Raw genomic sequence first — 270,000 nt, 5'->3', positions numbered from 1 at the left:
CCTACTGTGGAACACTAAATAAGAAGAGGTCATTGATAAATACGAGGTAGACTTATTGTACATTTCACCAATATAATTATTTTTCATATAAATTAACTCAAAAGTTTTAAACCACTCCAATTTCAGCTTGATAGCCTTTGACAAAGAAAGGTAGCCGAAAGATTAGACACATGTTCTTCAATGGAAACAACACATCATTACAAAATTGAACAATACGCCTGTTTATCAAATGTGAAGCATCAAACAATCAATATTCACTACCAGCTAACAAGTTGCAATTGCGCAACTTGTTAGTGAACTTGTTTTGCTTGTATGATGCATAATGCCCATATATATAATACATTATTGTATTGCAACCTGCATTGCTGTTAAGTGAAAAGTGAATTAAAATCCTAGCAAACAAATGAAACGTATATTTTAGATATGCTGCTTGTTTTAGACCAACACACATTATACAGTGCAAATGTATATTATATTAAACTTCTAATGTTTAATAGTGTGTGGTTGAATGAGCCAACGTATGTGTTTTTACAATAAACATTAATAACCTACTCACAAATCCATTAACTTAACAAGAATATTTACATTACATTAAAAACGTCATAATATTTAAATGAGTAAAATTCGAGGTTGTGCTTAGCGGGAAAATTAGGTTGATGTTAGGGTTAAAGGTCCCATGACATGCCACCAGGTGTGGTGTGATTAGCCGTTACAAGCCGTTTTGGAAATCTGCCCATTATGACACCACAGGTGGGCGTGTCCACCTACATGTGTACTGGATAGATCAGTCTACCAGCCTACCCAGTGGACGTTGCTCATCTTTCCATCACATACCTAGGTGGACACGCCCACCTGTGATGTAATAAGGGGCAGATTTCCAAAATGGCTTGTAACGGCTAGTCACACCACACCTGGTGGCATGTCATGGGACCTTTAAGGTTAGACGTTTTCATACATCTGATGCTGATGTGTAGGTCTTTTCAGACGTCTGATCCTGATGTTGAGGCGTCTTCAGACGTCTGATCCTGATGTTGAGGCGTCTTCAGTGGTCTTATCCTGATGCTTTCCTTCTTTACGCTGGATCTCGGCTCGGCTTCATTCTCGTGGCAGGTCTATGGTGTTATACATGACCAGTCGCAGTACAACCAGGCCCAAATGTAGCACATGGTCATGAGCCAATCAGTTCAGCGCATAGATAAACTGATTAGAGAACTTCTCGTGTTTTCTACCGTTGATCTTGGTCATCACCTCAGACACTCGCCGCATCGAGTGACGACAAGGAGGTCGGAGGAAAAACAAAAAACATTACAACTACTCCGTTCATATCATAGCAGTTATTACAGTCTAAACAATGAAATAAGTCACCACTACTTATGAATCTAATTATTATTGATTATTCATTACAATAACATACTTGTTGAAAACTTTATTTTCCAGCCTGGACCTGGAGGTGTTGGCACTCTTCTTCAGATTGCTGAGGTTGGGGTACTTCCCCTTCCCTTTTCCTTTTCCTTTTCCTTTCCCCAGCAGTCTCTTGGAGCCCAGGTCTTCTCCCGTCGCCGCCTCGATGTCCTGCATCAGCTCCACATCCTGCCAGTCTGAAACAAACATCCACAAAAAAGCTTTAATCCAAGGAGGGCATTTTGGTTCAATTACCCGTCAGCCAAACAATAAGGTACATAACTTTGATTAAACTTTGTCAGTGACCCAAACCCAGTAGGCGAAATGTTTTTTGTGATATTACAGAGGTTGTAATCCCTAAATTGTCTTGGTTCTAGTGATCAGATAGATGATAGGTACCAGTAGGTCCTGTCGCTCTTGTGGAGTGTGAAGCCATCAGGATCAATTAAAGAGGCTCATTAAGGATGCTCATTGTTATTTTGGTGTTGTCTTCATATGATACGAGAAAAAACAATGTTGGATTTTATGAAGAAAAAAAACATGGCATTGTACATAAATCCCTACTATGATTGTGGATTCTAAGTACTTAAGTGATTTAATCTTTTATCATTTTATTAATACAAAGTTAAACACAACCTTATAGTTTGTTATGTCTAGAATGAGACCAGAAGTTGTTAATTGTATAGACCCTCAATTAGATAAACAGGCAAAGTTCCATATTGTGTGGTGTATGAAAAAAGGTCAGATGTCCCCACCTTATCTGACAGTTCATATCTTTCACTGCCATCTGCTCATTCCAGAAATTATTGAACCTTATGCTGTTTTCATTGTCATAAGTTGACAGATGTGATTCCGTCCACATTTTGTTAAATGTTTTCCAGGTAATTAATCAAGTAAAGCAGTTTTTAATGCCGAATAATTATAGTCTAAATCAAAAGGCAATATAAGCTAATTGTTTATCCCGCTGCAATTACAGCTGCTCAGGACTGCTTGCGTGTTTGCCGACACACGCGCTAAGCGTTTAACCAATCACAACAGAGTGGGCCAGCGACAGACAGAACCACCTTCTACCTTGGGTTCAAAGTGGTTCTGAAGAAATTAACAGTTGTATAATAATAATAATAATAATAAAGTGTATTTTTAACATTAAAGCATGTCCACATATTCAAATAATACCCCCAAATGAAATAACTAACTTCAGTAAGTGCAGAATAGGACTCCTTTAAACACAAACCTTGCTGTCTTTTCTGGGGCTGTGCTAACATTACCTCGACTGTCAAAACGCTGCTTTTGTGTCTTTGAGTATTGAGTACGAGTCAGTGAGTGAATGTGTGAGTGAGTGAATGTGTGTGAGTGAGTGAAGCTTGACCCTGGAATGGGCCTTTCAAGTAGGCCAACCCTTTATTACACACAAACACAGACTAAGAATTATAGTGTTAACGAAAAGCAGCTGGTGTGTTTAAGAGATTCATTACTGCTTAAAGAGCTATGGCTCAACTTACACTCTGAGCCATTGTGTGTGTGTGTGTGTGTGTGTGTGTGTGTGTGTGTGTGTGTGTGTGTGTGTGTGTGTGTGTGCGTGTGTGTGTTTGTGTGTGTGCGTGTGTGTGTTTGTGTGTGTGTGTGTGGGTGGGGGGGAGGGGTTGTGTGTGTGTGTGCGTGTGTATTGTCTTTGTATTAGTGTGAGCTTAAATGTGTCCTCCATCGCATAGCCAATGTAATCAGAATGTGGTTTTCAACACCTTTTTTGTGATTCCTCATTTCGAAAGCTTGAGATTTGAGACAATCACAAGGTCAAAGGATGTCACTGCCTAGTGAGAGTAAGACGTACAAGACAAAACATAGAGTGTAATAAACAGAGAAATGAAGACATTAAAAACAGAGCCAGAGAGTAGACAGACGGACAGACAACGACACTGAGTCTTCTGTTCAATCAGCGGTGCAGCAGGATGCTTTGCTCTGTCAACACCTCTTAGCTTCTCAAGCTGAGGTTCATGTGTTGGAGTTTGTGTGTGTGTGTGTGTGTGTGTGTGTGTGTGTGTGTGTGTGTGTGTGTGTGTGTGTGTGTGTGTATGTGTGTGTGCGCGTGCGGTCTTTGGTCTATTCAAGCCTCTTACGGCTCACACACCGTTTGATATATGGCTTTTGAAAATATGCACATGGTTATTTGTGTGTGTGTGTGTGTGTGTGTGTGTGTGTGTGTGTGTGTGTGTGTGTGTGTGTGTGTGTGTGTGTGTGTGCGTGTGTGTGTGTGTGTGTGTGTGTGTGTGCTCAGATCTAGTTTTACAACAGTGTCATTGAACATGTGTTCAACCACACTTTTTGCCAGTTGATTCCATGGATCTTTTAATTATTAAATAATTTGAGAGTATTTTTGCCTAATGCTGAAATAAGCTTGTACACACTTCCTTGAAATGTTGAATATTTGCTAGAATAATATATGGCATAAATATTTGAGAGAAGTGTAATTCACTGTACTGGTGACTTGCTGACTGATTAATCAATAATGCAATTAGTAACAAAAGATGCTATTTCACAACCCACTGGACAGTGTGCCTTCAATTATAACAAGCACTGCACAGCGCGCACACAAACACACACACACACACACTCACACACACCCACACACACACACAAACACACATCGTTCTCTCTCTTTGCAAACACTCTCTGGGACAAACACTCTGGGACAAACCCTGGACTCCCAAAGCCCACTGTACGCTAGCAGAGGGCAGGATAATGAGGATAATGATCACTGTCTTTTCTCGCCTTTTCCATGATAATGTACGATATATTAATCCTATCAATGCCTGGTATCGTATATCATTTATATTGCCTTATTCAACAAACAGGACAAACAAAAAATACTAACAAAACATTGGAAAGTCTGTTGAAAAAATATCTGATGTACAGAATGTTTGATAGTATTGAACCTGATAATGATACCGTTCTCCCTCCTGTTAGTGATACCGTTCCCTGTTCTCACCAGGATGGCTCTCCCTGTTAGTGATACCGTTCTCTGTTCTCACCAGGATGGCTCTCTCTGTTAGTGATACCGTTCTCTGTTCTCACCAGGATGGCTCTCCCTGTTAGTGATATCGCTCTCTGTTCTCACCAGGATGGCTCTCTCTGTTAGTGATACCGTTCTCTGTTCTCACCAGGATGGCTCTCCCTGTTAGTGATACCGTTCTCTGTTCTCACCAGGATGGCTCTCCCTGTTAGTGATACCGTTCTCTGTTCTCACCAGGATGGCTCTCCCTGTTAGTGATACCGTTCTCTGTTCTCACCAGGATGGCTCTCCCTGTTAGTGATACCGTTCTCTGTTCTCACCAGGATGGCTCTCCCTGTTAGTGATACCGTTCTCTGTTCTCACCAGGATGGCTCTCCCTGTTAGTGATACCGTTCTCTGTTCTCACCAGGATGGCTCTCCCTGTTAGTGATACCGTTCTCTGTTCTCACCAGGATGGCTCTCTCTGTTAGTGATACCGCTCTCTGTTCTCACCAGGATGGCTCTCCCTGTTAGTGATACCGTTCTCTGTTCTCACCAGGATGGCTCTCCCTGTTAGTGATACCGTTCTCTGTTCTCACCAGGATGGCTCTCCCTGTTAGTGATACCGTTCTCTGTTCTCACCAGGATGGCTCTCTCTGTAAGTGATACCGTTCTCTGTTCTCACCAGGATGGCTCTCCCTGTTAGTGATACCGTTCTCTGTTCTCACCAGGATGGCTCTCCCTGTTAGTGATACCGCTCTCTGTTCTCACCAGGATGGCTCTCTCTGTTAGTGATACCGTTCTCTGTTCTCACCAGGATGGCTCTCCCTGTTAGTGATACCGTTCTCTGTTCTCACCAGGATGGCTCTCCCTGTTAGTGATACCGTTCTCTGTTCTCACCAGGATGGCTCTCTCTGTTAGTGATACCGCTCTCTGTTCTCACCAGGATGGCTCTCCCTGTTAGTGATACCGTTCTCTGTTCTCACCAGGATGGCTCTCCCTGTTAGTGATACCGTTCTCTGTTCTCACCAGGATGGCTCTCCCTGTTAGTGATACCGTTCTCTGTTCTCACCAGGATGGCTCTCTCTGTTAGTGATACCGTTCTCTGTTCTCACCAGGATGGCTCTCTCTGTAAGTGATACCGTTCTCTGTTCTCACCAGGATGGCTCTCCCTGTTAGTGATACCGTTCTCTGTTCTCACCAGGATGGCTCTCCCTGTTAGTGATACCGTTCTCTGTTCTCACCAGGATGGCTCTCTCTGTAAGTGATACCGTTCTCTGTTCTCACCAGGATGGCTCTCCCTGTTAGTGATACCGTTCTCTGTTCTCACCAGGATGGCTCTCTCTGTAAGTGATACCGTTCTCTGTTCTCACCAGGATGGCTCTCCCTGTTAGTGATACCGTTCTCTGTTCTCACCAGGATGGCTCTCCCTGTTAGTGATACCGCTCTCTGTTCTCACCAGGATGGCTCTCTCTGTTAGTGATACCGTTCTCTGTTCTCACCAGGATGGCTCTCCCTGTTAGTGATACCGTTCTCTGTTCTCACCAGGATGGCTCTCCCTGTTAGTGATACCGTTCTCTGTTCTCACCAGGATGGCTCTCCCTGTTAGTGATACCGTTCTCTGTTCTCACCAGGATGGCTCTCCCTGTTAGTGATACCGTTCTCTGTTCTCACCAGGATGGCTCTCCCTGTTAGTGATACCGTTCTCTGTTCTCACCAGGATGGCTCTCTCTGTTAGTGATACCGTTCTCTGTTCTCACCAGGATGGCTCTCCCTGTTAGTGATACCGTTCTCTGTTCTCACCAGGATGGCTCTCTCTGTTAGTGATACCGTTCTCTGTTCTCACCAGGATGGCTCTCTCTGTAAGTGATACCGTTCTCTGTTCTCACCAGGATGGCTCTCCCTGTTAGTGATACCGTTCTCTGTTCTCACCAGGATGGCTCTCCCTGTTAGTGATACCGTTCTCTGTTCTCACCAGGATGGCTCTCCCTGTTAGTGATACCGTTCTCTGTTCTCACCAGGATGGCTCTCTCTGTTAGTGATACCGTTCTCTGTTCTCACCAGGATGGCTCTCCCTGCGCCGCCACTCCTCCCGTTCCTCCCGTGCCCGGTCCTCCGCCCGGCTCGGCCGGCCGTGGGCGTCGCGAGGAACGATCACTCCATGGAACGGGCACTGAGGGAACGTTTAATAATGGAATAAATGGGCAGCTTTTGATTACAAGCAGTAAACATTGTGTGTACAACAAATGTCCACAGAGACATGTTAATGAAGGAGTGACTGTAGCCTTCAACACTCTTAATGCATGTGCCTTTAACAAGCTATTCACAGCATATACAGTATCGGTATATATTTTTATTCTGACCTTGTTTGGCCCAGTCAAACTGCTGCTCCACCAGGGCTGATGTTAAAGAGTCTGACCTTTAGAGTTTGTGTTACCTTGACCCGGTCCTGTGGTGGGCACAGTTAAAGAGTCTGATACTCTAGAGTCGGTGTTACCTTGACCCGGTCCTGTCGAGGGCACAGTCTGCCATTCCCCAGCGGTGCGTTGCAGTGGTGGGAGACGGGGGGGAAGGTCCCTGGGAAGGAGATGTATCTCCTGCTGCTCTCAGCCAACATCTCTGGGTTCTCCGTCTCCTCATCCACCTCCCTGGCAACCTAGAAGCGGTGCTGGGATATCAACCTGAGAGAGACACCACATGACACTACATAAACCCATCCTCTAAAGCTGCTTTGTTTACATGACATGTTTACATGTTTACCTTACCCTATGAAGACCTTTAGCCTTGACATTATTTACAACCCTATGACAACCTTTGGCCTTATTTACAAACCCTACTAGAACCTGCATTATTTACCTTACACTCCTAATACCTGCAATGTTGACATTGCTCTAAGAAATGAGTGTGTGATACGATCGCTACGGCTCGCTACATGGTGTTGGTGTCCCGAGATGCATGACACTTCAAACAACGAATCTCCCTCCTTGGATGAACCAGATCACTTGGGCCTTGGTCTCAGACGCTCCCCTAGCGCCGCACTCTCGGTTAACCAGGACCGCAGAGCAGCGTTCTAACATCGCCACCACTTCCTCTGGCATCAGTGGGGGTTGTCACACTGACCCCTGTCTTCCGGTTTGATTGATTTACGGTTGATTTGTGAAGTTGACGGAGATGTGTCTGGGCGGAGCCTTCAGCAGGGCTGGGGGGCTCCAAGACTCTTGGGCTGGGCACAGGAGGAGAACATGAACCAAAAAAGCCATCAAAGAGAAGAGAACCCTTTATTCATCGTGTGAGGCAACAAATACTGACCTAGAAGTGTCGTGCTAGCACTTGTGAGCCAACTCGTTGTGTGACATTCCGTGTGCATGCTAACATGCTAATGCTACCAAGGCAAATGAGCAGCACGCTGAGGTTTGAGTCCCTGGACGCTTCGAAGAGGACTTGTGATTATCTCTGTTATCCCTGCCTCCATCCTCCCTCCTCTCATCCCCTCCTCTGTCTTTACCCGATTGATCCTCTCACCTCTGACGAGGTCAACAGAATAATAACATCTAACCATGCCACCACTTTCCCCCTTGACACTATCCCTTCCTCTGTCCTCCAGGCTGTCTCAAGCGACATCCTGCCATTTCTCACCGCACTTTTCAACTCCTCCCTCACTTCAGGCATTGTTCCAGCGTCTTTCAAGACTGCCAGAATAAAGCCTCTCCTCAAAAAACCGACCCTTGATACCACCGCCATCCAGAACTACAGACCGGTATCTCTTCTTTCATTCCTCTCTAAAACACTGGAATGTGCCATCGCTAACCAACTGTCCTCCTATCTCTCATCTAACAACCTGCTTGACCCTCACCAGTCAGGCTTCAAGAAGGCACACTCCACTGAGACAGCTCTCCTCGCGGTGACTGAGTCCCTCCGTGCTGCCAGAGCCTCGTCCCTCTCATCGGTTCTCATTCTCCTCGACCTGTCCGCAGCATTTGACACGGTGAACCACCAGATCCTCCTTGCCACTCTTGCTGAACTTGGCATTGCTGAATCTGCCCTTTCCTGGTTCACATCCTACCTGACGAATCACACTTATCAGGTAACATGGAATGGCTCCTTGTCCAAAACTTGCAAGCTTGAAACTGGTGTCCCTCAAGGCTCGGTACTGGGGCCTCTTCTGTTCTCCCTCTATACCAGATCCCTGGGCTCTGTAATTACATCACACGGCTTTTCCTATCACTGCTATGCTGATGACACTCAGCTATTTCTCTCTTCCTCCTCATCTGACAAAGCCCTGATAGCAACACGCTTATCTGAATGTCTGGCAGACGTCAGCACTTGGACAACTGCCCATCAGCTGGGGCTTAACCTCAACAAGACTGAGCAACTCCTGATAGATGGCCCACACATGGGCCCCTATCTTGCATCCGGTGCAATTGACTTAATCACTGGCGCATGTGTCGTTGCTAGTTTCTAACTGGCGCAGAGCGTTCTTTTCCCTCCTGCACCACGCGTCCCAAGGGGCGGTTCGGCGAAAGGAGGAGGCGTGTTCTGGCGCAAACGTTCCCTGGTGCTATTTTGCAGTTTCAGAAACCACTTGCACCACAAACCAGGAAATACCTGATTTAAAGTCAGTGGCGCGTTGTTCAGATGCTATTTTAAGGGCTGCATAATATTGCTTGTGCACCTCGCGCATAGACTTTGCATCTCTCATCTACCTAGCCACACATTCTTGGTAAATTATTTGGGAAAGAACAGCTGATACAGCGGTAATAAGTTGTACTTTTAAATCAATGCATCTGCAAACACCGTACAGCAAACACATATTTTCTTGACACAGACATCATGTACATGCCCATAACTTTTAGGATTGACGAGTAAACATTGTTTTACCACGAGTGCGTCCATCTGTTTAAACACACGCAAACTAAACACGTAACGCATAATACAGTCCATGGCAATGTATATTAAAGGGGGGACACATGCATATTAGGAACACGATAATGCATACAATACTGATAAGAATCTATGTTTATAATGTATTGCGTATATCATTAAATAGAAGTACACAAATAGAAGTTGTGGAAGAAAGCCTTATTCCATGTGTGAATTAGGCCATATTATTTGGCCATAAACTCTGCCATTTGAAGTTTGAAATTCATGGGCATCTGTCTCAGCGAGACTGCAGACGCGCTGTCAAAATATCAACTTGTCAGATTCAAATGCGCTCATGGCTCTTAAAGGAGATGGGAGCTGGCACTCTCATTGGTTTATTGCACATTATGCCCAAACCACACCTACGGGTAATTAGGCTACTTCAGACCAACCCTTTTAAGATTAACACCGGGCGCAAGAGTCATTTTTGCGCCTGTAAAATAGCGACACCGCCATAGAACAGCCCACAAAGCTACTTGCGCTTGGCGCTTCTCAATTGCATTTCAGACCCTTAAAATAGGGCCCATGGACTTACTGGTCACTGTTGAGAACATTACTGTATCTCTTTCTCCAACTGCCAGAAACCTTGGTGTGGTACTGGACAATAAGTTATGCTGCACCGCAAATATCACTGCGGTGGCCCGATCCTGCAGATTTGCACTTTACAACATCTGCAGGATCCGGCCTTTCGTTACAAGGGAAGCAGCTCAGCTTCTAGTCCAATCATTGGTCATCTCCCGCCTCGACTACTGCAACTTTCACCTGGCTGGACTCCCTGCCTCTGCGATTAAACCTTTGCAGCGCATCCAGAATGCGGCGGCACGCCTCGTGTACAACCCACCAAAGTTCTCCCATGTGACCCCCCTTTTCCGGGACCTCCACTGACCCCCTGTAGTAGCTCGCATCAGATTCAAGGTGATGTTACTGGCATACAAGGCAGTCGATGGGACTGCCCCTGCCTACCTCCAAGCATTGGTAAAGTGACACACCCCAGCTCGATACCTCCGCTCAACTACCTCAGCTGGACGTCTGGTAACACCATCGCTAAGAGCAAGCAAAGGTCAATCAACAAAGTCACAACTTTTCTCTGTTTTGGGACCTCAGTGGTGGAACGAGCTCCCCGCCGATGTCAGGATCGCAGAGTCACTCGCCAGCATCCGCAAAAGAATCAAAACTCACCTGTTCAGAGTTCACCTCGACTCTGCATAACTACCCAGCCCCTTTCGGCCACCATTGTATGTTGTACTTCCTATCACTTAATGTACGCACTTATTGTACGCACTTAATCTACATTGCACTTATTCATAGTACTTAATTGTGTAACATCTGCAGTAGCTGCTAGCATTGCTGTACAGGGGGAATGGGTTAGCCTAGCAATTGTAAGTACTTGCACTTGGTTCTATGAACATCTTTACTGTACTGACAGTGATATATTGTTTCACTTCTTATGACAAATGTACTTATTGTAAGTTGCTTTGGATAAAAGCATCTGCTAAATGCTGTAAATGCAAATGTGATTGGTTGAATAAAGAGGCTGATTGTATTAGTTAGATTCTGAGTTATGGCGCCCTCTGTCCCCAAAGTGACTTTATATTTGGAGACCAGCTCCTATAAGTGGACCGACCCCTACGGCTCAGCATTGTACACCTAGGAAACTGTTAACGTCAGGAGAAGATAATTACCAAAATACAATGGAAGAAGAATAAGACCCATGATAACAATAATGTGGCTTGACTACACTCAATTAATGTATACTTACACATCACTATGAACAGAAATGTATAAAATGTGCAAAAAAGAGCCATGTGCATGTAGGTGGACTAAATAAGGGATAATATTTGAATGTCCTAAATTGAAAGATTAAAGCAAAACTTGACCAAAAAGTGACCATTTAGATAATCACATTTAAAGGCAAATCCCAATGTCACCAAAATGAATGATTCTTATTATTGCAACCTGGGCAAATGGTCTTATTGTTATAATTACATATATTGTCAGAACAAATTAACAAAAATTTAAAAGACTAAGTTTATAGAATTAACCAAATCATTTGTTTTCAAGTTTAAGTTTAAGTTTTTGCTTCATCCTCCCTGAAATTCTTATTATGTGAGTGCTGCAAGCAGAGCTTAAATATTGCTATACTTAGGATTGATTCTTTCTTTATTATTCTCTATAAACTTTGAGACCCTACTCCTTAAAAATTTCACCTAGAGACTCAATTCCACTTCCATTCCAAAAATAATTCTAATGAGCTTGGAATCGCTCGCTTCCGTTCAAAAATCACAAATATTTTACACTTTTTAAAATATTATGCTATTCTACTCTAATCAACACGCTTTGATCTTCAAATATATCTAAACTAATTTTTTATATCATTTATACTTTCTTCATAATGAACTGTTTAATTTTAAACCGGCTTCGTATATTTCCAGTTGGTCTCGCTGCCGTTGAGGCTGACCGTAATGAAGTCAGCCGCTCTAGCCCACAGTGGCTATCAAAAAGCTAACCACAAAAAACCACAAAATGTTTAGCTTAAACGATAACAGTATTTCTTGTTTCAATGGGGATTAAATGATTGATCGATCGGACATAAGATTGTTATATATCGAGCGTTTGTGCTGCTTCTTTTTTAAATGGTGTGCCTGTCAAGTCAAGTTTTTTTTGTTCAAGTCATGTTTGCATTGTTTACTCCATTTAGACTTTTGAACTCTGTTCAAATCTTTTCCCTTGATTTAAGCCATTCAACATTTCTTTACGGCTTCAACTAGGTGCCTTAATTAAAATATATTTTCATCCTAACTTTGCATTACAGCACACACTGCATTTTCTGCAGGAAATGCATGTTCTAGTTTTTGTTTGATACTTTGATTATATTGACACATATGATCAGTGGGCCCATGACGCCCCCGCCAAAAGGATATCTACTGATGCTCGACTCAAAGGCTGGCGAGTGAGTCTTTGGAAAGAGACCAATAACTGATGTGTGTGTGGAACAAATGGTTGATGACAGAACCCTCTCTCACCTTGGGCCTGTGCAGGGACGCATTTGTCCTTTCAAGAGATGCAGTGTGGCGGCCGCACAGGTAGGATCCCTCTCCTCCTCCAGCCTCCTCCTCAGCTGTCTAGCGGTGGTGGAGGGGGAGACCACCGGGGCCGGCCTCTTAGGTGGAGCTCTCTGGGTGGGTGGTGCTGCAGAGGTGGATGCTGAGGGTTCAAGACCTGTACATGGAAAAACACAAAGAAGAATGGTGGCTTCATTTAGTCACTGGCTAGCTTGAAGTTACTTTGATGGGTTTGTTGATTTGATAGATTCAGAATTCAAGTTCACATGTTTACAATTTCTTTATTTTTAGATTTGTGGAAACACAAACTGAGCAAATCAGAGAGTGAGGGACTTCTGCAGCCGCCCGGGTGTTCTTCAACCAACTCAAGGCCCATCCCACCTCCTGGCCATGGTCAGACTGTCCACCCCCCCCCCCCCCCCGCGCTCTGTGCTGCAGACGGTGCCCCTCCCTCACTACGAGCCCCGGCTGAACTAAACCCTGATGTTGCCGTCTCCTCCCACTGACACCAGCACGTCTCAGTCTAGGAGAAGGCGACGGGGCAGGACCTCGTCAGACTGCATCTCGGCCCAGGAAGGACAATTATTTGACTGCATTTCTCTATCGCTCCGTTGTAAAATGGAGCACTTGGAGCAGGTTGCTTATTGGATGAATGTTATGTACTTGCATTAATCATGATGTTTCTTGGTTGCTTCTTCATGGTTGAACTAACTTATTGTCAGTAGCTTTGGATAAAAGTGCAGCTGAATAAATGTAATGTGATGCAATGTAGTTTGCACTTTTGTAATAACAGCAGCAACCAAATATTACAAAGATTGGCATATGCAAGGAATCATCAACACTGAATATAGTGATGATGAAGAAATGAGGACTCATGGCTGCTTGTACTATAACAAAAGCACACTGGCAGGTGTGTGTGTGTGTGTGTGTGTGTGTGGGTGTGTGTGTGTGTGTGTGTGTGTGTAGGTGGTGTCAGCGTGATTAGTGGGTTGGTTAATGATCTGCAGGGGCAATGCCAAATTAACAATGCAACCTCTTTAATGAGTCTCTGTTAGCCCCTGCACCCTGAGTTACAGCCATCATGCACACATGTGCACAGACACGCACACCCTGACACGCGCACACGCACACACACACACACTCGGCAGTTTTGGGCCCTTGAGATACAATCTCACTACATTAGTGTCTAATTGATTGTGAACGGGCAAGGTGAGAGAAAAGAGCAATGCAGCCTCAGTGAGCAGGTAACAGGATGTGGAAGGGTGGTCCAATCTATGAGGAAATGGAGTTCACAATCCCACCTACAAACAAGCTAAAGCAGTGACAACCGAGAAGTACAAGTGCTATAAAAGTACCTATAATGTCCACCTTCTCAAAAACAACATTGCATGTGCACACACACGTAAATACAGTTATACGCGCATGTGTACACACACGCATGCATGCACAAACGCACCCACATACGCACTCAAGCACATACACGTAACCCAAGAGATTGCCAAAGAGATACATGCTGGAATATGGCTGACAATGCAATAAAAGGCTGTTCTATTGGAAGGCTTTAATGTGTGCATGCCTGGGGCCAGAACACAGAACACAGCTTGGCTGTAGATAACGGTTTGAACAATGTTACAACCCGTCTATTGTGAACGAAACATAATGTGTGGCTGACCTAGCAATAACACCCAGAGATGGATAATGATGTGGACATTTGACCTATGACCTCTACTGACCTTAACGGCAGTGGATCACCATGCACTACGCATGTCCCACTGGAATACGACTTCAACACAGAAAGAAGGACAAGCCAAGTGAAGCTGTTTTATACTGGAGCTAAACATCCTCGAGACAAGGCCCCGGGCTACACCATGGCAACCTGGTGTCACCAATGACTTAGCATTGACTGAATGGAACTGCTAATATGGATGAAATATCCTATTTAGATAAGTCTGATCGATATCTCACTATCAGTACTCGATAACTCGATCATTTTCTTTATTTTAACCTGTGTAAGCATTAAAATACAAGCTATTTTTAAAAGGCTGCTATTGCTGTGTAAACCATTAAATTGAACAAGATTGGTCATATTGGGATATATAAATTCCTTATATTCTGCAGTACCCTGCAATAACCTGTCCTCAAAGAGTGATGATGGAGATCAGAGCGACAGTGAAATAGGATCAGGGGATCAACGAGAACTTTGATCTGTGATCCGACTCTGATCTGCTTCAACCCGACAGAAAAGGCCCCAAACAGTGTTGACGTATCCAAGAAGGTTATTTAAAGGCCTTAACTTGTCCAAATAAAACCATTTAAAAGAGGTCCCAGGCTAACCCCTGGGCTCCACACCTCTCTGAAGGCTGTGTGGGTTCTGGTCAAAGCGTGTGTTCGATTTAAAGGATTAGGGCGCAGGTATTCATTACGGCTGATTACTAAAAGGAGGAAGACATAAAAGCACTTCTAAAACATATAAGAACATATATAAAACATAATAAAACACAACTATCCCTATCGTAAACATGGAAAATTCATCAGCAGAGGCTAGCATATTTAATAATGTGTGTGTGTGTGTGTGTGTGTGTGTGTGTCTGTGTGTGTGTGTCTGTGTGTGTGTGTGTGTGTGTGTGTGTGTGTGTGTGTGTGTGTGTGTGTGTGTGTTTGTTTGTGTCAGTTAGACTCACCGTACTCTTCTCTAAGGTGGTCAGGAATGTGGGGTTCAAACCCTTCCTTCTCTGGAAAATCCTCTTCATCATCCTCATCCTCCTCTTCATCATCCTCCTCCCCATCTGCAGCGGCCCGAGTCTGGAGACAGTGTGAGGCAGTAGCAGACAACATCTGATCATCTTATTGATCCCAGGGGGGAATCAATCACACCGAGTTGGGGGAGCGACCGTTAATCCAGTGTCACAAAAATAATAATTATACATAACAATAATAATTTATTGTTATATATATCTTTTTAAAAAGTCATACATTGTTTGAAAAGTTGGCCTGATTTGTTTGATCATTTATTATCCTCCTTTAAACAACCGACAAGTATATTTTCCCCTCTCCTGCACACGCTTTAGTATATAGGCTATATAGTATAGATATAATATTTTAAATATATATATAATATATATATTTTGTTTAGTTATACTATATATATAGTAGGTTATCACTGCCTTCAGGTTTTAGGTCATCGTCACAAAACGTTACGAATAATAAGTGGATCAACTTGTTTTTTATTCAGAAAAATGCCCCAAAACACCCCTTAGGTTAGACCAGAACCACCAGGAACTGATTCTGAAGAATAACCGGCCCAGACAGAACCGGAGGAACCAGATGAACCGGAAGAACCAAAGGAACTGGAGGAACCAGAGGAACCAGACAGAACCAAAGGAACCAGAGGACCTGGAGGAACCAGACAAAACCAGACAGAACCAGAGGAACAGGAGGAACCAGAGGAACCGAAGTTGCAGCGAGATAGATCTAGTTTGCTCTAGCACTGAGGGTGAACTGTGCCAGGCAAAGTTATTAACCATAAGTAGTTAACCATTGGCTGGGCTGCAATGCAGAACAATTCACTATACACAGGCGTCATAACGGTGTGTGTGTGTGTGTGTGTGTGTGTGAGACAGGTCCAAAGTGTACCAGTCCGGTGTTGATCAGCGTTATGAGAGGCTGTAGCCAGCAGTCACCCTTCATCCCTTTCTAACTCTTCCTCATTAGTGTACAACACTCTTTATGTATTTGTCTCCATGGGTGTCTGAGCCGCGTGAGTGTATAGCTGTTACCACCCACACCCACACACAAACAGCACAGACATCTGGTGCAGCCAAACAATTATACATCCACATTTAAATGTATAAATATTGTAGTGGTTCCAGTGGGTGTGGGGTTTATTATTATTATTATATATATTTTAGTTAAATAGATAAAGCGACACAACACACAAAGCAGTTCAAAGGGTGATTTATTTACAGGTTAAATAATTGTCACCAGGGTGGGGAAAAGGGTAATCCAGTGTCCGTAGTCCGGGTCCAGGGGTCGTCACCGGGAGGGTCCTCAAACAAAGTGGTCGGTACACAGGTAATCGATAAAGTTCCAGGTCTCTCACTCTCTTCGCTGTACACTGTTCACAGAGCTCACTAAGATGCTCTCTGTAGTTTGCCAGCCCCATGTGGTCGCACGCTCTCCCTTTTATCCCCAAGCACTCCTGCCCAATGTTCCTCAGGCTTGCATCGTTAAGGGAGGAAGTCCATGTAAGGCTTGGGGGTGGAGCCAGCGTGCTGCCAAATATCTCCCTTCAATCAACACTCCTCCCTGGCGTCTGCCACAATATGAACAAGTGCAGATACTGGCAAATATAAACTATATGATCACAAATGTTTGGTGTCCATTTTCCCATTGTGTGTGTGGTTTCATTTGTTTGCTAGGCCCGGCCAGTTGGTTCTGATCAATGACCTCCAACTCAGTACTGGTCGCCTGCACATTGAAAAACCTGCCCTAACATCATCCCTTTTCTTCCTGGGCCTTCCTATGTCTTTAATTGACCTTAATTCAGCCCTGTTAACATCAGGCTGCTGTCTGGTGATGTACATTTTTTTAGTCTACGCTATTTCTGATGACATGTTTCAAGCTAACAACAGTTATGAATGGTTTCTTCACCACATAATGGACAACACCATATAAGGTTCTAATTATTGTATAGATAAGTTAAAGACAACAAACATGGCCACCTTGCCATTTCCGCTTAGGCCAAGACAGACCCAAGGTTTACCTGGGTAAATTAGAACATGTAGGCTTATTTACCATTCTGCCCACTCCCAATACAACTGTTTGCTTACATGTGTTCGAGAGATGCTTTATGAACCATCTCCAGAACGCAAGCTTGTTTTACCCATAGATAGTATATAAAATGATGTAGCATCTGGGCAGACCTCAGTTATTCCAACTGCATCCAATTCTCTTGGCTTATGAGCGTCGCCATCTTGTCATAGTTTGACTCCGCCTCATTTCCTCTAACCAAAAAAGGGCATTGATGTGACGTCGGGGGGAGGGAGATACGCCCATCTAGGTGATGTACACCGAATTAGCTCGTAGCTCATTAGTTTTTAAACGATCGGTTGGTACAGTTGACCGCAGAGCAAGGCATCTTGGCACCAGAATGAACAATAGGAATGAACGCAGTCGAGGTCAAGATGACGGAGATAGCATGCTAATCCTGAAACTAGTCTCCAAGGCGAGGTGAGGGTCAGCGGCTAGCTGTCACTCAAGAGGCTGCGGCCCTAGTTATTCATAAATTTTAACCTCCAATAAAATAAAAACTAGCCTGCTAAAAAAACTGTTGTCATTGAAATATGAACTAAACATACTGACTAGAATGTTTTTTTGGACCAGGCTGTAAATAGGTTTAATAAGACTGTGAAAACGGCCTGTTTAACAAGTGAGCCAACAAAGAATTGCTCACTTTCGGTACCACCTCGTAGTGGCCACCCGGTGCTACTGCAATGTTTGTCACTTCCGCATTGGATGCTGGAAGAACTCGCTGTGGTTGGGGCTTGGTTTTACCTTGTGTCTCTGTTAGAATAAACCATGTGTTGAACATTTACCACTATCCGAGTCATACCTAGTTCGAGACCACCATACCACAAAGGATCAAAATAGTTTTTCATCACTGGCCACAGGGCAGGGCTGTACGTCTTGTGCTTGTGGGGCTAGAATCAGCTTTCCCATGAAAGCATTCTGCTGACGGCCCAAAGCCCGGCTAAAATATGGATGCTGCTCTGGCTGCCTTTGGAAGGGGAGATGTTTGGTACTTGGTGGATGCAGAAGAACGCGATTTCACACAAAGCGAACAACATTCCCTGGGGGTTGATGAGAGAGATGCTCGAAGTGTGGCAGTTAATCCTAATGCAGTGCGTCATTATGACTGCATGCATCATAAATATACACATTGGAAAAAGACATGTAATGGCATACTATATGAACAAATATTTGCTTAAAAAATTATGAACTTAGGCAGTACATCCAGTTTTTATAGCCAAAACAAGCTGGAATGGTTAAGGAAAACTAAAGAAACAAACAAAGGTAATGTCCAGGAAGCATTCGAACGTAACGAATGACCCCCGGGCAAAATGATTGGGACACTGGGATTTAGACGCCAACCAGCAAACACCGCACCTCGACTATCACACCTCTGTTCCTCTTTCTGTCTTCTCCTTTACAAGTTAGAAGGACGCTTAAGAACTTAAATAAATGATCTAGAATGATCTAAGGGGCCAAATTAACAATTTTCCTGAATCTTTTTTTTCTCAGCAGGTTTGATGGTTGTGCGTTTAAAAACCCATTCCATCTTATAAGCCAAAAATTAAATGTAGTCGTGTGTGATGAGCATGCAGTGCCCCTGCTGTTTATATGCTAATGTAGACTCTGCCCGCCAAGGTCTGGCAAATTATTACCGTCCACCCATAAGTCAGGTGTAAGCCTGCAAGGCCTGGGGGAGGGGGAGGAACCGTCACACACTGAAGAGAGGAGAATGGAGCAGGTAGGGGAAGAAGAATGACAATAAAAAGTCAATGAAAGAAAAGAGGCAAGTGAGTACAAAAGACTAAAAAATTACAGGAGGTGAAAAAGCTTGAAGAGTCATCTTCATTGTTTCTCCCGACAAGTGAATCTAGCTCTCCTCTTGGGATGAAGAAAGCATTAACTAATAACATCATTTCAGTCCCCATTTAAAGCATTGGAAGTGAATCAGTACAGAAAAACATTCTGAAAGACTAATCTACTGAACTACTTTCAGAGAGAAGTAAAGTCTATATAGAGCCTACCGTAAACATTCCAACCCATTTCTACATTACAATATCCCAATGAATAACAAATCAATTATTTTTTAATTGAATTTAACTACTTTTACGGACAGCATAATTGACAGTAATATTGAAATAATTATTTAACTATAGAATAACATATTGAAGTTTTGGTGTGAACTGAGAGTTCTGAAGGAAGTCCCCTTCAAGGCTTGGACACTGGCCAGAGATTTGAGCTTTGCCATATCGGAAACAACATCTATTGAGTTATTTTATTCCACCCTTCTCCTTATTTCAATCGTCCTGGCAACTGGAATACTCCAGTAATCTGAAAACTAGTGGCTGTGACATGTAAGGTGACATTTATATTCTACTAAACCAGCCTGACAGGTGTGTTAGCCTCAGATGATTCCACAACACCTCCCCAAACCCAGCGGATAGTGACGGGCGACTCTGGGTGATTTGTGTGTGTTCTGTGTGTGTGTGCATCTGTTGAATGATACATTTTTGTGAATTTGAATTATACATTATATACAAGCGGTACCTTCAACAAACCGACCCTCGTTTCTTCTAGTAAAGACCATTCTTACGAGTGGTGCTAATGACTCCTCTTTCCTGTGGTTCACCCAGCCGTTACAGAGTGGGAGAAGAGTTCTCAACAGCTTGGTTCGTTATTATCTGTTCAATGCTTTAACTTGATAGACCTTATTAAAAGGCTAGGCCGAATGAAGGTTTAGAAAGAAGTGCATAATAAGTAACACAGTGATTTAAATGTGATGATATTTGTTTGCAAAACAAAATAGCTGTTGAAAAAGGACTGATTTTTGTGTCATCGCCTCAAGACCAGCCCGTTATCAGACACACCTTCAGGTGTGTGGAGAAAGAATCATAGCAGCTCCAAGTGGAGCTGAGCCAGAGCAGTGTCTGAAAAGGACCGACTGTACGACTGAGCTGGCAGGAGCCAGTGTGAGCACCAACGTTTCTAGGTAGTGTAGTCATGGTTCTCGAAATGCTGTAAATATACAATACAAATTCATTTAAAATGTATTGATGATTATATGATACACTTTGTATCAGATATATGACAGTTACTACAATGCATTATGTGGGAGCTGGATAAAAATCACTATAACGTTGTATTTAACTTTATCTATACATATTGGATATACCAATTCAAATATATATATATAAATGACGCATTGACAAATGTAAAAGTAACAGAGCTTTTTCGTCCAGTAAATCGACAGCTCCACTGTTTACTGGGATCTGTTTAGTCTTTGAGTCTCCAATATGGCGGATACGTACATACGACATACGATCCAAAGGCCAATGCAGTGTCTATATTATATATATATGTATATATTTTTTTTATTATTTATTTCTATGCCATTGCTTTGCAACAAACAAAATCATTATAGCTTTAATGGGGTATTTTGGGGTATTTTTTTACCACTTTCAAATTTCACCACTAGACCCACCGCAGATTGTAGCATTACTTACCCGCTTAAGATAGCTTTATTAGGGAGCTTGAATACCCAATATCTATCCAATTTTAACTCAGTTTGACCACATCAAAATGTGATGGAAAAATCAAAGTTGTGACTCATAGTTGTGGTGATTTATGTCCTTGTGTTGCGTATAATCAGGTCAGTTAAATTTAACATTTAACATAAATTTAACACACTTTCCCATCAATGTTTCCATTCCGCTTTGAGGGTACAGCCCCATGTATTTTTATCCTCTATTTCACACTCTTAATGGTACTGACACACCAAACCAACGTCGAAGAACTAGCCCAGATGAAGGTCGACTGTTGCGTTGCCTTGCCATTCAAGACCTAGGGCTGCGGATTTATACAAACATGAACCAAAGCAGAGCTTGCCTACCATTTCACACCACGCTCGCTCACACAGCTTCGTGATATTGCTACTTCCAATCGTGAATATGTGAAGATGATGAATGATCAGAGGTGGAAAATGTGTCAATCTTTTTGTGCGTGGCCTCCCAAAAAAGTCGTTTTCTGCGTTGCTCCCTTATGTTTCTCTTCTCGTGCACGGATTTGCTTAAACTGACCGATCAATCCGAGGAGGGAGAACTTCTTTGCTTTCTCTAGCCATAAGTGAACTCAAATGATTCATTGTTGCCCTGGTATGAGTCATTTGTACCACCAGTATTTTATGTCATTGGATTTTCAGAACTTATGGTTTGATTGCTCAATTAGTAACAGTTTAAGTTGGCACCTAAAGAGCAACACATTAATTAGAGGGATCATTAACTGAAAGGCACTTTATTTGCCCTAACCAATTACTAATTTAGGGGTAAGGTGCAAATAACTAATTGGAGACCAACTCCTTGATCCCGTCTCGCTTTATTCCAGGGACCGGACTACCCTGAGAGGCTAAGAGACACTCCCATCCTGAGGCCTGTCAGCGGGCCGATAGGGTGAGGCCCAGTAATAGAAGGCCTTTAAGGCTAAAAAGGAAAAGCTAATTATGATAAAGGGGCTCTAAGTTATGTCGTTATCACAGTGCAGGCTTGCTGGTGCGGGGAGAGTGGGCCTGGCAGTGATAACCAGGCAGAAGAAGATGCACGGTACTCTGTCAATGTCACACGCCTCTGCTTTACCAAAGATGGATCCAACCTGTACTACTCTAACAGAGGTATTTTCATACTTTTATTATTACACTTTTATTTTTTTCAATAATCTTTAATTAATATAATTATTGAAGAAATTGAATGCACCATCAAAGGATTTGAAATGCTCTTGTATAAATGATCATGGTATTTTATAAAGATAATTATCCTATGTTGAAGGCATTGTGGGTATGGGTATTTTAACTAAGCTAGCTAGCGAACACAGCAACAGACTAAAGACGTTACAGATGATACGACCAGGCATGGCCCTTCATTGAGTGCAGTATTACAGTGTGTATTATATCACATTATAGTGGATGCTTTGAGCAGGGAAAGGTTTTACTTAGCTAACTTTACCCCTTGTCGTGATGTCCTTCTGACTGATAATAGATTATGCATCATGTCTGTTCTCTGCCATCTCTCCATTCCCAAATGTTTTGTCTATTAATATTTCCTGTATCTCACTCCCCAATCCCATTGCAAGCCCAATGGGGGCTACACAAATGAGTAGACACGTTGAAAGCCGATCAGGCAAAAAGAAATGAGATGTTAGAGAGAGCCAGAAAATATCCCAGGTCAATGTAAATAAACTGGTAACTTGGTGACTGGCATTAGCTCAGGATCTCTGAATGTGTCAATGATCAACAGTTTGATCTGGCAGGTCTGACCCACAGACTCTGAGGAGGAATATCACAAACACACACACACATTACACACACACCAAACAAATCCCCAAACAAATTGTTAAATAAATGATTATTTACATTTTCTCTTTGGGTAAAAGGAGAAAATAAACTGAACATTTGCAGATGAGGTTTCAAAGTAAATGAAAAAGGTAAAAGTTTAAACTATTTACTAGACACTATTAATTTGTATATACGTACATCAGCATGAATCTCATCACAATTAACAATGCACAGCAGTGTCATTTAGATTTGAATCAATACCCAAACACTTTTCTTATCCTCCTGGATTATAAAAGGCAGTCCAGATAGCTGCGGGTTTGAACTGAACTGTGTTGAACATAGGAAGATATCACTGGGTGTGTCGAGTAGTAGATTATCTATATTGAGGCAAGTAATGTATGATTCAGCTGGTCCTACAGCAGCTCCAATATGGTGGATCTGACAGAAACTTTAAGATTATAATTGTGTTTCTTAAGATGAATTTGAACAGTCCCTCCCAATACTAAGCTACTATATTCAATGGTGAGTAGTTGCGAGTTGCGAGATTAAGGTATATTATAATCATGTCACAGGGAATGATATCCATATATCATATATTTATCTATATCAGATGATGAATTTAAAACAAAGGTGAAAGTATATATTTGGTATATGAAATGCATGTGATATGTATATGGTGTCAGTGAAGGACCATGATTCACATAATGACCAGCAGCTTTAGTGACGATAGATAGTAACAATAAGCTGCTGAACTGAGAGGAGACCTTTGGTTGTCTGCTTAAACATCTCATGTTCTCATAGCGCCCTCTGTTGGTACGTTGAGTGCAGTACAGTTCGAGTTTCTAATGTTTTTATGCTGTTTTCTCAGAGCGTATGTGCAGCTTTAGAAGTATCTCATGTGGCACACATAAAAATGGACATCATATATGTAGAAAGGTTGTAATGTCCACCCGTGAAAATCTGTCGGTTTAAATAAAGTAAGCTTCCTCCCATCTCATACTTCTATAGAGTATAATAAGAGTTGGTAAATCCAAACTCAAGTTTCGCTTTGACAGTCACATGGTCACACAGACAGTAGAAAGAGAGACAGTCACATGGTTACAAAGACAGTAGTAAGAGAGACAGAAACATAGTAACATGGTTACACAGACAGTAAGAAGAGAGACAGTAACATGGTTACAGACAGTAGTTAGAGAGACAGCAACATGGTTACAGAGACAGGACTAAGACAGACAGTAACATGGTTAAAGAGACAGGAGTAAGAGAGACAGAAACATGGTTACACATACAGTAGTAAGAGAGACAGCAACATGGTTACACAGACAGTAGGAAGAGGGACAGTAACATGGTTACAGCGACAGTAGTAAGAGAGACAGAACCATGGTTACACAGACTGTAGTAAGAGAGACAGTAACATGGTCACACAGACAGTAGGAAGAGAGACAGTCACATGGTTACAAAGACAGTAGTCAAAGGACGTCGGAAGGCGTGGCTGACGGATGGGGGAGCTTTCCAGGGTCGCCAGAGCCCGAGTAGTGTCACAGTGCTTAAATTTGCATACGCGGTCTGATTGGATGACGGATCCGTCGCTGCCGAAAAAGTTGAAAAATTTTCAACTTTATGACGGCGCCGACGGATCCAATGGAGCGGACGGATCCACAATGCATTGCGCATCCGTCCCCATTCAAAGTCGGACGGTGCAGTGGGCACGAGACGTTGAGCGTTTAAACCGGCCTGACTCCGTAGGGATTCCGGCCGGATTCCGGCCGGCGTCCGGCCGGTTTAGCCCTTTTACTGCGCCATTTTAGGGCCGGATTGTGGCCTTCTTGGCTTTCCATAGGTGTAGAACTTCCCAGTAAGTGTTACTGTTACTTTATTATATATTGGAAGTGATAGATGTTATAATTACGTTCTAGGGTATTTGAGGAAATCAGTACCAACATTTACCACCTTATTCCAAATTCAGGCACATTTTATGTTGTATTTTATATATGTTATAATTATACCAGGTTACAGGTTTGTTTATTGTCCTTCCTGATCTCCATACTGTGTGTCTGTGTATGCGCGATTAGTCCCAGTGCGCAGGTGGCCACGCCTTTAGGTCGCATTTTATCAGTATCAGTTGATGGTCAGGACTAGTACGCCTTGCCGGTGAGTGATTATAAACTAGCATGCTAGTAATTGAAATCAAGAATTAATGTCACGGGAATGTTTGTATAATTTCATTGGTTAATTCTGGGTTTTGTGTTTGTGTTTTCGTTGCGGGTTTACAACCTATCTATTTATCTGTCTAACTAACAGTTATTTTCAACTTGAGAGGCTAGCGTAACTTGGTAGTCAGGCTACGTAGTGCGTGGGTGCTTATTGTTTGTGTGAGTGTAATAAAGTCCATAAAGTTACTCGAGTTGTATCCGCCGTACTTATCCTGAAACCCTTCCAGTGGGGAGTTTATTGAGCTATAGTAGGTAGCTTAGTGAAAACTGGACAGTTGTAAACCGTCGTCGGAGCCGTGCCGGAGATTGCACGGGCCCCGAGCGGAGGAGCCATCGTTGATGACCGGCGCCGGGAGCGGAGACCCGGAGTCAGTAACGCCACTATAACGGAGGAGCCGAAGCCAAGAGCTAACGGGGCCGTTAAAGGGCTGAAGAACTTCCATAACCGTGAGTAAGGCTGTGTGGATGATATTAAAGCCGCAGAAGGAATAAAGTGACTTTGTTAACAACGCCGCTACCAGCCATAGCAACCGGGGAAAGACGCCTGTCATTTAGTGATGTGTCGTTCGTGAACGATTCGTTCAATATGAACGAATCTTTCATATGACTCAGGAGTCATGAGTCATCTCAGTGAGTGATTCGTTCATTTTGATGCAGTACCTTACCTCGCCACATGGCAGGCAGCTGCATAAGCTCAGTCAGTAGGAGAGGAAGCAGAAATGATTCTTTCACGACTCACTCAGGTCCTCGTTCATTTGTCACGTGACAGCCATACGGATCGTTCATACGGATCGTTCATACGGTTCGTTCATACGGATCGTTCATACGGTTCGTTCATACGATTCGTTCATACGATTCGTTCATATGGATCGGTCTCTCGTTCATTTGTCACGTGACATCTGTAGGCCAGCTACGAACAAGGAAATGAATGATATCTGATTTGTGACGTTCATTCATTTGTCACGTGAAACCCGACATACATTATTCATTCATGAAATCATAATTAATTAGTGGTCTTCGGTTCTTGTAGATGTGTATAGTGTTATTGATTATATAATGTAAAGTGTGTTTGTAAATAAATACTTTCGAAAATTATATCAACGTGTTGATTTTGTGTTATACTCTACCATAGAATAATAAAATATCATAATGCATTATTCATTCATGAAATCATAATTAATCAGTGGCCTTCAGTTCTTGTAATCTTTTTAATTTGAATTATATTATATATATAGTTAAACTTCTGAACTTTAATTGCTCATGTACTTCGTCTACAATGCGTTTTTGCTCATATTTTTCTTTACTTTCTGCACATCTGTGTTCTCTGACATGTCGGGAGAAAAAGTAAACATATTGTAATGACCTCGCTGACATAACGATGTCCAGTCATCGGTATTGGAGCAAACTTTTTAATGGCACCAAACTAGGTCACTGAAACACGTAAACCACGGCGAAAATCCCACACGAAGCAAAAACCCGTACTCCCCAACCCGCCGCACGGTCAGCCGCACGTGCCAGGCCCCACCCTCCAGTTCTTCCAAGGCCCCTCCCCCAGCTGACCTAATGATTCGCCCCCACACTGATTGACAAGAACAACATTGCAATACAAGCGCATAGAACAACTTGCATAACGGACAATGAAATACAATGCAACACATAACACACAAACTATTTAAATGTCCAAGGGTCGCTACAATATAATGAGAATTATTTTTTTTAAGTCTACCTGCGCTATACTAATAGAGCCGGGTCGATTGAAACACTTTTCAGTTAAACGTCTTTTTCATCTGTTGTATAGTCATATTATTATGGCATGAAACAAAAAACACAACTATCTATTACAAAAACACTACCGCAGGAAGGATTTTACTTAGCGCTCTCGAAAACAGGTTCGGGGGATAACATTTGAACGGTGGGACGTAAATTTCCCGGGGTTCGTCAGTCTTGCGTGCTGAACGTAGTGACGACGTAAAAGCCATGCGTGGTTTTCGAGGAAAACTGTGTTTCATTCGTCCCGTGTTTCAAATAATCGACCCGGCTCTCCCCTGCCCTGCTCTGCTGCTGCGGTGACAGACACAACCATTTAGGATCGGATGAGGAAAGGAGGTGAAAAAGCACGACAAATCCTCCATAAATGTTAACTTCAGAGCCTCTGATAAAGTGCAGCTCACACAGACCAGGTTTGCATCTCGGTTTAAAGACCACTGTCACACACTGTCAGCGTTCACACTTTAACAGCGCAAGACGGGGTTCACTTGGTTACAGTCACGGCATATGCCGGTATCGCTGTTCGCACGGCATCGGCTAGGCAAAATCTGATTTACGTCGCGAGTTGACGTTATTATTTATATATTTCTTTTCCACTGCCTGAGCTAATTGATGTTTGGCATGAAAGGGTGTGAAAAGTGTCAATTGTTTGACTCTCATGAGACAGCTTTTCACTTCGTCACAATTTAATGTTGCACAGACTGGGCTACTAGGAGTGATGAGATCCTGTCCCACAAATTGAGTGCTCCCGTCATCCAAGGCTCCATGCGGGGGCAGTGACCCATCCCTCACTCATCCCCATACATTTACATTAGGTGTCAGGTTTAATCAGAACACAAACAACAGAGGTCTGAGCAGGTCAGGAAAATGAGTGGAAGGAAAATAAGTGACATTTGGAACCACTTTGGTGAAATTTCAGCCACCAAAGCCAAGTGCAATATTTGCAAAAGACTTTTATCAGTGCAAGGAGGAAGCACTTCGAATTTGAGAAGGCACCTGAAAGCAGCACATCCAACTGTGCAGTTAGCACAAGTGAGGGTAGAGAGTGACGATGGAGCCACTGCAGCAGCTTCAAATATCTCCACCAGCAGCACTTCATCTGGATCTCCAATCGCTGCTGCTGCAACACTGGCTACAGCTTCTGCAACATCCAGTACACAAGCAGCACCCACCACCACCACCACCACCACCCAAGCAGCAGTTAGGCCACAGAGGCCTCAACAAACACTGATGGGCACTTATGTAACAAGGCCAATGGATCCGCTCAGGCAGACCAAACTGGATGAAGCACTGATAAAAATGATAGCTTGTGACTATCAACCATTCTCCATCGTTGACGACAAAGGCTTCAAAGATTTCAAAGACCCTGGACCCTTCATACACTCTGCCTAGCAGGAAAACACTGTCTCAAGCTCTACTGCCTAAGATGTATGGAAAACTAAGAGCTGAGTTATTTGAAAAAATCAAGAGTGCTCCTGCTGTATGTCTCACAACAGACTGCTGGACATCTGTGATGACCACAAGTTACATGTCTGTGACCTGCCACTATATTCAGGATTTTGCTATGACCTCCCATCTCCTGGACTGTTTTGCCTTGACAGACAGACACACTTCAGCTCACCTGGCAAGTGAGCTGAAGAGAGTTTCAACCGAATGGGGTGTCATAGACAAAGTTGTAGCTTGTGTCACAGACAATGCCAGCAACATGTGGCAGCCCTGAGAGATCACCTGCACTGGGACCACATACCATGCTTTGCACATGTGTTGAACCTCATTCTTAGAGCTGCACTTAGGGAGGTTCAGGGCACAATTCAAAAAATAAAAGCTGTGGTTGAATATTTCCACAGAAGCACAGTTGCTTCAGACAAGCTGAAGGCCACACAGCAACAGATGGGCCAGGAGCAACTGCGTTTGAAGCAGGATGTAGCTACAAGGTGGAATTCAACATTCTACATGCTGCAAAGGTTCATTGAAGTGAAAGATCCAGTCATCTCCACCCTGGCACTTATCAATGCACCGCTATCCACACTGTCCACAGAGGAATGGGGAATTGCCCGTGAAACAGTGGGCATTAGCAAGCCTTTTGAGGAGGTTACCATTGAAGTGAGCGCTGAGAGGTATGTAGATAAAGTGATTAATGTTTATATTGAATTAAAATCACTTTTATTGGATGAATCAGTGTACACATAAATGAATTTGACTCCTATCTAACTTTGCTCTCAATGTACATGCACATAATAAGCACAAACTTCATATTTTAAACAAAAATTATAGTTAGTGATAGATTTTTAACTGCATCCTTACTGTTAACAAAGAAGCATGACATTGACTTTGTAATAGTACACTGTTATAACTGCTTTTAAGAACAACATTTGAATAATTAAACTCTGTAGGTTTGTGACTGCTTCCAAAGTGATCCTGATGGCAAGGGGTCTTCAGAGGATTGTTGCCCGCCATCAAAGGAATCCATCCATCCATGAACCAGTTCAAAAACTGGTGGACTGTCTGATGGCAGAGATGCAGAAGAGGTTCAGCAAGGTGGAGCAAATTGAGAAGCTTGCTGATGCTACTTGTTTGGACCCAAGGTTCAAAAAGCAAGCCTTTGTGAACGACAAGGCAGCAGATGATGCTGTAAAGAGGATTACAGCTACTGCAGCACACCATCACCCTGGTCACAGTGAGGAGGAGGAGGAGGAGGGTCAAGATCCTGCTGTGGCTGCCAGCGCAGGGGCCATGTTTTGGGAAGACTTCGATGAGAGGGTAGCAAACACCAGCGCTTCCACTTCATCCAATTCTGCCACATCAAGCATCTCAACTGCTGCCATGATGGAGATACGGGCCTACCTTGCAGAGCCACTCCTACCCCGCACATCAGACCCTCTGGCATGGTGGAGGATGTGCTCTCCAGTATTTAAAAGTCTGTGTGAAGTGATGAAGACAAGACTGTGCATTGTGGCCACATCTGTGCCCTCTGAGAGAATTTTCTCAAAGACTGGGCAGATCATCACTGACAGACGGAACAGGCTCAGCCCCTCCAAGGTCCGCGAGCTTGTGTTTCTCAATGCCAACTTGCCTTAGAGCAGGCCTTAAACTGCTTAATATACTTGTGTTACTTTTACTTAATTGTGCAATATTGTTGTTGTTTTGGATTGGGTTTATAAGTGTGTTTATAAATAAATACTTTTGAAAATTATATCAACATATTGATTTTGTGTTATACTCTGCCATAAAATATAATAATAGTAACAAATGTAATAATAATAATAATAATAAGACACAATAAATGCACCATGTAACACTTTAAGGAACTTATTTATTTATACTTTTTGTCTTACTTAATTGTCTTACTAATTGTCAAAATGAGGATACAGGACACAAGTCACTTTATTGTGGTGTTTTTGCTTTCCTAGGTTTTCACATGGTTTGAATTGCTTGTGACATTGTGTGTATTCAGCAGCTCAGCTGAAGCAAACCATGTTGCCTTCAGTGTTAAGCGTTAAGAACCGCAGCCTTTTTTACAACGCCCACAAGGGGGCTACAGCGCCACCCGCTGTAAAAATGAACGAAATGAACGAAATGACTCAAAAAAAGATTCGTTCAATTTACTGACCGAGAGTTAAAGATCCGATTCAGTAAAAAGAGTCGAACTTCCCAACACTGCTGTAATTCGCGGGAAGACGTCTGTGTCGTTCGCGAACGAGTCGTTCGTTTTGAACGAATCTTTTGGACGAGTAATTCGTTTCGAACGAATCTTTTGGACGAGTCGTTCGTTTCGAACTAATCTTTTGGACGAGTCCTTTAAATGAGTCCTTTCGCTAAAAGGTGATTTTAGTGATTCTGTTCACCTAGAGAAGCCAAAATGGCGGATGACAAGCCAGATCTAGAGAGCTTAAAGCGGTGGCGCTCACATGCGCAAAGAAACTTTACAACAAGAATAAACCACCTTGATGTTAGTGCTGGTCGTTTACGTGAAGTTGAGTTGTCAGAAGAGTTGGCGAGATTGAAGGATGATTATGACAAACTCCTCGATGTCGGTAATGAATATATCGACGCACAGAGCCAGATAGACCCTACAGGTGACGACAGTGAGTCGCGGGACGCCCTGGAGAAGAGAGATGCCGGTGAGCAAAGGTTCCTTGAAACTGAGGGCAAGATCATGGAAATGCTGTGGTCCAAGTATGCAGCGCCGGACATAGATGCTCTCGTAACACTGTTCAAGTCTGCCTTTGATCAGGCTGAGGCGTTCGGGAAAAGTATAGTAGTGCCATGGACGCAGCGAGGGGTCTACAATGGTAAATTGGATAGGAAACTCGATGAACTCAGAGAGGCTGTGTACGCTTGGAGAGACTATCGACCGCATGGAAAGGACAAATGGATGCTCCTTTTATCATTGAGAGAGGACAAGGAGCAACTGATGGATGAGTGGACCTGCCAACGTGACAATGAGGTTATGAAGAGGAACTGTACAGAACAAAGTGACGGTGGCGACGGTGACGGAGGTGAGGAGGAAGAGGATGAAGATGTGGCAGGTGATGGTGCGGTCGGTGGGCATGTCGCAACAGCTAGCGACAGCCTTACAGCTGCAGATAACATCACTTTTACCCAACAGACATTACAGCCCACTCTGCAGTCGCGACGGTCTGATGGTGGACTTGGTGTCAGTTCCGCCCTACCTCCAACCCTTGCCAGCACGTCACAACTGTTGAGTGTTTGTGCCTCTCCAGCAGTCGATATCAGCATGGGGCAAGGTAGTAGCATGCCATATAGTGGCCCTGGTGCATACGTTGGTGGGAATATCAGCTCTCAATGGGCCCGACCAAACATAAGGCTCACACCCATAAGTTTGCCTAAGTTCTCCGGGGACAGGAGGGACTATTGGTGCTGGAAGGCTGAATGGGAGAGCATCCAGGCGCAAGCGGAGCCTACGGGGTCAAGGGAATGCAAGAAACTTCACTTGCTAGACAGTATAGGTGATACTGTGAAAAGTGAACTCAGACTATCGCGTTGCAGAGATGCAATCGATATCTTTAGGGAATTAGAGAACCGTTATGGTGATAAAGCACAAACGGCAGAAGAGATCATTTTGGAGCTACAATCACATCCTGCTGTAAAGAACCACCAGCCACGGGAGACGTTACAATTGATCCTAGCAGTGGAGAGGGCAGCAATGGACCTCACAGACATGGGGTGCGAAGACGCAATACAGAATCAGTTGGTGATTCGGTCTTTAGAGAGCAAGCTCCTTGATGTCCTGAAAAGAGAGTGGCTCATGTGTGTGAGAAACCCTGTTAACAACGTCCTACCAAGAAACCGTTTCGACAGTCTCTTGATGTTCCTGGAAGACCAAAAGTCGTTGCTCATGAGGTTGGAACAGTTGCTTCCCAGTAAGCCATGGCCTGCAAATGCTCCTGAGAGACCAAGCTACCGGGAGAAATCAGGTGACAGGTGGAGAGAAAAGAAGTCGTTCACTAAGACTACAGCGAGTGAAGTCAAAAGAGACTCCAAGCAGATACCATGTGCCGTGTGTGGCGATGAAGAACATGGAGGTAAACTGTTTCGTTGTAAAGCTTTCAGGAAGGCCAGTCTGTCGGAGAAGAAAGCTCAGGTGAAGAAGGCAAAAGCGTGTACAAAGTGCCTGGATGTTCACGGGATCGATGGTGACTGCACCCCAAGGTTCCTCTGTCGTAAGGAGGAGTGTAAGATAGGCAACATTCCGGTACACCACCACTATTTCCTCTGCCCTAAGGCACCAACAATGAAGGATGCTGCTAAGAAGGAAAACAAAGCAGAGGAAAAGAGGGGACCTCGTGGTCCGACAGAGGAGCAAGAGGCTGTGTTCGCCGGGTTGAGACTGACTCCCCGCCAGTTGGAGGCGGTCCGCAGGGCCTGTACTAATAAGGCAATGTCGAGAGCGTGTTCTGGCAAGAATCCGATAGAACAGAGTGGCTTGAAAGAACATCCAGTCCTCATGATGCTTTTACCTGTCACGGCAAAGAGAGGAGACAGCCTTGGAGCCTTGATTGATCTCGCTTCTGACACTAATTACATTACGCACCAAGCTGCTGAAAGACTCGGACTGACCGGTGTACCAATCTCCCTTGTCGTATATGGTGTTGGCACGATGAAGGTGAGAGTTGATACAAAAAGGTATCTCGTAACAATAAAGGTGTGGACCTCACGAGGAACTTTGAGGTTCCACGAGATGATCAGCTACGGGATAGAAGACATCGCCAAAATGGATCGAGTGGTGAGTTCGGAGCGGCTGGATCAGTTTTTCCCTGAAGCTGAACCGGGAGAACTGGCCCGCCCATGGGAAGATCGATCTTTTGATCAGTGCTCGAGAAGGCCGATTAGCTCCACAAAGACTGCAACGGGTCGGCGACCTGGTGTTGTGGGACGGTCCTCTAGGCAAGACAGTGAGTGGTGTGCATCCTAACCTCTTCGAAGAAGTGGTGGTGACCACATGGCAGTCGGAGACGCACTTTGCACACTCCATGAGGATGGTAGCTGTCAAAGTTGAAGAACACTTCATTGGAAGGCCAGGAAGCCATTTGGAACGAGGGTGCAGTATGGAAGTTCGAATGACAGCAGCATGCAATAAAGAGGTCCTTGAGTGGCTAAAATGGGACAGCATCGGTGCTGCCTGTGACCCTACCTGTGGAGGGTGTCGCTGTGGAAAGTGCCCACCGGGAGGAAAGGAGATGACCCTGGCTGACGAGAAAGAGCTGGAGATAACAAGGGCAGGTCTAACCTTCAGAGAGAGTGACATCCACAGCGACCAGCCACACTGGGATGCGAAGTACCCCTGGAAGGAAAACCCAGCCTCTCTTCCCAACAACCGAAGGGCTGTGGAAGCAACGTTCCTGAGGGTTGAGAAGCGGCTGATGAAAGACCCCGTGTGGAAAGAAGCTTACATGAGGCAAGTGCACGAGATGGTAGACAGGGGAGCTGCTGTTAAGCTCACTAAGGATGTGATGGACAGCTGGGGTGGTGCAGTGTGGTGGGTGAGCCACCTAACTGCACCAAACCCCCACTCAGTGACTACACCGGTGCGCCTCGTCTGGAATAGCAGCCAGGAGTTCAGAGGAGTGAGCATGAATGGCATTTTGCTCAAAGGCCCAGACGTCCTAAACCCTATCAGAGGGGTGCTCCTCAGATTCCGGGAAGGAGAACATGCAGCCATCGGAGACATCACCAAGATGTATAATTCAGTATGGCTGGAGGAGCGAGAGGTCCATGTGCATCGGTTCCTATGGAGAGACTCACCGGAAGATGAGATTGAGGATTTTGCTGTCGTGAGGGTGAACATGGGAGATAAACCAGCGGGGTGCATTGCGCAAGTTGCCATGAGAGAGACCGTAAAGTTACCCCAGTTTTCTGATATGAAGGAGGAAAAAAGAGTCATTGAGGAAGACTCCTACGTTGATGACCTCCTTACGTCCCACAATGACCCTGACTGTCTAGACAAGATCCTAAAGGGAGTGGAGAAGATACTGAAAGCAGGAGGCTTCTACCTCAAGCCCTGGGTCCGGTCTGGTCAGAGTGGGAGGCGGGACGGGACAGGGTCCAAGCCAGTGACTCTGGTGTTGCCCAACCAGCTAAGGGAGGAAGATAACAAAGCCCTGGGGGTTGGTTACCTAGTGCAAGAGGACAAACTCTTTGTGATGGTCTCCATCAACTTCTCCAAAAGGAAGAAGAAGATGAGAACTGAGGTTGACCTCACTGAAGAAGAAGTGGAAGCAAAGACACCAAACCCACTGACTCGTCGTGTTCTACTGAGCCAGATCGCCGGACTGTATGACCCGATCGGTCTAGCAACACCTGTGAAACAGAAAGGAGTGATTCTTGTGAGAAGAGCCTTCCAGGAAGCTGGCAAGCTTACCAAAGATACCTGGGATGAACCTCTGTCTGACGAGCTCAGAGGAAAAGCAATTGAACTGTTTAAGGAGTACGCTCGTCTGAGTAGCATCAAGTTCCACAGAAGCCTCACGCCCTCCGACTGGAGGGGTAAACCCTGGGGTATCACGTTTTCTGACGGGAGCTGTGAGTCCTATGGTGCTGTACTGTACTTGCGATGGGAGACGTCACATGGTGTGGTCACCCGGCTGGTAGAGTCAAAAGCCAAGTTAACCCCCCTCGACCAGAAAGGTGACGCGGTCAAGGCTGAGGTCTGTGGGGCTGTCTTTGCCTCACATCTAAAAACATACGTATCAAAGCATGGACGATTGGATGTGGAGAAGTGGTACCACTTCATTGACAGTCAAACGGTGCTGGGAGCCATCCAGAGAGAGAGCTACGGATTCAAGACGTTCTTCGCGAACCGAGTCGGAGAGATTCAGAAGGCTGGGCCTGTAACTGACTGGTGGTGGATACCAGGCGAGGTCAACATCGCTGATCTAGTCACGAGGGGGTGCTCTCCTGAACTGCTGGATGAGGACTCTGTGTGGCAGAAAGGTCCCATGTTCCTGTCTGGCCCAGTGGAGGATTGGCCCATGAAGTCCGCTTCAGAAGTGGCAGCTGATGCTAGGGAGATGGTGAGCAAACTCCAGAGAAAGGCCTTTTCGGCAGTCCTCACCAGAGCTCAAGCCAAGAAGTTGTTGAACCCTGCAAGTCCTGTTGGTGAAGGTCCAATAGTCACAGATGGAGTGAGCGGTGCTCCAGCATCCTCAGAAATTGGGATGAAATTGACCTCAATTGAGACCAAGGAAACGGAGATGCTGTGGGGAGCCAGGCTCATAGACCAAGTGGATCCAAGAAGGTGCAGTTCTCTGACTAAGCTCTGTGGAGTAGTCGGTTATGTCCGCAGAGCTGTGAAGAAGTGGTTGGCCCGTGTAGGCAGGGCCTCTATGCCAGCAAAGTGGGAGGCGGTACTGACAGTAAAGGAACGCAAAGCTGCATTCCAAGACCTGTGCCTAGCCGCCCAGGAGGGAGTTACGTTTCCTGTGACGACGCTAAACAGGCTCGTTGTAAGCAGGGAGGAAGTCTCAGGACTCCTGAAATGCCATGGTAGAGTCCAGGCCATTACCCAGGGAGAGACCGATGTGCCCCTGGTCCCCTACAATGTGTGGATCAGCACCCTTCTCACACGAGAGGCCCATGAAGCTAACCACGAAGGTGTTGCTGGCACACTCCTCCGGGTGAGGTCTAAAGCATGGGTTGTGCTGGGACCAAGGATTGCCAGAAATGTCATTGACTCCTGTATGCACTGTCGGAAGGCCAAAGCGAGAATGTGCAAACAGGTGATGAGTGAGCTCCCCCTCGAACGAACTGAACCAGCTGCACCCTTTGAATTTACAACGTTGGACCTTTTCGGCCCCTATGTCGTTAAAGACACTATAAGGCGTAGAACAAAGATGAAAGTCTGGGGTGTGGTGTTCAGCTGTATGGCTTCGAGAGCAGTACATGCTGACATTGTGGAAGATCTGTCGACGGAAGGATTCCTGAAAGCATACCAGCGCTTCACGGCTCTCAGGGGTCACCCAAGAAAGCTCTGGTCAGATCAAGGGACCAACTTTGTGGGCGCCAGGCCAGTATTACAGGAGTTGTATGAGTTCCTAAGTAGCATCGACAAAGATCAAGTCCAGAAGAAGGCGGCAGCTGTAGGAACTGACTGGATGTGGGTGCTTCACCCGGCGGACTCTCCCCACTGGAATGGGGCAGCTGAGGCAGCTGTCCGTGTACTCAAGAGAGGGTTAAGCAGTGTTGGCGAGGAAGGTAACCTGACAGCGCTGGAGTTCCAGACCCTCCTTTACCTGGCTGCTAACCTGTCAAATGAGGGACCAATTGGTGCCAGAGCCCAGGTACAAGATGAGGCCGTCGAAGTCATCACTCCCAACTCTCTTCTCCTCGGTCGCGCAGGACCCAGTGGGGACTCCCGAGGCTTTGAGTATCCTACTTACCCCATCGTGCGTCTGAGAGCAATCCAGATCGAGGTCGACAAGTTCTGGAAGAGGTGGAGCCAGCTGGCAGGTCCGGGCCTCTACATCCGTCAGAAGTGGCACGCACCTGCTAGAAACGTTGCAGCGGGAGACCTGGTGTGGTTGGCTGACCAGAACGCGCTGAGGGGCCAGTTCAGGCTTGGTCGGGTCGTGGAGGTGTGTCCCGACGTGAAGGGCGTAGTACGAGATGTGAGGGTGAGAACATGTCAAAGCTGTCCAGTTTTCGGTGGACAGCCCAAGAAAAGCCGAGGTGTGCAGAACTATCCCTCCACCATCCTCCACAGGGACGTTAGGAGGTTGGTGGTTCTGCTTCCAGTGGAGGATCAAGACCCCCCCCACTACCATCCTCACGGAGGCTGGTGGTGTGTTTCGGTGAAGGAGGTCATAATGTCATCAAGGACAATGTGATGTTTATGGGCATTGAGACTACCTTGAACGTGTTGTGTTTTGCATGTTTTGACATTCGTTCATGGGAAGAACTCAGAAGTTTAACTGTTTTGGTTATGGTGGCCTACTTGAATTCCAGAATCAGTAGGCCAAGTGGGAGGTGTAGAACTTCCCAGTAAGTGTTACTGTTACTTTATTATATATTGGAAGTGATAGATGTTATAATTACGTTCTAGGGTATTTGAGGAAATAAGTACCAACATTTACCACCTTATTCCAAATTCAGGCACATTTTATGTTGTATTTTATATGTTATAATTATACCAGGTTACAGGTTTGTTTATTGTCCTTCTTGATCTCCATACTGTGTGTTTGTGTATGCGCGATTAGTCCCAGTGCGCAGGTGGCCACGCCTTTGGGTCGCATTTTATCAGTATCAGTTGATGGTCAGGACTAGTACGCCTTGCCGGTGAGTGATTATAAACTAGCATGCTAGTAACTGAAATCAAGAATTAATGTCACGGGAATGTTTGTATAATTTCATTGGTTAATTCTGGGTTTTGTGTTTGTGTTTTCGTTGCAGGTTTACAACCTATCTATTTATCTGTCTAACTAACAGTTATTTTCAACTTGAGAGGCTAGCGTAACTTGGTAGTCAGGCTACGTAGTGCGTGGGTGCTTATTGTTTGTGTGAGTGCAATAAAAGTCCATAAAGTTACTCGAGTTGTATCCGCCGTACTTATCCTGAAACCCTTCCAGTGGGGAGTTTATTGAGCTATAGTAGGTAGCTTAGTGAAAACTGGACAATAGGTTTAACCCTTTTACTGCGCCAATCTTGTGGTGTATCTGAATACAGTACATTAAGGGTTAATGTATTACGCAGGTTATGTTACAGTAGACCAATAGGATTATGTGTGTGTGGTCACATGATGCTGGGTTCGTACGTCTTTATGGCAGTTTTAATAAAGTGCCTGTAAAGTCAAGACACAGTTGTCCGCGCTGAATTAATATTCCTCAAATAGAATATACGACATGGTGTCAGAAGTGCTGTGTCTATGACCCGAAAGAAAAGGCACAGGACACAACGGTCCACGGCGACAGAGACAGAGGGAGAGACATTGGTGGATGTTAAGAGCGAACAACGTGAGGGAAACGTTAACGTGCAACAAGCGAGCATGGCGGCTAGTGCGCCAACTGCTACATTCAACATCCAGCCACCGGAGCCCTTCGATTTCAACACACCGCTCGATTGGACAAAATGGATCCGGAGGTTCGAGAGGTTTCGGCAAGCGAGCAACTTGACTACGAACTCCGAGGAAACTCAGGTTAACACTCTGATATATTGTATTGGAGATGAAGCCGACGATGTATTGAGAGGATTAAAACTGAGTGATGCTGACACGAAAATTTATGACAAAGTAAAAGACGGATTCCGGGATTTCTTTGTTGTGAAAAAGAATATTGTGTTTGAACGTGCATGCTTCAATATGCGAAAACAAGAACCAAATGAGACTGTCGAGGCATTCGTCACTGCCCTGCATGCTTTAGCAGAACACTGTCAATATGGGGTCTTGCATGATGAACTCATACGAGATCGGATCGTAGTGGGGCTTGCAAACACCAGACTTTCTGAACGCTTGCAGATGGAGGAAAAACTGACTTTGCAAAAAGCCATTGATATGGCAAGACAGTCTGAAGAAGTCAAAAAGCAACAGAGCACACTTAGGGGTGACGCTAGCAGTGTGATGCAGATGGAGGGGAGCTCCATAGACAGACTGATAAAAAAGGGACAGCAATATACCAACTGGAAAAGCAGCGGCGCACATTCCCGCCAACACACGCAAGGCAGAGACAAAGGCATGCAGCACAGCGCCCAGTGCTACAAGTGTGGGGGGCCTTCTCACGAGTGGCCCGCCAAGTGTCCCGCCAACGATGCAACCTGTCGGGGCTGCGGAAAAAAAGGCCATTACCAGCGCGTCTGAAAAAGCAAGTCTGTGGTAGCGTGCATTGAGGAAGAAGAGGGGAAAAGTTTCTTCTTGGGCTCTGTGTCAGGTGAAAACAACATGTGGGCGGCTGATGTGCAGATAAAAGGGAAAGTGATGAAATTCAAACTTGACACCGGCGCAGATGTAACCGCCATTTCGGACAGTGACCTGAAAGACTTGTTCCCGGGGGCACAAATGCCTGTCCTCCACAAGCCAGAGAAACCCTTGCTGGGTCCAGGAAAGATTCAGCTGGAGGTAGCTGGCTATGCAAAAATGCAGCTGACTTACAAAGCCAAGCAGACGGAGGAGAAGGTCTATGTGGTCAAAAACCTGAGCACACCTTTGCTCGGGCTACCGGCCATCACTGCCCTGGGTCTACTCATTCGAGTCGACAGCGTCACCATGGACTCTTTAAAGGCAACCTACCCAAAACTCTGCAAGGGCCTAGGCGACATCAGGCGTCCATACCACATCCAGCTCAAGCCAGAGGCCGTGCCATTCTCTTTAAAGACTCCACGGAGAATTCCCCTGCCTCTGATAGGAAAGGTGAAGGAGGAGCTCCAGCGGATGGAAGAGATGGGGGTCATCAGGCGCGTCGAGGAGCCTACGGAGTGGTGCGCCGGCATCGTCGTCGTCCCAAAGAAGAACAGCCAGCGACTACGCCTGTGTGAGGACTTCACGGGCTTGAACCAGTATGTGTGTCGAGAGAAGTATGTCCTGCCATCAGTCGACCAGAGTCTAGGAATGCTAGCTGGAGCCAGAATCTTCAGTAAACTAGACACGAACATGGGATTCTGGCAGATTCCTTTAGCTGAGGAGTCAGCCAAATACACAACATTTATAACACCCTTCGGACGGTATCACTTCCAGCGTCTTCCGTTTGGGATCAACTCTGCGCCCGAGCACTTCCAGCGTGTCATGGCGGAGGTGATAGATGGACTCGACGGGGTGGTCTGCCACATCGATGACCTGCTGGTGTGGGGAAAAGACCAAGAACAGCACGACGCTCGTCTCCATGCCTTGTTGAAAAAGCTTGAACAAGCAGGGGTGACTTTGAATGCAGACAAGTGCGAGCTCTCCAGGAGTGAGGTGGTGTTCCTCGGGCATGTCATCACCACGTCAGGCATCAGCCCCGATCCAGAAAAGACAGAGGCCATCAGGGACATGAAAGAGCCTACAAACGTGAGCGAGTTGAGGAGTTTCCTGGGGATGGTAAACCAGGTGGGAAAATTCATACCCCAGCTATCAGAGAAAGACAAAGCTCTCCGTGACCTTCTCTCAAAGAAGAACTGCTGGCTGTGGGGTGTCGACCAGGTGGCGGCTTTCAGGGTGCTGAAGGAAGCACTAATCTCTCCACCGGTCCTGGCCATGTATGACACGAGCAGGGACACCAAAGTATCGGCAGACGCTTCATCTTATGGACTGGGGGGCGTGCTCCTCCAGAAATGGGACAGTGAATGGAGGCCGGTAGCTTACGCATCCCGCTCACTCTCACCCACTGATCAACGCTACGCGCAAGTAGAAAAGGAGGCCCTGGGTCTAACCTGGGCATGTGAGCGCTTCCGGGACTTTTTGTTAGGAAAGCACTTCTGCCTAGAGACTGACCATAAGCCGCTCCTCTCCTTACTAGGCGCACAAGCACTCGACCTGTTGCCACCAAGGATACAGCGCTTTCGAATGCGGCTCATGCGCTACTCCTATGACATTGTGCACGTTCCTGGAAAGTCACTCTGGACTGCTGACACATTGTCACGTTCCCCTGTACAGAAACAAATGACACTGAACTGATGGAGAGCACGAACATTTACGTGGACTGCATTGTCAACAACTTACCTGCCAGTCCCACGTTCATGGACACACTCAAAGCACAGCTGGAAGCTGACAGTGTATGCTCTCGTGTCATGAAAATGTGTGCAGACGGATGGCCAGATCACGCACAGCAGGAACCACTCCTGAAACACTTCTGGCCCGAGCAGGCTACACTCACAGTACAAGATGGACTGTTGCTGAAAGACACACGTCTGGTCATTCCAGCAGCAATGCGGAACGATGTGCTGGACAGACTGCACAAGGGCCATCAAGGGGTCGTGAAGTGCAAAGCACGTGCCCGTCAGACTTTGTGGTGGCCTGGGCTGGGACATCAAATCACGGAGATGGTGCTCAAATGCAGAACGTGTCTGCAAGAGCGCCGCAATCACAGTGAGCCACTCATGCCGTCAGACTGCCCCGAGCGCCCATGGCAAAAGCTGGGGGCCGATCTCTTTGAACTGGGGGGAAAAACTTACCTGCTCGTCGTTGATTACCTCTCCAGGTACGTCGAACTTGCCCTGCTGACACACACAAAATGCAATGATGTGATTAACCATCTGAAATCGATGTTCGCCAGACAGGGCATCCCGGAGGTGCTCATGTCTGACAACGGCCTTCAATTCTCCGGCCAGGCATTCGCTTCCTTCGCCTCTGCATATGGGTTCAAACACCTTACCAGTAGCCCCAAATTCCCACAAAGCAATGGCGAGGCTGAGCGAGCAGTACAGACCATAAAGGGTCTGCTGAAAAAGGCAACTGATTCGTACATGGCTCTGCTTGCATACAGAGCCACACCTCTTCAGAATGGGTACAGCCCGGCCCAGTTGCTCATGGGTCGACGTCTCCGCACCACAGTGCCGACACATTCCTCTGAGCTGCAACCTGCACTGCCCGACCGCAGCACTCTGTTCCAGAAAGAAAGGGAGAAGAGGACGTCAGATGCTGCAAACTTCAACTTCAACAGGCGACATCGTGCAAAGCCACTCAGCAGCCTGTCTCCAGGTCAGGAGGTGTGGGTGACTGACACAAAAACACCAGGGACTGTGATCCAGTCACACCTCGCCGAGATCTTACCTTGTGGATGCGCCACATGGGGTGGTAAGACGCAACCGCCTGCATCTTATACCACTCCAGTCTCCGTCACGAGACGAGGCTGGACAGCAGCAACAGGAGCCACTGCCGGTCCTAGAGCAGGGTGACACTCCACCAGCTTTGGGGTCTCCTGTTCCCTCTCCTGGGGTTTCCACTCCCAGAACCAGGTCTGGGAGAGCAGTCATACAGCCCACTAGACTGAATTTATAAGTGGCTGAGAAAAGGAAAAAAAATGTTCAATGTGAAAAAAAAAAAGATTTTGTCGTATGTTCATACTGAGCAGAAAATGTTTTTCCAATGTACCAGTTTTACAGGGGAGATATTTACTTCAGAAAATAAGTTGGAAAATGTTATGTTTAGAAAGAGTATCAGTTTACCAGGATTTGTTTAACCCTGTTTTCTTTCACAGGTTTTGATGGATTTTGAAAAAAATGTGTTTCACATGTTCGTAAAAAAGGGAGATGTGGTGTATCTGAATACAGTACATTAAGGGTTAATGTATTACGCAGGTTACGTTACAGTAGACCAATAGGATTATGTGTGTGTGGTCACATGATGCTGGGTTCGTACGTCTTCATGGCAGTTTTAATAAAGTGCCTGTAAAGTCAAGACACAGTTGTCCTCGCTGAATTAATATTCCTCAAATAGAATATACGACAAATCTAAGGCCGGATTGTGGCCTTCTTGGCTTTCCATAGAGGCAGGGAGCCTAGAAAGACGATCGTGTCGACGCCATTACGCAGTACTGCTTTTGCGCCACTAGATGGCAACACGGACCATGTATTGAGCATATCCAGGAACAATGAAGTTCTCGTTAACCTGAAGGGTATTAGTCAGTGCGTTTCCGTGCAGTCATTATCGGATAAATAAACGAATAAGACCTCAACAGGACTTTTAAAATGCATATAAACACCTTTAACCGATCTAATTCGGACAGAAATCTGTACATGAACGGACAAGCAAAATCGGATAAGATCACCTAGATAACTCGATCATAGTCCGCTTTCTACCTGCATGTAAACCCGCATCGTATCGGATATCTATTTATCTACCTGTTGTATTGCAACACTGAATATCAATGCTGAAAAAATACAGAGCTCGATCCCATCTCTCCTCCTTCATATATTCTTACCGCTATACCATCTAGTATAGTGTCATTACCCTACCCTGAACTAGCACAATCCTATCACCTCCCTAATAACCATTGTTTTTTGGTCTGATGACATTTGTACTCAGGTAACATGGAAGGACAAAATTACTTGTTGGAGTTTCTGGAGGACCGAAGAATTGAACAAGACATTCTGGACAAACTGAAAAAATACAAGGTATTCTGAAGAAAATGTTCATTTATTCTGGGACCAAACTGTAAATAAATAAACTGTTTTATCTGTTACGTTTACAAACTGTTAAATTACTCAAAGTCTTAGAAAGTATACGGAGGACATCTAAAGGTAAAATGTGGTATTGCTTATTTACCTTATTCACACGGCGGCCACTGTCAGATTAATATCTTAGCATCAGTGAAGAAACTTTTCTTTCTTTGAAAATCTATTTTTTGACATGTCCTCATCGTATAAAAATGAAATAGAAAATGCTTATAAAATATTTATATTGCCAGAACGCACAAAACGTACATGTCACATACAAGGATTTACTTTTGAAAGTCACATACTACGATTTACTCTTGAAAGTGGCCCATTTCATGTTTCCGTCATGGAACATCTTTGAGGGAATCAAGAACAAATTGTGTATATATACATAGAGTATATTGTAAAGGACCCAATTTCTAAATGAGTTCTCAAGAAAACACAGCACTATTGAGTATTCATGAGCTATAATTATTATTATTATTAGCTTTTATTTTTTGGTGAATTTATAATGCCTTATAGTCTGCCTTGTTGGAAGGACTTTTATGTTGAAATACAGTGCAGTACTGAGAACGAGTTCCTGGCGCGAATGAAGGAGAAGAACAGAACGCAACAGAAACATTAACAAAGACACAAAGCTAGCGATACAGTTTACATATTTAATTGTTTTAGCACCCGCCGAAGAGGCACAAGGTCAGTGTTCATGTAATAATATACGGTTAACATGTGTTAATGTCATTTGAAATGATTGTGTACGGTAATAAGACATTTCTTACATGTGTTAAGTTCATATACCACGTAATTCTACTCAATGTTATGCTAGGTTAATACATGACACTGGCAAGGTAGTAAATGCATTGTATTTGTGTTCTGCCTATAGCTCTTACGGTGGTTTATTGGTTGACTATGGAAGGATTTCAATAAATCAAGAAAACCATCAGTTTAAACCATCAGGCCCACGGCCCCCCGCCGTGGGCCCCCGTGGGGTCCTGAACATGGCGCCTCACCCGTGGTCGCCACAGTATAGACCGTCGCGATTCCCATTGAAACGAATGGCGCGGTGATTCTCTTCAAAACCAGAGCCGGTAAATTGTGAAAAATTAATTAAACTGTTATCGGACAACGCGGTTATATGCTGTAGACCCTAGAGCAGGGGTGCTCACACTTTTTCAGCATGCAAGCTACTTATAAAATGACCAAGTCAAAATGTTCTACCTACTACAAAAATGCTAAACATATTTATTCATGAATATATTGAGAATTCTCTATATGTACAATGTATGTTGATGTCCCTTGCATAACAGCATGAGCCCATATTGCACAACACAACACAATTAACCATGTACATTTTTTGTCATTACCTTATTCTGATGACTTGCACTGAATGGAATCAGCCAGGGATGCATAGTCCGGACAGTAGCTGCTGACAGCCAGCCTCAAGCACACTTCCAAATGATCATCAGTTATGGTGGAACGGTACTTGGACTTAATGATCATCATGTGGGAAAAGGCTGACTCACATAAATAAGTGGAGCCAAATAAAGCAGTCAAGAAGGTAGCACATTTCCTCATATTGGGGTACTTTTCCTCTGTGAGTAAGTTCCAGAACTCTCCATGAGCTCTGGACTTCAGCTGAATGTCTGCTTGTAATGTCAAAATCTCATCTTCCACTCCAGAAGAGTTCAGGTGAAACAGTGTTGAAATTTTTGATGCAAGTGAATCAACCTCAGCATCTTCCTGAAAAGGATAGCACATGAATGTAGCGACTGGCTCGAGCAAAGAAAAGTCTTGAAAGCGTTTGTCAAACTCTGACAGACATTTGTCAATCTGCTCTGTGTAGCGTGCACTGTCAAGTTGCACACAGGCTTTCCCTTGCATCTCCAGCTCTGACGCCAGGTTCTGGACTGTTAAGTATTAATATATGTGTCAAGTGTTGATATATGATTACGCCCTTACTTTGAAGGGACAACCTGATGACGTCACTACGTTCTTGTGAAGCAACGCGCAGGTCAACTGTCCCGTTGTTCTTTTGTTGTTGGAACTGACTGGACACTGGACAGTAGTCAGTCATGTATTCTAGAGAATAAATACGCCAAAGGCTAAAGAGAACTTATCGATCTGCTTATTCTTCACGATGCCAGAGAAGAGGAGTCACCGCTCCATCCAAGCTTAACATGGACGTTTGCCAAATCATGGCGCCGCAGCTTTGAGGAGAGATGTTGCATCTTTCGTTTGAACGCATTAACTGAGGTGATCATATTAATCGCTGTTTTGTCTTCCCTGCAGCTCTAGATTAAGGTCATTCCATAGGTTTGTCAGATTAGTTAAAAATGCCAAGTCTAACAGCCACTGACCGTCATTTAGTTGCTTGTATTCTGCATTCATGCATCATTGCCACATCCATGATCTCTTTCATGTTGAGCATTTTAGCACATAACGCTTGTTGGTGTATTATGCAGTGGTAATTCAGGAAGTCCGGGAAAGCATCGTCCTCCCTGCACTTGGCAATAAATCCATTCACGCGGCCAACCATTGCGGGTGCTCCATCCGTGGTGATGGACACCAATTGGAGCACTGGGAGCTGGGTTTTCGTGATAAAGTTATTGAAAGACTGAAATATATCCTCTCCTCGCATGTGTTCTTTCATGGGCAGTAGTGTTAACAGCTCCTCTTTTGCAGTCATGTCAGTAAACACCATCCGAATAAAAATGCACAACTGGGCTGTGTCACTCACGTCCGTAGATTCGTCCAAACTGCAGTGAGAAGCACTCGCAATCTGCGATGTCCTTCCAAAGTTGCTCCGTTAAATCCTCGGCCATGGCTTCACTGCGCCGTGTAACTGTACTCCTTGACTGCTGGAGAGCTTTGATCGAAGATAATATTTCTGACTTGTTTTTAAAGTCTCGGAACAATGAGTCAGCTGCTTCAACGAATGCCTCTTTTACCATCTCTCCGTCTTGGAGGGACTTCTTGTTCTTCGATTAAGTGGCTCACCCAGAACGATGCTTCGGTGGCGGCTTTAGCTTTTGAAGTTAGCTGTGAGAAAAGTGACTGCTGTCCGGACAACTGGCATTTTAGTTCCTTCACCTTTCTCATCCTCAGCTCGCTTTTCGGCGGGAAGTTGGTGTCATAGTTTTTATGAGCAGTCCGAAAATGCCGCTCCACATTTCCCTTCTTCGGTATTGCAATGGTAGACTGGCAGATGAGGCAAACGCACTTCGAAAATGACATAGTGAAAAAAAACTCCTCCTCCCATTCCGTATGAAAGTGATACGTTTTTGGCTTCTTACTCGGTCCAGCTCCCCCACTCATTTTTATACCCTTTCTTAAGATTAAGAGAAAAAACGAGGGCTAAAAATTGGAGGCTAACTAGGAAACTCGCAAGCTTTTTTTTAATTTTCCCGCAAATTTCATGATGATAGGCTGACGTCTATTTTTTAATGATGATTTTTGCTTTCCTTCAATGCCATGCGATCTACCCACGCTTAGTGTTGACTCGTTCGCGAACTAATCAGTTCGAATGAACGAATCGTTAAGACAAACGAACTGAACTGGTTCCTCTCTCGTTCGTTCTCAGAGTCGACTCCTCCCAGACCCACTAGTCGCTGAATCGCTGACAGTTCGTTCACTCACTGTGTGAGTGGTGAGGAGGGACCGACTGAGAGACGTCACGACTCACGAGAGCCAGCCAATCGTATGCTGTTCTAGGACTGAGTCTAGGACGCTCTCGTTGAATTTTAGTCAATGAGAGACAGAAATCAACAGGTTTAATGGGGAAAAAACAAATGGGCTTAGTGAGCGAGCTATCTATTATTCACATTGGCCATCTGTTGCATGGACGTATTTAAAGGATGCATTGTACATATTTATAATTCGAAATTCGTCCCAGCCTTCATACCACATTTTTCACAACCTACCAGCTCTCGTTGTGAAGACTACTCACCGCGCAATTCGTTTCAATGGAAATCGCGACAGTATACTTTCAACATAAAGTGTACATATTTATCATTTGAAATTCGTCCCAGCCTTTATACCAGAAACTCTAGAGTCTATAGCAGTGGTTCCCAACCTTTTTTCCTTGAGGACCCCCCTGCCAGGGTCCAACACAAGCAAGGCCCCCCAAACCCTAACTCCGACCCACATACACACAATAAAAGAATAGAGTGATTAATTACAAACTTTTATTTGCAAAAATAAACAGCAGTTGTAGGCTTTTGTTCTTATTCTCCTGCTTTTACACTGTATATAGACACATGGACTCTCACACACACACACACACACACACACACACAAAGTGTATAAAAATATGAACAGAACAGCTATAGAACACAACTATACACGTTTATGTGTAATAATAACAGTAAACATCAATAACAGTAAACAAGTTATTCCTTACGTTTTTTTTACTCTGTGCCAGTAAATTAATTCATAAACTAATGGCTACCTTGGACTTGCATACCTTTGACCAGGGATGCGATGTCAGGTGTGATGGTTGTGACAGCCAGTCTAAAGTCCTGGTGGACATCAAGTCTGTTTCTGGCTCTTGTTTTTATTGTCACAAGGGCACTGAATGCTGTCTCAGACAGGTATGTAGTGCTGAATGGCAGAATAACCCTCCTTACTGCGTGTTTGGCCAGTCTGGGAGCAACAGCTTGTCCTTTGACAATCCAAAACTTTTTGAATCCGTTCTCCTGTAAGTATTTTTTTGCCACAGAGTCAGCCTGAAGATCACAAAGCTCATCTTCACAGCCGAGGTATTCCACATCCTTGAGGGTGAAAGTGTAGGGGTCCACTACCCACGCTTCCTTTGATAAGTACTCACTGATGTCTGCGAAGCGGCTTTGAATCTCCTCGCGTAGCAGGTTCAGGTGGCGGGTAAACTCGGTGCGTAAAGACGCACACACAGTGCCAGCAGACTGTTTCAGCAGCAGTGGAAAGTGATGTAATTCCCCGTTTGACATTTTTTGAACTCTGTAATCCAGTTTGCGCGAGAAAGCGTCCAAGGCGTCTTTGCACTGCATGACGTTTGATTCAGGTCCCTGCATTCGCTTGTTCGTCTCATTGTAGAGCGCGAACGTGTCCGCCAGGTACGCCGTTTTAATCCAAAACGCATCAGTCAGCTGTTCACACAGTGGTCGATTGTGATCTTGTAAGAATTCCTTAATTTTTTCTTGCAGTTCCATAAAACGCACAAGCACTTGTCCACGCGATAGCCAGCGCACCTCCGTATGTAGAAGAAGTGTTTGATGCGCTTCATCCTCGCACAGCTGGGCAAAGAGTCTCTTGTTTGTTGGGCGAGCTTTAATAAAGTTTACAACTTTAACAACAGTTGACAGGGTGTTACTAAGGTCTTCGGAAAGTTTTTTACTCGCCAGTGCTTGCCGATGTATCATGCAGTGGAAAATCACGCACCCTGGGACTTTTTCCTTCAGTCGGCTGTTAAACCCCTTGTTCTTTCCCATCATTGCTGCGGCTCCGTCAGTGCAACATGCAACCAGGTTTTCGTAGGGCAGATTGTTGGATGAGAGATATGAGTCCACAGCCAGAAATATATCCTGGCCGGTTGTTGTTGTTGATAGATTTGTAGACATAAGAATGTCTTGTTTCAAGTCCTCGCCATCAATATACTGCACATAAACAATGAGAACGGCCTCGTCTGACACGGTTGTTGTTTCGTCCAGCTGAATGGCAAAGTTAGCATTCCTCAGCTTCTCGTGGAGCTGGTTTTGGCAATCTGCAGCCATTTTATCAATTCTGTCTTTCACAGTGTTGTCCGAGAGTGGGACAGTTTTCACTTTATCAGCTGCTTGCGGTCCACACATCCTCTCTACAATTTTCAGGAGGGCGGGTTTGATTAGCTGCTCTCCAATATTGTGCGGCTTTTTAGCCTTCGCAATTAACAGTGAACAGTCAAATGACGCCTCCGTGGCTCTGTGTAAATCAGTACCTGCTTTTTCAAAAGCTTTTCTGATGTCCGTGGATCTTCTTGATAGTGCCAATTGCTTCTTTCTCTCAAAATATTCTCGACTTTCACCAATAGTCTCGGGGTGTTTGGTCTCCTGGTGTCGTTTCAGTTTGCATGGTTTCATGCTTTGATTAGCTAGCTTCTCGCCACAAATGACGCATTTTGGCCGAAAACTGTCCAGTCCTTCCATAAAACCAAAATCGATGTATCTCTCGAGATATTGCTTTGTTTTCTTCTTTGGTACAGACGAACCATCTGTATATTTACGTTTCACAGACATTTTCTTTCTGTGTAAAGTGAGGCCGACTAATGAGGGAAACAATCAGCATTGCCCGCCACCCACGAGCTGACCGGAAGGTTGCTTACGCAAGTTCAGAGGTCACATAATTATGAATTTAAATGTGGACCAATGATATGTTTTAACTGGCATTAAACATTGTTTCGATTATCCAATTGGATGTTATTGGGGTTTTATACATTTAATGTGGATTTATTTTTTTTCACAAGTCACAACCTCAGCGCAGACACACTTGTGCGCCCCCCTTGCGATCTCTGGCGCCCCCTACTGGGGGGCGCGGACCCCAGGTTGGGAACCACTGGTCTATAGTGTAGCGACCCTGGGACATTTAAAGAGTTTGTGTGTTATGTGTTGCATTGTATTTCGTTGTCCGTTATGCCAGTTGTTCTCTATGCATGCATTGGATGTTCTTCTTGTCAATCAGTGTGGGGGGCGAATCATCAGGTCAGCTGGGGGAGGGCCTTGGGAGAACAGGAGGGTGGGGGCTTGCACGTTGAAGGGACCGGGTTGGGGGGTTGCCCGGGTAACCGGTTGTTGTTAGTGTGGCTTTTTGCCGTTGGTTACGGGTTTTCAGTGACCTGGTTTGTCACCGGCGAGGTCATTACAATAGCGTATAACTGCGGTGTCTGATGACAGTTTAATGCATTTTTCACAATTAACCAGCTTTCGTTTTGAAGGCAGTGTTAATTTTGGCAGCTAGATTTAGTCTTTGACTGCACAGGGTTCTGTTTATGGGAGCCTAAAACACCCGGGACACCCACCATCATTGATAAATCAAGTCTATTATTTTGCTGATATGGTAAACATCCAATAATCAACTACACCCCCCATCACGCTGCGCTTGGTTTAAGTTGTAATGTTGACGTATGAGAATGAGAACGAGGGAGGCGCTGAGTCTGAGCCGTTCATTCCATGATTGTACTGGAAACTCGACTGAACGAACGAACGAACTAACGAACGAGGGGCTGAGTCTGACTGACTCAGAGGACCGTGTATGATTCGATTCACCGCTATCGGAAACTCGACTGAATGAACGAACGAACGATTCGCGAACGACTCCTCTTGGCGAACTGAATGACGCGAACTGGTTCGCGGAAACGAATCACTAAATCCAACCCTACCCACGCTACCTTTGCGATCGACCGGTCGATCGCGATCAACGTATTGGGCACCCCTGCCCTAGAGTATCTGTGGTATAAAGGCTGGGACGAATTTCGAATTATAAATATGTACAATGCATAACCTTAGCTCATAGCTGAGTGGACTATACCTCCTGTTGCCGAGTTGTAGCTAAGGTCCCTCCTATTTACTGGAGGAGTGAAAAGTTGCACAAGAACCTTACGGGAGGGTAATGATTGGAAAATATCGTGCATTTTGAATGTCCAAATAGCACACCACTAACATTTTAGTCCTGTCTCGTCTCGTCAACGAAAACAAAACTTACATTTCGTCATAGTTTTTATTATCAAAGATCTATTTTTAGCTCGTCAACGTCTCGTCTTAGTCATGGATGAAAGGTCGTTGACGAACATTTTTCATCATATTTTTGCCACAAATTATTATGTGGCCACGAATTATTATGTTTTGGCCACGCATATTTATTTTGTGCCCACGAATTAATTATTGTGTGGCCACGAATTATTATGTGTGGCCACGAATTATAATTCTGTGGCCACGAATTAATCAATATTCCCCCATGTCACCAGAGGGGCACCGTAGATTAATCTGCCGAGTTGGTTTGAACACAGCGCCAGATCCGCCCTGCTCCCATGGCCAGTCCTCATTGGTGGAGGATATTAATATACTATGGAATACCAAATAGGAAGAGGTCATTGATAAATACAACGAGATAGACTTATTGTATCATTCACCAATATAAACATGTTTCATTTAAATTAACTCAAACATTTTAAACCACTCCAATTTCAGCTTGGTAGCCTTTGACAAAAAAAGATAGCCGAAATATAAACTAAACAATTGCTGATATTTTAGAATTTAATAATGGGATACATTCTTAAAAATGTTGACAGAACAATAATGATATTTTTATCATTATTATTATTATTTTTTTTTATATCAGTCAACTATTTTAAAGAGGAGAAAGATAAGACACAAGTTCCTCAATGGAAACAACACATCATTTCCAAATTGAACAATACAAACTTTAAAAAAAAAAAAAAACTATTTATCAAATGTGAAGCATCAAACAAGCAATATTCACTGCTACAAGTTGCGCAACTTGTTAGTGCTTGCACAACTTCTAACAAGTTCTGCAAGCAGTTGTGAGCTAAACTTTGTTTTACTTGTATGATGCATAATCCCCATACATAATACATTATTGTATTAAAAACTGCATTGTTGTTAAGTGCAAAAAAATAATAAAATTATAGCAAACAAAGAAATATATATTTTAGGTACGCTGCTTATCTTAGACCAACACACATTATACAGTGAAGTGTATTATGTTAAACTTCAAATGTTTAATAGTGTGTGGTTGAATGAGCCAACTCACAATAAACATTAATACACAAATCCATTAACTTAACAAGAATGTTTGCATTACATATAAAACATCGTAATATTTAAATGGGTCAAACTTGAGGTTGTGCTTCGCGGGAAAATTTAGCTTGACGTTAGGGTTAAGGTTAGACGTTTTCAGACATCTGATCCTGATGTTTAGGTCTTTTCAGACTTCTGATGCTGATGTGTAGGTCTTTTCAGACGTCTTATCCTGATGTTTAAGTTTTTTCAGACGTCTGATCCTGGTGTATAGGTCTTTTCAGATGTCTGATCCTGATGTTGAGGCGTCTTCAGACGTCTGATCCTGATGTTGAGGCGTCTTCAGTGGTCTTATCCTGATGCTTTCCTTCTTTACGCTTGATCTCGGCTCGGCTTCATTCTCGTGGCAGGTCTATGGTGTTATACATGACCAGTCGCAGTACAACCAGGCCCAAATGTAGTAGCACATGGTCATGAGCCAATCAGTTCAGCGCATAGTTAAACTGATTAGAGAACTTCTCATGTTTTCTACCGTCGATCTTGGTCATCACCTCAGACACTCGCCGCATCGAATTCCTGGGGACACAACAAGGAGGTTGGAGGAAAAACAAAAAACATTACAACTTCTCCGTTCATATCATAGCAGTTATTACAGTCTAAACAATGAAATAAGTCACCACTACTTATAAATCAAAATTAATTATTATTGATTATTCATTACAATAACATACTTGTTGAAAACTTTACTTTCCAGCCTGGACCGGGAGGTGTTGGCACTCTTCTTCAGATTGCTGAGGTTGGGGTACTTCCCCTTCCCCTTCCCTTTTCCTTTTCCTTTTCCTTTCCCCAGCAGTCTCTTGGAGCCCAGGTCTTCTCCCGTCGCCGCCTCGATGTCCTGCATCAGCTCCACATCCTGCCAGTCTGAAACAAACATCCACAAAAAAACTTTAATCCAAGGAGGGCATTTTGCTCATTCCAGAAATTATTGAACCTTATGCTGTTTTCATTGTCATAAGTTGGCAGATGGGATTCCGTCCACATTTTGTTAAATGTTTTCCAGGTAATTAATCAAGTAAAGCAGTTTTTAATGCCGAATAATTATAGTCTAAATCAAAAGGCAATATGAGCTTATTGTTTATCCCGCTGCAATTACAGCTGCTCAGGACTGCTTGCGTGCTTGCCGACACACGCGCTAAGCGTTTAACCAATCACAACAGAGTGGGCCAGCGACAGACAACCACCTTCTACCTTGGGTTCAAAGTGGTTCTGAAGAAATTAACAGTTGTATAATAATAATATTAAAGTGTAGTTTTAACATTAAAGCATGTCCACATATTCAAATAATACCCCCAAATAAAATAACTAACTTCAGTAAGTGCAGAATAGGACTCCTTTAAACACAAACCTTGCTGTCTTTTTTGGGGCTGTGCTAACATTACCTTGACTGTCAAAACGCTGCTTTTGTGTCTTTGAGTATTGAGTACGAGTCAGTGAGTGAATGTGTGTGTGAGTGAGTGAGTGAATGTGTGTGTGTCATTTGAGCTTGACCCTGGAATGGGCCTTTCAAGTAGGCCAACCCTTTATCACACACAAACGCAGACAAAGAATTATAGTGTTAACGAAAAGCAGCTGGTGTGTTTAAGAGATTCATTACTGCTTAAAGAGCTATGGCTCAACTTACACTCTGAGCCATTGTGTTTGTGTGTGTGTATTGTCTTTGTATTAGTGTGAGCTTAAATGTGTCCTCCATCGCATAGCCAATGTAATCAGAATGTGGTTTTCAACACCTTTTTTGTGATTCCTCATTTCGAAAGCTTGAGATTTGAGACAATCACAAGGTCAAAGGATGTCACTGCCTAGTGAGAGTAAGACATACAAGACAAAACATAGAGTGTAATAAACAGAGAAATGAAGACATTAAAAACAGAGCCAGAGAGTAGACAGACAGACAGACAACGACAGTGAGTCTTCTGTTCAATCAGCGGTGCAGCAGGATGCTTTGCTCTGTCAACACCTCTTAGCTTCTCAAGCTGAGGTTCATGTGTTGGAGTTTGTGTGTGTGTGTGTGCGTGCGGTCTTTGGTCTATTCAAGCTTCTTACGGCTCACACACCATTTGATATGTGGCTTTTGAAAATATGTACATGGTTATTTGTGTGCGTGCGTGCATGCTCAGATCTAGTCTTACAACAATGTAATTTAACATGTATTCAACTACACTTTTTGCCAGGTAATTCCATGGATCATTTAATTATTAAATAATTTGAGAGTATTTTAGCTTAATGCTAAAATAAGCTTGTACAAACTTCCACGAAATGTTGAATATTTTCTAGAATAATGTATGGCATCAATAATAATAAGAGAGTGTAATTGTGTAATTCACTGTACTGGTGACTTGCTGACTGATTAATCAATAATGCAATACTTAGTTAGTTAATTAGTAACAAAAGATGCCATTTCACAACTCACTGGACAGTTTGCCTTCAGTTACAACAAGCGCTGCAAAGCACACACACAAACACACATCGTTCTCTCTCTTTGCAAACACTCTCTGGGACAAACACAAAAACCCTGGACTCCCAAAGCCCACTGTCCGCTAGCAGAGGGCAGGATAATGAGAATTATGATCACTGTCTTTTCTCGCCTTTCCCATGATAATGTTAGCATACCATTCTCCCTCCTGATAATGATACCGTTCTCCCTCTCTACTGTTAACGAGACCATTCTCCCTGTTTCAACCTGTTAATGATACTGTTCTCCTTGTTTCAACCTGTTAATGATACCGTTCTCCCTCTCTACTGTTAACGAGACCATTCTCCCTGTTTCAACCTGTTAATGATACTGTTCTCCTTGTTTGAACCTGTTAATGATACCGTTCTCCCTTCTGATAATGATACCGTTCTCCCTCCCTGTTTGAACCTGTTAATGATACCGTTCTCCCTCCTGACAATAATACCGTTCTCCATCCCTCCTTCCTGATAATGATACCGTTCTCCCTCCCTGTTTGAACCTGTTAATGATACCGTTCTCCCTCCCTGTTTGAACCTGTTAATGATACCGTTCTCCCTCCCTCCTGATAATGATACCGTTCTCCCTCCCTGTTTGAACCTGTTAATGATACCGTTCTCCCTCCCTGTTAATGATACTGTTCTCCCTCCCTGATAATGATACCGTTCTCCCTCCCTGATAATGATACTGTTCTCCCTTCTGATAATGATACTGTTCTCCCTGTTTGAACCTGTTAATGATACCATTCTCCCTCCCTGATTATGATACCGTTCTCCCTCCTGATAATGATACCGTTCTCCCTCCCTGATAATAATACCGTTCTCCCTCCTGATAATGATACCGTTCTCCCTCCAGCCATCCTGATAATGATACCGTTCTCCCTCCCTGTTTGAACCTGTTAATTATACCGTTCTCCCTCCTGATAATGATACCGTTCTCCCTCCATCCATCCTGATAATGATACCGTTCTCCCTCCCTGTTTGAACCTGTTAATTATACCGTTCTCCATCCTGATAATGATACCATTCTCCCTCCATCCATCCTGATAATGATACTGTTCTCCCTCCCTGTTTGAACCTGTTAATTATACCGTTCTCCCTCCTGATAATGATACCGTTCTCCCTCCATCCATCCTGATAATGATACCAATCTCCCTCCCTTTTAAATGTCCCATGGCATAAAGAATTCACTTTATGAGGTTTTCTTACATTAATATGAGGTCTGCTAGCCTGCCTATGATCCCCAAGTATCAGAAATGGCATTGGGTGTAAAACAAGCGCTAGGTATCCTGCTCCGCCTTTGAAAAAGTAAAGCTCAGACGCTCCGATTTTGTATTTTGCTCCATATGTCGTCATAAGGGGCCAGGTTACCCCCCCTTCTCTGCTTTGCCCGCCCAGAGAATTTGGCCCGCCAATGAGACAATGAGCTACGACACTTCTTTGTTATTTGGATAACCGTTCTGCTGTTGGTGTCAGGAACTTTGCCTCTGACTCCCTGAAGTACATGAACCGCGACATGGAGGAGAAAGGGATTGTTGCCTGCGAGCCCCGCTGCCCACTGCCGAGGCACCACCGTCTCACCACCGAAAGCGGGAGAAAATCGCGGGCAACAATCCCTTTCTCCTCCATGTTGCGGTTTAGTCTACTTCAGATAGATGTGGAAGTGAAAGAACCAGAGCTGCGGAGAACCCGACGCAGTCGTTTGAGATTCATAATATCGTCTATATCGCGCATAACACGTCGGGTTCTCAGACATCTCTGGTATTTTCACAACGAGACTTGTAGTGGTTATCTCATCCATGGTTGAGAAGGAATTGGGGGAAAGGAACTTTGGCTTTGACTCCCTGAAGTACATGAACCGCGACATCGAGGAGAAACCGATTGTTGCCCGCGATTGTCTCGCGGGCAACAGATGTGTGCGCCTCGCCATTGTTATACATCCACTGTAAACACAAGCTCATGGTACCGTGGTCGCAAGCTGCCCAGGGCCACACCCCACCCTCCACCTTGACCCGCCTCTAAAAAACGGCACGTTTGTGAAAAGCTCATTGTGGGAGTGGCTGTAATTCTACACCAAGGCTGGATTTCTTGAACGTCGTCAAATACTGTATTAAGGGCCCACTAACACCTTCTCTGTTCTCACCAGAATGGCTCTCCCTGTTAGTGATACCGCTCTCTGTTCTCACCAGGATGGCTCTCTCTGTTAGTGATACCGTTCTCTGTTCTCACCAGGATGGCTCTCCCTGTTAGTGATACCGTTCTCTGTTCTCACCAGGATGGCTCTCCCTGTTAGTGATACCGTTCTCTGTTCTCACCAGGATGGCTCTCCCTGTTAGTGATACCGTTCTCTGTTCTCACCAGGATGGCTCTCCCTGTTAGTGATACCGTTCTCTGTTCTCACCAGGATGGCTCTCCCTGTTAGTGATACCGTTCCCTGTTCTCACCAGGATGGCTCTCCCTGTTAGTGATACCGTTCTCTGTTCTCACCAGGATGGCTCTCCCTGTTAGTGATACCGCTCTCTGTTCTCACCAGGATGGCTCTCCCTGTTAGTGATACCGTTCTCTGTTCTCACCAGGATGGCTCTCCCTGTTAGTGATACCGTTCTCTGTTCTCACCAGGATGGCTCTCCCTGTTAGTGATACCGTTCTCTGTTCTCACCAGGATGGCTCTCCCTGTTAGTGATACCGTTCTCTGTTCTCACCAGGATGGCTCTCCCTGTTAGTGATACCGTTCTCTGTTCTCACCAGGATGGCTCTCTCTGTTAGTGATACCGTTCTCTGTTCTCACCAGGATGGCTCTCCCTGTTAGTGATACCGTTCTCTGTTCTCACCAGGATGGCTCTCCCTGTTAGTGATACCGTTCTCTGTTCTCACCAGGATGGCTCTCCCTGTTAGTGATACCGTTCTCTGTTCTCACCAGGATGGCTCTCTCTGTTAGTGATACCGTTCTCTGTTCTCACCAGGATGGCTCTCCCTGTTAGTGATACCGTTCTCTGTTCTCACCAGGATGGCTCTCCCTGCGCCGCCACTCCTCCCGTTCCTCCCGTGCCCGGTCCTCCGCCCGGCTCGGCCGGCCCTGGGCGTCGCGAGGAACGATCACTCCATGGAACGGGCACTGAGGGAACGTTTAATAATGGAATAAATGGGCAGCTTTTGATTACAAGCAGTAAACATTGTGTGTACAACAAATGTCCACAGAGACATGTTAATGAAGGAGTGACTGTAGCCTTCAACACTCTTAATGCATGTGCCTCTAACAAGCTATTCACAGCATATACAGTATATATTTTTATTCTGACCTTGTTTGGCCCAGTCAAACTGCTGCTCCACCAGGGCTGATGTTAAAGAGTCTGACCTTTAGAGTTTGTTTTACCATGACCCTGTGCTGTGGTGGGCACAGTTAAAGAGTCTGATACTCTAGAGTCGGTGTTACCTTGACCCGGTCCTGTCGAGGGCACAGTCTGCCATTCCCCAGCGGTGCGTTGCAGTGGTGGGAGACGGGGGTGAAGGTCCCTGGGAAGGAGATGTATCTGCTGCTGCTCTCAGCCAACATCTCTGGGTTCTCCGTCTCCTCATCCACCTCGCTGGGAACCCAGAAGCGGTGCTGGGATGTCGACCTATCGATTGAGATAGACACCACATGACACACAACATAAAGCCATCCTCTAAAGGTGCTTTGTTTACATGACATATTTACATGTTTACCTTACCGTGTGACGACCTTTAGCCTTGACATTATTTACAAACCCTACAACGACCTTTGGCCTTTACATTATTTACAGACTCTACGACAACCTTTAGCCTTTACATTATTCATAAACCCTACGACAACCTTTAGCCTTGACAATATTTATAAACACTACGAACACCTTTGGCCTTTACATTATTTACAAACCCCACTATGACCTTTGGCCTTTACACTATTTAAAAAACCTACGACGACCTTTGGCCTTTACATTATTTACAAACCCTTAGACGACCTTTGGCCTTTATATTATTTACCAACCCTAAGACATCCTTTAGCCTTGACAATATTTATAAACACTACGACGACCTTTGGCCTTTACATTATTTAGAAACCCTACTAACCCTTTGGCCTTTACATTATTTACAAAACTTACAACGACCTTTGGCCTTTACATTATTTACAAACCCTACGCCGACCTTTGGCCTTTACATTATTTACAAAACCTACCACGACCTTTGACCTTTACATTATTTACAAACCCCAAAGCCCTCTTTGGCCTTCCAAATTATTTACAAACCCTATGATGACCTTTGGCTTTTGCATTATTTACCAACCCTACTAGGACCTGCATTGTTTACCTTATAATCCTAAGACCTGCGATGTTGACATTGCTCGGACCTGCATCAATCCTTTTCTTTACTTTTTTGATTTCAAAGAAATGAGCATGTGATCCAAGTGCTATGGCTCGCTACATGGACTGGCTAACACTGACACCCCCCCTCAGTGGGGGGGCGGTCACACTCACACCCCCCTTTGACCCGTCTTCCGGTTTGATTGATTTACGGTTGATTTGTGAAGTTGACAAAGATGAGTGGAGCCGTTAATTCAATGCAGATTCAACTGCTCAGAACTGGCTCACACTTGAACACACTAATGTAAAATGATAAAATATATCTGGACAAATATGATTAAATGCATTTAGTCTGATCATTTCTGTCCATTGAGAACCAGTGGGTGTCATAATATAACTTGAGTGTGCATGACCACTCACTTGATCATCTTGCCTGCACCGGGCTGCTTCTGGCCCCAGTAGTACAGGTCCAGGCCGAAGGGGACGATGGGAGCGTCAGGGGCCCCGTCGCCCCCCCCGGGGGCAGAGCCTTCAGCAGGGCTGGGGGGCTCCGAGACTCTGGGGCTGGTCACAGGAGGAGAACATGAACCAAAGAGCCATCAAAGAGAAGAGAACCCTTTTGTTCTGAAGGTTTGCATATGTTCATATTGTTGTCCCTTTTGTTGCATATAGGGGCAATTATAGTTCATACTTGCAGGGATTAAACGTTTATTTTATTTGTTGTGTGGAATCGTGCTGTACTGGTTGTTTTTACGTTAATGGGGTGTTGTATTACTCATTTCTTTTGTTTAGCCTTTTTGTTGTGTCGGTTTGGTCCGTGCAGCAAGTTTGGGCATGTTGTGTGTTTGTTTGTGATGGGACCTATCTGTGCGGAGTGATTTGGTCTACCGGTGATACGGTCACTCGCGCAGTCAATTGATCAGTCTCGCGTAGTCGGCCACTGGCAAAGGGTTTTTTCTTGCTAGCAACCTGCGGTTGGAGGCTGTGCGGTGCGGACGTGGAGTCGAGGGCTGTAGCGGGTTGGCATATTCGTGTGTTTCGTGCTGTCGGCAGCACGGTGTATCGGCAGACGGAGGTGCGTTTGCCGTCCGTTCGCCCGCTAGTGTTTCTCGCGGTGAAGAGCGCTATCCAGGTACACGCGCTCGCGGCCCAGTCGCCAGAGGGACCCAGGAAGAGGCTGGTCTCCCTCGATCCAGACGAGGTTCGTGAGGCGGGTTCAAACCCCGATCTTCACCCCATCTACAAGGGAGTTGTCCCCACTCTCCAACGCCCCCCTTTGTATCCGGAAGTTTCGACTCACCCCCTTTCCCCTCCCCCACTCCACGTGCACCAACGATCCAGCGGCGCCGCACTACGAGCACGAGGACATTCGTTAGGCCCACCGAGGGGCCTCAGGTCGGACTGTCTGTGTGGGTGCGGGCTGTGTGATTGGGTTAAAGGGAGGGTACAGCATTGGGGAGGTAGAGTGTGAGTGTGTATTGAAGTGTTTATATGGCAATGTGTTCAATGTGTATCTATAGGGCAGTTTATTGTCTGTATTAAATTGTTAAACGTAGTTTTTGGTCTCCTCTCACTCTTAGTTAAATACGTACACAGGTTTATTATATTATTTGGTTATAAATTCCTTGAGTCAGATTACATCCCTTTGGTAATTATACAGTCCTTTATAGGCTCCGGTACTTTCTTCAGTACACCTTTATTCATCCTGTGAGGCAACAAATACTGACCTAGACGTGTCGTGCTAGCGGTTGTACGTGAGCCAACTCGTCGTGTGACATTCCGTGTGCATGCTAACATGCTAATGCTACCAAGGCTAATGAGCAGCACGCTGAGGTTTGAGTCCCTGGACGCTTCGAAGAGGACTTGTGATTGGTTGAATAATGAGGCTGATCATATAAGTTTGAGTTTTGAGTTATGGCGCCCCCTGTCGCCAAAGTGACTTTACTTTTTATCAACCAAATCATTTGTTTTTAAGTTTAAGTTTTTGCTTCATTCTCCCTGAAAGTCTTATTATGTGAGTGCTGCAAGCAGTGCTCAAATATTGCTATACTTAGGCTTCATTCTTTCTTTATTATTCTCTATAAACTTTGAGGCCCTACTCCTCCCACAATTTTTCATCTAGAGACTCCATTCCACTTTAAAAATGTTCAAATTAGCTTGGAATCGCTCGCTACCATTCAAAAATCTCAAATATTTTACACATTTAAAATATTATACTATTATACTCTAATCAACACACACACTTGATCTTCTAATATATCTCTATATATATCTAACAGGTTTTCAATATCATTTATACTTTTTTCATAATGAACAGTTTAATTTTAAACCGGCTTCGTATGTTTCCAGTTGGTCTCGTTGCCGTTGAGGCTGAGCGTTATGACGTCAGCCGCTCTAGCCCACAGTGGTTATCAAAAAGCTAACCATTTCGGACGCTGCAGAGACCAACAATGTCAATATTTAACCTAGAAACACAATGTTAAGCTTAAATGATTTCTTGTTTCAATGGAGCTAAAATAATTGATCGATTGGACATAAGATTGTTATATATCGAGCGTTTGTGCTGCTTCTTTTTTAAATGGTGTGCCGGTCAAGTCAAGTTTTTTTTGTTCAAGTCATGTTTACATTGTTTACTCCATTTAGACTTTTGAACTCTGTTCAAATCTTTTCACTTGATTTAAGCCATTCAACATTTCTTTACGCCTTCAACTAGGTGCCTTAATTAAAATATATTTTCATCCTAACTTTGCATTACAGCACACACCGCATTTTCTGCAGGAAATGCATGTTCTAGTTTTTGATTGATACTTTGATTATATTGACACATATGATCAGTGGGCCCATGACGCCCCCGCCAAAAGGATATCTACTGATGCTCGACTCAAAGGCTGGCGAGTGAGTCTTTGGAAAGAGACCAATAACTGATGTGTGTGTGGAACAAATGGTTGATGACAGAACCCTCTCTCACCTTGGGCCTGTGCAGGGACGCATTTGTCCTTTCAAGAGATGCAGTGTGGCGGCCGCACAGGTAGGATCCCTCTCCTCCTCCAGCCTCCTCCTCAGCTGTCTAGCGGTGGTGGAGGGGGAGACCACCGGGGCCGGCCTCTTAGGTGGAGCTCTCTGGGTGGGTGGTGCTGCAGAGGTGGATGCTGAGGGTTCAAGACCTGTACATGGAAAAACACAAAGAAGAATGGTGGCTTCATTTAGTCACTGGCTAGCTTGAAGTTACTTTGATGGGTTTGTTGATTTGATAGATTCAGAATTCAAGTTCACATGTTTAAAATCTCTTTTTTTGTAGATTTGTGGAAACACAAACTGAGCAAAGCAGAGAGTGAGGGACTTCTGCAGCCGCCCGGGTGTTCTTCAACCAACTCAAGGCCCATCCCACCTCCTGGTCATGGTCAGACTGTCCACCCCCCCCCCCCCCCCCCCCCCCGCGCTCTGTGCTGCAGACGGTGCCCCTCCCTCACTACGAGCCCCGGCTGAACTAAACCCTGATGTTGCCGTCTCCTCCCACTGACACCTGCACGTCTCCGTCTAGGAGATGGCGATGTGGTCCAATCTATGAAACAAACAAGCTAAAGCAGTGACAACAGAGAAGTACAAGTGCTATAAAAGTACCTATAATGTACACCCTCTCAAAAACAACATTGCATGTACACGCACACGTACACACAGTCATATGTGCATGTGTACACACATGCATGCATGCACACAGACACGCATATGAGGGGTCGCCTGGGACAGAATTCATACTGGTCTTACACACACTATTATAATCTCGCATATACACCACTATACTCATACACACACACTATTATACTCCTTTTACATGTATGTATAAGAGTGTATAGTCGTGCATGTGAGAGAGAATAGTAGTGTATGTGAGAGAGAATAGTAGTGTATGTGAGCGAGTATAGTAGTGTATGTGAGAGTATCATTGTTTATACAAGAGAATATAGTATTGTGTGTGAGAGTATAGTAGTGTGTGTGAGAGAGTATAGTATTGTTTGTGAGAGAGTTTGACTGAAACGGAAGTGAGTTTGATTCCTCAGTTCCTGATTGGCTGACAGAAGAGGCGGTAGCTTCTGGCGCTCAAAATACTGTGCTGTCATTTCACTCTGGAATTTCCAGAGATGTTGTTATGCTGCGTTTGCAACAAAAAATGATTTGGTCGCTTGTTCGCCTGAGTTTGAGAGAGGCTTCCTCTTGTGACCGCCAATTCATACTCAACCATGGCCAGTCTCTACGTGTTGTGGAAGTACCAGAGACGTCAGAAGAACCGACTTAGTCATTTAGGATTCATAATATCACCAGTTCTATAAAATATTCTAATCTAGAAACATCCGGGAGCTCCGCCGTGAGTCCAGGAGCTCTATATCTAAATAATATAAGATGATATAATATATAGATATCTTTATAATACTAGAAAATGCATTTCCTGCAGAAAATGCGGTGAATGCTTTAGTATAAAGTGAGTTTGAAAATATATTTTAATTAAGCCACATAGATTAAGACATAAAGAAACGTTAAATGGCTTAAATCAAGTGAAGGGATTTGAACAAAAGTTCAAAAGTCTAAATTGAGTAAACAATGTAAACATGCACACATTTAAGAAAATGTAAATGTTTGGAAACAAATAAAGTGACAGCTGAATAAAAAGTGCAAAGCATTGCTAAAAATGCAGAAATGTAAAATGAAACTGAAGAATCTGAAAGGTCAAATGTGTTGCCCTGCACTGGTGTGTGTGTGTCTGTGTGTGTGTGTGTGTGTGTGTGTGTGTGTGTGTGTTTAAGAGAATAGCGAACTGGTGCGTGATTAAAAGTAGCCCAATAGAGTGGGAAAAACCGCCAAATCTGGCAACTCTGCCTGAACGACCTCCAAAAGTAGCCCAATCCGCTGGGAAGATCCGCCCAATCTGGCAACACTGATGAACGTCCTCACGCTCCAGCATCAACGTAAATCAATGAGACCAACTGGAAACGAAACTGGTGTGGGTACCAGATTGACTCGGCTGCCAGATCGACTCTGGGTCCTGCGCTTACAGATGACGTATCGACACTTGACGCATCGACACAAGCCAACGGACAAAACCCAGAAGGGTTGTTTATAAACGGGGCTCAATCCAGGACATTAAAAGAAGGCTCAATCCGTTTTGGTTTTGATTTCATTGAACGCAGCCTGTTCTTTCGCACAAACAAAGCCATTGGAAACACGTCTAAAAGCACTGATGAATGCATATGTAAACCAGTTCCTGTTAGAGACTCTTATTCTGAAGGAGGAGAACGGAAGTGTCTGCGTGTGGGTCGCTGTTTTGACTCTGTGATGGGAGCGCTGGAAATAAAGTGGACCGCCACGTTCAGTGAATGGAGTTAACCGATTCTTCTTTTATATATTACGTATAGTATAGCTATAGGCAACAATATAAGTATAGGCAACAATAAAACGCTCGGTTACACATATGTTTTTATTTTCACATATGTTTAAGTAATTATCACCTACACAACTAATCCTATATTGATGAAAGCCCCCCCCCCCCCCCCTTCTAACGCTTATTAGCTCCCGTTAGCCATCAATCTAAAGCCACAAATATTATTTGATCAATCTTTGTACATTAGATTATTATTCATAGATTAGAAAACAAAAGGAGATCGTTAATGCTTGGGAATAACATGGGAATGAATGAAACGCGCATGCGCATTTAAAAGACAGCGTTTACAGGAAGTGCGTCATTATTGCGAATCTAGGACCCCGAGTCGATCTGACAGCCGAGTCAATCTGGTACCCACACCGGTATGAAACTAAAACTGTGATTCTGAATAAAGTTTAAATGATATCGAAATTCCGTTTGAATATTATTGAAGATACTAGTGTGTAGATTAATTAAATGGTTTGAACGAAGATAAACGGTTGAGAATTGATTTAGTTACGTCTTAAAGTACCTCCAATTGACTCCCATGTTAAAAAAAATACAGTATTTTAAAAGTAGAATATCTTAAAAAGTATAAAATACTTAAATAATCGGAAAAGAAGAGCGCGATTCCAAGCTTATATGAACATTTTAAAATTTGAATTGAGTCTCTAGGTGAAGGAAGGAGAATCGGTCCCAAAGTTTGTAGAGAATAAGAAAGAAAGAAAGAAAGAAAGAAAGAAAGAATAAAACCTTAGAAGAACAACAGTTGAGCGCTGCATGCAGCACTCACCTAATAATATTGTAGCGTCACAGGGATTGGGAGACAGGGGCGGGCCTTAGCAGGGGAGCTCTCGTGGGGATTCGGCTTCGCAGGATTTGTTGTGGTTACCGATGTTGTCGTGGTTACCGGTTTTGTGTGTGTTCCAACTGTTTATTAGCAGTGGTATCTAATAAATCCCATCCAAGTACTAACCAGGCCCGACCGTGCTTAGCATCCAAAATAAGACGAGATTGGGCGTGTCATTTACATTTACATTTAGGGCATTTAGCAGACCCTTTTATCCAAAGCAACTTACATTGGTTAATACATCGGACTGCTTACTAACTCCCCCTCCGGAGAACACATTACTCCCATCCTCCATCAACTTCATTGGCTTCCAATAAAACAACGCATCAATTTCAAGATCCTCCTCATCACCTACAAAGCGCTAAACAACTTTGCACCCTCGTACATATCAGATCTCCTCCATCGCCACTCCCCCGCTCGCCGCCTACGCTCTGCTGATGCCAACCTTCTCACCTCCATCACCAAGACCAAGTATCACACCCTGGGGGACAGAGCCTTCGCCATCGCCGCCCCTACCCTCTGGAACTCCCTCCCTCTGGCCATCCCAAACTATGACACACTCTGTTCATTCAAAAGTCAACTTAAAACCTATCTCTTCAGGACCACCTACAACATTTGACAAATCATCCTCCGCCATCTTCCACTCTCTCCCGCTCTCTTAATGTGTTGCTTATTGTTGTGGTGTTGTTTATTTTTTCCCTTTTGTTTGATTGTCTGTACTGTCTGTATGTATCCTTTCTTATTTCTAAAGCGTCTGAGTATTTAGAAAAGCGCTATAAAAAAATGGAGCAATTATTATTAATACACAGCGACAGCAGAGTCAACCATGCAAGGCGACAGCCAGGTCGTCAGGAGCAGTTAGGGTTAAGTGTCTTGCTCAGGGACACAACAACACTCAGCTAGGAGGAGCTGGGGATCGAACTAGCAGCCTTTCGGTTAAAAGACAACTGCTCTACATCCTGAGCTAAGCCGACCCTCATGGACCCTACCGCCGTGTCCATGGTAGTAAGGCTGTAGATAACGGTTTGAACAATGTTACAACCCGTCTATTGTGAACGAAACATAATGTGTGGCTGACATAGCAATAACACCCAGAGATGGTTAATGATGTGGACATTTGACCTATGACCTCTACTGACCTTAACGGCAGTGGATCACCATGCATTACGCATGTCCCACTGGAATACGACTTCAACACAGAAAGAAGGACAAGCCAAGTGAAGCTGTTTTATACTGGAGCTAAACATCCTCGAGACAAGGCCCCGGGCTACACCATGGCAATCTGGTGTCACCAATGACTTAGCATTGACTGAATGGAACTGCTAATATGGATGAAATATCCTATTTAGATAAGTCTGATCACTATCAATACACGATAACTCGATCATTTTCTTTATTTTAACCTGTGTAAGCATTAAAATACAAGCTATTTTTTAAAAGGCTGCTATTGCTTTGTAAACCATTAAATTGAACAAGATTGGTCATATTAGGGCTGCTCGATTATGGAAAAAATCATAATCACGATTATTTTGGTCAATATTGAAATCACGATTATTCAAACGATTATTTTTTAAGTTTGAAAACATGATGTATTGATTCAGCATGTCTCTCTCAAAAATACTTTGTAACTGAGAACTTTGAAGTACACAAAATGGTCCAAAAGAAAATCTACAGTAATGTATCCAGCTGGATACATATACAGATATGTATCCAGCTGGATACATATCAAAAAAAATCAATTACGTTAACTTTGTGATCGTTTGACGCTAAAATCAAAATCAAAATTTGATTAATCGCCCAGCCCTAGGTCATATAGGGATATATATACTCCTTATATTCTGCAGTACCCTGCAACAACCTGTCCTCAAAGAGTGATGATGGAGATCAGAGCGACAGTGAAATAGGATCAGGGGATCAACGAGAACTTTGATCTGTGATCCGACTCTGATCTGCTGCAACCCGACAGAAAAGGCCCCAAACAGTGTTGACGTATCCAAGAAGGTTATTTAAAGGCCTTAACTTGTCCAAATAAAACAATTTAAAAGAGGTCCGTTTGTTCGATTTAAAGGAGTAGGGCGCAGGTATTCATTACGGCTGATTACTAAAAGGAGGAAGACATAAAAGCACTTCTAAAACATAAAAGAATATATATAAAACATAATAAAACACAACTATCCCTATTGTAAACATGGACAATCCATTAGCAGAGGCTAGCATATTTAATAATGTGTGTGCGCGTGTGTGTGTGTGTGTCAGTTAGACTCACCATACTCTTCTCTAAGGTGGTCAGGAATGTGGGGTTCAAACCCTTCCTTCTCTGGAACTTCCTCAAAGTCATCCTCATCCTCCTCTTCATCATCCTCCTCCCCATCTGCAGCGGCCCGAGTCTGAAGACAGAAGAAGTGTGAGGCAGCAACATCCAATTAATCCAGTGTCACAAAAATAATAATTATACATAACAATAATAAATTATTGTTACACATAATTTCTTTTTTAAAGTCATACTTTTTTCAAACAGTTAGCCTGATTTTTTTTTATCATTTATTATCCTCCTTTAAACAACCCACAAGTATATTTTTCACTCTCCTGCACACTCTTTAGTATTGTGGCGACCATGGGTGTGGGCCCCATGTTCCGGAGCCGCGGGGGATTCTGGGAATTGGGGTTGTCAGTGGACAAAAGGGGTTTTGTTAATTTATTCTGTTGTTAGGTTAAGTGGGGTTAACGGGTTTGGGGTCTTTATTGGTTGTGTGTTGTTCCATTGTTGTGTGATGTGTAGTGTGATCGGGACCATTAGTGAGAGTGTTGTGTGTGTTGGTCAGGTGTCCCGTGTTTGTTATGTTCGTCGTTGTTAATAAAGGCAGTCCGTAGTCGTGCGGTGTATGGGGCACGGAACTGCATAATTGGTTCAACCTGGGCTCCCGTCTCGTCCTTCCCGTGCTGCTCGCCACAGTATATAGGCTATATGATATATATATATTGTATTGTATATATACTATATATATATCATATATATATAGTTTATACTATATATATAGTAGGTTGACATTGCTCCATCAAAACTGAAAAAATCCACAGGCAAACAGAAGGCCCCATGGACTAACGAACCGTCGGTTAAACTGCATGGAAAAGAATGTAGGAGATCAGAAAGGAAATGGCGCAAATCCAAACTCAACACTGACTATCAAATCCATAAAGACATTATACAAATACAACTCAGTAATTTGTAAAGCAAGACAATCTTATTTCTCTAATATCATCAACAGAAAAAGAAACAACAGTCGTGGGTTGTTCTCAACTATTGAGAAGCTAACGAATCTCTTCCCTCATCTGGCACCTGAGCTACTCTCAGTTGATAAATAATAATAATAATAACAATTGATCAGTTTTTTATAGCACTTTTCTAAATACTCAAAGTTGCTTTACAAATAAGAAAGGAATACATACAGACAGTACAGACAATCAAACAAAAGGATAAATAAAAATAAACAACACAACAATAGGCAACACATTAAGAGAGCGGGAGAGAGTGGAAGATGGCGGAGGATGATTTTTCAAATGTTGTAGGTGGTCCTGAAGAGATAGGTTTTAAGTTGACTTTTGAATGAACAGAGTGTATCAGAGTTTGGGATGGCCAGAGGGAGGGAGTTCCAGAGGGTAGGGGCGGCGATGGCGATGGCTCTGTCCCCCAGGGTGCGATACTTGGTCTTGGTGATGGAGGTGCGAAGGTTGGCATCAGCAGAGCGTAGGCGGCAAGTGGGGGAGTGGCGATGGAGGAGATCTGATATGTACGAGGGTGCAAAGTTGTTTAGCGCTTTGTAGGTGGTGAGGAGGATCTTGAAATTGATGCGTTGTTTTATTGGAAGCCAATGAAGTTGATGGAGGATGGGAGTAATGTGTTCTCTGGAGGGGGAGTTAGTAAGCAGTCGGGCAGCAGAGTTTTGTACATATTGCAATTTTTGAAGAATAGTGGAGGGGAGGCCGTACAGAATGCTATTGCATTAGTCAAGTCTGCAAGTGATGAAGGCGTGGATTACTGTTTCGGCAGCTGAGGATGAAAGAGTGGGTCGAAGGCGTGCAATGTTGCGGAGGTGGAAGAAGGATGTTTTTCTGACGATGTTTATGTTTGACTTGAAGGAGAGCATAGGGTCCATGATGATGCCGAGGTTTCTGACCAGGGGGGAGGGAGTGACAGAGTGACCATTGATGCAAAGTGAGAAGTTCTGGGAGGTGGGGATGATGGTTTTTGGGCCGAAGATGATAATTTCAGTTTTATTGCCGTTGAGTTTGAGGAAGTTGTGGTCCATCCAGGTTTTGATGTCAGTGAGACAGTTGGTGAGAGTGGATAGGATGGCAGGAGTAATGGCTGTGGTGGTGATGTATAGTTGGGTATCGTCGGCGTAACAGTGAAATTGAAGACCATGGATGATGTGACCTAGTGGGAGCATGTAGAGGATGAAGAGGACGGGGCCAAGCACTGAGCCTTGGGGGACTCCGTGTGAGACAGGGATGGTGTGGGATTTGTGGTTGTTGATGGAGATGTATTGGAATCTTTCAGACAGGTAGGAGGTGAACCAGGAGAGGGCGGAGTCAGTGATGCCAATGGATTGCAGACGGCTGAGGAGGATGGAGTGATTGACGGTGTCGAAGGCAGCACTGAGGTCGAGGAGGAGGAGAAGGGTGAGGGAACTAGAGTCAGAGGAGAGTAGGAGGTCGTTCGTGACTTCAAGTAGGGCTGTTTCAGTACTGTGGTGGGTTCGGAAGCCGGATTGGAATGTTTCGTACAGGTTATTGGAGAGGAGGTATTGCTTGAGTTGTGTTGCGACGGCTCTTTCCAGTAGCTTTGAGAGGAATGTGAGGTTGGAGATGGGTCTGAAGTTGTTGGGGTCGTCAGAGTCAAGGCCAGGTTTTTTAAGGAGGGGGGTGATGGCAGCAAGCTTAAGAGGTGGGGGAACGGTGCCAGAGTTTAGGGAGGAGTTGATGGTGTCTGTGATGAGTGGGGCGAGAGAGGTGAAACAGGCTTTGACGAGTTCAGAAGGCATGGGGTCCAGGGGGGAGGTGGAAGATTTCATGGTGGAGGGTACTTTGGAGAGGTCTGCTGTGGTTATGGGTGAGAAGATGGAAAGCCGGTGGTCAGGGGTTGAAGGAAGTGGAGGTTCTGAGTCAAGGCTTGTGGTAGAGGAGGTGGCAAGCTGGTTATGGATGAATGAGGATGAGATGTTATCCTGGGGTTTGAGGAGTTTATTTATGGTGGAGAAAAGAGTGCGTAGGTTGAAGGATCCAGAATGAATTATGCCAAAGTAGAAGACAGAACAGGCTTTGTTGAGTGCTGATTTGTAGAGGTACATGTGCTCTTTGTAGGCGAGGGCGTGTACTGTGAGACCGGTTTTCTTGTGTAGTCATTCTAGTTGTCTAAGTTGTTTTTTGAGTTTGTGAAGTTCTGGGGTGAACCAGGGGGCCGAGTGAGTGAAGGTGACAGTTTTAGTTTTCAGGGGGGCCAGTTTGTTGAGGGTAGACAGTGTGTTGTTGTAGATGTTGACGAGGTCCATGGGGGCTGGATTTACAGGAAGGGTGAGGCCGGAGAGAGCGTTTGATATGCAGGTGGAGAGAGAAGCTGGATAGATGGATTTAAGATTGCGGAAAGTGATTTTGCGGTCCTGTTTGGGTTCGGGGGCGGGAATGTCAATAACAAGTGAGATGGCCAGGTGGTGAGAGATGGAGAGGTCGGTGCTGGAGACATTGTGGATGTGGAGGCCAGTGGAGCAAACCAGGTCTAGGATGTGCCCACGGTTGTAGGTGGGAAAGTTGATGTGTTGGGTGAAGCTAAAGCAGTTGAGTAGGTCCAGGAAGTCCATAGCGTTTTTACATTCCGGGGAGTCAATGTGAAGGTCGAAATCGCCGAGGAGTAAAACAGATGGCGAGATTGAAGATAGTGCAGTGATGAATTCAGAGAGATCTGGTCGGAATGATGGGTTGGGTTTGGGGGGGCGGTAAATGATTGAAATGATGAGAGGTTTGGGGCCGGGTAGTTTGAAAGCCAGGTGTTCAAATGATGGAGTAGCAGGGATGGAGAGTCTTTTTTTACAAGCAAAGTAGAGAACATGAGACAGCAGATTTTATCCATATCGCATAGGATTACTCATAAGGAACCACTAACTGCTCGGAGAAATGAACTCAACACTATTTACAATAATTTCAGCCCTATTGACTTTGACACTCGCACGAAACCTAAGTTCTTCTATGTCTGACTTGACATTCTGCCCACCAACTTCTTCAAATCCGTGCTCCACCTAATAGCAACTGATGTGCTTTTAATAATCAATACTTCATTACTGTCCGGCATATGAAAAAATTATGAACTTAGGCAGTACATCCAGTTTTTATAGCCAAAACAAGCTGGAATGGTTGAGGAGAACTAAAGAAACAAACAAAGGTAATGTCCAGGAAGCATTCGAATGACCCCCGGGCAAAACGATTGGGACACTGGGATTTAGACGCCAACCAGCAAACAACTCACCTCGACTATCACACCTCCGTTCCTCTTTCTTTCTCTGTCTTCTCCTTTAAAAGTAAGAAGGACTCTTGAGAACTAGAATAAATGATCTAGAAAGATCTAAGGGGCCAAATTAACAATTTTCCTGAATCTTTTTTTTTCTCAGCAGGTTTGATGGTTGTGTGTTTGAAAACCCATTCCATCTTATAAACCAAAAGTGTAACGTAGTCGTGTGTGATGAGCATGCAGTGTCCCTGCTGTTTATATGCAAATGTAGACTCTGCCCGCCAAGGTCTGGCAAATTATTACCGTCCACCCATAAGTCAGGTGTAAGCCTGCAAGGCCTGGGGGAGGGGGAGGAACTGTCACACACTGAAGAGAGGAGAATGGAGCAGGTAGGGGAAGAAGAATGACAATAAAAAGTCAATGAAAGGAAAGAGGCGAGTGAGTACAAAAGAATAAAAACTGCAAGGAGGTGAAAAAGCTTGAAGAGTCATCTTCATCGTTTCTCCCGACAAGTGAATCTAGCTCTCCTCTTGGGATTAAGAAAGCATTAACTAATAACATCATTTCAGTCCCCATTTAAAGCATTGGAAGTGAAATAGTACAGAAAAACATTCTGAAAGACTAATCTACTGAACTACATTCAGAGAGAAGTAAAGTCTATATAGAGCCTACCATAAACATTCCAACTCATTTCTACATTACAATATCCCAATGAATAACAAATCAATTATTTTTAAATTGAATTTAACTGCTTTTACGGACAACATAATTGACAGTAATATTGAAATAATTATTTAATTATAGAATAACATATTGAAGTTTTGGTGTGAACTGAGAGTTCTGAAGGAAGTCCCCTTCAAGGCTTGGACACTGGCCAGAGATCTGAGCTTTGCCATATCGGAAACAACATCTATTGAGTTATTTTATTCCACCCTTCTCCTTATTTCAATCGTCCTGGCAACTGGAATACTCCAGTAATCTGAAAACTAGTGGCTGTGACATGTAAGGTGACATTTATATTCTACTAAGCCAGCCTGACAGGTGCGTTAGCCTCAGATGATTCCACAACACCTCCCAAAACCCAGCGGATAGTGACGGGCGACTGGGTGATTTGTGTGTGTTCTGTGTGTGTGTGCATCTGTTGAATGATACATTTTTGTGAATTTGAATTATACATTATATACAAGTGGTACCTTCAACAAACCGAACCTCGTTTGTTCTAGTAAAGACCATTTTAACGAGTGGTGCTAATGACTCCTCTTTCCTGTGGTTCACCCAGCCGTTACAGAGTGGGAGAAGAGTTCTCAACAGCTTGGTTCGTTATTATCTGTTCAATGCTTTAACTTGATAGACCTTATTAAAAGGCTAGGCCGAATGCAGGTTTAGAAAGAAGTGCATAATAAGTAACATTTAAATGTGATGATATTTGTTTGCAAAACAAAATAGCTGTTGAAAAAGGACTGATTTTTGTGTCATCGCCTCAAGACCAGCCCGTCATCAGACACACCTTCAGGTGTGTGGAGAAAGAATCATAGCAGCTCCAAGTGGAATCGAGCCAGCGCGGTGTCTGAAAAGGACCGACTGTACGACTGAGCTGGCAGGAGCCAGTGTGACCACCAACGTTTCTAGGTAGTGTAGTAATGTTTCTCGAAATGCTGTAAATATACAACACAAATTCATTTAAAATGTATTGATGATTATATGATGCACTTTGTATCAGATATATGACATATGACAGTTACTACAATGCATTATGTGGGAGCTGGTGGGAGCTGGATAAAAAGCACTATAACGTTGTTTTTATATTCAACATTATATAGATATATATTGGATATGCCTATTTAAATATATAAATATAAATGACGCATTGATAAATTTAAAAGTGACCGATTTTTGGTCCAGTAAATCGACAGCTCTCCTGTTTACTGGGATCTGTCTACAGTGTTTAAGCCTCCAATATGGCAGAGACGCGGACGTGGGGCTTTAAACGGGTATTTTGGGGTATTTCTTTTACTGCTTTCAAATTTCACCACCAGACCTGCTTAAGATAGCTTCATTAGGGAGCGTGAACACCCAATATCTATCCAACTTTAACTCAGTTTGAAAAGATCAATATGTGATGGAAAAATCTAAGTTGTGACTTATAGTTGTGGTGATTTATGTCCTTGTGTTGCGTACAATCAGGTCGGTTAAATTTAACATGAATAGCAGAAAAAAAAAAGATCCATTTGCAGTAATTGTCCAGATAGTTGCAGCACTTTCCCATCAAGGTTTCCATTCGGCTTTGAGGGTATAGCCCCATGTATTTTTATCGTCTATTTCAGACTCTTATTGGTACTGACACACCAAACCGACGAAGAACTAGCCCAGATGAAGGTCGACTGTTGCGTTGCCTTGCCATTCAAGACCTAGGGCTGCGGATTTATACAAACATGAACCAAAGCAGAGCTTGCCTACCATTTCACACCACGCTCACTCACACAGCTTCGTGATATTGCTACTTCCAATCGTGAATATGTGAAGATGATGAATGATCAGAGGTGGAAAATGTGTCAATCATTTTGTGCGTGGCCTCACGACCAAGTCTTTTTCTGCCTTGCTCCCTTATATTTCTCTTCTCGTGCACGGATTTGCTTAAACTGACCGAGGGAGAGCTGCTTTACTTTCTCTAGCCATAAGTGAACTCAAATGATTCATTGTTGCCCTGGTATGAGTCATTTGTACCACCAGTATTTTATGTCATTGGATTTTCAGAACTTATGGTTCGATTGCTCAATTAGTTGGCACCTGAGAGCAACACATTAATTAGAGGGATAATTAACTGAAAGGCACTTTATTTGCCCTAACCAATTACTAATTTAGGGTTAGGGTGCAAATAACTAATTGGAGACCAACTCCTTGATCCCGTCTCGCTTTATTCCAGGGACCGGACTACCCTGAGAGGCTAAGAGACACTCCCATCCTGAGGCCTGTCAGCGGGCCGATAGGGTGAGGCCCAGTAATAGAAGGCCTTTAAGGCTAAAAAGGAAAAGCTAATTATGATAAAGGGGCTCTAAGTTATGTCGTTATCACAGTGCAGGCTTGCTGGTGCGGGGAGAGTGGGCCTGGCAGTGATAACCAGGCAGAAGAAGATGCACGGTACTCTGTCAATGTCACACGCCTCTGCTTTACCAAAGATGGATCCAACCTGTACTACTCTAGCAGAGGTATTTTCATACTTTTATTATTACACTTTGATTTTTTTCAATAATCTTTAATTAATATAATTATTGAAGAAATTTAATGCACCATCAAAGGATTTGAAATGGTCTTGTATAAATGATCATGGTACTTTATAAAGATAATTATCCTATGTTGAAGGCATTGTGGGTATGGGTATTTTAACTAAGCTAGCTAGCGAACACAGCAGCAGACTAAAGACGTTACAGATGATACGACCAGGCATGGCCCTTCATTGAGTGCAGTATTACAGTGTGTATTATATCACATTATAGTGGATGCTTTGAGTAGTGAAAGGTTTTACTCAGTTAACTTTACCCCTTGTCCCCGATGTCATTCTGACTGATAATATCATATTATGGATCATGTCTGTTCTCTGCCATCTCTCCATTCCCAAATGTTTTGTCTAATATTTCCTGTATCTCACTCCCCAATCCCATTGCAAGCCCAATTGGGGCTACACAAATGAGTAGACACGTTGAAAGCCGATCAGGCAAAAATAAATGAGATGTTAGAGAGAGAGAGCTAGAACATATCCGAGGTCAATGTAAATAAACTGGTAACTTGGTGACTGGCATTAGCTCAGGATCTCTGAATGTGTCAATGATCAACAGTTTGATCTGGCAGGTCTGACCCACAGACCCTGAGGAGGAATATCACAAACACACACACACACATTAAACACACCAAAGAAATCCCAAACAAATTGTAAAATAGATGATTATTTATATTTTCTCTTTTGGTAAAAGGAGCAAATTAACTGAATAATTGCAGATAAGTTTCAATGTAAATGAAAAAGGTAAAATTTTAAAGTATTTGCGAGACGTTATTAATTTATATACGTACATCAGCATGAATCTCATCACAATTAACAATGCACAGGAGTGTCATTTAGATTTGAATCAATAACCAAACACTTTTCTTATCCTCCTGGATTATAAAAGGCAGTCCAGATAGCGGCGGGTTTGAACTGAACTGTGTTGGACACAGGAGCTACCACTGGGTGTGTCGAGTAGTAGATATTGAGGCAAGTAATGTATGATTCAGCTGGTCAAACAGCAGCTCCACTATGGTGGATCTGACAGGAACTTTAAGAATATAATTGTGTTTCTCAAGATGAATTTGAACAGTTCCTCCCAATACTAAACTATTATATTCAATGATGACATTTAGTTGCGAGACTAAGGTTTATTATAATCATGTCAAAGGGAATGATATCCATATATTATATATTTAACTATATCAGATTTTGAATTTAAAACAAGGATGAAAGGATATATTTGGTATATGAAATGTATGCGTGTGTATGTATATGGTGCCAGTGAAGGACCATGATTCACATAATGACCAGCAGCTTTAGTGATGATAGATAGTAACAGGAAGCTGCTGAACTGAGAGGAGACCTTTGGTTGTCTGCTTAAACATCTCATGTTCTCATAGCGCCCTCTGTTGGTACGTTGAGTGCAGTACAGTCGAGTTTCTAATGTTTTTATGCTGTTTTGTGTATGTGCAGCTTTAGAAGTACCGCATGTGGCACACATAAAAATGGACATCATATATGTAAAAAGGTTGTAATGTCCACCCGTGGAAAACTGTCAGTTTAAATAAAGTAAGCTTCCTCCCATCTCATACTGCTATAGAGTATGGTAAGAGCTGGCAAAACAAAACTCAAGATTCGCTTTTGAAACCATGAAATCAATTTTTACCAGCAAAATATTCAGAAACAGCGATGAGTGAACTTTGATTTACTCTGATTCTCTCTATATAATTTTTATTTTCTACAATATTCTCTTATACTGTGAACTAACATAACAGATTAAATGCACAGCAAACATCCTTTAACTATCAGCTTTATGTTTAATTGATCATTGTTTAATGTTATTTAAGGACTCACCACTTTCCGTATCCTGGTCTTGTAATCAATGTGGAGCAACTTCTCTTTCTTCAGGAGCGACTCTAAAGACATCTTCATTTGGAGCGCTGCCCTCAACAACTGCAGCTGCTCAGGGCCCGACCTGGTGAACACCTGCAAAGAGATACAGTTAGATAAACAGTCACATGGTCAAAAAGACAGTAGGAAGAGAGACAGTTGCATGGTTACATAGACAGTAGGAAGAGAGACAGAAACATAGTAACATGGTTACACAGACAGTAGGAAGAGACGGTCACATGGTAACACAGACAGCAGGAAGAGAGACAGAAATATAGCAACATGGTTACACAGATAGTAGTAAGAGAGACAGTCACATGGTTGCACAGACAGTAGGAAGCGACAGTGACATGGTTACAGAGACATGACTAAGAGAGACAGTAACATGGTTACACAGACAGTAGTAAGAGAGACAGAAACATAGTAACATGGTCACACAGACAGTAGGGAGAGAGACAGTCACATAGTAACATGGTTACACAGACTGTAGGAAGAGAGACAGTCACATGGCTATACAGACAGTAGTAAGAGAGACAGTCACATGGTTACACAGACAGTAGGAAGAGAGACAGTCACATGGTTACACAGACAGTAGTAAGAGACAGTAATATGGTTACAGAGACAGGACTAAGAGAGACAGTAACATGGTTACACAGATAGTAGTAAGAGAGACAGAAACATGGTAACACAGACATTAGTAAGAGAGACAGTAACATGGTTACAGAGACAGGAGTAAGAGAGACAGAAACATGGTAACACAGACAGTAGTAAGAGAGACAGTAACATGGCTACAGAGACAGGAGTAAGAGACAGAAACGTGGTTACACAGATAGTAGTAAGAGAGACAGTCACATGGTAACAGACAGTGGTAAGAGAGACAGAAACATAGAAATATGGTCACACAGACAGTATGAAAAGAGACAGTCACATGGTTACACAGACAGTAGTAAGAGAGACAGTAACATGGTTACACAGAGAGGTAAGAGAGACAGTAACATGGATACAGACAATAGTAAGGGAGACAGAAACATAGAAACATGGTTACACATACAGTAGGAAGAGAGACAGAAACATAGTAACATGGTTACACAGACAGAAGGAAGAGACGGTCACATGGTTACACAGACAGTAGGAAGAGAGACAGTCACATGGTCACACAGACAGTAGGAAGAGAGACGGTGACATGGTTACAGAGACAGGATTAAGAGAGACAGTAACATGGTTACACAGACAGTAGTTAGAGAGACAGAAACATAGTTACATGGTTACACAGACAGTAGTTAGAGAGACAGTAACATGGTTACACCGACAGTAGTAAGAGGGACAGTAACATGGTTACACAGACAGTAGTTAGAGAGACAGTCACATGGTTACACAGACAGTAGGAAGAGAGACAGTAACATGGTTACACCGACAGTAGTAAGAGGGACAGTAACATAGTTACACAGACAGTAGTAAGAGAGACAGTCACATGGTTACACCGACAGTAGTAAGAGGGACAGTAACATGGTTACAGAGACAGGAGTAAGAGAGACAGAAACATGGTAACACAGACAGTAGTAAGAGAGACAGTAACATGGTTACAGAGACAGGAGTAAGAGACAGAAACGTGGTTACACAGACAGTAGTAAGAGAGACAGTCACATAGTTACACAGACAGTAGTAAGAGGGACAGTAACATGGTTACACAGACAGTAGTTAGAGAGACAGTAACATGGTTACACCGACAGTAGTAAGAGAGACAGTCACATGGTTACACAGACAGTAGTTAGAGAGACAGTAACATGGTTACACCGACAGTAGTAAGAGAGACAGTCACATGGTTACACAGACAGTAGTTAGAGAGACAGTATCATGGTTACACCGACAGTAGGAAGAGGGACAGTAACATAGTTACACCGACAGTAGTAAGAGAGACAGTCACATGGTTACACAGACAGTAGTTAGAGAGACAGTAACATGGTTACACCGACAGTAGTAAGAGAGACAGTCACATGGTTACACAGACAGTAGTTAGAGAGACAGTAACATGGTTACACCGACAGTAGTAAGAGAGACAGTCACATGGTTACACAGACAGTAGTTAGAGAGACAGTATCATGGTTACACCGACAGTAGGAAGAGGGACAGTAACATAGTTACACAGACAGTATAGTTATATAGACTGTTACAAAGCTACAGACAGTGAGTGAGTGAGTGAGTGAGTGAGTGAGTGAGTGAATAGGAGTGTGTACTAACTTGTACCCAGCTCTGTACGGCTGGCAGGTGTTTCGTGGTGATCAAGCGATGGAGTTCAATTAATGTGGAAACCACAGCCTCGTTATCGTCTGTCTCTTTAACCTGGACGTCTAAGAGGGGGAAGGAGAGAACACTATAATGCATCGTAAGATCTATATCAAATTGTCAAATTGTATTCATATTAATGCATTAGGTGTAATCACAAATGTATTTGGAAAGATGAATTGTGATTAGAATATAATTCTAATCCCAATTAATAATACAATTGTGATTATATTATATTATAATACATGATACACACCAGACTCTACATTGATGTTCAGAGTGTACGAATGAGAGATGAGACCAGAGTTTCTAATGAAAACATCCTCATAAGAAACATTATTCATCTCAGTCTCCTCCTCATCTCTGTCAACCTCCTTTTCCTCTTGTTTCGTTCTTAGCTCCTCTCTTCCTTCCACTTCCACCGTCTCAAATGTCTCTAGTGAAGGTTTTTCTTCCATCCTAGTGTCCAGACATTTCTTCTCATCTTCCTCTTGTCTCCTTTCATTGTTTCCTCCATTCTTCTCCTTCCCTAGTGCTTCCTCCGCTGTGAGGCTGGACCCAGGCCGGTCCTCCTCAGACCGCCGTCTGCTGGCCGGCCCCCGGCCCCCCGAGGCTGTGTCTCCCAGGGTCCGGCTGTCAGGGCCTGGAGCCGTTTGGTCCGAGAGGCCGAACTCGTCAGGGAGCAGCAACTCCAGACACGACTTCATCTCCGTTACAGTCGTCTCAATTTCCTGGTGGGACTCTGAAGATCACAGAAGAAGGATTGGACTCTGTTATATTGGGCAGCTGTGTCTCAATGGCGTTCAAACAGGAACTCTCTTAGGGAGCTAGTCTCAGCCTCCTCCGCTCATTCTTACTGCATCAATCTGTGACTTGTCTTGAACATCTGATGAATAGAGCAAGCTCAGCCATGCAGAGTCTCCAACAAACTGTAGATACCATTCTCATTGGCTGTCAGAAAAGGTCTGTAGTTCTAGAAATACTGTCTGAAAACACCTTTTCCTAACAATTGTCAGTAAGAGGTGTGCTTGCAAGTAGGTGTTTCATGGCACTGGGTTCCACCTGCTCTGTATGGTAAGGATGTCTATCTAACATTAAAGTGACACTTGTAAATTGGCGTTTGCCTATCCAGTTTCAGACAAGTTGATTTTATTCCAAATTCAACATTGTACCACATATAATTCTGCATTATTTTCAGCACTATGTATGTTAGGTCTCATGGCATGAAAATCTCACTTTATGAGGTTTTCTAACATAAATATGAGTTCCCCTAGCCTGCCTACGGTCCCCCAGTGGCTAAAACTTGCGTTTGGTGTAAAACGAGCACTAGGTGTTCTGCTCGCCTTTGAAAAAACGGAGGCTCAAGCGCGCTGATTTGGAATGTGGTCCCATATGTCGTCATAAAGGATCTAAGCTCCTCCCCTTTCGCTGCCTTTCCTGCCCAGAGAATTTGGCCCGCCAATGAGACATGACCGTGCGAGCGCCACGTGTGTGTCTGTGATTACACACACTGTAACGCAAGTGTTTGCTGTTGGTGTTATGGCTTATAACACGTCGGTTCTTTGACGTCTCTTGTATTTCCACAATGAGACTTTAGTTGGGGTTATCTCAGCCATGGTTGAGAAGGCACTGGGGAAAAGAAAAGCTTAGCTTTGACTCCCTGAAGTATGAACTGCGACATGCTGTCTGCCGCCGGTTGCCGCAGGCACCACCGCTGTGAAGCACCACCGCCCGGCAGCGGGCAGCCGGCAGCAGGCAGCGCGCGGTTCAGTCTACTTCAGATTGATGTGGAAGTGGAAGAACCAGAGACGTCGGAGAACCCGACGAAGTTGTTTGTGATTCATAATATCGTCTGGAGGCGCACACAGCTTTTGGCCGTGATAATATGTATTATATGATATAGATATCTATGTATTATATGATATTATTTAGATACAGAGCTCCAGGACTGTAACGCAAGTGTTGTACACTTCGTTGTTATTTGGATAACCGTTCTGCTGTTGGTGTTATGGCGCATAACACATCGGACTCTCGTCTCTGGTATTTCCACAACGAGACTCGTAGTGGGGGTTATCTCAGCCATGGTTGAGAATGAATTGAGGTAAAGGAACTTTGGCTTTGACTCCCTGAAGTACATGAACCACAACATGGAGGAGAAAGGGATTGTTGGCCGCGAATGTCTCCCGCTTGAGTCCCGCTTCCCGCTGCCGAGGGACCACCGCCTCGGCGCTGCAGGAGGCGGTGGTGCCTAAGCGCTGACCGCTGCCGAGGCGGTGGTCCCTTGGCAGCGAGGCTCCGGCAGGAGACAACCGCGGTCAACAATCGCAGGCAACAATCCCTTTCTCCTCCATGTCGTGGTTCAGTCTACTTCCGATTGATGTGGACGTGGAAGGACCAGAGTTTCATAATATCATCTGGGGGTTCACCCAGCTTTTGGCTGTGATAATATATGTTATATGATATAGATATCTATGTATAATATGCTATTATTTAGAAATAGAGCTCCAGGACTCCTGTGTGTTCTTGAATATTTACAGAACACGGCTAAAGGCTATGCACGCCTCGCCATTGCGATACACCCACTGTAAACAGAGCGCATGGTACCATGGCTGCAAGCTGCTCAGGGCCACAGCCCCACCCTCCTCCTTGACCCGCCTCTCTCCTCCTCATTTGCATTAAAGCTACAGACACTGAAACAGCGCGTGGCTGTAATTCTGCACCACGGCTGAATTTCGGGAACGTCTTCAAATACTGTGTTTGGGGCCTACTAATATCTATATTAAAGCATACATAGGCCCCCTGTGATGCACAGCTCACAGCTAACCACTAACAGCTAACCACTCACTACCAGCCAGCTGCAGCTTGTCACAATACTGTCTACATGTGATTATACATCACATATAGCCTCATAATCACAGTGCCATAAATAGTGCCAAAGTATCTGTGTGTTGTTTAAATAATTCAAAAGGTATTCTCCTCACATTGACACAAGCCGTATTACTTTAACTCTGAAAGTCAATGGAAGTGACTCAAATCAAAGGCCAAACTCCCCTTCTTCATGCAGAATGATGAATTTTGAATTAAACAACTTTTCTGAATCTGGGTAAGAGAGGCAATGCCAATTTATAGATATTGAAGTATCCTTTTAAGATTTACAAAGGGGTCATCATATTCCCAAAGGAAAACTAGTATTGGTATTGGTAAGTAAAACTGAAATATGTAGAATTCACCTTCCATCTCTTTAGCAGCGGTCTCCACCCTATCTCTGTAGATCCTTTCCATCCTCCTCTGTCTCTCATTTTCTCGGCTCCTCTCTGCTACAGTCCTGGCCTGAACATCATTAAAGTCAACCTAATAGAGACAGAAGAATGCTTCAATATGTCATAACAGCATGAATGTTGACACTTCGCAATAGATATTGAGTAGTGTTTATGGACGGAACACAATGCGACAAAACCAACTTTCACCTTAAAAATTAATTAAGTACTACAAAGAAAACTGAAAAAACAAAGATTAGGGTTAGGGTTAGTGGTTAGGGTTAGGGTTAGGGTTAAAAGCTTTCCCCACAATTCCTGTCTCACATTCTTGACTTGTTTCATGAAGTGGTATCCCAGGGCCAGCTTCTTGTAGGCGGTTCCATATTGAGCTTGCCAGGATTGGATGGTTTTGATAGCAGATATCTTAAGTTTCTTGGCCACCTCTTTTGGTGGCGGGAGAGGTTGATCCGAGTCAGTCTCCACAGTTAATTCTAAAAACTCCTAAAAAGAGAAGAAAGGTCATCAGGTGAATAAAGACTTCTAATCAATGACACATCCTGTTGTCTACAGATGGGCAGCAACACCATAATGGGACGTGGGACGATAAAAACAAGTTGTTTATTTTAAGGATTACATCTGTTCAGTACTGGCTTTATTTTCTATATTTATATATATTCACAATAACTAAAGAAGTCAGAGTTTTAAATAAAAAAACATGCATCATTAACTTTTTGTGTAAGTTTAGGGTAGTCATCAGTGATTTTTATGGCCCTACTATTACAGTACAAAGTGTAATGGGAATAAAGGATATGTAGGTTAACCAAAGTCTAATCAGGAAACTCTGACTATTTTAAAATAGGCGTGGTTATTAGAAACAACGTTGGTACCTGAAAGTTATCCACAAGACGAATTCTGAATTGGTGTGACCTGGAAAAGAGTTCACTGGCTATCTGGAAGGCTGAAAGTCGGATTTCTGCATGTTCTTTATCAAGTTGTGCCATCACAGAGTCGTATACATGATCTACATAGTCATTAGATAGTCTGGACCGTGGGATTTGAGAGGAACACCAACAAAGCAACAAGAAAAAAAAAACACTCATTAGTCATTTTTTGGTTAGGGATATGATATTCAACAGATTTTCTTTGGACACACAAATGTACCTGCAGATCTTCTTGATTTCCTTAATCTTCTCCTGGTTGAGCTGCTGCTGTCCAGATGTGGTGAGCTCCTCCACCAGCTCTGAGAGCTTGTCCCGTTGTGCCAGGTCCATTACGGTGATTTAACCCTGTGGATATGGTGTCATATCCAACATACAGGTAATAGAGGTTTAACTTATGAACCCCTGTTTAGATCACCGAACCAATAGATCAGCAGTGGGCCACTCCAAAGGAAGAAATTGGAATGTTAATATTTATCCTACAACAAAAAAAAACATAAATATAAAATATAAAGATTTGGACGTGGTTGTTGACAGCAGTGTATTCACTCTCCCGAGAATGTGCTTCATTATGAAAGGCTCCAAAAGGAAGTCAAAAGACAAAAATAAAGAAGAGATAGATTTATACCACCACTCTATTGTTGAGTTTGTTTTATAATATAAACATACAGCAGGATGGAAGCAGGTCGTGTTTGCCTGAAGCACTGATTTACTCGACAGTAGCCATGAAGGGAAGGGTCTACCCTAATCCCTAACCCTAACCCATGAGCAAGAAGTGAAGAGTCTTACCCTAACCCTAACCCATGATCCATGAAGTAAAGGGTCTACCCTAATCCCTAACTCTAACCCATGAGCCATGAAGTGAAGGGTGTACCCTAACCCCTAACCCCTTATCCCTAACCCTAACCCATGAGCCATAAAGTGAACCGCTACCCTAACCCTAACCCTAACCCATGAGCCATGAAGTGAAGAGTCTACCCTAACCCTAACCCATGAAGTGAAGAGTCTACCCTAACCCATCATCCATGAAGTGAAGAGTCTACCCTTACCCTAACCCATGAGCCATGAAGTGAAGTGTCTACCCTAACCCTAACCCATGAAGTGAAGAGTCTACCCTAACCCTAACCCATGAGCCATAAAGTGAACCGCTACCCTAACCCTAACCCTAACCCATGAGCCATGAAGTGAAGAGTCTACCCTAACCCTAACCCATGAAGTGAAGAGTCTACCCTAACCCAAACCCATGAGCCATGAAGTGAAGGGTCTACCCTAACCCTAACCCATGAGCCATGAAGTGAAGAGTCTTACACTAACCCTAACCCATGATCCATGAAGTGAAGGGTCTATCCTTACCCCTAACTCTAACCCATGAAGTGAAGAGTCTACACTAACCCTAACCCTAACCCTTACCCATGAGCCATGAAGTGAAGGGTGTACCCTAACTCTAACCCCTAACCCTAACCCTAACCCATGAGCCATGAAGTGAAGAGTCTACACTAACCCTAACCCTAACCCTTACCCATGAGCCATGAAGTGAAGGGTGTACCCTAACTCTAACCCCTAATCCTAACCCATGAGCCATGAAGTGAAGAGTCTTACCCTAACCCTAACCCATGATCCATGAAGGGAAGGGTCTACCCTTACCCCTAACCCTAACCCATGAGCCATGAAGTGAAGGGTGTACCCCAACCCCAACCCTAACCCTAACCCATGAGCCATGAAGCAAAGAGTCTACCCTAACCCTAAACCTAACCCTTACCCATGAGCCATGAAGTAAAGAGTCTACCCTAACCCTAACCCATGAGCCATGAAGTAAAGAGTCTACCCTAACCCTAACCCATGAGCCATGAAGTGAAGAGTCTACCCTAACCCTAACCCTTAAGCCCTGAAGTGAACTGCTACCCTAACCCTAACCCATGAGCCATGAAGTGAAGCGTCTACCCCAACCCTAACCCTAAACCTAACCCCTAACCTTAACCCATGAGCCATGAAGTGAAGCGTCTACCCCAACCCTAACCCTACACCTAACCCCTAACCTTAACCCATGAGCCATGAAGTGAAGCGTCTACCCTAACCCTAACCCATGTGCCATGAAGTATATATATATATATATGTGTATATATTTGTGCTGAGATGTCCTTTTACTACTCACCACTCACCGTGTAATGTATGACTCACTGAACGTATTATCACCAAAAGCCAGAAGACAGTTTCATTGGTACCAGGTTATCTTTAAATGCGTAAACTCTGATTATCCTTCTTACCTAAAGGAATATTTAATTCCATATAAACCCAGCTATAGATTGAGACACACTGAATATCCCTCCTTCACTGTGCCAAACATCTCCAAAGAGAGTGGACGACGTACCTTTAAATTTAAAGTCCCTTCAGATTGGAATAGCCTGCCTGGATCTTTAAGATCTATCACTTCTTTGCATTCACTCAAAACATCACTTCTTACCTACTTGCAAGCAAACTGTTGCTGTAAATGCTTTACTCATGTGTGAATGGACTTATTTATTTATTTTATTACTATTATTATTTATGTGTATATGCAAGTATGGGTGTAGGTGTGTGTATATTATGCATACATCTGTGTATACATCTGTGTATATATATATATATATATGGGCTAAATGTTGTCATGCCTCTTTATACTGCAATATATTGTTTTTTTGTTTATTTCTTGTTTACATGTGGGGTGGGCGGGCGGGTGAGGCGGGATGAGGAAGAGTTTGAGCTAGTATGAATGTAAATGTTTGTATTGTCTCTGTCCTATGTCTGGAGGACCCCCTCGAAAACGAGATGTTTCATCTCAAGGGGTTATCCTCCCAACAACAATAACATTTCCAAACAAGTGAAGATTCTACCCTAACCCTAACCCATGAGCCTTGAAGTGAAGGGTCTACCCTAACCCTAATCCTAACCCTACCACCCTCAGAGGACCGTAATGATTAAAGAAAATACGCCCCATAAAAACAGTGTTTCCGAAAATGCAACTGTACTTATCATAACTATATTTCGCTCATAAAATGATTTTCCATTTCCAATCTAAAACAGGAATAGTGCAAGCTGTTTATTGATTCGGCTTCAGTGTTTAGCTACAGATGTAAACACCTATTTAATAGACAACCATGCATCTATATTATAGGTGAGACGCTAAAATAAGGAAGGGAAATGTTATTTACCTGTTCCGTTTTGGTAATGTTTTTCGAGAAAAATCAATTGTTCTCTTAATTCAAGAAATATAGGGTTCTTTATGCTTTCATAAAGATCTACTACTGTTTTATGGTTCGAAGCTTGACTGCGCCTGCGCAGAGCTGACCAATCACGCCCAACCTTGGTATCGCCAGGCGCAGTTCTCGCGATGCTCAGCGTGGGAGATTCTTTGATTCAAAATTGGTGAAGCGCTAAACTGAGGCTAAGGAAGAAGTTTCAAATGTACTTTGTTGATCTGCTTAAAAAAGTAAGTCAGTACTTACGTCTTACTTTGAGTTGAGATGTTATTGAATTGTGATAATTTACGTTTGCATATTCTAGTTCCGAACCCTGTCGCCTTAAGCTCGCGCTGTTGACTATTAACTGTTAAATCCTTTCTCTGTGTGGACGTTAAACAGATTAATTTAACCACTGCAATAACTTATTTTTTCCACGATACTGTTCTTAAGATTAATTTAACCATTGCACCTACCTGCTTCACAACTTACTCGAAAGCAAAACGGCAAGTATTAAGCAGGCTTTTAATAAATAAAAGTATCAACATGTAAAGGTTTACAAAGCGACAGGCCTACATTAGGGCCACGAAAGTGAGGTCGCATTGCCTAATAGAAGACATTACAGCCTGTTGCTATAACGAGCTGATCACTATTACACAAATGCTTTTGTTGCAGCAGTTATTGCTAGTATGCACTGTGTGGCATAACACATCATAATTGTAATTTGTTTAACTATTAAATGTAGCCCAACGACGGCAAAGTACCAATGCACAACAACCATGATAAACGAAATCCTGAGTTGGGGAGAGGTGTCATTGAGAACACCCTAGAGAGAGGCCTAGAAAGCCAGGAGAACACTTGGAAATGATAAATGACGCTGCCTCTGGAAAACACTGTTTGGAACATTATTTATTTGTATATTTTTAGTTGAATCTTTTCTGACTTCAGCTGCCGAATTGAGTGTAACCAAGAGAACAAATCGAGATGTCCGGAGCACTGGAGGCCCCGGAGGAGGAGATGCAGAGGTTGAGGAGCCGCCTGAAGGAGAGCGAGGAACAGGTCCAGCAGGCGGCTCACGCGGGCCTGGACCTTCTGAACCAGCAAGTGGAGCTGCAGACCCAACTGGAAGAGCAGAGGGTGGAGATGACCAACACTATAGAGGTGTGCAAAAGATTAACATTGTTGTATGCACAGTATTGATGATATAAAATATAGTTAATGTCATGGCTTTGAACCAAGAAATACCCAGCAAGTCATCCCAAATAACCTAATTCTTGTCAGAAAGCAAAAAGGTCAGAATATAATTGAATGACCACTTTGCAATTTGTACTCTCAGATACTGGAGCAAGACAAGTTTTCTCTTAAGAGGGAGGTAGAGCTGAGGGTTCAAATGCTCGAATCGCTCAAGTCTGAATACGACTCTTCAAACGACCAGCACACCCAACACCTTCACCATCAAGAAGAACGTTTAACACAGGCTCATAACACGGAGGTCCACGTTCTGAAAAATCAGGTACGTGCTCTCGTTGTTCACCAATAATGGACACTCAAGATAGGAGAGACTCAGTATTGTAATTGTATGGGCTTAGCTCAGGAGGTAGTTGGCTTGTAACCAGACGGTTCCTAGTTCGATCCCTGGCTCATCCTAGCGGAGTGTCACGGTGGCCCTCGGCGAAAGACACCTACCCCTAACGGCTCCGTCCTGCATGGGTCAGGGTTAGGGTTAGGGTTACCATGGTTCATGCCGTCGGTGTGTGGATGAAGTCTGGTTAAAAGCGTCTGCTAAATGCCCTCAATTTATGAATGGTATTATAATTTTTTGTGTTATTTGAGAGACCTCATCCTTACTTGATATGACTCCATACAGATCATAAACCTGCAGGCTGATCTAGGAGAAGCTCAGTTAAAAGAGAAACAGCTGAAACATAAACTGGAGGTCATGACGGAAACCCTCAACCTCAAGCTGGACGAGCTACGGTCCCTGAACGAGCAGAAGCTTGACACCATCTCCTCTGAGCTCACGGAGATGCATCTGAGCAGAATGGAGCTGGAGAGCATAAAGGTAGCCTGAAGAACCGTGTCCTGTCTGAGAAGAGAGTCGTTAGTTATGTTGGTAAAGACCGTTTCCTTTGTGTATTCCCAGGCCGAACTGGCCGTGTCGCTACAGGAAGCCCAATACAAAGAGCAGCAGCTGGACCTGACCAACGGGAGTCTGAAGCGTCAGCTCCTGCAGATCACAGAGGAGAAGGAAGAGAGGGAGAAGGAGGCTGTTTCCTGGTTCAACGCACTGGGGGTAAGCAGATTATGGGTGGATGGATATAGATAGTTATAACTAGTGATCGAGCGATATATCGGCCGGCCAATATTATCGGCCGATATTTTTCTCAATATCAGCCCATTTATTTATTTATTCATTTTATTTTTTTCTTCGCCGTGATTTACAGACAAGAATAAACGTTCATTTTTTTAAATTGAGACATTGTAACATTTGTTATCATCATTGTGTCATTTTTATGATGTAAGTTGAGGGAGGCTTAGCCTGGAATCCAGACCCACATCTAGAAAGCTGTAGGGTCTGGCAACGAGTAATGAAAATGGGCCAACTCGAGGGGCGGCACCAAGCATGCATTTGAAAATATCACTGGATAACACACATTGGATAACACTACGACCAATCAGAAGAATACGAGGGGTGACGTATCCAGACCAGTGGAGCTAACCAATAGATAAGACTCTTGCCGTATCCGGTCAAAAGCAACGCTTTTGGCTCGCCTATATTGATACATCGATGTGATTGATTAATGTTCTGGGCCAGGGGAGGCCCAGAATATACACAAGTATATTGCTTGTTCCCAGAGTGACTCGCTGAGCAAATTCAAATTGTGCTCTCGCGAGAACTCTGGATTTCCAGGGTATTATTGGCTCCAAATATCGGCTCAAGAAAATCATATCGGCGTATCGGTTATCGGCTAGGGCTGATGGGGAAAAAAACAATCGGTATCGGCCCTTAAAAAATCTATATCGGTCGATCCCTAGTTATAACTATATATAGTTATATATAAATGGATAGATAGATAGATAAATAGTTATATACATATATAGTTGGGTATGTGGCATGGCACAATGTCTTAAAATCCAGGAGTTGTTGCCAATCAGAGGACCTCCGTCAGGGTTAAGCTGTAGAAGATGATCATCCATGGCCCCTCAATAGTCACGAGGGTCGTAGGTTATTCAGGGGGATCGGTTTGTGAGGAGAATCCAGCTGTGTAACGGTGATGAGAGGAAATGGATAATGGACCCCTTGGGGACGAAGGAGGGGCAGAGGTGGACAAATAGTATGAGGGAAAACACCCCAAAACATTGTACCTCTTGCAAGAGTGGAACCAGAGACACCAACTCAAAGCCCATCAATGGCACGGTCGAAGGTCGCGGTCTAGTCAAGCAGCACTCGAGTTAGCTATGGTGTATATATGACATACATACGTTCAATGGGAGAGAGGAGGAAAGTCCTCTTCTGGGTGGGTGTGACTAGCTAAGGGATCTGGATCCCTCCTACGTCTATTCACGAATAGGCTAAAGCCCTGGTTGCGCTATGATCCAATAAGCAGGAGTCCTGGCTGTGGAGCAGCCAGGAGGGAGGGGTTATCCCCTCAAGTCTATGCTACAAGAACCAACGAACCCGCTCAGTCGAATGCCTCGTTTCCACCGAGCGGTGCGCTGCTGTTCGTTGCGGTACAGTGCGGCTCCTTTCGCTTATATTGACGTTTCCGTAGCCCGAAGCCGGGCATGGCTTCCCGTGGCCGGTCGGCGGAGCCCGCGGCCGGTCAGGGCTACCCTCGGACGGTCAGGGCTACCCTCGGCCGGCCTGTGGAGCCCGCGACCAGGCTGCCCGCGGCCGAGCTGCGGAGCCCTCGAGGAGGGTTGACTTGATCTATAAATGAAGTCCCTCAATCTTAATTGGCTTAACTATGGCGACACATTAGTGCAATAAAGCACTAATGTGATAAAACATGCATTCAGGCGTATTATATTATTTCACACACGTAGATATTAACTGTGAGGGCGCAAATTATCTCTGCGCGCGCACGAACTCAGAGCGCTGCTCCCCGAGCGAGGGAAACCGCTCCTCGAGAGCATTGCTTTGTTGCAAGCGAGAGGGGGGAATAACTTTCGCGCCTAACAGCCTCTCGCGAATCATATTCTGCTCTCGCTCGATTTAATTTTGGCACTATGGGGGAGGGAACCAAGGGGGCAGTGGCGTGCACAGGCATTTCGGGGGGCAGGTGCTCAGTGAAAAATAAGGGCACTTTGTGCGGTGTTACGTCCCCTAAATGGGCTAGGGGTAATGGGAATAACATAGTACCATGTTAAACAGTAGGAGTCATGTAGTCCAAGTTAAGGGTGTTTATTGCCAAACTCAAGTGCTTGTCTTCAGGGAGATCCACAGGCAAAAACAACAAACAAAACTTAGGCTATCTCTGACTAGAAACAAAAGACAACCTTCTAAATTAAAGAAAAGTACATGTTCTAATCCTCCCTAGCAACACAGAACCAGGAGAAAAGTGGGAACAATAACAAAAGAGCTGCTAAACAGTTGACGGGACAGGGATACCGGGCAGCAGGCGACAGCGACAGGACTCCAGGTGTGCACAGAGGTGGAGCCGAGGGTCTCGAGCTAAAGGCAGCATACACAAAAGCACATTAGAACACATGGGAATGAAACATGCAGCATGTGGAACTGCCGGCTGCCTTATTATAGCAGTGTGAGAATCTTTTTTTAAAGTGTCATTTTGAAGTGGAGACTGATCATTACCACTCTCAAAAGCAGCATCCTCCTCGGTGCCATGTCTTTAAAGATGTTGATGACCTCACTATGATTGATCTTGATATCTTTTTCTATAGCAAGCAGAAGAAGGTCAGAGAGCCGTTCTTCTCCACACAGACTTCTTAGTTTAGTTTTGATCATTTTCAGCTTTGAAAATGATCTCTCCACAGAAGCAGTTGTCACTGGCAATGTTGCATAGATTTTTATCATCTTCACCAAGGCAGGAAAGATGAGCTGGCCACTGTTTTCCCTCAGTATGGCAAAGATTTCTTTGAGGTCTTTTGCAGGAAAGCTGGAGTGGAACACCTTTTAGTTCTGTCTTCAGCTGGTCCTTGTCTTCTCCATAGAAATTACAGTGGATGTGGACAGCTTCCTTGGCTTCTGTGTTTGGCTCCTTACCCAGTTGGCATGTACCGTTAAGGGGTGGAAGGACTGAATGATTCTAGCAGTGGGACTTCCAATGAATCTCCTGTTTAGCTCCTCAGTCATAGTATCCAGAAAGGTAAAAAACACTACTCCTGAAGTATAACTCCACAGACTCAAACTGAGCACCTACTTGAGACACTGTTGGGCTTTGTTGTAAACGCACTGGCACTTTCCTTTTCCTCTCCTGACCAGGCACTACAGTAGGTACTGGGATGTTGAGACTCTCTGCCTTCTCTGATGCACATCCAAATATTTCCCCAAACTTCTCCTCAGACCTCATGGTTTGCAATGTGTGAAGCACACCATCAATAACCTTGTAGGTAGTGGAGTGGTGCAAGTGTTCTTCCTGCAGAGAATCTGATGCCACTAGGGTGGCGATTTCCAGGCAGAAAATAAACATGAAGTTGGTGGCATTTCTGTACATCTGGGCATCTCCTCTGGCCAGGTTAGGTGGGTCGATGTCACTGATGTCATCAAGGAGCTTCAAATTAGCTTTCAGATTTCTCTGAAGGGCCTTCAGTGCTTTCTCCCTGCAAGCCCATCGAGTATCTGAAAGCTGCTGGAGCTCCATAACACGCTGTCCAGGATACAGAGACTGCTGCCATTTCAACAAGGCAGCATGGTGCTTTGGGGAGCCTGTGCAAAAGGCATACAATTTCTCCACAAGGTTGAAAAATGTCACAAAATGCTTGTTGGACTTTGACGATTCCAGTAGGACCAGATTGAGAAAGTGTGCCTTGCAGTGCACATAGAGGGCCTTCTCATTGTGTGCACGTATTCTGGCTTGAAGACCTTTATACATACCACTCATATTGGCTGCTCCATCATATCCTTGGCTATACATATTCTTCAGCTCTTAGGCCGTTCTTCTGCAGAAGTGAGAACACAGTTTTCTCCAGCTCCTGGCCTGTAGTTGTACATTGCAGACCACAATGATTCTCTCCTTTTTATTTGCATATGATGAAAATATCGCACTACAAATGACACTTGTTCTTTGTGTGAAACATCAGAGGTTTCATTTAGTAGGATGGAGTACAGTTCAGCCTCTTTTATTTCACTTTGTATCTCCCTCCTGATGTAAGTACCAAGTGCTGCAATTATGTCATTTGGCTTCTGTTTAAAAGCAGCGACACCTGGGGCCTTGTCTTGGAGACTTTAACTTTGGCAACTTTTTCCATATGTACATTCAGCACACTGTCATACCGGGAAAACACATCCACCAGTTCAAGGAAGTTTCCAAGTTGTTACTGGACTCGCTCTCATCATGACCTCGGAATGCTTGTCCCTGACGTGCAAGATATACTGTAAGATCAATTAATCTTGTCAGGATTTCTCTATTTGTCTGCATCTCTCGCTCTCTAACTTCCACCCCCTTTTACATCTGAAACATCAAATGCAGACTGGAGGGCCTTTATTTGGAAATTGGTCCATCTAACCATGCTTGTCATGTGCATCTCTGTGATGGAGTGTTCCACTTTCTTATGCCATCAGTTGTCCACACTGTTCTGTTTTTATACTTTTCTTCAGAAAGGAAAAGCCGACAACTAAAACAGTGGATTGAATTAGCAGTGGGAGAGTATTCCAGCCACACATTCCCATAAAACCATTGTTTCTGGAATGACATTTTTAGGTGGAAAGATCAGTCTACTAGCCTACCCAGTGGACTGTAGCAAATGTCGCTCATCTATCCGTCACACATCTAGGTGGACACGCCCACTTGTGATGTCATAAGGGGCAGATTTCCAAAACGGCTTGTAGCGGCTAATCACACCACACCTGGTGGAATGCCATGGGACCTTTAAAAAAAAAAAAACACAATTTTTTTTTATTTTTAAAAAGGGCACTTGATTGGGCCAGGGGGCAAAGGGCAGGTGCTATAGCACCACCTTCGGTCTACCTGTGCACGCCACTGCAGGGCGGGCTCTCCTGTGATTGACCATTTCTGAAGAGCGATATTTGATTGACAGCCCTCCTCAGCCCCTATGATGCTCTGAATCATAGTGAATGATTCAGAGCATGATGCATTTTAAATGGCATCACTTTTGGTCTTGTTTCTTCATTTTTCTTAAAACAATTGTAGCTGAAAATAAACATAGCTAAATTACAACCAATAGCTTCAGTCATTGAGGGCAAAAATAGGCCCAATGCTAGGCACAGATTTTTTAATTTAGTTTTACAAATCAAGAGTAGGCCTGATTTGACTAATTGGCTTTACATCCTTTCCTTCTTCCCTTGTAGTCCAAGACATGCTGCCCACCAGTTTTCAAAGTACAATGCTGCCACTGGTGGATTTGTATCAATTCACATAATTATTCCTCCCTGCTATTTTGTAGTTCACCAAAACACCCTGAAACAACTTGAGTGTCACATACTTATACCACCATACGCCACTAACAGTGCAAGCAGGCCAATGGCAACCAAGGATGTCAAATACCACCAGCCGCCACTGATACATACATACATACATACATACATACATACATACATACATACATACATACATACATACATACATACATACATACATACATACATACATACATCCATCAAGGTTGTATTGTGCTTGCAGCGCTGCTTGTTCTTATGACTGAAGATGAGTCTCTGTTTCTTTCTTTAACAGAAATCCCGTCAGGTTAACCAGGAGCTGCAGGTACAGTTGGATCAGGCCCAGCAGGAGGCCCAAGACCCCAACAGCAAAGGAAATTCTCTGTTCGCTGAAGTAAGAAACTACTGAATAATGTGTTTTTGTATTTGACATGGTAAAGATTTTTGAGGATATCTTTTGAATTGGCTCCATTGTTTACCATCCACATATGGAGTGTCCACCTGGTCAGTCACCGATAAAATTCAATTAAATTTACTCTTAAATGGCGCTCTCACCAAAAGCAAAGGGGATATTCTACTCACGCTCTTTGGGCAAGGTGGCTCGCACGAACCGCAAACTTTTCTCTTGTGCAATTTTAATACAGTAATGTGGGCCTCCTGAGGGCTATGTTCTTGTTTATGCGTTCAGTTCTCGGCTGGGCTCCTTTTGGATGAATCACTCCTCAATGCAGAGAGGAGTCGACCCGCCTGTGGCGCTGCTGAGGTGTATGGAGCCCAGTGGCTTCAAAAGCGGCCCTCAGCTCGTCTGCATTGTTGGGTCTCAGGTCTCATCCTCCTCTTGACAACCCCAGACATACATTATCTATGAGGTTCAGGTCAGGCGATTCTGCAGGCCAATAAAGCACAGTAATCCTATGGTCACTAAACCAGGTATTGGTACTTTGGGCAGTGGTGGGCAGGTACCAAGTCCTGCTGGAAAATGAAATCAGCATCTCTCTAAATCTTGTCAGAAGGAGGAAGCATTAATTGCTGTAAAACGTCCTGGTAGAAGCCTGAGTTTACTTTGGACTTGATAAAACACAGTGGACCAACACCAGAAGATGACATGGCTCCCCAAACCATCACTGACTGTGGAAACTTCACACTGGACTTCAAGCAACTTGATTTCCATGAGCAATAAGCCATAATGATCTAAATGAAAACAAATAAAGGCTTGAAATATTTCACTTTTGGGGGAATGAATCGATATAACATGAGTTTCACTTTTTAAGTTGAATTATTGCAATTAATTATCTTTTCCACAATATTCAAATTTATTGAGATGCACCTGTACATGAATGTAAATATGAATGCTTGCCTTTATTCCGATAAAGTTGGAGGACAAACGTGCTGAGATGGAAAAGCGACTGATCAGTATGAAGATCCAGCATCAGTCTCTGCAGAAACAGCACGGCTTCAGCAAACAACAGCTACACCACATGAAGGTATAGTAACGGTAGAAATATTATATATAAGGCCAGCAGGTTAACTTTGTGAGCACAAACAGAAGATACAGTTACTGTAGGTACGATTGGAGAGAGGGGGGGGTCCAGATAGCCGCCCTGGTGTGTGTGTGTGTGTGTGTGTGTGTGTGTGTGTGTGTGTGTGCGCGCTCAGATAGCCACCCTGATGTCTGTGTGTGTGTGCTCAGATAGCCACCCTGATGTCTGTGTGTGTGCGCTCAGATAGCAACCCTGATGTCTGTGTGTGTGTGCTCAGATAGCCACCCTGATGTCTGTGTGTGTGCGCTCAGATAGCAACCCTGATGTCTGTGTGTGTGCGGTTAGATAGCCGCCCTGATGTGTGTGTGTGTGTGTGCTAAGATAGCCACCCTGATGTGTGTGCAGGTCCAGATAGCCACCCTGATGCAGCTGCAGGGCACAAGAGCTGACCCAGCCCAGCTAGAGAGACTCCAGTCCATGCTCACTGAGAAGAATGAGGAGATCCATAATCTGGTCACTAAACTCCAGAGACTGGAGAAATCCGAGGTAACGTATTCTATGACATTGACTGGTTACCTGCTCGGTAAAAGCTGCCTAGTGTTACAAACATTCAGTGACCTCAGTGTGTGTGTGTGTGTGTGTGTGTGTGTGTGTGTGTAGATGCTGTTAAAGTCTCAGCCATCTGTGCCTGCCCGGTCAGACGTGGATATCCAAGATGAGACCTACTATACCGACCTTCTCAAATTGAAGCTCAACAATTCTGTGTGAGTAATATATCTTAATAACCATGACAACCAATTTAGTGGAAATCGTTTTGTTTAACGTCTTCATTCCAAAATACCCCGGGACCGTGCTAATGGCCGAATGTCATGTTCATAATTGTCTAATCGGGATTCGAACTCTTAAACTAAGGATCACCAGTACAAGGCATTATCCCATTGAGCCACTGACAAACCTGAAATGTAGCCTCATTCACATGGTGAAAATGTCTATTGATAAGCATACAACATCCAGAAAACTCCAAGCAAACATTTCTCAAATGAATTAAGGGCTTTCTTAAAAGCAAATACCTGAAAAATCTTTGAAATTCTGGGAAAATTAAACATTTGTTTTCAAGAACACTAACGGAAGAAATATTAATATGACAGAGTTCATTATGAAGGAAAAATGGTTAACGAAGAAGTTCCCTTTAATGCCATAATGTGTCTTGGCAGACCAATTCTTGGAAACTAATGAGCCAGAATGTTGATTGCCTGATGAATTTCAGGTGCTGTTCAATGTTGTGTTTCTTAAATGAGTGGCAATGACAGAATGTCATGTTCAGCTTGTTCATAGTGCTCTAATCAGGATTCAAACTCTCAACCTAAGGATCACCAGTACACCAGTGCATTATCCCGTTGAGCCACTGACATTCCTGAACTGCATGAAGCCTCATTCATATGGTGAAAATGTCGATTGATAAGCACACAACATCAAGAAAACTCCAAGCACACATTTCACAAGAGAATTAAGGGCTTTCTTAAAAGAGTACAGATCTGAAAAATTGCACTGTTAATGGTAACCACCTAATGATAGCCGTATGGTAGTTAAACAATAACAAAATGGTCATATAGGCAAAATGGGTTGAGACTGTGGACGTTTGGCTTTTCTATGAAATTGTGGGAAAAGTAAACATTTTTAGAGCAGAAGAAGAGGGTGAAAAAGATGCATCTGATTTTAGAGATTAATATGATGAAAGAATTTTAAGTCCAGGTCAATCTCGTAAGGAGAAATAAGGCTAGTTTATAAAGAAAATTAAATAGCGCCACCTTTGGGTGCAGTACCACAATTTGGGTTTATTAGTAGTGGGGGGTATTGGTATCCACCTAATAATAGGTGGATGGCAATACACCATACCTGGTTTTATAAATGCGTCTGATTCTAGAGATTAATATTCTGAAAGAATTTTGAGTCCCAGTCAAGAAATAAGCCTAATTCATGATTTTTTACAACAGCGCCACCTTTGGGTGCAGTACCACAAATTTAGGTTTATGGGTAGAGGGGGTTATTGGTAACCATACCTGACAATTTCAAGAGTTTTCGACTTACGGTATAGGCTGCAGTATGACTTTTACAGAATTTGAGGGGGAAAAAAACGTGACAGAAACAATAGGGGCCAAGCAGCTTCACTGCTCGGACCCCTAATGAGAAGCATGCAACAAGAGTTATGTATTTCATAACTGTGCACATGCACATCAATAGCGATCTTTTAGCATTTTGATCTACACAAACTACATGAAAGCTGAGACTCCAATGATTCAAACCGTCAAAACCGTATCACCTATCAGTCGCAGAACAAGAGGCCAAAAACGATCAACAATAAACTTGACTTTTTAGTTTTTGAAGAGCTTAAGTTGGGCATTAGTGCTCAGTGGCAGGAAGGAATCGTTATCAAACTCTTTACCACCGCTTTGGTTCAATTGAAATAATGGCGTACGAAAGAAGGATTAGTAACATCCACCCACAGCTCAATCAGGCCTTGTTCTCTTTCTATAAATCTGTTGCCAAGTAGTATCCTGCTTTGACCCAGGAATGTTCCTTAAAGGTGGAGACAAAGCCCCTTTATAGATGGATATGTCCCTCTGTCTAATAATATAATAATGAATGCCTAGATATTGGGTTTTGATTAATGATCTGAATTCCCGATCACCGTAACAGCAGAGACGCAGAACGGCTGGGAGATGAGCTTTCCCTCCAACGGATGAAGTCTTTGTCAGAGAGTCAAAGAGCTCTTGAATTGGAAAGAAAATTATATTCATCAGAACAGCTGCTGAAGCAGGTAGGATGGTTTCTGTTTAGATACAGACTGGCTAACCAAGACAGACATTGGCTAACCTCTTCATGTTAATTTGACCTTCTAGGCTCGGAGTGACAAGATTAAACTGCAGCTATGTGTGGAGGAGCTGCGATACAAATATGAGCCAAATGGTGGGTATATGGATATCTGATTCTACCCACTGCCATCCTCACCAAAACAAAGCAAACTCATTTAAACATATTCTTCTGTTCTAGAATGTAATAAAAATAATACCCAGAGGCGAAAGCGGGAAAAGCTTCCTGTGGGAGTTATGAAGATTGAGCCAAATGAGCATTCAAACAATGACAACACGGCTAAACTAGAGCCTCCTCCCACCCTCATTGGGGAGAACCAACACGTGGCCATTCTCCGGCAGACAGACATGCAGCCTAAACAAGGTAACTAGTTTACACAAGGTAACTAACACAAGGTAACTAGTTTACACAAGGTAACTAACGCAAGGTATTTAACACAAGGTAACTAGTTCATGCAAGGTATCTAACACAAGGTAACTAGTTTATGCAAGGTATCTAACACAGGGTAACTAGTTTGCACAAGCTAACTAACACAAAGTAACTAGTTTGCACAAGGTATCTAACACCAGGTATCAAACACAAGATATCTAATTTTAGTTGAAGCTCCCATTGTAAACATTGCATATTCTTTTGTAGGTTTCTTTAGGGGGGGACTCGATGTCCAATTAAATGCTCTCTGTAGATGTCTGTTGGTATATTATAGAAAGTTGTTAATGGTATCTTGAAATGTTGTTAGATGTGTGTATGTGTTAGAGGTGTGTATTTGATCCAAAGTAGTAGTACAACTACAGGTTTAATTACAATTTTAAGAGTTCAGGAATCATCAAAATACTGATGAATCATTAATCTAGATGCACCTAATCTGTTAAAATGTCCTGACATTTGTATGTGTTTTGAAACTTTTGATGCATATTTATGCTTCAATTGAATTTACTCTGCATTCCTCTTTGAATAGCCCATGTGGAAAAAAAGATGTTTGAGTAATAAAGGAAGACCTTTGTAACCTTGGACTTATTCTCCCAGATCGAAAGTCAGAGGACCCCCCAGCCAAGTGTGCAAGAATCTGTGACATGCCTCCAGTTGAGATTCCCAACGCTCCAAGGTAAATAACATGTAGGCAAGAAACATCAATGCAGATCACATTAACCTCTCTACAGCACAGGGATCTTGGGTTTGAGTGGATTGGGACCAAATACTCAAAGATTATCTTGATTTATTGATATTCTTACATTTTTAATGAAATTATATAAGTTTAATGATGCACTAATTAGTTGAACTAGCAGTATTCCAGGTAGAGCAGACACTGAACTGCAGCAGTTGCGGAATATCACATATTTAAACTATTTCCCGGGATTCAAATGAAATACCAAAACGTAACATCTGAATGCTGCATTTGAGTTGCAATGTTGTCCGGGCAATGATTATAACCCAACTCTTAAAATAAGAATATGCAAGAAAAAAAATGTGCTGCTGTGCACATCGCACAGCAGCACACAGCATAGCCATAGCTGAACACACCTCTGTCATGGAATGCATCCATTATCTATCATAGAATACATCCATTATCTATCATACTGTAGAATACACATTTGTTAATTGGACATTTGGTCACAAAGAGAGCCAGGGAAACATGAACATGAATTATAATTAAAATGCATTATTTTCTTTAAAAAAAAAAAGTTTTTACCTCAACCGGAATGATCCAGGACATAATCTCAGACATTGACGGTATAGGGCTGGATATAGATATAGAGCATAAACCAACAACGAACCAAACCAATGAGCCATTGGGCGTGGGCAATAACAGGAGAAATTCTATCTACACAATTCATTATAAAAATGGGTTTCGGAGTACAAAAAGTAGGTTTGGTTAAAACTGGGTAGAGCATTTGTGACCTATGGTTAATTTGGCTGTATTAAAGGTGCACTATTCATTTTATGAATGCGGGTTGGGTCCTACACATGGTTACCAAATTTGGTTTGAATTTCATTGACTGTTTGGAAGATTGTTTAATTCCTCTCAACGTGGCATGAACGCATGAGTTTAAGAACTTTTACTATTTGGACGATTGGAAATGAATTGGAGAATAATTGGTGGGTTTCGTCTACTGGATCAGGAACAGCTGTTAACAGTGGGTTTAGCAGATAATCACAATGGCGGAGGTTCTGGAAAGCAGAAGTCCATGGTCCCAGTGGCAAAGAGAAGCCACATATTTTTCTAGTGTTTGTCTCGACTGAAAACAACCTGACCTCGGACCCACCACCAGCGGAATATGGCTGCACATGGCAGGGCCTACAAACACTCTAAGATAATATTGTCTGTCTTGGCTTCGATCTTGCAATAAAAGAAGAAACAAATCACAATTAGGCAAAAGCTTTGACCTAAAGCAATCTCCACTCTGCCTGGGAAGATTTATCGGCTGAGTGTAACGGGGCTGCTTATGGCCCCCAAAATGGCTGCCAGGAGACTCATTTATAAGTCTTCTTGTAAACGACACAAATGGATAATACAATACCGGTAGTTATAGTGATTTTAACCTAAAGATTGCTCCGCCAAACCCAATCCCAGGTCATGATTTATATTCTTATGTTGGTCCATATCTTGGCAACCTACCTGGTAAGCTATTGTATAAAGTAAGAACTGTATATATCTGGTGTCCAAATATGACTAATAACTTTTAGAGGTATTTTTAAATAATCTCTTGAATCTTCATCACGTTTATAATCAAAGTCCCAGACCACCCATATCCACTTCAAGCAATAGTTTTGTGGGACCTTTTACACCTTCCATATATTTTTGGATTAATATGTCATTTTTGTATTACTTTATTTAGCTCCTCAATGATGGCAGAGAAAGAGGAGAAGAAAATCCAAAAAGATGAGGGAAATCTGTTTTCCAGAGGGGTTGAGAGGGACGAAGACGGAAGAAAGAAGAACACAGTAGAAATAATCCATGTTCGCTCAAAGAACTGCCCAGAAGACCAGTGTTCCCAGCAGTAGAACGGCCCGGAAGACCAGTGTTCCCAGCAGTAGAACTGAAACCCTTTTACTCTTGTGTGTTCCAAACTTTTGTGAATACTTTTCCATCTATCTTTTTCTTATTATGTTCCTTTCTTTTTAATTTTATTTTTTAAGTTGGGTATCTTGTGCAATATGTGTGTTCTCTAATAAAATTGTATTTTAAACCTGGCTCAGATTAAGCCTGACCTTATGTGACTGATTACCTTTCTAGGATATATTTCCATCACACAAGCTTTTACACTATTTCTCTGTTACATTCCTACCAAAGGGACCTTAGTATTGGAGTTTAATACTCTTTACTTCTCAGCTGATGCTGGGATTAATGTGGGATAATCGGAACAGGGTTGTTTGCTCTTATATAAGCCGTTTTCAGACATGTCCTCCGCATTTTCTCTGCATTTATATATCACGAGATTCGACCCTGAGGGTGATTCACACTTGATGCGTTATATGCGGACATCAATGTCGTTCAGACATCAGTAAAATCAACAGGGGATTTAGGAGGGTGGGCTTGCAAGGGGCTGGATATGATGTTGGGTCTAAGTTCGCAAGAGGCGGGATAAGTGTGGCCGCTGTCACTCTAGTTTGTTTTGGTTTGACCACAGAGAGCACGGAGGCAGAACTCATGATCATCTAAAATGTTGCTGCAACGTTGCATCCACAACCTTTAAAGGGGACATCTCATACCACCAGGTGTGAGTGTGATTAGCCATTACAAGCAGGTTTGAAAATGTGCAGCATTGTGACATCACAGGTTGGCGTGTCCATCTATCCATCACACATCTAGATGGACACGCCCACCTGTGATGTCACAATGCTGCACATTTTGAAAACGTCTTGTAATGGCTAATCACACTCACACCTGGTGGTATGATATGTCCCCTTTAAAGCATCAATCGATTTAAGATTGGAGCATGAGTTAGAGACAAATAGAAGAAATGACGAAGAAGAAAGGCGTTGCGAACGACTGTTACCGGAGAAAGCACGTATTTTTTTGCTTCATTTCACATAGAACAAGCACTTGGACAAATGTAGTTGATTTCTGTGTTTAACTGAGAAAACAGGGAGTGGAGGGCTGGGACACTATAATGTTCAGCTAACTGTTGTAAATGTTCTATATACGCGTGCCGCTGTGAACTCATGTATTGTAATTATTGTATTATGTGTACTTTAAGGGTTATGATTAAGACATATATAAGGGTTAAGACATATATTTTAGTGTTCACCACGAATTACTCTTAAAATCAGTGCCAACATTTAAATATTTTTACACCATTCAGCGAACAAAGGGCAACAGGCTGATTATTATTTAGGTGGCAACTCAATGACATGCAAATGAAGACCGAAGCGTCATCAACACGCATTGATGACGCGTGGTGTTAGAAATGACGCGTATGTGGTGTTAGAAATACCGACTTTCTACTCCTCATTCACATATAAGGTCATTTACATTTCCTAAGGAGAAAATACTACCTTAGGGGTAGAAGAATAGAAGGAGAATATCAGGACACCTATGTGTGAAAGCAGCTATATTGTCTCTTCTGGACTTGCCCAATGCTAGACGTAATCCCTTCAGAACAACCCCTCCTAACACTGAAAATGGGGTATATTGGTGGTTTTCTTGCCATTAAATACAATCTGATATATTTATATTATTTTTGCTCCCCTAAAAATAAAACCCATTATATAAAAAATACTGTTAGTTAAATAATATGATAAGGGTGGTACTAAAGCATTGGATTTGGAATCAATGTTTGGGACCTTTAAAATTAAATTGCTGAAAATATTTTGTCACAACCAGAATCAATATGGTTTCATATTCCTAGATCTCCATTTAAGAAAATGAGAGTTCTTGAGTTTCTTTAACAATGTGATTTTGAAGTAACTAAGATTCCTGATAAATTATCAAACTACCACAAACATTTTTTTTTTTTCTTCCACAAAAAATTCTTTTTTATTTTCCCACAACATTTCTCCCCATGGCTCCAGTATAAAAGGGGCATAATGGTAGTTCTTTGGAATCTATAGCCTTTTTGTACAAATACAATCTAAACTGTAGGGGAAACCGGGTATGGTTGTAACACATTTTTCTTCAGCACCTAAAACTACTTTTTTTTTTTAAGCTACTGTGGCGACTCCTCCGGGGTCGCGCAAGGGACCCTGGGAGTTGCTGTTGTCACTTGCTAAAAGGGTTTTTTGTCGTCCTTGTTTGTTACTAGGTTAAGTGGGGTTAATGGGTTCAGGGTGTTATTTGGTTGTGTGTAGTTGTGTGTTGTTCAATGTTTACATGTGTGTTTATCTCTGCCACCGTCACTGACTGACATGTTTGCTCGTTGGGTGTGGAATAAAAGTAGCCTGCAGTCGTTCGGTGTATGGGACGCAGAGCTACAGTTGAATTAAGCCTGACTCCGTGTACTTCTTGGCCGCCGGTACATTGGTGTCAGAAGTGCAATTTATTGGAACCAGGGAAATGGAGAAGAACACCTTTCCCAAGTGGGGATTGCCCACGGCGCGACTCATGCATCATCGGCCTGGACCTGCTGACCCGTTGGGGTGCCAGGGTGGACATGGCCGGAGAAACCATCACTCTCGGCACGGAGACTGTGGCGCTCCAGTCCGGACGGGGAGGGCACGGGGGCTCTGGCGGCCAGCGGAGTAGTCGCCAGGTTGTGCCCCGGGAGCGAGCGAGACCGCAGAGGCCATCAATGTGCATTGGCTGCGCAGTGGAGTTGGCCTCGACGTACAGCAGAGTCGACAGCTGAGGCTGTTACCCGAGGAGTACGGGGACATTTTTGCGGCTCGGGATGAGGACTGCAAGCGGACAGGGCTGGTGCAGCATGCCATCGACACCGGCTCTGCGTTAGCACTGGCCAACCTCAAGGTGGCCAAACGACAGACGGCGTAGGAGAAGGTCCGCGAGATGGCTGCCAAGGGGGTGATTGAGCCCTCGTCCAGTCCATGGGCGGCTCCAGCTGTCCTGGTAAGGAAGAAGGATGGCCGCTGGAGGTTCTGCGTGGACTACCGGCACCTCAACAAGGTCACTCGGAAGGACTCATACCTGTTTCCACGGATCAACGACGCCCTGGACTACATCAGTGGGTCTAGCTGGTTCAGCTCCCTGGACCTGCGTAGCGGCTACTGGCAGGTGGAGTTGGCGCCCGAGGCCAAACCTAAGACTGCGTTCACCATCGGGCAGGGGCTGTGGCAGTTTCGTGTCATGCCGTTCGGACTATGCAACGCGCTGGCGACGTTCGAGCGGCTGATGGAGAGGGTGCTGGCGAACATCCCCCGGAGTCGTTGTGTCGTGTACCTGGATGACTTGTTGGTGCACGCCCGCGATTTCGGCGGGGCGCTGGAGAACCTGCGGGAGGTTCTTGAGGCCATCCGCTGGGCCGGGTTGCGGCTTATCCCTGCCAAATGTTCTCTTCTGGCCAGGGAAACGTTGTTCTTGGGGCACGTGGTGAACGGTCGCCAGCCCCCTCCACCGCCTAACTGAGGCGGGCCGGCCGTATGTCTGGGACAACGCCTTCACCCGACTCCAGGCGGACCTCACTGAGGCCCCGGTCCTGGCTTACCCCGACGCTGGTCGTCCTTTCATCATCGACACCGATGCCAGTAACGTGGGGGTCGATGCGGTCCTCTCCCAGGGGGTGGGAGAAGGGGAACGTCCCATGGCCTACTTCAGCCGCACTAGCAGTCAGGCGGAGCGCAATTACTGCGTGACCCGACGGGAGCTGTTGGCTGTGGTCCTGGCCATGCAGAATTTCAGGCCATACCAGCATGGCAAGCGCTTTCTGATCCGCACCGACCATGCCTCCCTCACGTGGCTCCTCAGTTTTATGAACCCTTAGGGCCAGGTGGCTCGATGGCTGGAGGTTTTGCAGGAGTACGACTTCAAGATCCAGCATTGGGCGGGGCGTCTCCACAGCAACGCCGACGCACTCTCCCGACGGCCCTGTGCAGTCCTGGATTATCGCTACTGCCTGTGGCAGGAGAGGGCCCACGAGTCTCCAATGGTCGCGGCTCTCCAGACCACCGAGGCTGACCAGACCATCGGTGAGGCAGAGGGGTGGCTCCTGCTGATGGCGAGTCAGTTGGAGCAGCAGCAGCGGGCCGACGAGACCCTGGGGTTGGTGGGCCTACCACTCCCAGTGGGGACGCTTCCAGCTCCATGATGGGGTGGTCCACCGCAGATGGCAGGACCCTAGGGGTAAGGGCGACATTCTACAGCTGTTGGTGCCCCGTTTGCTTCGTCCCAAGGTGCTGCAGCTGGTCCACGGCTCGGTGGGAGCGGGTCACTACGGGAACACCAAGACCCTGCATCACCTGCGGGGGCAGTTCTACTGGCCAGGCTGTCGACAGAACGTTGAGCAGCACGTCCACTGCTGCGACACCTGTACGGCGCAGAAAGGGCCTGCCCAGCGTTCCCACGCCCCGCTCCAGCAGTACCTGGTGGGAGCACCGATGGAGCGGGTGGGGGTCAACGTCCTGGGGCCGTTTCCAGTCACCGACTCCGTCAACCGCTACGTCCTCGTGGCCATTGACTACTTCACCAAATGGCCTGAGGCGTATGCGGTGCCGGATCAGAACGCCGCCACCACCGCGGAGAGGCTGGTGGAGGAGATCTTTGCCCATTTCGGGGTCCACATGGAGCTCCACAGCGACCAAGGGCGGAACTTCGAGTCCCAGGTTTTTGGGGAGGTCTGCCTGCGACTGGGGGTGCACAAGACGAGAACGACGCCGCTCCATCCCCAGAGTGACGGGTTGGTGGAGCGGTTTAACCGCACCCTGGCCACCCAGCTCGACATCCTCACCAGCCAGAACCAACGGGACTGGGACCGCCACCTGCCGCTGGTCCTGTGGTCCTATCGGACTGCAGTGCAGGAGTCCAGTCACTGCACGCCGGCTGCCCTCATGTTCCTAACCCTATGGACTATTTCCGCAGGCTGAGGGATCGCCTGCTGGTGGTCCATCACTACACCCGCCAGGCTCAGGCTGCCTCAGGGGTGAGGCAGAAGAGGGGCTATGACACTCCCTGCCGGGGACGAGCGTTCACACCCTGGGACAGGGTGTGGGTGTACTGCCCCGTCAGGAAGAGAGGGGTCTGCCCTAAACTGCGGAGCCACTGGCAGGGGCCTGGGGAAATCATCGACAGAGTGTCCGAGGTGGTGTACCGCCTGCGGATGCCGGGGGGCGTGTGGTGGTATTGCACCAGGACAGACTCGCCGTACCGCCCCCTCGCCAACTCCTCGCGGTTCCCCGGGCGGCTCCCTTGCCCCTGCCGGCTCCCCGGCTGGGGCCGTTGGCCCTGCAGTTGCCGCCTCTGGGGGGGTTCAGCGGCCCAGCTGGCGGCACCGGGCCCTTGGACACTTGAGGGACTGTGTCTGGTGATGGGGTCGTTGGGGACGACTGACCCCTCAGGGGGGAGCTGTGTGGCGACTCCTCCGGGGTCGCGCAGGGGATCCTGGGAGTTGCTGTTGTCAGTTGCTGAAAGGGGTTTTTGTCGTCCTTGTTTGTTACTAGGTTAAGTGGGGTTAAGGGGTTCGGGGTGTTATTTAGTTGTGTGTAGTTGTGTGTTGTTCAATGTTAACATGTGTGTTTATTGTTGCCGCCACCGTCACTGACTTTGACATGTTTGTTTGTTGGGTGTGCTGTTTCCTTATGCGTTGTTGGTGTGGATTAAAAGTAGCCTGCAGTCGTGCGGTGTATGGGACGCAGAGCTACAGTTGAATTAAGCCTGACTCCGTGTACTTCTTGGCCACTGCTACACTACAGTTCTGGACCTTTTAGGCAAAGTACCCACATTTGTCTTCTACAAGTGGTAACCATTTAAATCTCCTCAACTAGTAACTAGGATGGTGCAGGTCAGGGTTACCATTAGCTCCGGTTAGCATAAAGTAGAAGGTAGGCAACAAGTAGGAGTAACCACCGGTACTTTTATTGTATAACTTGGACCATATTACGCCAGGTCTCCATGGCACTAGACAGAGTATAAAAGACAGGCAAACATTCTACAACCCAAAATAAAAGGCAGAAAAATATATAGTTAACTCCCATTTTCATTTTTTCAGGTCTTCTTTTCTATTAACAAAAACTTTTTTTCCTTTTTTTAACAAACCTTAACCATCTTAATGTTGTGATATGAGTAGAAACTGAGACAAAACAACTTCTTAAGTAACCTTAAGCAGTGGTGAACCCAGAAGGCAAGACACACAATCTTTAAACACAATATACACCATACACACAAACAAGTTTGTCAGTATGGTAAGAGTTCGTCCATCGGTTGTCTGACCAACCTGATGTGATCCTGGGGAGATGTCTCGGACGTAAGTCATACCGACCAATAGGGTCTGGGTCGTTGTCAGACACCATCACAGTTGAGTGGTGTACAGAGTCACAGTCAAGGGGCAACGAGTCAGCAACACCAGGTGTGTCATAGCTCATGTCAGCAGCAGGGAGGTCATCCTGGTTGTCGTAATCATTGTCTAAGACCTCAGGGTTGTTTTGCACTGCCGTCACAGGGGCGGTGTGCCTGCCGGTAGAAGGTGAGTCCCAAGTGTGGAAAGGTTGCATGTTCACAACATGAAAAACTCCAGCATCCACGCCCATCACCAGCCTACTCAGCCTGTAGTTGACGCTTGTGGGAATTTTCTTAACTCAAAGTTGTCCTGAGGGCAGAAACGTTTTTGATTGGTTCAATCTGACAACCAATCATAAGACAGGAGAGATTTGTGGAGGTGGGCCGCAGAATTTCAAACTCAACAACGGAACGAGCCACCATTTGAATCCACCATCGTTACGTTTTGAGCAAGGTGAGCAACTTTCTGTGAAATGGAGCATAGTATGTGCAGCTATGTGTGATCGTATGTGCAGCTTTGCACTGCCTCTCCCTACAATCTTTAAACTTGGCATGACTCATTCCCATAGATGGGGGTACTGATTTATAGAGGTTTTGGGATACTATGTTATGTTTCCAAGCTGATATTCACTTTGAAAACTGGTTCTCTTTAGGCAGATTGTTTTTTTCATGTTCTAGTTCGGTTTTCTCTTAAACTGTATACGACACTTCACTAGCCATTCCATGAGTGTTAGCTATTATTTGATACCATTTTTATGTATATGGTCCTTGTGGTTGTGGAGATATTCAACATTTATTCTTGTCATGTAGCATTGAGAAGGAAACAAAAAAATTGGCCTGAAATTGCTTGTAAAAGTCAGTTGTAAAAATAATTTTTCAGCTTGACAACAACCCTAATATCTTACCTGGGGTGTGTTCTAACTAAAAAATAGGATAACAGCTTGTAACAAAACAAGTCCGCAAAAGTCTTAACTGAAGAAATACCCTCCTCGATGTCAAACTTCTTATTTAACGATGAAGAAGCCCTGCAGCAATACACAAAATATCAGCATAAGCTAAAACCAGTAATTCCTACATGCACATGTCTAACATAAATATCTTCAGGAACTTAACCAACCTTGACAACAGCAACTACAGTAACCAAGAATGATAATGGACTTACATGAATTATGTTAACAGCTTAATATCCTCTGTAACAGGAACGTCTGTAATGCTGGCAAACACAACAAGGACGACTCCTAACTCAGCCGGTCAGCGGTCTGTAATCCAATACTATCCCCTAGTGGCCGGTGGTAAACTCTGCATCCCCCCCAAGCCGGAAAACTATTAATGGGAATAGGTTAACTGACTCAGTCCTGTATCCAATGGCCCGTCTCGGACTCGTAGCATCTGGGTGGCCTCCTTGCGCGGCACGGCTGTCCAAGATGGGGTGATGGCAACGCTGGAAGCGATGCATCCGGGCTGACGCCTGTAGGAACGGGGACATCCCGGGCCCTGAGACCAGAGGATGCCTCACCAGGGGGCACCAGCGAGGAGGTGTTGAAAGCAGTGTCTCGGGGTCCATCTGCTGCCTATGGAACGACACCCTGGGGCATCACCGGCCCGGGATGGACAGGCAGGGACTAGCGGTCCAGGGTCACGGGTGGCGGGAACAGGGCAGTTGGCTGCTGTCGGGCGCAGGGGGTGGCTGGAGTGTAGCTCCAGTACCTAACCCGATACTGATCGTGACCCAGCGACTCCACCACGACCCTTGACCAGTCCCACTTGTGTGGACTTGGGCCCTGCTGATTTTGGAGGAATACTTTCTCACCAAGTACCAATGGGCGGTATGGTCTTGAGTGAGCCCTCAAAGACTCAGTGGTGTGGGACATCCGGGTCCGAAAGGCGTCCTACTTCACCGCTCATGCCTGACACCAGAGGATATGAGGGTTCGAGAACTTTTCTAGTCTGTTGACGAACGAAAATGAGTGTCGAAGGGGACGACCAAATATAATCTGCGCCGGTGAGAGGTTACAGTCGGGGTCAGGTGTGTTGCGCAACTGTAACATGGCACGCAAAAAGCGATCATGATCAAGACCGCCAGTTGGGCCGGTGTTGGACACCAGAAGGCGCTTAGCAGTCTTCACCGCAACCTCCGCCCTCCCATTCGACTGTGGAAAACCGACGAGGACACGCATCGTCTGATGTGCCATAATCGGAGGAAGTCCTCTGTATGGCTAGCTTTGAACTCTGGACCACCATCGCTCGAAAGTTCCTCCGGCATGCCAAAGGTGGCAAAGAACATGCGCAGGTGGCGAACCAAGCCAGCCGAGCCTCCTAGATCAGTGCCTGCTGTGGAGCATAGGACCTCCACCCAGCCCGAGAGTCGATCTCCGACAACCAGTTAGTGGCGGCCTCCATAATCAAAGAAGTCAGCAAACAACGCCGCGAATGGGTTGGAAGATGGTGAGGATGGTAGGGGGGCGCGTGGCTGCCTGTGACGGAGCATTGCGGTTACAGTCCGAACATCCATACCTGGTGGCTCGGATGTCCCTCGACATCCCGGGCCAGAAGACGATGGCACGGGTGTGCTGTTCCATCGCAGAAGCTCCTTGGTGGGCGGCATGGAGGTGCCGAAGGACTCTTTCACGGAGGGTCAGTAGAACCACGACACGGTCGTAATATAGGAGGACGCCATCATGCGCGTAGATGGACCCACCGACTGGCGACAGACTCACTAGGACAGGGTCATTAACATCAATCCTACCCTCATGCTCAATCAGGTACAGAATGTGGCCGAGGCACGCGTCAGCTGCCGTCTCTCGTGCGAGAAGGGACCGTGAGATGGCTTTTAGTCCTTGTGCATCTGTTACGTATTTTAAGCACATAAGCTACCCATAGCCACAAGGAAGCAGGATCGAACACATAAGCTGCATTACCTCCACATAGCCACAAGGAAGCATGATTGAACAAATAAGCTGTAATTACTATACAAAGCCACAAGGGGAGCAGGACCCAACATACAACCTCCAGCCCCAGAAGGCAGCATCTTTAAGACAGACGCGGAAGCCGGAGCCAATGCGTCACATAGGCCACGCCTACTTGATACAAACGCGGAGCGGGAGTCAGAAGAGGTCAGAAACATATGGCAGCCCCGTTGATAGCCCCGGGGGTAGCCCCGTGGATAGAAGATAGCTCTTTGGTATGTCGCTCCACGCATGTTAAATACAATTCCCCTCCTTTTGCTTCATAGTTACCATACCGAAATACTTGAACAAATAAAGTGAGATTGGACTACTTTCTTCAAGAACACGGCTCATCGTCACGGATGGAAGCCATAAGTGCTGATTCTACGGCGTCAGGTACGCTTAGCGATCCCAATGAGAGTCGGTTTGCAGAGACCGAGAGGGAAGGATGCCTCGATGTCGCATCAGCGCCATGGTTGCTCTTGCCAGGCAGGTACACAATATCAAAGCACCATGGGAGGGCACGCTGCTTGAGTCTGAACAGGCTTGAGTTTGTTATCTCATCTAGCGTGCCGTCGCCAAAGATCTTTATAAGGGGCTCATGGTCAGTGACTACGACGAGGTTGTCGCATCCTTGTGTGAAATACCGTGTCTGCTCCAGGCCCCAGGCCACGGCCAGGGCCTCTCCTTTGATGGCCGCATAGCGTTGCTCCGCCGAGGATAGGAACCGTGAACCAGCGAGGGTGATCCGCCATCCTCCTGAGCAACAGTCAGGTATGCCAGAAGTGTAGCTAGAATGTTGTTGGAGCAGGAAGTAGCCAATGCCACGCCTGGACCAGTCAGGGCGGAGGCAGGTGCGCCTCCGCATGTCGTAAATCTCCACGCCCTCACCGATGGCCCCAATTATGGCTTGTTTGGACACTTGAAAGGCTTCCTCCAGTTCAGGGGACCACGAGAATTTGCAGCGTGGGCTGAGGAACGGCCTGAATAGCCCCATAGTGTCGCGCAATTGGGTGTAGTTCGCCACCTGGTTGACAAGGCCAAACCAGCTTCTGATATCTGTCGTGGAGTCCGGGGTGGGGAAGTCCCGGATGGCGTCCAAGTACTTCAGGAGTGTCTCTATGGTAGCGTCTGACACCCTGAACCCAGCAAAATCTACGCTCCTCTCCGCAAATTGAAACTTATTTGGGTTCAACACAATGCCCGACCGGCCGACACGGGTCAGGAAGTCGATCACTGGTCCTTCACCAGTGATGCTCTAGGTCAGTGTCATAGTGGACAGTGTCATCCACACAACGTTCTTTGCACTCGAAGTCCGAGAGGACAGCGTCAAAACGATGCTTGTAGCCGTCTCCAGATGACAGGAAACCTTGCGGTGCCCTGGTGTAGCGCCAGCGGCTGTCGGCGGGCCCTATAGCAGCCGAACACAAATCAGGTGAGGCTTGGTATTCCAACCGCGAGATCCCTCCGTGAAGACCTTAAAGGTGCTTTTACAGCCCGGGCACGAGGCTTGCCTAGCCCTGTCTGTTGGGGCTGGGGTCGTGGCGGGGCTCGTCTGTTGATTTTTCTGTAGGCGCTGGAATGATGACATGGCTGACAGAGTGGATGACGGGAGAGCATTGTGGGCCATTTCCTTGTTTTCAACGACTGCGATTACATCGTTCCCTGGTTTCGTCAGAATGTCAGGTATCCCCAGTGTCTCGCAGCGTATGTCTGAGTCATACATCCCGTTGATTAGAACATCACGGATAATGTGGTTGGTATAGTCTACATCCTTGCCACACTCGCATAACGCAATATAGGCACATGTCTCCGCCTTCCCTTGCACCCTGGCGGTGAAGGCACGGAATGCTTCATCACGTTCCTGGTGCAACTGAAGCAGCTCGGTGCGCAGGACACATGTGGTAACCGGAATGACGGCTAGTGAACACATGGCAGCGATCAGACTCACCAGGGGTCCAGAGGCGATGTTGGGATTGGCTTTCAACATGCTGTCTCCAAGTTCAGTCCCAGCGCACTGAAATAACTGGAAAGGGGTGTGGGCAGCTCCGACGCCTGAGCCGGTGCGAAAGACATCCCAGCGACGGATGAACACATTCCATTCCCCTATCGTTACGCCAACATCGAACTTAGGCCGATCAAGTTTCGAGACATGTGGAGTCGGGATTTGGGCCGGCGGGTTCCGATGGACAAGTCTGTGATTCGTCAACAGAGCAATGGCGATTGCTTCAGACACATCTCCGGTCTTGGAAGCAGAGCCAGGAACAGTACATCAAACGACAAATGGCTTCTTCATGAAGAAATACACTCCTCAATGTCAAACTTCTTATTTAATGACAACGATGAAGAAGCCCTGCAGCAATACACAAAATAACAACATAAGCTGCAACCAGTAATTCCTACATGCACATGTCTAACATAAATATCTTCAGGAACTTAACCAACTTTGACAACAACAACTATAGTAATCAAGAATGATAATGGACTTACATGAATTATGTTAACAGCTTAATATCCTCTGTAACAGGAACGTCTGTAATGCTGGCAAACACAATAAGGTCGACTCCTAATTGAGCCAGTCAGCAGTCTGTAATCCAATACTATCCCCTAGTGGCCGGTGGTATACTCTGCATTAATGGAAGCCCTTTTCAGAATTGGGAAAATACTTATATTTGTAAAGCAATATCATTACCATTAAAACAGCTTATTCAAAACACTATGTTGCATTCTAGAACAAGACCTTTGCCATCCTTACCAAATTTAGCAATTATTCAATGTAATTTATCTGATAGAAAATGTTATAAAAATGTTGGATTATGAAGGAATTATGTGTACAAGTTCCAAATAGGGATACCATGCCCATAGATAAACCACATATCAAATTGATGAAATGGCCCATTTCTCCTAAAGTCAAAGATACTAATTTTAAGATAATCTATCCGCTCACAGACTTTCTTAGTAAAAGGTTTAAATTTGAGTAGATCATTTTGTATTTTGTGAGGCGGCTGTTGAACTTTGGAATAAATTATTTTTATGCCCTGTCTCCAAAGTCTTCTGGTCTGGTTTACACAATTGGCAATCTCAATAAAGATTGACGATATCCCGACCTTTGTCTTATCACATATCCTCTTTTATATCGACACTATAGAATCATCCTTTTCTGATTTGATTAATATGATCATTCTAATGGGTTAAAATCACATCCTTTGTAGTAAGTGGAATTGTTCAAGGTCTTCCTTTGCATGGTTTATGAATGATTTTAAATGGTTTTCCACCTCACTGCAAAAGTAAGGTCCAGTAAAATTGAAAGAAAAATATGTAAAGATACATCCAGGCAAATGTTGTTCTGATGAATATCCCACTGAACGCTGCTCCTAAATGTGTTTTTTTCGATGGCCTTTTTGCTCTCGACTTCGATTCTGAATGGATACTCCCTGGTGTTTGTTTGTTTTGTGTTTTTTTGTGACTTTTCTTTTCAGTCAGACTGACATTTGTATTGTGACTGATGGATGGATGTTTTCCTCCCCTATGAGAGTTTTGTATTTTGTTCATCAAAAAAACAATGTATGAAGAGACTTGTGGGAGAGGCCAGAAGTGACCGGATGAACCAGAGCTATAGAGTGGTGAAGTCACTTCCGGTAGAGCCCATGGAACCTATGAGATCGAAAAATATGCATGGGTTTCAATGGAGAGAAAGCAATTATTTTCTGGTCCCAGTCTTTATATGCCCCGGAATACACATATGTTGTTGGATTTAAATGATAATTGTTTACGTCAAGAGTTTGACCGTTTATTGTGCAATTGTTCAGTTAAAGTCTGTAGAGAAAACACAATAAGAAAAGGCGAGTTTCAGATCGTCTGCATTGGACCGCATTTATCAACGAGACTTGAGAAGATCCGGCGGAACTCGTCATAATCAAGTTCCCATTACGTCAAGGCGGACACAGGTGAACTTCTCGTCAACAACGAGGATGGCATACCAAGTGGCACTTGCGTTCTTCGTAGGACGAATTAGACGCATTGAATGTCCCCTTGTTGATGCAGGCTGAGGAGCAAAGGTGCAGAATTTTCTGCAACCAAGGGATTTTGGTCGCCAATTGTAGTTTCATATCAAACAATCTCCAGCCCCTGATTCAAAATAAAAAATACATGATGAGTGATGAAGTGAAAGTTCACAAAAGCGTCTCTTTTTAATATGCATAGTTTGGGAGAGGGCACCTGGCACGCCTCTCTGAAAGGAGTTATGTCATTTCTCACATGGGAAATTCCACGTGGTAATTCCAACCAACCAGGGCAGCGTTTTGATATGTTGTGTGTCTTACGGCCGCACTTATTCTTGAGCAAATGCCCAGAAAAGCAGGCAGAAGTTGTTTGAGTTTTGAAAGCCAGGTGCCTCGTCGCTTCGGAAGTTATCACAGGTATTTCTGACGTTTTTCATCCCAGAATGCATTCTGAGGCATGGCAAACGAAGCCGCATGCCTCATCTGAAACTCACCTAAAGAATACATGTCTCGTATGTGACGTCCAGCTCCCTGCGACTGGCGTGGACAAGACCGACAATCTCCCCATCGGCATAACTGAAACTCTCCACATGCCCCGACTTATAATGGTTTTCACCTCTTTCGATGCTTTTATCCTCCCCTTGGAAAAAAGCCGAGAAGTGGAGCAAAGAGATTGACATGAGTTCCAAGTGTGGGTGGTGACGTATATCATTCGCGTCGAGAGCAGCGAAGAGCTGTAGTTCACAAAACGGCCTCACACAAAACCTAACATTATCAAACTGGGACCAGAAAATAATTACTTTCTCTCTATTGAAACCCATTCATATTTCGATCTCATATGGCGCTTTTTCATCGGAGGGTGCGGTTCAGTTCGGTTCACCTCAGTCCTGTAGGGAGTGGGCAATAGCCCCACTCAGTTCCGAGGTTGCGTTTCCACCGCCGACAGTACCTTATATGGTAGGCCGGATGTCGATCGCCGCGGCAGCTACCTAAACATCATGACATCATAGCAGCGCAACACAGTGTAGCCTGCTCAATAAAAACAATGGAAAAGAGGAACGCAACACATTAAAACAACAGCTACCATGGAAGTCATCCAGCAACAGTTTCGGAACAACTCCACCTCCTTGTTCGCCCAGGTTAAAGTTTTGCGCGACATGTCCATTGTCCAGAATAATACCTCGCGGGTACTGTTTGTTTGTTTGTTTTTATCCCCATTGTCGCCCAGAACTGACCAATCAATGGAGGGCGCGTGTAGCTCGAACTTGCCGGCGCCCTTTCAGGCGTCTCATTGTGTGGTCCTGAATCCTCAGGTGCCAGCCTTCCGAGTTGCACGTCTGACGTCACTGGTCTCGGAGCATTCATAGCGTTCCTGTTCGTCTTTGTGATTGTGGCATGAAATTGGCTAGTCGTTGTTTATTGTGTAACCAAGTTCCTGTTAGGGACTCTTATTCTGAAGGGGCAGAACGGAAGTGTCCGCATGTGGGTTGCTGTTTTGACTCTGACTCTGTGTTAGGAGCACTGGAAATAAAGTGGATCGCCCCGTTGAGTGAATGGAGTTAACCGATTCTTCCTCTATATATTACCCAAGTATAGGCAACAATAAAATGCTATGTTACATTGGTGGCAGCAGTGGGATTAGTTCTGTTCGGATACCCATCGAAAATGCCTGAAACGGACGAAACTGTTTGGAAAAGTGGGGAAAAGTTTAGTTAAGTAATCAATCACTTCTAGCGCGGTTATCTTAGCTGTACACAGTTTAGCTAGTAAGCGTGGAGAGTCCGTGATGCGTCCAGTGTGGGGACTTCAGCCTTCATCTTATCGTCGTTGTGAGCTCCATTAAAAAGAGCTGCATAAAGAAGAAAAATGTGGAAGTTTAACGAGGACCTGTTGGACTACAGGCAGCACTGCAGGGAAAGACCATTCTCCAGCAACATAAAGATTGAATTTCCACTGCCCTTTACGGGAGAGGAAAAGCAAAGCTTCCCCTGCTGGGCCAGGCAGTATGAGGTTGCCGTGAAGGCGCTAGTGGGAGGCACTGAAGGCATAGGTGTTGATTCCGCTGGGGACGTGTCCCCACCAGTTTTTGTCTAGACTCATTTTGTACCCACCACAAAAAAAAACTTGAGTATAATTATTATGGATTATTACACGGATCTTCTCAATGCCGTGGAACACTCGTTCACTTGCATGGGCTATTCACAACTTCCGTCAGTGAATTATATTTGATAATTCACCGTTGCTAAGTATAATTGACTGCTGTCAAGGAAAACAAAGGACTTTTTGCCTCTAATGACGTCTTTGGTATCACTCCGCAGTCCGGTAACTTGTCAACCCCAGCGTCTTCGGTTGCTAAGCGACGTCAACATCTTTGGCAGACTATTTCTCTGCTGATCAACACTAAGAATGCTGGTAACAAATAAATTGTAAAAAGACACACCATGTGAAGTTGTTTTATAGTTTTGGCAAGTAGCCGTGTAATAACCAATATAATGTATAGAACGTCGCCGGTCATTATCGAAAATAAGCCCCTTCAGGGCGAAGGAAGACACCTTCGCTGTGCGTCGGTGTCCTGTTCGCCCTGTCGGGGCTTATTTTCCCGATAATGACCGGCGTTCTATACATTATCCCTTACTTATTACACGGCTCTTCTCAATGCTGTGGACTACTCCATTCACTTGCATGGGCCTTCCCAACGTTCAGCTGTCAATTATTTTTGTTTATTACACGGCTCTTCTCAATGCAGTGGAATGCTCACGTCCAGCATATTTGACCGATGTGGATTTTTTGCCTCTGATTCACGTCATCTGTATCACTCTGCAGTCCGGTAACTTATCAACCCCAGCATATTTGGTTGCTAAGCAACGTCAACGACTTTGGCAAACTATTTCTCTGCTGATCAACGCTACGAATGATAATAAATACATTGGAAAAAGACACACTGTGTGAAGTTATTTTTTCGTTTTGGCAAGTAGCCATTACTAATAATACCAATACTCTTTGGCTGAGATGATGAGGCATCAGACAATCAAGTAATTTTAGCCTGAAAATGCATAGGTTAAAAGCACCAGAGCAGGTTGCTAGTATGGACAGTATCAGAACGATAACCTGTTGAACTAAATGGATGTGGTAGGCTACACCACGGGATGCATCTGCAGACCACTGCCACATAAATAAAGGTAAGACGCAAATATTTAATTTCTTAAGATTTGCTGGTGCTGTGGCGAGGTCTTTTGTGTTTTTTGCACTCAAGTGATCGGCTGTTTTAACTTGCAATTGATAGTCGGTGGTCTCTTGTTGACACAGAGTGACTTTTGGTCATTCTTGCTTTGCTTGAATTCTGGAATAATTGTGGGGGGGAGTACATGAGTTTTGGTCAGAATTACTGATGTAGGCTAGATTGGATGGAATGCTTGTTGTGAATTGAGAACAGCCAGCTCATGATGTGATACAGCGTTCAGCTGTGCAACAAATATTTTTTTCTTTTTCAATCTTGACGACTTTTGTAGTGCTGTGTGTAGCCACACGTTTGCCCCTTCTGAACTTAAACCCCTTTCCTAGCTCCTCTTGTTTATGTTGGTAGCTTAGCCATGTCATGTCATGTTATCAACATTGGATACATGGAGCAGAACATAGTGGGTCATATGTCCGATGCTTTTGGAAACTTCTTTCTTCATAAAATGTGCCAGACAGATTTTGTATACATTTTATTCCTTAGTAATTATCTACATGGGTATGCCGTCTTTTAGAACCTTTCATTACCAGCACTAAAGAGAGAAAAAAGAGTGCATCCTCATTGTACCCAGCACTTCTGAAAATGCACTTCCGAATGCATCTCTGTCCCCAGCACATATCAAACCACACTGACGCCAATGACTGAAGGTGACTATGACTTTGAAGTGGTCAGGATTTTACCAACTCGTCTGACCAAAGCTGCTTTTCTGTTATGGGATAGCCTGCCCGGAGCCGTTCAGGCCGACTATGAGGAGGCATTTGGAGAAAAACATTTTCTGGACTGTTTCAGAGCGAACATCGCTGCCTGCCTCCGTGCTCCGGGCGAGAGCTTGTATGTGTATGTAGCGGAAATAAGTAAAATTAGTTTTGGAAGCATTCCCAGGCTATGGCGACATAGCTCAGAAAGAAGAGAAGTTTCGCAGGTTTCTGGCGGGGCTCGACCCGGCCCTGACAGCTAATTGTAACGAGCAGGGGGCTACTGATCTGGATGAGGCCCTTATCATCGCCGGCTGATGTGAGATGGCTCGAGAGGCTTTAAAGATTGACTATGGCAGCACTCCAATACGCCAGACTCCGACTGGAGGCGGTGCAGCAGCAATGGTGCACTCCATATCTGATGGAGGTGGCTTGTACAGAAACATGGACAGACTGACTGAAGATATGAGAGAAATGAGAGTGGAAATGAGATGAATATCAGACGAAAACAAGAAACTGAAATGCAGCAGCTGGGGAGATGAAGGAAGACCCTCTCACCCAGTGCATGGAAGCCAGTGCCAGTGTATTTGTTGTGAGCAGGGCTGCCAGTCGCATCGCCCGCGGGGTGACCACAGGTGGCGCTAACCTGACCGTGGCTGGCGTTAACGAGAAGCGGAAGGAGGTACCGGCGGAAAACAGGATTACAAGGTGTCCTTTGGTGTCCGAACGCCCTCTCCAACTTGGCGAGACCCTAGACCTACCAGAGGCTCCTTCCAGGATGATTCACAGAGAAGAAGAGGGGTGCGTTTTCCCTCACCCAAGAGGGAGGATCCTGCCAACCATTCGGGAAAAGAGATGTAGCTGATGTTGCATCCCAAATGTCAGCTACCACACTGTGGGGCCCTTTAGAGCAAGAAATGCTTCTCTCCTCAGCAGGTAACATCCAATTACATGACACAACAGACCAGCAGCATACCTCATATGTAACGGGCAGCATTGAAGGGACTGAAGTCAACATATTAGTGGACTCAGGAGCCACAAAGTCATTTATCAGTGCTGATTATCACATGTCAGTTCCGGCGCTACGTAAACGTCCCTTAAATGCAGACTTCATTGTTGAACGTGCTGTGAATGGTCAGATGCTAGACACATTGGGCACCGTTACTGCGACTCTACGTCTGCTGCCAGGAGTCTTCCATGCTGCAAGGAAGACTCCTGGCAACATGTTTTCCATGTGCTTAGGGGGTCCACACAAGCAGCACTGTTGGGACTTGACTTTCTTAACGTCAACCATGCACTACTGGACTATGCTCGTGGTGAACCACAATTATGGGACACTGTAATTCCCCTTTTGTGTGCCAAAGACTTGATTCCAAAGTGTTGCAATTTTTCCATTACCACTGACACAACAATACCCCCCCTCAGTGAGATGCTGGTTCAAGTAAATGTGTCCCCAGCTGGCCTCGTTGACCAGCTCCCGGACTTTGTGGGCTACTTAGCACCCAACCTCCAAAACAAATGTGGCTGTGTTGTGGCTCACACAGTGATGTCAGTGAGAGATGGTGTTGCTACAGCCCGTGTGTTAAACCCTACAGATCAGGAAATTGTACTCAGAGAGGGTATGCACCTGGGAGAGTTTTTCTCGGTGGATGAGTCCGAGCTTGTATCACTCCCGCAGGTTGCTGTCGAGACTGTCTCTGCTATTTCACCAAATAAGCTGCTCCCTGTGTCACTAGAGGATTCGCCCGCCAGTCAGCAACAGAAAGAGTGATTGCGTGCTCTTCTAGTAGAACACAGGGAGATATTCAGCACATCAAAAAGGTTGACAGGCAAATGTACACTTATAAAACACCACATCAAAACCGGCCACCATAGTCCCATGCGACAGCGTGCCTATCAGACCTCACCAGACAAGCGAGAAGAGATAGACAGGCAGGTGGCGGCCCTGCTAGCTGATGAGGTGATTGAGGAGAGCTGTAGCCCCTGGGCCTCGCCTGTCATCCTGGTGAAGAAAAGGAATGGGGAGTGGAGGTTTTGCATTGATTATTGTCGCTTGAATAGTATAACCGTCAAAGACTCTCATCCTCTTCCCAGGGTGGATAACACCTTGGATGCGCTAGCTGGCTCCCGGTGGTTCACCACCCTGGATTTCACAAATGGTTACTGGCAAGTGGAGGTCGCTTAGGACGACAGGGAGAAAACTGCCTTCACCACCGGCAGGGGTCTATCAGTGGCGGTCGATGCCAATGAGCCTCACTAATTCACCTGCAACATTTCAACGTATGATGGAGCTGGTGCTAAGAGGGCTTGCATGTCATAGGCAGTGCACACCTGGCACACCATGCACACCTGGCAGGTGTGCATGGTCTATCTCAATGATGTGCTGATCTACAGCCCCACCTTTGAGGGACATCTTTCCTCTCTGCGCGAAGTGTTTTCCAGGATTCAATCAGCAGTCCTCAGGTGTTACGTATTTTAAGCACATGGGCTACCATACATAGCCACTAGGAAGTAGGATCGAACACATAAGCCGTAATTACCATACATAGCCACTAGGAAGTAGGATCGAACACATAAGCTGTAATTACTATACATAGCCACAAGGGGGCAGGACCTGACATATAAGCTGCAATAACTATTCCAGCCACAGATGGCAGCACCTTTAGACAGGTGAGGAGGGCGGAGCCAATATGACACATAGGCCACGCCTACTCGGTATTAAAGCAGGGCCTGGAGACAACGAAATCAGAAACATCCGGCAGTCCATACTAGGGAGTTAGATACAGAGGCCTGCTGTTTGTCGCTCACAAGCGTGTCCATACAATTCCCCTCCTTTTGCTTCATAGTTACCATACCGAAATACTTTAACAAATAAAGTGAGTTAAAAGCGATCCGGATTAGACTACTTTCTTCAAGAACGGTTAAACCCTAAAAAATGTCATCTTGCCCAAGACCATGTGGTGTTCCTCGGCCATGTTGTGTCCCGCCATGGCCTGCAGCCAGACCCTCGAAACACAGACAAAGTCAGAACGTGGCCCACACCAAAGACTCCGACCGAGGTGAGAGCATTTGTGGGCGTTTGCTCATACTATACTTTTATTGAGGGCTTTTCCTGGCGGGCAGCTCCTCTGCACCGCTTAACATGCAAAGAAATACCGTTCCAGTGGACAACAGAATGTGAGGAAGCCTTTGAATATTTGGAGGGAGTACTTTCATCTGCCCCAATTGTCACAATGACAGACTTTCATGTTCCCTTTAAAGTGTATACAGATGCCTCCACGGATGCTGTGGGGGCTGTGTTTGCTCAGGACAGAGAAGGGCTGGAGAGAGGGACGGTGTATGCTAGTCAGTCGCTGGCTCCCACCGAAAAGCGCTGGTCCACATTCGACAGAGAGTTGTGGGCTGTTGTGTGGGCTGTACGCCAGTTCAGACCAGCCACCTTCACCGTTATAACTGATCATAAGCCTCTGCTGGGTCTTCGCAGCATGTTGATTGACAAGGACCCCACAGGAAGGAGAGCGAGATGGGTGTTAGAACTCGACCCTTTTAACTGGGTCATGCAGCACAAAGATATGGGGTCAGAACAGTCTCATTAATTATGAATGCACAGAGAAGGATTCACAAATGTATTTTGTGATTTATATATAAATTACTCTCTTCTCACAAATACATTTCAATGCACACACAAATGGATATCGGTATGTATAAATGTAAAATAAATCCATAAACAAAAATAAGTTTCACAAACACATTTCTGATCCAAACACAAATGTGCCTTGTTTTAAATTAATGTAATATAAATCCATAAATATTTTAATTAAAAGAATATTTGCAATTTTCATAAAAAATGTATTTGGATGTTGTTACATTTATATACAAATATGCATTTTTTTCAACAAGGAACTCTCTGTAGCCAATCAGATGCCTCCCTCGTTTTCAGCCATGTCAGCCATGTCTCTATCTATGTTTAAAGATATTCAACAGTGGTACGAGCAGTGCATCCCATGCCAAACCTGCAGAGCCCCAGCGCCCAAGCATAGGGCGCCGATGAGGGGGTTCTCAAGCCACTCTACCATTTCAGAGAGTGGCGACTGACATTCTTGAACTGCCTATGACTTCTAAGGGTAACAGATATGTATTGGTGGTAGAAGACTACTTTACCAAATTTGTAAATCTGTATGCTCTTCCTAACCAAACAGCCCAGTCGGTAACACAGTGTTTGTTCGAGGATTATGTTTTAGTGCATGGTATTCCAGAAGCTGTTCAGTGATCAAGGTCGGCTGTTTGAAGCCGAGATTGTGCAAAGACTGTGTAAATGTTTAGGGATTAACAAGACACGCACCACCCCGTATAATCTTAAATCGGATGGCATGGTTGAAGGCTTTAATTGAACCCTCATTGACCAGCTTGCCAAATCGCTGCTTGCTTGTGGTGGTGAATTGGACGATTATCTGAAACATGTGGGTTTCGCCTATAACAGGTCTGTTCATTCCAGCACCAGCTACTCTCCCTACTATTTGGTTCATGGACGGGAAGCTCGGGTCCCGGTGGACGTGCTGGTGCCATCCCAGGTATCATCAGACTTACCTTCTTCTCATGCAGACTTTGTGGCCTCTATGGCAGGGAAGCTGGAGACGGCGTTTGGTGGTGCCAGACAGAGCGGTTTCCAAGCACACGAGAAACAAAAGCTGTACTACAATGGAGCCGTCCGTCACACACCATATGCAGTAGGAGATTTGGTGTGGCTTCATAATCCCACAGAGGACCGTTTGCTCTCCACTGGAAGGGACCATACCGGGTCCTGGCTGTGTTGGGCTCTCAAGGAGAGCTTGGGCTCACCTATCAGATTGCCTGTCCTTTGGACTCTGACGGACGGACAGAGGTAGCCCATCAGACAGACTGAAATGTTATACACTGCCACTGCTCTCGCTTGTCAAGTTGCCCTCCCACTTCCCCTCTTCATGCCCAACCACAGCAGGACGAGGTACCCTGCTATGGGGACTGAACAGCTGAGGAGCCCCTCGTTGCTGTGGGCACAGGGGTGCCACAACAGACTGCATCCCGTTCGGGAAGAGCTGTGAGACAGCGGGTTCATTTCAAGGACTTTATCAGTAATGGTTAGCCAGTTCATTTCAACGCAAGCAGGGTGTTTAGCAATGTGTGGTATTATATCTGTGCTACGAATGCGGGTTGACATGCTGTTTGAATGTTGGTTTTTTATTATTTCTGTGGAGCTGAACTGTAAATGTTGTACAGCATTTGTTTGAATTGATTTAATTGTTGTGATTTTTGCAAAATAACAACTATTTTGTTTAGGAATAGTGGGTATGATGCTCCATGTTTATGGTTAAGGGTATAGTGTTTGATTGTTATTAAAAATATAGATATATGTTATATTCCCTTGGTACTGCGACATGTTATTGCAAGTGGCTCCGTTTTCTTTTTCTTAAGTGCGCTTAGGTAGTTGCTGTGTGGAAACGGGGACGTTTCTTTTTGAAGGAGGGGTGTTATGTAGCCCAGTTCCATTTAGGGACTATTCTGAAGGGGCAGAACGGAAGTTACTGCATGTGGGTCGCTGTTTTGACTTTGTGTTGGGAGCAGTCGAAATAAAGTGGATCGCCCCGTTCAGTGAATGGAGTTAACCGATTCTTCCTTTAAATATTACCCAAGTATAGGCAACAATAAAACGCTTGGTTACAATTGTTAGATACATTAGCCTCTTTAGCAAACCAGCCCGAAAACAAACACAACTTTATATTGTATTGCACGCACAGCAAGACCATGCAATGTATAAATTGGTGACCGGAATAAATTAGCAATGTAATCAAGCGTGTAAGAGCATATAAAATCGACATTAGAAGGACCTACATGGTACAAATACAAAAAAAAAATCTCTTCACCGGCGCAGCCATTTTGTTGAGAGCGTCATAACTGCTCTCGGTCCACTCCCAGATTTTCCAAAAATGAAGACAATAAGGGGGCTTGCCTTCGAGAAATGCCGCCAAAAAGCTGGGAGATCTTCAACTTTCGACTCAGAAGTCTGGCATTCGAGTATTCAGGAACAAACCATTATGCTGCCATCTATTTGGATGGCACGCTGGTACGAACAACCAGCTTTAGCGAGAACGTGACGTATTTCCCTTGCTCCAGCCTTCCAGTTTGTCATTTGTGTTTCTGTCGAGCCACGAGGGGGAGTAGTAGCAGGCTAGTCATTATTAGCAACATAGCCTCTTTAGCAAACCAGCTTGAAAACACAACTTTACATTGAACTGCAAATCAAGAACATGTAATGCATGAATTGGTGACTGGGTTAAAGCAGCAATGAAATCAAGTGTTTAAGAGGATTTAAAAACGACATTAAAACCATAAACGTGGTGCAAATACAAAAGAAATACATCTCAACCCCGATTAACTACGGGCGCAGCCATCTTCTTTGCGAGTTGTACAGCTCTGCTACGCCCATTCCGGTAGAGCCCATGGGACCTATGAGATCGAAAAATATGAATGGGTTTCAATGGATAGAAAGTAATTATCTTCTGGTCCCAGTCTTTATATGCGCCGGATTACACATACGTTGTTTGTGGATTTAAATGATAATGTCATGTCAAGAGTTTGACCGTTTATTGTGCAATTGTTCAGTTAAAGGCTGTAGAGAAAACACAATGAGAAAGACTACAAGTCTCGTATGTGACGTCACGCTCCCTGACTGGCGTGGACAAGACCGACAATCTCCCCATCGGCATAACTGAAACTCTCAACATGCCCCGACTTAAAATGGTTTTCACCTCTTTCGATGCTATTATCCTCCCCTTGGAAAAAAGACGTGAATTGGAGCAGAGAGATTGACATGAGTTCCAAGTGCGGGTGGTGACGTATATCATTCACGTCGAGAGCAGCAAGGGGCTGTAGTTCATAAAACAGCCTCACACAAAACCTAACATTATCAAAGTTCTTCGCAAATTTTTTTAGTTTTCCTTGCATGAAAAATTATCATTTAAATCCACAAACAACATATGTGTAATCCAGGGCATATAAAGACGGACCAGAAAATAATTACTTTCTCCCCATTGAAACCGATTCTTATTTTTCGATCTCATAGGTCCCATGGGCTGGCGGGGCAAGATGGCGGAGGGAGCAGACGCGCTGTAAACTGCTCCGAGTGGCAAAACCTTAAAACATGTAAATACGAATTTAAAACTCACAAAACTCGTCTTTGTTCGATGCGGAAAAATACCCAAGTCAAGTTAAATCAAGTCAAGTTAAAGTCGCTCAACTTCCAGTAAGTAATCCCGGACATCTAACAACACAAAAGGCTACATGGCTAAAGCTAATCAACGCTAAACCTCGTGCTCTCCAACAACACGACTACTGCGGTCCAGGAAACATGGAAACAAACGCCTAGGCACAAAAAACTATCTAACATCACCTTCTAAGCCACCAACTCCGCAGAAAAAACCAAGAGGAGAGGAAAACACACTTGCAGGAGCCCGTGCCGACTATGCTTCAAACGCTGCTATCCTGGCTGCAATTGGGACACTTCAAAACATGATGGAGGACTTCAAAAGAGAACAAAAACAAAACACAGTCACCATGGCCAGCATCGCAAAATCAGTTGAATTTAATTCAGCTGAAATCAAAGAATGCAAAGAAAAAAACAAAGAGTTGGGAACAGAAATGAAACAATTCAAGAAAAACACAGAGCTGGAAATGAGAGCTGCAGAGTTGGAGATGAAAACTGCAGAGTTGAAGAGATACAAAAGAAGATGGAATTTAAGACTAAATGGCCTGATTGAAGAAAAAGAAGAAAACACACGTCAGATCATCAAGGACATCATCGGAAAGATTGTGCCACACTGGACAGAGAACATGGACTTCATCATAGACTCTGTGCATCGTCTAGGACCATACAACGCCGACCCTCCTCGCCAGATCATCATGCAGTTCACTGGGAGACACTTCAGAGATGATCTCTGGCGTACTACCAAACATCACTCAGTCTGCAAGGAGCTCAATATCCGCTTCGCAGAAGATCTCACCAAAGAAGACAGAGAGGCCCGAAGAGCTGTATGGCCAAAGATTGAACAAACAAGCAAGGAAGGCAGGCCATAAGACTATGTTCCGAGGCCCCCATGCCTTCATCAATGGACAGAGTCACACCATGATCAAAGTAACGGGGTATTTTTAATCCTACAAGCAAGTGAGTTTTAATAAGCAATTGACACGCTTAGGGTTTTGCTACTATAATGGGTTAGTATCCTTATATAGCACCGTATTCTTGTTTCTAAAACAGTTCAGTTACTTCATCTCATTTTTTGTTTGTTTTGAATCATATGTTCCAGTTAAAAAATGATATTTCTCTGATGTCTGTTAATGCAAGGGGTCTAAGAGACATGACCAAAAGAAAAAGCTTTTTTTTATTTTGTAAAGGGAAAAATGCAAATATTATTTTTTTACAAGAAACACATTCCAAGATAGAAGATATCACTTTCAGGTCTAAACAATGGGGAGACGAGGTTTATTTCAGCCATGGTACTTCAAGATCAGCAGGAGTCGCCGTCCTACTAAAAAATTTCAATTATTTCTCATAAGGCAGATGTTAATGGTCACTGGCTAATGCTCATACTAACCCTTGATGATTTCAAATTCATCTTAATCAATATTTATGGGTACAATGGGAGCACTGAAAATAAAAACCTGTTAGAACAAATTGGCTTACAATTAGCTAATATTAAATCAACATACTCAACCGATAACGTTATAATAGGTGGAGATCTTAACTTAGTCCATGATGAATTCTATGATAAATGTCCTACTAGATTCTCTGCAAGTCATCCAAACAACACTTTCATAAACTTCTGCAATGACCAAAGCTTAACGGATGCTTGGAGACACTTAAACCCAGGAATATTTAAATTCTCATGGTTCAACTCCAATTATAAATCCAGAATTGACCACTGGTTAATTGCAACCCACTTGCTATGCTATGATATCAGCTCTGATATATCTGCTGCTCCACTTACTGATCATAGTGTTATCTATCTATATGTTAAACCTAACAACAGTAGAACTTGTTCAAACAAATATTGGAAATTTAACTCTAGCCTAATCAAAAATAATGATTATTGTCAAAAGATAAAATCACTAATTACTGAAATTGTAAACCTGGAAGAACTAACACCTTTTTTTGTGGTCTTGAAAAAAGGAGACAAAAGAAAAATAACATAAATTCCTTGATAATAAATGATATAGAAATCACAGAACCAAAATTAATCTCCTCAGAAATCCTCAAATTCTATAAACAGCTTTATAGCTCTAAATTTTCTGATGTAGACTGCCATACATTCTTGAAGGATATAGAAAAATATATTCCCAAAGTTGAAGATATCTTTAAACAAACATGTGATAGTCAAATAACAATTACTGAACTGGACAAGGTAATTAGCCGCCTGTCTCTTAACAAGGCACCGGGTTCGGACGGACTCACAGGAGACTTTTATAGACATTTCTGGGAAGATATTAAAAAACTACTGCATCAAGTATTCCTGGAAATATTTGAAACTTGTATACTTCCACCCACAATGAGACATGGGCTCATCATCTCAATTCCTAAACCTGGCAAGGACCCCAGACTCATAGAAAACAGAAGGCCTATTACTCTTAGAAATTCTGATTATAAATTACTCACATACATCTTCACCACTCGTCTTCAGACAGGTATTTCAGAGCTTATTGCACAAACGCAGTCTGGTTTCTTAAAGGGAAGATCAATCCACAATAATATAAGGCTGGTAATGGACATTATTGAATATAGACATCAAATAGAACATGATGGTTTTCTTTTCTTTTTAGATTTCTATAAAGCGTTCGATTCCGTAGAGCACCCATTTATCTTCCAAGTTCTTGAACATTTAGGTTTTCAGAGTCAAATTTAGGAATTTAATTAGTGGATTATATCAGAATATCAACAGCTGTGTCATGCTACCTTGTGGCGCCACCCCCAGTTTTAATGTTAATGTGGGAATTCCACAAGGTTGTCCCATTTCACTATATTTGTTTATATTAGTCACAAATGTTAGCAATTTACATTAAAAATTGTAATGAATTTTTTTTTTAAATGTCTTAGGTATCGAAATTGTCATCTGCCAACTTGAGGATGACACAACAATATTTGTGCAAGACAGACACCAAATTCCAATAACAATAGAAAAAAATAAAAAATTCTCCAAAGCTTCAGGGTTAACTTTGAACTTAAATAAATGTGAACTATTTGCAATTCATGATACAACTCTAAAAGACATCTGTAACATCCCTATCAAGTCAGAAATTAAATACCTTGGAGTACACCTTACAAAAGACCAAAAACAAAGTCAATACTTGAATGTAGGAAAAACAATAAAAGAAAGTAAAGCCAAGTTAAATTTATGGCTCCAAAGAGACCTCTCAATACTTGGCCGAATTTACCTTACCAAGATGGAATGTCTATCAAGAGATGCATTTACCCAGCCTACTCTAATGCCATCTCAAATAAATTAATCAAATCTATTAACCAAATAAATCTGAATTTTATTTGGAGGAACAAGCCACACTATATGAAAAAAAGTAATATGGTTAAAGAAATTAAAGATGGTGGTTTAAAAGTTATTGATTTTGATTGCCTCAATGGAACTTTAAAAATCAATTGGTTGAAATCTTGGATCAAACATAGCAACTCATTTTGGTACTGTGTTCCCAATAACCTATTCAATAAGATCGGAGGTTTAAAATGTCTTCTCATGGCAGACTTCAACATCGATAAATTGCCTATATCGTTGTCAGAGTTTCATAAACAAATTCTATTATATTGGAAAATGTTATATGTGCATAACTTTTCACCACACACTACTATGCTTTGGAATAATAGATATGTTTTATACCGAAATAAATCATTATTTTATCAGGAATGGTACGAGAGGAGTATATGGTCTGTGGTTGACTTAATGGATACCAATGGTAATCTCTTAGATTATCAACAATTTTGCACTAAACATAAATTCAACCCATCCAAAACAGACTTAATTGAATTACAAAAAGCACTTCCTCATGGATTTGTATTTCTAACAAAAAATATATTGGCCCACCAACCTATAATACCACAACTGGGCCCATTGTCAGTACAGGGGATTTTAATCCTAGACAAAAAATGTAACAATCATTTTATAAGGAACTGCCTCAATGAAACATTGTTCCCCGGCAAACAAAACAAAAATAATATCCTATATAAATTTGATAATAAATCAATTGATAAACTAAGAACAATGAACCTAAAATTTCCTATACCCCCCAAAACAAAAGAAACACACTTTAAAATTATGAACAACATTTATCCTTCTAAAGAATTACTTAGACTACGCTTTAATATCGGTGACAATTTATGCACATTTTGTGAAAAAGACATTGAAACCACGGACCATGTCTTCTCATGTGATATAATACAAACATTCTGGGTTGACATCCACAATTGGATCAAACAAAAAAAAGTATTATTTCCAGCTGCTATCTCTCGTGATGTCGCTTTCGGTAAGATCTTACAAAACAAATATGATGAACTCTGTTGCAATTTAATTCTTTGTCTAGCTAAATTTTTCATCCACAAGAATAGAGTTATGAAGTCATCCCCCAAATTTATTGTCTTCATGAATGAATTTAAATTGTACATGAAATCACTAAAACTTGTAACAGAAATAAAGGCACAGAAACTATATAATAATTTAAAGAATTTTCCCACTTAAATGAATAACTAAAAATTATTTGAATCCCCCTTATGAAATCAATGTTTATTTTATTTTATATTTAATTTATTTTTGTCTTTATTTTGAGATGTTTATTGTAATTTTACTTTTATTTCAACTGCTCTAAGTGTATTCTATTGAAGCAGTAATGTGTATGTTCCTATTGTGAGTTAACTTGCACTAATGTTGAATAAAAGTGAAGAAAAAAAAAAAAAAGGGTCCCATGTGCTCTACCAGAAGAGGGGCTTGCTCTATAGAGAGATGTGATGGTGTGTTCCTGAATCCTCGGACGCCAGCCTTCCATAGTTGCACGTTTGACGTCACTTCCGGTCTCGGAGCATTCATAGCGTTCCTGCTCGTCTTTGTGATTGTGGCATGAATTTGGCTAGTCGTTGTTTATTGTTAGCTACATTGGTCTCTTTAGCAAACCAGCCCGAAAACAAACATCACAACTTTACATTGTATTGCACACACAGCAAGACCATGCAATGTATAAATTGGTGACCGGAATAAATTAGCAATGTAATCAAGTGTGTAAGAGCATTTAAAATCGACATTAAAATGACCTACGTGGTACAAATACAAAAAAAAATCTCTTCACGAGCACAGCCATTTTGTTGAGAGCGTCATCACTGCCCTCAGTCTACTCATGTTTTCGAAAGATTAAGACAAAAAGGGGCTGTGCCTTCGAGAGATACCGCAAGAAAGCTGGGAGATCTTCGACTTTCGACTCGGAAGTCTAGCGTTCGAGGATTCAGGAACACACCATTATAGCTATCACTCTGGGATGAACCACACGGGCGGGACTATGCTGTAGCGTCAGACATGTGTCTATATTCCCATTGGCTGTTTGTTGATGACGCGTTGTACGGAAATATAAGGGGACATTCTGTGACAGCCAAGCGTCAGTCAGTTTTAAAAAGGTATACGGCTATATACAGCTATAAATAGATATATACAGGTATATTTTACACAATTAAAGCTGTAGTGTGTATAACTTAGTGGAATCTAGTTCAACGAACTTGTGATCTGATCCGTGTTGTTAAACTATAAGCGATGACCCTCTGTGCACCAAAATAGTCGTTGTATTTAGGATTATATTAATTATAATTGAGTTTCACTTAATCCGAAAGTTAAATAGTGCAGCGAATGTCTGCATTTTTAATCCAGCCATGCTTCGACCAGCCCATCAGGGGTTAGGTTTAGTCTGTTGAGAAACGTTAATTGGCTTTAAAGTAGACAACCTGAAAACTGATAGACAAGCTTGAGGTATGTATGTATGTATGTATGTATGTATGTATGTATGTATACACCTCAAGCTATTTATGTATGTACACACACACACACACATATATATATATATATATGTATATATATATATATATATATATATGTGTGTGTTCATATATATATATATATATATATATATATATGTGTGTGTTCATATATATGTATATTATAACTTTATTCAAGACATGGGAAGGTCCACAAAGACAGCACAGTACATAGATAAAAAAAAATATATATATATAAAACAGTACAAAACATTTAAGAAGGATGCAAATGAGGCATTACCAATCATAATACAAACACATTTAAAACACATTGAAGCTTCGGGTCCAATGTTTCCAGAAGCAAGATGAGTACGTTGTGTCACTCTGAGAAATATCAGTTAGAGACACAATAATACTATATATGTGTGGGTATATATATATATGTGTGTGTGTGTGTGCGCGTGTGTGTGTGTATGTATATATATATATATGTGTGTGTGTATATATATATATATATATATATATATATATATATATATATATATATATATTTGTGTACATATAGAGATGTATATACATATGTGTATATATATGTATATCAAATCCACCTTTGTGCGTTTCATATTAATGTTGGCTTATGTTTACCGTCCCATTCAGCTTCATGTTTTTTCCTTATTTTATCAACAACAATCGCGTTCATGTTAAAGGTCCTTGGTTAGATATATCAGGACTGTCATCACTTGACGCTTGGTCACTTGATGCTTTCGTAAACTATGACGTCATTCTGGAGGTCCCTGCTGGCTACAGGCCAGAGGGTCTACACACCGGACCTATACCTAAATTGATATTGACACATTTCAGATCACTTTCACACATTGATCGGTATTGGCCTGGTATTCGGCTTCCTGGGTGTTCCAACCCAGTGGAGATCATGTAGGTCTCGCTTGGGTCCAACAACGTTTGTTTATGTTGTCTGTAATAATTCACCTTCCACTATACTCGTAGCATTAGTTGTAATTATATTTTTGTGATAATCAGAGGCTTATAATCAAATGCTTTTATTTAACAAGGATGTGGGTGGTGTCCAGTGTTTCCCCTGGAAGGACCTTCCATCTGTTGACCGTGGCTTTTCTCATTCTGCTGCGATCCTATCAGATCGTCCCGGGCCATGTAGAAAAGGTAAGCAATCCCTTGATTGGTCTATTTTCTCCCATGGCCAATTTTAAAGTTAGTTGACTACATACAACTACAAATAACAATAATGCATCGTTGAAATGTAGGTTATATGCCATCATGATAACATCCACTCAAAATATATATATTGGAAAAATTGTATTGCATGGCTGACATTTGAGTTCTTGTGAAGTCTTCTTCAGCCCTCATCGTGGTGGAGGAGGGAGGTGATGAAGAGGCCAGAGTAGGAGATGAGTTCAGTGATGAAGAGGATCTGGAAGTGTTTCAGCCCACTGACCACTGGCAGACCCTAAAACCCGGTACAGTGGTCAGGGATCTCTTAGCCCTCTGAATGTTGGGACGGCTCCAGTAGTAACTCCACTCTCCCGGACCGTGGTGCAGGTCAGGCGGTGCCCAGAGGCTCCCATGTGAGGCTGAACCTCCAGACCGGACACAGAGAGGTCCGCCTGGGGGCGGAGCAGATGAGAGGGGAGGAGCCGAGGAGAGGGGAGGAGCCGAGGAGAGGGGAGGAGCCGAGGAGAGGGGAGGAGCAGAGGAGAGGGGAGGAGCCGAGGAGAGGGGAGGAGCCGAGGAGAGGGGAGGAGCAGAGGAGAGGGGAGGAGCAGAGGAGGGACCGGCCCCATGAAACAAGGTATGATGCATTGAGGAGGAGGTCCTCTTTTGGCGCATTCAAATCAGTGGGAATTATGGGGGGAGAAAACATTTTCGCGACTTCGGAAAGTTCTCGTGAACGATTCATGACGCTCTTATGATTCGACTTCCTTTCGGCAAGGGAGCCAGATTTTGAAAACAGAGTTGCCCAGTTGGTGACGTATGGTTTACTAGTGACCAGTGTTAGGAACGTTACTTTAAAATAGTAATTAGTTATAGTTACTCACTACTTGTTCCAAAAAGTAATTGAGTTAGTAACTCTATAATAAAAGTAACTAGTTTCCAGGGAAAGTAACTATTTGCGTTACTGTAAAAAAAATAAGTTGCTATATGTCAAAGAATTTGGATTTGGATTTTTTAAATGGTTGAACTGCCCATTCAAGGCCCTGATATACTTCCAACTGAATTTTAATTTGCTTGGTTGCAAAGGCTGTGGAACATCTGCCGAATACTACAGAAAATGCCAACTATTTATCGGATTGCTCCTGACTCGCCATTTCTGCAGTTTGGTGTGTGCGTGTCGTGTATGTGGCACGCGTGTCCTGGCTTGTGTGCGAAAACACTGGATCTGATTGGCTATCATGAAACATGACTCTGCCTTAGCCAATCATAATCGCTTATCTCGTTGTTAACCCACCCGGTCTCCTCACTAGCAGTTTGTGTTTGGAGCCAGGGGTGCTTTCGGATTACGCAGTTCAATTCAATCAATTCATAGTAACGCACCGCATTTAACGTACAGTAACGGTAACAGCGTTGTAATGACGGAAACAGTAATTAGTTAGATTACACCGTTACTGAAAAAATAACGGCGTTTCCTAACGCCGTTATTTTAAACAGCGTTATTACAAACACTGCTAGTGACGCGCATGAATAGGCGGAACATGAACGTTTTACTCAATATAAAAGAATCAAACATCATCTCACATACTTTACTATTGATTGACGTTGTAACCGTCTGCTGGCATAGACTTTGCTCAGTTTTAAACGTTGTGTACTGGTAAACCAGCTCTAGATAAGGGGAAGTGTAGCCTTCTTTTTTTTACCACTTTGTTTATTGATTTTTCACAATATAGCAAAACATCATTTTACAAATGTAACAATTTTTTTTTCATCCCCAAAAACAAACAGACAAACATAAATCAATAATCAATAATTATTATAATAACAATAAAGCAAACAATGACAACAACAACAACAACAAAAAAAAAAAGGTGTGTGCACAGTTTGGAGTTATTGGGATCCATAGCAAAATAAAAGTGAAAAGAGAAAAAAAAAAAAATGTGTACATCGTTACAGCTGGTCAAGCAGGTATGTAATGAAAGGCTGCCAAACATTGCTAAAATTGTCCTTTGAACCCTTTAAAGCAAATCTTAGCTTTTCAAGCTTCAGAAATTGTAGTGTGTCCCTAATCCAGTGCTTAAAGGAGGGTGGAGTAGCCTGCTTCCAATTAAGTAGAATTAATCTTCTGGCTATAAGAGTGACAAAGGCAATACAGTTAGATTGTGCTGTAAAAAGATTATCACCCTCACATTGAATACCAAAAACGGCTGTAAGAGGGTTTGGAGCTATTGGTCTCTTAAGTATCTTGGATAGAGCGTCAAAAATAGAGGACCAGTAACTAACAAGTTTCGGGCAAAGCCAGAACATATGAGCTAGTGTTGCAGGTGAATTTTTACATCTGTTGCAGAAGTGTAGCCTTCTATACAGTTGCAATACAATGTGCTTCTCATAAATAAAAGCAAAAGGATAGTAGGTGATAGGCTACAAGGAAATAAAAACGTTCAAACTGGAAACTGATCCTACTAAGTTCTGTTTAGTTCTGACAGTTTTTTATCGGATTAAAAAAACCTGCTGTGAAGAACTTTTAAATTCCGAACACAGTGCACTGTCGGAAACACGCGTAAGCGTGAGCGTCATCACTAACGAGGCGTGTCGTTATCACCAGGACCTTGAACGTGCCTTTTATCCCTGTGTCCCCATGTGACCCAACACTCCTTCAGTTCAGAGTCCCTGAAATCCTTTGTGTAGTTAAAGGGATTTGATCTACTTCCTTCGCAGGCTTTTAAAGGGAATTTTGTTTGTCTGTTAAATGTGGCTGCATACATAACCTACACCTATAGATGGCGATATGTAGATCTGATTCTGCTGATGTCCTGTATTGGACAGAAAATAATAATTGAAGTAAAATGCTGCCAGCAATGGCTATTTTAAAGGGGTGATATTATGCCTTTTGACCTTCCTCTTGCTTTAGACTGTTGTATGCCGTTTGTAGACATGTTTTATGTTTGCTAAAATAGAAAAATCTTAGTCTGAGCCAGGGGGAGTATTCGCACCCACCGAGTAACTCTCATGTAACCGCCTAGTTGTGCTCAAAATTGACTGCCCAGATAATGTGACATCAGTGGGCGGTGCTGAAGTGCAGAAGTCCCGCCTCCCGGCTGTTAGCCACATCCTCAAACCAAGCAGTTTTCCTTTTATTTTGCTTGCACCAGTTCTGACTAGTTCTTCTTCTACTAGGCTTCTTGACAGAGCCTTCTCAAGAACAGCACCCCGACTCTGGAACTCTCTCCCCCAACCTCTCCAGGACTCCCCCTCGCTTCCCATATTCAAATCCCGTTTAAAAACCTACCTCTTTTCCCAAGCCTATGACCTCCCCTACCCATAACCACCCTTATCCCTATCTACTATCACACTCCGCCCTGCTTCTGTTGGGCTGTCTTCCGCTTGTCCCCCCTGAATGTCATCTCCCTTTTCATGTTTTATGTAAGCGTCTTTGGGTCACTGAAAAGCGCTATAGAAAATTAATGAATTATTATTATTATTATCCTACACACAGAGTAGACAACACCATATAAAGTTGTATGGGTCTGAGATAAATCTGACCCTGTATGCGTGGCTTAGGTACCACACCAATAGAGACTGAATTTGTTCCTGGATTCGGCAAGTGCTTCATGAACCTCCTCCAGGGTGTGAGCCCGTTGTTTCTCTGAATAAACCAGCGCTGAACCATCAACTCTCTCCAGTCAGAACGAGCCCAAGACCACTGTCCCAGAGGATTAAATGACGCTTCATCAATGCTTTTCTAACCAGTGATTTTAATCCATTGGGAACATTTTGAAACTCCTATTTAATAGTTAGCATATTAGCTAGGCTCTTGTTTAGTAAGGGGTCATTTGTATTTTGACTAGAAATATTGATCAGATGATGGCGCTATAAAGAGAGGGAGAGGTGTGCTGTGCTGCTGCCTCACCCTCTCCTGGGCGCACAGGACTTATACCGGGGTCTGCGCGCCACATTGCTGTATTTCAGAGCATGAATACTATGATGTAACATTATAGCATTGTCAACATGCTCAAATGTATTTTTAGTATGATTGTTTTGACCAAGAATAATGCGTTGGGCGACCCCAAGATCAAATTCACCTCATTATCTTATCGACTACAGATGTATGGGTAGTAGTCGACTCCTCTAATGATAAGGTAAAGTTATGTTATTTGTGGTAATTTCATTAGAATGAAATAACCCAACTAAATGTCTTGTGAATACAACTTTAATACATTAACTAATCTGTGAACATGATTTCTGCCTGAGACATCAAATCGATTTTCAACAGCATTGGTGTTGAAGGCCAACGCTTTTGTTGTGGTTTTGATTGAGAGACCCCTAGCCGCAGAAATGACATATTAGACCTTTTTTGGCTGAAATTCAAGTTTTAATAAAGGGTTACAAAAAGAAAGGATTCCCCAAATGTCCCTGGAGTTAAAGTCCAGAAGCAGTAACGCCACTGCCAATGTGTTGAGCTGTTGGTTGATGGTTTATAGCCATGAACTCTGTAGTCTTAGCTTACCTTGGATGATGTTTCTTTGTTATTGGCAGCCAGTCCTACTGGAGTGCTGAAGAGCTGAAACTGAAACTGAAGAAGATGAAGGACTCTTCCCCAAGGAGTGGAGCTGCACACCAACAAGATCAGAACAAGGTACTGACATCTGATCAAATCTTTAATCCTCTAAACATGACATTATTATTATTATTATTATTATTATTATTATTATTATTATTATTATTATATCCTTTATTTAACCAGGTTAGTCTCATTGAGATTAAAATCTATTTTACAAGAGAGACCTGGTCAAGATGGAAAGCAGTACAAAGTTCCAACATAAAACACAAGACAAAATACAAGTTCAATACTAAATGCAATAGTGATAATACATTAAGATCATTGACTACAAAATTTGCAATTTCACATCATATTTTTAGATACAGTAGACTTTAATAATAATTATTAAGTCATTTGTTTTTTCAGAAATTGTTGGAAGGTTGAAACATGTAATTGAATAATCTTTAGAATAAATGAAGAGAGCATAATAGCGGAAACCACACTAATACTGTATGAAGAAACACTGGGGTCACAATGCCCCTTTAAAGGCCTTCATCACCAGGTTGATGAGTAGCCTTCTGCACATCGGCTAACCCTAACCCTAGCTGTACACTCTGATACTCAATTTGTTGACTTGACTAGAAAACTGTGTGTAAACCCATTGCCTTAAACCATTCTATGCAGGGTTAAACTAACCAGGGTTAGGGTTAGGGTTAAACTAACTAGGTGAAGTTGATTTAACTTAGAACCTTAATTGGATGCAGTAGACATATCAAGTAAAAAATTGTAGTCGTAAGTCAAACTCATAACATAAATGTTTCATTTTCTTGAGTCCAAGTTGTATAAAATAAAAAATGTAAGTTACCGCAAGCTACTAGACTGTGAATGGGCCTCTCTTCTCCCTTACAGACATTTTACATCCAAATCTCTGCTCAACATGATTATTGCACTGTATATTTCAGAATAGTGCAAACAACTCATTTGATTTAGTAATGAGGATGTTTTTTAACAAACATGAAAGAATAAGTAATGACCACTCAAAACCAAAGGCGGGTTCACAGTGTATGCTGGATAGAAATGCCTCCCAGTGGCTACAGTCCACTGGGCAGACTGGTAGCCTGATCTATCCATCCGTCTGATAGACACGCTCACTCGTCCAAATGGTTCAGGGTCAGTTCTCGTATCGGAGTTCAGTTCTGGTTCGTCACGCTTTGGTCACTCTGGTTACTCTGGGGTGACATAACACAGACAATCTCTCATCCCTTCATTAAGAGCTAACCCTTATCCCTATGCAAATGTTATATAACAATTCTTATTACTGAATTTACTAATGTTAATAGTGGCTGTTATAATATTATTGCCTAATTGTACATTTTTTGTGTTTTCTTGTGTTTTTGTGTCCTTAGTTTCGCTCAATTGAGGAGTTGAGGAAAGACCTGGCAACACTGAACCTGCTTGTTGAAACCGACTTTCAGGTCTGTTAAAGATGAATTATGTGTAGGGCTTTAACTCACCAGCATCGCTTCGTACAAATGTATAATGTGGGACGTACGGTAATCAAAATAGAAACGCCCGTCAAATAAATGGATAATTTAAACTATACTATAATTTGATAAGGTTTCACTGATTTTCAGGTTATTAAACGGCTGCTGGACCAACTGAACCGGACCAGCAGCACCGAGCAGAGACTTCAGATCCTGCTGGAACTGGAGTATCTGGTGCATCAGGTGGGCCCCAAACACCACCTCTACTGGCTTTATGAATTATATCACAGGAACAATATCTGGGTGTTGGTTCTGCAGACTGGGGGTCTTTCTGTCGTGAAGTGCGTGGACCTTAGGCCCCGCCCTCGCAGCACCGATGGTGACGTGATGGTCGCCCCTTTGTGTGGGGCCTATTTTATACCGTCTCTGTTGTAGCCCTCGCTGGGTTGGGTGACAACGCGGTAGCACATATACAATTTTAATTCAGGTGGAAACAAATTTAAAACCTAAACTAATGTTAATTAAATTAAAGTGTTACATTCTTATAGATTGACTTATCTTAACTGCATCGTGCCCCATTGTACACTGCAACATAAAAACACAATGGTTAGCAGTATGCAGCTTTATATATCATTACATTTTATATCATGGTTGCCACCCTCTTAAACCCTGAGGTAAGTTGCTACAGTTGCAGAACATTTATTTTTTTAATTTTGGACAATGATCTACTAAAAAACGTGTGTGTGTGTGTGTGTGTGTGTGTGTGTGTGTGTGTGTGTGTGTGTGTGTGTGTGTGTGTGTGTGTGTGTGTGTGTGTGTGTGTGTGTGTGTGTGTGTGTGTGTAGGTGGATAATGCCCAGACACTGTGCTCGATGGGGGGACTACAGCTCCTTCTAGAAGGTCTCAACAGCTCTGACTTCAGGCTGCAGGACCGCTCCGCGTTCGTCCTGGGATCTGCATTGGCCAGGTACCGTGCATACAGTATGTGTATGTATATATATATATATACATATGTACATAACATCTCTTATTGAAGAAACCAAAGCTTTTGAATGTGCTCATGGGGGTTATACTATCAACATTAATTAAATTGTGTCTACGGTGTAAATGCTTAGATTACAATATTCTTTTATAATTAGATAACAATATATATCATTGATAATCTAAAGATCTAACCCTATAAATGATATAGATTTTTAGGGTAACTTCCATTCAGTATAAATTGCTTATTATATTATCTTATTTATTTTTCTACTGTGATATCCACATTAATGACCAACTTCAGGTTTGCTTTGGACATTTTTTGCAGAGTCCACACTTGGAGTCAATAATCTGCTGGTGCCTCTTTATATATTTATCAGAGGGGAACTGTCATTGCCCTCTACAAAGGGCCTAAGATATTCTAGATATTCTAATTTATTTTAATCATTAATTATTTTACAATTAACATCCAAACAAAAATGTGTCTGAGGAAATAAACCTTCAAAACGGCCGATTCAATTAGTAAGGTTCAATTTAATAAGCCCTTTGTCAGCCTCTCAGAAGGCTGCTTACTGCAGTTGTTGGGAAGTATAATGCTTTGCAGCTCTGTGATTGGTAGAGGTCAAGTAATAGTAATTCAACGAGACTCGATGGTGTGATCGAGATGCATCGTACACCGGCCGCACGAGTTGCAAAGTGGGAAATCTCCCAGCTTTCTTGCGGCATTTCACCGAGGCACGCCCCTTTTTGGTTCTAATATCTCGGGATTCTCAGAGTCCACACTTGATGACATCGCTGCTTTAATCCGGTCACAAATGTATGTATTGCCCGGTCTTGCTGTGTGTGCAATACAATGTAGTTTTATTTATTATTTTCAAGCTGGTTTGGTAAAGAGGCTAATGCAGCTAACAATGACTAGCCAATGACCGACTTGTCGTGTAGCGATGCCCACAAAGACAAACGGGTGCTACAAGCCAAGAAATAACGCCTCAAGAGCGACTCATGAGGGTGGTGTACGAGGCTTCTCGAACACACCATTATTTCTAATGGCAGTAAAATTGACCAATCTTCTTGCCTCTCAAGAGGTGGGCTTTGTTATCGCTTTATGACAAGTTCTGCCTGCTATGAAGGAATCCAATGAACAAACAAGCTACTTGGTTTACTTCATGATGGCAGCTGCCGCGAGGAACGTAACCGCTAGTGAGGAGGTCATTGTTTCTGATTTATTATCTAGAGTTGTTATTATCTAGAGTTAATAACAGGAAGACCCACGCCGGAGCAAAAATTAGTTCAGAAAACCAAAACTGTCACCAAAACTACCAGCCAGGAGCAAATCTCTTTTGCTGGACTCACGTATTCAAGTTGTTTCAGAGATGGAATTCTCGTAGATAACTTTTGCAGTTCTATAGAGAGAGAGGACACAGTGCGTCATTATAGAGAGGACAGCTACTTTAAAGAGGACCCAGTGAGCTACTATAGAGAGGGCTCTACTATAGAGAGGACACAGTGAGCTTCTATACAGAGGGCTCTACTATAGAGAGGACACTGTGAGCTACTATAGAGAGGGCTCTACTATAGAGAGGACACAGTGAGCTTCTATACAGAGGGCTCTACTATAGAGAGGACACTGTGAGCTACTATAGAGAGGACAGCTACTACTGAAGACACCAGTGTACTCCCCTGGTACACCAGTGAGCTACGACTACTGAAGAGAACGGGGCGCGTCCTTGAACGGCGTTTCATGGACTCAGGACTTGCTGTTCACAAACTAGCCTACCGGGAACATCAGAAGGCCTACAGCAAGTCCCTCAGTGACACACGGTCCCGGTTCTACTCCCACATAATCAACAATAGCCCTGGTAACTCCAAGCAGCTTTTCTCAACCATAAATCATCTCCTCAAACCTCAGACCCCCCCACACTCAGAACACAACACGCAGGAGCGGTGCAACAGCTTCATCTCCTTCTTCAAATCGAAAGTAGACAACATCCACTCCCTTCTCTCCAACCCCCCTGCCTCACCGCCCTCCCCTCTCTCCAGCCCCCCGCCCTCCCCTCTCTCCAACCCCCTCCCCTCTCTTCTCCCCGCCCCCGCCCTCTCTTCTCCCCAGCCCCTCTGCCCCTCCTGCATCTCCAGTCACATCCGCCAACCCTCAGTCCGGGACTACTCAGCTCCTCTGCTGTTTCACTGACATCACTCAGCATGGGGTTGAAGACATCCTAAGGAAGATGAAGCCCACCACCTGGGACCTGGACCCATTTCCCTCAACCCTGATAAAAAGTCACTCCTCTGCAATTAGTCCCATGATCACCAAAATCATCAATCAGTCTCTCCGGTCCGGCCATGCCCCCACGTCTCTGAAAACTGCTGTCATCAAGCCATTACTCAAAAAGCCCAGCCTTGACCCCGAAGCACCTGCCAACTACCGCCCCATCTCCAACCTCCCTTTCCTTTCAAAGGGGTTGGTAAAGGTAGTTTCTGCCCAACTCCACAAGCACCTCATAACAAACAGTCTTTATGAGAAGTTCCAGTCTGGTTTTCGCTCTGGCCACAGTACGGAAACTGCCCTGGTCAGGGTCACCAATGACCTGCTGATGACTGCTGATGCTGGCTCTCCATCACTTCTCATCCTTCTCGACCTCACCGCAGATGACTCCGTCGACCACCACATCCTTCTACACCCCCTTCACTACTCCATCGGTCTCTCTGACACTACCCTGGCATGGTTCACACCATATCTCTCGGACAGAACAGAGTATGTATCCCTGGGTGATGCTAAATCGTACACGCACTCTGTCACTTGTGGTGTCCCTCAAGGATCAGTCCTTGGCCCCACCCTCTTCATACTATACATGCTCCCCCTTGGTCGTGTCATCAGTCGGCATGGAATATCTTCCCACTGCTACGCTGATGACACCCAACTCTACATCAAAACAAACCCAACCCCCTCTGCAGCCCTATCCACACTTTCCACCTGCCTGGAGGAGGTAAAGGTGTGGATGGCGGCTAACTTCCTGCAGCTCAATGGCTCAAAAACGGAAGCCATTCTTGTTGGCACTCCACCCCAGACTCGGTCATCCACTATCACCAACATCAGCTTCTCCGGCCACGACATCCACCTCGCATCCTTAGTTACTAACCTCAGTGTCAGAATGGACCCTCACCTGACCTTTGAGGCCCACATTGAACATCTTTGCAAAACCTCCTTCTTCCACCTCAGGAACATTTCAAAACTCCGCCCCATACTCACTCTCCCCAATTCCGAAAAACTTGTCCACGCCTTTGTCTCCTCCAGGCTGGACAACTGGAAAGCACTCCTCATCAGGATCCCCAGCAAGAACATCCAGCGGCTGCAGTACATCCAGAATTGTGCTGCCAGGATCGTGATGGGGGTGCGGAAGTACCACCACATCACACCCATCCTCAAATCCCTCCAATGGCTTCCTGTCCAGTACAGGATCGATTTCAAGATGTCCCTTCTGTCCCACCAGTGCCTCCATGGCACTGCCCCCCTATACCTCAAAGAACTCATCACTCCCCATTCCTCCTCACGCCATCTCCGCTCTGGACAGGCCAACCTCCTTCAGCTTCCGACGACAAGGCTCAGAATTATGGGCGATCGCGCCTTCTGCTCAGCTGCACCAAATCTGTGGAATGCTCTCTCTGACCATCTAAGGGCCCCACAGTCTGTGGATTCTTTTAAAAAAAAAAGGCCTAAATACCCATCTTTTTAGAAAAGACTTTGGCTAAACTGCTATTTTAAATGATTATTTTTGCTATATTATTTTTCATTTTAATCTAGTTAGTCTTTTATGTTGTATTTATATTTTAATGTGCATTGTAGCACTTTGAGAGGACACAGTGAGCTACTATAGAGAGGACAGCTTCTATAGAGAGGACAGCTACTATAGAGAGGACACAGTGAGCTACTATAGAGAGGACAGCTACTATAGAGAGGACTGCTACTATAGAGAGGACACAGTGAACTACTATAGAGAGGACAGCTACTATAGAGAGGACTTCTACTATAAGGAGGACAGCTACTATAGAGAGGACAGCTACTGTGTCCTCTATAGAGAGTACACAGTGAGCTACTATAGAGAGGACAGCTACTATAGAGAGGACACAGTGAACTACTATAGAGAGGACAGCTACTATAAAGAGGACAGCTAGTATAGAGAGGACAGCTACTATAGAGAGGACAGCTACTATAGAGAGGACCCAGTGAGTTACTATAGACAGGACAGCTACTATAGAGAGGGCAGCTACTATAGAGAGAACTGCTACTATAGAGAGAACTGTTACTATAGAGAGGACAGCTACTATAGAAAGGACAGCTACTATAGAGAGAACTGCTACTATAGAGAGAACTGTTACTATAGAGAGGACAGCTACTATAGCGAGGACAGCTACTATAGAGAGGACACAGTGAGCTACTATAGAGAGGACAGCTACTATAGACAGGACAGCTAGTATAGAGAGGACAGCTACTATAGAGAGGACACAGTGAGCTACTATAGAGAGGACAGCTAAAAATAGTTTGTGCCACACATAATGTTGTCCACTTTATTGCTGGGGCAATTTTGATTTATTTTCCTTTTCATTTTAATATTTAATTAATTGTAAATTGGATGATTCCATGTTAATTTTATTTAGACTGAAATTGCTTCCATAGATCTTAGATGGTAAGGCTTCAAAATATTAGCATTTTATGAAATTTAACATTGAATACTACTTTTCCATCTTGCTTCCACCCCCCCCCCACACACACACACACACACACACACACACACACACAGTAACCCTACAGTTCAGGTGGAGGCAATGGAGAGAGGAGGTCTCCAGAAGCTGTTGACATTACTTGGTACACAGCGGCCCCTCAGTGTCAAAAAGAAGGTAGTTACGTATTAGTATAGCCACCCTGTTTATACACACTGTACAGTCCACTACGCTGCCACCCATTGACCTTCTCCCTGTCCTCTTCCCACTCTCAGGCTTTGTTTGCGCTTGCATCCCTGTTACGTCACTTCCCCTTTGCCCAGAGCCACTTCCTCTCCCATGGGGGGCTGCAGGTGCTGTCAGAGCTGTTCAGAGAAGACCAGGGAGGATCTGTCAGGGTCCGCATTGTCACCCTGCTGTATGACCTGATCACGGAGGAGGTACAGAACCCTACTCTATGACCTGATCACTGATGAGGTAATGAACCCTACAGTAGGGCTCAGTACCTCCTCAGTGAGTAGGGTCCCTACTCACTGAGGAGGTACTAAACCCTACTCTATGACCTGATCACTGAGGAGGTACAGAACCCTACTCTATGACCTGATCACTGAGGAGGTACTGAACCCTACTCTATGTGTTGCATGAACGTTGGATCATAATCAGCCCTTAGGTCCTCTCTTCCACTCCTTTATCATTCTCTCTCTTTACAACATCTTACCTACAGCAACTCTTAAATAGTGGTTTTATGTTATGATTTCTGTCTATATAAACCCGATGTAGGGACGGGTCTTGCAAAAAAGTGTAAGCCACCAGTATTTAAACCCAATGCAGCAGAAAAATGGATAATCATCATAATGTGTCATTTATTCAAAAGGAGCTGCACTCCAAGGTGTCCACAGACGAGACACCGGACCGCCTGGGCCCGCGTTCCAAGGGGTCCCTGGACCAGTGTTCCATGGGGTCCCTGGACCAGTGTTCCAAGGGGTCCCTGGACCAGTGTTCCAAGGGGTCCCTGGACCAGTGTTCCAAGGGGTCCCTGCGTGCCGGACTGCAGGAGGGCCGCTGGTGCAGCCTCGTTCCAGAGCTGCTGGACTCTGCTGAACATGACTGGAGAGAGAAGGTAGTTGGAAGAGCACCTTTAAAGACGGCAGAAGAGCACAGTATCTAGAAACTATGCAATCGAAGAAACCTCCCCTCCCTCTCTGCTGCTCCCTCTCCGCTCCTCCCTCTCTGCTCCTCCTTCTCTGTTTCGCTACGTTTGAGATGTTTTGTTTTTCCCGTAAATGTGATTTACAGGCTAAATTGATTTCCTGAACCAATCAGGGATGAGATGCCTTGATGGAAAAATCAGAAATGATCTGGGAGTGGTCTAAGATCGGAACGGTCTCGCACGGAGACGACACAGTCAACTCAAACTCAATAACGCTGACGGAGGGCCACTCGGTTCCATTAGCTGGCTATCACTGCTGTATGCAGGAATGGGTTAACCTAGCGATTTTTAGTTCTTGCATTTGGTTCTATGAACATCTTTAATGTACCGACAGAGATACATTGTTTCACTTCTTATGACAAATGTACATATTGTAAGTCGCTTTGGTTAAAAGCGTCGGCTAAATGCCCAAAATGTGAATGTAAATGCACTCTCAGAACAGCTGACACAATAATGCTACATTCCACCCCTGAAAATGTTATGGCCGTGTTTTAGCCATGGATGCCGAGTGCTGTCTGCAAACTTACGACCATTAACAGGACGACACAGTTTGTGATGCACCAGAGGAGAACCCAGATACAATCAGGGGATCCCATGGTGCATAACTCATCACGGTGTTACATTAGTGCAAAATACCTGGTTGGCAGAGTCTCTGCAACTTCCCCACAGTAAAAGTTTGAGAACCCCTGGTATTTTATACCGATGTATTTATATATTGAAGTAATTTTATATTGAATGTGCATTTTGTGGCAACCCTTTAAACACAACTGGTTTTTCAGTACTCTGAAGTGTCCTAATCGATCCCCTGCATAAGCAAACGGTGTGTCCATCCTCCAGGGTCTCCAGACCATGCTGGCCATGGTCCCAGTGTGTCTGGACCAGTACCGTCGCCATGGCTCCCTTCCTGTCTCTCTGGGCTCTCTGAAGGCTCAGTACCGGGACCTGGTTCACCAGGAGCAGGCGCTGGGGGATGACGAAGGGTACTTTAGGGAGATTCTGGACCTGTTGCACACCCTTGAACTCAAAATGAAGTGATGGTGCATAGGTATAAAAAATATATCAACCGTATCTTGAAGACCTGGATGGATGGAGGAAGGCTCTAGCCAGTGCCCAAGTAGGGTACAGACTTTCTGGAGGCCAAGAGGCCCTCCACATCTTCCAGCACAATGTGTTTGTTGTAAATGCCAACGGCTATCATAAACTAGTTTATTGGATATGGAATGTGTGTTCAACAGTCCCTCCGCAACAAGCTGTTGTTGAGAACTTTGTACCAGACAAGTTAAAGGCTGTAACAATAACTTGTCTGACTGATTTGTTGTCCTTTTCTATTTTTATTACAATCTTATTTTGTATCATAATTAGTGTTCTTCAGATACATTTCCCGACCCATACCAGTCCTAGAGCTGGGCCCTAATAAGAACTATTAAAGAGCAACATGCAGGTCGATAACTCTTATTTAACTTCGGGAAAGTATGTGGAAAATCAAACATTTTGAAATTAGACACACAAAGAACTTAAAACTAACTTGTGGTCAAGATTGTTGCTAAAAATTACATATTCAAATATAATATGAAATAAGAATGCCTACAATAACAATACGTAATCATAGATACTGTGAATTCCACCAATAAAATGTTGCATTTTCACAAAGGGAAATGGCTGCATGTGTACACCTTCGGGATTGTAATTAGTAGGTATTCACAGATTGGAGCTGTACACATGCGGCCACATTTCACACTTTGTGAAAACGCAACAGTCATTTTGATAGCATCAAGGTCTATTTTTTTTATCAGTCTAACCAATCAGAATCATATATATTTTCCATGGTGACAGAGGTAGTTCTACTTAAAAGCCTTTTAACGTTTCTCACCACACAGTCCTCTTATTCCATCCATCGTTGTCTACAGTCATAGAACTATAATGCACGCTATTTAGATGTCTTGATCATTAATCATGATAGCAGTTGGCACAAACAAGGCAATGTTTACGTGCACTGCGGTTGGTGAATATAGGTTACGCAACTTTATCATAAAGAGTACTGGCCTGCTTGTATTTTGAACAAATGAACGTTTCCCAAACATGGCTGTATTAAATAATGCACACGGACTGCCCTCTGCCAAAATATTGGACCCTAACACTGGCTGCATGAGGCTTGTCCGAGAGAGTGACAAGCCTAAGCTTCTCTGAGTACTGTATACATATCGTATAACGCTCATACACAACAGTACAAAAAAAGTATTGCAAATATGTCGTAGCCATGGGGATACCACCCCCCCTCCCCCCCCTTCCTAAAACTCTTAGAGAAAACAAATTAAATAAAAATCTTAGTTTTTCAGTTGATACAGAGTCTTTAACCAAAAGTTGATTGATTTCAAAAAATGTTCTCTCTAGAGCCTGTGTTTGTCCTTTCTGGGCTACTGTAGGTACGAGGCGATGCAACATGGCGACATGAGCAGCTTCATTTCCACATATAAAGGGCTCATTCTAAGCTAACCAAACACCATTCTTATTGTCACAGGAGCATACACTAATTAAAACATACTTATTAATGTCGTTTTTTTTTTCTGCCTAGGCCATTCACTAGATGTGACTAAACTGCACACATTACACCTTTAAATATCCGGGGAAGTCAACCTGCAGCTTGTTCTTTAGCATACTCCTTATCTCAATATTGGCTGGAGAAGGATTACTATAAAATGTACTTGTTGAGTGACATGTCCTTAATGCTATACTTAAAGGACAATTCCGGTATTTTGAACATTGAGCCCCCTTTCTGGTTTTTCTAGGATGAAATAGAGTGGTTATCACCGAAATTTTGAATATTGGTCCTGTCTTGAGTATTTGGCTAATTTCGAATCGCCTCTGCCTGTTTCACAATGGCTGGCTATGGGCATTCAAAAACAACCCTAAACGTTTGTTTTCAGAAATGTGAAACTCATCGAGTGGTTAGTGGTGTTTGTTGTTGTTCCTAATCAAGTATAGTGGCAAAATAGTTTCTGTTGTGTTTTATTTGGCATTTTGTAAATCGGCATTTTGTAACAAAATCCATATCAACATTAGGGCTACAACCACTTTATTTTGTGGAGAACTAGCGCCTTGAATTTTTACTACAGCGTTTCTACAGCTCGATGCGTTTTCGCAATGAGTCTGTCTTAACAGATATTCCTGAAACACATCAAAGGAAAACGGAGGGGCAAACATCATTTTCGCCCGTCTGAACGGGGCCTATTCTTCTCGGACTGTATGTTTGTAAACAGCGAGCAGGCTTCATGCGCATGCTCATCGCTTCTTCTTCTTCTTCTTCATCTTCTTTTTGCTGGAGTTGTGTAGCAGAAGCAGCGCCCCTAATGGGCCTAGAATGTGTACCACAGCATTCCTACAGCTCGATGCGGTTTCGCAATGAATCCGGCTTTACGGAGATATTCCTGAACCACATAAAACGAAAACAGATGGTTTTCTCCCGTGTGGACGGGCCCAAGTAAACCGCTGCCCAGACGGACAACACACACACACATACACACACACACACACACACACGGAGTGGCCATCGTCCCGTCCCCCCCCCCCCCCCCCGCCCCTCCACGCACACACACATACATACATCTGCACATCGATGTCACGTAAGTGCACCTGCGTTCGGAGCCTAGTTGTTTTCAAACCTGTTTGGCAGAGACTGGCAAGAACGTTTTGTCCCCACTTTCTCTGAATTAGTTAATTATTAATTATTAATTTCTCTGGATAACTTAATTAGTAACAGGAAATAAAAACTTATGTGCCTCAAATCTGCCGATTGTTTGTGGAAATTTTCCTGATGTTTATTTTGAGCCCATTTCATTAAGAGGGTTGAAGGGTTTCATTTAGGGTAAATGATGTAATGTATTGAGGCCCCTGTGGGACCCTGGGCATGGGCTCTCTGTCCAGCCATCACATGGCCATGCCTTAAAGGTGGCCAGGTTGTGAAACCCTCTCTCCCACTGGACCAGGGTGAGGGTTTGCATTCATATTGTATGTTTATGTTGCTTGTTAATGATGAAAGAGATAGTTATATTGTTAATGTTCATGTTTTAAATCATTGATGCAATGTTCATTGAGAGAGAGACCTGAAGATTATTTGAATGGTAATATCAACAGATTCATGGTGGCCAGAAAGAACACAACATTTTACATTAGAGTAATCAGATTGACATTTTCCAATGGGTTTCTTATATCTTTATATTGAATGATAATGTAATCAAGCAAGTTTACATTTTGTTTTTTACCATGTTTATTTAAATGTATTTATCGACCTCAAATAATTGGATTCAACATATATTTGATACTCGCCTCTTTCACCTCTCGTATTTTCAGCACATCTAGTTTCGGAACTAAATTAAAAAACCTGTTGTATTTTATCTTTATTGCCTATTGCAGTGTTCTGTTCTGTTTTAGGCTTTGTATAGACCTGCTTGGGAAAACGGATTCGGACACGTTTTGGGGAGAGGAGGAATGCCCTCGAGTTTCGCTGGGTTCTTCTAATCAGACACGAGGAAGTTCACATGCTCAATCTAGTGGATTTACAACTTTAAAACATTTTGATTACGATACAGTTTCAAACAAATCACGAAAAAGATCCTGATTAAGGTTAGGGAAAAATTTAAATAAAAGCATAATGGCCATGGTTTGGCTAGACGCTTGCACTACATGGTAGAGCAGAGCGCGTCTCCGAGATAGTGTGCGCGCGCCAGTGCGCGCTCCCGGTGGTTAGCTAATGCTAGCTCAGTGCGAACGGAAACAAGGAGAGAAAAGACTGCGAGGAGAAGATGGCGGATCCAGTGGGTTGCGCTTTGTAAAGACGGCTGCAACCCTTCGATTTCTTCGACCAACGTCGAGAAAGGACTAGCGAATATCGAACTAAATACCATCCGAAGATTGAATTGAGGACTTATTGGCCTCGAGTCGAGGGACTGTCGATGTGTGGACCTCTGGTGTAGCGATGTCCGGCTAGCAGAACGGCTGCTCCGATCGGATGACTTCACGTTTTATTTCTATTAGTTTTGGATTACCGTCTGATTAACCACATTAACCACACTTTTCACACTGTCGTGTTGGTTTCGTTAAGTTACTCCGCTGGTAGAGAACGTGTTTTTTTTCCGCTGTTGGCTTCGACGACACCTCCCGGGAGGAACGTTAGATCAGCACTATCTCCTCGACAAATCGGCATTTAATCTCACTTTGTATGTCCTTTCTATTCTACTGATTCTAATCGAAATTGCCGTAATAATTGGTGGGGATTATGGCGAGTAGCAGCGGCTCAAAAGCCGAGTTTATAGTCGGGGGAAAATACAAGCTGGTCCGGAAGATCGGGTCGGGGTCGTTCGGAGATATCTACCTGGCCATCAACATCACCAACGGAGAGGTAACCCACTGCTCCATGTCTTTGTTATACTGATATTAGAGGTAGATCGGTCTTTATGGGTTTTAGAGCATTATATAAGGTTACTTAGCGTTAAGTATGGCGTGGTGCTGGAAGGCCTCGACCCCACGTCCATCTCTTTTGATCGCCTTATTTCAATAGTTACTAAATATATTCCACTGTGCTCTTGATAATGTCCCCGAATCAAACGTATGTGGGTTATCAAAGTAATCCAGATCCTGATTTGAGCATAAGACCCTCCGACAGAGCCATCTGAAACCTGGTCAGCTGTGTTGAGATCCTGTATTTCTTTCAGGAGGTAGCAGTCAAATTGGAATCGCAGAAAGCCAGACATCCACAGCTACTATACGAAAGTAAACTTTACAAGATCCTACAAGGAGGCATCGGCATTCCCCACATCAGGTAAGGTTATATCAGTGATTGTGTTCTGGGTGGCGGTGGTAAAATGCGCATTGACGTCGAGCCTTAATCAGGTTCTTTACGACTAAAGCCGTCGGGTCCACAGCCCTAACCGGTTTATCTGCTGTCCACCGTAGGAACGTCTCCTACCGAGGCAGAACGCTGTTTAAACATACCATGTTTGTGAAGGTCTATGCTTAACGTACCGTACCTATTTTAAATGTATGATAGCGAATGAAGAAGTAGAGAGCTGGAAATGGCCGCTCCTCTTTTGTTGTGCTGCTCCAACATGTCTTCCACTCCCTGTTAGAAAATGGCGGCCGAGCAGAAAGCAGCAGCCTAACCTTGGCTCCTGTCGGGCTGGGTGTTGGCTCGGCCTCACCGATACGCACTTGTGTGTCAACTGTCAAATGTTTGGCAAGTTGCACCGTTTGCTCTGGAATGGAGAACGATTGATTGGAACAAATGGAAGATCGTCTTCAAATGTTGGCGTCAAAATAATTTGCCAAACATGTCTGCGTTAATCCAGACGTTTGTTGCTAGAGTGTGAGCAAAGGTCCTTTCAAAACCCTAATAAACGCATATCTATTTGTGTTGTTAATAGTTGGTAAATGACTAGTTGATACAAAGGAATAAGTTAGGACCTATTGCCAAATGGACAACACATTAAATGTAGGTACCACAGGGCAGCCTGGTTCAAACACTAGACGTTGCATATAATTCAGATTCACAAGAACAATGTATTTGTTTCGTGAGGTAGGGAGGGGTGCTGATGGACTGTTGCAGACAGGTGAAAAGTAAAATGCACAGGGCTTTGTACTGCCATAGATTATCCTAGATGGCAATATTGTTTTTACAGTGGGCTTCAAGACCTATGAACCTGGGTTTTAGGCAAAAATTAAAGACAACCTGTTATTACTTTGCATAGGCTCCTTGTGGGAGTAAGCTAAATTGTTGGCCTCACTAAGTATAGTCAAACATTCTGTCGGTCTTCCCACCCTGCTGAATATTTCTGTTCTCTGAAATGCACACACACCCTGACTATTGGCAGCCAGCCCAATGGCTGCTGGCTGGAACTTGATCTCCTGTGTGCGTTCAACAACTAGGACATAGTGTCTAGTAACCCCTGTTGGCAAATTAGATCTGTAGCCTATAGTTGGGTTTAGGGGTGCACTTGTCTTGTAGTCAGCACCCAAAATAATTGCACCAGTCTACCTTAATTTTGGTACTAGTACTTATAATAAACAAAATCCCATTTGTATATAGCCTTACTCTGCTTGCTTCATGTTTTTGGTGTTGTGAAATTTGTATTATTGTAAACAATGGCTAATGCAGAAGTCTGCTACTCTTTTTCTAATATACTGTTCTATAAACTGTTTTAATTAAAGAGCAATGCATTTTATTAACTCCCCAAGTACGACTTTTGCTCAATTTTAATTATGTACATTTGGAATCTCCTAATCAAACACGTTTGTTAATTAGGTTGATGTTTTGGTTTTATAATACACATTGTCTGCAGTCATTGCAAACACTGAAAAAAGCAGAGACAACCACCTCAAGTAAACCAAGCCCACTGCAATGGGCCCAATGGTAGAACCTGTGTAACCTGCTCATCCTGACGCTCCTTCCTCACCCACTTTGCTGCAACAGTGATTCATAGGATGAAAAAGCTGTGCAGGGAGTGAACTGATATACACGGCTGGTTCATTCTTAGTGGGTTGCAGAGGTAAAATAATTAGTTTTACTTTGATAGCTCTGGTCACTTGCGTCTCAATTCCTCTGTTAAAGGTCATTAGATAAAAATAGCAAAACATAATTGACTGCAAAACATTGAACAACTTGGATCCATGATTGCAATTCCCAGTAAAAATCTGGTTGAACCTGAAACAGCAGCCACCTGGTTTCTAAACGGCCAAGAGACATAAAGGGCCAGGCTGAGGGGTCTGTGTGGATGAATAGTTCTGTGCATGCACCTGAAGGTGTGATATTCAAAACGCACATGGTAGAAATACAAAAATTGCGGGGGGGGGGGGGGGTTGGAATAACGCTATACAGCGTTACACTATAGCGTTCCGTCAAGCCCAACCAAATAAAAAAACCAACACCTGTTTTCTATGCTGTCATCTGTGTCTTTAGGCTGTCGAGCCATTGTTTATCATCATTGTCCAATATTATGGCTGGATTTAGCCTGCATGTTATGGCTGGATGTTAGCCTGCTTCCTCAGGTGATCCGTTGAATGAACTGGTTGCGTAGCTTAACATTGTTTAACACTTTAGGCGCTGCTGTGAGATTTTCATCAGTTGGAATCTTGCAATGGCTTTATGAGCAGTTTGCAAGTCCGGAGTCTGACAAAAGGTTTATTTTACCTTTTCATTGAGAGTGATTTATGCATCTGATGGTCCAAGCAGTTACCATAATTATAAACTAGATCTTCAAATAAAGTCCACTGGTGATTTGCGATGTTTCTGTCCAATCGCCTAACTGCTTAACTTGCTGTAGAAAAAGCGTATTAAGAATACTGAAATTTTATCTCTGGTTCAACACCTTGATTGGGTTAGAATTGTGTTCATCCTCCAGGTAAAGCCATCAGAGGGCTGACCGAATACTCTTGTGATTTTCTTTTCAGGTGGTATGGACAGGAGAAGGACTACAATGTTCTAGTCATGGACCTGTTAGGACCCAGTCTGGAAGACCTGTTCAACTTCTGCTCCCGGCGCTTCACCATGAAGACCGTCCTCATGTTGGCCGATCAGGTACAAGGCTTTACTTGTTTTCCTATTCTTTTACATCATTTATTCATAAAACTGATAATAACCATTGACATTTAAAGAAAATAAAGGCCCCATGCACCTTACAAGTAGAAGGAAAGACTAAGCTGAAGATCTAAGCACAATCATTTATCATTTTATTCTATCAAATTAAATGCCAAACATTTAATAATCTACAGAAATGTAGAATACGTTCATTGCACAAGCCTGCTACCATTTATCATGTGGATGCAAGGTAAATCAGTGCCAGTATTATTTGTAGGTATTTGAGGTGTTATCGGTAGAAATGGACTTATGCAATGACAACATTTTACAATTTATGAACGATTGAATAATGGGCGAATAGTGACCAAATATGCTACGGTGCCCCCAGATTAAAAAGGTAGGTGCACCAATGCCACCAGTAGAAAATGTTAGCTTTGGGCCCAGAGTTTCGGTGCTCCACCTATTCTGAATGTGTTTCTGATTCTACCTTTTTTTTGATAACCAGATGATCAGCAGAATCGAGTATGTGCACACAAAGAACTTCATCCACAGAGACATAAAGCCAGATAACTTCCTCATGGGCATCGGACGACACTGTAACAAGGTAGGGCGTCACAATCTCTCTTGCAATTCCAAACCACCTCTTTCCAGTGAATACATTGTTGCTTGATAAATTTTAACCCTAGCTCCCAAACAATTCCGTTTACAAATCTGCAGGCTCACTTAACCATTCGCTTTGGTTTCAGTTGTATAGCAATTTAATAGTTACTAGAGCCATTAAAAATGAATCATTTTGATAGATCTATTATGCATTTCAATACTGTTAAGATACACACTTTTTGATGTACTCCCCTTAACTTAATCATGCCCATCCTCTAAGTCAATCAGTTAAATGACGTCATGAATGGCAAAGAGAATTTAACATTGGAAAGAGGCACACAAATGGGAATCTAAATCTTAACTCATTCGTTTCTTCATCATTAATGTCAAGTTCAATTGACCTAAACTATATCGCTCTTTAAAATCCTTAAGCCCTTTACCATGTTGATAATGGATTGTTGTCCTAGATAGAAGATTAAAATCATTTAACGCCTAGGGTAAAAGGTCAAACTGTTAGAATTACTCATTATTAGGGGCCTATGAAGATATTTATAGAATTAAAGAGCTAGAAGTAAAGATGTATGCTTACGCTATATAATAAACTCTAAATTATATCCCAACTGGCCTTTTTCCCAAATGTTGTAAAACGATTTATTTTCTCCCTTCACACAGAAGAGCCTCCACTTTTCTTTTTCCTTATTGCTTTGATTTGTTTTTGTTCAAAGATACTCTTGTTGCCTGAACATTATGAATACCCTGTACTTGTGAGCCCTTGCAGACAGGCAACATTTGGCTACGCTAAAGCAAGTCCTTAATGAACATTAGCTGCAACCCTTTTTACCTGATCACACTGATATTAAATATATTGGTGTAGTAATCTTTGATGAATCCCAAACTATATTTTTGAAGTGTACTTTCAGCTGAATTGGATTCATCTCTATATTTGGACACAGAGGAAACGAGTGACAGCCATTTTTTTGAGTAGTTTGAAAAATCAAGATCTATGCCTTGGTGCCTCATAAAGTTTGTGCTGGGCAAGCACATAGTTGGTGGTGTTCAGAGTTTTGCCCTAGCTTTTCACTTACAAACCTCCTCTGGTGGCTCCTCTGCAGATCCCAAGTCTGGTAACTTCTTTACTTAACTGCCTTGTTCTATTACGCTGGAACGGAAGGAGAGTGATTACCTATCTGCTATTTTAAGCCTCATGAAAAACAATAAATATTCAGTGTTCTCATGTCACTCCAGAATGATTTAGTGGTTTTATGAAACACCAGAGCTGCTCTTCTGTGTTTTGGTACTTTACTTGCTAAATAGTTTCTGATTAACAGTATTGGAATCCCCCATATACATTTTGAATGGGAAATGTGGCTGTTAAGAAGGATGATGAATGTTCATTTAAGGAAGCTCTAAAAGAGCATACTGAAGAGCTGTAGGTTTGGGCGTAGTGTTTGACACCGCTGCCCACTTGCTCTGACTTGTCCAATTTACAAACGATGGCACATTTATTCCCTCTTTTAAATGTTTACTTCTCAATTAAGTGCCTTATGTGAATCTATTTGATATAGGGAGTGTGTGTGTGTGTGTGTGTGTGTGTGTGTGTGTGTGTGTGTGTGTGTGTGTGTGTGTGTGTGTGTGTGTGTGTGTGTGTGTGTGTGTGTGTGTGTGTTTAATCCCATTTAGAGGTTTAACAAGGCTACCATTTTGGTAAATATGGTAAAACTACTATCGTCTTGATATATTTGGCAAACATTAGTATATGAAATCCTTATTTACAAAATTATATATTTCTCTTCATAAATCACTCACCTTTAGGAGCAATAAATCAATTTTCTGCATTTGACTACAGTGCTTGCACATAGTTGTGCCAATAATTAAGTGTCGAATAGATCTATGTATTTAATAGTGCATATAGATTTGTTATAAAAATATTGCTAAGGAATAATTTCTAAGATTAGCTGGGTGTTTTGCATTTGTCATTCTTTGCAAAATTGATTTATTTAAAGCGTTGTCGTATCAGGAATTTTGTGTTGACACATTGAAGAGTGTTTGGAAATTACAATCTTAAGGTAGAAGCAGGGTCTCCTGGGGAAAGTTCTCAGACTTTAAGTAAAGGCAGCGTGGTGGGTCAACCATCTAGTCGTTGTTCAGTCATACGTTTACCACCGTATGGCTTCTCATTGCAAGTTCTGTATCCCTCCCAATTCACATCCTTTTTAATTGGTGTGGATCTTTAGATTCCCACTTTGACCACCAAACATCAAATTGCTTGGTTGAAGACCTACTACAATCTTGAAGGATTTGGTCAGGGTGTTAAGCCCCAGGTCAATTGTTGACATTGTCCAGTTGTAAATCATTCTTGATTTTCGTCCAACACGCCTCAACTATCTTTTGACATCAATTATATCCCATACGAGTGTTAACCAGTTTCATAAGTATCTTGGTATTTCCCACACAAGTCAGCGCATAGTTACATGTCTAGATGGCTGTCTCAAATAGGGCCAATCAACTATTGAAGCCACAAGTTAAAATTCAGTATTAACGCACAGCGCATTCTGACAGACTTGGAGACTGAAGCGTGCTGTAGGGTTTCTGTGCTAAGATAAAGTTATGTATTCAATGAGTCATGAGGGTAATTTAAGGTGTATTTACTTATCGCAATAACATTTTGTATATGCATGCTATCAGACTTTAAGATAGAGGCAAGTAGATAGAATTCTTAAATGTTCAAAGTCCTGGTCATGAGCACAGTTGTTCATTTTGGGTCAAACTGGATCATGTATTGCGTGACCCACCGGTTGAAATGGAGTAGATCAATTGAGGATTTGTTTGTTGGCACTATTGGGGAAAGATACAGCTATTTTATCAAATGGATGTCAATTGTTCGCCATATTTAAGGAAAGTCTCTACACCACAAGAGTAGAGCTTCACAAAAATCATGGCGGTTTTACATGTGGAAATAGACAACGTCCCTAATTATCCTGGGTTATTTAGTTTATAACAAACCGGCCAGGTCCTTTTAACAGTGGAAAACGGCAAGTGCACAGATCCGTATGGTCAATTGGTGTTTACGGTTCGATCATTATTGCATGGAACCGTGTAGGCTAAGATCAATCTTTTAAACCAGGGTTGAAAAAATTTTGCTTGGAAAAGCGCATGAGTCATTCAACCTCACTGGGGCAAGGAGTGCCACACTATGCCTTGTCTTGGATGGGCATCACACTAGCTGTTCAGAACAGGTATCAAAACCTTCAATTAAACTTTGAATAGACTTCTAGGTATACTAAGATGTCAAAGTGCTTTTCCTTTTCTCTTTGTATATGTGGCACCATTCCCTTTATCTCACTGGTTTAGACTTAAGCTGCTGCAGCCAAGTTAACTTCCTGCTTTTCCCTGAAATTCTTCTTAAAACATAATTATATATTTTCTACCATGTAAGCATGAAATGAAAAATGAAGTGATTATTTATTATTGCATATCGCACTGTAACGAAAATTTTATTTTACAGCTCATATTGCAAAATTTGGTTTAATTTTGTTCTTGGAAGACGGCATGAAGAACTAGTTTTATTTTAATGAGTAATGCAAACCAATGTATGGCGTATCTCCATATGTTCTCTGCCCTTAGTGGAGCCTGGACAGCCCTGGGCCCTCCCTCCCCCTGCTCTGCCCCATCTATCCTAACCTTCCTTTGCTCTTTTTGGAGCCGTGGTGTTGCCTGTCTGCGCTGGCCTTCTCCGGGGATGTTGTCTGCTTATTAGATCTAGAATTAGTATGAGTTGACCCTGCACTTCAGGTATATCGGGCAAACTTTAAACTTTGCATACATGAAACAAGGATAGTCCTCGTCTTTGAACATCAGGTTTCCTGCCCAAAGACGCTGCACACAGCGGGAACATCATACCTGTGCCTCAATGACTGGAATCAAAACTACATTTTGTCAATTGTGACTAATAATTTGACCATTAAGCATGCGGCCAAAACCGAAGTGCTAGTTTGACCCATACTAAATCTGTTGAAGGTGGTTAGAGCCTGTGTGTTGTTGACCCTACCCCTCTACTGTCTGCCCTAGTGTTTAGACTCTTCAGTGGGGAAGAGGAAACGAAGCTTGGCTGTTAGCTCTGCTCAGGATCCATCTTTCTCAGGATTAAACCAGGTGTGACCTTTTACCATAACACTAGTATCACTACACCAGTTGACGCTTCACTCCTATACAGTACTGTATAGTAGCGAAATATGAGGGCTACTCGCACCATGACCTCAGCCGTGCTTACACATTACCAGAATATTCTGTATGGTAATGAGCAGAAAGGATATCTTTCCATTTCTATCCCTAACCATCTGGAATCTAGAGATAAGCCTGTTTCAAACTCTCTCCCTTTTAAAAACCATCAGTTAAGTATTACTAGTGCAAAACAAGAACTACTCTTAATTTAACTTTGGTCTCAGCTGTTATACAAGATATTGTTAATTTAGCAAATGGTTATTTAGACAAGTAACAGATCTAATTTCGGTTGCTTTGCAGGTAACTAAATCAAGAATGACATGAAGTCACATATTTGTATGGGGTCATTTTGACCTAAATATCGTATTTCGGAAGGTAATATTTTTTACTTTTTATCTGCAGTGATTATGTAACGTAACCCTGACCATACCCCACATCCACTGTTAGACAGACAGGGAAGTAGGCCTAATGTTTTTTATGCTCTGTTAATGTACTGCTTATAAAAACCCGGCCCCTCAGTAAGATAAATTGAGCAGAGAAAATCACGATTTAATGATAAGTTGGCTCCCTGCACAACTCTCATGGTTTGTTAACGTTGTCCCTGGTCAACATCCATAGTTAAAACCAGAACGGGATCTAAGCCAATGTGCATTTATTCAACTGTGGAAACTTGTTCTACCAATAGGGCAGCAGTGACATACATGATTGGAGGTATGTGTTTATGTATTGTGCAATTGGCCGACTTATTGCAGTAAAACACAGTTTAAGATTTGCCAATGTGTAAAATACCAAATATCTTACAATTCTAAATCTATAGCTAACCAACAACTAAAAATATTGAATAGAATTTACATATAGGCTTAATCCACATCTTGCATTACATTTTCTTTCTAAATGTATGTAAAAATGCTCCACTGTCCATCAATATTTCTAAGTTGATGTTTATTAGTGTTTGATAAGTGCTTTTGTTACTTTTCCACAAGCAAGCTATAGGTTAAAATCCTTGACTCATTCACACTGCTTGGGTCTTTTATTCTTCTTGGCGTGTAGCTGCTTAAGGAGCATGTTAAGCCTGGGTGGCGAGGGTCTATTTCCTTTACGATAGGGTAGCCTCATGCTTATTATGCATCATTTGTCAAATATCAAGCGGACATTTGTACCCAATAAAAATACCTTCACCACTCGAACATTATGACTGAGTTGGTTGCGTGCTATATAATTCAAGCTATTCCACGTTGGAAACAAAAAAAAATCTTCTTTTTTTTTTTTTCAATGCTCGACATTCCTCTTAGAGTGAGTTAAACTCTGCTGCTGATAGGCCGTCTCGTTCCATTCGTTTGCTCGTGCAAACTGCTAGCTCCGCCTCCAGGCACATGGAGAGCGCAAACACTAAGGCTAGCTCCACCTCCATGCAGCGTGGAGAACACACTGTAAGGCTAGCTCCACCTCCATGCAGCGTGGAGAACACACTGTAAGGCTAGCTCCACCTCCATGCAGCGTGGAGAACACACTGTAAGGCTAGCTCCACCTCCATGCAGCGTGGAGAACACACTGTAAGGCTAGCTCCACCTCCATGCAGCGTGGAGAACACACTGTAAGGCTAGCTCCACCTCCATGCAGCGTGGAGAACACACTGTAAGGCTAGCTCCACCTTCAGCAGTGTGGAGAACACACTGTAAGGCTAGCTCCACCTCCATGCAGCGTGGAGAACACACTGTAAGGCTAGCTCCACCTCCATGCAGCGTGGAGAACACACTGTAAGGCTAGCTCCACCTCCATGCAGCGTGGAGAACACACTGTAAGGCTAGCTCCACCTCCATGCAGCGTGGAGAATACACTGTAAGGCTAGCTCCACCTCCATGCAGCGTGGAGAACACACTGTAAGGCTAGCTCCACCTCCATGCAGCGTGGAGAACACACTGTAAGGCTAGCTCCACCTCCATGCAGCGTGGAGAATACACTGTAAGGCTAGCTCCACCTCCATGCAGCGTGGAGAACACACTGTAAGGCTAGCTCCACCTCCATGCAGCGTGGAGAACACACTGTAAGGCTAGCTCCACCTCCATGCAGCGTGGAGAACACACTGTAAGGCTAGCTGCACCTCCATGCAGCTTGGAGAACACACTGTTAGGCTAGCTCCACCTTCAGCAGTGTGGAGAACACAAACACTCTAAGCAAACCTTCTTTTTTTTTTAAAGAAATGAGGCGGGTGATAGCTTGTCAATTTATTTTTAATTTGTCTTTTCACGTAAAATGTGAGTGTGTGTTCTCTGAATGGACCGCTGTTGTTGATGCCTGTGTCAGAGTTATACTTCCTGTACACTAATTGTATCACACTACAGTGTAGCCAATTTCAAATACCACATCGCTCATTATAACGGTCTTGATAACGAGTGATAATAATTATGGAGCTGAATGGGACTGTATGCATAAGGCAATTCAGTTTTGTGAAAAATGGAAATTAATTTTGATCACAACAAGCTTAATGTTTTGACTGCTCGAGCCTGGGCATTTAACAATTCAATGAACTACCAGGTATCCTTTCAATTGTTTCTAGTGGTGCAACGGTTCACGGGTTACCCGTGATCCGTACGGATCAACCCTCATGGTTCGGGACACAAGTGATCCGCGGATCGACTGATTAAAAAATAAAAGTTTTGCGTTCACGTGATCAGCGCATGTTTAAAGGACAATTCCGGTATTTAGCACATTGAGCCGCCTTTCTGGTTTGTCTAGGATGAAATATAGTGGTTGACACACCGTACTGTTGACTATTGGTCCTGTCTCAGGTATTTGGCTCATTTCAATTCGCCCCTGCCTGCTTCAGAATGGCTGGCTTTGGGCATTTACAAACCTCTCCTTAAAACAACCTTAAACGTTTGTTTTCAGAAATGTGCAACTCACAGTATGGTTAGTGGTGTTCGTTGATGTTCCTAATCAGGCATCGTAGCGAAATACAGTTTGTCATCTTTTATTTGCCGTTTCGTAAATCCCATTGAAACGTTAGCCGAACCGGAACCGGAAATGGGCTGTTCATGTTTGGTTGTAGTCTTTTCCCGAACCGAGCGAAAAGACTACAACCAGCCCCCCTTTCTGTTTCCGGTCAACGAGCATTGAGTCTTCCAACAGAAATCACAACAGAAAAAAAAAGAAGGAATAATGCCTCAGATTGCACTTTATTTTCTTTAAATTATTATGTATAAGTTTCTTATTTGTTGATCCGAAAATGATCTGACCCGTGACTCAAAAACTGTGACACGATCCGAACCGTTTTGTGATCCGTTGCACCCCTAATTGTTTCCATGGTGCATGTTGTAGAACACGGCGGAGAAGACGGCTTCTTTTATAAACACGGCCCTCTTATTGCATCCATAGTGCTCAGTTCATTCATTAAACTATCGATTCCGGACCATGTGAATCGGAATAGCAAAGATCCGGGAAATCAAGCTCTAGCGCAGCTTAGGGGTGTAATGGTACACCGAAGTCACGGTTCGGTTAATACTCGGTTCGGTACGAGTTCGGTACAATGAAGGGAAAAGTTAAACCGGATGGCGATAGCTGTGGCAGCTACGTTAGCATTGTGACCTCATAGCAGCACGACGGTGTAACCTGCTAATAAATCCAAGGAAAAAGATAGACGCGGACTATGAACAAAGATCAACAATGTAGGGCGTCCAAGAAGGACGTCCTACATTGTTGAACTTTTGTGCGACATTTTCTTCAATAAACAAAGCTTTCACCGTTGTCTAAAAATACCTTGCGGATAATTGTTTGTTATTATCCCCCTGTCTCACGGAAGTGTGATTCTGTCGACCAATCAACAGACGGCGTGTGTAACTCGAACTTGCCGGCACCCTTTCAGGCGCCTCAGTACCCCAACGGAGGAGTACAGCGAGACGAGTACGGCCTAGTCCGGGTCCCGTCCACTTTTGGTGGTGGAAACGCGATCCGTGCCGCACCTTAGCAAACTGAACCAACCTGCACCATCCGTTGGAAACGTGCCATTAGTTGTCCCTGAAGAACTTGCGTATCGAACATTAGTTCCGCATGACATTAATTAATTTGCACGCCAGTTTTATTTATTTTATACCGTGTATTCTCCGTGTAAATCCATGCACCATGACGTCCATACCGATTTCGGTTCAATATGAATACATGTATCGTTACACCACTAGCACAGATGTATTGCGATGCCGGAGTGTTATTTTGCTATTTGGAAACGAGACCCTCTTGTCAATGAAGATGCACTGCTTTAATCATAAAAAGTGTTTTGAACAAAGTTTCAATGAAATTGAATGAAATGCACACTATTCTGGATGCAGTTTACAAGAAAAGAAAACCTTGGATTATTATTTATTAACATTTATTTTACCAGGCAAGAATTGCTTGATCAAATGACTTATTTTTCGAGCAAGGCCTTTATATTACCCAATTAGAAGCCGGTTATTCTTAATAGTTATTTGATAGAGTAGAAGTGCAAAAAGTTGATTAGTGAGGTATGGGATGTCATTAATAAACTGAATGTAAGGTGTTTAGAGGAGAAAGGTGCCTGCTTTCCCTGTAAGAACGCCGTAACATGGCAGTCAAAGCTGGGCTTTTAGTCCAATCTGATTTTATACATTTTCTTCAACCGCCAGTGCCTTGACATCTTTCGTCACAAACCAACTATTCGCTGTCCTCCTATATCAAAAATGTATTATATTTTTATTTTGATAATTGTCCCCATAAAAGCAAAAGTGTGTCTTCATTGGATCTTTGTGGGTCGTGTTTCCAATGAGAGCTCGCACACCAGCGCCGCCATACAGCTGTGCTTCCAGCACTGTTTCAAACCACTTTGAAGCAGACTTGATAGAAAAAGGGGCAGATCGTTTAACTTTGATTGCAAATCGTAGCGCCCCCTATGGTTAATTTCCACATGACTGCCAATTTTTACAGAATCAATTTTTTTTAGAATAAAGGCATGATTCAGTCTTTGGGTTAACTGTCCATTTTCAGGATTCTTTTTCAAGGTTTTCAAAACTCAAGTTACAGAAAACTATCCAGTTGGATTTGTTTTGAGGCAAAAAGGTTTAGCATGTCAGATAAAGCCCGGTTTACATAATTATGTTTTGAATTTGACCACTCAAACATCTTCTTTCAATTTTCAAGTATACATCATTTGGTGTATGAAATTTAACCAAACAATGTCTATTTATTTTTTTACGTCTATAGCTACAGAATAATCTGTTTAACCAATCCCATTCGGGTATCTTTATCATAGTCACCATGGACACTACAAGTTGTCGGACATGGCAGAGGTATCGGCCTTTTTAAGTTTCTCAACACATATTCTTGTTGCATCCATAGTTGTAAACTACAATCATATAATTATAATCAACGTGTTTTATATTTATTGATCATTCATCTAAATAGCAGTCTGCCCACCAAGCGAATGTTAAATTGCAGTGTGGTATCAAAAAATTATGTACACATTTTTATAGTAATTTCAGCAATCGATTAGTATACTTTTTTTTAAACTTTTCGGTCTATATCCGACTCCCGAAATTCCAACAGTCCTACTATGCAACCACACTAATGAAAATACGATGCAGAAGTACAAGAATTGGCAGCTGTTGTGGCATCAGTGCTCTAATGAATATGCATAAGGAAATTATTGTGTAAATTAAGTTTATTACTTTGAAACGAGGGCTGTTGGCAATCACAATGTCTTCACAGCAATTTGCGAGGAATGTCTCTCGGGGACACGGGGAGTACAAGTCTTCCCACAATGATTTCGGAGTGCCTTGTTTTCTAATAAGATGTCTATATAACACGTGTACAAGAATGTGTCACTTGCCCTAGTGGTTATGTAGAAACTCTTTTTTTTTTAATAGAAGTTTTCCTAAAGCTTTCACCGTAAAGAGAACGATATGGAGATGGACCTTCTGGGTCCAATCGGCCAGACATCTACCGGGAGGCATGGCTTATCGTTTGACCTTGACCTCAAAGCGCCCCTATTGGCAGAATGGGACCAAACCTTTGGAAGAGCTGCTATTATGGGATACATATACAGTGGACAGATGATTTTTTTTTTCCCAGTCACAGGATACAGGAGATACGTGCTCCTAAATAAAAAACAATTCTAACAATAATTAAGTATTACTATCCTAAATTACTTAACAAGTTTAAGAAAATACCATAACTAGTCTTCTCCAGCGTTTTATTCATTGATTAAATGGAATCCTCATTGACGCACAGTCTCCACGGCCTTCGCTCTCTGACCTTTCCGATGATTCACATATTAAGCCGGCGCATGTTCTGATAAAACATCTTGGACATTGCGACGGCTCTTTGCGACAGTTAACAATTGCATTTATTTCCTGTTGTGCGATAAGCACAACAGGAAATTGTTAACTCAGTGTAACCTTTTTAATGTACAGTATATTAAACTAAAAAATGCATTTCCTGGAGAAAATGCGATGAGTGCTGTAGTGCAAAGTGAGGTTGAAAATATTTTTCAATAAAGATACATAGATAAAGACATAAAGAAACGTTAAATGGCTTAAATCAAGTGAAGGGATTTGAACAGTCTAAATGGAGTAAACAATAAGCAGTAAGCATGCACACCATTTAAGAAAATGTAAATGGTTAGAAACAAATAAAGTGACGCTGAATGAAAAGGGCAAAGCATTGCTAAAAATGCAGAAATGTAAAATGAATTGAACTGAAGTATCTGAAAGATCAAATGTATTGCCTTGCAGTGTGTGTGTGTGTGTGTGTGTGTGTCTTTAAGAGAATAGTGAGCTGTTGCGTGATTAAAAGTAGCCCAATAGAGTGGGAAAAACTGCCCAATCTGGCAACACTGCTGAACGTCCTCACACTCCAGCGTCAACGTAAATCAATGAGACCAACTAAAAACGAAGCCATTATGAAACCAATACTGTGATTCTGAATAAAGTTTAAATATTGAAATTCCGTTTGGATGTTATTGAAGATACAAGTGTTTAGATTTGTTAAATGGTTTGAACAAAGGTAAACGGTTGAAAAATGATTGAGTTACGATGTCTTAAGAAGTAGGAGTGTCAGAATGGGCAGACGACTTCAATGAAAACAGCTGAAAACGAAGCCGGTATGAAACTAAAACTGTGATTCTGAAGAAAGGTTAAATGATATTGAAATTCCGTTTAGACATTAGTGAAGATACAAATGTGTAGATTTGTTAAATGGTTTGAACGAAGATAAACGGTTGAAAATTGAATAGTTGCGTCTTAAACAGTTGAAGTACCAGAGGACGGCTCCGCTGTCCCCCCATTGACTCATGTTAAAAAGATAGAATTTTAAAAGTAGAATATTTAATAATAATAATTAATAATTTTAATATTTAAGTATAAAATATTTTTTAAAATCTGAAAAGAAGCGCGCGATTCCAAGGTATTCTGAACATTTTAAAATTTGAATGAGTCTCCAGGTGAAAAATTAAGGAAGGTGATAGGTCAAAGATTGTAGAGAATGAATAAAACTTCTGAAGAACAATAGTTGAGCGCTGCATGCAGCACTCACCTTAATAGTTTGGATCACACACATTGCTAGTTTAATGTGCCACCTTCAATTTTGTGTAAAACTTATCTTAAACTTATCTTAAACTTATTACACAAAACTTTGTGTAAAATCAGGTCTGAGAGGGTTCTAGTAGGAATGCATGGAACTGCATATACTATTTATAGCCTGCAGTCTCTTCAAACTATATTTAGCTGGAGTCCTCAAACTACGGTACCCTGTTAAAGCAAGTAGCAGAAACGTGATATAAATGTTCCAAAGTAATTTTTATTAATGATCAAAGCTTACTACTTTCACTTGGTGGCTGGATTCATTGATTCAAACTATTCCATTCCAACAGCATCACTTACAGGACTGCTATGGAAGTAAATCTGTCTCATCGGATTTTGAAAATAAAAAGTAATTGAATTTTAAGCACTGAATATTTATGCATTGAAATAACGTATCTGGATATTTTTTGCCACTCTATACATTTTCGACATAATTTTCTCCTTTTATTTTTCTGTGTTCAAAAATTCAAAATCAAATATTCAACGTTAAAAAATTCAATGTGCAAAATTCAACTTAAATATTTTCAACGTCCCCAAATTCAACATGCCAAATCCAGCTGCAAAATTCAATGTATGAAATTCAGTGTTAACCTCCGGGGATCCTAGGAAGAGCAATCGATCCTAGAGGCTAGATTGTGGTCAAGCAAGGAGAGCGAGCGGGAATAAGGGCGTCACTCGTTGGATACCTGACCCTGATGCGGGAAGGCATGTTGTGCAAAGCAGGTTTTGGCCTTCTCCAACAGATCTTTCTTTTCTAAATAGCATTTTACACAGTAGCCTATAATAGGAAAGCCTCAAAGGTAAATCTACATCATTAAACACTGACTGTAGCTTTTGATGGAGAAAGAAGCAACGGTGGTGGACCGTACTAAACGCCCTATCCATTGTATGGGTCTGTAAAATGCTAATCAAATTAAATGAATTTATTAAGCATGTTTAATAACAAGGTGAGGGGGGGATGTGGGGATCCTATCTTTTATTTATGTTTTTGCTATAATGCACAACAGGTTTTTTTAACCCTTTTACTGCAGTTTATGAACTAAACGAGGAACTTATGCCTGTGTGTGTGTCTGTGATTGCAGTGACATGGCTGGATTTGCATGCACTGTAAGAGTAATGGTAGTGGGTTAAGAGCCAAATTTATTAATGGTAAATACGCATTGATGCGCAATCCGGTCTAAAAGGTAAACACGCACAGATGCGTGATCCGGTCTGAATGGGTTAAGGGACCAATTTGGGGCAATCCAAGGTCTCTTTGCCTACGTTTGGTGTAAGGGTGGGGCGTTCTGAAGCCCGCTGCCCACTGTGGAATCAGAGCTCAGAGCCGACAGTAGGCGCACTGAGTGGTAACTGATGCGACAGCAGCCTGTAGTTCCAGTGGAAGCACGGCGTGCCTCGGGAAGAAGCGCCCGACAGCAACCTGATTTCAATTAGTCATCCTCATAGCTGTATCAAACCACTGCGTAAAACTGTCGGCTCTGCGCACTCGTTGCGCTATCGTTATGCCACCACAGAGGCATATTTACCGTTTTGCTTCAGCCACTTAACGTGCGCCCGGTGTCACAAAACGAATGCACCCATTCCGAGTGATCGATGACAATACAAACGTTACGTTTTAAGCTTGTGCACGTTATGAAAACATGCATGAGCTTAATGCCAGTCTACGCTTCAAACTCGTGATTGTGGCAGAAAATGTGCAACAGCAGCCCCTAGGGTCGAACTTTTCGGTGGGTTGCAGAATTCGATGTAACACCCGCGCGCTCTCCTTGCTTGACTGCGATCTAGCAGCAAATACTAATTTTGCAGCTGAATTTGGCATGTTGAATTTGGGGACGTTAAATATTTACGTTGAAATTTCTACATAGAATTTTGCATCTGAAATTAAATTTAACGTTGAATATTTAGTTAAATTCAGAAGGGAAAAAATCAGATACGTTATTTCAATGCATAAGTATTCAGTGCTGTTAATTCAATAACGATAATTCATTGGCAAAAAATCCAGATCTGTTATTTCAATGCATAAATATTCAGTGCTCAAAATCCAATGAGACAGATTTACTTCCATTGACTGCTAGTCAGAAACTTTGCTATGGCTCGAAATTCAGCAGCTCATTTACCTTTCTTAACCCATCTCAACCCTAACATTCACTGACGTTAGGGTGGCATTGAAAATACATCTATATGAAACACATTTTTGAATTTCTGACAATCATTCATGTCAAACCCGTTTTTTTTCCTTCAATGTTTAAATGTCAAGAACGGTTTTCCTTCTCTTCCAGCTATTCCTCATTGACTTTGGGCTGGCTAAAAAGTACAGAGACAACCGAACAAGACAACACATCCCCTACAGAGAAGACAAGAACCTAACGGGCACGGCCCGCTACGCATCCATCAACGCACACCTGGGGATCGAACAGAGGTCTGTGCAACAGACACGCGGCCACTCTCAGCCTAGCATGTTTTTTCTTAGGTTAAAATGTGATGCTTAAAGCTTGGATACTGGATATTAATATAAATGTGTATTATGTGTTCGTAGAAACCTTGATATTGAACTAATTTATGGACGTTCTGTGTGGTTCTGTTTTTTCCCAGTCGCCGTGACGACATGGAGTCGCTAGGCTACGTGCTGATGTACTTCAACAGAACCAGTCTGCCATGGCAGGGATTAAAGGTAGAAGACTATGTGATATTAGGCTTGTTTTATGCATACAGTATTCTGCTGTTGATGAGCTTGATAATTTGACATAAATTAGCTGACCATGATTGTGTAACGCATAAGAATGCATTGGAGAGTCTGCCCTTGAACATGGTTTGTTGTGATGAACTGTACTGTTGATGTCGCCTACATGTTCCTCAGGCTGCAACCAAGAAGCAGAAGTACGAGAAGATCTCTGAAAAGAAAATGTCAACCCCTGTAGAAATTCTCTGCAAGGTGAGTGCAACTCCAATTGAACAATGCTGTATATAGATCTGCTTTATTGTTTTCTCTTTGGCAAATTTGTTGTGCTTAATCCTGAATGTTTGTGTTCAGGGTTTCCCAGCAGAGTTCGCCATGTATCTGAACTACTGCCGTGGTCTGCGTTTTGAAGAGGCCCCGGACTACATGTACCTTCGCCAACTGTTCCGGATCTTGTTCAGGTATTTCAAACGAACGAAGAGACTAAATGTTACACTGAAAACGCACATCTGGCGTCTGTGCGTGTCCTGACCGTTGTGTGTCTGTACGTCTGCCCCATGGACGAAGACCTGTTCATTGATTTCTATGTTAATAAATTAGTTCCTTATTTTTGAGTCAATCCACAACATTTTATTATAATTTTACTTCGGCCGCAGGTATTCCAATCATGTAGCCGAAATAAATCTTCACTCTTGAGCTCAGCTCTCCAACACAAGCATAAATCCAACCCATTCAAACATAATCCAGCACCATCAAGGATTGAATATTTAAATATTTTTAAAATGCACTTGGAATCCACAGGAACACTAGGAAAAAATGTATTGAAACACAAAGAAATGGCAACAAAACTGCTACGGCATGTAGCCGCTAGCATGAACGTATTGAAACCGCTATGGCAGGTAGCCGTTAGCATGAACGTATTGAAACCGCTACAGCATGTAGCCGCTAGCATGAACGTATTGAAACCGCTACGGCATGTAGCCTCTAGCATGAACGTATTGAAACCGCTACGGCATGTAGCCTCTAGCATGAACGTATTGAAACCACTACGGCAGGTAGCCATTAGCATGACATATTGCAGTGGAGAAGATCATCAGCATTATATGATTATTATTATATGATACTTTCTTTTTTTATTGTAACTACAATTCAGGAGTGTGTTTTGGTCCTTGGATTGCTTTGTGTAGCACTCTATAATTTTTTGATACAACTCAATATTTTAACTGCCATGCATAGAAGGTGTTTTAAAAGATTGTATAATGGTGCTTCTCCCAGGACACTGAACCACCAGTATGACTACACATTCGACTGGACGATGCTGAAGCAGAAAGCAGCCCAGCAGGCAGCCTCCTCCGGGGGCCAAGGCCAGCAGGCACAGACCCCCACAGGCAAGCAATCTGATAAACCCAAGCCTAACATGAAAGGTTAGTAGTGTGTGTGTGTGTGTGTGTGTGTGTGTGCGTGTGTGTGTGTGTGTGTGTGCGTGTGCGCACTTTTGCATGTGTCCCACTAAAAGTGCAGTAGAAATTAGGAAAGCCTGTTGTATCCATAGCAGCATAACGGAACCAACTCGAGTGTCTCACACAATTGCTCTGAGAATGTGACTACCAACTTTCCTCTCATTTACTTTATTTTTCCTTTCATTTACTTGAGGACATGGTGCTTTTTTATTGTTGTTCTAGAAATTATTATATTATTGACTAACCCATTGACTATAGGTAATGATTATACACCTAATGAATCTCCCAACAATGTTGTATCAACCTTCTCTGTCCCGTTTGCAGTTGGTGCATTATGGGAACAGGTGTTACCCACCTGATTTTAACTTTAACACTCTTTAAATATATCAGTATAACAGTAATGGCCGCTTTCAGGCCCTATTCCAGACGCTGATGGCTGCCACAATATGGTTTGCGTTAACAGTGGAAAAACATTGTAGATTGAACATGTCACCTTCAGTTGAGACAACTGCAGAGTTTAATTTTTCACTTCACGTCATGTCTTCCAAAAGACATAATTTTTATCTTAACCAAAGAAAAGATTTTTCCTTTAGTTTTACACAAAACATCCTTTGCTATATTTAACTTTTATATAATAGCTTTTTTCAGTATGACCCTATTCCGGTGTCGGTGCATGCTAATGGATCTCCACTTTGAAGTTTTATGATAGGCAGGAAGTGAAAATACACAATTTAAAAATAATTGTAGACTCGACTCGGTAGGTTCTCGTGCTCCAACTTTGCCTTCTGTATTGATATTTGTGGAATATTAAGACCCAAAATGGAAACTAGGATGGAAAGGTTTTACTTGTATGATGGACGTCAAATGATCTCACTATTTGACTCGTTTCAGATAGAACATGTCAATCATATGGCAAGCACAAAGAGCAGTTACGTAAATGTTCCCATCTGGACCAAAAAAATCCTGATGAATGATTTCACATATGTGCCTGTGAAAACAAACCTAAACGCTGCACTGCGTTTCAAAGCTTTTCTTGGTTATTAGAGGAGGCTGATCTACTCAAGTGCTTCCTGAAACTGGTTTTGTTGCTTCAAAATAGGAATGTCTGCTTTTTCTGCCTCCCCTTTTGTGTTTGTACATCAATTACGAAAGATGTCCCTTGCGATTATGTTCGGTCGTAAACCTTTTCTTAATTCTGATTTTTCTAATTCTGTTCTCTGTAGGTTTCTAAGCGCTTTCCTGTCAGGAGTGAAAGCCGGGCGGAGGGACTCCACAGTAGCACCATAATCATTGGCGACTAGGACCACCTCCTGCCCAGAGGGCTTTATTCTCCCCACCACCACCACCAAACAAACTTTCTCCTTCCATAATTACTATGTATGTAATGGATATATAGATATACAAATGCCTCTGTTTGCAGTAATATCTATATATTGGTATGTATATAATATTCTCCACTTTGAAGAAAGAAAATAAATTAAAGCTTTTTGTTGGGGCTGAAACATAATTTTCCCTTTATACCACCTTTCCCACTTCCCATTATCCTTATTTTTTTGGTTTCTTGGGTAACAATAGTTGAACAATTTAATTGCTCTTTTAGTCCTTCCCTTCCTTCCAGTGACATGTGTAGACTTGTTAACCCTGCCCCCGTGTGCCCCTTGTTTTATACCCGCCTCAGTGACATTCATAAAACATTAAGTCAAACTTCTTATTTTTTTGTTTGAAAAGAATGAATGATGGAATCCTGGTTATTTACTTTACTTAAAATGTCGGAGTTCTATTCCTTTTTTCCATTCTCTTATTTTTATTTTCTATGGTGATTAGGAGTGTTGAGCAGCTGCGTTAATGTCCCAGCTGGCGACGGTCTACAATAGTCTGGCTCTCCCTCTTGTAAGAGTGCTGCATTATTATTGAATCTGTTGATACACCTATGGTCTTCTGAAACAGTCTTCTAAATGCCAATAAAAATGTAAAAATACAATAAAAAGCCCAGCCTGTGTCAATGAAATGTACTAACGATTAGATGTCCTCACATGGAGGTAACAAGTCTTAAGCCAATCAGAACCAAAGCACTTAACGGATTTGATGACGATGTCCTTGTGGACTAAATGAGGCCCACATGATTGATTCCAATTAATTAACCATCCAGCACCAGTTTGCTAACACAAATGATTTGCCTATCTAAGGAAATTTCCTATGCGAAAAAAGAATTCGTTGAGGCACCATGAATCGAGGGACCCGTCCACAGCCCGCTAAAACAGCTGCAATACCAGGCTTGGCCGCTGAGCACTGGTGGATTGCGGCAGTATGCACTGCTCCTGGGAGCCTGATCCAGCCACGTCAGGAGAGTCAAAAATCCACATATAAATACATACCAGTTAAATCACAAATGCAAACAACTTCACAAATGAAAAGCGTCTTGTTACATTTGTGAATCCTCTGCATTCATTATTAATGAGGCTGTTCTGACCCCATACGGAAGGGGCGGGACACAAGTTGAACTTCAGTTAACTTCACGCGAATGAGCGCGTCTTGCAGTGCGCATCCGGGCATGCGATTGGAACATCGTCATTCGGACTGTGCGCGGGGCCGATGCCGCCGGGCCTCACGAGCAGCGCGCCGAGGCCGAGTCCCTGGGCCGCTTTGTGGCGGACTTGCGATTGATCGAACACTCGGGTTGATCGTTTTATCTTTATTGTGAGATATGGCGCTGTCACACCAAAATTGTACCGCCTACGTAATCTGCGTTCGAAAATTCCAAACCTGCCTGGCAACAGACGATCGTGTTGAACGTTGCCTGGCGACGGACGATCGTGTCGAACGATGACGTTGGAAGGTTCATGAACATCATTGAGCGTCACAAGACGAAATAACATTAAACAGATAACTTATTTTACAAATGACATTTATTAGCGTTGCTAACTTTATATTTGTATTGTGTTTAATTGTTTAATCGCATTTAGCTAGTAAAAAGTGTATTAACACAAGCTAGCTAGACTATGATACACTTTAAACACTTGGTTTACTAGCTAAATTCAATACACTAATAATATAAAGTAAAAACAAGTGTTATCTGTACTATGTTATTTTGTCTTTGGCAACATGAGCGCAAATGTTTTTTGAAACCTGCCTGGCAACGGAGTTCGTTATGTTTCGAACGCGGATTACGTAGGCGTACAATTTTCGCCCGGTACAATTTTGGTGTGACAGCGCCCCCTTTCGCCGAATAGGTCTTTTACGCCTGGTTATGTGTGGTTTCTATACCTGTGCCAACTTTGACGAACCTGAATAGATCACCTGCGGAATGGTTGAATTCAGCTTTATATTAAAAAAATAACCCGCTGAGCACCTGAAACAGTGATCATCAACAAAATGGCTTCACAAGGTCAATTTAAATTGACCTTGTGAAGCCATTTTGTTAACTATCAAACAAAACGTTCCCCATTACCTAAGGTCCTTGGTCCTTGATACAACATTTCCGGCCTCTGGGGTTCTCTAAAGCGGACTTGGGATTTGGTGAATATAGGCGGCTAATTTGAAATCAAAAACATAATATTACAATAAGGGCAGTATTAAGTGTATTTGGACCAAACTGCGGGGCAATTGGGCTTAGGGGTTGTTTAAACAATTTTGTTCAAGGTCCAGCTACAGCAAATATACCTGACAAACTTTATAAGTCCTGATGGCAAAATAGATTCTGCATGTCAAATAAGGTATAGGATAATATATATCTATAATAAGGTCCTGAAACCAAGTTTCAGATTTTTTTATAAAACGGGGCGTGGCTTTATGGGTTTGAGCTATAAGCGCTCACCTGTGGTCAGGGGCGAAGTACCAACTTCTGGGCCCTATGTACAAGAAGTCCTGATTGCCCCCCCCCCCCCCAGATATGTTGGGGGGGGGGGGGGGGGGCCTAAATACAGCGGTAAGTGGCCACTGGGTGCAGTGTGGGTCTCCTACCACTAGGGGGTGGTAGAAAATTTTAAAAAAATAATAATCTAAATCAAGACTTCCCATGGGCCCCCCTCTGCCTTTGGCCCCCCCAAGACTGTCCACCTTACGCTATGACCACGCCTGTGGTCATAGCCGTATAAGCCGTTCTTTCTTATTCTCTACAAACTTTGGGACCCATCTCCTTCCACATTTTTTCACCTAGAGACTCCATTCCATATTTTAACTTTCTATGATATTCTACTCTTAAAATATTAACTTAGGGCCTGTACAATTGAAGTCAATGGTAGGATTTTTTTTTTTACCGTTAACCTTTGCTCAAACATTTAACAAATCAACACACTTGCGTCTTCAATTAAATCAAAGCAAAATTTCAATATACTTTATACATTTTTCAGAATCAGTTTAATTTTGTACCCGCCTCGTATATTTTTATTTAGTGAGCTCTAGCGGTACGAACTTGGCAGAGATGGAATATAATAATCAGTATGTGTGTGTTATGCAGTGTGTAACGCGTGTGACGTCACACTTCACATGATCTAGCCTATGGCACGCCAACGGGGCCAAAACGTCTGTCAAAACAACGCCTCCACGTGTAGATTTATTAATTTTCCAGGAGTAATGGTGCGTTCATATCGCTGGAAATTATGGGGAAAACATTTTCGCGACGTCGGAAAGTTTGCGTAAACGACACACACAGTTATGATTTTAATTCCGTTAGGCAACTCCGGTTGGAGTTTCCAGGAGGTTCGTCAGTTCGGACCTTATGCCGCCTTCAAAGCAGCTCGGAGGTTCGGAAGCTCTTACGTGTCATTACGTAAACCTTCCCTTCTTCCGAAATAAGAGTGTTCAGGAAACGTTTGTAGGATACGACATAAAACCGGAAAAACAGATCGTTCATGAGACTAGCCTTCATAACAACAAGTATGGATGCCCGCAGGGACCTCTTTGCGTTCTTTGCTGAATCAGATGAATCAGTTATTAGGACGGCTTGCGATGGTTGAACATGATGGAGAATTCATCAGTTGATATTTATAATTGTAAGCTATAATTTATCGTAAGGCAAATGTTAGAATGGGTGTTAAGTTCGCTTTTTAGTGCTTGCTGCAAGTTCACTTTAGTCTATCAATGAAGGTGACGTTGTAACGTCTGTGGCATGACTTTGCTTAGTTTTAAACGTTGTGTACTGGTAAACCAGCTCTAGATAAGGGCAAGTGCTGCCTTCCATACAGTGACAATACTGTATGTGCTTCTCATGAATAAAAGCAAAAGGATAGTAGGTGATAGGCATCAAGGAAATGAAGGCATGCAAACTTAAAACTGATCCTACTAAGTTCTGTTTAGTTCTGACTGGTTTTTATCGGATAAAAAAACCCTGCTGTGAAGAAATCTTAGATTCCCAACTGGCTGTTTCCCAAGTGCACATGAACGGTTGCTGTCGGGAACACGCGTAAGCGTGAGCGTCATCACTGGCGAGCCGTCTCGTAATCAGGCCCGCCGCTCCCTATACGCAGAGTGCGTAGGGCACCAAGTACCTGGGGGGGCACCAAAAATTATGGTTTGTAAAAAAAAATAAAAATAATTATTACATTATTGAATTAAAAAAATATATAAATTAGTTATGAAGAGGCCCACCGTTGTTTTTTCTTAATTGCATAAACTATCACTCAATTTCGGCAATTATATGTTTTTACCTAATATATAACAAGAGGCTCCCCTTCCCCCCCCCGCTCGCGTAGGGCACCGAAACGGCCAGCAGCGGCCCTGCTCGTAATCACCAGGAGAGTGAACGCGCATTTATTTCGGAAGAAGGGAAGGTTTACGTACAGACACGTAAGAGCTTCCAAACTTCCGAGCAGTTTTGAAGACGGCAAGAGTTGCCCAGTTGGTGACGTATGGTTTACTAGTGACGCGCATGAATCGGCGGAACATGAATGTTTTAGTCAATATAAAAGGATCAACCATCATATCACATACTTTACTTTTGATTGACGTTGTTACCCTCTGTTGGCATTGACTTTGCTCAGTTTTAAACGTTGTTAAAATGTAAGCCTATTTTTTATGTTCTCAGGTTACATGACTGTAAATATTGTTTACTCTTAGCGACACAAGAGGACGCAAGAGCACACACAATAATTAATGTAATGAATGTTCATGTATTGTATTGTGACCTAATGGACTTCCCGTACATGGACATTTTTATGCGTGACGTTTTTTTTCAAGTCCGCGCTCAACCCAACTGGCAGATGGCCACATTTCATTGTTCTGAAATAAATGTCCTATAATGAGAGAAGTCGTCAGCCTCCTTCCTACGCATCGTCAGCAGCACCATTCTGCTGATAAAACTCAACAGTTGTGTACTGGTAAACCAGCTCTAGATAAGGGGAAGTGTTGCCTTCCACGGTGGCAATACTGTATGTGCTTCTCATAAATATAAGCAAAAGGATGGTAGGCAATAAGCATCAAGGAAATAAAGGCATGCAAACTTGAAACTGATTCGAAGTTCTGTTTAGTTCTGACTGGTTCTATCGGATAAAAAAACCTGCTGTGAAGAACTTTTAGATTCCCAACCAGCTGTTTCCCAAGTGCACAGAACGGTCGCTGTCGGGAACACGCGTAAGCGTGAGCGTCATCACTGGTGAGCCGTCTCGTTATCACCAAGAGAGTGAACGCGCCTTAAAAAACAGACGTCTGGGCTTACAAACGTCATATTTTTACGCGTGCCAAGCCCACGTTGGACGATTTGCTGCAATGCCTACTGCCAGCCAGCAATTAATGTGTTCCAAAGCATACATTTGACATGTTGCAGTGTGGGCTCCATGGTGGATGTATAATACTATATTGCTATTTATTGTGTTTATTTATTCATGACTGGGAACTGCAAACTGAATTGTCAACATCTTCCTTACCAATAATAAATTCCCTCAAACTTATCTGTAGAGGGTTGCAAAAAAACAAAACTTAACTATTTAAATATTTTTTACAAATATTCTTTGCACTTTAAGACTGTACACAACGTGCAAAGAATAATAGAAGCACTTATTCGTACAGGCGTCATTACTTGTTTACGTAATTATTATTAATAAAAGTAATTACATAACTTTTTTACTTCTGCTTGGCACACGTACAAATATGACGTCTGTAACCCCAGGCGTCTGTTTTTCACTCCTGGAGAAGTAATATTATGTCCATTTTTATGTCCGGGAGAAATGCCGTCACTGGTCGTTGTTAAACATTTCATAAAAGGCCACGATACAACCTAGACCAGCGTAGCTCAAATGTCTTATGCAGCCATGATATAGGCTATTACTATTTTGATCATTTCTGAAAAGAAATGTGCGACACTGTCTGCAACTCTTCAAATTCTTCTCTGTAGAGTGGCTTCTGGAGAGCACAAGCCTCTGCAAAGTTAATCATTCCTGTTGCGTGCATGAGTATATCTTCTCAATAAATATTCCGATTCAGATAACTTTATTTATCCCAGAAGTGGACAATTCAGTTTGCAGTTCACAGTCATGAATACATAAACACATTAAATAGCAATATAGTATTATACACCCACCATTGGGCTTGCACTGCCAAAAGTATGCTTTGTAACACATGAATTGCTGGCTGGCAGTAGGCATTTCAGCAAATCGTCCAGGCGTCATTTTCTTTTTACGTCTGACATTATACGCAAAGTTTTTACACGTGGCACACGTAAAAAACAGTTACATTACATTTTGTCTTTAAGAAGGTCGTCTCATATCTAGCTGTGGTGAGTCTTGAAGCTAAGAATTATAGTGTTTGGCATTGCAATTGGTTGTACTAACTTTAACCCTAGTACCTGCAGTGTTGGTTTTTGCTGTGTTGTTGTTGATAGTAAGGTCGTTGAGTGTAGTTTCGGTCACAAGGTGTGAACAATAGGCTTGATTGACTGGGCGGAGCTAAGGCTGCCTGAGCTACCATGTGCATTTAAAGGCTAAGTGTTAGTTGCATCAGCTTTAGCGTCAGGACCCAGCAAACGAAGACCCGGGAAACAAAGACCAAGGGAGTCTCTCTGTGGGAGTCAGACCCGGGAAACAAAGACCAAGGGAGTCTCTCTGTGGGAGTCCCTCGAGGAAGACCTTAGAGGCCACGGTATAGTAGCTATGTGTCGTACTTCAATTATCGTTAGAATCTCTACTCATAGACGACGCCACAATAGATCCTCTGCTCGGCGTCACAACCCATCCAATCTATGCCATTTACCCACCCTCGCCATCACTGACCTTGAAGTGATGGGAGGACTCTGGAATTGCCAGTCAGCGGTCAAAAAGGCAGACTCTATTTCGGCCTACGCGTCCCTCAATACCCTCCATTTCCTGGCCCTGACAGAAACCTGATTCACTCCAGAGAACTCTGCCACTCCTGCTGCCCTTTCCACTGTTTACTCTTTCTCACACACCCCTAGACCTTCGGGGCGAGGAGGAGGGACCGGACTCCTCATCTCTCCGATGTGGACCTATCAGGTCCTTCCACTAGAACACTTGGCCAGATCTGCATTTGAACTCCACGCTGTCACTGTCACCCTTCCTATTAATCTCTTCATTGTGGTAATCTACCGTCCCCCTGGTCCCCTTCGTGACTTCTATGACGAAATGGATGCCCTTCTCAGCTGCTTTCCTGAAAATGGCACACCACTCGTTATACTTGGCGACTTTAACATCCTGCCAGAGAAGTTGCACTCACCTGAATTAACCAACTTTTTTGCCACCTTTGACTTAACACTATCCCCTTCTCCTCCCACACACAGGGCAGGGAACCAGCTTGACCTGATATTCACAAGGTCCTGTGGCACCTCTGCTCTCTCTGTTACCCCACTCCCCGTGTCTGACCATCACTTTGTTGCTTTTTCTCTCCCCTTAAAGTCCTCTCCCCCCCTCCTTTCTAGTCCCCACATTGTCCCCACCCGCCGCAACCTCAAAACTCTCTCTCCCTCTACGTTTGCCTCAACTGTTCTGTCTTCACTACCTTCTATTGAACAATTCTCTCAACTATCCACAGAGAAATCCTCTGACACTCTGCTGTCCTCCCTCTCCTCCTCTTTGGACTCCCTCTGTCCCTTCCACTCCAGACCGGCACGATCTTCAGCCCCCCCTCCTTGGCTGTCTGAATCTCTGCGGACCCATAGAGCAGAGTTGCGGGCAGCTGAGAGGAAATGGAAGAGATCAGACTGTCCTAATGATCTAGCTCACTATCTCTTTCTTCTCTCAGGTTTCACCTCCACTGTGTCAACAGCCAAATCTGCCTTCTACCGGACCAAAATTAACTCCTCCGCCTCAAACCCCAGGAAACTGTTTTCCTTGTTCTCTTCCCTCCTCAACCCTCCCTCCCCTCCTCCTCCTTCCTGCCTCACTGCTGATGACTTTGTTACCTACTTTACCCAGAAAGTAAAGGACATTAGCTCCTCTTTTATCACTGCCACCATCCTCCCTCCCCCCACCCCCACCTCTGTCTTTACCCAATTCATCCCTCTCACCTTAGACGAGGTCAACAGAATTATATCATCTAACCATGCCACCACCTGCCCCCTTGACACTATCCCTTCCTCCCTCCTCCAGGCTGTGTCAAACGACATCCTGCCATTTCTAACCGCACTTATTAACTCCTCCCTCACTTCTGGCATTGTTCCAATGTCTTTCAAGACTGCCAGAATAAAGCCTCTCCTCAAAAAACCAACGCTTGATACCACTGACATCCTGAATTACAGACCGGTATCTCTTCTTTCATTCCTTTCTAAAACATTGGAACGTGCCGTCGCTAACCAACTGTCCTCCTATCTCTCATCTAAAAACCTGCTTGACCCTCACCAGTCAGGCTTCAAAATAGCACACTCCACTGAGACGGCCCTCCTCGTGGTGACTGAGTCCCTCCGTGCGGCCAGAGCCTTGTCCCTCTCATCGGTTCTCATTCTCCTTGACTTGTCTGCAGCATTTGAGACTGTGAACCACCAGATCCTCCTCGCCACTCTCGCCGAGCTTGGCATAGCTGAATCTGCCCTTTCCTGGTTCACGTCCTACCTGATGAATCGCACTTATCAGGTAACATGGAATGGCTCCCTGTCCAAACCTTGCACGCTTGATACAGGTGTCCCTCAAGGCTCGGTACTGGGGCCTTTTCTGTTCTCCCTCTACACCAGATCTCTGGGCTCTGTAATTACATCCCACGGCTTTTCCTATCACTGCTATGCTGATGACACTCAGCTATTTCTCTCCTTTCCCTCATCTGACAAAGCCCTGATTGCAACACGCATATCTGAATGTCTGGCAGAAGTCAGCACCTGGACAACTGCCCATCACCTGAGGTTTAACCTCAACAAGACTGAGCTCCTCCTAATACCAGGGAAAGATTGCCCACACATGGACTTACTGGACACTGTTGAGAACATCACTGTATCTCCTTCTCCAACTGCCAATAACCTTGGTGTAGTGTTGGACAATCAGTTATGCTGCACCGCAAACATCACTGCGGTGGCCCGATCCTGCAGATTTGCACTTTACAACATCCGCAGGATCCGGCCCTTCCTCACAAGGGAAGCAGCTCAGCTTCTAGTCCAATCACTGGTCATCTCCCGCCTCGACTACTGCAACTCGCTCCTAGCTGGACTCCCTGCCTCTGCGATTAAACTCTTGCAGCGCATCCAGAATGCGGCAGCGCGCCTCGTGTTCAACCTACCAAAGTTCTCACATGTAACCCCCCTCTTCCGAGACCTCCACTGGCTCCCTGTAATAGCTCGCATCAGATTCAAGATGATGGTACTGGCATACAAGGCAGTCGATGGAACTGCCCCTGCCTACCTCCAAGCATTAGTAAAGCCACACACCCCAGCTCGATCCCTCCGCTCAACTACCTCAGCTGGACGTCTGGTACCGCCATCGCTAAGAGCAAGCAAAGGTCGATCAGCAAAGTCACAACTTTTCTCTGTTTTGGGACCTCAGTGGTGGAACGAGCTCCCTACCGATGTCAGGACCGCAGAGTCGCTCACCAGCTTCCGCAAAAGACTCAGAACTCACCTGTTCAGAGTTCATCTCGACTCTGCATAGAAACCAATGCACAGCCACCATTGAATGTTGTACGTCCTGGCACTTGTACATTGCACTTATTCAAGGTACTTAATTGTGTAGCATCTGCAGTAGCTGCTGTCATTGCTTTACACGGGGAATGGGTTAGCCTAGCGATTGTAATACTTGCACTTGGTTCTATGAACATCTTTACTGTACCGACAGCGATATATTGTTTCACTTCTTATGACAAATGTACTTATTGTAACAAATGCACTTATTGTAAGTCACTTTGGATAAAAGCGTCTGCTAAATGCCCTAAATGTAAATGTAAATGTAAAAATATGACTCTGTAAGCCCCGGCGTCTGTTTTTTTTACTCCTGGATAAGTAATATAGGTGTGGAGGCGTTATTTTGACGCTTTGGCCCCGTTGGCGTGCCATAGGCTAGATCGTGTGACGTGTGACGTCACACGCGTTACACACTACATAACACACACATACTCATTATTATATTCCATCTTTGCCAAGTCCGTTGCGCTTGAGTAACTAAATTGACTGACTAAATTCTACGCACTGCACCTCCCAGTCAATATAAGGTTGAATGAAATGAGACCACATAGCCACTAGATGCCGCTCCATTACTGGGAGGGACTCATTTATTAAGGGGTTTGCTCCAGAGAGCTGACCTAATATAAAGGATGTATCCAGAACTCTTGATAATTATCTTCCAATAATAGTCTCACTGGCACTAAAACTATTTCTGTAAAATGTGTCTGTTTGCAGAATACAAATGACAAAAAATGGATCATTAGGCCTCCTACGCCTTATCCAGATTCATCAATGATGTTTCCCTTAAATCCCCCAAATAAATGGATTTTGGAAGGATACAATAATTTAACACAGAAATGTGTGATTTTTGAAGTAACGTTGCTGCTTTCAGTGGTAGCCCATTGCAAACGTTGGTGTCAAAATGCACACATTAAAGTTGGGTAAATAGTTCATATTAAAGTGATTTATTGAAAACCGTTCTGGGTGATCAACACTTCGATTTGTCTCTGTCCAAGCATATTGTCTAAGCTTGCGTAAACTTCTCGCCCCAGAGTTCTCCTGGTGAATCTCTAGGAAGGCCTCATCACATCGGGGGTCAGGCCTCCCCATCACCCCCATGCTCCATAGCCCTACCCCGACCTGCTCTTTCAGAATGTAGGCCTCTATGAAACACCTGACCACTGCTTTGTGTCAAATTGTCTTCTGATATAATAATAGTAGGCTAATAGGATGTGCATTTACATTTGAATAAAATAATGGTTTGGGTTTTCTTTTTTCCGGTTTAGCAGAACAGCTTGTTTAGCAGAGTGAAACAATAATTTATGTTTACATTTTTAATTAATTAATAGTTCTTCAGTTCTTAATAACCAACACAAAGGAAAGACCATTTTTCCAAGCCTTTTTTTTATTCAAAGAAAAAATGTAATCAATTGTTTATACTTGCAACACGGAGCACAATAAGTATAGGTATGTATGCAAGTAACAAGATATTTTCTCTAGTGAAAATAACATCCTGCCCATAGCTCCGTAGAGCATATATGGTGCTTTTAAAAGGCTGCTAGGCCCCGCCCCCAAGAACAGTATTTCCAGGAATCCCGCTTTCATGTTCAACAAGGGATTCCTGGGAAAACTGGACCCCGGGAGAAAGGGGAACAAGATCTCCTTTCTGAAAGCTTCATTTTCTGGCCACCTTATAATGGGAACACTTAATACAGTTTTGTAAACATTTGCTACTTTAGACATGCGTGGTTCTTCCTCATTTTACGTCCTCCTGTACGGTGGTGTCTGTGCGTCCTCTTCAGCAGGCAGCTGGCTCAGTCCTCTGTCCCGAGCTACAGTGCTTCATCTCAGACTACCAGCTGACCAGAGATGCAGCACTGCACCATGGGCCAGAGGTATGGACCCATGGACCGGTATCCATGGACCTGGGGTATCCATGGACCTGGGATATCCATGGACCTGGGGTATGGACCTGATGTATCCATGGACCTGATGTATCCATGGACCTGGGGTATGGACCTGGGGTATCCATGGACCGGAGGTATCCATGGACCTGATGTATCCATGGACCTGATGTATCCATGGACCTGATGTATCCATGGACCTGGGGTATCCATGGACCTGGGGTAAGGACCTGGGGTATGGAGCTGGGGTATGGACCTGGGGTATCCATGGACCTGGGGTATGGACCTGGGGTATGGAACTGGGGTATGGACCTGGGGTATGGACCTGGGGTATGGACCTGGGGTATGGAGCTGGGGTATGGACCAGGGGTATCCATGGACCTGGGGTATGGACCTGGGGTATCCATGGACCTGGGGTATCCATGGACCTGGGGTGTGGACCTGGGGTATTGAGCTGGGGTATCTATGGATCTGCTCCGCAGCCAACTGACCACATGTGTGATGTGAACACTCATGCTTTAGCAACCAACCTTATCTTCTAATAACATCTTTCTTTGGCATTCCAGCTAAAATAAAAAAAACAACTCATTAAGAAATCCATTAGAGCCTGCTAATTTTGATTGTTTTGTTCAATAAAGTTTGACTCTATTTGCTTGTAAATTGCATGAAAAATTTAACACAACCTAACTTAACAACAAATGTGTGTTTTGGTCGCATTAAACAAACTATTTAAAAAAAACACAAGAAACATGATGGCAGTAAAGAGGAACGATTGTAATATAATTTCTTACCCTGCATACGAGATAATATTGTCTGTGATAATCACACATTGCTGAACAGGTGCAAACAGGAAATGTTTGATTATTTATATCTGTTGGGATTACACCACAAACATTTCCTCTCTCTTCCTTTGACATGAATCAATTGTGTATTTGATTACATAGAAGAGAAAAAGCAAAACCCTTTATGACATGTTTTTAGTGCATGGTTATTTCAATCTTCAAACATGTAAGCAAACAGACAACTTTGTTTCTACTTACTTCAATAAAAAAATCATGCTGGGTCTGAAAGTTATAATTAGAGGGGTCATCCCTTTATTATCCATGCCCTCCCTGCTCTATAACATCGGAAAAACCTCCCTGAATCACAAGAAGATAGACGGTTCAACTCCATTACTCCCTGAATCACAAGGAGATGGACGGTTCAACTCCCTAAAGCCCTGAATCACAAGGAGATGGACGGTTCAACTCCCCGAATCACAAGGAGATGGACGGTTCAACTCCCCGAATCACAAGGAGATGGACGGTTCAACTCCCTGGATCACAAGGAGATGGACGGTTCAACTCCCTAACTCCCTGAATCACAAGGAGATGGACAGTTCAACTCGCTGAATCACAAGGAGATGGACGGTTCAACTCCCTAACTCCCTGAATCACAAGGAGATGGACAGTTCAACTCGCTGAATCACAAGGACATGGACGGTTCAACTCCCTGCCACCATGAGCTTTGACTTCTGCAACAGAAGACACACATACTTTGTATGAATCATGAATTATAAAAAAGTAGCTTAAGAAAATGGAAAGCATCCTAATTTGATTTGAACGAACAGGGAAGATGGAAGCAGAAGAAGAGAGGGATCCAGTGAGAAGAGCTCTGTCCCCTCCTACCTTTCCATAAAAGGACAATTGTATTTTGGGACTGCAGAAAGGCCTTTGAATAAACATTCCCCCTCTTGGCCTGCGATGGCTCCAAGTGATAGTTTTTCACTTCCTCCCCGATGCAGAATTGCCTTCCTCACCCTCTCCCTCTCTCTTCCATCTCCCCCTCCTCTTCTCGCTAACTACACACATTCCCTTTTCTAGTCACAGAGTCTGCAGACAGACATAAAAGGAAATGCATAGAAAGAGGGAGGGCGAGCCGGAGAGACGGGGGAGAGAGGAAGAGAACACATAATTCTTACGAATTTCAAAGCGTGATCATTTTCCTGTCTTTCTCTCCTTTGTTTAAGCAAGTCTATATTTAGCACACATTGCATATATATACATGAAATATTTTGAAAGAACTCAAATGTGATTTTAATAGTAAACGGTTTCTGCGGTGTTCAGCAGGTACAAAGGGCCGGCTTACTACTGCTTATTACTGCTTATAACTTCTGTTACAGAATAGAAAAGTAAAACAAAGGCAGCTACACAATGTCAACCTGTCTACATTTCCAGCAGTATCTAATGTATGTCTATAGTATGGACAGAGCTAGAGCTAGCCATCCAGCTGAAACAAACATTTCCTAATATGGCCATGTTAGCCCTCTGCCGCCCCCGCCCTGCCCCCCATAACTCGCCCCTAGCCCCCCTCCCACAACCACACACACACACACACACACACACACACACACACACACACACACACACACACACAAAACCATACACAGTTATCTTCTTATTGTGCCTCTAAAAACAATCCTTTCTCTCCTTTTACAAATTATCTGCACCATAAACAAATTAATAAATCAAACTGCTATTGTAACAATTGTTCCTGGTTGAATCCATCCAGTGTGTGTATGTGTGTGCATTTCTGCATGTGTGTTTAGGGTCACAAGAAGTTATGTGAAAGTCCCCTTTCCCCTCGCACCCTCAAGACTTCTGACTTCATAAACAAACAGATCAGTCCTCTCTTCCTGCCTTTCCTCTCTTCTATTATTCCTAAACATTTAGTTTGGTCATAAACATATTTGTTGTCACTCAATGTCAAGGCCAAAGAGTAATTCAATTTGCTTCCAAATGCAAGAGGTTCATAGTTAATGAATAAAATCATTACTTAAATTAACTGTATACACCACAGATTATATTCCAGACATATGGACAAAGTGTATATACCATTACAGTAGGGATGGCATTAACAATATTACCATGATACTGACATTACATTTTTGTTTGTCTTTTTTTTTTATTACATTGAAAAAGTAACAGGCTGGCAATTACAAGCGCATAAAAAAATATAAGTATTGAGTAAAAATACATATTATGAGATTAATTATTACATGAACAGATATTTTCCAGATCCGGCATATTGGTATATTGTATAGTATGAGATTATATGGTGATCCTGCCAATCCATAGTAGGAAACCTCTTCATTATAAACAACTGGACCAGATGTTGATGAGCTCTTACCTGTGCTCTCTCTCTCTCCCAGTGCTGCTCTCCTCCACCACTCTGTCTGAAGGCCTTTAAAGAAACAGCAAGGTTAGAATGGATCACGTTGTATACATGAGCGCATTGCTTCTTCAACTGTACCCTCCTGGTTCTGGAGGTTCCCCTTAGTGCACTTGTTGTATTGAACCACCTCCAGCAGACCCTATGGGAGCCCAACGCGCTGCACTAAGCATATTCCACTAAGCAAGGGCATGAACGTAGCAAACCACTTTGTCTGGTCATATTTTCAGGGTTATTTCAACCGAAACAATTCAGAAAAACCTTTTCCTTCTAACATTTTAACAAAACAAAGATATTCTGATGACAATCCCTTGAAGCGGTGATGGGCTCTCCGTACCTCAGTGGTTCTGTTCCTCCTGTGGATGGCTCGGGGTCTGGGGGTCACTGGATGCTCGCAGCGCCCCCCTCCTCGTCCCCTCCGTCTCCCCAGGTTCAGCTCACCAAGGCTGAACAAGTGTCCTGATGCCCAGACCACGGCTGGCTCTCCGTCTGCCTCCCATCTCCAACTCACTACCTTCTCAAGTCATTTATGAAGCGCCCTGTCAAGGAACCATTTCTACCACGCCTTATATGGTAACATGGGGAGGGGCTTAGTGGGACCCGACCCAACCCCCACCAGCTCCGATTGGTTATTATCGTGGGACTCCCTTGACCTGGGCCCTGTTTAAATGTCTGGGAAGTTTGTGTTTGTATGTGTATGTGTATGTGTATGTGTGGTGTGGTGTGGTGTGGTGTGGTGTGGTGTGGTGTGGTGTGTGTGTGTGTGTGTGTGTGTGTGTGTGTGTGTGTGTGTGTGTGTGTGTGTGTGTGTGTGTGTGTGTGTTGTGGAGGGCAGTAGAGAAATGGATGAGTGGGAGAGAAGGAATGATGGAGAAGGAAACCACAAAAATCACTAAGAGCGGTGGAGAAACAACTGAGAGTAAAGAAGAAGAAGCATTGAGCTGACTTGAGAGGTAATCAGGCATTCGATTTAAAATGGGAGATAAAGGAGAAGGCAACAAGAACCAACGGCAGTGGGCGGAGCGGAGAAGGGGATTGTTCCTTTAGTGAAAAGGGAGGGAAAATCTTTTGACAATTTCTTCTAAATTTGGACTTTTCTGGAGTAGCGGCGACTGGTCCGCCTCCTGAAGCGCCAGCTGGGATCCATTAACCCCGTCCTCTGGTAGTGTGTGAACGGTCAAACAGCGCTTCAATAAGGACTCCTCCTCTCTGCGTCCATCCTGCCTACACACACACACACACACACACACACACACACACACACACACACACACACACACACACACAGGGCCTTTATAACAAGTTATTATAACAAGTTATAACAAGTGTTGGACTTTATTGACTGCTCCTCGGTGTCTCCTGTGACCGATGCAGGTTTATCTGCTCTGCCAGAGAACTATCAGGTCTTCTGTGAATGGTTGGGAGTGGAGTGACGGGGTGAGCTAAACGGCCCTTCTTGGGATGAATAAAGACATCTGAATCTGGATCTGTAACACTTGCTGGCCAATATGGAAAGTGTAAGGGATGAAGATAGATTTGAATAAAAACAGAAATGTAGAAACAAAAAAGACTAACAGGGCAATATGTAAAAACGGGAAAGGGAAATACATAAACCATTGGATGCATGTGAGCAGACATACAGAACACGCTAGAATCAACTCTGTGTTATTGAGACACTGCGCTCAACATTTGGAGATTAATTTAAATGTTATTTACAGTAAGAGAAAGTACCACATTATTGAGTATCAGCTCATACAAAGAGGCAAATGATGATCAGCTAAAGTTGAATCTTTTGTGTATGAATGAATGAATCAAAGCGGGAAGCTTCACAGGCTGATTAAGTGATGCTATTGGTCAACGAATAAAGCTACAATAACCATATGAAATGCTATGCAGGCTTGATTAACATTTTTGTCATTTTGCAGATGTTTTTTTCAGGTTTTTTCATTCTTTCTATAGTTCAGTCATCAACACCTGGTTATAATGTGTCCAAATGCTGCTGATTATTTTAAGTTTATACAGAAGAATACCATTATTTCGCTATAATGGCCAAGTTAAGAAGACAGTGCACTGTGTTAAAACAGTTAAGGAAGGACCCTGATGCCATTTAGCAAGGTACATTTTAATTATTTTAAAATAGCGGGGGAATATCTTTTTTAAATGTGTAATGCAAATGTACAGTATGTATTGCCTTTATCTTTATGAATCAATTCAACCTTTAGTAGCAGTCCCTGGTACAGTATTGCCCGGTGATATTTTCCAATTTTGTTGGCGACAAAGAGAGAAGTTAAGAGTCACAGTAGCAAAAGATGCATTAGTACATCCCTGCTCTTTCTTCCTCAGTGTTGCTCTCCGCTTTTGTCTTAATAAGGCAATGTTTATAGAGCCGCAGTGTTTACTGCTGCCAAGAGCAGGCTGAGAGCTAGCAGTCAAGCATGGGCTAATATACACATGGAACCGTCTAGACAATGGCTGTATGTTACTCTAGACCAGGACTCTATATTAGGGATTCACTTGATATCAGTGTAGAATTCATTCCTGCACACACATTCAACTTCCACTTCGAATAGACTAGATCACTAGACTAGAGGGGTAGTAAACTTCAGGGGTAAATTAAGCATTGAAACAGAATTGGGTAATAGGGGAGAGAAAGATATTATTAATAACTGCTCATGTAATGGCATGAGCCAACTCGTCGTATGCAGAATATTTGGTGAGCCTGTGCCTGGGCCACTTTGAAGAGGATTTGGAAGTGATAACACCTGCGACAGTAGTCATTTGAAACTGTGACGGAATTGTTTAACTATCGACGCAAAACTTTACACTTTACCGAAGGGCGATATCTCGATGGCCTAACGCAGTATGGGTCCCTGGGATTCTTTGACCTGTGATTGGTTGAATAATTGCAGGTCATTTGAATAATCGTATTTGTACTTATCATGCCATTTTTAACACAATATATAAATAAAAATATATACTTGGACATGATTACCCATAATGTGTACCACATTATGGGTCATTTGAGGTTGGTTTACAGTTTTCACGATTTTCCAAAACTTTCAAGGTAACATCATGGATCCATAGAGTAAAAAAGATTCAGCATGTCCAAGCAGTACCAAGTTACCAAGTTTCAGGTATCTGGAAGTTTGGGGGTTCAACCACTCCTAAGTGGTTGATTTTTTTTAGTGCTTTTGCCCAATTCCCTTTCAATATAAAATAATAATAATAAAAAAAAGGTCTGCAATGTTGGGTCTCTCAAAGTACCCTCTGCACTGATATATGGCCGTATGGTATAAAATAAACTGTAGGAATAATTATGGAATATGAGGTGGAAGACCAACACGAAAAATAGATAATTATATAATATGTAAGTGTGCAAATAGTTGGCAAGAGTTGAGAATGAACAGAATATGAACACAGCACATTTTATAATAGGCGTATACATTATAGACGTTTTATAAATGTAATTACTACATTGGTTTATAAAATTATATTAAATAATACACATGTAAATGTTCCTTTTCTTACTGCTGTTTCAAGTGTTTTGCTCATCTGAAAACATGCACCCTGAATTATACGTGCAGTGGGAGAGAAAGCACTTCAAGCTGCGTTCACACCAAAAGACACATTTGTTGCCCGTTCGGTTTGTTGCCCGTTCGGTTTGTCGCCCAAGTTCTGTCTGATGTAAATTATTTTAGTCTATTCTATTTCTGATTACATGCTTCAAGCTAACCACAGTTATAAATGTTTTTTTCACCACATAATGGACAACACCATATAAGGTTTTAATGATTTTATAGATAAGTTAAAGACAAGTTAAAGGTCCCATGGCATGCTACTTTATGGATGCTTTAATATAGATATTAGTGGGCCCATAGGCGTCGATTACGCCGGGGACGCGTCCCCACCAGATTTCGTCAAGATTAATTTTGTACCCACCACTTGTAAAAAAAAAAATAAAAAATCGAGTTGAATTATTATGGATTATTACATGGGTCTTCTCAATGCCGTGGAACGCTCCGTTCACTTGATTGACTTCCGGCGGTGAATTATATTTGATAATTCACCATTGACGCTGTCAAGGAAAACAAAGGACTTTTTGCCAATAATGACGTCTTTGGTTTCACTCCTCAAGTAGTCCGGTAACTTTTCAACCCCAGCGTCTTCGGTTGCTAAGCGACGTCAACGTCTTTGGCGGACTATTTCTCTGCTGATCAACACTGCGAATGCTGGTAACATATAAATTGAAAAAAGCATAATAAGTGTAATAAGCGGGATAATGTATAGAACGTCGCCGGTCATTATCGAAATTAAGCCCCTTCAGGACGAACCAAGACACCTTCGCTGCGCGTCAGTGTCATGTTCGCCCTGTCGGGGCTAATTTTCCCGATAATGACCGGCGTTCTATACATTATCCCTTACTTATTACACGGCTCTTCTCAATGCTGTAGACTGCTCCATTCACTTGCATGGGCCTTCCTAACGTTTAGCTGTCAATTATTTTTGATTATTACACGGCTCTTCTCAATGCAGTGGAATGCTCATGTCCACCATATTTGACCGCTGTCAAGGAAAGTGTTTTTTTTTGCCTCTGATTCACGTCATCTGTATCACTCTGCAGTCCGGTAACTTATCAACCCCAGCGTATTCGGTTGCTAAGCGACGTCAATTACTTTGGCGAACTATTTCTCTGCTGATCAACGCTACGAATGATAACAAATACATTGGAAAAAGACACACTTGTGTGAAGTTATTTTTTCGATTTGGCAAGTAGCCATTACTAATAATACCAATACTCTTTGGCTGGGGTGATGCGGCATCAGACAATCAAGTCAGTTTAGCCTGAATACATAGGTAAAAAGCACCAGAGCAGGTTGCTATTACCATGGACAGTATGAGAACGATAACCTGGCTACACCACGCGATGCATCTGCAGACCACTGCCACATAAATAAATGTAAGACGCGATATTTATTGCTTAAGATTTGCTGGTGCTGTGGCGAGGTCTTATGTGTTTTTTGCACTCAAGTGGTCGGCTGTTATAACTTGCAATTGATAGTCGGTGGAGTCAGTTTCTTGTTGACACAAAGTGACTTTTGGTCATTCTTCCTTTGCTTGAATTCTGGAATAATTGTGGGGGGGAGTGCATGCGTTTTGGTCATAATGCCTGATGTAGGCTGGTTTTGATGGAATGTGTGTTGTGAATTGAGAACAGCCAGCTCATAATGTGATACAGCGTTCAGCTGTGCAACAAATATTTTTTTCTTTTTCAATCTTGACGACTTTTGTAGTGCTGTGTGTAGCCACACGTTTGCCCCTTCTGAACTTAAACACGCAGTTGATTTCCTTTCCTAGCTCCTCTTGTTTATGTTGTTAGCTTAGCCATATCATGTCACGTTGTCAACATTGGATACATGGAGCAGAACATAGTGGGTCATTTGTCCGATGCTTTTTGGAAACGTTTTTTTCATAAAACGTGCCAGACAGATTTTGTATACATTTTATTCCTTAGTAATTAGCTACATGGGTATGCCGTCTTTCAGAACCTTTCATTACCGGCACTAAAGAGAGAAAAAAGAGTGCATCCTCATTGTACCCAGCACTTCTGAAAATGCACTTCCGAATGCGTCTCTATCCCCAGCACATTTCAAACCAAACTGACGCCCATGAGTGGGCCCCAAACACAGTATTTGAAGACGTTCCCGAAATTCAGCCGTGGTGCAGAATTACAGCCACTATGAGCCAGTCGCACATTGAGCTTTCCCCAAATGCGCCGTTTCGGAGTCTGTAGCTTTAATGCAAATCAGGAGGAGAGAGGCGGGTCAAGGAGGAGGTTGGGGGTGTGGCCCTGAGCAGCTTGCGGCCATGGTACCATGCGCTCTGTTTACAGTGGATGTATCGCAATGGCGAGGCGCACAAAGCCTTTGGCCGTGTTCTGTAAATATTCTAGAACACTCCGGAATAGGTTAACGGACTCATTCCTGTATCCAATGGCCCGTCTCGGGCTCGTAGCGTCTGGGTGGCCTCCTCGCGCGGCACGGCTTTCCAAGATGGGGTGACGGCGACGCGGGAAGCGATGCATCCAGGTCGACGCTTGGGGTCCATCTGCTGCCTGTGGAAAGACACCCTTTGGCATCACCGGCCCGGGGTAGACAGGCAGGGCCTGGCGGTCCAGGGTCGCGGGTGGCGGCAACAGGGCAGTTGGCTGCTGTGGGGCGTAGGGGGTGGCTGGAGTGTAGCCACGAAGGAATCGCTGGTTGCGCAAAGTCAGGCGCCCCGACCTGTCAACTCTAACCCGATACTGATCGTGACCCAGCGACTCCACCACGACCCTTGACCTGTCCCACTTGTGTGGACTTGGGCCCTGCTGATTCTGGAGGAATACAGTCTCACCAAGTACCAATGGGTGGGGGTGGTCTTGAGTGAGCCCTCAAAGACTCAGTGGTGTAGGACATCCGGGTCCGAAGGGCGTCCTCCTTCACCGCCCATGCCTGACGCAAGAGCGGGTTCGAGAACTTTTCTAGTCTGTTGACGAACGAAAATGAGTGTCGAAGGGGACGACCAAATATAATCTGCGCCGGTGAGAGGTTGCAGTCGGGGTCAAGTGTGTTGCGCAACTGTAACATGGCACGCAAAAAGCGATCATGATCAAGACCGCCAGTTGGGCCAGTGTTGGACACCAGAAGGCGCTTAGCAGTCTCCACCACAACCTCTGCCCTCCCATTCGACTGTGGAAAACTGAAGACGACACGCGATGTCTGACGTGCCAAAATCGGAGGAAGTCCTCTGTATGGCTCGCTTTGAACTCTGGGGTGGTAGGTGGTGAGGATGGTAGGGGGGGCGTGGCTGCCTGTGACAGAGCATTGCGGTTACAGTCCGAACATCCATACCTGGTGGCCCGGATGTCCCTCGACATCCCGGGCCAGAAGACGATGGCACGGGCGTGCTGCTCCATCGCAGAACCTCCTTGGTGGGCAGAATGGAGGTGCCGAAGGACTCTTTCACGGAGGGATGGTGGAACCACGACACGGTTGTAATATAGGAGGACGCCATCCTGCGTTTTGATGGACCCACAGACTGGCGACAGACTCGCTAGGACATGATCATTAACATCAACCCTACCCTCATGCTCGATCAGGTACAGAAGGTGGCCGAGGTGAGAAGGGACCATGAGATGGCTCCTAGTCCTTGTGCATCGTCACGGATGGAAGCCATAAGTGCTGATTCTACGGCGTCAGGTACGTTTGGCGATCCCAAAGAGAGGCCGTTTGCAGAGCCTGAGCGGGAAGGATGCCTCGAAGTCACATCAGCGGCATGGTTGCTCTTGCCAGACAGGTACACAATATCAAAGCGCCATGGGAGCGCTGCTTGAGTCTGTACAGGCGTGAGTTTGTTATCTCATCTAGCGTGCCGTCGCCGAAGATCTTTACAAGGGGCTTATGGTCGATGACTATGACGAGGGTGTCACATCCTTGTGTGAAATATCGTGTCTGCTCCAGGCCCCAGGCCGCAGCCAGGGCCTCTCCTTCGATGGCCGCATAGCGTTGCTCCGCCGAGGATAGGAACCGTGAACCGGCGAGAGTGATCCGCCATCCTCCTGGGCAACAGTCAGGTATGCCAGAAGTGCAGCTGCAATGTTGTTGGAGCAGGAAGTAGCCAATGCCACCCCTGGACCAGTCAGGGCGGAGGCAGCTGCGCCTCCACATGTCGTATTCTCCACGCCCTCACGGACGGCCCCAATTATGGCTTGTTTGGATGCTTGGAAGGCTTCCTCCAGTTCAGGGGACCACAAGAATTTGCAGCGCGGGTTGAGGAACGGCCAGAATAGCGCCATAGTGTCGCGCAAGTGGGCGTAGTTCGCCACCTGGTTGACAAGGCCAAAGCAGCTTCCAATATCTGTCGTGGGGTCCGGGGTGGGGAAGTCCCGGATGGCGTCCAATACTTCAGGAGTGGCTTTGTGGTAGCGTCTGACACCCTGAAGCCAGCAAAATCTCCGCTCCTCTCCGCAAATTGAAACTTATCTGGGTTCAACACAATGCCCGAACGGCCGACACGTGTCAGGAAGTCGATGTCCTCCACCAGTGATGCTCTAGGTCAGTGTCATAGTGGACAGTGTCATCCACACAACATTCGTTGCGCACGAAGTCCGAGAGGACAGCGTCAAAACGACGCTTGTAGCCGTCCCCAGATGACAGGAAACCTTGCGGCGCCCTGGTGTAGCGCCAGCGGCCGAAGGGCGTGATAAAGTCGGTCAGGCTACGATCCGATACACGCAGGGGCACACTATGGTAGCCATTCCAGGCGTCCATGACGGTTTTCCAGGTGTCCCCCGGGATGCGACGCGCGAGGTGGAATAGAGATTCAGTGGCAAAGGTCTCACGTTGGCAGGACTTGTTGAGAGGTGAGAGGTCCACGGTCCTGCGGGTGGAGCCGTCGTGCTTCCTTGTGACTACCATACGATGGCACCATGTCACTGGTTCGCCGTATGGCACACGTTCAATGACTCCAAGGGCTTCGTCCCGAAGGAGGTCATCGTAGACTCTTTGCTGCCAGTGCAGAGGCACAATGGCCGCAGTGTAGCATGCCTTTGGCGTGGCTGCTGGGTCCACGTGCACCTCGATGGGTGGCCCCTCCATGCAAGGTAACGCTTGATGAAGGAAAGTGTTGAATGTAGATGAGGTGTATCTCTCTGGTAGCCAATCTCTCATCCGACCGTTGTTCTCCGGTGTGCAGTGGAATGGCATTGCCTGAAGCCGCGGTGGAGGGGCTGTACGCTTGGGGCATGAGCACTGAGCGTCCTGGGGATCACTTTGGTCTTTGCAGCCACTGTCGGCAGACCTTGTAGCATTCACATACAAGGGCTTGATCGGTGTGTCACGAGCGCCAGGGCCATTCTCGTCTCTGGGTCCTTCTCCACTGTTACTCGATGGGAAGTCCGCACGGAAGAGGCCGAGGTTAAGCAACGACTTGTAGGAGAGGTACATTGGCCGAACTGAGCTGCTCACGTACACTATCGAGCGGCAGGACATGACACCACTGTCGCTGGGGGCTGTTGAGAGCCTAGCGAAGAATGCTCCCTCAATGGCTATGGGTGAGCGGTTGGCGGCTGACAGGCTAAGATTGACAGGCTGCAGGTCATCACGCGAGAATCTGCAGGTGAATCTCCTCTAGAGACCAAAGATCAGATTGTGCGCCAGTGTCTGCAATGGCGGATATGTTCACTACATTGTCCGAGCCTCGGTGGTTGATGCTGTCTCGCGGTCTGACTGCCCTGTCAACCAAGATGGTGATTAAGACCCGGGGGTGGTCTTAATGGAGAAAATGTGGTGCACGAGCCTGATGGGTGTGGGACTACTGACAGTGCTGTGCGTCGTCACTCACACTCGCATACCACAATATAGGCACGTATCTCCGCCTTCCCTCGCACCCTGGCGGTGAAAGCACGGAATGCTTCATCACGTTCCTGGTGCAACTGAAGCAGCTCGGTGCACAGGACACATGTGGCAACCGGAATGACGGCTAGTGAACGCATGGCAGCGATCAGATCCACCAGGGGTCCGGAGGCGAGGTTGGGATTGGCTTTCAACATGCTGTCTCCAAGTTCAGGCCCAGCACACTGAAATAACTGGAAAGGGGTGTGGGCAGCTCCGACGCCTGAGCCGGTGCGAAAGACATCCCAGCGACGGATGAACACGTTCCATTCCTCTATCGTTACGCCAACATCGACCTTAGGCTGATCAAGTTTCGGGCCATGTAGAGTTTATTTATTTTCGTTTTATTAGCCGTTTTATGTTATTATTTTTTGCTGGAGAAGGAGGGTTAGGCAGCTGAAAGGAGTCGTAGTGAAACAAATGTTGTTTCGGCCCGGCATTCGAGAGGGCCTAGTGCACGGCTCCGTTTACTTCTCGTTTCCAAGGTTTTTCCTTTTACTTAAAGGGGAACTATGCGACTTTGGCCACTCCTTCGCTGTTTTCTTGGTTTGCGCTTGCATTGAGCTCCCCCTACAGCTTCAGAGGAGATATTTTACAACACTGTCGTAACTGTCATGGTCCGCTCCTGATTTTCCCATTCACCTGCCTGCCAAGCTGATCTCACCTAATTAGCTCAACCACCTTCACCTGTGCTCCCTCTATATAAATCCTCTCTCTCCACTCAGTCTCTGCCAGATCATCTCTTGATACTCACAGAGCTTTCCCGCAACTCCAGAACTGCTTCTCCAACGCTGACCCTGCCTGTTCCCGAACCCTCGCCTGTCTGACCAGGGTGCCTGTTGTTGAGTCCCTGCCGGCCTGTCTGCTCCCATTTCCTGCTCCTCACCTGCCTGTCTGCCCTCCTGATACCGACCCCTCGCCTGCCCGACTACCCGCCCGCCGACGGTACCCCCAGTCTACCTGATTGCCTACCAGTTCCCGAACTCTTGCCTGTCCCCGTTTACTCTGCCTGCCCGACCCTGATCATCTGTGCGATCAATAAAACCTTTGGACTGCCCTGTCATCATTGTCAGTCTGTGCACTTGGGTTCTGCCTAACCCCCCCGTTACACGTAGCAACTCGTTGACAACCCCATCCACTTCTACGCTAGCCATGTGCATTTGTTTTCAAAGAAGCCAGCGAATGCGTGGAGCCATGTCTGAGGTAGATGTTCATAAAGAGTAGACAAGGTTATACATTTTGAAAGGGTGTATGTGTTACAATAAACCCATCCTTTTTTATAGTTGACGGGCAGATATTATACCCTAGATTACAATTGTTTTATCTTTGGTTGTTGAACAGAACGATCAGTGTAAGAGTGTTGGCCAACATAATACATAACGATAGCATGAACAATTTGCGCAGCAATCGTACATTTATGTATCTGCTTAAGTATGTCACTTGTGTACGGAATTACAAGGAAATGGATTCAGAGATCGAGACGGTATGCTGTCGCTAGTCCCCGCAGGAGAGTTGTCATAGGCAGATGCTGTGTCTGGAAGATTAGAGACACATTTATGTTTACGTGTAAATGCTTGCAAATAATTGTAATCAAATATTATTGTATATGGTTTTAAAATGTTTCCGTTTTTTTGCCGATGTTTGCACCACCTTTCTTTCATTTGTTCAATAATACACACTTTGGTTAGAAAAATATTTATTTTGGATATTGAAAGAAATGCAAGTGACCGTTCTTCATGGTTTGTTTTTTGCCTTACGGCTATTGTGTAACATCTTCTTGAGGGTTCTCTGGATTTCCTCGTGACACTTGTACCCGCACAAGTTCGGATGTGGGTGGTGGCTGTACCGGGGCAGGCAGGCCGAGCCGTCTTAGGTCATCAAGCCTCATAACAATGCTGTTTGCCAATGCTTGTTACTAAGAAAAACTACAAAGCAATCTTTTTACAAACATGTTTACAAGCGGGGAACTACACCAAAGGTATAACATGGCTAAAGCTATAATAGAGATTCACGTATCGTAACAGTTCTGTTACCGACGAATATGCGCTAACTAGCAGCTCTCGTGCAGGGTACTGCATTATATGGCCAGCCGGACATATCAAATGATATAGGCTATACACTCTTAGAGGCATTCAAATACGGTCTAATGATCTAAACAAACAAGAACCTGGATTTGGTGATCAAGCTGTATCTGGGGACGAGACAGACGAACAGCAAAACAGCCATGGAAACAAACGTGTTTGGTAACGAGTACGCTAACACCCCAGCAAGCAAGCAAGCTAAATACATACAGGGCTCACAACCAAACGGTTGAGTAAACATTTTTTTACAGAGACTATTAACCTCAATAAGCCACAATACAATGAGGACAAAGTTCACCCAAGGGTACTTACAATTTCAAGCGTAACAGGGCCATGGCAAGTCGGCATCCGATTTGCAGTCTTCTTTTTCTTTCAGTTCACGCTATTCCTGAGAAGCTCGCCCAACGTTTACTCGTGTCTGGCTTCTCTGTTGGTCAGTCTCCCTTTTCTCTTCTTCTGTTTCTTAGACATTGGGTTTCTCTGTCTCTTTTTAGTCGACTGAACCATGATGAATGTAACAATCCCTTCGCTACTTGTGTTTATATCAAGCCGGTTCCGTGTTTGTGGGTCTGTAGTGCCGTAAAACAATTCGGTGCTTCGCGAGACCCGAGACTCCCGTGAGAGTGGGTGGCGGGTCGCCGGCAGAAACTTGCATATTCCCTTTTTCCGCCAAGATGCGCTAAGGGGAGTTGAACAGTGACCAATCAACCCATTAAGTGTTATAGAACCATCACAATGACTCTTAACTTGTTATAATAAGGTAAATTAACCCAAAAAAGTTGCATAGTTCCCCTTTTTACATGAATGACGTTGATAGTTTTTAGGCACTGTGGTGACTTTTTATCACTTGAAGTGTTTTAGTGCTAAAGGGATTTTTAGACTGGTCCAGCTGCTGCTCAATGACTCTCACGTTCCTCTGCTTGCGATCATTGCGATTCACCACTTATTTATCCATTTATTCAAAAAATCCAAAGACAAAGAAAGGGTGCATTACGGTATCATTTTTATAATATTGTTAATAGCCTAATAAACATTTAATTTGCGTTAGTATTTAATTTTTCATTTGCTTGTTTAGCTGTGTATGACAGTTAACAATGTTGGTGTATTACAATTATTTATGTGGGTAGGCTACTCCAACCTCCAATCTCGGGTGCGGAATGTAACTTGCGGGTACGGGCGGGTGTGGGTTTGCAAAATAAGGCCCGTGAATTGATTCTCGGCCGTGGTGGAGAAGGATTTGGGGGAAGAAACGTTGCCTTTGACTCTCTGAAGTCCAGATGTACCGCACCGCGACTTCAGATTGATGTGGAAGGACCAGAGACGTCGGAGAACCCGACGCAGTCATTTATTTATATCACCCAGAGGCGCACACAGCTTTCGGTCGTGATATTATATATTATATTATAGATGTCTATATATTATATTATTTAATTTAGATATAGAGCTGAAGGTCTCCCGCCGGAGTGTTCTAGATGGAACACGGCCAAAAGCTGTGTGTGCAGGATGATATTATGAATAAACGACTGCGTCTCTGGTAGGCCTACTACATCATTGCTTCTTTAGCGCTCATGTGATCTATTGGTCACAGCGGTCACACGGTTAGGGCAAATTGAAACCGGGGTTCTCTAGAGTGGCGAAGTCACGCCTCTTCCGGTTGAGCTCCGGTTGAGTCCCCCCCTCCTCAGTGGAGTCTGATGAGGTCTGGCCTCCTCCTCAGTGGAGCCTTCTTCCCTTCTGGCTTCCTTCCCTTCGACTGTATTTCAGCAAACTCACATTTCTGTTTCTTCTCTTCTGACGCTCACAGGTTTGCGGCTCATGTTTCAGCGATGACACTAAGCTTGTTGTTGGTCAGACTCAAACAAGCACCCCCGGGGTCTACAGTAACACTAAACGCGGTCCACCTTCACATGAACAAACTGGTCTCTTTTGCAATGATCCCAAAGCAGTTAAGAGGGGCCGGAATACAATTTTCAAATGACCAGTGATCACCAATATTTAAAATATGATAAATTACATATATATTAATAAAACATAAAACTGAACCTAAACTCAATGAGAGTGCATTGATTCCTTAAAAGACAACGATAAAGCAATCGGTATGGACAGTGGACTGGACCCTGGTCATCAGGGACTGGTCGGGCCTAACCAGAACTGGCTCCATCAGAGCCAGAACTCAAAAGGAGGTCTGAGGTTGTTTCTGAACCAGTGTCACCAGTCACACCACTGCCCGGTGTGATTGCTGCTGTGATATTATATTGCATGTGGTACTTTATCCCTGAAATAGACAAATTGACAATACTATATATATAAAAAAGACGTATAGATGTGTATGTATGGAAAATGTATATATTAATATATTGTTCATTAATAAAGTATTATGGCTGGTTATTTCGTTTTTTCTTGCATTCCATTATATATATTTCATTGTAATATTTTCCATGATGTTTAATTTGTGTTGCCAAATAAACACACTGGGACTTTTACCATGAGAATGCTCTTCTCTCAGTGATTTCAAGAGGACATGCAACACTGCAAGATAGAGATCCTCACATGAGGCAGGGTTTGTTCAAAGTGCAGGTCTCTGTGTTATGATTGTGCTACTACTCTTAGAACAGCCCTCACCCCCCTAACCCCACTGAGTGGGGTTAGGGTTAAGGGCCCAGCCCTCCCCACTGAGTGGGGTTAGGGTTAAGGGCCTAGCCCTCCCCACTGAGTGGGGTTAGGGTTAAGGGCCTAGCCCTCCCCACTGAGTGGGGTTAGGGTTAAGGGCCTAGCCCTCCCCACTGAGTTTGGTTAGGGTTAAGGGCCTAACCCTCCCCACCGAGTGGGGTTAGGGTTAAGGGCCTAGCCCTCCCCACTGAGTGGGGTTAGGGTTAGGGTTAAGGGCCTAGGCCTCCCCACTGAGTGGGGTTAGGGTTAAGGGCCTAGGCCTCCCCACTGAGTGGGGTTAGGGTTAGGGTTAAGGGCCTAGCCCTCCCCACTGAGTGGGGTTAGGGTTAAGGGCCTAGCCCTCCTCACTGAGTGGGGTTAGGGTTAAGGGCCTAGCCCTCCCCACTGAGTGGGGTTAGGGTTAAGGGCCTAGCCCTCCCCACTGAGTGGGGTTAGGGTTAAGGGGCTAGCCCTCCCCACTGAGTGGGGTTAGGGTTAGGGTTAAGGGCCTAGCCCTCCCCACTGAGTGGGGTTAGGGTTAGGGTTAAGGGCCATATTTCCTCCTCACTGTGGTCCTTCCAAACGGTTGCCATGAAGGCCATGTTAGTCTGGTTCAGAAGAGACTAACATGTAGCTCCTCTGACGGCCTGAAGCTGGTTCAGAAGAGACTAACGTAGCTCCTCTGATGGCCTGAAACTGGTTCAGAAGAGACTAACATGTAAACGGCCTGTATCTGGTTCCCAGTGGTTAAAGCAGAAAGTCTGTCTCGATTCAATTTTAATAATTTATTCTCACAATTCAAATCAAGTATGTTTATCTTCATTTCTTAGAATCTCAGTGGTTAGGGTAATATGGTTCAACTCCATATTATGGGATATCATTCGAGAGGTCCCATTTGACATTTATATTTGTATCAAAAGGTTCATAGTTGTTATAGGTAAATCCCCCAAACAGTCTTGCAGTAACATTGGGCCACTTAACACCAACAATAGGATGTGAATAGAACGGCAAACAAACCATATAAAAAGATTACCTCATCGAATGAAAATATGGGAGATATTTTGTACAGAATCTCTTGGCAGTGCGATGTCTAGAAAAGGCAAAGCATTCGATCTGGTCAGCAGGTGCAATTTCTGGCCTTGATTGCAAAGCAGTGTCTTTAGACACCGAGATATCAGATGTAATCGTCATCCACGGGCTCCCCGGGAGTGTCACAATGATGGAGGAAGAGCACCACCACCCTCTGGAACACCCCACGCCTGCTCTGCCGCCGCTCAGAGATCTCCTCCCCGATCGTCTCCATGCAGATGTCCGCAGAGAGCTGGCCTTTGCGTCGTGGGGCGTATATGGTGGCTGGGAGGGAGGGAAAGAGAAATGGATGTGGTCACCGTGGTTACCATGGTCATGTGTCTCTTAAAACAACACAGTAACTAATAAAGGAATAACCCTGCTTATGTAAAAATAATAACAAAATTATTAAAATGATTAATAATGAGCCATCATTTCTTAGTGAGACAATTGTCTATTTGGCAGTTATGTTGTAAATTCATTTCCATATGTCTAATTCATACTTATAAGTCATAATTTTATAATTGCTTTTACAATACATACAATTCAAGTTTTGTAGTCTATTTAAAACCAACAAACCAAACAGGAAACTTCTGCTTTATTTATTGCCATGATTTTACAAGGTAGTGCATTTCTCACAGATGTACTCACTGCTCTCATCCAATGGGAAGGCTTGAAGTACTCACTGCTCTCATCGTCCTCAAAGTCGTAGCGAGAGTATCCGTTTGAGTCGGCCGTCCTCAGGGTCCGCAGCCAGGGGAAGTCCGTCACCATACAGTAGGGGGCGCCATCCACCACGCCTGGGAGAACAAGCACTCACAGCTTCACACTCCCATAGGAACCCCAACATTTGGATTTGAAAAGTGGCATTTCAATCAGGGAAAAAACATTTTCATATGCAGATTGAAAACAAGGGCACCTAGGATAAGAAATAATTTGATTTAAATGTTAAATGATACAAATATCCGTCTAGTTCATTAAAAGGAGTGATTTGCTACAATTCTGCATTAAAATATCCCAAAACGACTAAACCTAAAAAAATAAATAAGAGGTTTTGTATTAACATTAGTGCTGTCAGTTTAACGCGTTATTAATGGCGTTAATTTTTTTAACGCGCGATTAACGCTCTTTTGGCTTGGCAAATGTTGTAGTTTTTTCACCTGCTGTCTAGCAGCAACTAGTCACAAGAGAAAAACTACAACACCATACCGGATCTAGCTACACCGGAAACAAAACAACAAGCACGCCGCACAAACTTGTTGGGGCAAGCAAGGATACGGAGCGGGTGAAAAACTCCTTAAAAATTAAAACTGACAGTTTGTGAGTGTTGCGTCTGTTGAGTGAGTGAGAGGTTGCGGGCGCACAGCTCAGGCTGCCGGACGGCGCTGCAAGGAACTTTTATAAACGCAATATTGTTATTCCGCAGCAATCAGCCCGATAGCCCCGTTAACGGCCCACCGGGAATTCTCCCGACTCTCCCGATTACCACTCCGCCAATGTGTGTGTGTGTGTGTGTGTGTGTGTGTGTGTGTGTGTGTGTGTGTGTGTGTGTGTGTGTGTGTGTGTGTGTGTGTGTGTGTGGGGGCGTTATTCGATAGCCTGGTAATGTGTATAGGCCTGTGTACGGTAGGAATATTCATACTGGTTTAAATAATAAATGTTATAGTATTTCCCGTCTTTGCTGAGCAAGAGTTTTGTTCGAAAGTTCAGTGATTGAAACAAATAAAAGCCTGGGCTATTGAAGTTTTACGGTAGGCCTACCACTGTCATGCACCTGATGTCAAGTGGACCGGGTTAAATTCTCTGCGGGTCTCTCTTCTTATACTCACCTTACGAAATATATTTTATTACTGTCCTTCTCAACACTCTCTGATCTCACTAAAAGGCTAGCAGCACAAAATCAAGGGATATTTAGAAGAGAAAAAAATGTGCGATTAATCGCGAGTTAACTGACATTAATGTGATTAATTGCGATTAAAAATTTGAATCTCTTGACAGCACTAATTAATATTATCTCAATTGTTTCCATCAATGTTCAAAACAAGAGAAAGCCGTAAAGTTACGGAGACGGTAACGCCAAGACATCCAGTAGAGATCTAATGGAAGTACCATATTTCAATATTGATCTAGATTACTATGAGGTTGTACTCTTAACTCTTAACAAGTGGCTCATGCCACCAAGCTATGCGGTGTTATTCACATATCCCATTTACTTGGGGGAGACATTTTTTATTTGTATTCTTTTTATCCGTCAGAGGGAACGATCCTAAGCTATCGACTATGCTACAGTCTATGTGTGTCTATGTCAGTTTAACCTGTATTACGCAATCCAGACCCCGGCCTATATCCACATTTTTCTGACAAATTACTGTTGTACCGGCCTATACACAAAGGTGTACGACCAAAATCGGTCTGAGACTATTTTGCTGCGCAGTGACTTGGCTTCGCTGTCATTATGCCGTTTAGACATACCTTTCAAAACATTTGTGACACAATCAATGATAACCATTAATAATAACAGGCTGCTACTTGGGTAAAATAGTCAAATTCCATATTTTTATTTATAATAATGCATTTATTGGAATGCTCTTGAATAGCACTAGTACTGCGGTTCAATTTCATTCAAATTTAGCGTCAGCATCAGTAGAGCTGATGACTGAGGAGGTCAATAAAACCGTTGAAATTATCTTGCTTTGTTATAACATACAACACATTTGTGGATTCATTCAAGCCAAGTAAAATCCTCTTACTTTGATAGAAGCACGACAAGCAAGCCAGCACACCTCAATGATCAGAACTACTGGGTGGTTTACCTTCCAGGGTGTAGATGTCACGACCCCAGGGGTACTTTGGATTCTTCTTAACGTCCTCCTCAGTCCTCGTAGCCTCCGGAAAAAACTCATACTTGATCAGCTCCCTGGAGGCAGGAAGGGGAGGAGAGAAACACATCAGCATTGTTCCTCTAACCAATGAGCTGTTTGGATGAATACAGCTTACCCTAGAAAACAAAAAGGCAGCTAGAAAATCCCTCTAAAACCCTGCTAATAGGATCCCAAATTTCCAACCACCTAAATATTATTATTATTAACTATTATTTTGAAAAAAAAAATAGAAAAATTAAATGAATCACAAATGTATCCAGTATTAGTAAAAGGACATTGTACAATCAGGGACTCATCATCTCTTTTGATTGGTTCACGGTTGCCTGTCAATCACAGCGTCATGATGTAACCTTTGGGGTGGCTTACCTACGTCACCGTTAAGACCCAATCTAAAGGGTAGTATTAAAAATAACTGTATACCTTCAATCATCATTCAAATTTATAACTACCGTTTCAAATGAAGAAAGAAAATCGATTCTGCATTATTTTCCATTCCATCATTATAAAAGACAATAATAATCATGACCATTGAATAAAAGTATGATCAGCACTGAAGGCTAATAAATATTATGTTAGCCATCCACGATTAATATTTGAGAATACCATAACATAATTCTTGTGTCTTGAGGACCATGTTGAGACTCACTGGCTGATGTTTGCTATGGTGTCCATCCAGCTTCGTATTCTGACCTTGTTGCGAATATTTGGAGGGTTGCTGAACTCATGCACTATAGCAATGTGATAGGGGTAAGGCCCCCGGAAAAGCAGACGCTCCAGGGCCAGAGAATCGATCTGAAACAATAAACCAAAAGGTATACAAGGTTCTGAAATAAGGCAGAATAACGTGGTGGAACAGAAGGGACAAAATGATAAGAAAAGGGTTCTCAGAACATTATTAAAGTTTAAGTTAAGTTTAAGTTCAATGTGCTGGACTATACCCCTTCTGGGGGAGAAGAGCCACCGTTGGCGATGGGTGAGCCAACAGGTAACGGGTGAGTCAGACCTCCGGTCCTCTGGGGCAGCACAGCACAGGGATACACCGTAGACCGGGAGGCTACCCTGACCTGCCTCACGTCGAGAGCAACAGGAGTGTATAGAGCACGACGAGTCTCTGATATATATGGGTTTCATTGTTGTGTCTAAAGTGGATTGTGCATACAGTAACGTAATGTACTGCACAAACAGCACCAACTGTCCTCCAAATCTTGTCTTTATTTAACCCCCCCTTGTCCAAACTATGACTGCAGTCGTACAGCTCACATATTTCTGTACCTCCACTAACATTCCTCGTCTATCATCTCAAACTGGAACTAGCGAGAGGATGGAACGTTAACCAGAGGTGGCCAGTCTGCGGAGGGACTAAGGCTGTGGTTATATGGGGGCTTGTAGAACTACAGTCTTTTCATAGTATATGATATGGGCGCCTGTAGAACTACAGTCTTTTCTTAGTATATGATATGGGGGCCTGTAGAACTACAGTCTTTTCTTAGTATATGATATGGGGGACTGTAGAACTACAGTCCTTTCTTAGTATATGATATGGGGGCCTGTAGAACTAGTCTTTTCTTAGTATATGATATGGGGGCCTGTAGAACTACAGTCTTTTCTTAGTATATGATATGGGGGCCTGTAGAACTAGTCTTTTCTTAGTATATGATATGGGGGCCTGTAGAACTACAGTCTTTTCTTAGTATATGATATGGGGGCCTGTAGAACTACAGTCTTTTCTTAGTATATGATATGGGGGCCTGTAGAACTAGTCTTTTCTTAGTATATGATATGGGGGCCTGTAGAACTACAGTCTTTTCTTAGTATATGATATGGGGGCCTGTAGAACTACAGTCTTTTCTTAGTATATGATATGGGGGCCTGTAGAACTAGTCTTTTCTTAGTATATGATATGGGGGCCTGTAGAACTACAGTCTTTTCTTAGTATATGATATGGGGGCCTGTAGAACTACAGTCTTTTCTTAGTATATGATATGGGGGCCTGTAGAACTAGTCTTTTCTTAGTATATGATATGGGGGCCTGTAGAACTACAGTCTTTTCTTAGTATATGATATGGGGGCCTGTAGAACTACAGTCTTTTCTTAGTATATGATATGGGGGACTGTAGAACTACATTCCTTTCTTAGTATATGATATGGGGGCCTGTAGAACTAGTCTTTTCTTAGTATATGATATGGGGGCCTGTAGAACTACAGTCTTTTCTTAGTATATGATATGGGGGCCTGTAGAACTACAGTCTTTTCTTAGTATATGATATGGGGGCCTGTAGAACTACAGTCTTTTCTTAGTATATGATATGGGGGACTGTAGAACTACAGTCCTTTCTTAGTATATGATATGGGGGCCTATAGAACTAGTCTTTTCTTAGTATATGATATGGGGATGATCAAGATCCCTACAAGGGCTCAAGGCTAACATCTTCTACTGGGGGCACTAACTTTTTCATTGGGTGCCTCTTTACAAGCAGCTATGTTGTATGCAAAGTCCTACCCTGAGCTCAGAGCCAAGAGCCCTCCCACGGTGGGGGGTGTTCACGATACCCAGAGCCCTCCTACGGTACAACAATGATAGAGGTCTGGTTCCCACCTGGTGCATGGGCCGCATGTAGATGATGCGGTTCCTCTCGGGGGGCATCCTCAGGATCTGGTCCAGGACCTGCTCCATGTCCAGCTTCTTGCACTGGGCGTAGTCGAACCGGTTCACGATGGGAGCGCTCTCCACCCGCAGGTGTTTCAACACACGACACCGAGTCGCTGGGAGGAGCAGAGCCCCCCCACCACACACACACACACACACTCAATAAGAAACCAGCATCACACTAATGGCATCATGTATGTTGTGCCTTTAAAAGAGGTATAACGGGAAGCAGGGTTTGCATGGTCAGCCCTGTGTAGGACCAGTCATAGTGTATAAAACACACTCACCATGAATGAACATCATCTTGGGACAGTCCTTCAGCAGCAGGTCTGTGATGCCACAGTTGGTCAGCGTGAGACCCACCAGGTTCTTGCCCTTGAGAGATAGGACCTGGGGGGGGAGGAAAGGACACCAGCGTGAGCCTTCGGGCTGCGTGTGTGTAGGGCCAAGGTTGTTGAGTTTGTTTCAAATTGTACAATGACACATACATTTTTCAGTAGTCTATATAAACTATGTAATTTAAAGTAGCTTTATAAAGGCAAGTAAAGATTGGAAAAGTATAATATATCTATTAGTATTCTATATATCCAGAGTTCACAAAGGGGGGTTATTAAAAAAGGCATTTTTACACTGCCCATGTTAATATCGCTGCGTTCTCTGTTGTAGAGACAATGCAGCAACACCTCTACCCAAGTCCTGCCCCTGGAACCGCAGAGCCGTCTAATCGCATTTATATCAAAATGAAACCGCTAATGTGTGTAGAGTCCGGGAGGGTAAATTGGGGTGCGAACTCAGGCCGGTATATTACCATCGGTCATTGTAAACTCGCGGACCATACCGGGAAAAAGGCGGGCATAAGATGGGCATATGTGGCAGTTCAAAAACTTTTTTTTGTTTTTTTTTAAACAATATTTTATTGATTTTTTCACAGCAAAGGACAGACAGCACAGACATTGTCAAACTATAACACAAGAGTAAACAAATGACCTAACATACATGGGTTGTATTCATATACACACAAGTTGTCAAAGGAGAGAGTAAGTAAAAACGTTTAATGAGCTGATAGACCAATCAGAGTGTGAGAAGAGTCAACATTCCTTGCGGTAGTAGAGCAACAAAAGCTTTAGGTGCCGTTGTTTATTCTTTTAAAGACGATGTACCATCTCGTTAGTTAAATGCTGTTCTGCACATCAGTGGAGGCCATCTTGGTTGTTCCTCTGAACAGTTAGCGTAAACCTGCCCGATGTTAGAGAACCGGTTGTGACTGGTCCGATCCGGGCCAGGTGGGCTGAACAGGTTGGCCTCAAGAAAATGCCAGAACTGAGCTTCCAGATTCCTCTGCTTCCTTGGATGATGGCAACACAGCGAACAAAGGCAACATGGGAAAGAACCCCTGACATTAACAATAACCCTGTCCAATCAGGAGGCTTTGTACTGGTTGAGAGGTATGTGTACTGGTTTAGAGGTGTGTGTATTGGTTTAGAGGCGTGTGTACTGGTTGAGAGGTGTGTGTACTCGTTGAGGTATGTGTACTGGTTTAAAGCAGGGATCGACCGATATGGATTTTTTAGGGCTGATACGATACCAATTTTTTTTCATCAGCCTTAGCCGATAACCGATACGCCGATACCGATTTTCTTGAGCCGATATTTGGAGCCGATAATACCCTGGAAATCCAGAGTTCTCCCGAGAGCACAATTTGAATTTGCTCAGCGAGTCACTCTGGGAACAAGCAATATACTTGTGTATATTCGATGTGATTGATTAATGTTCTGGGCCTCCCCTGGCCCAGAACATTAATCAATCACATCGATGTATCAATATAGGCGGGCCAAAAGCGTTGCTGTTTTACAGACCGGATACGGCAAGAGTCTTATCTATTGGTTCTCTCCACTGGTCTGGATAAGTCACCCCTTGTATTCTTCTGATTGGTCGTAGTGTTATCCAATGTGTGTTATCCAGTGATATTTTCAAATGCATGCTTGGTACCGCCCCTTGAGTTGGCCCATTTTCATTACTCGTTGCCAGACCCTACAGCTTTCTAGATGTGGGTCTGGATTTCCAGGCTAAGCCTCCATCAATTTGCAATGTAAAAATTACACAATGATGATAACAAATGTTACAATGTATCAATTTATAAAATGAACATTTATTGAACTGCCTGTAAATCAATAAAATCGGCCGATACCGATACACGTAAAAAACGCCAATATTGGCCGATAATATCGGCCGGCCGATATATCAGTCGATCACTAGTTTAAAGTCGTGTTTACTGGTTTAGAGGTGTGTGTACTGGTTTAGAGGTGTGCGTACTGGTCAGGGGCGTTGCAACCATTTAAAACCACGACCTTATGCCATGCAATGAGTTAACGGGAATCAGTTAGAGTGGACACATTAAATACTTCCAAAAAAGTGTACCTATCACTGGCGGAACAACTTTACGAAGGGCCATGGGTCAAGCCCCCCCCCCCCTCCCCAACACACACACACACACACACACACACACACACACACACACACACACACACAGTCTGTGGCCTTTGCCAGTGAAAAGAGTGGAGTGCAACACTGTAGGCCTATATTAAATTCCTCATAAGTATTCTTTCTCACTTTCAGGTACACAGGCTATTCTCATTACAGGAGTTTACTTCCTGATGCCAACCCCCCCCCTCATTAATCCAGGCTTGGGACCGGCACCAAGTTTAATTGGCTTGGTTAGACTAAACTATAAAGATATATTACACCTAAAGATTCCGACTAAGGCCCCGTCCACACAAAGCCGATTCTTTGGAGAAGTCTTGTGCGTTTCGGCCGACCGTCCAGACGGAGCCGGCGAATCCGGTGCCCGTAACCGCACATTTCTGAAACCACCCTTGAATGTCCTCGTGACTGAATGTTTGTGTATACCGCAGGCTGTATGTGCGCAGGCTTGATGCACTCCACTTTTTTCTGTGGAGAACCAGCGGCTTGAATATTTACTACAGCGTTCCTACAGCTCGATGCGGTTTCGCAATGACTCCGTCTTTACGGAGATATTCCTGAACCGCATAAAACGAAACTGGATCATTTTCGCCCGTTTTGGCTCCATATGGACGGGGCCTAAATAAAGCCACATACACACTACGGAACCACATCTGAAATATAGGCCTGTAGTAGGCTAGTCCAGCAGAAATATTTAACAAATTTGTTTTAAGAAATCAGAAGTTCTAAGAACGTGTGGATATGGACAAATTATAAACAAACAGATTAGCAGGCCTGGCTGGGGCATAATATAATAACCCTTAAACTTTTAAATTTTATTTGTATTATTTTTTTCCTTTTATAATTTATAATCTAGCCTATATATTTCGTGTTCAAAATGTTGGTAGTTTGAGTCTGAGAAAAATTCAAAATGCCATTTTGCAACCTGTATACAGGCCTAACATTAATTATTTATCACAATGTTATTGAAAAGGCATTTGAGGCGCCTTGCGTTCAGCAAAGTCATTGACAATGTGTGTGTGCTTGTTCACTCTCAATTGACACTCAACATGGCTGATTGGCCGTATCGTCAATTGAGGGTGAAGGAGCAGTCTGTTTGCTACGGTTGACGTCAGAGGACGATCAAGGAGCAGATATGGTACCCATCAAGCATTTGGGTACCATATCATGAATTTATTTGATTAAATACAAAAAGCAAGAACATAGATTAACAAAAAAAGTCACAAATGTATTCCTTTACAAGATTATTTTGTAGGGATTTCATCACACAGATTCTGTTTCTAAATTTTGACTACCACCATGATCAAACAGTATACCAAAAATCACGTGTATACAAACATAAGCATGTCGACCTCAACATAATCTTTAGGATTGGTAATACGTAGCAGTTCAACTAACACAAATGCACGTAAACTAGCGTGTGCCAGGGCCAATGCCCGTTTGTTAGGAAACCCTTGGGTTGATTGTGATTGTGCCAGCCCAGTGTCAATCGGGCCGCTGATCACTTGGTTTTATGGGCCTGTCAGACCAATATATCATTTTTTTGTGCCGGGACTGTCCCCCCAAATAGCACGTCGGCCCACCGGGAAAATGCCCGGTATGCCCGATGGCCAGCCCAACCATGGTACTGGTTGTGAGGTGTGTTTACTGGTTTAGAGGTGTGTACTGGTTGCGAGGTGTTGGTACCTGTACATGGTCATCCTCTGTGACAGGGTCTGAGGTGCTGGTTGATTTGTCCGTCATTCGTTTCCTTCGTGTCGGGCGGGGTCGGGCTCTCGATAAGTCTGCAGGTGAAAAGCAATGAGCCTCAAATTTAAAGAATGAATTCAGTAAAAAAGTGAAGAAAATGCCAGCCTACCATCAGCCCCTATACATTTAGCAATAGTCATTGCAAAACATAACAATACGTTCAAATGTAATTAATGTCTAGGCATAGCTCACTCAGATCACCTCCTAACTGCAAACAACCCATTTCAGGTCTTGCTCAGAACCACTCAGTTGTATGATCAAATAAATTTGCAGTGTTTATGTTTGGCAAAAGGGGGTTCCTTTACAAGGGAACTTCAACTTCAACAAAAAGATTTGGGCAAAAAACACTAAATAAACAGCGTAGAAAAGCCCACAAACCTGCTTCCGCAACGAGCGGCACCAGGGACATGCGGCTGCGTGATCGTGTTAGCGGTCGTCTGGGGACAAACATGTCCTCCAACCTGTCTCCTGGTTGGTCAGATCCCCCCAGAGACTCAGAGTGGCGCCTCTGGCCTCCAGGTCGGTTGGCCGTTCCTCTGGACGCTCCGCCGGCAGGCTGAGCTCCAGGCCCCGCCCCCTCGCGCTCCGGCCCGTTGGCCGTTCCTCTGCCAACGGCTCCGACCACTGCCCGGTTGGTCCGGTCGGCGTTCCTCCCCGTGACGGGACCGCTCTCCCCCCCCCGAGGCCTGCCCCCTGCAGCCCCCGGCCTCGCTCCGCGTCCACCCGTCCCTCCGTGTCCCGTTCCGGGGTCAGCGGACGGTCGGGGGGGCGTGCTGCCGTCCCCGGCCCCACCGGCCGCAGGGCCCTGCTTGGCGACGCCAGCGAGGCCGTGGTTACCGCTCTCGGTGGCCGCCTTCATGTCAGCCTTGATCTGCTCGCTGGTCACCTGGCAGCTCTTCTCACACCAGCCCTCACCGGGCAGCGGGGGGGGCTTCACCGTGGAGGGGGGCTTCACCGTGGAGGGCGCCGCCGTGCTGCCCGCCCTCCGGAGGGGGGTCTTTCCTTTACCTGCAGACAACAAACCTAATTAGGACATTGAAGAGACTATCACCGTATGCTTTAACCAAACACGTCCATGACAACACTGATGAAACAGCACTTCAGGCTGCATTGTGATCGAGATGTTAAAGGATGGACAACAGTCATTAATCAGTTACATTAAAATGATTCTAAGGACACAACTATCCCCCTAAATATATGATGTTTCAATTCCCAAATTCTATGCACCAAATCCTTTATTGGACAATATTGATTAGAACTTTAGATCAGATATTAAAGACAATGAAGAAGCCAAATAAAATAAGCACGCCATTGTTATTTTATTTTTTTGAATTTGCTTCATTCTCAATAATGAAAAAGAAATAATAAAAGTGCATTAGCTAATTAGTTCTATGTGATGACTGATTAGTCTTGAGCAAATGGGACTCTGTATTGATGAAGCTGTTGAATGCAATACATTGTGTACCCTATTATTGAAGCATTAACACATTAGTCATGTCTTAAAATAGTTTTCTTAGACATGTTTTCATTCAAACTGTGGGAGGTCTCATGACACATCAGTGTTTTCACATTGTGCCTCCGTTGTCCCCAAACAGACCGTACTCACTGCTGGGAACACTGCTGCGAGCCGGACCGACGGCTGGACAGGAGGCTGTCCGCGGGGGCCCGGGGCCAGCCGTCTGCCTCAAGGTCAGGCCCTCCTCCTCCTCGCTGTCAGAGTCAGAGTTGGTGGGAGGCTTGCTGCCTGAGGTACATGTTGGTCTACTCTGCTGGACTAAACCACTCGGACCTGGGGATGGGAAGAAGATATGAAATACGTACAAAGTTAAGGTTGAACCAATTAGCAGTTGAGCAGAGTCACATACACACACACACACACACACACACACACACACACACACACACACACACACACACACACACACACACACACACACACACACACACACACACACACACACACACACACACACACACACACGCGGCGTGGAATAGGTTAATCAGGTCAGTCCCATCCTATCCCTGAAACGTCCTTTCTCTCCACATTCTGGTTGACTCGTTCTAGCGGGCCACACTCAGAGAGGCTCCGTCAAAATGATCAATGAGTAATCCCTTGGACCCGGGGGAATGACGGATAAATCTGGCCTCTTTAGCAGTCTTCAAAGGGTTTTACCTCCTGCATAAGAGGGGTTAGAGTTACTGGGGTTAGAGTTACTGGGGTTAGAGCTACTGGGGTTAGAGCTACTGGGGTCAGAGCTACTGGGGTCAGAGCTACTGGGGTCAGAGCTACTGGGGTCAGAGCTACTGGGGTCAGAGCTACTGGGGTCAGAGCTACTGGGGTCAGAGCTACTGGGGTCAGAGTTACTGGGGTTAGAGCTACTGGGGTTAGAGCTACTGGGGTTAGAGCTACTGGGGTCAGAGCTACTGGGTTCAGAGCTACTGGGGTCAGAGCTACTGGGGACAGAGCTACTGGGGTCAGAGCTACTGGGGTCAGAGCTACTGGGGTCAGAGCTACTGGGGTCAGAGCTACTGGGGTCAGAGCTACTGGGGTCAGAGCTACTGGGGTCAGAGCTACTGGGGTCAGAGCTACTGGGGTCAGAGCTACTGGGGTCAGAGCTACTGGGGTTAGAGCTACTGGGGTCAGAGCTACTGGGGTTAGACTACTAGGCTCATAGCAGGGAGTAGTGTCAATAAACAGCGGCGGTTACACCGCTGGCCTGTTCCATTTTGATCATGACCTTTTATTTTTATGAGCCAAGAAGTTCTGAATCTCAGATATTTGAGTTGGATCCGTGGTGTGCAGGCAGGTCTGTAGTGGGACATGATGCAGACAGGCTCCCCTAATGGGGGGGGGGGGGGGGGGGGGGTTGTTTTACTATGTACCACTGAACAATAACACCCTGCACTGCCCACAGCTACGTCCTGCCTCCAAACCAACAAATACAAATGGACACAACTGAAAAATCAACTACTAACCAATTCTAGTTTCTGAAAAAATAACTTAAAATCACAAGTGGACTCTGAGACCTACATATTATAGCATATCTTTTCCTATATTTCTCCATATGTTGCAATTATAACATTTGTCCTATCATTTCCTGCAATATGACAACTTGCTCCTAGAAACTGCTTCCTATCCTTTGTTGCACTCATAACATTATGCAGTGTGCACACCTCTCTGCCACCTCCTAGCCTGTCTCATCAGCATCACTGTCCTGACTCAGTTCTGTGGCTACATACATGCTACCTCCATACAACATTTGGATAGGTAAGCTAGCTACTTTTCGCTACTAAGTTGCTTTAGATAAAACCGCCTGCTAAATGCCATAATGTAAATGTACTCCCATTTATTTGTTATAGCACGATGGCCAGGCTGGACAGCTAGTGACAAAATAAAAATTGGGGAAATCTTTTATTTGAAATGTGACGTAATCATGAAGCCCTTTGGCCACTGATGCTCAACTCCTAGCTCCCTGCTTTAACTCCTTTACCCTGCAGCGTCTTTACTCAAGGAATCTGAATATATCTGTTATTTTAGAGCATTTCGCTGCATCCTCCTTTAGTGCTTTTTTCTTCTTAATTCTTGCCTTCTCGGCCCCATCTTTCTCCTTCTGCTGTCCTTCACTTCCAAAACAATCTGTAAACCGCTCCTAGGATACGGGTTAGTGAACCCTCTCTACCAGCCTGAACCAGAGTGGTCTCCCCGATACCACTCTGCCACTGGGGGGTTAGGGGAGATGGAGCACTAACTGAGGTCGCTTCCTGTAGGGCTAGAGCGCATTTTTACAAGCTCCAAAGACTATGGTGTGAAGATTTCTAAAGCCCCCTGAAAGTACAAAACAAAGGTCATTGAGGCCCTCTCTACATAGAGAGCCCAGGTCTCTAGCTGACTGCCCAGGGTCCTTGACCCCTCGATACATCCCTTCCTGTCAGGTCACTTGTAGACCTTAATGGGCTGAAGCGCTCTGGGCGGTGGATCAATATGCACATGTTCCAGCAAATCCTGGATGGTCCGACCATGAGGGAAAGTCTTACTTTTTTTCTTGAATATTTATGCTTTATTATAGAGTGAGATAGACAGGAAGGTGTTGGGGGTAGAGGGGAGGACATGCAGCAAAGGACCATGGCAGGAATCAAACCCCCGTCGCTGCGATCAGGACTGAGCCTTAATTGTATGTGCTCTTAAAAAAAAAAAAAAGGCTTCTTAATCCATTATTTTCAGGGGTGGGACGGACAAATGCAGACTGGATTTCATTTATGAGAGTTTTAAGAGACTTATTATTATTACCTATACCCAGGCCAAGATCTATCAATATAACCCATCATAATTCAATTGATGTATAGGTCAAGCAGTTGGTAACGGCTCACTGGTGATGGATGAGTTCTGACGTCCACAGAGTCAGATCGTTTTGCTTCTACTGGCAAGTAGACGCAATCAAATACTTTTAAATACTAACGAGTGAAGTTGCTTTACTTCTAGCTTACATGTGAATGACGCAACACATTTAGGCTCTATTCAAGCAGGCATTGCTGACTGATATATTTTTGTTTCATTTTATAGACTACTTATTGTTAGTCGCTTGCGATCAAAGCATCAACTTATTGCTAAAACGTGAGTAAAATGCATTCATGTGCTACAATGACCACAACTGTCCAATACAAAAGTCCAATGAAAGACTAAACGCATAGAAAGCGCAAACAAAAATGTAGCCAAGCTCATGCATTATACTCAATACTAAAAAACAAAGTTGAACTCAAAGTGTGTATTTTTACAGATTCCCTTTTTTTTTTTTTTCTATTTGTCCAATGCCTGTCAGAAGAATGTTTAGTGCAGACTCTTGCAGCACTGCAGTACGATGTAGCATCTACTGGCATCTCGGTGTCACTACAACATAAAAAAGTCAAAGCGTTTGGTTCCAAGTAGTTCCATCTCAAGATCAGTCCGTTTCATCTTGCCTTCCAACGGTCTGTGGTTGCTGCATGAATGATACAACTCAGCAGCGTTCAATGAAATCTTCAACTGTTCTATGCATACCACATACGGCCCCTTCTGGTCACATGACAAACTCCTACTTTATGTACAGGGACGAGGTCGTTTGTTAAAGACAAACGGCTTGCTTCTATCTGGATGATATCTAAGGTCTGGAGGATCAGGAGATCCATTCAACAGGTCTCATTATTGCCCGATGACCCCGGGCGCCATACCTGCTTGCTCCTCGTCAATAGGGCTAGCTGCTGCTGGTACTTCTGTGAGGTCACCTGCTTTGGTGTGTCCTGAAGAAATATTCAAGTCCTCCATTGGCACCTCCTCCTCCCCGCCCAGCTCCATGTGGGGCCCCACCTCCACACGCTCCTCCATCACCTCTCCTCCCTCCTCCCCGTCCACCAAACCATTCACCTCCAGCCCCTCTGTGGACAAGACATCTTACACTTTAATTCATAGAAGAAGAACAATCAGACGGGCTCCTCTCGTCTGTTGCTTTAGGAGAACATTCCACTGATCTACAATCTGACAATAGAAAGGCGGTGAGTGTCTTTAGAGTCTAAATAGAGATGTGAAGCCAGGCCTGATAACGGCTGTGTAACGGTCGTGTTATGGTCGGGCAACGGTCGTGTAACAGTCATATAACGGTTGTGTAACGGTTGTGTTACGGCTGTGTAACGGTCGTGTTACGGTCGGGTAACGGTCGTGTAACAGTCATATAACGGCTGTGTAACGGTCGTGTTACGGTCGGGTAACGGTCGTGTAACAGTCATATAACGGTTGTGTTACGGCTGTGTAACGGTTGTGTATCTGACGGGTCTTGAGTGTGCGCCTTGCCGTTGTGCTGCTGTGGGCGTGGTACTCGTTGGTTGTAGATGTTGTTGTTGTTGTTGTTGGCGGCAGGTGGAGGAGCAGGAGGAAGGTGGCCATCATTGTCGTCGTTGTTGTTGTTGTTGTTGTGATGATTGTTGTTGTTGTCATTGTTGGAGTTCTGATTGCTGACGAGAGCTGAAGAAACACCAATACCAGTTCCTGCACTTAGGCCCACCCTGGCACAACCCTAACACACACACACACACACACACACACACAAACACACACACACTTAGTATTGCAAAAACCAAACATAAATTATCATCATAAAACCAAACATGTGATACGAAAAAAAGTAAATCATTGATGTGGACATATAACAATCCCCACAAAACGTGCAGAGTCCAGAACTCTGTCTGTCTGTCTGTCTGTCTGTCTGTCTGTCTGTCTGTCTGTCTGTTTGTACCTTGGGAGGTTCTCTGAACATCTGGTCAAGGCAGATGAACTCCAGACTTGGTAATACTTCTATAAACTGGGAGAAGGAATCCAACTTGATGGCGTGACAGCGAACCAGAGTCAGATCCACCAGCCGGCTCCACCTTGACTGGTCTGAGGTCAGATAAGGGAAACAACGTGGGATGCATGAAACCAAGTATACTTGAAGAGAATGTACCGGTAAATTAAAATAAGAAAGAAGCACCTGCAAACAATGACCAACAAACAGGGGGTGTATTGTGGTACATTGTAGTGCTTCCCTACCTGTGATCCAGTGGTGAGGGTTGTGCAGATGCGGGCAGTTGTATATGAGCAGATACTTGATGTTGGTGAACACTTCATTGACCGCCTTCATGCCGATATCTGTGATGATGCCGGGGTTCTCGACGACATCAGCCAAACCATACTTCACAAGCTCAGAGTGGTTCATTTTACCTGAAAAACGTTCATCAAAAGTTCCATGGATGGTAAATCAGGGGTTAAACATATCAAATAATGAAAATGTAAATAGGTGTTTAATTAGGGTTTCTGGTCAATTCAGTAATAATTAATTTCTAAATGACTCACATTGCAGGAGGAACTCATCCACGTATCCAAGGTGCAGCGTTTCAAACTGGGGGAACTCCAGTTCAGCCATCTTTAGAGCGGAGAACACTCCGTCTTTGGTGAGAGAAGGCTGGATGCGCACTTCATGAAGCCTAGTGGATATTCAACAGTGGATCCAATATTACTAAACAGCTAATCTAAATCTCTGCATTTTGCAATGAAATGTAGCATTGGTGTTCTTACTACCTGCGAGCAGCAGTGATGATGAGGTAGCCAAGGTCTACTTCTAGCGCATTCTTACAAGCTCCAAAGACTATGGTGTGAAGATTTCTAAAGCCCCCTGAAAGTACAAAACAAACTATGTTGTTAACAGGATACCTAAGCTACCAAAGAAAACTACACAATAGCCTGAACAATAATTATAATAATTTGTATACTCAATAGTAGGAATCACAGGGTCCTCCACCATACCCATAATATTGTGATACAGTGATAATTAATAAATTGTTAGGGTTAGCGATGAATACAAAATGACTGTATTTCGATCTTTATACACGGCCAAAAGTGAGTTTTTCAGTGACTCGTCTTTGGTTCGTTAACTTTGGTTCAAGTCTCCCTAATTTGTGTGTTGAGCGCCACCTGGAGGAGTAACGGAGAAGCGACGCTGGGAGCAGGGAAATCTGTTTGGAGGGCCTTTTTTTATTCATTAAACTTTAAAGTATTAGTGTTTGGGGGCGTGGCAGGGGTTTGGCGGGTAGAGCGCATTCCATTTAGGACCAGTCTTCACCGCAGCGACCCGGGTTTTATTCCTGCCCTGGGCCTTCGCTGCCTCCGTTTTCTCCCTCTCTAGACCTTCCCATCTAACTCTATGACTAGATATAAAAATTAAGAAAAAAATAGAACGAGAAATAAAGAAATAAATCTAGGATCAACCTCCATTTTTCTTTACATTCTTGCTTACTCAGGTTAAGAACAGTTCAAATATCCTTTCAACTATTCTGGTTTGCAGACCGGCATGGTGCAGTGGCAACCTTACATCATACACAACTGCCACACAATGTTGCTCTTCAAAATCCACTTACATTGTGGATTACAACTTCTTCGCTGATTTAGTCTGACAGCACGACAGTGATAATTTGGTATTCTGCCCCATGATCTCTGTTGGTATTGCAACCTCCACCCTACACAATCAAGGCCTAGGGATGGCACTTATAGTAGTACTTAGGGTGTCCTAAATGTGGCCTCCGAAGCCCTTTGTGAGTGTTGTACATTAAATAAACTCAGTGACCTGTGTTTACACAATGACATTTTTAAGTGGGAAAATGCAAAAACAAACAACAAACTTAGCAAACTATGTTATAAGGTCAGAAAAGTTGTGCTGTCCAGGAGTTTGTTCACTGTCAATATATAAGAAAACTGGATGCCTTCTTATGCATTACCGATTCTCTGTAATACATGACAATACATCAGTCAGAACCGTTGGTCCCATGCAGCCCAGTCCCATCGCTGCCATAACATACGCCAAAACAAACTGAACAAGTCAACTTAGGAAGGAAAGCGCTCCAAAGGAACGCGGTGGGAAAGCCCCTAAGGGAATCTTAAATATTTAAGGTAAACAGGACAGACCGGCCTTACCTGATCTCCAGCTGTCCTCCACCACGTGCTGGATCAGCCCCCCAAGGAAGGGGACTCTGACCAGCTCCAGCTGCTCCAGGTTGCGGGCCGAGGCCAGGCCGGTCACCAGGGGGACATACTTCAGCGAGTTGGTCGGCCCCGCACAGTTACGCATCACAAACGTTCGAAGGCTAACACAGAGGAAGTCTTTAAATGGTTGCGGTTTGGTGAGACGCACCCATTTCAGGTAGAGGTGGCGCAACATCGACACACAGGGAATCTCTGGGACGTTTACACCTAGGAAAAAATAGACAAATAAAAATAATGCAATAAAAAATCATCTGCTGCATTGCCAACTAAAGCTTTATCTGCTAAATAATCACTGACCACAAAGCATCAATTACATCTAGATGTAATTCTTAAACATCCGATTGGATAAATGGTCTATATAATATATAATTATTACATGACTCTTCTCAATGCCGTGGAACGCTCCGTTCACTTGCATGGGCCCTACACAACTTCCGGCGTTGAATTATATTTGATAATTGAATTATATTTGATAATTGAATTATACTTGATAATTCACCGTTGCTAAGTATAATTGACCGCTGTCAAGGCAAACAAAGGATTTTTTGCCTCTAATGACGTTTTTGGTATCACTCCGCAAGTAGTCCGCTAACTTGTCAACCCCAGCGTCTTCGGTTGCTAAGCGGCGTCAACGTCTTTGGTGGACTATTTCTCTGCTGATCAACACTACGAATGCTGGTTACAAATAAATTGTAAAAACACACACCATGAAGTTATTTTTTTCGTTGAGGCAATTACCCGTGTAATAAGCAGGATAAGGTATAGAACGTTGCCGGTCATTATCGGGAAAATAAGGGCTTATTTTCGATTTTCGTTTAATGACTGGTTCTACACATTATCCCTTACTTATTGCATAAGGATCAGAATAGTTGTAATAAGGATAAGTGAATCGAGACTTGTGGACTGCATTCTACAACTCACCCACTAGGTGCAGTGTCTGGATCTTGGCAGTGATTGGGATGGCCAGTTTGTTCTCTGCAGGAATGGGGAATGCACCGTTTCGGTTGCGAAATTTTCCCAGAATGTGGACCTGTGGCATGTAGTTCCATATGGCTTCCACCAGCTCCAGGTGGGACGTCTCTACACCCTATTACAAGATCAAATTTTAGAAATTCAGCATTATATTTGCCTAAACAAAAGCTGTATATGACATCAAGCGATTTAGATGCGTCGGTAAGCATGTAAATAAAGTATGTTTATTAATATCACTACAGACTCTTTCAGATTATTATATTTTCATCTACAATTTCCCCCTAATCTTGTAACACTTGAATATTGAAAGTTAAGAAATTTAACTATTTTCTGCAAATCGGTATGAGTAATGCAATGGCCAATTGAGACAAATAAATGATTAATTATCAAGCCCCTAAAAATGGTGCATTTGTATCATTGACAGAAAGCATTAGTTATGTCACAACTATTTTATTGTAATTGCCTAGCAGAACCATACTTAACCATCATGTCATATATAATTGTATTGTATTTACCAGGAGGTTTGGGCAGGCTTGTAGGGCCTCCAACACCCCGGGGATACTAAAGGCCTCGTATCCTCTGACCCGCCTCCGCTCCAGGTAGCGCGGATGGAGACCGTAGAGCTGCTCCAAGTCGGGCATCTTCTTTAGCAAGAAGATGAAGCTGACGTCATTGAAACCTTTAAGAGATAAAGATAACTATTGAATAGATGTCTGCCAATCATAAAACTGAACATTTCATTCTGGGGAATATTGACTGCAAGACATGAGAGAGTGTTCTAGAGTGTTCCGCAGGAAGTCCTTTCAGAGTACATCTTATTTTGATAATGTATAGACGGATTTGGATTGTTTATTTTCCATTTTGTTGTTATCATCTGTTACTTTAAAATTATGAATTATTCTGCAGTAAATCTTTAAAAGTTTAGGTAGATCTGACTGTGTGTGCTGTGTTTAGCATACCTATAATTGGGGCTATATATTTGTTAATGCACAAAATAAATTAAAAAGATTATAGGCATATATATATATAAAAGCTTTTTGTATTTTATATAAAATGTTCATCAAGACAATTGTGGACCCAATACAGTCGTTATTTAGGACCATATAGGTACTTTAAAGGGAGTCACATGCTGAATCTCTCTGGGTACTGAGAGTGAAATAGTCCAGTCAGTCGAGCAAAGTTCAATTTGAAGTTAACCCCTTCCTATCAACCTAACTCCATTTAATTTATAAAACAATTATTGTTAAAGCATTAATATAGTCTGGACAATCAGTGTTTGTCACTAGAATCATAAAAACACTACCATCGCACATGCAGAAGAGATGTCAGTACTGCTTGAAAATAGAAACCACAACTAAACATTTACTTTTGTGTCATGGTAGGATGAGTATTAGCTAATAATGGCTTTAGTAAGTTGGAGTAACAGCACTTGCCTGAAGGCATGTACTCCCACCAGTGGCTGGCACAGAGGTCCATCACTTTGACCACACGGAGGTACAGAGTGACTGCCTCTCGGAGCTTTCTGGACAGACACTCCATGCACATTATGTCTTTCATGGGTAGGTACCTACACACATATAAGTAAAGCAATAGGGAGCAAAACTCAATGATACAAAGACGCTACAGGTTAACAAAAACAGAATAAATCAGAACATTATAGAAGGCCCATGAGCAGATTCTGAAGATAACTCCAATGTACCTAAAGACGTGACAGAGGACCTCATGCGACAGCTCGTTGATGTAGTCTTTAGGCTCATCTTGTCTGAGGAACAGCTCACGAGCATTGCTTGAGCCAACAGGCTGAGTCTTAGTCGACTTTCTCCGTGGACCCATCCCCTTTGGTTAGAGGACGTAAATCACACTGTAAACATAAAACAAGTTTATTGAAGGTTAGACAGATAAAAATGTGAATAGGGCCAATGTCTCTCAAAGTCTCATAATTTCCATTCTTCATTATAATTTAAACATTGCCCCAGATTTGTATTTACCTACAATTACAACATACTACTAAACATACTAAAAGTCTGCACTATGGCTGTCCTATCCCCAGGTTCCATTTGAGCCGAAGCAACTTAATGACTGCTCAAATCAAACCACAATGCGAGCAGCAAACAAAGTAGAGTTGGCTTATAATTCAAAAGTAGTGGCAACTTGTGACAAGTAATCGCCATGGGTTGTATAGTATTGCTTCAGCATAAACCAAAACAGCAATTGGTTGCACGTAGCAGCAATAATGACAAATATATGCAATGGTACTGGGTAGGTCCTATAATAACACATACATACATACATGCATACATGCATACATACATACATACATACATACATACATACATACATACATACATACATACATACATACAGAGAACACTTGGTTTAAAAAATATTTACAGAATACAAATCTAGCCATCTATTATATAGGAAGGCTAGATGGGGATTGTCTCATGATGCCATGCTAAATACAATAGTGGTAGATAACATTTAACATCGATTAACAGAAGGCTATGTAAGATATGAGCTATAAAAGGTAAAGGGAAGACATAAAAGCCTAGAGAGCCTTTCACGACACAAAGGCATTGAAGACAGTCGTCTTCCTGACTAGCTAACCTGCCGAGCTAAGTAGCTTGAGTCCAATACTCCATTGAATCAGAGACGAATATTATCCAAGAGGTTTAGAACCACACCATGTGTGACAGTGAACCGGTTTGGTTGTTCCGGAACCAGAGATTTGTTCTTATCGCAGAACTGACGTTTCAATGCTAGCTCTACTCTGTTAGCGTAGCAGTGTTCCCCAAACTACTAGTTAACTACATCAGTCAACTAGTTCAGGACTGGAACCCAAGCATCTCCGGCCAAATGCTCAACGTGACACGTCCCCTCATCCCTGATAAACGAGGCGGTCCAGCAGGGACACCATAATGTGCCAACATTACGTTAGATAGCCTGTAAATAACAGCAAAAGACCCAAGTTAAACCACTCCCAAATCAAATCTGCCATTTGTTTAGAAGTATGAATGTTTTTAGTATTACCTTTAATCCATGCTGTGTGTCCAGTCAAGGGTTTAATGAGTGGTTCTACTCGATAAACAAAGAATGCAACTCTGCACATAAAGTCCAAACCCTGCAAAGTGATCATCGGCTGTTTACTACAGCGCTCCCTCTGGCGGGGATATAGCTCCACCTACCGGCCACACGCGGTAATACTGATAGAATACAGCTATCTGCAGCTTGGTACTTTAAATAATACACATTTAATGTTTGAAAGATAACGATTGATAGTCCAAAAGTCAAAAAAGTAAAAAAAAAAGAAGTTTTATATTAAACAGGGAACCAACTCCCAAAGAAAAGTGACGCCTCTGGTGACGTCAGGTTGATATCTTTAACTGCGCATGCGTGTGTCAGTGTCCCCCTTCGGACGTGTGTCCTAAAGATTGCAAATGATATATTATTGCTGAGAAATTTAACACATAACTTAATAACATTGAAGGCGTATACAATGCTCCGACTCAGTGTAAGAGCAGCTGATGCTGCAGCCCGGGTAAGTCTTTGATTCTTTTGTAGAACGTCAGCTTGATAGCGGCTCGCTAGCTCGTTGACCCAGCAGAGCCTCGTCCAAAGGCCTGGTGCTAATGCCCACTGCGGTACCGTTAGAGATTACATGGAGATATAAAACATGATGTCTTCGTGTTTTATATCGATGTGAACTAAGCTGCTGCCGAATTGAATTTTATTTGTATAGATAATCAGATAGCAGAATGCATAGCGAGGGACCTTCTTCCATTCAGGGGTCACTGGTAGCAACAGTGTCACTGGGACCACAATACAAGAGGCCTGATAAATAGAAGTGAATGCAAGCTGCAAAAGATGGTCAAACATTATTAACATTAAAACACTCTCAAGGCATTGACCAAAATAATAAAATGACTGCTCATAGGATCTACTTAAACCAACATGTGTTAACGTTGACATTTGGCTAGGTGGGGGACATTACACCCCTCCCCTCCTTTTGGGGAATCACCTTTTGAATGAAATAAATTAATAAATGCAAAATAAAAGGGAAACATACAAATAATCTACAAATAATAAATAACAAATCAGCTTGTCATTCTCTTTGGGCGTCTAGTTAGTTAGTTATTTATTTATTTAGCACATGTTGAATATTTATTATTTGTGTTTCTCCATCTTCAGAGGCAACTCTGCCAAAGAGGGCCCCGGATCATTCTTCAACATTCTTGCATTCACTTCTCAACATTCTCGAGAAGTGAATGCAAGCTGCAAAAGATGGTCAAACATTATTAACACTAAAACACTCTCAAGGCATAGACCAAAATAATAAAATGACTGCTCATAGGATCTACTTAAACCAACATGCGTTAACGTTGACATTCGGCTAGGTGGGGGACATTACACCCCTCCCCTCCTTTTGGGGACTCACCTTTTGAATGAAATAAATTAATAAATGCAAAATAAAAGGGAAACATACAAATAATCTACAAATAATAAATAACATATCAGCTTGTCATTCTTTTTGGGCGTCTAGTTAGTTAGTTAGTTATTTATTTAGTACACGTTGAATAATTATTATTTGTGGTTCTCCATCTTCAGAGGCAACTCTGCCAAAGAGGGCCCCGGATCATTCTTCAACATTCTCGACCCTATACAGAAGGAAACACTGGGTAAGCCCGTACAAAAGCACACCTCCAACCAAGGGCGTAGGAACCGGGGGGACGGAGGGGACGTGTCCCCTCCAATATCGGAGACAGGCGCATTTGTCCCACCTAAAAATTATACCGGATCTGTCAGGTTTCCGATATGTGTCCCCCCCAATGTTAAACTCATTCCTACGCCCCTGCCTCCACCCCTAAATAAAATGAATGCATTTTTGTTTTTTCTCATACCATACATAGGCTATAAATAATCACATTTGTGGCGTTATCATTGATTTTCAAATCACCAGAACACCCTCATGCTTTCTTTGAGTAAACAGGTTAAATAAATAAGTTAATCTTTGGGAGTACTCCGGCTACCCGCTCACATGGGCCACAATGTTCTGATTCATTTTATGCAGACATTTTTACCCCGCATCTTTTCTGATGTCATCTGTTTTTCTTCATTTCTTCTGCAGTGGTTCAGCTGCTAAAATAGTTGCAGCAGGCTTGGTTTCATTAGGAGGTGGAATCGGGGGTACGGTCCTGTACGCTAAATGGGACTCAAAGTTCCGGACCACGGTGGAGAAGAATGTTCCGTACTCAGATTTGTTATTTGGATTGGCTTTAGGGCCTGCTACCTCTTTGGATTCCACCCCGACCAATAAACAGGTACGAATTAATGCCATTCCGTCGCAGTTTATTTGAAAGCAATCCCATTATGATTACAAGGGAATGGAGGGACATTGTTACATCTTGTGGGATCAACATAAAAAGATTGCTCTTGTATTTAGTTTGCATGGAACGGTTCAAGTAAAAAATCTGTACTGTAAGGTTCGCTAGTCATAGTTTAGGGCATGTATGCAATTTTCCTCACAGAGGTTCACTGTTTCATTCTAACCTTAACCAATGATATTGTCAGAAACGCTGCGTTTGTCTTTGCGACATAGTTGTCGATGATTTTAATACATCTATTATTGAACACTCTCCTAATGATGCCCGATTCCCCTCGTCAGTCGCAGCCCACCTGCTGCTCAGTGTTAATCCACTGGGACTCAGCCTTACCTCTACTCATTGTTTGGAACATTTATACAGCTGGAGTTGGCCCAGCCACCTTCTCTGATGCTAGAGGAGGCCAAATCATCCAAGATTAAAGCAAAGAAAGTTAAAAAGGCGGAAGTTCCATCTGAGACGGCCGCGACAACCCCTGCCTCGAACATAGAAGGTAAGGTTCATTGGGAGCAGAAGAGACAACATGCTGCCATCATTAATGTCATTTTGTGACATTGTAAAACAGAATCAAATGAAAATATTGGTAAATACTTGCATGAGCCAACTGTCGTATGCTCAATGTTCCGTAAGCATGCTAACATGCTAAGGCTAGCCATGCTTATAAGGGAACATGCTAAGGGCTCCCTCAGACCCTATCTGGAGTTGCAGTGTTTACCCCAGACTGCTGCGGCAATGTGGGAGAGTAACATCATGGTCCATTATTGTGATGTCATGTTGTGAACTTAACCCCCCCATTCCAGAAGGTGGCGAAAATGCGCCTAAAAGCAGTTTGGCAACTGCCATTAAACAACACAAGTTTAACCCCGTAGTGGCCCTATTCCTCAATATCCTAGAATTCAAACAAATGGAAATAAGTGCAGAAATCTTCTTGGCTTTTTTGCAGACCAGTCTTTCTTCCATCTTCCCTGATTGTGTTTCTCCAAATGTGGATCTATTTTCCGCCTTTCGCCGCAGTCCCCCTCAGGTGAGGGTCGGACTTAGCCCCGGAAGTTCTAGTCTCGACTTTTGATTGATTCAATATTGCTGTTTATTTGCATAATAGTATTTGCCTATAACTTAGGTTGACCGAGAGTTATAATTAAATTACCTTGTATTTATAAAGCCTTTAATCACAGTCTCAAAGGGCTTAATCGGCCATATGATGACAGCTCCCGGGCCCCCAGAAGGCAAGAAATAACGCCCTTAATTAGCCAAGGTCAAGACAAGGTCAGCCTGTGTCCTCTGATGGGGTAGGGTGCTATCAGACCTGATGTAGGGTACTGTCTGACCTGATGTAGAGTGCTGTCTGACCTGATGTAGGGTGCTATCAGACCTGATGTAGGGTGATGTTTGACCTGATGTAGGGTGCTGTCTGACCTGATGTAGGGTACTGTCTGACCTGATGTAGGGTGCTGTCTGACCTGATGTAGGGTGCTGTCTGACCTGATGTAGGGTGCTGTCTGACCTGATGTAGGGTGCTGTCTGACCTGATGTAGGGTGCTGTCTGACGTGATGTAGGGTGCTGTTTGACCTGATGTAGAGTGCTGTCTGACCTGATGTAGGGTGCTGTCTGACCTGATGAAGGGTGCTGTCTGACCTGATGTAGGGTGCTGTCTGACCTGATGTAGGGTGCTCTCTGACCTGATGTAGGGTGCTGTTGGACCTGATGTAGGGTGCTGTCTGACCTGATGTAGAGTGCTGTTTGACCTGATGTAGGGTGCTGTTTGACCTGATGTAGGGTGCTGTCTGACCTGATGTAGGGTGCTGTTGGACCTGATGTAGGGTGCTGTCTGACCTGATGTAGGGTGCTGTCTGACCTGATGAAGGGTGCTGTTTGACCTGATGTAGGGTGCTGTCTGACCTGATGTAGGGTGCTGTTTGACCTGATGTAGGGTGCTGTCTGACCTGATGTAGGGTGCTGTCTGACCTGATGAAGGGTGCTGTCTGACCTGATGTAGGGTGCTGTCTGACCTGATGTAGGGTGCTGTTGGACCTGATGTAGGGTGCTGTCTGACCTGATGTAGGGTGCTGTTTGACCTGATGTAGGGTGCTGTTTGTCCTGATGTAGGGTGCTGTTTGTCCTGATGTAGGGTGCTGTCTGACCTGATGTAGGGTGCTGTTGGACCTAATGTAGGGTGTTGTCTGACCTGATGTAGGGTGCTGTTGGACCTGATGTAGGGTGCTGTTGGACCTGATGTAGGGTGCTGTCCGACCTGATAAGATAAGATAAGATAAGATAGTCCTTTATTAATCCCTCTTGGGAGAAATTCACAGGTGACCAGCAGTACAGTAGGAAAAGAGAAGTGCGAAAACAGTATATATACAATAAATTTACTAATTAAAAATAAAATTATAGTACAAAACTATTTGAATAATATAAAATAAACATACTATATACATGTAACTGTCCATCTGTAGGTGACCTGTGTGTTAAGTAAATAAATTAATATGATGTATAATATAAATATAAATGTGCCAAATGTGCAGGGTTCCTGAGGTAATGGAAAAAAAATTAAATAAATAACAAGGTTAACAACAGTCAGTCCTGAGGTGTGGGGTATAGTCCTTAATCAGGTCTGGAAAAAAAGAGCTGTTGGGGCTGTGGAGACGTTGGGTGCGGGGGGTTTGAGGTGTTATAAAGTCTGATAGCTGATGGGATGAAAGAGCCCCCCGAGTGCTTTGAGGCACGTGGCTGAGTGAGTCTGTGGCTGAATGTGCTCCTGAGTCGCCTCAGCTCGGCGTAGAGAGGGTGAGAGGGATTGTCCATGATCGCCTGCAGCCTTCCCCTCATCCTCCTCTCTGTCACAGCCTCCACACAGCCCAGCTTCATCCCCACCACAGAGCTCGCCTTCCTCACCAGCTTATTCAGCCCGCGGGCACCTCTGCTCCCGATGCCTCCTCCCCGGCACACTACAGCAGAGACGGTGGCACTGGCTACCACAGACCGGTAGAGCATCCGTGGTAGCCTAGTGGACACATTGAAAGACCTGAGCCTCCTCAGGAAGAACAGCCTACTCTGTCCCTTCCTGTAGAGGGCCTCAGTGTTGTCTGACCAGTCCAGTTTATTGTTCAGATGCACCCCAAGGAACTTGTAGGTGTCTTCCATCTCCACCTCCTCCCCGTTTATGGAAACAGGTATTGGGGTGCTCTTTCTGCGCCGGAAGTCCACCACCAGCTCCTTGGTTTTCCCGGTGTTGAGCTGAAGGTGGTTCCCGTCACACCATCCCAAAAAGTTCTCAACTAGTTCCCTGTACTCCTCCTCCCTATTGTTTGTGATGCATCCAACAATGGAGGAGGAGAACTTCTGCAGGTGGCATGTTCGGGAGTTGTAGCAGAAATCCGAGGTGTAGAGGGAGAACAAAAACGGATCTTGAGCACCCTGCAGATCTTGAGCACCCTGGGGCTGATGTCGTCCGGTCCTCTGGACTTGTATGTCCTGATCCTGGTGCCGTCTCACGTAGCTGGTGTTGATGATTGGGGTTGTTGTTGCTGGGGTCACTGGGATAGTTGGGGGTGTGGTGAGGGGATGACTGCCCTCTGGGCTGGACATTGGTCCAGCCTCCCTGTAAGTGTGGAAAGGGAGAGAGAGAGAGGGTGGTGCTGAGGGGAGGTGCAAAAGCTGCCATCCCCGGCTCTTGTGGTGCAGCAGAGAGATGAGTAGTGCAGGAGGGGGAGGGGGGTGTTGGTCTGGCCCCAGTTGGTGAGTCAAATCTGTTAAAAAACAGGTTTAGCTTGTCGGCCCGTTCCTGTGCCCCCTCCTGTGATCTTCCAGCATTTTTCATGCCAGTGATGGTTCTCACCCCCGCCCACACCTCTCGGGGGTTGTTCTGCTGCAGCTCCCTCTGTTTTGTTCTTGTACCCGTCTTTAGCCCTCCTCAGTTCCCTCCTCAGCTCTCTCTGTATTTCCCTCTGTGTGTCCTTATTGTCTCCTGCCATGAAGGCTCTCCTCTCCCGGTTCAGCAGGACTCTGATGTCCCTGTTGATCCAGGGTTTGCTGTTGGGGAAGCAGCAAACCTTCTTGGTGGGGACAACACTCTTCTCACAGAACTTTATTTAGTCTTTGACGAATTGAGTGAGACCCTCAATATCGTCGCCGTAGTCTTCCTGAAACATCTCCCAGTCTGTTGTCGTGTAGCACTCCATCAGGGCCTCCTCAGCCTCGACACACCACTGCTGCACAGTCCATGACCAGTCCACCCTACATGGCAACGATGTTGCCATGTAGGGTGCTGTTTGACATGATGGGGTAGGGTGCTGTTTGACATGATAGGGTAGGGTGCTATTTGACATGATGGGGTAGGGTGCTGTTTGACCTGATGTAGGGTGCTGTCTGACCTGATGTAGGGTGCTTTCTGACCTGATGTAGGGTGCTGTTGGACCTGATGTAGGGTGCTGTCTGACCTGATGTAGGGTGCAGTCTGACCTGATGTAGGGTGCTGTCGGACCTGATGTAGGGTGCTGTCGGACCTGATGTAGGGTGCAGTCTGACCTGATGTAGGGTGCTGTCGGACCTGATGTAGGGTGCTGTCAGACCTGATGTAGGGTGCTGTCTGACCAGATGTAGGGTGCTGTCTGACCAGATGTAGGGTGCTGTCTGACCTGATGTAGGGTGCTGTCTGGTCTGATGTAGGGTGCTGTCTGACCTGATGTATGGTGCTGTCTGACCTGATGTATGGTGCTGTCTGACCTGATGTAGGGTGCTGTCTGACCTGATGTAGGGTGCTGTCTGACCTAATGTAGGGTGCTTGTCTGGCCTGATGTAGGTTGCTGTTAACCTGATGGGCTAGGGTGCCGTTTGACCTGATGTAGGGTACTGGACCAGCTGTTTGAAAATGTCTGTAATTGACATAAAAACTTTTGAGAATCAGACGTTTATTCACATGAATGTTGAAATCCCCAATAAGCAACCCTTATCTGAATATGTAAGGAAATTCAGACAAACTCTTCTAGAAGAAGTGAGTATGGGCCTGGTACACTATAGCTAAAACGAAATAATCTGAAATGTGTTTCGTATGTTCAAGAGTAATGAGGAGCAGAAAGGGAGCACCTCAAACGAAGCTTCAAGGAGATATTAGGGCAACTCCATTACCTTTCTTTGATTCTGGAGATGATTGGGAGCCAACTGAGATGTGTGGACCAGTAACTCCCAGAGGCAAACTCCTGCTACCACAGCATGGAGCTGTTCCTCATGGGGAGCTTGTCCATGAAGAGAGTGAGGGGCATCGCCCATTGACTTCATTATAAATACTTTTAATACTTGAAAAGTATTAAAGGTATAAAGAAAATAAGAAGCGCACATCTCAATATGTACGTTTTGAAGTTGAAGCAAAGTTTCTGCTACAAACATCACAGAAGAGAATAAATACCAAAAAACAAGACCAAGCTAACATAAGTGTGAGAGCCAGCTCTCACACTAATGAGATGCAGAATAACAAGGTTTGTATTTCTTTGCAACCACACGAATAAGTGTCTAGACCCTTACAGCTGCTGGAAGCACTTTACTTCAGACTCTTTTTAGTGGAGGCGTCTGGATGAACCTTGGATTCACTCACCTGGCTTGAGGATGTTTTACATTGAGCCGCCTGTTTCCAGCACTCCGGCAACATGTTGTGTTTCTGCGGTGCATCACCATATCAGAGTTGGAGTAGTAATGACATGTGTCCCTCCAGAGGCTTCAGCAGAGGCCTCCCACATCATCTCCGCTATGGGTGAGGTCCCTTCGGTCCCAGCTCCTCAAGACACTCAGGCACCCAAAGGTGAACCACTAAACCCCCGTCTGCCTGCGCCGCCGCCGCCATCACTTCTCCCCTTTTCTTCTGCTCATTGGTTTATGTGGTGTTTTAATTATTTTAGATCTTAAGTGTATAATATGTCATTTCTGCAGCTAGCGGTCTCTCAATAAAAATAGTAACAAAATACTTAGTTTGTTGAAGTAGGGAACGTGGGACTTAGGGTTAGGGCTAACCCTAATGTTAGGGTAACCTAGGGTTACCCTCACCCTAGGGTTCGGGTGAGGGAAACCCTAACCCTAGGGTAACCTAGGGTTACCCTCACCCTAGGGTTAGGGTGAGGGAAACCCTAACCCTAGGGTAACCTAGGGTTAGGTTAGGGTTAGGGTAACCCTCACCCAAACCCTAGGGTATACCTAGGGTAACCGAGGGTTAGGGATTTCCTAACAATGAAATATAATTGTATAATTTAATAAAATAAATATTAATTCCCATATGAAATAGTAAAAAAAAACATATTTATGGGAAACACAGTCCACTGTGGACGGCATTGTTCTTCGGACAGATAAAAAAATACAAATGAAAATGACCCGCTGTAAGAAAGTCTTGAGTGGGAACACTACATTAGCTCGGTGACGGCAAGAGCCACTTGTCAAACATCGTGGTTTACATCAAAAGCTACATAAATATTAAGGGTGTTGTTTTGATAAATTTCCCCGGAGATTGGGAGTAAAAGTTAGACGACGCCATAGACATGCGGCCGTTATTTAGCGGAACGTTACTGTGAATAAACTACGGATAGGTTTGAGCGTTTCTGGAAAACAATCAGATGATGTAAGGACACAACTCACCAAAATACATCATGGGTCTAATAGCTTTTAGATATTTGAATGCAGAAATGTTACATATTATGCCTTTTTATATTCAACATCCGTGTTCCGTCAATTTACCGACCCTGATTTCCTGTTTCTTTTCTCTCATGCACCCATGTCTTATCACATCATTTATTTTGATGTTCTTCCTTGTGATGTTTTCATTTGAATTATCAGTTTTTCCCAAAGGGTGTTTTCCTGTTTTTCCAGCAGTTAGGGATGGATGCATCACTTAATGTCAGTTTCTTTACTCACCAAATTATAGATAGTAAAAAAGATAGAAACAACTGCTGTCTACCTAAAATAGCCAGTGAGCCCAAAACTATATATATATATTTTTAAACGTGGTCATATGTCTTATATGATCGTCAACAAGGTAAGTTACGCCATCTGGTTGTCTTTTCTGATGCACTCATCTGAACGTGATCCAGAACGCACATCAGAAGTCAGTCAGGTCACATCAGAACGTGACCTGACTGGACCCATTTGGTCAGTCAGCATTTCTGCGTTGTCCTTTTTTGCAGAAGAATGTCCCACATTGTGGGACATTTGGGTCTAATCGACTAGTGCTGGGGTGTAGGATGAATCAGTGTTTATTTGTGTTACGCGTCAAGCGTTAATATAGACTTCAAAAGACTGAGTGTGTGTGTGTTGATCATGATGATACCAGAGGCTAGAACTCTAAGGTCAAAGCTATTTCTTTTTCTCTCTATTCTAGCTGAAATGGTGGGTTCATTGCCTCTTTATTAATCACAGGCTGCATGAGAGATCATTACTATCACGGTGGCGTCCCCCCGCCCTTCATTTACAGCCAGTGCTTTGACACACCCAATAGAACACTTGGGTTGAATGCAAGATTGAAATAAATAAATGTTGTGTTTTTATAGAACAGTGTGAAGAATGCCATCAACTTAGCCCCCCAGAAACGGCACTAAGCAGCGAAGAGCCTTCAGAACCAGGAGACGTGTTGACGGCACCAGAAGAACCTCTCAAGGAGCGGCCGGCTGAAGAAGTCACCGCTAGGATAGCCCAGCAAGACCAGGCTGACCAGGACACACTCGCATGTAGGCTGTGTGTGTGTGTGTGTGTGTGTGTGTGTGTGTGTGTGTGTGTGTGTGAGATTCATAATGAGTCCTTATCTTTGTTCTATAGTTGTGTCGGACAAGCTTGAGGATTCCCTGGCCAGCTCAGCCACCGCCACACTGCAGGCCATTGCAGCTCAGGAAGCTGCTCTCCAAGCAATTCTGCAGCACACTCAGAAGCTGAAGGAGGCGATGGAGACTGAGGTACTTCACATCAATTACTGTCAGTTTGTCTGGGCTTTGAGAAACAGTTTATTAAAGGCCGTAGGCTTGACTTGGATATTGAGTCGTTCATCATGCGGCTAACAGTCTTGACAACTAGTACTACTACTAATCTGCCACGATACCTTTTGCTGGATGATTTATTTTCCAGAAATAATGGCGATAAATGATATTTAAATTGTAAGCGTATTTTATAAGACTAAAGATAGTGGCTGAATTCAGGCAGTGTGATCGCGGTGCAACGTTTCAATGAGCTGAAGGGTGAGTGTAGGAGGAGGTCTGTGTCTTAGATGATGGAAGTTGCTATGTGCGGGCCTTCACTCCCTTATGGTCTGTCTCCACCGTGGTCTATAAACCCACAAAGATTAGGAGAAGAGAATCAAGAAATACTGAGGGAAAAATCGGACCATCAGAGCCTTTCATCTATTAACACCAGTTGCGTTGCGAATATGCAAATAATGTCCGGGAAACTTCTTTTAGACCCTGGTTGCTGTAGTGGAACCAGGTTGTCCTAAAGTTCCTATTTCCTGGGTTCCAGAGAGAGGCGTTGTAATGCAAACCGCTGTACGAGTGGTGTTAGGATTGGGTCGATATTTATTCAATTTTATCACCAGTCATAACTATGCATTGTGTTTCTGATTATTTTTAAGTTTACTAGAGCACAAATTGTTTATAAGAGTATAAGGTTATTCGTAGATCTAGCCTATAATTTTGTCTGTATGCGCCTACCTCAGCTGAGCTAAGGTCTCAACTCACAAGGTCCACCCTTAACCAGAGGTCTTAACTAACAAGGTCCACCCTCAACCAGAGGTCTTAACTCACAAGGTCCACCCTTAACCAGAGGTCTTCACTAACAAGGTCCACCCTCAACCAGAGGTCTCAACTAACAAGGTCCACCCTCAACCAGAGGTCTCAACTAACAAGGTTGACCCTTAACCAGAGGTCTTAACTAACGGACCAGCCTTCAAAGATATTCCGATGTTGGAATTGTAACGTCATTTAAAATTTAGTTCTATACAAAGTTATGCCCGTCTAAATATCCTATGAGTGTAAAATAGGGTAACGAATGGAAGTTTGTGGATTTCAGGGATTATGATAAGTGAGGAATCTTTAAATCATCCATGTTTTGCAGACGAGTTTTTGAGGTTGTTTTTCTATATGATAAATAACAGTAGGCAATATTGAGGTCAGAACAAATGATCAAGGTCATGTCCATGTATCGCACAATAAGTCCATGTCCTAATTATCATGGACTAATGCCAGGTCAACTCTCAATGATTTGGCGTGAACTAGATTGAACAATACAATAATCCAAAAGGTCTCGTGGTGATGATGATGGTTATGATGCCCAGGTCTCCGCTGAGCAGAGGTCTTCCCACTGGAAGGATCTAGAAGATGCTGTGGGTGCACGAAGTCGCAACGTAGAAGAGGCTGGAGCAGCTCTAGTGCAGGCCAGGTACGATACATCTTGACCCCTGACACGACAATAAAAACTAGTAATCATTTTACTTAAGCAAAATATGATGAAGATAAAATATGGGTTCCTCAATATGGTTTTGATTCAACAGCCAGACTCCAGTTGTTGTGTTAATCCCTTCTCCCCTGATGTGACCCCTAATGTGACCCCTGATGTGACCTCTGTGAGCAGAGCCTCTCTGGACTCCCTCCGGGCGGTGGTGGAATCGGCCAAGGACTCCAGGGTGGCGGCGCTCCGCCCGATGGTCCTGGCAGCGGAGGAGAACCTCCACAGCATGACGGTGGACCTGGACCGGGCCGTGGATAAGGTCTGTGTTGTGAAAGTACAAGAGACGTCGAAGAACCCTTTCTCCTCCACATTATGGTTCACTCTGTACTGCCACGACAAAGCATCATGCAAAATTCATGGAAAAGTTTAAATATTTAAACCCAAGCGAGTGAAATCCGTGTGAACCAGGCTGTTCGCGCCGCACCATTCATCTATCATGCCAACGTTTTTTCTGGCAGAAAATTAGCCTCTAAACGTGTCTTTGTGTTGACTTTTTATTGGTTTGCACCGTGCCTTTTTTGAGGCTCAGTGTGAGTAGCGCTGTGTTTAAAGCCTGCGTCCGAGTTGGTTCAGGCTTCCCAGAAACCAATAGTATAAGGTTTTTGTATGGGCCACATTTCATGCACGAAGTTTGTGTGTGTTGTAGAAATGGCGATAACTCACTCTTTCCTAAACCTCAACCTAAAACACATTTTTTTAAATTACAAAGTGTTGAATTCCATCTGAAACAGTGGGCTCACTGGCTATTTAAGATTGAAGCTTGTTATAATGGCACCATCCATTGTGAGTACAGGTTCCAACATTGTCAATTGAAGTGTGTCAAAAGTTCATCAGAATTTGTAAATCAAAATAATCATAACGGTAATACTAGTATTGGTACGGACTCTCTTGGATATTTTAATATCCTTAAGGGTTGTATCAGCGGGTGACGTCACTTCTGTTGGTATTGAGGCGAGATCCCAAACAAACCGAGCCAGCTCGCCCCTCCCTTCCGTGTTTCGCGCATCCAATCAAAACTATCATGAACGCAGCGCAAAACCACCCACCCATTGTCGGTGATGGGTTTGAATACTATTTATTTTGGTTTTGAGTGGTTAGTAGTACCATTTGTTTTTGTGTGCAATCTCGGAGCATAGGCTGCCTACAGAGACGGGTTTTTTTTGATAGCCTGCTTAAGGGGCAGACGGCTCGTGAGGAAAGATCAGATGAATGTGATCATCTATGTTTCGGCCTACAATCGCTGGTACAACCGTTTATAGTCCAACCGATAATATGTGCATGTATTTATTGCAGGAATATGTTGTACCCGCTGTTATACAAAAACAACATTTATTCGGCAGAGCTGTCTCTATATTTGAATGTCATGTGACGTGTGTAGGTGCAGTCTGTATTTGAATGTCATGTGACGTGTGTAGGTGCAGTCTGTATTTGAATGTCATGTGACGTGTGTAGGTGCAGTCTGTATTTGAATGTCATGTGACGTGTGTAGGTGCAGTCTGTATTTGAATGTCATGTGACGTGTGTAGGTGCAGTCTGTGGAGTCGGAAGCTAAGATCGTCTCCCAGTACAGTGAACTGGTCAACGAGGCCAAGCAGCAGTTCCAGAGGGAGTTGAGCAGCATCACTCCAGAGATCCAGGCCAATTGGAAAGGACTGTGTAAGAGGACCCTATAGACAAACGCACGCTGCTCTGTGATAGGTCCATCCCTCGCTATATTGAGTCTGGGTTCTCTCCCCAGCCGGCACGTTGTCCGTTGATGATCTCAACGCGCTGATCGCCCACGCCCACCGTCGCATCGACCAACTGAACCGGGAGATGGCGGAGCAGAGGGTTCGCGAGCAGGTTCACATCGAGGCGGCGCTGGAGCAGCAGAAGTTGGAGGACCAGAAGGCCTTGGAGAAGGCCGTCAGTCTGGCTGTGGAACACAACCTGGAGAGAGCACGGCTAGAACAAGAGAGGAAGGTGGGGATCGAGGATCTAAGAGGATTTGCTTATGGAAGCTTGCTCTGTAAACGCGTATTCTAAACTGACTTCAAGACGTTGACGGCCGTACCTGTTACTCCTGCAGCAGGTGGAGCTGAGGGAGGTGATGGAGGCGGAGATGAGGACGCAGCTCCGCCGACAGGCCGCCGCCCACACCGACCACCTCCGAGACGTCCTGAAGGTCCAGGAGCAGGAGCTGCAGGCGGAGGCTGAGGAGGTCTGATGGTGGTCTCTTATCCAGATGATGCCAGTGTTGGCGCTACTCGTCGTTAGAAGGGCTCGTAAAACAAGGCTTCTAGATGAGCGTCTCTTTGGAGGTCATTTAAGCTGGCATTGCTATGCAGGGTATTGCATTGTTAATCGGATCATTAATAACCTTCAACCAGACCAGATCAATAATAAAAACAGAATCCTCACCAATGACTAAACGTAAGGTGCAATAACATCTAAATGCATCTCCAACTTCCCACAACCTGTCTGGTACCAAGCTGAGGAATCCCTTTATCCAATCACAGCGCTCCTTGCTCCTATGCCCTCAATCTTGGCTGGACGAGCGAAACACATCTTCCCTCATTGCTAATATTGATTATCGAAGTCTGTATTCTTTTACACGATCAACATTGCATTATCTTTATCAATAACGAGTCCAGTGACAAATACCTATGATTTGGATAGCGGCTAAATCCCACTGGACAGGCTTACCTGGAGGTATCACTGGTGGTTAGGGTTAGGGTTAGTATTAGGACGACCTGGAGGTATCACTGGTGGTTAGGGTTAGGATGACCTGAAGCTATCACTGGTGGTCAGGGTTAGGGTTAGGACGACCTGAAGGTATCACTGGTGGTCAGGGTTAGGGTTAGGGTTAGGATGACCTGAAGGTATCACTGGTGGTCAGCGTCAGGGTTAGGGTTAGGATGAAATGAAGCTAACACTGGTGGTCAGGGTTAGGGTTAGGGTTAGGACGACCTGAAGGTATCACTGGTGGTCAGGGTTAGGGTTAGGATGACCTGAAGCTATCACTGGTGGTCAGGGTCAGGGTTAGGGTTAGGGTTAGGATGACCTGAAGGTATCATAAACCCTAACCCTAAAATAAGCTTTAATGTCCTCATTCAACCATGATCTGGTCTTTTACTATGAAATATAGTAAGATGAATTAGATAATTAATGTGAGAAAATCTTATACAGGCCATATTTCAATTGAAATTAATTGGGAATTGAAATGTGAACATTATCTTGGTCACAGATGTCTTCTTATTTACCCTTATTTCACGTGTGACAATGCCAAAACAAAAAAATATTTATTTGAAATATGAACCGCTTATCCCATCCTTAGAAAGGTAAATGCAAAAGTATTTTAAACTACATTTAACAATTATCAATTTAATTGAAAATAAAATTTGGCATCATGTTCTGGATCCATTGGGTGCAATTATGAGAATTGCCGAATGGTCAGAGCAATGTGGTCGACATTGCTGACAGCTCCGACCCAATTCCCCAGCAAGTCTCTGAACTCTGATTTTGCGGCTTATACACAGGGAGGGTCTGACAGGGATGGGATCGGAACACATCCGTCAATCATTTTGATTGATAATTGGCTGCTGTCATTGGTTAAAACGTGGCATGTTTAACCTTGTTCTGTCTGTAGGTGCTGAGCAGTAAGATGATGGAGCAGGAGACGCGCTACCGCCAGCTGACCCAGGAGCAACTGGATAACTTCACCCTGGACATGAATGCTGCCTACGCCCGTCTGAAGGGGATGGAGGAGGCCATTGACAGTAAGACCCAGCAGGCCTCTCGCTTCTATGCATACATTCCTTTGTTTTATGTCATTAAGTGATTTGATATATATAGCTTAATATATTTATATAATTTATATAAAATTGATATAATTATATAATATATATAAACACAGACAGTAAAGTACTACGGATTATAATATAGAATAGGCTCACAAAGCAACCATCATTCAAGCAGATTCTCAAAAGACTGCATCAAAATAACTGACAACCAGCAGGACCTAGGTTATACATTTTGTTTTGTTCCAAATTATTTCCAACAATGTTCAAACCCAGATGAATCCATTGTTTTATGCGGGGTAAAGGTCTTCAATTGGAGAACTAATGTATTGATCTCTAATAGCGTTCTATCTCACTACTTTATAAAGGGGCTCTTGCATGCCATCTCTATGCTTCACACACACAGCCTTCAAATGTTTATTTTCCGTTTGTTATCCGCCATCTTTATTTTTCAGCATACATTGACAATTCTCTTAACACCTACTCGTATATTTGTTGCCTAGGTGTTTTTTTTGGTGTGGAAAAAGTATGCTATTGTTTCCACAAATGTACGCAGATGGAAAATCAGTTGAATGTGTATAATACAGTCTGTGCTTTTCACCGTTGAAGGTGTTTTAGTGGTTGATCCCATTCTCTTCATGTGGCGCTCAGGTCATGTGATCGCAGAGGAAGAGGCTCGTAAAGCCCACCAGCTGTGGCTCTCGGTGGAGGCGCTGGGCTACACTTTGAGGAGCTCCACCCTTGACTCCCTGACCCGGCCCCTGGAGCCTGCCGCCCAGGCCATCAGAGAGAGCTGTCAGGACGAGTTTGCCGTGGCGCTGGCCGCCGCCCTGCCGGAGGAGTCGCTGCAGCGCGGCGTCTACAGCGAGGAGTCACTCCGCGCGCGCTTCAACGCCCTCCGCTCCCTGGCGCGCCGGGTGGCCCTGGTGGACGAGTCCCACAACTCGTTGTACCAGTACTTCCTGTCCTACCTCCAGGCCGCGCTGCTCTTTGAGGAGAGGCAGGAGGCCCCACCCGCTAAGATCAGCAGTCAGGACTTGGACCCCTTTAAGATCCTCTCCTATGCAAGTTACAGCCTGGAGCAGGGGGACCTCGAGCTGGCCGCCAAGCTGGTGAACCAGCTGAGAGGAGAGGCCAGACGAGTGGTTCAGGACTGGCTGGTTGAGGCCAGACTGACCCTGGAGACTAAACAGGTGGTGAGTCTTCTGTCTGCGTATGCTAATGCCGTTGGTCTGGGGACCACCCAGGCTCCATAGTTCCTCCTGATACTTCACCAGTACTTTAGTTATAGAAGCATTATAATAGTCACTCAAATGATTCTTTCTTTGCTTTTACTTTGATTCATATTTAAGAATGGTATCAATGCAGCTGATCTGTGTCGTGCTGAGGTTGATGTTTTCTGAGATGCAAAGCAGCCAAATGTCTCCAGGTGTGTTTCTGGATGTTCAGATGTGAAACGTATTACTCTTGTTAAGAATGGGTGTGTTCCAATAAATCACAGACAACAATTAGAAGGGTTTTCTTTACTGTTATTAATACATAATTTATGCAGATGTGTTCTAGCCTGTGGTGTCTCAGGCTGATGAAACTTGAGTATATGGTACATATTCACAAATAGGTGCATAAAGTATTCTAACATCTTATTTTAAATATGAACTCAAACTTGAATGTTGCAAACAAAATAATTATTGGTGTATCCCATTTGAACCTCAGTCCACAAAATACAAAAATTATGAATTAACTCGAATGAGTCTAAAAAATGTTTTATGTAGAAACGTTTGGTATTAACATACACAATTATTGCATCTCCTCCTAGTTGTAAGATTTGCTTTATGTCAACAGCCATTTCAAAACATTGCAAAACTATCTAAAGATATTTGAATCAGAGCGGTTGATGTCCTTAAGAAAATTGTTTTTGTTCAAGGTGCATACATAAAACAAGACTGTCAGGAACAACACGTCATATGGTATATGAGAAAACGATATACAAAGTACACAAAAAATATGCCATCTTCTGTGTGGCTGGTGAAAAGTAATTAGTGCAGATCTTGAGGTGTCTGGTCAGCAGCTGGACGCTGGGGGTCATCCGGAGTCCAGGGACCTGTTCCTGAAGACCTGGCCCCAGAGGAGAGCGGGACTGCCGGATCTTCCCCGCTCCTTCCACAGTCCTGCAGGTCCAGTCGTGGAAAAAGAACACTAACAAAATAAGAGGTTGTGAAAGCCGCCCTAATTTATTATCTCACACAAGCAACTGCAAAGAACTTCCGTTCTGGAATCAGGCTCAGCATGCCAGTCGGGGAAAGTTGCCCGCCTGGTATTGGATGGCAGCGACAGTGGGAAGTGAAGCGTTCGTGTTACATTTCCGAAATGTGTGGATCCCTCCTACATGCACTGACCAATCACAACACTATGTGTCGGGGCTCCTGAGGAGACCCCTGAGGATGAGGCTGTCCCACTAAGAGTCGACCACACCCACATTCTAACATGACTCCAGGAAGCTCAACCACTAGGTGTCAGCAGGTACTCGAAGCTGGGTGATCTTTTAGTGGACGAGTTGCATGGTCTGAAGGGGGACTGTGGTCAGAGCCTCTGCCCCTCACAATCTGCATGGCCCCGTACAGCACAAACTTCTATCCACGCAATGTCTTAGCCTCTAGTGTTTCTTACCTCACGGTACGTCGTTTCGTTTTGTTAGTCGGGTTGCATCACAAAAACAAGTCCAGCTGAAAGAGTCTAAAAATTATTTGCTACGTACTTTCCAACATTAATTGATTAATCTGCAAGTTGCTAGAAATAAACCAACCCTAAGCATCCTCTTTATCACAATATAAAATACTATTTATCATAGTAGGTTAAGCTAACAGAAACAGGGTTACACCTTTCAAAGAATAATGCATCCTATTCCACAGTTATACTACACGAGGGATTTGTATCATTGCAAATGAAGGGCTATTGCCCACCGGCACACATTACTTGAGGCCAATCAAGAATCCTTTTTAGCAAAACTTAATAAAACACAACAGTTGTTTGGAAAGGCAATTATCTTTTAATGTCACCTGAGACCAAATCGTACAACATTTCAAAACAAATGCAAAAGTGTTTGTTAAGCACACATACAGGCACTAAAAGCATTTGGAAATATACGGTCATCATTGGTCTTGTGGTTCTCATTTGAAGAATGGAACACACAAAATAATGGCCTGGGTTCTTTTTTTTTGTTGCAGATTCTTAGTTAGCCAACCCTGAAGACCAAGGGTTGATGTATTATTAGTAAAAACGATTGTACTAATATGTTTTAACTCTTTACATTCCCTTGGTAATTTAGTATTTTCTTAAAGAAGGACATTTAGGTTGGTTGAATTATTGGGTATTGGCCCAAAAGAAAACAAATTAAATTCACAATATACATTGACATCTATAAAAAAATACCTGATGGTAAACTGTGCTTCTAGTGGAGGAAAGTTTCTTGATGTAATATTAGCCGATGGCACTTATTTGACATAAAATGCTCTTCCCGCCAAATTATGTGTTGCGCAACACCAGGACAAAAACTACAATGTCAACGAAAATCAACCCCAGGGGGCCAAAAGAGGAGTCTCAAAAATAAAATAACTTAACGAATCAAGCCTAGAGTTCAAAATAACACATGATTCCTTGCATGGAAGCATTGAAGGAATGGGTCTGGAGGCGTACCAGTAGTAACTAGTAGCGCTTACTGATCACTAGCTGGGTCGTTTCATCGTTTAAGAAATCGAGGTGTAACACCTGGACAGTTCAAAAAATAAATGAGTGGATAATCGTAGCTCAACTGACATCAGCCAACCCTGCTCTGCTGCTGACAAACAAACTGGACGACCTGGAGTAGGAAAGTTGAAAGGCTGTTATTGGTTCTCTTGGGGAAGAACGGCATTGAAGGCACTTTAACCTCTGGAAGACATGTTCCAGAAGACGCCGGGTCAGATCTAACCTCTGGTACCAGAAGACGCCAGGTCAGATCTAACTCATCAGGAAGCTGAAATCCAAAAAAATAAATAAATAAATCACAAAACCAAATCATAATTACACAACACTATTTCCATACTTCCCAAGCAATAAGCTCATTAGATTTAAAAAGGATCCCAATCCCGTTTGTTCACTGGCTATATGATGAACAAGTGTTTGTACACATACCTGTAGGGGTAGCCGTGGTACTTTGCTCTAAATATGGACAGCAGCCAGCTGAAGAAGAGCATCACTAGACCAATACCTGCTACACATAGTACTGAAACACACACACACGCACACAAACATATTAATCTTGCTGACTACTGCTGTGACGCAAAATTACTAAAATACAATACTAAAAAACATCGCTAGGCATGGAGGCCAGCTAATCATGATCACACCCTCCCTAAAAATACTACTTAAAGTGTAATACTGCGTTTTACCTGAGGAACGTAATATAAACCAATGCAAGATATACCTTTTCAAACATTGGAATGCTGACTTTCCTTTTGCAATACAGCCTATAAATTCATGAAAACAGCCACGTCTAATAAATGCATTTCCGGCAGAGGAAGCTTTACTTTCCCTCCCTATACCTGAGGCTGGGAGGCTCACTGTACAGACAATGTCAGGGAGTGCGGTCCACCTTGACCACACTCGGACAGGGAGGACCAGAGCCTGAAAGGCCTCCTGGTAGACAGGACACTTGAGGATTCTTAAGAGACTTCACATTGTTGTCCAGCGATGTTTACTCTCCTCTGCTCCTGAGACGACCTCTGTACCTCGAGGCAATGCCCCTGCCTGTACCTCAAACTAAGCATACCCAGACTAAATGAGGTATCTTTTGTCAAGCAAGTCAAGTCCAACTCCTCCCTCATCTCCTCTAGAGCATCGATCATCAGTGATCTAGAGATCTAGTGATGGTGGATTTGCTTCACCAAAGATTCATGTACTTACCTGGTAGAAGAAGAGAAGACATTTGCATGGTTGGATATGTAAACATTCAGTTTGACACTTGGCAATATTGACTAGGAATGTGAATACCCTCAGCACATCTGTTGAACAGCAGTCATCCAGCAGTTATACCCATGTGCGTGTGCTCACTTTTTCTTTTTCCGATGTCCATGTCTGAGGTGGCGGCCTCACACAGCAGCACCATGCCCATGGTGACAGCGCCATCTACAGAAACCGTTAAGGACTAACAACAACATCATCTTTTCACCTTCTCATGAGGTTATTACTATTCTCATTCATGATATGAGGCTATTGGTATCATGTTAACTTTACAATAGCCTGAACCCAGAAGCTCTAAAATAGTTGTCTGTAGGAAATCTGATAATAAAATATAGATTATGAACCTTGGTAACACCATACAATAAGTGTAAATCAATTAACAGTTAAATAAAGTTAGTTAATGGAATAATAGGCCTTTTATGTAGCATTAGCATAGGGGTTAGGCTTAACCTTAACCCTTTAAAAAATGTATACATTACTTTAGATAACATGACCCCATTAGCTTAGTTAACATGAACACCATTAGCTAACGATTACTAAACTAGTAAGCAGTTCATTAACTAAGTAAATGCTGATAACTGCCTTTAATAATGTTAGTTAATGGTAAATTATGGTTAATTAAGGTACTTAGAAGTATTTAAAATGGGGGCTTTTATTTCTGATGACAGAGGTTCTTTAAGGGAGCCTCTACATATTAATGGCTTTATTTCTTATGACAGTGACTGTTAGAGGGTCTTAATGGGTGCCTCTATATATTAAGGGCTTCATTTCTGATGAAAGTGACTAAGAGGGTCTTTAAGGGAGCCTCTATATATTAATTGATTAATTTCTAATGACAGTGACTGTAAGAGGGTCTTTAAGGGAGCCTCTAAATATTAAGGGCTTCATTTCCGATGACAGTGACTAAGATGGTCTTTAAGGGAGCCTCTATATATTAATGGATTAATTTCTAATGACATTGACTGTAAGAGGGTCTTTAAGGGAGCCTCTATATATTAAGGGCTTCATTTCCGATGACAGTGAATAAGAGTTGCTTTAAGGGAGCCTCTAAATATTAAGGGCTTCATTTATCAAGGATACTGAACAGCAGCACAATGTGCGTTTCAGCCACAAACTGAGCCTGACTGCTTCCATGGATGTAACTCTGAAAACAAAAAGAAAAACCAGCACTCAAATCTTGATGTTGCAAAAACTAGACTTCGATAGTATATTGAAAGTTACGATTAATAGGTACATATCCTCTCCCTCGGACCCCGGTCACTGACCACTTGTCCTGTGTTTGGGTTCTTGTGAGCATAGGGAGGACCTCGGATATGGTTCCACATCTGGCCTGAAGTCATGATCAACACAAAGCACTGAAAGAGAAAAATACAAGATGAGCTTAAAGTGTAAGTCCGGCGAGAATTAAACCAAGGGTCTTTTTCTGCATGAAAACAGATCAAATAAGCCATCCAGACATTTTTTTCCATTGATCACCCAGTATAGAGCTTGCCCGGAGCAACGCTAGGCCTCTCACTGGTGCTAATATACCCTATTAACCTCAATCTTATCTTCCCGGGACTTTTATTCAGTTTCAAATGCTCAGATAATACTGATTTAAAGCAAACATCTGGCCCCCAATTACAAACCAACATGTTGGCCCCCAGTTACAAGCCAACATGTTTGCCCCCAGTTACAAGCCAACATGTTGGCCCCCAGTTACAAGCCAACATGTTGGCCCCCAGTTACAAGCGGGTTTGACCCTCCATCCTGGTCAGGTGTTTGTCTGGTCTTACCAGTGCAGAAAAGGCCCAAACATTCTTGTTAAAGAGGAATTCTAGGTTGTGTCTTCGTAGATACGCCAATCCACCAATAACTGCCAAGAGGAAGCCAAGGAGGAGGGGCCCCGCATAGTTGGGAGGACGAATCACACGGATCTGCAGAGAAACCAAAGACACAAACACAGTAAAACACAGTCAGCTTACTGCAGACATCAACACAAAGACACAAATACAACTCAACAGTCAGGTTACTGCAGACATCAACACAAAGACACAATTACAACTCAACACAGTCAGGTTACTGCAGACATCAACACAAAGACACCAACACAGTCAGGTTACTGCAGACATCAACACAAAGACACCAGGTTACAGATCGATGAGAAGATAGCAGAGATGGGACAAAGTCACTGTTTGGCAAGTCCCAAGCAAGTCCCAAGTCTTAGCAGTCAAGTCTGAGTCGAGTCGCAAGTCAAGACAGGGAAAGGCAAGTCTAGTCCAAGTCAGTCACATGAAAGCCAAGTCGAGTCCAAGTCCCAAACTTTCCCATGTATTTTTACTTAATGTCATTATTAGGCTATTGATCATAATTTCAACATATCACTCTAATGTACAGTGTCACTTCTTATCAATAGTTATATGTTCATTGTTTCTGTCTTCAAATGTGATATGCGCATGTGCCGAAATCCTATGTTGTCTCAGAGGTGAAGTGAGAGTTGACGCTGGGTTTGAATTGTATTAGTAGGCTACGGAAGGCACCACTGTGACCCTCAAGTTGGTAAAGCTGCGCCTTGACTAGTCTGGCATATGAGCTATGTATGGATGTCTGAAAGGACTGCTTGAGTGGGTGTCAGTTATAATATGCCACAATTTTCCTTAAGGAAATTTTCCTTACCACCCGCCTGTGTCTTCAGTAGTAGAAGCTGAAGTAGTAGTACTAGCTGAAGTAGTAGTAGTAGTAGCTAGAGTAGTAGTAGTAGCTGAAGTAGTACTAGTAATAGCTGAAGACGTAGTAGTAGTACAGGCCTTGACATTAAACTTTTTAAGCCACTTGCCCATAACAATTATGGCTGCAAAGCTGTCAAACCAGCAAACTCAACAGAAGAAACACTAGGGCCTCAAAATTAATTCATTAATATATTCATATAGGGCCTACTACAGCAATCAGAATGACAACATTTATTTGTATTGATTTTTTGTGAATATTTCTTACTATTAATTGCATCGCTATTTGCTATAATGCAAAATTATCAGCAAATAATCACCTGTAGTAAGTAACAGCCCACCATTGGCAACTACTACAGCAATCAGAATGACACAAAAAAAAAAAATATTGATTTGTGGTGATTTGTTTCCTGAAACAATTCCTCCAAGCCTTTTGGGTGAAATTTGTAGACGGTCCCTAAAACAGATAGAAGCCGAAACGTAGATTTAAGTGCTGTTCTCGCACAGATATCGATAGCAAGATGTCGTTTTGATTTTTGTCGATACGGTGTCCTAATCTGTCCTCAACATACTACACCCGTAATGTAGTGAAATGGTGTTGATGAATCCGATTGCAGGGTAGTCAAAACCACAATCGGTTAACTTTTATCCGCTGTCCGGACGGACCCACGGAAACTTCCTTTGTCTTTTTGTTTCATACCCTGGCGGCGTCTCATTTTCAGGTGTCTTTATTTATTTATTTTGGTTACATTAACCTGGCACATGGCCAGTTTTCCGAGGCTGAAGGAACATAACGAAACTGACTCTTCTTTTACTTTTATTCCGTATGTGGCGGTTGGCTATACGGGAGTGACTGAACACAAATTATTGTTGTGATTCTTATTCTCCTGTTTTACCGAAAAACCAACGCACAGCGCTGAAGAAAGTTCCACTCCCGCGACATAAGACAACGTTTATTTTGTAGGCATATTTAGTTTTTTTTTCTAAAATAAAATTCACTTGCCCGAACGGGCAACTACATGGCCAATTTAAGTTGCCCGATCACAGAGTTCACCTGCCCCGGGCAAGCGAGCAACCCTTAATGTCGGGGCCTGTTGTAGCTGAATTTGTAGTACTAATGGTAGTTGTAGTAATGGTAGTAATGGTATTCTCTTTAAGAGAATAGCGTAGCCGGTGCATGATTTAAAGTAGCCCAATAGGGTGGGAAAAACTGCCCAATCTGGCAACACTGCCTGAACGTCCTCAAAATGTAGCCCAATAGGGCGGGAAAAACCGCCCAATCTGGCAACACTACTGAATGTCCTCACGCTCCAGCGACAACGTAAATCAATGAGACCAACTGAAACAAAGCCGATATGAAACTTAAACTGTGATTCTGAAGAAAGTATAAATGATAACAAAATTTTGTTTTGATATTATTGAAGATACAAGTGTAGATTTGTCTTCACTCGCTGTTTTTCTTTTCATCTTCACGGATGTGAATGCGTCTTGGGTGTCTAGCCCTCCAGGCGGGAAATATGTTAAGATATATAAAACAATAAATGTTTTTGACTCAAGACATGTCGAGTCATAACAAGTCAAAGAGGCAAAGTCCGAGTCAAGTCTCACGTCAATAGCAGTCAAGTCTAAGTCGAGTCGCAAGTCATGCGTAATTTTGTCAAGTCGAGACTGAAGTCATCAAAATCATGACTCGAGTCCAAGTCATGTGACTCGAGTCCACATCTCTGGAAGATAGTGTCAACACGATTAGACAACTGGGCAACCACTGGGTTCTATCTCCACTGGGTTCCATCTCCACTGGGTTCTAGCTATCTCCACTGGGTTCTAACTCCACTGGGTTAGTTTAATTAATCATTCCAGAGCCAGTGAACCCAAACCGGATGTTCTTGGGTAGGGCTGTCCCCGACTCTGAATTTTCTGAGTCTAATCAGATGTGCCTTTTCAGTCCAGATATTCCGACTTTTGGGCAGCCGTGCGGGGCAGGTCTTTTGGAGGTTTAAAAAATTATTTTTTCTTTCTATTGACACTCTGTTTTTGTAGGCTATAGGCCTTTTATATATGCTTGTGCGTTGCGCTCATTACGTTCTCACCTGAACAGTTTTCTGTCAATCAAACTCGGAATTGTAGCCAACTTATTCCTGTCGGGTTTTAATTAGGCTCCCACCCATAATGCGGTCAGATAATGAACACGGGGCTCATGTATAGGCTAGTGGGTAATCCACTATATGAGCCCCGTGTTCACGATCTGATTGCATTTATTGAGCCCGAAAGAATACACAGCGCTGTGTCGCCACACTGACTGCGCTCCTAGAGAAAACGTAGCAATAATGTAAGGGGAGACAGCCGCTTCCTTCTGCGAGATTCTGTCTAGCAAACAAAGTTACAATGAATCAATCGCCACAGTGACATGGATAGTGTCTAAATAAAGCAATTTGTATCCATTTCAGCACACGTCCTGCCGCATCAGTCCTTCTAAAATATATAATTATTATCCATATAAATATTATTCCTGTGCATTTTAATGTTTTCTATTTTTAGTTTTATTAATGCACACCAAAAAATAAATGAATAAAGGACGACGGCGGGAAACCCAGCAGTCGACTCAGATTCTCTGAGTCGACTGCGGGGTTTCCCGACTGATGATTCGAATCATCGACTTTCAGGGGATAGCCCTATTCTGAGACGAGAATTTAAGAATGAAGATTGGCCTCTAAACTCGTCTTGACTTCGTATGGATTTGTGGAGTGCCTTTTTCGGTGTGACTTCACCGTAAGTTCAAATTAGAATGTTAAAGAAATGCAGCACAACACACAATAATGTTAGCCACTTGGATAGCCACAGTAGCTACTAAAAGGGGAAAAGAAAGATCTGTCCATCTATCTATCTATCTATCTACAAAGACTTCACATCCCGAATTGAGAATTGTCTACCTACCAAGCAATGAATTTCTGAATAACTAAACTAATTTAGTCCAATTCATGTGAATCAACATATTGCAGTTTCTCCACTCACATGCACGTCGGTCCTATCGGCCACCCAGCGGGCGAGCTGCTCCGCTGCGAACCCTCTGACCTGCAGCTCGTAGTTGTCCGTCTTCCGCTGTTTCCCTTTTGCCGGGAAGTGAAGGAAGGTTGGCGCAGAATTCATACTCAACTAGAAAGGAAATTCAGAGATTAGGAAAATATTTACTGCTACTACTGCTGCTGCTGCTTCTACCTCAAAAATAGATGCCACTGTTTTATACTGTCCATTCCCAGTGTACTTGTATACCATTTGCAAAGCAGCCCTTCAGTACCATGTTGGTAGCATTGTTAAAAGTACGTTATAAATAGTCAGTCCCTCCAGAAAAACGCGATTATGCGATCGCATAATTCAACGCATAATCAGCCAAAGTCTGCATATTCATGCGGGGGCCGCATTTTTTCCACATATGCCGCACTTTCCCCGCATAAATTGCAGATTTTCGCGCAAAATATGCGAGGCTTGCATGATTTCATAATCCCCGCATTTTCGTTGCAAAAAAGTCACATATCTTAGCAGAAAGTTTAAAATTGTTGCGTTTACTTCACACAAGAGCAGCCGTTTCTCCGTGTTGCCATGGGAACGTTATGAAGTGACGTAACTACAAGACGTGAACGTCATCGAAAAGCTGCATTATTCGCAAGTTCCCGCAATTTTTGCAAGTTCCCGCAATTTCATCGCATGAAATTGCATGAATATGCTGCATAATTCATCGCAATTCTTAAGAAAACGTGCCGCATAATCAAGGATTTTTGGCCAAAACAATCACAAATAAACGCTGCATTTTTCTGGAGGGACTGAATAGTGGTTGATTGAACATCGACTTACCATCTGAAAGACGTCCGATCCTTCATCGAAGTCAACAGATGCAAAGAAAACTTTGTTGGTGAAGGCAGAGGAGTAACGCCAAGAGTTGGCCAATATATGAAACTCCTCATCAGCCTGTCTGATCAATTTAAAACACATTACACAATAATAAGTGTTAGTTATCAGCAATCCCATTATTTACTTCAGTACTCACGTCTTACCTGCAGACCCCGCACTGTCTCTGAGGTTGTAGGGCTGTGAACATGATGACAACAGAGTAGTTCCTGGGAGGAGCTTTGACAAAACGACGGAACTTGTCTCCATTCAGTTTGATGATGGAGCGCTTCGACGCCCACTCCATCATCTGACCAACCTTTTCTGACAGCAACGTCTGCGGGAAACAAATTTAAATGAAAATGGTTTCTACTAGTGATAGATTCTGACCTACATCTGTGTTTTTTTAGCTACTACTCTTCTCAGCATATCAACAAATCTACTGGGGGGGGGACAGTTAGGCTACATATGTGTAGCCTAACTGTCTTATTATAAAACTGAATATAAATGGTGACCTTCAACCATATGAAAAACTGGGGAAATTAAATGTATCTAGCCTGACAATGGTAACCGTCGCTAATGCACATTCAAAACCTGGGCAAAGTCCGCTTAGCATCATGTCTCACCTGGAATGAACAATAAAAAAAAAAAAAACAACCTTATGTAAAAACACATCTCCATATCACCAAGGATTGATAAATGTCCATTTGTTGGCTAAATGCTTTAAAACTTGCTTTGCATTCCTCAGAATGTGAGTATCAATAATCTAGGCTCGGACTCGAGTGGATCAAATATAAACTGTGAGTTAGACCACTAAATATACAGATAGGTCAGCGTTATCTGAACACAAACATGAAGTTGACTTGACTTCCATAACTAATGATATTATATACAATATATTAACTACATACGGTCGCGTTCTGATGTGCAGTAGTTGGAAGTAATCTATATCCGGAATATGTAATCGAATTCGCTGGGTTACGATTGAACGTTTCGAATTCATTACAAAAAAAAGTAAACCTTACCTCTTTTTTCTTCTGTGCATCAGAAGGCATATCATAAAAACTAAATAGCAAAAGCAATGGAAATACAAACTTAGGAAACATCTTCACCGCCGTCGGTCAAACAGCACACAGATTATAAGCAGAGATTCCTGTCACATTTCCATTGGTCTCCTGGTTCTTCTTCACGTTATGGCACAACCAACAGAAAGGTGCAGTACTTCCCCCTACTGGGCTGTAGGTGTAGTACCTCCCCCTACTGGGCTGAAGGTGTAGTACCTCCCCTACTGGGCTGAAGGTGTAGCACCACCCCCTACTGGGCTGAAGGTGTAGTACCTCCCCCTACTGGTGCAGTACTACTGGCGTTTATGTGTCCAGGTAATAATGGTGTGTTCCAGATACCTTGTACACCTTCTGTAGTGGCTAAAGCTCCCTTGTTGTGATCAATAAATATCTCTAAACATATTCAGTCACTAAACCACTCTACGACAGAAAGAACGAGGTCTACGCGTCTTTACTGAATGAAACTAAAGATACAAATACACACAATTTTACTCTCCCTAAATGAGGGAATCCCTATGTTACGTACAGTGTTTTGTATGTCTTATATGTTATACATGGTATAGGCCTACATGTATTGTGTTCTGTTTGGTGTAGTATGTTTGTGTTGTTCTGTCTCCTCCTCCTGTTTTCATTCTCCAAATTCTCAGATGTGCACACCTGGTCCCAGTCACCAAATCACCACACCTGTTCCAGATCTCCCATCAACCATTCCCCTTTAAATAGTCCTGTGTTTGTTTGTCAGGAGGGAGTGCTTTGGTTTGAGCTGTGGCAGAGCTTTAGTTGAGCTCTGTTGGCTTGTTTTTGGAGTGTATTTGCTAGTGTTTACTAGTGGTTGCGAGTGGTTGCGAGTGCTTGGTTTCTTTGTTGGTTTAGTGTATTGTCTTTAGTTATTACACACTTGTTTAAACCTCATTACTTTAGTTGTTAGCAGCCTACTTTAGTTTTGTCTTTGCATTTGTTAATTATTTTGTTGTGCGCACAGGGGCAATAAGGATAGGTAAGATATCCTGGGGTTTACATATTTCATACACGTAGGTTTACCTGTTGTTAATACCCCAGGTTAGAGTGAGCACCACCCACTGTACTTTTTGGGTGCAAAGCACCTGTCAATGGGGGGGTGGGTTTTGTTATGTTCTTTTCTTTGGTGCCACTGACAGTCCTTGTTGATCCCTGTGTTGCCTTTTTTTGTAAGTAAACACTTTATATTGAATTCACCTTTTGTCTTGGATTTTGTGTGACTGCACCCTCACTTTCCCAAACCTGTTGCCCTTATGTTGCGTCCTACTCCGAGCCACCAGGGGGCGTAACACCCTACGTCATAACAGCGCGCTCTAAAGCAACTAATATATCCTATGCACCTCTAATAATTCAAAGCAATGAAAGCAAGTAAACTAAACATTTATTAAACTAAAATGCAAAACAATTAGTCAATCAATATAATAATCACTTACTATTCATCTTAATAATATAATATCTAAATCTGAGTGAAACAAGAACATTACTTTTAAGTGATTTAGCAGATGCTTTTCATCCTAGGAGACAAACAATTATTGTATTTAAGTACTCAAATTCTGTCGTACTACTCTGCAGAGCTCATGAATAATAAGATCAGAAATATGGTTAAATAAAGTGAACTTCATGTTTCTTACGTAGAAGTTCTTGCTTCTGCTGGAGGACCACCTTCCCCATCAAGCACCTTTTCATCCACACAAACAATGGTTCGGACCTTGGCCACCCACTGACTCACTGAATTAAGGGAGTACAGACTTTGTGCTGCTAGATTAAGCGTGTGGGCAAAACAGCATAGTTTCACAAATTGCAGGTGCTTAATAGCCACATCCATATTGGCAGCATTATCTACAGTGATTGCTACAATTCTGCCAGAAATGCCACAACACAGTCGATCTGTGCTTTGTACACAGCTTGTTTTTTGCACTTTTTGTTGTATTTTGCCCTCCACTATATAGTGTGCTGTGATGATGAGGTAATGGTCCTGTGTGATGCTACTCCAGCCATCACATGTGAGTGCAACAGAGCAGACGTCACTGAGCTCTGTAATGGGTGGGATTAACTTATTTGATAAGTAGTCCCTGGTAGGTGGTGTGTACTTGGGGTTGATGGCTTTCACCATGTCCCTGCAAACATAAACAAACATATATCACTGTTACTTTAATTTTAGCTCAGTGTGGACTATTAATTAAGTTAGCTCTATCGATGCTGTTTAACTAACCTAAATGTTGGTGATTCCACATCTGAAAAGGGATGCAACCTTTTTACAATGAATGCTGTAACCTTTCTTTGGCACTCTTCAACTTGTTGCACCGACATCTTTCCCTTGGACGCTATGTCGAACGGAGTAGCTGCCTGGCTAACGGTAGCAATTTCAGGTCGTTTGGCTATGAAAAAATACATGGGCTAATGTTAGCTGGGTATTTAAATTTGAGTTGACCCACCGTTTAGGTCGAGTATAACTTGTTAGCTGCCTCAATGTTGGCAAAAAACGTATTCGTTACTTACCCGATAGTGCGGTGCTAGGGTGAGGGTCGGAGCCTGAGGAAGAGGCAGCGGAGGTAGAGGCATCGGAGGAAGGCCGGCGCAGTGAGTCAAAGACGGGGCACTCTGTTATCTCTACACCATGATCTCTACACCGTGTACACCCATCTTTGCACAATATAATCTTTTTGCAAGTGTTGCACCGAGCCGACGTGTCATTTATTTTATTAAAGTTAAGCCACACTTTCGAGCGCCGCTGCACACTTTCCATGTTTGCGCGCGCACACACAGTTTGGCGGCTTCTCCGGAAACTTCTTCTTCGTTAGTTTTCGGCAGCTTCTTCTTCGTCGGTGTTCGGTGGCTTCTTCTTCCGGTCGGCGGACTGGGTATCTAAACTAGGAATCAAAATTTTAAAATTTGAAGGATTCCGGGAGAATCGGAATGTTAGTCCCAGTTCGAATCGATACTCGATACTTGATGCTCGATGCCCAGCCCTAGTGCTTGAGCGGAAGGCCCAGACAGCAGCAGTCGCGCCACCCAGCAGGGGGCCAGTAGCCATTGTTCAAAGTAGATGTAGAGTCTGTCAGTCTGCTGAACACTCAACTACTGTGCACTGTAGACAGGCAAACCTCTGTATGGGCTGTTACAAGCCCGGCCACTGGAAGAGGGAGTGCCAACAGCGCTGGCCAAGAATTAACACCCATCCATAGCCACAGCCACAGCTATCTCAAACACGGCCTGAACATGAGCAAAGCAGAGCAAGTTTAAACAAGATGGCTCACATATGGAGAGGGGATGTGTGAGCATTAAAACATCGACCCTTGAAGAAAGTGAATAATCAAAGGAGATGTATGTCAATGTTTGCAAAACAATGTCAGTTGATTGTACAGTAATTGTTCAGAATATTCACACAGTTGAGACCTTCTGCGAGTTATTTCATGCACCAATGACAGTTAATGGCCGCGCTCAGTTACAAGGGCTCCTTGAAACAGGGTCAATGGCCTGCACGATAAGTGAAGAGGCAGAGCAGAGACTGCTATCAGATAGCGTCCTGACCCAACAGCTAGAACTCCCGCAGTGCATCATCCTTCTTGGCTGTGGAGGAGTGCAGGTGAGCCCTAAGTGCATGTATGACATGGAACTCAGTCTGTATGGGGTGAAGTGCATGGTCCCAGTCCTTGTTGTCGCTGGCCAGAAAGACGACATCATAGTAGGCACCAACCTGCTGAAATATGTGCTTCATCAAACAAACAGTTTTTGGAGATGATGGCAAGCCTCACGAGATGGAGGGGTGAAGATGTGCCGGAAAAAGTAGGGACGGTGAAGTTAACTCAGGCGGTGACTCTCCTCCCCAAACAAGAGTACCTACTGTGGGGTAGACTGCCAAATAATGTGCCCAAGTCACCTGGGAGCACAGTTATTGTGGAGCCTACCACCTCCAGGTGTGTGCCTTGGGGCATCATGGTGGGGAGAGTGGTAACGCCGCTGTGGGGAGATGGCTGGACCCCCATGAAAATCACAAACATCTCAGATAAACCACTTACCCTGAGAAAGAACAGCAAGCTGGCAGATGTCTCTCCTTGTGTCGCGGCTGAAGACCTCACACTGTTCCAGGGTTCCTCTCAGAGCGACAATGGCTCTGTTAAAGTGACTCATGTGAAACAGGATGACGGCACTGACCTGAAAGACAGGCTGCAGAAGTCTGGTCTTGGAAACGCCGACTTTGACCAATGTGAAGCGAGCCCCTCCACCAAGCTCCAACTTGTGACATTGCTTGAGAAGTATCAAGATGTATTTTCAAAGCACAATCTAGACTGTGGAGAAGCCAAGGGCTTTGTGCATAGAATCCGTCTCACTGACGACCGTCCTTTCCGTCTTCTGTATCGTAGAGTGCCGCCAGCTCACTATCAAAAGCTGCGCCAAGTTCTCACTGAGATGGAAGAGCAAGGAATCATATGGAAATCAATGAATGAATATGCTTCCCCACTCGTGATGGTTTGGAAGAAAAATGGTGATCTTCGTATATGCACAGACTTTCAATGGCTGAATGCGAGAACCATCAGGGATGCTCATCCTTTGCCCCATCAATCGGACTGCTCAGCTGCCCTTGGCGGTAACACTGTTTTCAGCACCATGGACCTCACATCTGTTTTTTATAACCTGTCCATGCATGAGGAAGACAAGAAATATACTGCCTTCACAACACCACTAGGCCTGCATGAGTATAAGAGAATGCCGCAGGGGCTTTGCAACAGTCCGGCGTACTTCATGAGTATGATGCTGAGTATCTTTGGTGATCCAAACTTCAGCAGTCTCTTGTGCTACTTAGATGCCCTCTTGATTTTCGCCCCAAATGAACAGCAAGCCCTCAGCAGGTTGGAAGTTGTTTTTCAGAGGTTGCGGGAGCACAACCTGAAGTCGAGTCCGAAAAAGTGCCGTCTGTTGCGGAGGTCTGTGAAGTTCCTCGGACATATTGTTGACGGTGACGGTGTAGCTGTTGACCCAGAAAAAGTTGAGGTCATCGCCGACATTTCGAAGAGGGACTTGATGGAAGGCGATAGCTGCACTCCTTCAGTCCGCAGGGTGAAGTCATTCCTAGGGATGGTATTCTATTACCAGCATTTTATACCAAATTGCTCCTCCATCGCAAAACCCCTGTTCGCCCTCACAGCTGGCCAGAAACGGAAAGGAAAGGCCGGAAAGTACAGTCAGAATCCAGGAGTTTACAGAAAACTCAAACCTGCAGACTGGACCCCTGACTGCGACTCTGCCTTGGCCAGCCTCAAGGAGAAGCTCCTTTACTGTGCAGTCCTCACCCATCCAGACTTCTCTAAACCCCTGGTTCTGTCCATTGATGCGTCTCTTGACGGACTTTGGGCAGTTCTGTCCCAGATACCAGAAGGGGAGACGAAGGCACGCCCGATCGCCTTTGTGCCCACCGCCTAGAATTCTTGGCGCTCAAATGGAGTGTTTGTGAAAAATTCTGCCTCTAGTTGAAGGGCCACACTTTTACAGTGTGGACTGACAATAATCCTTTAACTTATATATTGACAAAACCAAAACTTGACGCTTGTGAACAAAGGTGGGTGGCAAAGCTTTCCCCATACACATTCAGTATCAAACACATCCCTGGGGTAAAGAACATTTTGGCGGACGCCCTAAGTAGAGATCCTTTTGCCAAGTAAGTGAGCCACAGGTTGATCAGTGAGCCGTATGAAGGTCTTTTGGCGAAGCAGAGGGAACGGAGGAGGAGAAAGTCCAGCATCTCTTCCGGTGCGGGGTCCAGTGTCTCCGGGCAGACGATGCAGGCTGCTGCATGACAATGGACACCACTCGAGACAGGCTGGCCAGCAGTCAAGAACCATTACATGTGAGATCTGCTTGTGAAGCTCACATAGAGTGGAAAAAGGGGGCAGAGATATGAGCGACGCAGTTTCTCAAGGCTCTTCCCCAGGCGGTGCCCTCAGAAACAGGACACACCTCCAGCCCTCTCCATCAGCAAGCTTAGGGACAGTCAGGAAACAGATCCGATTATCAGGGAGGTCCTACCGCTCATTCAGAGGGGTGAGCCACCACCTAGGCGAGGGAGAAGTAGGTTAGCTCCTACAGGCCAGACCCTGTGCAAGCAGTGGCACCACCTAAAATTCCAGGATGGAGTTCTATATAGGGTAACCAAGGACCCATTAAGTGGAGAGGAGAGGTAACAGTTTGTGCTGCCTGTTAGTTTGAAGGCCGAAGCTCTCGCTGGTGTGCATGATCTAGCTGGGCATCAAGGGCAAGCTAGAACAGCACATCTCGCCCGACAGCGCTTCTTCTGGCCGCATATGGGAAGAGAATATGTGAAATGCTGCCAATGCTGTATCCTTGCAAAGACTCCTGAACCAGTTGCCCGGGCTCCCTTGGAGAGCATTCGCACTTCAGCACCCATGGAACTGATGTGCATTAATTTTTGGAGTGCTGAGGACAGTAAGCAAAGATCTGTCTATGTGTTGGCCATAACAGACCACTTCACAAAATTGGCTTATGCGTTCCCCTGCGTCAACCAAACTGCAAAGCAAGTAGCAAAGAAGTTATGGGATAACGTGTTCTGCATCTACAGTTTTCCGGAGCGAATACATTCCGATCAGGGAGCCAATTTTGAAAGTAAACTCATTGCTGAACTCCTCAGCCTCACAGGGATTACAAAAACACACACAACAGTATACCATCCCATGGGAAATGGGCAAACCGAAAGGTTCAATAGGACGCTTGGCAGTATGCTGCGTGCCCTACCGCGAGCCGCTAAACAACATTGGGCCCAACAGATACAGACTTCGACCTTTGCTTATAATGCCACCATTCATGAAACGATTGGATATCCTCCATTCTACTAGATGTACGGTCGAGTCCCCAGACTCCCAGTAGATATGGTCTTCAAACAAGTCCTGAAGGATCCAGTCATGGTGAATTATAGGACCTATGGAGAGAAACTGATGGCGAACCTCCATGTGGCTGCCGGCATAGCTCAGCAGCATGCGAGGAAAGGACAGCAACATTAAGCCGCTGGCTACAACAAGAGAGTCCGTGGAACCCACTTGAACGTCCGCGACAGAGTTTTGCTTGCCAATAAAGCGGAGAGAGGGAAGAGGAAGCTGGCGGACAAGTGGGAGCCCACCATGTATACCATCATAGACCGGAACCCTCAGACTCACGTTTACAAAGTCAGGGATGAGAGTGGGAAGACCAAAGTAGTCCATCGGAACCTGATGTTGGACGTGAGCTTCTTACCTGTCCCAGAACAAAGCAGAGAAGAGCTGGATGAAGATGTCTCAGATGTGCATGTAAGTTCCAGCCTCTGTCTGTTGATGCTTTGATTGGCCTGGCAGTAGACGCTTCTGAGGACCGTACCTGCTCGTGGTTAGACGCGTCATCTGATTCTGTGTGTGAGTCAATGGAAGAAGCTGATGAGTCCGAGGTGGAGAACGAGAAACCTCACTCTCTGTGCAGTGACTCTTCTCAACTGATACCCATCAGAACCCAGTCTGACAAGGTCAGAGGTCAAGAGGAAAACGAAGACTCACCTGTGAGAGACTTACCTAGCTCTAGTGTGCCCCCTGACTCGCACATGGCCGACACTGACTCTGACCCCCCAACTGATGCTTCTGACTTAGGTGAAACAAAGTCCCCTAATGTCACCTCACCTGTTGCTATGGCTAATAGTCGGACACCGACACAAGCACAAGGGCCCGAGACACACGTAGTCAGGACACGTACCGGCAGGGTTGTTAAGGTAGTTGATCGTCTGATAGAGAACATGGTGCAAAAGCCACTCACCAAGGGTTTTGTTGAAGGGGTCAAAAGAAGGTCATTGTCTTTACTCACCTTATTTTAGATTGAAAACAAATAGAGACTTAGGTGCTGTGGTATACTTTTCTTTATCACATGTAGCATGACTTGAGGGATGAGATGTTCATATTGGAGGGAAAGTGTTCCAAGATCTGGTATGCAGTAGTAGAAGATGCAGTAGTCTGATCAACTGCTGTTTTCTTTCAACTTACTTTTGTAAGTAGTGTTATATGCTGTGTATAGGAAAGTCCCCAGGGTTATCTTGGACCAAGTGAACATTAGCTTTGTTTTGTATCTTTTCTACTCTACGCATTAAGGATTTTGGCAAAATTAAAGAGGGGTGAATTTAACAGATTAAAGAATTGTGGCAACCCGCTCCCCACCAGGAGGGTCCGGGGGCTAGTGGTGGAGAGCGTGTACCGCTGCCATGCACTAGCCGACGGCAGAGAGCAACACACCCCTCACCCCCATCAGCCGGATGAGGGACACCTGGCCGGAGGGAGGACACGTGCGGGCAGACCTCTCAAAAGAGAGCGGAGGACTGACTCCGGGAGAGAGGGAGTAAGATCGACACGGAGGCGACCACGGAGGCCCCAGAGACTACGAGGCTCACGGAGACCCTAGCTCAACATTACCGTTCTTGCCTTGATCTAACTTCTGTGAATAAACGCCGACTACGGCTTAAACCTGACTCCAGAGCGTGGTACTTGCCATGAGACCAGACACTTAGGAACCGGGTTGCCACAGAATGACAAATATTTTTGTATCCTTTCATTTTATATTTTGTGGTTATGTGAGTTTATTTCACCAAAATCTTCTATTGTTTATTGAAGTTTTTAGGTATTGGTAGATTTATTTGTTGTGTAACGGCGCTCTCTATTGGATAGTGGTGGCTATATGCTGGATTTTCGCGTTCCTTTCTCAGTTTGCATTCCACTTGATTGAGAGAGGCTGGTTAATCCCGTGAAGATAGAGTCCTGAATCTTTGTTCTCATTTAACTTGTAAAGCCTACAGAATAAAGTGCCATAAAAGAACGTCAGTGTCCTGTCTTCAGTGCACCGGAACACAACACAGTAGTCGGCAATATGCAGACCGTGCTGGATACACCTCATCATCCCAGCCAAAGAGTATTGGTATTATTAGCAATGGCTACTTGCCAAAACGAAGAAATAACTTCACACAGTGTGTCTTTTTCGTGTATTTGTTATCATTCATAGCGTTGATCAGCAGAGTAATAGTTTGCCAAAGTCGTTGACGTCGCTTAGCAACCGAATACGCTGGGGTTGATAAGTTACCGGACTCCGGAGTGATACAGATGACATGAATCAGAGGCAAAAAATCCACTTTCCTTGACAGCGGCCTAATATGCTGGATGTGAGCATTCCAATGCATTGAGAAGAAACAAAAATAATTGACAGCTGAGTGTTGGGAAGGCCCATGCAAGTGAATGGAGCCATCTACAGCATTGAGAAGAGCCATGTAATAAGTAGGGCCCGACCGATTCATCGGCCTGCCGATTTAATCGGCCGATTATAGCCTTTATGAAAATAATCAACATCTGCCAAAAGACGCCGATTACAACCGATTTTTTATTTTTTTTGAAATTTTATTGCGCTTAGTATCCAGCAGTGTGCGCTCCTACTCCATTCTACTTAAGAAAGGCTCTCAGTCTCACCCACCGCACTTATTTTTGGGCACAACACCCGAGCGCATGTAGCTTGAATGTGCTGAGCTCATTGGATAAACCGAGCAGAGTTTCCCCCCACGGTAAATTTATAACTAGTTTGTGTAATGAACAATTGGTCCTTTTAAACGTGTAGGTCATGCTTAAAAAAAGGAAAAGTACACCTAACCCCCTACTACCCTTCAAATACAGTAAAGCTAACCTAGCCTTGCTAACTAGCAACTTTAGCCGGAGTAAAAAAGAGGAGATTGAATTTTACCGTACAACATGAAAACACGCTCGCTCAGGCAGCTGCGCGCTCACCTCACCAATGTACACAAGACGCGTTGTTTGAGCATGTTGTGCCTGTTTTTCTTTAGGTCCTTGGCCATGTTAATTTGTTATACTGTAGACTCTAACAGTGAGACCATACTGCTCAGTGCGCACGTGTTAGTCACTGCTCACGAGCGCAGCACATTGGGAGGTACAGATGTCAGATAAGACTCATAGCAAGGTTTGGGACTACTTCACCAAGGGGCCTACTGGTGAAGCAGTTTGTAATGCTTTTTTTTTTTTTTTATAATCGGCCGATTAAATCGTTATCGTAATTTTTCTCTGAAAATAATCGGCATCGGCATCGGCACTCAAAAAATGAAAATCGGTCGGGCCCTAGTAATAAGTAAGGGATAATATACATAACGCTGGTCATTATCGGCAAAATAAGCCCCGAAAGGGCGAACAGGACACCGACGCGCAGCGAAGGTGTCTTGCTTCGCCCTGAAGGGGCTTATTTTCAAAAATGCCCGGCGACCTTGGCAGCGGTCAATTATACTTAGCAACGGTGAATTATCAAATGTAATTCACCGCCGGAAGCTGTGAAGAGCCAATGCAAGTGAACAGAGTGTCCACGGCATTGAGAAGACCCGTGTAATAATCCATAATAATTCAATGATTCAATTCAAGTGGTGGGTACAAAATGAATCTTGACGAAAACTGGTGGGGACGCGTCCCCAGCGGAATCAACGCCTATGAGACCTACCAAGGGAGGTGGAGCCTGGTCACCAGGTTTATCTCAGAGTGTTGAGGAGAAGCCCAGGAGAGAAGGACCATTCAAAGTACCAACACTCATGACAAAAATGCGGCTGATGCAGCTGCTAAAACAGCTGGCCTTCCACCTACCATCCACGGCTCACTGATTGTACCGGAAGAAAACCAACCCCCACCCCCAGCAACCACGGCAAACCTCGCTCTCATGCAAGCCAAGCGCTGGAAGTACGAGGCAAAACAGTGCGGTTCCACCAAACCTACTGCATGCCAGCCCCAGAACCACAACGGTCCCACACAGAAATCCAACAACACCTCCATGAAATTGCAGCTCCTGAAGACCCCCCTCCCACCAACGTTTCACCGACTCTGGATTCCGATCCAGTCACCCCATTAACACCATCAAAGCTGAGTATAACGAATATAACCAACAATGATTTTAAATCACTATTATTTTCTTTGTAAGATTTGCTGATACAATTCAGATAATTTATTTCATTTATTTAAATCGTCATTTATGTTCCCCAACCCTGATACTGTGCCCATTTTATATGATGACTCAATGGGCAGTGACCTACAGGAAGACGTGAACGCGGTGGACACCTCCATACAGACTCCGACTACAGCAGATCCCTCCTATCAGAGCCACCGAGTGAAGTCCATGGTTCACCTCTAGGGTTTGCTCAGTCGTGTTCATGGCAAAGAAGCAAAGACAACTCCACGGCCATTTAGAGGAGGTGATCCAGCTAGCAGGATTCCAGCCACCAATCAAAGAATCAATATTTGCCAAATGCTTTGCATTTTTGTATATGAATTTCTGTCATTGTCATTTGCTGTCCAATAAATCACTATTCTGCATGTTCATTTTGTTTACATTACGTTATGTGAGTCTTTCAGCCTCAAAGGGAGGAATGATGTAAATTATTTTAGTCTATGCTATTTCTGATAACGTGTTTCAAGCTAACCACAGTTATGAATGGTTTCTTCACCACATAATGGATAACACCATATAAGGTTTTAATGATTTTATAGATAAGTTAAAGACTACAATCATGGCCACTTTGCCATTTCCGTTTAAGCCAAGACAGACCAAAGGTTTGCCTGGGTAAAAATGTAGGCGTGGCCTATTTACTGTTCCGCCCTCTCCCAATATAACTTTGTTTACCTGTGTTTGTCAGATGCCTCATGAGACACCTCCAGAACGCGAGATGCTTCACGAACCACCTCCAGAACGCAAGCCCGTTTACCTTGTGTCTCTGTTAGAACAAACCACGTTGTGGAACATTTACCACTCTCCGAGTCATACAGTAGCATGACACCACCACACCACAAAGGATCGAATTAGTTTATTCCACATCAGCACTGCAATACATTTGACCTTTCAGATTTTTCAGTAGTGCAGGGCCATACATTTTACCTTTCAGATTCGTCAGTTAAATTCCTTTTAGATTTCTGCATTTTTAGCAATGCTTTGCGCTTTTCATTCAGCTGTCACGTTATTTGTTTCCAACCATTTACTTTTTCTTAAATGGTGTGCATGTTTACATTTACTCCATTTAGACTTTTGAACTCTGTTCAAATCCCTTTACTTGATTTAAGCCATTTAAAGTTTCTTTATGTCTTAATCTATGTGGCTATATTGAAACATATTTCCAACATCACTTTGCACTACAGCACTCACCACATTTTCTGCAGGAAATGCATTTCTAGTTATTATTATTATTATTATTATTATTATTATTATTATTATTATTATTATTATTATTATTATTATCATTATTATTATTATTATTATCATCATCAATAGACTGCAGACTGCAGTCTAAAGCGGAAGTGCTGATCTCGTCAGGTTGTTGTGGTCACCAGCTGATCGGCCTCGGAGTCGAAAGCCTCCTCGTCGTGCACTCGTCGTCCCTGATGTTTTTACTCTAGCATTTTTCAGACTGCAGCGGAATAAAAAGAAACCAGTATCGAAACCCTCCTTGGGCCGCAGGGCGTTTTAAATCCACATCAGGCCCCAAGGACTCCGTCTAGAAGCTAACCGCTAACCATCGCTGTCTCCTATGGGAAGGCTGGAGAAGTAATCTGGGCTATTTTTCGACAACAGAAACCTTTATTTAGTAATCCTAATTCCTGTCGTCGCAGGGAACAGTTATATTAATACTATTATTAATATTAGAACCCTTCGGTCATTTGGCGATAACAGACATCACATCGTTCTCTAACAGTTCTCCCTGGTCCCCGACTCAAGCAGAAGATGTGGTTGAAACTGTTCTTTATCCTGGTTTATTTCCTGGTGTTATTCATGCTGGCCCGTTTGTTTGAAACAGTTCTTTGGTATGAGACCGGTCTGTTCGCCACTCAGTTGGTTGATCCAGTGACTCTGAGTTACAGAAGGTTGAAAACGATCTTGGAGTGCAGAGGTTTGGGATACTCTGGATTACCAGAAAAGAAAGATGTGAGCGATTTGGTGGAGAAGTCAGGTAAGGCCTGAGCAACAACACGACCACACATCTTGGATGAGTCTAAATGTTTCTACACAGATGGGTCTTTTTTTGGTAGACAAAAGGATTTGGCAGGAATTTAATGTAATGTTCATAAGCATGTTTAATCATTGCATTATCCCATGAAATTGCTTGACGTGGCTCAACTTTGCTGTTCACATTGCTTTTAACTTTAGTCTGCTTTTGCTAATAAAAATCCATAAGTCGATTCTTGTTCATGTAGAACCTTTTACATTGAGAATTTTGCCCATGTCTTATTTGTATTATGTTATTTATTTTATGGTTATTTGTACTGTCTCAATTTGAGGTTGTCTCTTTTTTCTAATACATTTAGTTAATATTTAATAGCCTGGTTGAGTCTGTTGGCTGCTTTGCTTTACAAAAGACCAGCTGGCATGGTTCAATTTCAATTCAATTCAATTCAATTTTATTTGTATAGCCCTTAATCACCATTACAGTCTCAAAGGGCTTAACAAGTCAAATATGTATGACACCCCCCTTTACCCAAGCCCCAACAAGGGCAAGAAAAAACTCCCTTGAAATTAGCAAGGAAGAAATCTTGAGAAGAAACGCATAGTGGGGGATCCTTCTTCCAGGGATGGTCAGGAGCCATAATTGACATACAGGTAAATACATCCACAAAAATGGTGATGTGGTGCTGGCCATGAGGAGAGTCCAGGCATCCAGTCCAGTCACCGCAACATGCGAGAACAGACAGAATAGTGAATTAGAACGGAACAGTACATAGCGGGAATGTATACTGCATTAACAAAACACAAACAACCAGAGTGGTCTTCACTTCGCATTTTCACAATCGTTTTCACAATCCTATGTTCCAAATGCAAGATCGTAGAGGTGCGTTTTGAGCTTTCCTTTGAATAGCTCCACAGAGTCAGCTTCCCTGATCACTTGTGGCAGCCTATTCCATAGGAAGGGGGCTCGATAGGCAAACGCTCTCTGTCCGGCCGATTTCTTTTTAACCTTCGGCAGTGAAAGAAGGCCGGCTCCCGAAGACCGGAGGGACCGAGAAGGACTATAAGGAATGATCAGGTCCTTCAGGTAGGATGGAGAAGATCCATGCACGGCTTTATAGGTTAGCAGTAGCACCTTAAAGTCCAATCTGAAAGTTATTGGTAGCCAGTGCAGAGAGGCGAGAATAGGTGTGATATGATCAAACCTTCTCGTTCTGGTCAGCAGTCTAGCTGCAGCATTCTGTACAAGCTGTAGACTTTTTGTGGTAGATTTTGGTAGTCCCGAGAACAGTGCATTGCAATAATCCAGTCTTGATGAAACAAATGCATGAATCAGTGTCTCTGCATCCGCTGCAGATAACATTGGTCTGATTCTTGCAATGTTTCTCAGATGGAAAAAGGCAATTCTAGTTATGCTTCTAACATGTTGGTTGAAGCACAGTTGAGGGTCGAACAGGACCCCAAGATTCTTGACTGATGCACTCTGTAGGATGGCGAGTCCATCCAACCACAGTGAGACATCCTCAAACTCTCTCCGGTCCCGCTTCGAGCCGATAATTATCAGCTCTGTCTTCCCAGTGTTAAGCTGGAGGAAGTTTTGTGACATCCAGCCCTTCACCGCAGCTAGACAGGACTCAACCCTCTGGATCTGGGGCGAGTTCCCTGAATCCACTGGAATGAAGAGCTGGGTGTCATCCGCGTAGCAGTGGAAACTAATTCCGAAGCTGCGGATAACGTCGCCCAAGGGAAGCATATAGATTGCAAAAAGTAATGGGCCAAGGACCGACCCTTGTGGTAAGCCAAAGCGTAGTTTGCAGTGTTTGGATTCTGAACCCTCATGGAGCACAAATTGGGTTCTATCTGTGAGGTACGATTCAAGCCAACCAAGAGCCGTACCCCCGAAACCAACATAGTGCTCAAGACGGTGAAGAAGAATGCTATGGTCGATCGTTTCGAACGCAGCACTCAGGTCCAGCAGCACAAGCATTGAGCTTGTATTTTTATCCAAGGCAAGAAGGATGTCATTTACAACTCTTGTAACAGCAGTTTCAGTTGAGTGGAAATTCCTGAACCCTGACTGGAAAGGTTCGAAGAGATTGTTCCTCATCAGATAATCGACGATTTGCTTTGCTACAATCCTTTCCTGTACCTTGGACAGGAAGGGCAGGTTCGATATAGGCCGATAGTTCCTGACTAAGTCAGGGTCTAGGCCAGGCTTTTTGAGTAGCGGTTTTATCACCGGGAACAATTCCTGTTGAAAGCGAAAGATTCATAAGCGAGAGGATAGTAGGCCCCACAGTTGGAAGAAGTTCTTTAAGAACCTTGGAAGGGAGAGGATCCAACATACAAGTTGTTGGTTTCGATGCCTTTATCACCTTTTCAAGTTCCAGCAGAGGAATTGCCTTGAACTCCAAGAAAGTTGCGTCAGAATTCCCCATCCTGCCCCACAGGATGTGTAGGACAAGCTGCTCTGCAAGCATCAATTTCCTCTCTAATCGATTGAATCTTATTCACAAAGAAATCGATGGATTCACCTGCCATGATGGAAGAACTTGAATACGGTCCTGGGGGACGGTATACTATAGCTGAAACGAAAGAGTCTGGAACTCGTTTCGCTTGTCGGGGAGCTGAGGAGCAGAACGCAAGCACCTCAAAGGATCTGAATGTATATCTATTCTTTGGCTTTAAGTTAAGCTTAGAATTAGATATCAGGGCTACTCCACCACCTTTCTTAATTTCTCTAGATACTTGAGCGCTGACGTAATTGGGGGGAGTAGCTTCGTTTAGGGCTAGAAACTCATCTGGTTTTAACCAGGTTTCACAAAGGCCCAGTATGTCGATCTTATTATCAACAATTAGATCATGGACCAAGAGCGCCTTAGATGAAAGCGACCTTATATTCATGAACCATATTCTGAGTGCTTCCATTTTATTATTTTCAGAGGGAGTCCGATTAACACTCAGCTCTGAAGCGATCAAGGGGATGGTGCGATTTCGACATACTGGTCGATTGCTTTATAACGGACTGTTGAACAGCAGAGAGCTACCACACCATCATCTGCCACTACGCCGGCAACAAATAAACAAATTAACTGCAGTTCTGCTCACTCAAAGTCTACCAGGCTAGAATATAGCGGAACTTCTCACGGCAAAGCTGAAGGAAGCCATACAGCAGTTTGGATTTGAGGGCAGAGTCATTGGATGTGTCCACGACAACCGTCCCAGAGTCGGCTGGTCCTCTGTGGCTTCGTTCAACCTTCCAGCTGGCCATTAATGAGCAATTTGCGCCACACCTGTATCGAGTCATCTCTGAACTGGCAAACTGGTGAGCCACTTTTATCAAAGCACTGTGGCAACGAAAGCGCGGCAGGAGAAATGGAAGCAAACAGGCCTCTTAGCCAACTGGCTTATCCAATCAGGTGAAAGAAGATGGAGCTTCGTCTGCGATATGGCTGCTGGGCAGGTGGTGCAGCGGGGGGTGAGGTCGCTGTCCTGTCAGGTCAAACACAGACCCAGCCTCAAGAGGCCCAGGTCCTAGAGCTGAAGGACTGGACGCTGATGGAGGACTGAACAGTGTGCCACCTGAACAGTGTGCCACCGACCGTCTGCAGCGAAGAGCCTTTCCCACAACACTCATACACAGAAAAGGAGACGGATTCAAGAGTGGCTTCCTCCCTTAGCCTGGGACCCAGACAAATCTCGTGAGCTCATGTTTAATTTGCTCTAATCGTTCGACCAATCAACCCAATCCTTTATCTAACATGCCAGAGGAGCGCCGGTTTTGACAACATCAAAGATGGCTGATGTGATGTAGAACGTTCTTTTGATTCCACAATTGAGACCGTATTAAACAAATTGGATGGTATATTTTCACTTAAAGAAGAACAAACAAATGCACTTAAAGCTTTTGTTGATGAGGAAAAAAATAATTAGTTGAAAAGTAGTTGGATATAGAAATTGTAGAACTCTTAAAATGAGTAAGGGATGCAAAGGATTGGCCAGAATTAACCATATGTGGTGCTATTTTAAGGCCTTGAAGTTCTATATTTCAACTGGCTGCCATTTCCTCTAGGAAAGTGCAATATGCACGAAATTTGGTATACCTGCACCATTCGTCATGTACAACTTTCAAGGGGCTACCTAGACTGGGTACCCCCAGCCTGTTCTGCCGGTGATTTGAATTCGCCCTGCAGCAGGGGTTGGAGAGGAGCAATACATTTCTTCCTGCTTCCGATCCACTTTTTACGGAAGCCAATCACCAAGCTGGCTTTTGCCCCTGACGTGCTATTGGCCGGTTTAACACATTGAAGACATGGAAGCGACGGCAAGCAGCCAACGTGTGTACCGAGTCGTTTGAACTACGCCCGTTGATCACGCCTCTTTTACTGAAGAAAATGACAGC

The 270,000-nt window shown here is 43.8% G+C and overlaps 8 protein-coding genes across 16 annotated transcripts in view; 5 read left to right on the top strand and 3 right to left on the bottom strand.

Moving 5' to 3' along the window:
- Positions 1-51,173: 51,173 nt before the first annotated feature.
- uvssa (UV-stimulated scaffold protein A) lies at positions 51,174-86,316 on the bottom strand. The gene is made up of 15 exons (XM_079744477.1): positions 86,202-86,316; positions 83,237-83,361; positions 82,963-83,116; positions 82,400-82,576; positions 82,049-82,169; positions 79,075-79,560; positions 78,774-78,883; positions 76,500-76,631; positions 67,154-67,274; positions 61,596-61,791; positions 59,048-59,191; positions 57,742-57,925; positions 57,312-57,423; positions 52,535-52,724; positions 51,174-52,379 (listed from the first exon to the last, which is right to left on the bottom strand). The coding sequence occupies exons 2-15, from the start codon at positions 83,344-83,346 to the stop codon at positions 52,286-52,288; spliced, it is 2,331 nt and encodes a 776-aa protein (XP_079600603.1). The 5' UTR covers positions 83,347-83,361; positions 86,202-86,316; the 3' UTR covers positions 51,174-52,285.
- Positions 86,317-86,399: 83 nt separating this feature from the next.
- Positions 86,400-101,310, top strand: spdl1 (spindle apparatus coiled-coil protein 1). Of its 2 annotated transcripts, none has more exons than XM_079744479.1 (14): positions 86,400-86,479; positions 87,177-87,389; positions 87,565-87,741; positions 88,096-88,290; positions 88,372-88,521; positions 94,100-94,198; positions 95,178-95,288; positions 95,691-95,831; positions 95,946-96,049; positions 97,983-98,103; positions 98,186-98,252; positions 98,337-98,519; positions 99,180-99,258; positions 100,991-101,310. In XM_079744479.1, the coding sequence occupies exons 2-14, from the start codon at positions 87,213-87,215 to the stop codon at positions 101,154-101,156; spliced, it is 1,770 nt and encodes a 589-aa protein (XP_079600605.1). In that variant the 5' UTR covers positions 86,400-86,479; positions 87,177-87,212; the 3' UTR covers positions 101,157-101,310. The 2 variants fall into 2 exon arrangements, with proteins under 2 accessions (XP_079600605.1, XP_079600606.1); XM_079744480.1 differs by having other exon boundaries at positions 86,418-86,479; positions 87,156-87,389.
- Positions 101,311-131,054: 29,744 nt separating this feature from the next.
- Positions 131,055-147,678, top strand: sil1 (SIL1 nucleotide exchange factor). Of its 3 annotated transcripts, none has more exons than XM_079744659.1 (12): positions 131,055-131,102; positions 132,524-132,632; positions 132,820-132,946; positions 133,029-133,278; positions 137,175-137,274; positions 138,585-138,653; positions 138,813-138,905; positions 139,508-139,629; positions 144,443-144,539; positions 144,638-144,802; positions 145,237-145,482; positions 146,410-147,678. In XM_079744659.1, exons 2-12 carry the CDS (start codon positions 132,525-132,527, stop codon positions 146,605-146,607), a joined length of 1,575 nt encoding a protein of 524 aa, XP_079600785.1. In that variant the 5' UTR covers positions 131,055-131,102; position 132,524; the 3' UTR covers positions 146,608-147,678. The 3 variants fall into 3 exon arrangements, with proteins under 3 accessions (XP_079600785.1, XP_079600784.1, XP_079600786.1); XM_079744658.1 differs by having other exon boundaries at positions 131,067-131,448; XM_079744660.1 differs by having other exon boundaries at positions 131,102-131,140.
- A 2,531-nt stretch (positions 147,679-150,209) lies between these two features.
- On the top strand, positions 150,210-172,663 carry csnk1a1 (casein kinase 1, alpha 1; the record flags this gene model as incomplete). Of its 4 annotated transcripts, none has more annotated exons than XM_079744743.1 (10): positions 150,210-150,967; positions 151,281-151,387; positions 154,012-154,138; positions 154,644-154,742; positions 158,807-158,890; positions 168,825-168,964; positions 169,138-169,216; positions 169,403-169,477; positions 169,577-169,683; positions 170,498-170,651. In XM_079744743.1, the coding sequence occupies exons 1-10, from the start codon at positions 150,845-150,847 to the stop codon at positions 170,649-170,651; spliced, it is 1,095 nt and encodes a 364-aa protein (XP_079600869.1). In that variant the 5' UTR covers positions 150,210-150,844. The 4 variants fall into 4 exon arrangements, with proteins under 4 accessions (XP_079600869.1, XP_079600868.1, XP_079600866.1 ...); XM_079744742.1 differs by lacking the exon at positions 158,807-158,890 and adding an exon at positions 171,906-172,663 and having other exon boundaries at positions 150,214-150,967; positions 169,138-169,218; positions 169,396-169,477; positions 170,498-170,610; XM_079744740.1 differs by lacking the exon at positions 158,807-158,890 and adding an exon at positions 171,906-172,663 and having other exon boundaries at positions 150,221-150,967; positions 169,138-169,218; positions 169,396-169,477; positions 170,498-170,646.
- Positions 172,664-201,760: 29,097 nt separating this feature from the next.
- Positions 201,761-224,467, bottom strand: fbxo38 (F-box protein 38). Of its 3 annotated transcripts, XM_079745457.1 has the most exons (22): positions 224,352-224,455; positions 224,006-224,264; positions 223,021-223,182; positions 222,755-222,888; positions 221,837-222,000; positions 221,271-221,436; positions 220,281-220,556; positions 218,892-218,985; positions 218,667-218,797; positions 218,364-218,534; positions 218,071-218,213; positions 217,629-217,851; positions 217,013-217,216; positions 213,414-213,596; positions 212,186-212,815; positions 211,745-211,842; positions 207,865-207,967; positions 207,527-207,693; positions 205,577-205,722; positions 204,862-204,965; positions 202,735-202,848; positions 201,761-202,333 (listed from the first exon to the last, which is right to left on the bottom strand). In XM_079745457.1, exons 3-22 carry the CDS (start codon positions 223,152-223,154, stop codon positions 202,155-202,157), a joined length of 3,564 nt encoding a protein of 1,187 aa, XP_079601583.1. In that variant the 5' UTR covers positions 223,155-223,182; positions 224,006-224,264; positions 224,352-224,455; the 3' UTR covers positions 201,761-202,154. The 3 variants fall into 3 exon arrangements, with proteins under 3 accessions (XP_079601583.1, XP_079601582.1, XP_079601584.1); XM_079745456.1 differs by lacking the exon at positions 224,006-224,264 and having other exon boundaries at positions 224,352-224,467; XM_079745458.1 differs by lacking the exon at positions 224,006-224,264 and having other exon boundaries at positions 217,067-217,216; positions 224,352-224,467.
- A 293-nt stretch (positions 224,468-224,760) lies between these two features.
- Positions 224,761-241,784, top strand: immt (inner membrane protein, mitochondrial (mitofilin)). Its single transcript, XM_079744457.1, has 14 exons — positions 224,761-224,859; positions 225,927-225,997; positions 226,447-226,639; positions 227,063-227,192; positions 232,408-232,494; positions 234,227-234,403; positions 234,492-234,625; positions 235,996-236,099; positions 236,292-236,427; positions 237,695-237,824; positions 237,907-238,130; positions 238,237-238,368; positions 239,797-239,926; positions 240,599-241,784. The coding sequence occupies exons 1-14, from the start codon at positions 224,818-224,820 to the stop codon at positions 241,201-241,203; spliced, it is 2,295 nt and encodes a 764-aa protein (XP_079600583.1). The 5' UTR covers positions 224,761-224,817; the 3' UTR covers positions 241,204-241,784.
- A 1,195-nt stretch (positions 241,785-242,979) lies between these two features.
- Positions 242,980-252,699, bottom strand: LOC307081936 (dolichyl-diphosphooligosaccharide--protein glycosyltransferase subunit MAGT1-like). Its single transcript, XM_079745308.1, has 10 exons — positions 252,558-252,699; positions 251,700-251,869; positions 251,500-251,617; positions 250,663-250,803; positions 246,721-246,861; positions 246,211-246,300; positions 246,026-246,089; positions 245,036-245,110; positions 244,118-244,208; positions 242,980-243,959 (listed from the first exon to the last, which is right to left on the bottom strand). Exons 1-10 carry the CDS (start codon positions 252,636-252,638, stop codon positions 243,944-243,946), a joined length of 987 nt encoding a protein of 328 aa, XP_079601434.1. The 5' UTR covers positions 252,639-252,699; the 3' UTR covers positions 242,980-243,943.
- A 12,276-nt stretch (positions 252,700-264,975) lies between these two features.
- The window catches only part of rnf103 (ring finger protein 103), an 18,134-nt gene continuing 13,109 nt past the window's right edge, over positions 264,976-270,000 (top strand). Inside the window, exon 1 of the mRNA XM_079745267.1 lies at positions 264,976-265,605. Coding sequence (XP_079601393.1) covers positions 265,380-265,605 — 226 coding nt within the window. The 5' untranslated portion in view covers positions 264,976-265,379. The remainder of the gene's footprint in view (positions 265,606-270,000) is intronic.

Source organism: Pollachius pollachius, assembly GCF_949987615.1.
Source record: "Pollachius pollachius genome assembly, chromosome: 10".
NCBI lineage: Eukaryota > Metazoa > Chordata > Actinopteri > Gadiformes > Gadidae > Pollachius > Pollachius pollachius.
The sequence above is the reverse complement of the archived record's forward strand: the minus strand, read 5'-3'. Positions and strand labels throughout refer to the sequence as shown.

What these genes read in the sequence shown, in the direction of transcription:
- uvssa (XM_079744477.1), bottom strand. Translation starts at nt 83,346, where the DNA reads ATGGACCTGGCACAACGGGACAAGCTCTCAGAGCTGGTGGAGGAGCTC. An exon ending in GTCTTGTGGATAACTTTCAG is followed by an intron (nt 82,577 to 82,962) that starts GTACCAACGTTG and finishes TTCTCTTTTTAG; the next exon opens with GAGTTTTTAGAATTAACTGT. An exon ending in GCGCAGGGAGAGCCATCCTG is followed by an intron (nt 52,725 to 57,311) that starts GTGAGAACAGAG and finishes TGTTTGTTTCAG; the next exon opens with ACTGGCAGGATGTGGAGCTG.
- spdl1 (XM_079744479.1), top strand. Translation starts at nt 87,213, where the DNA reads ATGTCCGGAGCACTGGAGGCCCCGGAGGAGGAGATGCAGAGGTTGAGG. An exon ending in AGACATGCAGCCTAAACAAG is followed by an intron (nt 98,520 to 99,179) that starts GTAACTAGTTTA and finishes TTATTCTCCCAG; the next exon opens with ATCGAAAGTCAGAGGACCCC. An exon ending in GAGATTCCCAACGCTCCAAG is followed by an intron (nt 99,259 to 100,990) that starts GTAAATAACATG and finishes TACTTTATTTAG; the next exon opens with CTCCTCAATGATGGCAGAGA.
- sil1 (XM_079744659.1), top strand. Translation starts at nt 132,525, where the DNA reads ATGTGGGTGGTGTCCAGTGTTTCCCCTGGAAGGACCTTCCATCTGTTG. An exon ending in CTGGCAGACCCTAAAACCCG is followed by an intron (nt 132,947 to 133,028) that starts GTACAGTGGTCA and finishes ACCGTGGTGCAG; the next exon opens with GTCAGGCGGTGCCCAGAGGC. An exon ending in AACATGACTGGAGAGAGAAG is followed by an intron (nt 145,483 to 146,409) that starts GTAGTTGGAAGA and finishes TCCATCCTCCAG; the next exon opens with GGTCTCCAGACCATGCTGGC.
- fbxo38 (XM_079745456.1), bottom strand. Translation starts at nt 223,154, where the DNA reads ATGGGTCCACGGAGAAAGTCGACTAAGACTCAGCCTGTTGGCTCAAGC. An exon ending in TATTGACGAGGAGCAAGCAG is followed by an intron (nt 213,597 to 217,012) that starts GTATGGCGCCCG and finishes TCCCATCCCCAG; the next exon opens with GTCCGAGTGGTTTAGTCCAG. An exon ending in TCGCAGCAGTGTTCCCAGCA is followed by an intron (nt 212,816 to 213,413) that starts GTGAGTACGGTC and finishes TGTTGTCTGCAG; the next exon opens with GTAAAGGAAAGACCCCCCTC.
- immt (XM_079744457.1), top strand. Translation starts at nt 224,818, where the DNA reads ATGCTCCGACTCAGTGTAAGAGCAGCTGATGCTGCAGCCCGG. An exon ending in AGACACTCAGGCACCCAAAG is followed by an intron (nt 232,495 to 234,226) that starts GTGAACCACTAA and finishes GTGTTTTTATAG; the next exon opens with AACAGTGTGAAGAATGCCAT. An exon ending in GGCCAATTGGAAAGGACTGT is followed by an intron (nt 237,825 to 237,906) that starts GTAAGAGGACCC and finishes TTCTCTCCCCAG; the next exon opens with CCGGCACGTTGTCCGTTGAT.
- LOC307081936 (XM_079745308.1), bottom strand. Translation starts at nt 252,638, where the DNA reads ATGTTTCCTAAGTTTGTATTTCCATTGCTTTTGCTATTTAGTTTTTAT. An exon ending in GCACATTGTGCTGCTGTTCA is followed by an intron (nt 245,111 to 246,025) that starts GTATCCTTGATA and finishes CGGTTTCTGTAG; the next exon opens with ATGGCGCTGTCACCATGGGC. An exon ending in GGACATCGGAAAAAGAAAAA is followed by an intron (nt 244,209 to 245,035) that starts GTGAGCACACGC and finishes TGTGTGTTTCAG; the next exon opens with TACTATGTGTAGCAGGTATT.